The 288,358-nt window shown below is 41.9% G+C and overlaps 1 protein-coding gene across 1 annotated transcript; it reads left to right on the forward strand.

Annotated features, from left to right (window-relative positions):
* Positions 1 to 77,030: 77,030 nt before the first annotated feature.
* Positions 77,031 to 184,112, forward strand: PLOD2 (procollagen-lysine,2-oxoglutarate 5-dioxygenase 2). The gene is made up of 20 exons (XM_075861456.1): positions 77,031 to 77,214; positions 113,071 to 113,162; positions 123,148 to 123,284; positions 135,106 to 135,269; positions 138,662 to 138,774; positions 140,977 to 141,040; positions 141,782 to 141,879; positions 150,482 to 150,583; positions 160,496 to 160,621; positions 162,373 to 162,494; positions 165,002 to 165,106; positions 165,893 to 166,018; positions 167,587 to 167,728; positions 168,756 to 168,818; positions 170,546 to 170,659; positions 172,138 to 172,203; positions 174,425 to 174,529; positions 174,645 to 174,791; positions 179,618 to 179,743; positions 180,067 to 184,112. Exons 1-20 carry the CDS (start codon positions 77,103 to 77,105, stop codon positions 180,220 to 180,222), a joined length of 2,280 nt encoding a protein of 759 aa, XP_075717571.1. The 5' UTR covers positions 77,031 to 77,102; the 3' UTR covers positions 180,223 to 184,112.
* The last annotated feature ends 104,246 nt before the right edge of the window (positions 184,113 to 288,358 follow it).

The raw sequence follows: 288,358 nt of genomic DNA on the forward strand, positions 1-288,358 counted from the left end.
CATGCGTGGTTTTCACACACCCATTGACTTCAATGGGTGCGTGATGCGCAAACAGCACACAAAGATAGGACATGTCGTGAGTTTTACGCAACACACTCGCGCTGCGCAAAATTCACGCACTGTCTGCACTGCCCCATAGACTAATATAGGTGCGTACGACACGAGTGAAAAGCACACGCGTCGCACGTGCGTATATTACGCTCGTGTAAATTATGCCTAAGGCTCAGAAAGGCAGGAATGCTATTTGGCATGCAGATTTTGCTGGTTTTTGGGTGCCATGTTGAATATGCAGAGCCCCTGAGGTAGCAGTACAGTTGAAACCCCAAAAAGTTACTCCATTTTGGAAACTAAACCCCTTGGGGAATTCATCTAGGGGTCTAGTGAGCATTGTGTCACCACAGGTGATTCCTAGATTTTATTAGAATTAGGCAGTGAAAATGAAAATTTTTATTTTATGTCGATTTAGCTCCCAATTTTTTATTTTTACAAGGGGTATTGGGAGAAAATACACACCACAATTTGTTACTCAATTTCTTCTGGGTATGGCAATACCCCATATGTGACCCAAAACTGCTGTTTGGGCACATGGCAGGGCTCAAATTGGAAGGATCGCCATTTGGCTTTTGGAGTGCAGATTTAGCTTGATTGGTGTTCAGGTGCCATGTTGCTTTGCAGAACTCCCTTAGGGACCAGAATATAGTGGTAACCCAGAGAAGTGACCAGATTTTGGAAACTACACCCCTCAAGGCATTTATCATTTGCCTGGACATATGATATGACAGGACTTAGGAGTGAAAGATCACAATGTGCATTAGAGGCCTATTTTATTGATTTTCGCAGCATTGGTCCACAATTGAAGGGCTTTGAGATCAAATAGTTAAACAAACCCCCAAGTAGTGTCCCCTATTTTGGAAACTGCACCCCTTAAGGCATTTTAATGGGTGTAGTTAGCTTTTTGACCCCACAAGTGTTTTGTCATTAGAAATAAATTTTTCAGATTTTCCACTGATTTTCTACTTTAGTGCACAATATGTTATGCACAGTTTGTGCCACTGAAGACAAATACCTCAAACTTTTAAGAGGGTTCTCCCGGGTATGGCGATGCCATATATATGTGGAAGTAAACTGCTGTTTGGGAACACTTTAGGGCTCAGAAAGCCCTACAGTGCCGTTTGGCTTTTGGAACGCGGATATTGCTTGGTAATAGTTCTGTCTGGTGTTTTACTGGCATTTCAGTTTATAATATATGTAGAGGAATGATCGAGGCACTCACCGAAACTGGCAAAAAATTCGTTCTTTATTACAAAAGAGGATCTAGGTCAGGATGTGGAAATGCCTACGGCCGTTTCACGTGCTGGTACACGCTTTCTCAGTTTATAATGTTGGGGCATATGTAAGCTGTGAGGAGTACATCAGGGCATAATAAGGTGGTATAAAAATTTGGTAAATTAATAATTCGCAGATGTGTGGGCAGTGTTGCACTGATAAATGGTACCCGATCTTATCCCCCTTTTGGAACACACACTACACGTTTTGTGTCGCCATATTCTGAAAGCCAAAACATTTTTATTTTTTTGCGAACGGAGCTGTGTGAGGGCTTAATTTTTGCGGGACAATCTGTAGTTTTCATTGCTACCATTTTGGGGTAAATGCGACTTTTTGATCACTTTTCATTCCTTTTTTGGGCAAGCAAAAAAACCAGCAATTCTGTCATAGTTTTTTATTCTTTTTTTGACAGTGTTCACTGTGCACTATAAATTACATATTTACTTTATTCTGCGGGTCGATGCGATTACGACGATTCCATATGCATATTGTTTTTTTTTATGTTTTACAGCGTTTGCGCAATAAAATCCCTTTGTTTAAAAAAATAATTCATTTTTTGTGTTCCATATTCTGAAAGTTTTTTCTTTTTCCGTCAAAAAAGCTGTGTAAGGGCTTGTTTTTTGCATGACAGGTTGTAGTTTTTATTTGTACTATTGTGGGTTATATGCGACTTTTTGATTGCTTTTTATTTTATATTTTGGGAGGGGTGGTGACCAAAAAAATAGTGATTCCGGTATTTGTTTATTTTTTTGTTTACGGTTTTCACCGTGCTGGAAAAATAACATGATATTTTTATAGTTTGGGTCATTATGAACGCATCAATAGAATGATGTGTACTTTTTTTTATTGTTTTCATTTTCTTCAATACAAAGACTTGATAAGGGAAAATGGGCAATTTTTTTTATTTTATTACTTAAAACTTTTATTTTTAAATTTTTTTCACAACATTTTTTGTCAATTTTCTTTAGTTCCACTAGAGGACTTGAAGGTTCAATTGTCTGATCTCTATTCTTATACATTGCACTACCTATGTACCCCCGCCTATCCACTGGATACGTAATCAGTATATCATCGGTGCGGGTCCGACACCCGGACCCCGCACCACTAATCTGGTCCAGCTATCTGCGGGCACCGGATGTTATGGCCCATTATGCTATGTACGGAGCAGGAAGCAGTTGTCTCCGTACATAGCATAGCGGCCGTGCTGCCGAACTGCAGCTTTGCTCCTATTCACTTGAATAGGAGCAGAGCTGCAGTACAGCAGCTCACCGCTATTCAGTGGCCAGAGCCAACTGCTTCCGGCATGTCATCAGTTGTCCAGTAGTTGACAACACCTTTAATGACCAAACATTCTTTTTTTTTTTTTCTCTCCGCCTTCCAATAGTCATAACTTTTTTACATAGCCACATGAGGGCTTTTTTTTTTTGCGGAACGAGTTGTATTTTTCAACTGCACAATTTTTGGGTCTATATATTATATTGCTTATCTTTTATTATTTTTTACGGAAAGTAATTTAATAAAAACAGCTATTGCAGCATTGTTTTTCGAGTTTCAAATTTATGCCATTCACTATGTGGTGTAAATAACTTGTTCATTTTATTCTATGGGTCAGTATGATAATGGCGATACCAAGTATGGGTTTTTTATGTTTTACTACTTTTGCACAATTAAAACACTTTGAATCCTTTTAGGACCAGACTAATTTTCGTTTTTCTGCTTTTGTTTTTTCCTCCTCCGCCTTCAAAAGGTCTTAACTTTTTTATTTTTTGTTGACACAGCCATATGAGGGCTTAATGTTTACGGGAGAAGTTGTACTTTCTAATTGTACTATTTAATATTATGTATGATGTACTTGGAAGCTGGAAAAAAAATTCAGAATTGGGTGGAATTGGAAAAAAACAGCAGTTCCTCCATTTTCTTTTGGGTTTCGCTTTTACAGTGTTCACTGTATGGTGAAAATGGCACGTTATATTTATTCTGAGGGTCAGTACGATCACGGTGATACCAAATTTATATAGTTTTTGTTACGTTTTCGTACCTTTAAAAAATGTAAACGTTTGAAAGAAACAATACATTTTTTGCATCACCATATTGTGACCCCCATAACTTTTTTTTATATTTTTGTGTACGGAGCTGTGTAAGGCGTGTTTTTGTTAATTTTTTTGTGGGAGGTGAAGTGGCAAAAAAACTGTGATTCGGCCATTTTGACCTTTGTTGCCTTTACGGCGTTCACTATATTGGATAATTTTTTTAATATTTTTATAGTTTGTGCATTTTCGGATGTGGGGATACCTAATGTGTTTATGGTTATTTTTGTTTATTTATTTTTATATGTTATCTAGGGAAAGGGCGGTGATTTTGAATTTTTATATTTTTATTTTTAATTTTTTTAAACTTTTTAAAATATTTCTTTAACTTTTATTTAGCGCCCCCAAGGGGTCTTGAACCTGCGATCATTAGATCGCTTATGCCGTAGACTGCAATTTCACAATATTGCAGTGTATGGCAAAATTAGTGCATTGCTATTGAGACCTGCCACAGGCAGAAGCTATTTTCCTCTAGCAGGACTGACAGCGTTCTCAAGGCTCCCAGCTGCTAGAGGAGTACACCGGTTCCCACGATCTCACCGCACGGGAGCCGATGACTGGCTCCGAACTGAAAGGGACCGTAAAAACACTTCAGATTCCGGTGGTCACATCTACGGTGTTAAATTATATTCGGGGGCACAGTGGTACTATTTTACTCAGGGGTGCAGTGTATGGTGCTATTATATTTAGGGGCACGGTGTGTGGCACCACGATAATTTTAGCTTCGTGTATAGGTGTGGAAATGTTGGAAAAGTGAGGAGCGGAAGAAGTCTGAGTGGCAAATTCTGCAGAAATGGTTCATGGCCGGGATAAGTCATCATGAAGTCTGGACCGGATGGAGAAGAAAAGAGGAAATAAAACTACTAGAATCTGAGAAGTCATCACCTGTGATTTATAGAGAAGATGTCACCTCTCCTGACATGTTTATTATAGGAAATCCTTGTATTTCACAAAAAGTCTTTGTGCAGTCCAGGACTGATGGGTGTTTCCATTCCCCTTGTCAGGAGGATGCACAGTGTGATACTGTCAGTATGTAGGGAGACAGCCCTTTGACACAGGGAATAGTAACACCCATTTGTTAATGCTTCCAAAGAAGGTAGTGTTTAGGGTATGTTCACACGTAGTCAACCAAAACGTCTGAAAATCCAGAGCTGTTTTCAAGGGAAAACAGACCCTGCTTTTCAGACGTTTTTTTACCAACTCGCATTTTTACCAACTCGTTTTTTTACCAACTCGTTTTTTTACCAACTCGTTTTTGGAGCTGTTTTCATTGGAGTCTATGAGAAAACAGCTCCAAAAACGTCCAAAGAAGTGTCCTGCACTTCTTTTGACGAGGCTGTATTTTTACGCGTCGTCGTTTGACAGCTGTCAAACGACGACGCGTAAATAACAGGTCGTCTGCACAGTACGTCGGCAAACCCATTCAAATGAATGGGCAGATGTTTGCCGACGTATTGGAGCCGTATTTTCAGACGTAAAACGAGGCATAATACCCCTCGTATACGTCTGAAATTTGGCCGTGTGAACATACCCTAACAATAGTTACGGCACCACAGGGCGGCAGTGGGGAAGGGGGGCCCAAGTTTAGGTAACAGCCCAGGGCCTACGGTCTACTTAGTCTGCCACTGTCACTGAAGATGGCACAGAGGCACGGTAGCATGGGATACAGGGTACAGGCAGCAGGAACGGGTAACACTGGGAACTGGAAAACACTGGGAGACCATTTGCAAGACAAACTTTAGGTATACAACAATGCTCAGGCAAGGATCAAGTGGGCAGAGCCCTTTTTATAGTCCAGCAGCATTCTGGGCTAAGTTACTGATTAATAGCAGCTGGACGCGCACTGGCCCTTTAAGGCCGTGCACGCGCGGACGCGCGCGCCCTGCCGGAAACAGTCCCAGAACCCGTAAGTGAGTGCCGGCGTCTCCCTGGGGGGAGATGCCGCCGAGAACACAGGCGTCCACGGCCGGGGCCGTCAGGGCGTAAGTCTGAACGACGGCCCTCGGCCATAGACGTTACACAAACATTGTTTAGAAGCTGGTGACAAGGTGGTGTGGGAGTAGATGACGTACAAAAATACTACTAGACCAATTGAAAATCTGGTGTACTTTGCCACCTCCTAAGAGATGGCTTCAAATTGAACAGGTCATAGCAGATCGTCCCCTCATATCCCTATTGGGTGTCAACCCGAAAAATTTACCTAAACAGTCTGCCTCTGGGTCCCCTAATATCAAAGCTTCTTTGACCATTTGGAAAACATATTTCTCCCAACTGCCAACGTCTGCTCTTACGCCGCTTAGCAATTTACCTTAGGGTTATCTACTATCCGAATTACAAGATATCTCTCTGGACAACCGGATATCTTTGGGAATTTCTCACATACATTTGCTGTTTAAATATCATACTCTATTTCCAGTCTCAGAATTAGTTAACAAATACTCTATTCCCAATAGAGACTTTTATAAATATTTATGCAGCTGTCACTTATTCGCTTCTTTGAATGTCAATGAACCCATATTTCCTTTCTTTGCTCACCGATTAAATTTTGATACTAATTATATGAAAAGGGGTATTTCAGGATTTTATGCAGACCTATGCACCCATCCCCTCTCCAGCAAGCTTCCTTACTGTGCGACGTGGAAAGATGAACTTCGATCATCCTTTTCTTTAGAGGAATGGTGTACAGCATTTTCCTGGACAAAAAAGATCTCCAGAGGAGTAAAACATTGGGAAGCTTCCCAAAAGTTGCTATTACGTTAGTACCTAACTGCTTTGAGAATTGTGAAGACTATTTCATCCTACTTGGAGTTGTGCCTGAGGAGATGCAGATGCAGGGGCTCGTATTTTCCCATGTAGTGGCAATGTCCAGGGGTGCATTCTTTCTGGCTCGAGATTTTCAATATTATTTATAATATCTTGTCTAGAGATGAGCGAAAAGTTTGGTTCGGCTGGTTTGCCGAATTTCATGAAAAATTTGGATTCGGACCAAACTAGTTCTGACCAAACCTGTAATACAAGAAAGCCCCTAAAAATTGTGTATAACACTGTTTAAAAGCCCTAGAAGCCCTGTATAACACTCTTAGGTCACCCATGAGTGTATCCAAGTACTTTTGAGCTGTCTTTAAGGCAATGTTAGTGTCAAAGTTACGCCAACATGTATGGCTATAGGAAAACGGATGGGACACGGTGATAACTAACAGAAACCACTGCACTTGTGCATGTTGTATGCTTAATGCATTGTTAAAAAAGGTACAAAAATTAACCATTTTTGGCGGCAGATGCCTGCCAGGGTTCATACATATAAGGTGGTAAAAGAAGAAGCAATGGCTTTTGACAAGCCCTCAAAAAATTTACCCTTTATGGTGGCAGATGCCTGCCGGGGTTCATCCATACATGGATGTAAAAGCAACAAGCAATGGCTTTTCACAAGCCCTCCAAAAATGTACCCTTTTTATTGGCAGATGCCTGCCGGGGTTCATCCATACATGGATGTAAAAGCAACAAGCAATGGCTTTTCACAAGCCCTCCAAAAATTTACCCTTTTTATTGGCAGATGCCTGCCAGGGTTCATCCATACATGGATGTAAAAGCAACAAGCAATGGCTTTTCACAAGCCCTCCAGGCCTGCTTGTAGCAGACGACAGTGGAGGTGTATTGGTGGTAGTAGAGGTAGCCAAAGGACAGCAAGGGTGGTGGTAGTAGTAGTAGTAGCAGCACACTAAACGATACTGGACAGTCACAGGACAAAGCCCTGTGGTGGGGCAGGCCTGCTTGTAGCAGACGGCACTGGGGGTGGATTGGTGGTAGTAGAGGTAGCCAACAGACAGCAAGGGTGGTGGTAGTAGTAGTAGCAGCAGCACATTAAAACAGACTGGACAGTCACAGACAAAGCCCTGTGGTGGGGCTGGCCTCAGGCCTGCTTGTAGCAGACGGCAGTGGAGGTGTATTGGTGGTAGTAGAGGTAGCCAACGGACAGCAAGGGTGGTAGTAGTAGTAGTAGCAGCACATTAAAAGAGACTGGACAGTCACAGGACAAAGCCCTGTGGTGGGGCTGGCCTCAGGCCTGCTTGTAGCAGACGGCAGTGGAGGTGTATTGGTGGTAGTAGAAGTAGCCAACAGACAGCAAGGGTGGTAGTAGTAGTAGTAGTAGTAGTAGTAGTAGCAGCAGCAGCACATTAAAACAGACTGGACAGTCACAGGACAAAGCCCTGTGGTGGTGCAAGCCTCAGGCCTGCTTGTAGCAGACAGCAGTGGAGGTGTATTGGTGGTAGTAGAGGTAGCCAACGGACAGCAAGGGTGGTAGTAGTAGTAGTAGCAGCAGCACATTAAAACAGACTGGACAGTCACAGGACAAAGCCCTGTGGTTGGGCTGGCCTCAGGCCTGCTTATAGCAGACGGCAGTGGAGGTTTATTGGTGGTAGTAGAGGTAGCCAACGGACAGCAAGGGTGGTAGTAGTAGTAGTAGTAGTAGTAGTAGCAGCACATTAAAACAGACTGGACAGTCACAGGACAAAGCCCTGTGGTGGGGCTGGCCTCAGGCCTGCTTGTAGCAGACGGCAGTGGAGGTGTATTGGTGGTAGTAGAGGTAGCCAACAGACAGCAAGGGTGGTAGTAGTAGTAGCAGCACATTAAAAGAGACTGGACAGTCACAGGACAAAGCCCTGTGGTGGGGCAGGCCTCAGGCCTGCTTGTAGCAGACGGCAGTGGAGGTGTATTGGTGGTAGTAGACGTAGCCAACGGACAGCAAGGGTGGTAGTAGTAGTAGTAGTAGTAGTAGTAGCAGCAGCAGCACATTAAAACAGACTGGACAGTCACAGGACAAAGCCCTGTGGTGGTGCAAGCCTCAGGCCTGCTTGTAGCAGACAGCAGTGGAGGTGTATTGGTGGTAGTAGAGGTAGCCAACGGACAGCAAGGGTGGTGGTAGTAGTAGTAGTAGCAGCACATTAAAACAGACTGGACAGTCACAGGACAAAGCCCTGTGGTTGGGCTGGCCTCAGGCCTGCTTATAGCAGACGGCAGTGGAGGTTTATTGGTGGTAGTAGAGGTAGCCAACGGACAGCAAGGGTGGTAGTAGTAGTAGTAGTAGTAGCAGCACATTAAAACAGACTGGACAGTCACAGGACAAAGCCCTGTGGTGGGGCAGGCCTCAGGCCTGCTTGTAGCAGACGGCAGTGGAGGTGTATTGGTGGTGGTAGAGGTAGCCAACGGACAGCAAGGGTGGTGGTAGTAGTAGTAGTAGCAGCACATTAAAAGACACTGGACAGTCACAGGACAAAGCCCTGTGATGGGGCAGGCCTGCTTGTAGCAGACGGCACTGGGGGTGGATTGGTGGTAGAAGTAGTAGCAGCACCAAAAGCGGCACATTAAACAAAGAGTGGACAGGACAGAATCCCGTAGTAGCAGGCAGCAGTAGCAGGCGGCAGCGGCAGCAGCAATGTCAGACCTAATCAGTGGCATCAGGCACAGGGGTTTTAAAATCCTCACCGATCCACGCTTGATTCATTTTAAGAAACATGGGATTTTCCAAGCTGTTGGCGGACAATCTTGTTCGCTTAGGGGTGACGAAGCCCCCTGCCGCGCTAAATACCCTCTCTGACGCTACACTGGAGGGTGGACAAGACAGTACACCCATGGCAAACTGGGCCAGTTCTTGCCAATGATCCAATCTGCTGACCCAGAAGTCCATGGGGTCTGGGATCAGGATTTCTGACGGAGAAAGGGCACAGTCCAGGTACGAGTGAACCTGGTTGTTTAGGTGCTGGACCTGGTGATGGTGAACATGCCTTTGGTGACTACGATGTGTGTCAGGTCGGGGTATTGGATGTAAAAATGTTGTCACCATATTTTCTAAACTGAATTGGCTGCTGCTGCTGCCGCTGCTGCCGCCTGTTGCAGAGGTAGCTCTGCCAGAGGCGGTGGAACGATGAGACAGTGGGAAGCGGAGAGTGGCCCCCCGGTCAGACATGCTTGCAGCAGGTGTTTGCCGTTTGAAAGCAGTGACAAGCTGGCTGCATAGCTTCTCTCGATAATAAGCCAATTTTGCCTCCCTCTCGGAAGGCGCAAAAAACTCCCCCATTCTGGCTTTATACCGAGGGTCTAAAAGTGTGGCTATCCAGTACTCATCTCTTTGCTTCATGCTAACAATACGACAGTCAGCGCGCAAGTAACGAAGCATACAGCTCGCCATCCTGGCCAGCGTTTCAGAGGGCCCGGTTGGTTCCATCTCCGCCCCATACTGCCATGGTTGTCCATCATCAAGGTCGTCGTCAGACTCGTCATCATCACCATCACTGTCATGTTGTGTGGCTGCCTCGTCCCCTATCCCTTCCTGTGATCCCATCTCCAAATCCAGCTCCTCTTCAGGTCCTGTTTCCTCATCCTCCTCCTCCTCAACATCCATAGCCAGATGTGATCCTTCCTCCATCCTTTGCTGAATCATCTCTGTGAGCGTTTGCTCCATAATGAATATCAGCGGCATAACATCGTTCATTCCGCTAGCGTCACGGCTCACAAATCGTGTGGCCTCTTCAAAGGGCTTCAAAACGCGACATGCGTCTCTAACCAGCTGCCAATGCCTGAGCTCGGAATTACACTGGCTCCAAACGCTGCCCATCTGCTACATCAGGAAATCATTCACGGCTTTCCGCTGTTCGTACAGACGGTCCAACATGTGCAGGGTGGAATTCCAGCGTGTTGGAACGTCGCAAATCAGGCTGTGTTCTGGGAGATTGTTTTGACGCTGCAAGTCCAGGAGGGCGTGCTTAAATGCATATGAACGTCTAAAGCGAACGCAAACCCTCCTGGACATGGCCAGCACACTCTTCAAACCAACATATGACTTTAAGAGGCGTGTTATGACCAGATTGATCACATGTGCCATGCAAGGAGCGTGTGTCAGGTGACCTAGACGCAGTGCAGCAACAACGTTCTTCCCGTTATCAGAGACAACATTGCCCAGTGTGAGTTTCAGAGGAGACAGCCAGCGTGTGATTTCCTCCTTGATGCACAGTAGCAGCTCCTGCCCTGTGTGGCTTTTCTCACCCAGGCTCAGCAGGTGTAAGATAGCGTTGTGGCGCTTCACCTTGCACCTATGAAAAGAGGAGGGAGGAGGAGTGGAAGATACGCTGTGTCCTGTCGGGGACGGGAAGACCTCCATTGAGGAGGGCAAGGAGGAGGAGTAGGAGAATGGTAGGCGCCTGGTGTCCGGAGTTGAACCAGAAAGATACAAGCGTGGAGGTGGTAATGCCTGGCATTGCTGCGGTGGTGCATCGGACTGCAAAATATTGACCCAGTGGGCCGTGAAAGACATGTACTGTCCCTGCCCATAGTTGCTGCTCCACGTGTCGACGGTGGCATGTACCCTGCTGCTCACGGATAATTGCAAGGACTGGCCCACCTTTTCCTCCACGTGCTTGTGCAAGGCAGGGACAGCTGTTTTGGAGAAGTAATGTCGGCTAGGTATTCGCCACCTAGGCTGAGCGCACGCCATCAATTGCTTGAAGCCGGCGGAGTCGACCAGGTGGTACGGCAGGGACTGCACCACCAACAACTTAGCCAGCAGTGCATTAAGCCGCACGACAAGTGGATGACTGGGTATATATTGTTGCTTATTGGACAACGATTCCGTAATGGATAACTGACGGGACGTAGGAGGAGCACTAGATGACAGTGATGATGATGATGACAACGACATGGTGGATAAGGCCTGACTACTACTTAGATGACAGGGACTCGGAGCAGCAGCGGCAGAGGGGTCTTCATTAGATGTACATGATGATGGTGGGGCATGTCGATTGTCCCACATGGCCTTGTGATGCCGCTCCATGTGTTTACATAGAGCGGTAGTTCCTACATTGCTGCCCTGCCCACGCCTTACTTTCTGCTTGCAGATACGGCACTGTGCCATGTTTTCGTCCTCCGGGTAGGTACAGAAAAATTGCCACACGGCAGAGTACCGTAAAGAGGTAGTACCACGTCCACTGCTGTGCTGGAGTGCAGCAAGTTGAATCAAAACCCCGGGGATGAGCCCCTTCTAAAAGCGTATTCACACACTGGCTTGGCAAATGGCAATGAGAATTTCTATCAGCCACTGTGCACTGACTCAGGGAATGCTGACCCTGGGCGTTGTAGTACTACAAAGGCTGCCTCAGCTGCCTGTATTGCAAGTTGGGTGCAATGGGGATGAGCCCCTTCTAAAAGCTTATTCACACACTGGCTTGGCAAATGGCAACGAATGAGAATTTCTATCAGCCACGCCGCGGTGCACTCAGGGAATGCTGGGCGTTGTAGTACTACAAAGGCTGCCTGTATTGCAAGTTGGATTGTTATGTTAACGGGGATGAGCCCCTTCTAAAAGCGTATTCACACACTGGCTTGGCAAATGGCAATGAATGAGAATTTCTATCAGCCACTGCACTGACTCAGGGAATGCTGGGCATTGTAGTACTACAAAGGCTGCCTCAGCTGCCTGTATTGCAAGTTGGATGCAACGGGGATGAGCCCCTTCTAAAAGCGTATTCACACACTGGCTTGGCAAATGGCAATGAATGAGAATTTCTATCAGCCACTGCACTGACTCAGGGAATGCTGAGCGTTGTAGTACTACAAAGGCTGCCTCAGCTGCCTGTACTGCAAGTTGGATGCAACGGGGATGAGCCCCTTCTAAAAGTTTGCTATGGGGCCCAGTCTTTCCTAGTTACATCCCTGAGGGTCTTTTGCTGGCTTACTTAGCAAGAGATGATACCATACCAAAGCCCATTTTGGAAATCACCCCTTGTCCTGGGATGCTTGTTGGTGACCCCCTGGCCATCAATAATGTCTTTACTAAATTTTACTCCAATTTATACTCCTCTAAGGTTCCAAATAATCCACCTGACGTGGAGGCAAACTTAGACACTATTATGTTCCCCACCTTGGAGAGAGAATGTTAATTTTCTGGACACTGATCTGACTTTAGAGGAGATTACAGAGGCTATTAGCTCCTTTACAAACAGGAAAACCCCAGGTCTTGATGGCCTGCCCATAGAGTGGTATAAATTGCATGTTGAAGTTATAGCCCCTCATTTACTTAACCTTTTTCAATCCTTTGATGGGAATAATACCCTCCTCCCTTCTATGAGCGAGGCTCTTCTAGTGCTGATCCCCAAGTCCCATAAAGATTCTAAAGAATGTGGCTCATACTGGCCTATTTCACTCCTTAATTGTGATATCAAAATATTACCCAAAATTTTGGCGATGCGTCTCCAAAAAATGATTTCTCATTTTATTAATCCGGACCAGTCTAGCTTCATGCCAGGGAAGGACACAGATGTTAACCTTCGAAGGCTATTTACTAACATATCGTCTACTGTAGGGTCGGGTAACTCCAGAGTTGCTGCTTCTTTTGACTTTGAAAAAGCGTTTGTTTCGGTAAAGTGGTCTTATATGTGGTCTGTACTAGGCAAATTTGGATTTGGACCCAGATTTTTCCGATTTGTGCAGTTATCATACTCCCAACCTAATGCAAGTATTTAAACCAATTGCCACGTCTCCTCATTTGCGATAGCCCGAGGGACTAGAAAAGGTTGCCCACTATCCCCTTCCCTTTTTGCATTAGCCATTGAGACACTTGTGCTAGCTATAAGAGCGTCTCCTGCTATAAAGGGTTTTGAGATAGGTGGAAGGGAGGACCGTGTCTCTCTCTACGCAGATGATATGGTACTATTCCTCAATGATCCAGGTCCATCTCTACAAGCAATGTTATTTCTGTTTGATTTATTTACGTCCTTCTCTGGACTTCATGTGAAGTTGTCTCAATCTTTAGTAATGATGGTAGACAGTGCGGCTAGGGAAGTTGCACTTAAATTCCCACTGCAATAGACGGACAAAATTACCTATCTAGGCATGGGGATTAGCTCTGATATTTGTAGTTTTATACCTGATAATATCACTCCTTTGATACAGTGTCTCAAGATGGACTTTGATAGATGGAAACACCTCCCTCTCACAGTTACAGGCAGAATTAATTTGTTTAAAATGAAGTCCCTACCTACATTTTTGTACCTTTTTCACAATTCTCAAGTATGGTTACCATTATCACTGTACTCCAATATTGACAAAGATCTTCAATCTTTTATTTGGGGAGGTGGTACTCCTAGAATCTCTCTAGGCACACTACAACCCCACTGAGCAGGGTGGGCTGGCCCTCCAGAATTTATATCTCCACTTCCTTGCCAGCCAACTGGTTTATGTTTGGTGGTGGTTTACTCACAGACTCTTCAATCCCTGTACTGAGCTGGAAGCTTCACTTCTCGACTCCTATAAAGCCCTGGTTAACTCTAATTGTAGACAGTCCCCCCTCCCCCCTGGGACACACAATTACAGTCCAAATGGAGACTACTCTGAAGGTCTACCACTAATCATTATTACTGTCACATTCACAGGGTATGTGGACCCACTAGGCCGCTCTGCCGTAGCGGAGAGGCAGCTGGCCTAGTCACAGTCTATGCAAGAGTCTATAGCAGTTAGTAGCACAAGGGTACCTGAAATAGTCCAGACAGTGGCCAAGGCTTCAACACGGATGGAGATGGGAGCAGCAGGTTATGCCAGACGTGGCGGATGACAGCAGGTGCAGCAGTTTGTGCCAGGCATGGCGGATAACAATGGACGTGGCAGAAGACACAGGATGTGGCAGAAGACACTGGACATGGCAGATGACACTGGACGTGGCAGAAGACACTGGACGTGGCAGAAGACACTGGACGTGGTAGACGGCAGCAGGTGCAGTAGGGCATGACTCCAACACTAACAGGTTCAGTAACAAGAACACAGGGATACAGGATACAGGTAACAGGGCACGGGTAACAACAGGAACAGGATAACACTAAGTGACCATTTGCAAGACTGACATGGGAATACTAACAATGCTCAGGCAATGAGCAAAGGGGCAGGGTCCTTCTTATAGTCCAGGAAATCATGGGCAGTTGATGATTCCATTTGTGCCCTTTAAGGCCGGGCACGAGCGTGCGCGCGCACCCTATGGGACACAGCGGACCGGAGCGGAAGGAGATGCAAGCCAGCGCTCCCAGATCCATGGCGGCGGCTGCCGGGGGGTGAGTAAACCTGACGGTCCGCGGTCATGGACGCTACAATTACTCTATAAACTCAGAAGAGGTGTTCTGGTCACCATGGTATAACCCACTTCTGCTACAGTTACGAAGACTTCCTAACCCTAGTGAGTGGGCAACCCTGGGTATATTAACCTTGGAGGATGTGGTGATAGATGATAAAGTAGCTACTTTTGTACAACTTAGATCCAAACACTAGATTCGGCCTCATCTCAGGTTCCGTTACATCCAGCTTAGACATGCTCTTTGGTCGCAATTTACGGGATATAATATCAGACTAGGTACATCCCCGGTGGAGGATTGGGTGACCGAGGAGACGTTGGCTAAACAATTATCCATACTTTACAGACAATTGTTAATTGTATCTTCTAATAAACTTGATAGAGCCATGGACCTATGGTCTCAGACTCTTTATTCCATTTCTACAGATGATCATAAGGAAATACTATCCGCTTTAACAGGTCCCTTGATGTCTGCAGGAGATCGACTTATTCAATAAAAAATTTTCCACCAAATTTATTACACACCTTCCAAATCATTTAGAATGGGACATATACGTACTCCTGACTGCCCACGTTAACAAGGTGTTAAGGGCTCTTTCCTACATATGTTCTGGGAATTTCCAATTATTACAAATTTCTGGGTTGAGGTAATGGAATTTTCTGAGCTTAAAGTAGGACTCCCTCATATACTTGAAACCAGAACTTATTTTTTATTATTTTATTATTGGCATAGGAAATTATACCTACTATCGCTGTTCGATCTCTCAATACACTACTATTGTACTATGCTAAAAAAAACTATACTCCTGCATTGGAAACATCCAAAAGCTCCTACGTTGTCAGCATGGATTGCGTTGGTTAACCTGATACATTACGTGGATGACCTGATACATTTTTGAAAGTGTGGAGCTCTTGGATAGCCAACCCTCATACTAGCTCATAATTTGACATTGCTCGGGTTGCTTGGGCCTGAAATTTGCTGATGTCTCTTTGTGGTCCCCCATTCCTCCACCAAACTCTACCCAAGATTTTATTGTACATTTTCTCCTTATAAGAAAAGACTGTTAGTTAAGGTTTTGTTTTTGTTCTCTAATATATATATATATATATATATATATATATATATATATATATATACATACAGATATGTGAAGAACTGTATCTGTATGGGTTTTTTTTAAATTAATAATTGACCTTATACACTTAGTACTATTGTACTACTTACTCTATGCACCATTATTTTGTACTATTGTATTTTTACCGCTATTTGATATGAGCTCTTAATAAAATTACCTTTAAAAAAAAAGATCGAATTTTAAAGAAAAAAAAACCTGTTTGCAGACCTTCCGCTGATTGCAGTGACCTATATGGTCGGTGAACTGTTGGAGACTATCGTTTGGGCCTGATTCTGCCGGTTGGTATATTGCCCATAGGCCTACCATTTTCCACTGGCTTTGACTCTATGACCTGTTGCAGCAACCAGCCATCCACCTTGGCTACACCCCTCTGGGGACGTATCTTTTGTTTTGCAGCAAACTGTGTTTGGTAACTCACCATTTGATCTATTTTATTGATGCCATTAACGATTTATTGCACTACTCCATCCTCTCAGTCAGCCTACGTCGGTTGATATATTAGCATATTTATGATTCACTCTATGCTGCAATCACCCACGGGTATACATTTATGATCTGTATTGTACTACATCATGTGAATTATTTATTATGCTATTTCATGTACTTTCCTATTAGGGTTTGTCATTCACCTTAAAGGGAAGGTGTCACGAAAAAAAAAAAATTATATGTTTTTGCTTTTAGTATGTTATTAAAATAAATTTTATTTATTGGTGTTTTTGTGTTGTACTTTTTTCTTTTTTCTAACTTTTACTTCTCTATGGGGGCTGCTATTTTTTTTTTCATCTCTGTATGTGTCGATTAACGACACATACAGAGATGGAATACGACACATACATCCCCATAGTGAATGCGAATGGGAGCCGTTCCATTCCCTATAGCATACGCTGTCTGTGTGGGAACGGCGCATGTGCCGCTCCCACACAGTCCAAAAGGAAGGTCTTCGGCCGAGCGACATCCGGCGCCATTTTCATGTGGACCGGAAGCCGCGGCCGGACAGTAAGATGACTACTTCCGGTCGCGGCTTCCGTCGATATGTTCGGAAGCAAGGACTAGGAGCGGAGGGAGCGGACCGAGCGGAGGGAGCGGAGGCAGCGGTGGCGGCAGGAGCAGGTAAGTTATGTTTGTGTATGTTCGTGTTATACTGTGTGATTACCACTGTATCTAATCCTCCTACACTGTGCATTCGCTCAAAAAATGGCGACACACAGTGTAGGAGGTTTGAACATTCAACCCTCATACAGTAGACGATATTTTTGTATTTTTTTTTTACACAAAGGAAACAGCACTGATTTTTTTATAGACTGACTATACAGTACACAATAATCTGATCTCAGCATTCAGTCATGGAAATTCATAATTTCTATTTAAAAAAAATCTTAACCACAAAAAAGACTTTTACTATTGTAAGGGTATGTTCACACGAGGTCATTACGTCCGTAATTGACGGACGTATTTCGGCCACAAGTACCGGACCGAACACAGTGCAGGGAGCCGGGCTCCTAGCATCATAGTTATGTATGACGCTAGGAGTCCCTGCCTCGCTGCCGGACAACTGTCCCATACTGAAAACATGATTAGAGTACGGGACAGTTGTCCGGCAGCGAGGCAGGGACTTCTAGCGTCGTACATAACTATGATGCTAGGAGCTCGGCTCCCTGCACTGTGTTCGGTCCGGTACTTGCGGCCAAAATACGTCCGTCAATTACGGACGTAATGACCTCGTGTGAACATACCCAAAGACTGAGATGCCTGTGTTCACTATAGCCATAGGTCAAATATGTTTAAAATAAAGTATGCTTGCCAATATTCACTGAAACAATACAATACTTCTGGACCCAGCATCTCTCTCTGGAGACATCCACCATCATTGGAGATAGCTAAAAAATCTCAAGAGATAAAACATTCATTTTGCTTAGAAGTTTGATATTACAGATGCTTCTCACATCAATCTTCATGTTAATTTTTCTCCATGGAAAAACAAAATGTTCAGCTTAAAATGCTTGTATCCAAATAGAAAAACATAATTCCTTCTTCAAGAAACAGCACCAGTCCTGTCCATGAATGACACAGTTTCTTGAAAAAAGTAGCCATTTTTTTCTGATCTCATACAGTCTGTTTCATAATTCCAAAAAAAGGATACCTTCCACAGATTCACATATCAAAGGCATATTACAGGGGGTTGTAGTTAAAAACTAGTGTTTTTATTAGTTAAGCAGTGGGGTAAATACATTTTCTGCAGAATTAGGCTCTGTTCACATCTGCGTTGGGGTCCCGTTCTGATATTCTGCACAGAGCCTTACTGTGTCATATCATCTTTATCAACAACTATAACAAAATACAAAAAGAAACAACAGTCAGCTGCTTCTTCATTGGCATCAATATACCAGATTAGTTGAGTAGTGAACAGTATTGATATCAATATGAATATAATGATTCATAATATAACATGCAAATGATATGACAATACTTGAATGGGTCCTTGGTTGCAAAGTGGTTTAGTGACTACTTCCATTCCAATACTGGGGTCTTGGGTTAGAATGAGTAAAGTTTATACATTTGGTGAGATTCCTGACGTCCGCCCCGAAAAATCCTTAGATTAACTGAAAATTTGCCTTGGGTTGTATGTTTGTGTGTGAGATACGGAATTAGATTGTGAATCCTATAGGGGCGAATATGATATGAATGTTGTTTATGTGCAGGTCTGTGACAATCGCACTTGCTATAAAACTAAGCAATATAAGACAATATAAATGAGATTAAGAATAAACAAAACAACTCATACAGCACGTGTGGGGCTAGATGCTTACGGTATAGCATACTACCCTGGTATAGAAAGGAGGCAACTCCCATATATAATGATAAACACTAGAGACACAAAGGAGCATACTAGCCAATAGTAAAAGAAAATAAACTTTATTGGACATATAGAAACATATATAAGAGATAAAAAGGTACAGAGCTGGACATGAAGACTCTGGATAATTACACTGTAGCACAGCTAACAAGACTCTCTCTATATTACGGATATTGGGTAGTGTACAACATATGAACTAGAGTGGATGGACTGATGCTATCATAATGCAAGTCAATTTACACCAACACTGTGGGACAGCAATATAGTAGCTATGCTCGTAACGGTAAGTGTCATGAAAACAGGTAATGTACGACCTACAAGCAACGCAACAATCTAGAAACAATACACAGACCATCAGTCATATAAGATAAATAAGTATGAGGACTGCAACCTAAATAGGCCAAAATATAAATGAGATGCAAAATACAGAGAGCTGTAAAACAGTCTATTAGCCTGCTTACAGGATTTTCTGCTGATCGTGATAACCTCAAAAATGCATATATTATTTAAAAGACATGTACACCTTTCAAAGTTTTATGTGATTTTAAACAACTTTAAAATAGATTTTTATAAAAATGTTAACTTTTTAAGATGCAGTTTCTATATATCCTGTATACATGGAAGTTGTCTCCTGCCGTCAATGCCGATTCCGTCAGGTCACCTCACTGACGGCTCCGGTGAAAGTTGGTCCAGCATGTCTATGATACGCAGGATACAGCTAATAACAATCACATCTAAGTTCATCAACTTACTTTTGATCATGATTAGCTGGATCAGAGACATGCCAAACCAGCTTTAGCTGAAACAGTCAACGCAGCTGACCTGACGGAATCGGCTTTGATGGCAAGATACAGCTTCTATGTATACAGGAAACATAGAAGCTGTATCTTAAAAAGTAAAACATTTATATTTAAAAGTTGTTTAAAATCAGATAAAATGATATATTGAAAGAAATTAATTTCAGCAGTGTACATTAATTCAAGTTAGTAAGAGAAAATATTACTCTGAATCACTGTCTTATTTACCTGTGACTTAACTAAATAAATGCACACAATATACAATAGTCAAGTTCTATCATCTGATTTGTACTTTGATAATGGAAATCAGAATTTAAAGAAAGTGAAATTTTCAGTTTATTGTTTTGTTCACTGGGGGAGAGAAAACCACAGGTTCATAGAAACTCCGTCTCACAATGGTATTGCAAGGTAAGGTTACCATATGGGTACAATATGTAGTGTCAGGCTACTAGTGAGTGGGATTTTAAAATACTATAGGCTAACCTAGAATTTGTTACATACATGGAAATTAACACAAAACATTAGGGGAGACTTTCTAAGCAGAAGTGCACCAGAATTCTGGCACAAATTGCGCTAAAAAATTTCATACATGTTGTGCTTCCAACCTAGACTCTTTTTGCACCTTTCTTGACAGTTTTTAAAAGTGTGGAGAAAAGAGCATGGTCAGTCAGTCATAAAGTCTAAATTTCTATCCTGTCTAGAATTAATAAATCTGCACCACTGTACTAGTAACAAGGCAATAACGGTATACAAAACTTAGGTGACATAGGTTCTATTAAAGGTGAAGGCACAGTTTGTGGGAACTTCTGCCAGGAATGTGAACCAGTGAAATGGAATGCTTTTAGTTATATATACAGTGAAGGAAATAAGTATTTGATCCCTTGCTGATTTTGTAAGTTTGCCCACTGTCAAAGACATGAACAGTCTAGAATTTTTAGGCTAGGTTAATTTTACCAGTGAGAGATAGATTATATTTAAAAAAAAAACAGAAAATCACATAGTCAAAATGATATATATTTATTTGCATTGTGCACAGAGAAATAAGTATTTGATCCCCTACCAACCATTAAAAGTTCAGCCTCCTCCAGACCAGTTACACACTCCAAATCAACTTGGTGCCTGCATTAAAGACAGCTGTCTTACATGGTCACCTGTATAAAAGACTCCTGTCCACAGACTCAATTAATCAGTCTGACTCTAACCTCTACAACATGGGCAAGACCAAAGAGCTTTCTAAGGATGTCAGGGACAAGATCATAGACCTGCACAAGGCTGGAATGGGCTACAAAACCATAAGTAAGACGCTGGGTGAGAAGGAGACAACTGTTGGTGCAATAGTAAGAAAATGGAAGACATACAAAATGACTGTCAATCGACATCGATCAGGGGCTCCATGCAAAATCTCACCTCGTGGGGTATCCTTGAAAACTGCTCGAGAAGGCACATGTACAGGCCCGTCTGAAGTTTGCAAATGAACATCTGGATGATTCTGAGAGTGATTGGGAGAAGGTGCTGTGGTCAGATGAGACTAAAATTGAGCTCTTTGGCATTAACTCAACTCGCCGTGTTTGGAGGAAGAGAAATGCTGCCTATGACCCAAAGAACACCGTGCCCACTGTCAAGCATGGAGGTGGAAACATTATGTTTTGGGGGTGTTTCTCTGCTAAGGGCACAGGACTACTTCACCGCATCAATGGGAGAATGGATGGAGCCATGTACCGTCAAATCCTGAGTGACAACCTCCTTCCCTCCACCAGGACATTAAAAATGGCTCGTGGCTGGGTCTTCCAGCACGACAATGACCTGAAACATACAGCCAAGGCAACAAAGGAGTGGCTCAAAAAGAAGCACATTAAGGTCATGGAGTGGCCAAGCCAGTCTCCAGACCTTAATCCCATCGAAAACTTATGGAGGGAGCTGAAGTCTGAATCTGAGTTGCCAAGCGACAGCCTCGAAATCTTAATGATTTACAGATGATCTGCAAAGAGGAGTGGGCCAAAATTCCATCTAACATGTGTGCAAACCTCATCATCAGCTACAAAAACAGTCTGACTGCTGTGCTTGCCAACAAGGGTTTTGCCACCAAGTATTAAGTCTTGTTTGCCAAAGGGATCAAATACTTATTTCTCTGTGCACAATGCAAATAAATATATAGAATTTTGACTATGTGATTTTTTTTTTTTTTTTTATATAATCTATCTCTCACTGGTAAAATTAACCTAGCCTAAAAATTCTAGACTGTTCATGTCTTTGACAGTGGGCAAACTTACAAAATCAGCAAGGGATCAAATACTTATTTCCTTCACTGTGTATATATATATATATATATATATATATATATATATATATATATATATATATATTTATTTCTACTGTCAGCTTTGTGTCCTCCTGGACCAGGGGGGCATCTGACTGCAAAAACAAGATTAAATATTATATATTAATCTGCAAAGAAAGTTTAGATTAATTGTACTCTGGTGGGTTATGTTTAATATTTTAATGGAAAATAGGGTGAACTTGCAGGGAGCTAAGGGAATTTTGTCAGCTCCAAAATAGATACAAAAATAACCAAACACTATGATTTATATAGTATAAGCAATAGTGACCAAGATACAGGAGAAACAGTGCTCTGTTTATTTAATTCTGTGACGTGGTGAAAGCAAAGACTGTATTTACCCTCCAAATATGTTAAGAGTTTGAGATCTACAAATGCACCCAGCTGTTAAAGCAGTGGGCATGATTTTATTCATCAATTAAATGTAAAACAATTAGAGAAAGCTTCCCGCTGTACGCACTGATAGTATAGTAAGTAAAAACAAAGAAAACCAACAATGTACATTACATAAGACACAGTCACTTGAATCAACTGTGCAGTTCGAAAAACTATCCTGTGTTATTCTTCTAGGTACACTTAGGGTAGGAACACACAAGGCGTAAACACTGCAGATTTTCTGCAATGGATGCATTGCGGAAAATACGCAGCGTATTACAGTAGCAGCAGTGTGGGTGAGATTTCAACAAATCTCGAACCCACACAGCGGAAAAAAGACGCCGAAAGAACGTACATAAATTGACCTGCAGTGCTGAGGAATTGCCGTTCTTCTGTTGCGGGATTTCCCCATTGAATTTAATGGGGCGCTTAAACCTGCAACAAAGTAGTATGTGTTGCGATATTTGCGGCGGAATCCACCGCAAAAATCGATTCCACCGCAAAAATCGCAAGTAAGAAAAAAAAAAGAATAAATGTCATACTAGCCTACTTCTTCTTCAGTCTGGCCTCCTGGGATGACAATTCATCCCATGTGACCGCTGCAGCCAATCACAGGCTTCAGGGTCACATGGCCTGCAACATCATCCCAGCAGGCCGGACTATGCACCAAGAAGAGGGAGGGGGTGAATATGAATGTTTTTTTTTCCTGACGCTGCTTAACGCAGCGGAAATTCAACCGGAAAAACACACCACAATGTGGTGCGGTTTTTCGGATGGCATTCCCTGTGGTGTTCAGGGCAGATACACTACGCAGCTTGACACAGCGTATCCGAACTGAACACGCTGTGTGTGTTCCTACCCTAAAGTTGTCTATAGATGCCACCTATCATTCCCTTATCGATGAAAAAAGAGGAAGATCAATAAATGACAAAAATTAGAACCTATACAGAGACACAGGGATACGGCACCGCAGTTCGGATAAATTCCGTCCAAGGAGCAATGCTTGGACGGCCAAATGGCTGATCATTGACTATAACTATAACCCTAGCGATATGCCACCAAGCTCTTTGATGAGACATTCCATTTTAGAAAGTTTTTGACCTATATTATATCCGGGACAGAAAGGCCCTTTCTAATTGCATGCAGAACACTTGGAGTATACGTAATAGAATATTAAAGCAAAGCTTCACGCCTGCTCTACCTGATGCTATAAACAGATTTCGGGCACCGTTTTTATCAATGAAAGAAGGAGTCTGCACATCATGACAGTCTTTGTCTTTCCGGATTAAACAGTGCCTGCATTCTACTGATACCACCAATAAATGACATAGTAGATCCAGAAGGTAGTCAAGTTCTATGAATGATCGATTCAGTTTTCTAATGAAAATATTTGGAGGCTTATGTTTAAAAATGCCATATAATTCACATCCCAGCTGCTGCAAAACTTCATTTTTAGGAAGCAGCTGTGCAATATTAAATAGTAACTATCCGAGGTCTAAAATATAGCGGGGCTCAGACTACTTTCCTATATAGTTATTCATAAATTAGAAGATGATTCCATGGAACGAATCTTAAAAATAAACTACAGTGAACGGATAAAGAAACATTATGCGCTACAAATGATAATACAGCTGTGATCTTAGCCTGTAATCCTCAATCCCACATCATTCTGTTACATGACAGAGCCGTGTGTTATTTTTTCCTACTGTAGATCACTATACAATTATACAGTAAACCCATAAGAAATTAATGGTATTTATCAAAATAACTGCCTAGCTATGTCTTTGAAGACTGGACCACCATAATAATTAAAGAGGAAGTATACATTATTTTATACTTCATCTCAAAATAAAATTTGACCAGGTGTGGACTAACATTGGATGGGCCGTTGAGATGAGACTAGTTGCATTATTGCACCAGGCATGGTGACAATATTTAATGTGAGATCCCAGATCTACAGGCAGCCAATAATAAGAGTATAGTCACACGCTTAACTAAAAACATCTGAAAATACGGAGCTGTTTTCAAGGGAAAACAGCTCCTGATTTTCATAAGTTTTTTAATCAAACTCGTGTTTTTCTCTGCGTTTTTGACGGCCGTTTTTGGAGCTGTGTTTCTATAGAGTCAATGAAAAACGGCTCCAAAAACATCCCAAGAAGTGACATGCACTTCTTTTTCGCGGGCGTCTTTTTACGTGCCATTTTTGGAAAACGAGGCGTAAAAATGCCCTGTCGGAAAAGAACGCCGTATTTTCCATTGAAATCAATGGGCAGATGTTTGGAGGCGTACTGCTTCTGATTTTTCAGCCGTTTTTTGGAACATGTTCACATACCCGAATACAAAGTATAAGTGTAAAAAGTAGTGCACACAAAAAGTGGAAAGGTTGCAAATAACCAATTAGATTCTAGCTTTCAGTGCAGTGCACTTTTTCTCTGCAATGCTTTTTATCCAGGAAGACCAATGAACTTTTCTTCATCTTCTAAGTGGTATAATATTTAGCAATTTGCACCATAAATCTACCACAAAATAATAGCATGACAAAAATATGTACATTTTCCATTTTGTAAAATAAAAACTATTTCTTGGATGACTTTAAAGGTATCTTCACACAGGTTGGATGTGCTGTGAAAAACTATGCAGCGTATCCGACCTAGAACCCGCAGGGAAATTATGGTGTAAATTTTCGGATTGGAATCATTGCTGCATAAAGAAGAGTAGAAATAAAAGTAAATAATTACCTTCACTGGCAATGCCATAGCAACGCATCCTTGCTCTCCACATCTGGACTCTGTGCAGCCCGGCCTTCTGTGATGATGCTGCAGCCCATGTGACCACTATAGCCTGTGATTAGCTGCAGCAGCCACATGGGATGAAACAGCATCCCAGGAGGCCATCAGCATAGAGAACAGATGGGGTGGACAAGGAACCGTCGCTATGACAAAGCTAGGGAAATAAGTATAGTAAAGTATTTTATACTGTAATAAAGTTTTTTTAATTTGAAAGGTGTTCTGATTTGTAGTTTTTTTAAACTTTATTCAGCCGCTCAGTACGATTACGGTGATATCAAATTTATATAGGTTGTTTTATATTTTACTACTTTTACAAAGAAAAAAATATTTGTTTCCCCACATTTTGAGAGCCATAACTTTTTTATTTTTTGTCGATTGAGCGTTGTGAGGACTTATTTTTTGCGTGACGAGCTGTAGTTTTTATTGGTACAATTTTTTGATGCATACAACTTTTTGATTACTATTTATTACATTTTTTTTTGAGTGCTAAGGTGACCAAAAAACAGAGATTCACCATGCGAGTTAAATAATGTTATATTGTAATATTATGTTATATTATATATTTTTATAAAAATGGGATAAGGGGGGTTTTTTGGACTTAAATTTTTTTCACTACTAAAAACTTTTTAAAACTTTTTTTTACATATTTTATTAGTCCCCTTAGGGGACTTGAACCAGTGATGGTTAGATCGCTTGTACAATACCAGGTCCCTGGTCTGCCATGACAAACATCGCACCCTGTGATCGCATCGTGGGAGGGGCTGTCCCCCTCTTTTTATCAGCTTAGATCGCTATTGACCGTGGCATCTAAGGGGTTAATCAGCCAGGAACAGTGCGATTGCTGTTTCTGTCCATTAGCCCAGCAAATGGAGCTGGCTCAGCGTATTAGCTTGCTCCAGACATCACGTCCTGTATCAAGACATGCTATTACATTGTGGTGCACAAAGGGGTTGAGAAATGTGTTGTTTTAGTAATTTATTCAAACTGTCTAAAAGAAAAACTGTTTGTTGCCCATAGCCAATCAGAGCACAGCTTTAATTTTACCAGAGCAGTTTAATTTAAGGAAAGCTGTGCACTGATTGATTGCTATGGGCATGACAACATTTCGTAGAGACATACAGCAATGTAAGGGGGAGTTCACGCTGAGTTTTTTGACAAGTTTTTTTACATGGAAACCGAGACGCAAAACGCGGAAAAAAATGGCCGAAAATGCCTCCCATTGATTTCAAAGGGAGACGGAGGCGTTTTTTTTCCTCAAGCAGAAAAACCGGCTTGTGGGAAAAAGAACATGCGCTATCTTCGGCGTTTACGCCTCTGACCTCCCATTGATATCAATGGGAGGCAGAGAAAGCGTATTTCGCGGCGTTTTATGCCCGCGGCGCTCAATTGCCATGGGGGCGAAAAACGCTGCACAAAACGCTGTGAAAATCGGCGTGCAGTCAGAGGATTTTCCTCCTGCAAAAAACTCAGTGTGAGCCCAGCAGGGTTTATTCAGAGGAATGATGGGAAACTCGGACGTGAAAAACTGTAATTTTTCTCGTCCGCGTTGCCTCCATGTAGGTCCCATTTTCATAGATCCCCATAGACTTGAGTCTATGGAGTGATCCGTGAAAACGTAAGAAAATAGCACATGTTCTATTTTTCAACGGAACCTTCACACGGTCCGTTGAAACAACAGCCATGTAAACGGCCCCATTGAAATACATGCGTCCGTTTGACGGACGTTATTTTAATAACAATAATTCCACTATAAGACCCTGTACACATGGAAGCATTTTTGCGACGGAACCCACTGCGGATTCCGCCGCAATATTCTGCCTCCCATACATTTCAATGGGAGTCGGACACTTCTTTTTCCGGCTTTTTTAGGGACTGGCATACCCCTTTAAGCCTTAGATGGTCTGATCCTGTCTGCTGGGTCCTGTATCTAAGCCAACCACATGGTAGGCTTAGATACATGGCCCATGTGTGATCCTGTCTGCTGGGTCCTGTATCTAAGCCAACCACATGGTAGGCATAGATACATGGCCCATGTGTGATCCTGTCTGTTGGGCCCTGTATCTAAGCCTACCTTGTGGTAGACGTAGATACAGGGCCCAACAGACCGTATTACACATGTGTTACTAATGGGTTTTTTTTGTCTTCTTTTGTGTTTGGTCTTTGGATTATGTCTAAATCGAGTACTTCTTCGATGACTGCATTTTTAATTCTCAATAAAATGGTTAACGAGGGTTGTGTGAAATAAAAGAACCCCAATAAAATATTTTTTCTGTGTATTTGTCGTTTTTTAAAACTTTATTACTACTGCCTTAGTAATGACTGCACGCTGATTGACAGCATCCATTACTAAGGTGGGGCTTAGTGTTATCTGGTGCAGAGGCAAACACAAACCCCCATTATTACCCCAGTACCCACCGCCACCAGGGGTACCGGGAAGTACGGGGTATGATTCAGTACCCAAACATCTGTAGTGATGGTCGGGTACTGGGGCGGCCGCAAGCTAGTATTATTAGGCTAGGAAATGCCAGAAATATTGGGCCTTCCCACCCTGATAATGCTAGCCTGCTGCTATGTTGTATCTGGCTCTTTACGAAAAATGTGGGAGGACCCAACATCATTTAAAAAACAAAATATGAAAAAACTATGTGGAGTATTTTCATAACCAGCCAGATACAACATAGCAGAAGCAGGCTAGCATTACCAGGATGGCCTTTCCTTGCCTAATAATACCAGCCTGTGGCCACCCCAGTACCCGACCATCACAACAGATGGTCGGGTACTTTATCACACCCGGTGCTAACCGATACCCCTGGTGGCGGTGGGTACCTGGGTAGTAATGGGGTTAGTGCTAACCTTTTCACCAGCTAACATTATACCCCGCCTTAGTAATGGACGCTGTCAATCAGCCAGTTGCCATTACTGAGGCGGTAGTAATAAAGTTTAAAAAAATACAAGGAAATAACCCAAATATTTTATTGAAATAGAAAAAAACACAACCCTCATTAACCATTTTATTGAGAATAAAAAAACAGCTGTCATTGAAGTAGTCCTCGAATCCGAAGAAGTTCAACAACCGAACCTGTCAAAAAACACAAACATACAAAAAAATTAGTAACACATAAAAAAGCAATTATTATCTTATCTTTCCTGGGTCCAGTGCTAGAGCCGCAATCTCAGTGAGCTGGGCCCTATATCTAAGCCTATCATATGTGATACTGTCTGCTGAGCCACTGTATCTAATCCTATCCACAGCTATGGTGTATTAGTGCTATAGATATGCTGTCCCCTGTATACACATTTACATAAACGCACACACATTTTTTTGGGAGGACACATATGTATCGGGGCTACTGCCCCTGAAGTATTAAGATATTAGTAATGCCCCTGGCTGCTAGTGCTGCATGGTTGGGTCACTTAGGAGACCCAGCGATGCAGTTGAAAGCTGCGCGCCGTCGGCCATGAGAAGAAGTTGGCAGGGGGGCCCCAAGAAGAACTTTTGCACCGGGGTCCATGAGCCTTTAGCTACACCCCTGGCGCTACGTGTGTGTATACTCTACTTATACAGTATATATATACACACACATTTATAAAATGGCAGCAAAACGTTATACCGCTGAAGAGGCGTATGGCATGTTCGTGTCTGATACAGACTCAGCGAGCAATGCTGAACCAGAGTTCATTCTCTCGTCCTCCTCCTCCAGTGACAGCGAGGAACCCCTTCATAGTCCAGGAGGGTTATTGCCCAGGTTCTTCCTGATCCAGGTACTGCCATTCTGTCAGACCTTGGTACTACCAGCATTGATTGGTCACCCTCAACCAATTACACCCCCAAAGTCCCAGAATTTACTGCTGTGGCAGAAATTCACGTGCAGACGGAAGGGCTGCATGTAATGGGCTTTTTCAATTGTTTACAGACAATTTGATCCGGCTTATGGTGGACCAAACCAACCTTTATGCCCACCAACTTATTTTAGAACACCCCAATTATTTTCATGCCCAGCCCAATCGGTGGCAACCAACCAATCGTGCAGAAATATTGGGGGGCTTAATCTTCAACATGGGTCTCACTAAAAAGCCTGAAGTGAGATCCTACTTTTTGTATCACTGTTCTCTGCACTGAAATACAATGACCAGACCACGCTTTGAGGCCCTTCATAAATTTCTTCACTTTAGTGGTAATTCCCAATGCCCCCCCCTCCTCAGGATGACCCCAATTTTGACAGACTTTTTAAAATTAGGCCCCGCATCAATATTTTTTCCCAAAATTTTCAACAATTTACAAACCTCAAAAAGAAATCTCCATCAATGAATCCCTGGTGCGCTACAAGAGCAGGCTGAAGTTTTGCCAATATTTGCCCAATAAGCGCCCCAGATAGAACATGAAGATGTACAAACTGTATGAATCTGAAACCGGATACACGCATGCTTTCCAGATTTATGAGGGGAAAGGCAGCACAATACAGTTTGATCAGCGGTACAACTTGTACTTGGACAACTGGTATACAAGTGTACCCCTGTTCAAATGTCTAATAAACAAAAAAACAGTGCCGTGTGGGATGGTGCAATAAAATCCGAGGCACCTTCCCAAGACCCTCATCAGCAAATCCCTGCAAATTGGTGAAAGCAGGGCATTGCTGCATGATGGGGAACTGTGTCTCAAATTTAGAGAAAAAAAGATGTCTGTATGCTGACATCGATACACGATGCCAGCTGCACCCCTGTCCCCACACGTGGATTCACATCATCCACAATGAAGTCTGTGTGCATACGGCATATAATAAATTCTGAATGATCAGCTTTTAAAACCAAATAGTGCCATGAGAAGAAGTAATATAATAATCTTTATTTATATAGCGCCAACATATTACGCAGCACTTTAAGTAAATAAGTAAATTAAGTAAAGAAGTAAAATCTGGTACAAGAAATTTGCAGTGTACCTTGCCCAGATGGCACTATACAACTAATTTTGAATTTTCAGGAAAATTGGCCACCCGGGTATATACTTGGAGTACCAAGAAAAAATACCAAAATTCTTTTGCTTGGAGACAAGGTGTAGGAAACTTCTGCTGCTCCAAGTAATGTTTCCTGTACAGTTCCTGGGCAGCACTTTCCAAGTGAAGTGCCTGCCATAGCAAAAAAAAACAAAAAACCGCATGGCACAAAAAAAAGGTGCCATGTCTACACAAAAAGGGGTATCCAAAAGGATACCATATATGAGTATGCCACTTGTCCATCCAAACCTGGACTCTGCATAGAAAACTGCTACCATATCTACTACTCCTCCCTGGACTAAAAATTTGCTGCTTTTAAAACCCCCACCCCCTCCCTTTATCATTTTGGTCTTTTACCCATTTTTAAAATTGGACACTCAAAAAAACCCTATAACAAAACCAAACATTCTCATAATATCCCTAGATGAATACCTAATACTATAACACATGTGTATGATCTGCACCTTTTTTTTAGGCCTTATGCTTCTGCCCAAAAATCATCTAAGTAAGGCCTCATTTACACGAGCGTGTGCGTTTTGCGCGCGCAAAAAACGCTGCGTTTTGCGCGCGCAAAAGGCACTTGGCAGCTCCGTGTGTCATCCGTGTATGATGCGCGGCTGCGTGATTTTCGCGCAGCCGCCATCATAGAGATGAGGCTAGTCGACGCCCGTCACTGTCCAAGGTGCTGAAAGAGCTAACTGATCGGCAGTAACTCTTTCAGCACCCTCGACAGTGAATGCCGAACACAATATACACCAACCTGTGAATAAAAAAAGACTTTCATACTTACCAAGAACTTCCTGCTTCCCCCAGTCCGGGCTCCCGGCCGTTGCCTTGGTGACGCGTCCCACTCTTGTCATCCGGCCCCACCTCCCAGGATGACGCCGCAGTCCATGAGACCGCTGCAGCCTGTGATTGGCTGCAGCCTGTGCTTGGCCTGTGATTGGCTGCAGCTGTCACTTGGACTTAACTGTCATCCCGGGAGGTCGGACCGGAGTTATCGGTAAGTCAGAACTTTTTTTTTTTTTTACAGGTTCATGGATTTTCGGAGCGGAAGTCACTGTCCATGGTGCTGAACCAGTTTAACGCTTTCAGCACCGTGGACAGTGACTGTCTCCTGACGTCGCGTACCCGAACATTTTTTACCGGTTTCGGTCAAAACGAGTTTGGCCGAACCCGGTGAAGTTCGGTGCGCTCATCTCGAATTTGACACTCCGTTTGGATGTTTGTAACCAGAAAAGCACGTGGTGCTTTTCTGTTTACATTCAGGAGTTTGACAGCTCTTGCGTGATTTTCGTGCATGCAACGCAGGACCGTCAGTGTGGCATGCGTTGTTTTCACGCACCCATTGAAGTCAATGGGTGCGTGTTGCGTGAAAAACGCAAGAATATAGAACATGTCGTGAGTTTTACGCAACGCACTCACGCAGCGCAAAATTCACGCATCGTCTAAACAGCCCCATAGACTATTATAGGTGCGTACGACACGCGTGAAAAGCACGCGCGTCGCACGCACGTATAATACGCTCGTGTAAATGAGGCCTAAGGCCTCATTTACACGAACGTAATATACGCGCGTGTGACGCGCGTGCTTTGCACGCATGTCGTACGCACCTATATTAGTCAATGGGGCAGTTTAGACGATGCGTGAATTGCGCTCAGCGCGTGTGCGCAGAAAAAAACTCACGACATGTTCTATAATCGTGCGTTTTTCGCGCACTCACGCACCCATTGAAGTCAATGGGTGCGTGAAAACCACGCATGCCGCACGGAAGCACTTCCGTGCGAACTGCGTGATTCGCGCAAGAGCTGTCAAACTCCTGAATGTAAACAGAAAAGCACCACGTGCTTTTCTGTTTACAAACATCCAAACGGAGTGTCAAATTCGAGATGAGCGCACCGAACTTCACCGGGTTCGGCCAAACTCGTTTTGACCGAAAGCGGTAAAAAATGTTCGGGTACGCGACGTCAGGAGACAGTCACTGTCCACGGTGCTGAAAGCGTTAAACTGGTTCAGCACCATGGACAGTGACTTCCGCTCCGAAAATCCATGAACCTGTAAAAAAAAAAAAAAGTTCTGACTTACCGATAACTCCGGTCCGACCTCCCGGGATGACAGTTAAGTCCAAGTGACAGCTGCAGCCAATCACAGGCCAAGCACAGGCTGCAGCCAATCACAGGCTGCAGCGGTCTCATGGACTGCGGCGTCATCCTGGGAGGTGGGGCCGGATGACAAGAGTGGGACGCGTCACCAAGGCAACGGCCGGGAGCCCGGACTGGGGGAAGCAGGAAGTTCTTGGTAAGTATGAAAGTCTTTTTTTATTCACAGGTTGGTGTATATTGTGTTCGGCATTCACTGTCGAAAGAGTTACTGCCGATCAGTTAGCTCTTTCAGCACCTTGGACAGTGGCGGGCGTCGACTAGCCTCATCTCTATGATGGCGGCTGCGCGAAAATCACGCAGCCGCGCATCATACACGGATGACACACGGAGCTGCCAAATGCCTTTTGCGCGCGCAAAACGCAGCGTTTTTTGCGCGCGCAAAACGCACACGCTCGTGTAAATGAGGCCTAAAAATAAGGTCTCAAAATCCTTTTGGTGCTCCTTCACTTCCAGTCACTGCTATGTGTCCAGACAACATATTTACACCACTTTGGGGGTATTTATGAATTTAGAAGTAATTGCCCAATAAATGTTGAGGTGCTTTGCTTCGCTTACATGCTCTGTGTCTGAAAAATCTATCCTATAAATGATGCATTTGTGAGAAATGGAACATTTTATTTTTCATGCCAGATTTCCACTAAATTCAGCAAAAATACTATAAAGTCATAAAAGTACTCACACCCCTAGTTAAATTCTTTGAGGGGTCCATTTTCCAAAATGGGGTAATTTCTTGGGGATTTCCACTGTACTGGTAACTTAGGAGCTCTGCAAACGCAACTAGGCACCCGAAAACCATTTAAGCACAATCTGTGCTCCAAAATCCAAATGGCGCTCCTTCCCTTCTGAGCCCTGCCATGGTTCCAAACATCAGTTTATTACCATACATGGGGTATTCCTATAATCGGGAGAAATTGCTTTCCAAATGTTGGGGTGCTATTTCTCTTTTAACCCTTGTAAAAAATTTAAAATGTATATGTTTTTTTCAGAAAAAAAGTAGATTTTCATTGCAAACTATACCCCTAGATAAATTCCTTGAGGGATGTAGTTTCCAAAATAGGATTACTTTTGAGAGGTTCCACTGTTTTGACACCACAAGACCTCTTCAAATCTGACATGGTGCCTAATGTATATTCTAATAAAAAGGAGGCTCCAAAATCCACTAGGTACTCCTTGGCTTCTGACGCCTGTGCTTCAGTCCATTAGCACTTTACGGCCACATAGAGGATATTTTTAAATACTGCAGAATCTGGGCAATAAATATTGAGTTGCATTTCTTGGATAAAAACTTCTCTGGTACAAAAAATAATGTAATGTATTACAAATTAATTTCGGCCAAAAAATTTAATATGGAAATTTCACCTCTACATTGCATTAATTCCTGTGAAACGCCTAAAGGGTTAAGAAACTTTCTAAATGCTGTTTTGAATACTTTGAGGGTGCAGTTTTTAAAATGTGATGATTCATGGGGGTTTCTAATATACGGGGTGGGCCATTTATATGGATACACCTAAATAAAATGGGAATGGTTGGTGATATTAACTTCCTGTTTCATGAGTTATTTACAAGTTTCTGACCACTGATAAAATGTGTTCAAAGTGCTGCCCATTGTGTTGGATTGTCAATGCAACCCTCTTCTCCCACTCTTCACACACTGATAGCAACACCGCAGAAGAAATGCCTCCCGATCTGACCCCCTTAGACTTTTATCTTTGGGGTCATCTGAAGGCAATTGTCTATGCTGTGAAGATACGGGATGTGCAGCAACTGAAACTACGGATACTGGAAGCCTGTGCTAGCATTTCTTCTGCGGTGTTGCTATCAGTGTGTGAAGAGTGGGAGAAGAGGGTTGCATTGACAATCCAACACAATGGGCAGCACTTTGAACACATTTTATAAGTGGTCAGATACTTGTAAATAACTCATGAAAGAATAAAGTAACGTAAAACCAAGCACACCATTGTTTTTCTTGTGAAATTCTCGATAAGTTTGATGTGTCACATGAACCTCTTCCTATTGAAAAAACTAAAGTTGGATACAAAATGCCCGACTTCAAAATGGCCGCGATGGTCAACACACAGCTTGAAAAGTTTCCCCCCTCCCATATACTAATGTGCCACAAACAGGAAGTTAATATCACCAACCATTCCCATTCTATTTAGGTGTATCCCTATAAATGGCCCACCCTGTATAAGGCCATTAAAGCCACTTCAGAACTGAACTAGTCCATAAAATATAGGTTTTGTAAATATTCTTGGAAATGTAAGAAATTTCTGCTAAACTTATAAGGCTTGTAACCTCCTAGAAAAATAAAAGGACGTTCAAAATATGCAAACATAAGGCAGACATATGGTAAATATTAACAAGTAACTATTTTGTGTGGTATTACTATCTGTTTTACAAGCAGATACAGTTAAATTTAAAAAAATGCAAATTTTTGAAAAATTTCTCTACATTTTGGTGTTTTTCACAAATAAATTCAGTATTTATCGACCCAATTTTCTATTAACATAAAGTACAATATATCACGAGAAAATATCAGAATCGCTTGGATAGGTAAAAGCATTCCAGAGTTATTACCACATAAATTAAAACAAGTCAGAATTTAAAAAAAATCGGCTGTGTAAACAAGGCCAAAACAGGCTGTGTCCTGAAGGGGTTAAAGAAATGCTGAGCTTCTGTGTTTGCGTGATCGTCATAATGAAATGACACCACAACAAAATGAAGCTGAATCTCATGAGGCGCATGCGTAATGTATATATTGCAGAAGCACAAAACATGACCCCTGCATAAAGGCTATGTCTCAGCATTCGAAAGGCACAAAGACAACACAGAAACAGACATTGAGTTTTATGCACAATGGGCATACAGGGGGAAGAGTGGTAACACACAGGGGACAGTGATAGCATACCCAGGGGACAGAGTGGTGGCATACAGTGGACAGTGATGGCATACCCAGGGGACAGAGTGGTGGCATACAGTGGACAGTGATGGCATACCCAGGGGACAGAGTGGTGGGATAGAGGGGACAGTGATGGCACACAGGGGACAGAGGGGTGGCATACAGGTGGCAGAGTAATGGCATAATAGAAGGCAGACTTTGCTATTTGGATATAAAGAACTGATTTCATGAAAGAGGGTACAGCAACCATAAAATTAAAAATGGATATAAAGGAGCCAAAGATGCATCCAAAAACTCTCTAGTGTGCCCCAAAATGAGAAAAAAAAAGAGGGGAACAACTAGATACGTCCAATAACAATGTATAAAGCACATTGGATTGAGATGGTTAATATTTTTTTTAAAATATTTATTTTTTAAAAAACAATATATTAAAATATATTAAATATATTAAAATATATTATTATTATATCCAGTATTTAATCAACATCTACCAAAGTGTCCACCAGTGACAGCTGGAAGATCTAAAAATCTCAAAAACATCTGGGTGCACAGCTATTATATTTTTCCCAATAGGAACTACTTTAGCTCAAAAGGTCTGAAATGGGGCTGTTTCCAATGTGGGGACTGTAAAGCAAATTTAAACATAGAGAGGGCCTTTGAATTTAAGAACATTTCATGCACAAAAATACATTAAAACAAATGCTCATTTATTGGCTGATTGGATCGTTTATATAGACATAAAAATGGTCGCTAGTCAGCAGCACATCTCCCTGTGTAAACAGGGGATGTGCAGCAAACAAAATGCAAATTTATGGGGACAAATGAACGATCATTGCTCAGTTGGAATGATTGGTGATTGTTAATAGTTGGTAAACAAGGGCAAATATCTGCCCACGTAAAATCACCTTAATGCATGATTACATGGTCGAGTGTCTGGCACCAGTAACCAAATATTTATTTGTCTCTTAGGCTAAATTAATGCACATTCATTCATGGAATTTCATAGAATTACATATTGCAGGACCATTTGAAGGGGTTAAATGTACGGACCGATGTATTCCTATGTGGCGTATACCTCTGCCAATGACTTCCATTTAAAAAAACATATCACACTGAATGCTTTTTTTTAATATAGTTGTATTAAAGCGGCTCTCACCACATTATAAGTGGCCTATATTGTACATGATGTGATCGGCGCTGTAATGTAGATTACAGCAGTGGTTTTTTTTATTTCGAAAAACGATCATTTTTGATGGAGTTATGACCTATATTGGCTTTATGCTAATGAGATTCTCAATAGACAACTGGGCGTGTTTTACTTTTTGACCAAGTGGGCGTTGTGGAGAGGAGTGTATGACGCTGACCAATCAGTGACCAATCAGCGTCATACACTTCCCTCCTTACATTTACTTTGCAGATAGTGATATAGCTATATCGCTATGTGCAGCCTCATACACACACTAACATTACTGCAGTGTCCTGACAATGAATATACATTACCTCCAGCCAGGACTTGATGTGTATTCAGAATCCTGACCACTTCTGTAGCGTCTCTGTGAGTTACAGCACAGCAGGCGTAGTCTCGCGAGATTACGCTGTAAGCTGTCATTCACAGTGAGATCTCGCTGTGCTGTGCTGTAAATCACAGAGACGTGCAGAGAAGTGGTCAGGATTCTGAATACACATCACATCCTGGCTGGAGGTAATGTCTATTAATTGTCAGAACACTGCCGTTACGTTAGGCTGGGTTCACGCGAGCACATTAACGTCCGTAATGGACGGACGTATTTCGGCCGCTAATCCCGGACCGAACTCAGTGCAGGGAGCCGGGCTCCTAGCATCATAGTTATGTACGACGCTAGGAGTCCCTGCCTCGCTGCCGGACAACTGTCCCGTACTGTAATCATGTTTTCAGTACGGGACAGTAGTTCCACGGAGAGGCAGGGACTCCTAGCGTCGTACATAACTACGATGCTAGGAGCCCGGCTCCCTGCACTGAGTTCGGTCCGGGACTTCCGGCCGAAATACGTCCGTCCATTACGGACGTTAATGTGCTCGTGTGAACCCAGACTTATAGTGTGTTTATGTGGCTGCACATAGCGATATAGCTATATCGCTATCTGCAGAGTAAATGAATGGAGAGAAGTGTATGACGCTGATTGGTCAGCATCATACACTTCTCTCCACAACGCCCACTTGGTCCAAAAGTAAAACACGCACAGTTGTCCATTGAGAAACTCATTAGCATAAAGCTAATATAGGTCATAACTCCGTCAAAAATGATTGTTTTTCTAAATAAAAAACACTGCTGTAATCTACATTACAGCGCCGATCACATCATGTACAATATAGGCCACTTATAATGTGGTGAGAGAGCCTCTTTAAACAGCATAGTTGACTATATTTTTCAATACAGTTGGTGCTTTGTACTCTCGATGTATACTGGGCAAATGTATGCAAAAATTACATGGCATGCATTTGGTCATTGAAGTCGATGGGCACATAGACATATATCTCAGGAGATTTTCCTTGCATATGCGCAAACCGTGCTCCACAAAAGGGGCGTGAATATAGGCTTCTATTCACATTGCTGTTAAGAACCTCCAAACGCAGCAGTCATTCTTGCTATCAATACTACAGAAACTGCACCTGAACCCCAACTGGCCTCATTATAGGTCAATACGGTCCATAGGCCATCATTTGGATCTGTCATATGACACAGTGACATGGCTTTCCATTATCACCAGAAGCAATGACTTTAGTGTGAACATGACCTTAGGAATGTGTCAGACAGACAAGCGCGTTCACCCTAATTAGCATATATGGTAACACCTTTTTAAGTTAAAAAGTAATGAATGATGAAAGGTGTAGTTCTTCTGTACTGATTTTGATTTTCCTCCCAGTTGGATTTATTATAACCAGTTAAGCTGGCAGACTTGAAAATAATTATACACTGTCAGACACATACCATTAATAGCTTTTGCTCAAATCTCTAGGAATATAACAATATTAATGTTTTCATCAATGTGAATTTTATCATTTTATTTTATTCTACTCAATATTGCAGTTGGTTAGTATAACAGAAATCTTGAAGGTTCTTTTATATAAAGAGTTACTACAGTTACGGGTATCAGTGGCCTAATAAGAACACGTAAACTGTTTCAAAAGTTGTCAAAAGCACTTCATCTACTTCACTGGAGCTGTAAAATAAAATGGTTTATGAGCCCTTTAACAATGTTAAATGCTAGAACCGCTCTCCAGTTTCCAGCAGTAACTTTTAATTTGTTTTGACTTTTGGTAACACAACTTCTTACAAATGATGTACATTATAACAGTATAACTGATATTTTCAGTGCACACGCTGTTTTTCACAACAATCAGCCATTGAGTATGAACATCTGGCAACTCTGCATAGACAACTGTGCAAATACTCAACACCATGTAAGACAATTACAAAAACAATTACTTACGTTTCAGTATTTAGCAAGACTGGGGATGAGCTCACGGATCAAGAAGTTCAAAAGGTCAGTAGTTGGTTTTTATAGCTTTAGGAAACAATGTGAGACCTGAACATAGGTCTTCCTGCTACATCATATACATTAAATCCAGAAAAAAATTGGAAACCAAAAAGCTTCATCACAAGTTAAAGACATCCTCCAGTAGGTAATACGTAATGCCGTTTTAATAAGGTTAATATGGTGACGCTTTTCGACACCGAACTGTCGTCTCCATCAGTCCATACATATGCATTCATGTATATGGTCCGATGAAGATGCCAGTTTAGTGTGGAAATGCGTCACCCTATTAACCTTATTAAAACTGAATTACGTATTATCTACTGTAGCCAAATATGTACCATTTTTGCTCAGTCACTGAAAAAAAAAAAAAAAAGATATACTAATTCATAAAAAGCTAAGTGTTACATTTGCCATCTTTTGATCGTATACTTGGGTGTGAACACAGGGGATTGTTTACTCAGCTGCATTCTGAGATCTCAACACCTAGCTAATTAAACTCTCAGTAGTTGTGCTTTGCTTCCGGCTGTTTTGTTCTTTATATGGCAGTGCTAACCTGAACAAGAATGTGTAATGTGGATGTGTGCAATTAAACCATGGACATCATGAAAATATTACATAAGAAGCTCTGATCATAAAAATGTAACCAAAAGAGATCTGGAAAGTGATGAGAATGTTTTCAAACTTAGTTTAAAGGGATTTTTTTGATTAGAAAACTTATTTTCAAATACACTATTACGGCATTTTGAATTAATAGAGAGTTGTCTTTTATTCAAAACCTACATCAAATAGATAGATTCGATAGCAGCTTCAAACAGCATCTCTGTCATTGGAGGACCCGACATCTCCATGTATTACACAGGCAGCACATTAAATTCATTGGGCACCATGTAATGCTACACACACATTCTTTACATACCAATACAATTAGTATTCTGCACTGTCCAATGTTGAGTGACTTAGAAGTGGAGGTCAGAGATTATACGGTGACTCACTTTTCTCATGTTACAGTAAAAATACCATCTAGCCCAGGTGTCTCAACCCCGGGGGTTGTCATCTGCGGCCCGCAGGGCACCGTAGCTCCCTCGGGAGAAGAGAGAGCAGGCCAAAGGAGGAATGCTTCGGTGCTCCTTCATGACATCATTGGTTGGTGGTAGGTGAACAATGGCCATACAGTCCCCTGTAGATAGTGCAACCCCCACTGTAGATATTGCCCCACAACCCCTCTGTAGATAGCGCTACATTCCCCCTGGGCCATACCTCCGAACCGACCAGCAGGACAGTCCCAGATTCTGGGCGGTGTCCTGATTTCCCGGGCGGCCTGGGGTACATCCCGCTGTCAACTATATCTACGTCCTCACCATGCAGATACAGTTGAACGCAATGCTGAAGCAAGGAACAGTCAACTCCCTGCTTCATATAAGTTCACAGCGGAGGAGCTCCACTGCTAGCCAGGGACTCCCCGGGCATAGCGCTACTTTAAGCGCTGCGCTCGGGGAAGCCCTTGACGTCACTGTCCATATATAGCAAAAAATGTAAAAATGTGTGTAGCACAGGAGAACTAAACCTCCAGGGTCAAAATGAGTGCTAGCTTCCAGGAATCCGACTGATGGATGCCCACAATATAGATGCAAAAAGGAAAAGGAAGCAGCACTCCAGCAGAGATTTCAAGAATCCAGATTTATTTTCCCATATGTGAAACAGAGATTATGCAACCTTTCTGCTGCTCAGTGCAGCCTTTGTCACTGCTTGACAAAGGCTGCATTGAGCAGCTAAAACGTTGTATCATCTCTATTTCACATATGGGAGAATAAATCTGGATTCTTGAAATCTTTACTGGAGTGCTGCTTCCTTTTCCTTTTTACTGTCCATATATATACAGTGATGTGAGTGGCTTCTCCTTGATCGGAATCCCCGTTGCCAACGCTCTGGGGATTCCACTCCTAGAGGGAGTCCCAATGGCGCTATCTACCGGGCGGTAGCATTATCTACAGGGCGGGGTGGCGCTATCTTCAAATGGGGGTGGCGCTATCTACAGAGGGCACTGTGGCAATATCTACAGAGGGCACTATGGCAGTATCTACAGAGGGCAGTGTGGCAATATCTACAGAGGGCATTTTGGCATTCTCTACAGTGGGCACTGTGACATTATCTAGGAGGGGTGTGGCATTATCTACTGGGGGGTGTGGCATTATTTACAGAGGGCACTATGGCAATATCTACAGAGGGCACTGTGGCAATATCTACAGAAGGCATTTTGGCACTATTTACAGAGGGCACTATGGCAATATCTACAGAGGGTACTGTAGCATTATCTACAGAGGGCATTTTGGCACTATCTAAGAAGGGGTTGCCCAATCTTGACATTCTTGTGTCTGCCAAATGCTGCCAACTTGTCACAAAACAACGCTGAGTCCGTACTTACCTGGGCAGACGGTTTCAGAGATAGGGCAGGAGCTCCCTCTAGTGGCTGGAATGCGAGGATACATGCCGGAGCTCCCTTTAGTGGCTGGAATGCAAAATACAATCAGGAACTCCCTCTAGTGGCTAGTACATGGCATTACCTCAATTCTGGTAAACTCCCCCCTGACGTCACATGACGCCTAACTATAGGACAGCCCATATAAGCCTCTCTCCGAGCACCAACAGGTGCCAGAGTATCAGGTAATTTCTACCTAGCTCCAGCATTGTACTATACCTGATCTGACTTCCTGTGTTACGACTCTGCTTGTATCTCTAACCTCTGCATCTGTGCCTGTGATCCTGACCACGCTATTGTTTCCTGATCCTGAACTGCATCCGTGGTAACATCTGCACTGTTCAAGGCCGCTTCTTTTGAGGGACGTGATCTTCAGATTTCCCGCAGCGAAGTTCAAACTGTTTAGTGGCGGTCCCTGGTGAGACCCGGGTGGTCTGTTAGTATCGAAGCCTCAGTGCTTTTAATAGCTACTAAAAGCTGGCGAAAAGGAATCTCATCCTCCATGCCAGTTTCGTGACAGAATACTCTGGCCTGAAAAAAAATGGATTCCGCCAAAGAACCGTCACCCACCAAGCTTCTACAGCACCTAGTTGGGCAAGTTGATAAGCAAGAGACTAAGGGTATGTTCACACGGCCTATTTACTGACGTAAATCGGGCATTTTTGCCCCGAATTACGTCTGAAAATAGCGCCTCAATAGCGCTGACAAACATCTGCCCATTGAAAGCAATGCGCAGACGTTTGTCTGTTCACACGAGGCATATATTTACGCGCCGCTGTCAAATGACGGCGCGTAAATAGACGCCCGCGTAGAAGAAGTGACCTGTCACTTCTTTGGCAGTAATTGGAGCCGCTATTCATTGACTCCAATGAATAGCAGCGCTAATTACGGCCGTAATTGACGCGGCGTTCAAGCGCCTGCACATGCCGGTACGGCTGAAATTACGGGGATGTTTTCAGGCTGAAACATCCCCGTAATTTCAGCCGTTACGGACCCCCGCCGTGTGAACATACCCTAATCAGCAACAGTTTCTCCAGAGTCTGCAAAACCTCTCCACACGCTTGGATACGCTACAGCCTCAGCTGACGGTGGAAGCTCCCATTCTACCGCTGCCCACCGCAGTAACCGGTCATCAGCTTTGGATTCCTCTTCCTTCCAAGTATGATGGTAACCCTAAAAATTGGCGAGGGTTCCTAAACCAGTGATCTATCCAGTCTGTGTTACTCCCGGGAAATTCTTCCTCTGACAAAGCAAAAGTGGCCTTCATTATCTCCCGGCTTGCAGGGCAGGCTTTGGCGTGGGCCTCTCCTTTGTGGGAACAGAATGACCCTGTATTATACAACTGTCAGGCCTTTCTGGACACCTTCCGGAAGATTTTTGATGAACCGGCAAGAGTGTCATCTCCGTTAGGAATCCATGACCATTGCCCGGTATGTGGTCCAGTTTCGGACTTTAGCCTCTGAACTGAAGTGGAACAACGAGGCTTTCGGGGCAGTTTTCTGGCAGTGGTTGTCCGATCCGATGAAGGATGAATTGTTCTCTCGTGAACTACCTCCGTCATTGGACGAGTTGATTTATCTATGTGACAAAGTGGATATCCGTTTCCGAAAGCGAGCTATTGAGCAGCAGAGATCCAGACGTTTCAGTTTTATGTTGTCTCCAAAGTTCCAAGCACCTGAGGTCCCCCCAGAAGAACCAATGTTGCTTGGGCAAGCAAAATTGTCCACGGAGGAATGTGAGAACAGAATGAAAAATCGCTTGTGCCTGTACTGCGCTGCAACATGGCACCTATTAGCTTCCTGTCCCAATAGGTCGGGAAACTCACGAACCTAGATAAGGAAGGAGAGCTTGCTCTAGGTCCTCTGTGCTTCTCTCCTGTACAGAAGAAAGAGACATTGTGCTTCACTATCCCAGTACTCCTGCACACACCAGTAGGTATTAAAAGCATCTCTGCCTTCCTAAACTATGGAACAGTCGGAAAATTCATCTCTTCATCTCTTGTATCTGAGTGGAAAATTCCCATGAAACGACTTCCTGGTCCCTTATCCCTGGTGGGCATCGATGGGAATCGGGTGCCAGATTTCCCCGCAGTACTCTTCCTTCACGGGCGTCTTCAGAAAATCTCAAGCAGAGAAACTTCTTCCCCATCGTCCCTGGGACTGCGCTATCAACTGGCTAACCAATAGAACTCCTCCTCGTGGGCGGACCAACCCAAAACTCAAGTGATGTCTGAATATGTCTGAATATGTCCAGGACAATCTTGAACGCGGGTTTATCCGACATTCCTCTTATCCAGCTTGCGCAGGGTTTTTCTTCATGGAAAAAAAATACGGTGGTCTACGCCCATGTATTGAATATCGAGGGTTGAACAAGATCACGGTCAACAATAAGTATCTACTTCCTCTGATCTCCGAGGTATTTGGCCGGATACGTGGTGCAACTGTGTTCACTAAGCTCAATCTGCGAGGTGCTTACAATCTCATCCGCATCAAGCCTGGCAATGAATGGAAGATGGCCTTTAATACCAGGGATGGACATTACGAGTACTTAGTCATGCCCTGTGGCCTGTGTAATGCACCCGCAGTTTTCCAGTTTCATGAATGAGATTTTCCGGGACATGCTGTACCACTTTGTTGTCATTTATCTGGACGACATCTTGATCTTTTCCCGTTCACTTTCGGATCACCGCAACCACGTTTGCCAGGTCCTAACCCGACTGACAGATATTCAACTTTATTGTAAACTGGAGAAGTGTCTCTGGGATACATTCTGTCGGGCACCAGACTCGAGTTGGATCCAGTCAAGGTCCAGGCTATTCAAGACTGGCCACAACCCACTGGGCTAAAGTCCGTTCAGAGGTTCATGGGGTTTGCCAACTATTACCGGCGGTTTATTAAGGGATGCTCCTCCTTGATAGCCCCGATTACAGCCCTCACTCGATCCCAAACATTGAACTCCAGAGGCCAATCAAGCCTTCAATTAGTTGAAAGCAGAGTTCCTCTCCGCTCCAATCCCCAACCAGCCTGACACGTCTCTTCCCTTCTTCCTGTAAGTGGATGCCTCCTGCTTCGCTGTGGGAGTTGTTCTGTCCCAACGGCAGGTCTCGGGAAGAATGCACTCCTGCGGGTACTTTTCCAGAAGTTTCTCTCCAACGGAGAAGAATTATGGGATCGGGGGCCAAAGAACTCATAGCCATCATGGGAACAGAATGACCCCTACTGGAAGGCACCTACTGGAAGGAGCCTCACATCCTGTTACGATTTATGCCGATCATAAGAATCTCCTGCACCTACACTTTGCTCGACGTCTGGACCCCCATCAAGCCAGATGATCGTTATTTTTCTCGTGGTTCAATCTACTCATCACTTATCGTCCAGGTTCCAAGAACATCAAGGCGGAAGTACTCTCCCGCTCCTTTGATGCCTCAGACTGGGAGGTACATTATGAGCTGGAGCTCATAATTGACCCCAAAAAGGATTGTCCTGGCAGCTTCATTAGGGATGCTGCAAACTACTCCTCCTGGTAAAGCCATGGTGCCTTTAAGTCTTGGCCTAGAGTTCTGTCTTGGACCCACAGTTCACGATTCTCCAGACATGCAGGAGTCAAGAAGATGTTCGACCTACTATCCAGGGATTACTGGTGGCCCACTTTCTCCCGGGAATGTCAGAGACATTGTGTCAGCCGGTCAGACGTGTGCCCAGCATAAAATCGTACCCAGATGCCCTGTTGGTTTACTTAATCCGCTCCCAGTACCGGAAAATTCATGGACCCACATCTCAATGGATTTTGTTACCAATCTCCCACCATCTAAAGGGTACAATACCATCTGGGTCGTGGTAGTCTAATTCTCCAAAATGACGCTTTTCACCCCTTTGAAAGGCTTACCCTCAGCGGCTGTCCTGGCTTCTTTTCTTTATCAGAGACATTTTCCATCTCCATGGTTGCCCTCAAGAGATCATGTCTGACCGAGCGGCTCAATTTACGTCACGGTTCTGGCGAGCTCTCTGTAAGATAATGGGGAGCTCAATTTCTCCACAGATACCACCCACAGTCCAATGGACAGACAGAGAGGGTAAACCAAGATCTTGAGAAATTTATAAGACTCTACCTCTCTCCAGCTCAAGACAACTGGGTAGACCTACTTGGGCAGAGTTGCCACATAACAATCTGTTCCACGAATCGTTATCTGAGTCCCCATTCTTCATCAACTATGGAAAGCATCCACACCTTCCCACTATTCCAGCTCTTCCCATCTCTGATATCCCGTCTGTGGATTCCTGCATCCGAGAATTCTCGGTCATCTGGTCTCACGTAAAGACTAATCTTCAGAAAGCATATGGGATCTTGCGCTTTCTCGTTAATTGGAAAGGCTACGGTCCTGAGGTGTGCTGTTGGATCAAACATTCGGACCTGCATGGCCCTGAAATTTTGAAGAAGTTTCCCCACAAACCGGTTTTGGGGTGTTAAGAGCCCACCCATAAGAAGGGGGGTATTGTCACAAAACAACTCTCAGTCCGTACTTACCTTAGCGGACGGTTTCAGAGACGGGGCAGGAACTTCCTCTAGTGGCTGGAATGCAAGGATACATGCCGGAGCTCCCTCTAGTGGCTGGAATGGAAATTACATTCTGGAACTCCCTCTAGTGGTTAGTACATGGCATTATCTCAATTCTGGTAAACTCCCCACCTGACATCACATGACGCCTAACTATAAAACAGCCCATATAAGCCTCTCTCTGGGCACCAACAGGTGCCAGTGTATCAGGTCATTTCTACCTAGCTCTAGCATTGTACTATACCTCATCTGACTTCCTGTGTTACGACTCGACTGTGCTTGTATCTCTGACCTCTGCATCTGTGCCTGTGATCCTGTCCATGCTATTGTTTCCTGATCCTGAACTGCATCTGTGGTAACTTCTGCACTGTTCAAGGCCCCTTCTTTTAAGGGACGTAATCTGCAGTTTCCCTGCAGCGAAGTCCAAACAGCCTTGCGGCGGTCCCTGGTGAAAACCGGGGGGGGGGGGGGGGGGTCTGTTAGTATCGACGCCTCAGCTCTACTAGAGGCTGGCGAAAAGGAATCTCATCCTCCCTGCCAGGTTCGTGGCACAACTGCATTTCGCGACACTTAAACTGGAAAACTGGATTGTTAAAATAAGCACGTGGAGAAAACTCGCAAATTTCCGGTAAGTATAACTTCGACCAAGATTACACAGGAAGATATAAAAGTTAGCAATGATAGTAAATGTACTGTTCCTTTGGTACAGATTAATATATTGCTATGAATTCAAATTTTCTTTAACAAAGATTGTAGGATAGACGCAACAACAATTTGTGTTCATCTAAAATAATAAGAATATAAAACAAAATAATAATTTGTGATCTATATTATCCTGAAAACTTGAAAGCAATTTCTCGGTCAACCACTATAGTCATTTTAAGTTAAATTCAGTTCAATACATGAGAAATGTACTACTATTTTTAGTGGAAATTAGGTTAGACTTGTTGAATTTGTTCATGAAGATTTAGCAGATTTACAAAATACTATAACTAGTCCCATATGTGCTGATGGAAATATGCACCTTAAAGGAAACACTGACAGCTTGCTGACATAGCCTAGCGATATTTTTTGCACAAGAGGGCAAGTAACTAATTGATGATGTAATTGTTCAGAACCCCAATATCAAATATCATTATGTTAACACATTCAATAAAACAAGATTTTATTTGAGTAGCACATTGCTTAATTTTCAGAACTATTTGAAAGATTAACATTAAGGTTCTCTAAGGCCTCAAGTACACAGCCATGTTACGGTTCTGTACCACCGCAAGCCTCCTTATGAAGCTATAAAGAATCTGAAAGAGAAAAAATTGTGCCATGTTCCACCATATGCCGTATTACAGAGGTATTCTTCCATATAAGCATACAGAGGCACCATACGGTAGCACATGGTAGTAGAGCTCTGCAGGAGTTCCTTGTGCTGCTCTTTAATGTGCATGAGGTCTTAGATTGTGTGTCATGGCGCGGGGTGTGGACCCACTGGGCCATACCACATAGCTAAATAGCAGCTGGCCAAACAGGTACAATACAATGTCTATAGTCCAGAAAGGGTACCTGAGGCAATGCAGACAGTAGCGGTGGATTCAGGCTAAGATGAGGCTTCAACAGTAGACAGACACCCGGTGGGGAGTGACACAATAGATGCAGCGGTTGACACAACACGACTCGAACTCTTGATGGCACAGAGGCACGGTAGCACGGGAAGCAGGAATTGGTAACACTGGGAACTGGAAAACACTAGGAGACAAACTTTAGGTAACACAACAACGCTCAGGCAATGGTCAAGACGGCAGAGCCCCTTTTATAGTCCAGTAGCATTCTGGGCTAATTGTAGATTTTCTGCAACTGTGCGCAGTGCGACCCTTTAAGGCCGTGCACGTGCGGGCACGCGCGCCCTGCGGGAGACAGTGTCCGGTCCAGGAAGTGAGTACCGGAGTCTCCCTGGAGGGAGATGCCACCGAGAACTCACACGTCCATGGCCGCGGCCGTCAGAGGGTAAGTCAGGATGAAGGTCCGCGGCCATAGACGTTACAGTATCCCCCCTCTTACGACCCCTCTTCTTGGAACCAGAGAGGGAGAGAAACTTCTTCACAAGAACAGGAGCCTCGATGTTCTCCTCTGGCTCCCAAGACCTCTCCTCTGGACAAATTCCCCTCCAATCCACCAAATAAAATGTCCTTCCTCCTACTTTCTAGGTGGCCAGGATCTCCCTCACCTCGAAAGTACCTGACGATCCACCAGGAGCCACTGCGGAACTAGGAGTCCTGGAGTAGCGGTTCAGGACCACAGGCTTCAGCATGGAGACATGGAAGGAGTTTGGGATCTTGAGGGTAGGAGGCAGCCAAAGCTTGTAAGAGACGGGATTAATTTGCAGCAGAATCTCAAAGGGTCCGGGGAACCTGGGGGCAAGCTTGCAAGATGGCATCCTCAGCCGGATATTCTTGAAAGACAGCCAGACATTAGTACTGGAAGAAACTGGGAAGGTTCACGTCTTCTAGTGTCTGCGTTTTCCTACATGCGGTCGACCGCCAGCAGAATAGAAGATCGAGTTTGCTGCCAGATCTGTAGAAAGTCCCTGAAGGTAGAGTCAGCTGCAGGCACCTGGGACATAGTGGAGACAGGAAGAGGTATTCGTGGATGTTGGCCGTAAACAATGAAGAACGGACTGGAGGTGGTTATTATAGTATGGTTATTATAAGAGAACTCATCCCAAGGAAGTAGCTGCACCCAGTCATCATACTGTCTGGAGATAAAGTGCCGCATATAGTTCTCCATAATCTGGTTAACCCTCTCGACTTGACCATTGGACTGGGGATGGTAGGCCGAGGAGAAGTCCAACTTTAAACCGAGGAGACAGCAGAGTGCTCTCCAAAACTTAGAGGTGAACTGGACCCGAGACAGTATGCAGAGGCAAGCCATGCAGGCGGATGTGTTGAACGAAGAGATCGGCCAGTCGGAAAGCATAAGGCAGGCCAGTCAGTGGAACAAAATGAGCCAACTTGGAAAATTGATCCACCACCACCCAGACCACACTGCATCCAGCAGAGAGAGGCAGATCTGTGACAAAGTCCATTGCAATATGTCACCCAGGGGGATCAGGCACAGGCAGTGGTTGGAGCAGACCAGCTGGTCTGGAGTGGGCAACTTTGTTTGCTGCGCATACCGTACAGGAGGAGACAAAGTCCATGACGTCCTTGGGCAGCAGGGGCCACCAGAACTGACGGGCAATTAGGTCTCATGTCTTACGGGCACCCGCGTGATCTGCCAGCTTGTAACTGTGTCTCCAACGAAAGATCTTCCTCTGTCTGCCAGATGTACAACAGTCCTTCCTGGAGAAATATCTCTAACTTGCAGAGGATTGACAGAGAAGATGCAGGAAGGGTCAATAATATTCTGTGGGGACTCCACAGTGTCCTCTGTCTCAAACGACCTAGACAAGGCATCGGCCCTCACATTCTTGTTGGCAGGTCGGTAGTGGAGCTCAAGCTGGAACCGAGCGAAGAACAGCGACCACCTGGCTTGACGAGGATTCAGCCGTTGAGCCGTCTGAAGATAGAGAAGGTTCTTGTGGTCCATGAAAACCAGGATGAGCTGTGCCTTCTAGTAGGAGTCTCCACTCCTGCAGGGCCAGCTTGATGGCCAGTAACTCCCAATCCCCAATCGAGCAGTTGCTCTCTGCGGGAGAAAAAAGCTTAGAGTAGTAGCCACATTACACAGTCTTGCCTTTCGAACCTCTCTGGAACAAAAGTGCGCCAGCACCAACAGAGGAGGCGTCCACCTCTAACGAAAACTGTAGGGACACGTCAGGATGATGAAGAATTGAGGCTGACGTGAAGGCCTTCTTTAAGCTCTTGAACACAGCCTCTGCTTCTGGAGACCACACCTTGGCATTCATGCCCTTTTTGGTGAGGGTATAGATGGGAGCTGACAATGAGGAGAAGTTGGGAATGAACAGCCGGTAGAAGTTGGAAAATCCCAGGAAGCGCTGTATGGCCCTTACGCCTTGAGGGCGTGGCCATTCCAGAACAGCCTTTACCTTCTCAGGATCCATTTTGAGGCCCTGATCGGAGATGATATAGCCCAGGAAGGGTTGAGACTTTCTTTCGAACACATACTTCTCCAGCTTGGCTTATAGGTGATTCTCCCTTAATCGAAGCAAAACCTGGCGGACATGTCTCTAATGAGTTACTGGATCTGGATCTGGGGAAAAAAATCAAAATGTCATCGAGATACACCACAGCACAGACATAGAGGAGATCATGAAAAATGTCATTGACAAATTCTTGAAAAACTGCGGGGGCGTTACACAGGCCGAAGGGCTTAACCAGGTATTCGTAGTGTTCATCACGTGTATTAAATGCAGTATTCCACTAGTCACACTGACGAATCCAGATTAGATTATAGGCCCCCCCGAAGGTCTAGTTTAGAAAAAAAAATTGCCCCCCGTGTGCGATCAAACAGTTCAGAGATTAAGGGCAATGGGTATCCGTTCTTTACCATGGTCTGGTTGAGACCCCGTTAGTCAATGCAGGGTTGGAAGGATCCGTCGTTTTTCTTGACGTATGGGGGAGAGAATTCTAGCTGGGGTGGCAGAGTATTTAAACTAGGGCTGAGGAGGGAGGTCAATGTAGAAAATAAAGGGGTAGTTGGGTTAGAGAGGGGTCAGACTATATTGGTGGGGGGAGAAACAGACTGTGGGGAGAGGACTAGGCAACAAGATAAGGAGATCCTTTCGTTACAAAACAGCAGTGAAAATGAAAATAAAAATGCCAAAATAATGTCAAATAATCACATTTCTGATACTGAAAGTGAAACATTTAAAGGCAAGTTAAAGTGTATGTTCACAAATGCCAGAAGTCTAGCAAGCAAAATGGGGGAGCTGGAGGCCTTGGTACTGGAAGAAAATATAGATATAGTTGGTGTTGCTGAAACATGGCTGGATTCTTCACATGACTGGGCTGTAAATCTACAGGGTTTTACACTGTTTTGGAAAGACAGGGTGAATAGGAAAGGTGGTGGTGTATGTCTGTATGTGAGAAGCGATATGAAGGTGAGTGTGAATGAGACATTAGAGGGTGAAGATTGTGAGGAGGTTGAAACATGGTGGGTGGAATTACAAAGGGAGGTAAACACTGGAAAAATTACTTTTGGTGTAATCTATAGACCCCCCAATATAACTGAGGAGATGGAAGTTCAGCTATATAAACAGATGGAGCGGGCTGCACAGGCGGGTACAGTAGTGATAATCTGAGATTTTAATTACCGGGATATTAATTGGTGTCATGGTTCGGCTTCATTTGCAAAGGGGAGACATTTCCTCAACCTGTTGCAGGAAAATTTTATGGGCCAGTTTGTGGAAGACCCGACTAGAGGTGAAGCTCTGTTGGATCTGGTCATTTCTAATAATAACAACAAGACCGATAAAATACCAACACATAGGATGCAATGGAAAATAGTGCTAGAAAGTATCAACAAAATGAACTATGAGACAACATTACTGGCCATAATAGATGCACTATATATTGAATCCTACGAAGTAACCAAGATATACTTGGTGCGTCGATCAGAAATTGACAGAAAACCAACCCAAGAAAATATGATCGACTACAGCACAAATGTAGAGAAAAATACAAATTATTCTTTATTGGAATAAAAACATGAGACAGATAAAAATGGAACTAGGGGATGAGTCACACAGTAAAAAAGGACGTCTGATCAGTCAAACATGCCAGGTATGGATATTGTGTCCACGTATTGTGTAATAGCAAAATAGGAGTAAATGCATGTAGTCATATAAAGAGCCGTGTCTAATGGAAAACAGCACGGATATAATCAAGGTACATCAGATGACAACAGCACAAATCGCAGAGAGGTAAAAAGCAGATGCCGATAGCTGTGGTAATTACAAAATACGTATATACCATCAATAATAATTACAACTAGTTACCAATGTAATGTGCACCAAGTAGTGCCAGAAAGTGCTTGAAATCAGAAGATGACCATAAATGATGAACATAATGGAGCTATGCTTGCTACACAGGACAGAAAAGATAACACTACATACCAGTGGACATGATGGAAACAGGGATGAAACGTCCTGACCCGACGCGCGTTTCGGCGATTGCCGAAACGCGCGTCGGGTCAGGACGTTTCATCCCTGTTTCCATCATGTCCACTGGTATGTAGTGTTATCTTTTCTGTCCTGTGTAGCAAGCATAGCTCCATTATGTTCATCATTTATGGTCATCTTCTGATTTCAAGCACTTTCTGGCACTACTTGGTGCACATTACATTGGTAACTAGTTGTAATTATTATTGATGGTATATACGTATTTTGTAATTACCACAGCTATCGGCATCTGCTTTTTACCTCTCTGCGATTTGTGCTGTTGTCATCTGATGTACCTTGATTATATCCGTGCTGTTTTCCATTAGACACGGCTCTTTATATGACTACATGCATTTACTCCTATTTTGCTATTACACAATACGTGGACACAATATCCATACCTGGCATGTTTGACTGATCAGACGTCCTTTTTTACTGTGTGACTCATCCCCTAGTTCCATTTTTATCTGTCTCATGTGTTTATTCCAATAAAGAATAATTTGTATTTTTCTCTACATTTGTGCTGTAGTCGATCATATTTTCTTGGGTTGGTTTTCATTTCTAATAATGCAGAGCTTGTTGGGAGCGCCAATGTTCGTGAAAACCTCGGTAACAGTGATCATAATATAGTTATATTTTACATATGTTGTAAAAAACAAACACAAGCGGGGAGGGCAAAAACACTTAATTTTAAGAAGGGCAATTTCCCTAGGATGAGGGCTGCAATCCAGGATACAGACTGGGAAGAACTAATGTCAAATAATCGTACAAATGATAAATGGGAGATTTTCAATTACTTTGGGTAATTATAGTGCAAAATTTATTCCTATAGGTAACAACTATAAATGACTAAAATTAAACCCCACATGGCTTACACCTTCTGTAAAAAGGGCAATAAATGAATAAAAAAAGGTCATTTGAAAAATACAAATCTGAGGGTACAGCTGTAGCCTTTGTAAATTATAAAGAGCTTAATAAAATCTGTAAAAAGGTAATAAAATCAGCAAAAATACAAAATGAAAGGCAGGTGGCCAAAGATAATAAAACCAATAACAAAAAATTCTTCAAGTATATAAATGTAAAAAAGCCAAGGTCTGAACATGTGGGACCTCTAGATAGTGGTAATGGGGAGTTCGTCACAGGGGATGAAGAGAAGGCAGAGTTACTAAATGGGTTCTCCAGCTCCGTATATACTGTACAACAGAAGAAAGAGCAGCTGATGTAGCTGGTGCCAGTGCTGTTAATATATCAGTTGATATACTGAATTGAATGAATGTAGATATGTTGCAATCTAAATTAAATAAAATAAATGTACACAAGGCCCCTGGACCAGAGGGGTTACACCCTAGAGTTCTTAAGGAGCTTAGTTCAGTTATTTCTGTCCCCCTCTTCATAATATTAAAGGGACTGGCACAGGGAAAATGTGGTGCCTATTTTCAAAAAGGGCTCTAGGTCTTCCCCGGGTAATTATAGACAGTAAGCTCAACATCCATTGTGGGGAAAATGTTTGAGGGGCTATTGAGGGACTATAAACAGGATTATGTGACAAAAAATAGTATTATAAGTGACAGCCAGCACGGTTTTACTAAGGACAGAAGCTGTCAAACCAACCTGATTTGTTTTTATGAAGAGGTGAGCAGAAGCCTAGATAGAGGGGCCGCTGTGGATATAGTGTTTTTGGACTTTGCAAAGGTATTTGACACTGTCCCTCATAGACGTCTAATGGGTAAATTAAGGACTATAGGCTTAGAAAATATAGTTTGCAATTGGATTGAGAATTGGCTCAAGGACCGTATCCAAAGAGTTGTGGTAAATGATTCCTACTCTGAATGGTCCCCGGTTATAAGTGGTGTACCACAGGGTTCAGTGCTGGGACCACTATTATTCAACTTATTTATTAATGGTATAGAGAATGGGATTAATAGCACTATTTCTATTTTTGCAGATGACACCAAGCTATATAGTAATGTTCAGTCTATGGAAGATGTTCGTGAATTGCAAGCGGATTTAAACAAACTGAGTGTTTGGGCATCCACTTGGCAAATAAAGTTTAATGTAGATAAATGTAAAGTTATGCACCTCAGTACGAACAACCTGCATGCATCATATGTCCTAGGGGAAGCTACACTGGGGGAGTCACTTGTTGAGAAGGATTTGGGTGTACTTGTAAATCATAAACTAAATAACAGCATGCAATGTCAATCAGCTGCTTCAAGGGCCAGCAAGATATTGTCGTGTATTAAAAGAGGCATGGACTCGCGGGACAGGGATGTAATGTTACCACTTTATAAAGCATTATTAAGGCCTCATCTCGAATATGCAGTTCAGTTCTGGGCTCCAGCTCATAGAAAGGATGCCCTGGAGTTAGAAAAAATACAAAGAAGAGCAACGAAGCTAATAAGGGGCATGGAGAATCTAAGTTATGAGGAAAGATTAAAAGAACTAAACCTATTTAGCCTTGAACAAAGACGACTAAGGAGGGACATGATTAACTTATATAAATATATTAATGGCACATACAAAATATATGGTGAAATCCTGTTCCATGTAAAACCCCCTCAAAAAACAAGGGGGCACTCCCTCAGTCAGGAAAAAAACAGGTTCAACCTGCAGAGGCGACAAGCCTTCTTTACTGTGAGAACTGTGAATTTATGGAATAGTCTACCGCAGGAGCTAGTCACAGCAGGGACAGTAGATGGCTTTAAAAAAGGCTTAGATAATTTCCTAGAACAAAAAAACATTAGCTCCTATGTGTAGAAATTTTTTACTTCCCCTTTCCCATCCCTTGATTGAACTTGATGGACATGTGTCTTTTTTCAACCGTACAAACTATGTAACTATGTAACTATGTATGAAGCCCCTCTCTAGATTCTCCTTAATATAGGCAGACATTGACTGGGTTTGAGGTAAGTAGAGAGGGTATACTCTACCGCTAGGAGGGGACGAATCAGGAACCAAGTCAATAGGACAATCATATGCTCGATGTGGTGGCAACGTCTCCGCTTCCTTCTTGTCGAAGACATCTGAGAACTGAGAGTAACAAGGAGGCAACCCTGCCAATGACTGGGGCAGATGGATACACACTGAGGCGGATGGATATGCCCCAGACAGCGGTTGAGGCACTTGGGCCCCCACTGGAGAACCTCTCCGGAGTTCCAATCCAGGACTGGGGCGTGTAGACCGAGCCAAGCCAAACCTTGGGCAGGACAAACGGGGAGATGAGCTCAGAGTGAAGGGCTCCCACTTGAAGCCTCAGCGGCTTGGTCACAGACAATATTGGGTCAGGCAGCGGCAGTCCATCTACCGAGGCAACGACCAACTGCTTCTCCAGAAGGACAGTGGGAAAGTGTAGTAGAAGATCCACAAGGTCTTGGCATATGAAATTGGATGCAGAGCCAGAGTTCATGTAGGCAGAGACCGGATGGGGCCTCTCGCTAGCGACAATGGTCACAGGGATGAACAGCTTGGAGGAGAGTTCTCTATCAAATGCTGTGTCGCCCAGGGTTGTCTCGCCAACCAATCCTAGGCGTTGGAGTTTTTTGGATTCTGGGGACACAGACGCACGACATGGACAGCGAGGCCGCAATATAGACAGTCCAGAAGTGTGCCTGCTCTGTTTCTCCTGAACATTCAGTTTAAGCCGATCCACTTGCATCGGCACCTCGGGTGGAATAGTAGATGAAGGCAAGAGGGGTTGCTGGAAGTTGGGCACCAGTCTAGGAAGCCTTCTCTGTTGTCGAACATCTTGGGATCTTTCTCTGAGCCTCATGTCCACTCGGGTGGCAAGTAGAATCAGGTCGTCCAAGGTAGATGGTAGATCCCGAGCAGCAAGTTCGTCCTTGATTTCGGATGATAGGCCATGCCAGAAGGAGGCTACCAACGCCTCGTTGTTCCAGGACAGCTCTCCTGCCAGGATCCGGAACTGGATGGTGTACTTGCCCACGGAAGTGTCCTCCTGGCGAAGGTTCAGCATAGCAGTAGCTGCCGACGAGATTCTTCCAGGCTTCTCGAACACAGTGCGGAATAACCGCACGAACTCCTGGAAGTCTCGGGTCTCGTGTCCCTGTCGTTCCCAGATTGGGTTCGCCCACGCCAGGGCCTTGCCAGCAAGTAACGAGATAATGAAGGTGATCCTGGCTCCGTCTGAAGGAATGCTCTGGCGTGCAGGGTGAAGTGGATATGACACTGGTTACGAAATCACCTGCACGTGCTTGCGTCTCCATGGAAACGAGGTGGCAGTTGAAGCGAGAACCAGGGATCAGAACTGGAGCTGCTAGGAGGTGTAGCAGGAGGGTCAGTTGGGGAGGCTGAAACAGGAGCAGAGAAGGAAGCAGCTAGCGCCCCTAGCTGCTGTGCCATGGAGTCTACTGCCACAAGAAGTTGATCCTGCCATGCTCGCAGGTCCTGCAGGTCCGCCTGCATGGCTTGGGAGATGACAGACTCTTGAATTGACCAACAGGCTCTATGGCCTGAGCATGTCACGGTGCGGGGTGTGGACCCACTGGGCCGTACCACGTAGCGGGATAGCAGCTGGCCAAACAGGTACAATACAATGTCTATAGTCCAGAAATGGTACCTGAGGCAATGCAGACAGTAGCGGTGGATTCAGGCTAAGATGAGGCTCCGACAGTAGACAGACACCCGGCGGGGTGTGACACAATAGATGCAGCGGTAGACACAACACAACTCCAACTCTTGACGGCACAGAGGCACGGTAGCACGAGATACAGGATACAGGCAGCAGGAACGGGTAACACTGGGAACTGGAAAACACTAGGAGACCATTTGCAATGACAAACTTTAGGTAACACAACAACGCTCAGGCAATGATCAAGAGGGCAGAGCCCCTTTTATAGTCAAGCAGAATTCTGGGCTAATTGCAGATTTTCTGCAACTGTGCGCACACAGGCCCTTTAGGCCATGCACGCGCGGGCGCGCACGCCCTGCAGGAGACAGTGTTCAGACCAGGAAGTGAGTGCCGGCGTCTCTCAGAAGGGAGTTGCCGCCGAGAACTCACACGTCCATGGCCGCGGCCGTCAGAGGGTAAGTCAGGACTATGGTCCATGGCCATAGACGTTACAGTGTGATCACAGAAAATTGTGTAATACTCTACGCAGACAACCTGCGGTGTGTGTAGAACCATGCTGGGCCAAGAACAACATAGTATGAAGCAGCACCTTGAATGTGAGATAGGTAAGAGGTTTGGAACAAGATGTTCAGTGACATTTGTGTAGGATTTCTGACTAAGACAATGTTAAATCAGAAGTCACACACAAACATATGTAAAAATAGAACACAATATGGTATCAGAACCAAGAGCTTGAATTGGTACGCACACCAATATATTAGATTGGAAGATCTGGTCATCCTGGTGAGGAGAGATTGGGAACCATGGTCACCTGTTCAAACAATCACAGGGATCTCTGAGTATGGATCCCTAAGAATCTATTATTTATCATATATCCTGTAGACAGAGTATACATATTATTGGGTGGAAAGAGCATTAAGTCAAGGCCAACAAACATACCAGAACTAGAGTTTGCAGAAAGTGTGGGCAAACTTTATAAATAATGTGGCAGCTCAGCCAGGGACTGCAGTAAAAAAAGAAAATGTAACTACCTTGCCATGGATGATGTCATTAAGGTGTGTGTGCAAACAAGACGTATCTAATATAATAGGAAGATATATTCTTTTAAAATGAAATAGAAAGCAATTCTGTTTGGGAATGCAGGAATGCAATGATTTACATCTATATTACATACATTTTTCTTTTTTTTTTCTTTTTTGTTAGTTGTCTCCCTAGCTAAGTCTTCTGATGTATGGCAGTTTTCCAGAATACCTCAAGGTAAATGAAGCACAAACACTGACATTGTATGCCCTCACCCACTCCTCTGTAAAAAATAGCTAGTAGTCTCATAGATCCGAAGCATCTGGCCCGTTACTAAGCAATAATCAAAACATACAAAAGTAAATGCTTTAACTACATTTGAGGTAAGGGAGTCTCACTCTATAATTCTGGTAAAGTTATAAGGCCCATGTGAAAGCCATTCTAATACAAGGAAAAAGGAAAAGCAGCAATCCAGCGGCGTTAAAAGCAATCAATTCCACTATGTTGAGCATTGGGTAAAGTTAATCCTTCTGATCCTTAGGAATGTAAAGATTATAAATGTATAATAACATATAATGTTCAAACTGAATATTGGGAACCCCTAAAAATTTAAATGATAAAGTTATTAATATTCAATCTAAAATATAAAAAGTATTGCATCACCCCATCCCCTGCTTATTTGTTTGTAGTAAAAATGTGATTAAAAGGAATCTTTGCCAGATTTATTTTTTATTCATTTATTAAATTTTTTATTTATTTTTGCTAATTTGTTTCTGTGAATCTCCCAGATGTTACTTACAAATATTTATTTAAAAAATAAATATATAAACAGCATTGCCATTAACATTAGACTCAACATGGTGTTTTAAAGTGAAAAATTCCTCCTTGCAAAGAGGATGGTTTGAAAGAGTAGATAAAGGACAAAAGGGAATCCCAAGTAGGCATTCCCTATGAAATAACCAAATCCACAGGTATAGTAAAAAATCTACTAACATCTACTAACAACCACAAATACATGGCAAGGGACATTATCTCATTGCCTGCTGAATGCATGAAGTTTCTGTAACAAAGTTCCATTGAAGGTATTTGCCAAGCTGTATGAGTTAAAGGGTGTCATGGTAAGGCCCCTGAAAAGGAGCGTGGACCCACTATTTCACTATTTGGTTTGGCTAGATCTAAACAGGGAGGTGCAGAGTCTAAAAAAGATTTTTCAATCTTCCCCTTAAAATCCCCCTTACGAGATGAGTCACTAACTCTTTCTGCCATCTAATAAATGAGGGTCCTAAATGAAGGCCCACCATTTGAGAATCTTTTAATAGGTTATTTGAAAATTAGTTTTTAAATGCCACTTTAAGTTTGCATACGGTTGCTCAACAACTGTATTAAAAAAAAAATGTAAACAGGAGTTGGAAGAAAATAGGAGACATAGCAGAAGAATATAGCAAATATAGCAGAAATGTTTTTGTTTTACAGATTAAATGCTTCTGTATATACACTTTTGCAACAATTTCCATTTGCATTCAAAGAAAAAATAAAGCAACTTTACAAATTGTCCTGATATAAAAAAAAGTCTACCATTTGTGTCTATATCTCCTATGCACACATATGTGTCTCCATGGTTACAGACTACCAATGTTAGGAAAACACGTGTTCCCTTAAGGTCGCTATGACAACCTGTCTAGCTTTTGGGCGGTTCTTCTTTTTCTTTGAGCCTATCTCTCTTCTGTGTCTTTCTGCCAATCTGCTGTGGGCTTGTATTTATACCTGTCTCTTCCCACCTGTCTTTGCGTGTGAATTTTTCTGTTTCCTGGTTCCTGATCAAGCTCCTGACTGCTCCTGCATTTTTGATTTCTGGACCTCATGTATACTGACCTCGGCTTGTCTCTTGTTAACCCTCTGACTTCCAAATTCTGATTATCCGCTCCCAATTGATTTTGACCGTAGCTTGTCTGATTACCTCTACTCCGTTTCTGGACTTTCAGTTAACCTGCTGGCTGTGGGGCTTCCAGCTCAGGTTTGCCTGCATTGCACCTCTTTTCCAAAACTACACTCTGTTAAGACAACCTGGGTTCTAAACAGCAAAGTCCATCTCACCTTGCGGTCAGCTCTGGCAAATACCTTAAAGTAGCCTTAGACTCTGTCGACCAGATTGGTAATGGATTAGAGGTTGCGGGTTTACGTGCACACTCTTTCCCAGCAGACTCCAGCAGCCTTGAGGTATCGGTCCTCTTGCATTTACATAACAACCAACATATAGTCTGATCCGGCAGTCATGTGTTACAAGTAGAATTTTGAAACTTTTGGGGTTTGCTGTGCACAAATCCTGGCAAAGTAGTGCCAATCCGCTATTTAAGGAATCCTTCACATCACATTATTGCCTTCTGTCGGAGGAATACGTCAAGAGAACTCTCGATGTATACCTTTGACAGAAGTCTGCAACATATCCCACTGTATAGGCATACAGTAGGGTATATCGCATGAACGCTCTCTACTCATCCCGCCTATGGCCCCTAGCAGAATGTACACAACTACTTGTGTACATGCTGCTAGGGGAAATGGTGGGCTGTGGAGAGCTGTAGCAGCTGGAGTCCTGCATCAGGATTGAGAGAGCTTCTCTTCTCTGAATTCTAATGTTCTACCCGGGGGCTCTGGCTGTGGGGAAGCTCATATCGTAACAGTTAATTCAGGAGATTCCCCAGCGCCGAAGTCTGTGGGCAGAGTAGGGAGTCCGTAGCTCTAGGGAAACCTACCGACATAACTGTCCTCACACAACAGCCTTCGGGGATCGGTAAGTCTGTTGTGTGAGGCAGAAAGGGAAAGCTCCTGTGATACCGACCCAAATGAGAACTTTAAGTGTGTGTGAGCGCTCTTCCACCATTTTCATTCATGCTGCCCACACTCCGGCCTCCCCAGACCAGAGGGAGTCAGATACCTATATGTTTGTGGATTGTGTAAGGCTGGATTCACACGAGCATGTTCGGTCCGTAAAGGACGGAACGTATTTGGCCGCAAGTCCCAGACCGAACACACTGCAGGGAGCCGGGCTCCTAGCATCATAGTTATGAACGACGCTAGGAGTCCCTGCCTCATGTTTTTAGTACGTGACTGTAGTTCCACGGAGAGGCAGGGACTCCTAGTGTCGTACATAACTATGATGCTAGGAGCCCGGCTCCCTGCAGTGTGTTCGGTCCGTGACTTGCGGCCGAAATACGTTCCGTCCTTTACGGACCGAACATGCTCGTGTGAATCCAGCCTAACTTGGTTCATATGAGAAGCTGGTTGGCTGTGAGGTGTTTTTTTTTTTAAATCAAACGTATATATAGAAATCACTATTTTTTTTTAGATATATTTATCTGTTAGTTTTATCATCTACTCATTTTACTTTTAATAGTACCAGTTGCTGATTTCCGGCTTAGGAAAAGGGCATCAAATTCATTCAGAATAAGTACCTGGGTCCCTGGCATGGACTGCCGCGTCATCCAGGGAGGTCGGGCCGGATGTCGAAAGATGGACGCGTCACCAAGACAACGGCCGGGTAAGTATGAATTTATTTTATTTTTACTACGGAAAGGGCTGCCCCTTCTCTTTATCCTGCACGGATAGAGAGAAGGGGCTGCAGATTAGTGCAGTGCAATTTTGCAGCGAAAACGTGGCCGTAAATACGGGTGGAATACTGGTGACACCGGACCCGTATTTACGGACACGGGTCCGTAAATACTGGTGGAATACTGGTCGAATACGTGTGACCAGGGACCCGTATTTATGCCAGTATTTACGGACAGGAAAAAATACGTTCGTGTGCACGGGGCCTTATTATGCAAAAATACCAGCACTTGTTCTTGCCAGTAAAAATGTTTTACTTTTACCGGCTTTCCAGTGTGTAAATATCGGCAGTTTACCGGCCTGATCACAACCCCAGTAATAACTGATATGAGCAGTGTAAGGGCTGCCATCAGTGGCTGTCTCCCAGCATAACTTACCCTTGCAGAAAATTAAAAAGATAACTGAGAAATTACTAACTAGAATATTAAAACAAATCACATAACAAAAAACTCCGGGACTTTTATTCTTTTACTTTAATGAAAAATGTACTTCAAGATAAATTTTATCAACAGAGATTCTGCATTGTAAATCTACTGCAGTAAATAAGCCTGTAAATAATTGCACAGAGCAATGAAATATATATTTTACTTAAATAGAATTACCATCCTGACAGCTATGAAATGTTAAATACTTTTGTGTCAAAAAAGACAAAAGTATAATAGGTATGATACCTTTATTGGCTAACCATAAAAGTTCTATATGCGGCTTTCAGAGCACAGAGGCTCCTTCTTCAGGCAGTTTACAAATGAATGACTTAGAAAAAAGCACAACATTTAGATGTTACACAAAGACAATTAGTACATGAAGTGATAGCTAAAAGCACCTGTTATTATTTGGTGCTGTCACTGCTGTACTTAGAACAGTATTTTAGGATTTCAGAGCAACTACTGTAAACTGTAAAGATTAAAAAAAATTAGCGTCTCCTAGTGTCTAGACATCCAATCCAGATGTAACATGCTCAGTATATGTATACTGTTTGAATAAAGGGCTGGCTCAAAAAATACATTTGGTACAAATTACTGTTACAATTCTTAACAGAACCCTATAATTTTAAGGAACATTGTATATAAGTAGAGTAACATTGTGGCAAATTAACCTTCAACGAATTATAGAAACTTATTTTGAGCTATTATTTGTACACTGAAGAGGAATTTCCCCTCTTAATTTAATTGTATTACTTAAATATTATAATAATTTTGAATGTAATTTATTCACAATTCCCCTGTATCCCCACAAAGGTTGAGCAGCAGCTTGTATTGTTTTGTAAGACATACAAGCTGCATAAGATAAATGGTCCCAAATGTTTAATTAAAACTGTAACCGCCGCAGTGGCGGACCGCAGATTCCTCTCCGGAGACGCCAGCACATAAGGCCGTCTTGCCCTACAGTGACCACTAGGGTGCGCGCAAGCTCATTCACGGCCTTAAAAGGCCAGCGCGCACACTTGTAAAGAATTTACTAATTACTCCCAGATCACCCTGGACTATAAAAAGGGCTCCTTGCCTGAGTGTTGTTTTTATTCCTATGTTAGTTTTGCAAATGGTCCCTTAGTCGTATCCTGTTCCCAGTGTACCCATGCCCTGCTACCTGTATCCTGTGCTGCATTTTGTTCCTGTGCCCTCTCTTGTGTTGGAGTCATGTTGTGCCATCTGCTATGCCTGAGGTCATACACCATGTCTGGTGTCATCTGCCACACCTGCTACCTCCTGCCGTCAAAGTACCATCTGTGCCTAGCCTTGCTACTGTCTGGACTATGACAGGTACCCTTGTGATTGGACTTCGTAGAGACTTGGTACACTGTTGTTTGGCCAGCTGCTACTCCGCTACGGCAGTGCGTCCTAGTGGGTCCACATACCCACAGATCGTGACAAAAAACAATTGTAATGATGTTTTATTTAAAAAATACACACAATGCTATTTAAATAATAGTTTGCAAAGGAGTCCATGGCCTTAAACTGTGTTAAAACTGTATTTTATTGATGCAGACTGGTGCGTGCTCCTTCTCTTCCTACATGTGGACTGTGAGAGTTGTGTAAAAGGTACACCAATTTTAATAGGAGTTACAAGCCCAAATTGCCCAACATTGTTATTTCTTAATCTATCAATGTCTAAGGCTATGTTCACATATATCAGTTATGTCCAACCAGTTTTTTTTATGGCTGAGCCAGATACTATTAATGACGAATTTGTGTCCATATACCGGAAATAAAAAAGCTTCATGCATTGTGATTCTGTCCATTGCAGGGAGGGAGATGTCGAGCATCACAAATGATGCATAAGATATCAAAACTACTTCCATAGGAAAGTTTGGGATCAGTTCTGGCATCAGTTTCCCTCTGGTGGATTTCCGAACATTTATGTAGGGGGCCTAACTCCATTGCCTTTTGCCAAGATATTCTTTCCTTTACTTCACATTTCCAGCACTATGTGTTCACATTCTAAAATATATTGCATAAGATTTAGAGAAGCGTACGTAGCCATAAAAAAAAAAATAAAAACAAATCTATTGTGCAGCTTTGATGCTAATTGTAACTGTTCACATTTGTGTTGTTCTGTCTGACTTTCTGGTATATTTAACAGCGGGAATAGCGCAGTCTGTAGTACTGATTTTGCTGTCAAAAAAGTGGAAACCAGTTGGACTCCATTAAAGTAATTTGGGTTGGTCAGGGTTTGCTGGTATCAGTTTTTAAACAGATTTGGCATAGCTGTCATTGCTCCATTATAAACGGAAGCCATGTGTAACGACTTGCAGGTATGTGGACCAACTGGGTCATGTCACCGTAACAGCAGCTGCTGATCAACAGAGTCTGTAAGAGTCAGTAATGCAAAAGTACCTGGAAGGTCAGAAGTGAGTAAATGCCAGACAGTCAGCGGGAAGCATCCTGTGCAGGATGATGACGTGGGGCTAGGGCTCCAGACTGAAGTAGTGCAATCGTCTTGGACACTGGACTTGGCTAGGACACCAAACTGGAGTAGTGCCGTCGTCTCAGTTTCCGGACTTGGCTAGGACACCAGACTGGAGTAGTATAGTCATCTCGGATACTGGACTTGGCTAGGACACCGGACTGGAGTAGTGCAGTCATCTAGGACACTCGGTATGGCACGGGCACCGGTCACAGACGGTGAAGTCGTCTCGGACAATCTGTTTGGCATAGGCACCAAATACAGATGGTAAACTCGACTCGGACACTCAACTTGGCACTGGAACTAAACACAATTACTGGATACGGGAAACGGGATACAGGATACAGCTAAGGAACCATTTGCAGGACAAACATGGGTAGAAACAAAACTGCTCAGGCAAGGAATGAATGGGCAGATTTCCTTTTATAATTCCTGGTATGCTGGGATAGGTTGGGGGAGATTTTCCTGGTGCGTGCACTGTCCCTTTACGAGCGGGGCGAGCGTGCATGCACACCCTACGGGCATCAGCAGACGTGGATAGCAGAGGGAGAAGACGCCGGCAGGAGCTCAATGGTCTGCGTTCGCAGCCGCTTGTGAGTATAGGATGCTGGTGGTCTGCGACTGCGGCCATTACACCATGACAGAGCGTGGACAGAGGCCAACAATTCTTTTATTTCGCTCTTGTCGCCTTGCAGCCGCCGCTATAGCAGAAGTTATGCCACTAGTTCAGTTCCGGACAGAGATATTTCACCAAACAGCAGTACGTGGCAACATAGGAGAAAGGCAGAGTTTATACCAGGCTATATTATTTTTTTCTGACAATCACTTGATAGATTTTCTGCCTGGTGTCACTTCTTTATTCAAATGATTTCTCCTACAGATTGATGACTGACTAGTCAATTCCTCTCAGCAAAACATTCTTTCATGGTAATAGGTGCATTCATGCTGAAAATACTGTACTGTGTCCATAATAATGAATTCCAATACTCTTTATTGACTGTTTATAGACCGTGCTAGACTGCGACTAAAAGCAACTTGGCAAACAAAGCATTCAAGTCTTCATTTGTGCTTCCATCTGAAATGAAAAAAAAAAATACAGAGCTAGAGAGAGTTCATCCAAATTCACTGGGATATTTACACTTGTATCTACTGGCTTATATGAGATTTAGGCCCCGCGCACATGACCGTGCCCGTAGTCACCCGCGGGCCGTGTTCCCATTATAAAGCATGGGAAAACGGTCCATAAAATAAAAAAATAGGACATGTCTTTCTATGGAAGCTTTCTACGGCCCGGACACCTTCCCAGAAATATATGGGAAGGTGTCTGTCGGCTATATAAATGAATGGGTTCGTAATTATGGACCGTAATTACGGTTGAATTCTACAGTCGTGTGCATGGGCCTTATACTGCATGTATTAGCTCAGCGCTAAATTAGACTAGTAAAGATGCAGCAGACTTTTATTAACTAATAATGGTAACGCTGAATGCAACTCAGAGATTGTAACGATGCTTGTTCTCGCCTCAGGAATCTAAAACGTGAGACAGAAAAACAGTTCACAATAAAAGTTAATAGTAGTGCAGAGTTCATAGCACTTCTTGGAGTTATACTTCAAGGAGTTGTTCTGCAGCAAGCTGAAATAAGAAATAGCCATAACTGGATTGTTCCAGAATAGCTGAAATAATTAATAGCTGTAACTTTCTTAGACTCCAGGGTGTTGAGTTTAAGAAAGCTCCTGGTTTTCACCCCAAATGATCGCAAGAGGGATTCCCAGGTCGCAGTTCCCAGGATAGTCCCCAATTGACAGCTGGGCTGCAGGTGAAGGAGTACAATGAAGAGAGGACCGTCCACGCTCAAACATATGCATAGTTTAGTATACAGGAGATAGAGATCGGATGTAGTCAAACGAATGCAGAGTTCGGTACACATGAGAAGAAATGGTAAGAAAGCAGAGGGATGATGGATAACTGACAAGCCAGAATAATCAGGTAAGGGAAGAGAAAAGCTGTGGGTAATTATAGGGCAGCAACCACTGTGATTGGCCACAGAGCAGGTGCAATCCATAACTAATCACCAAGGAACAAAGCTAGAACAAGCAAGGTTTTAGGTAGGATAGTGGCTAAGGTTGCAAAGCAAGACTGGAGAGTCCAGAGTTCAAGTCCAGGAAGTTCAGTTCAGTTCAGGGACATAACTAGGAAAGACTCGGCCCCATAGAAAACTTTTGACTAGGCCACCCCCTCCCCTCGAAGCCACACACAGCCATCCATGTAGATTGTGCCATACAACCGCCCTGTAAGTTGTGCCACACAGCCCCCCTCCTGTAGATAGCAACATATAGCGACCCCCCTCCTGTAGATAGCGCCATATAGCGACCTCTAACAAAATACAACAAAAAAAGTCTTACTCACCTAGGCACCGTTCCCGCAACGAACAGAGCTACCTCCCTGCTCTGCCATAGTGTTCAATAGTATCTGCGTCCTAAGGATACAGATACTATTGAATGTGGCATCGCTACCACTATAGCAGCCATAGCAGCTGATAGCGGTGCCACCGAGCATGGGGGGCCGTGACGGCGGCCAGCACGGGCCCTCAGGCTGCAGGCCTTGCAGCCGCCGCTATAGCAGAAGTTATGCCACTAGTTCAGTTCCGGACAGAGATATTTCACCAAACAGCAGTACTTGGCAACATAGGAGAAAGGCAGAGTTTATACCAGGCTATATTATTTTTTCTGACAATCACTTGATAGAAAAACTTTCCTCTGTGAACAACTGAAGAACAACTGTGGGTCAACGAATGTTTCAGTTGGCAGTTGTCATCCACAGGATATGCCATAAATGTCTGAGACGTGGAGTCCTGCCTCTAAAGAGTAGGGATATATTGGGTTCCTTTTGGCAATCCAAAGCATCAGGAGCAGATGAAGTGGTGGCGGCTCTCTCCATTGAAGTCTAAGGGATATAAATGGAAACAGAGAGCACGCACAGTCAGGTTTCCACTACGTCTACTCTTATTGTATACGCGACCTACCTCTTTTGACTGTTGAACAGGGGTCGGACCGACTTCTATGGCATATCCTGTGGATATGCAACAAATGACTGTAGTAGATAATAGCTGGGAGTTAATAAATTAAGAGCCATGCAGCTCTTCTTATAAGGTAGCTATTCCCCATAATGACAAGAAGAACAAAGGACTCGCAATGGAACCATACCTTTTTTAGCTGACCGAAGACCATAAATCTGAGAAAGCTTTGTTTGTTTGTTTGCAAGTAAACTGCCCATTTTACAAAATATAGTTTTTATTACTACTACTACTACTACTACTACTACTACTACTACTACTACTACTACTTACAGACTGGTCCATGGTGTAAATTAAATACATAAGGAGATAATGGAAGTTTCGGAAATAGAAGAATGCTTAGCGATTCATTTCTATGGAGAGTGACTGTGGTCTCTTAAAGGACGGGTGTCGCAAATTTTTTTTTTTATATATAAATTGGATTTTAGTGTGTTATTAAAATACATTTTATTTATTTGTGTGTTTGTGTTTTACTTTTTATTTTTTCTAACTTTTACTTCACTATGGGGGCTGCCATTTTTTTTTTCATCTCTGTATGTGTCGATTAACGACACATACAGAGATGGAATACGGAAAATACATGCCCATAGAGAATGCGAATGGGAGCCGTTCCATTCACTATGGTGTACGCCATCTGTGTGGGAACGGCGCATGCGCCGCTCCCACACAGTCCAAAAGGAAGATCTTCGGCCAAGCGACATCCGGCGCCATTTTCATGTGGATCGGAAGCCGCGGCCCAACAGTAAGATGACTATTTCCGGTCGCTGCTTCCGGACATGTGATTAGAAGCAAGTACTAGGAGCGAAGGGAGCTAAGGGAGCGACGGCAGCGGCGGCGGCAGGAGCAGGTAAGTTATGTCTGTGTTTGTTCGTGTTTTACTGTGTGATTACTACTGTATGTAAGCCTACTACACTGTGCACTCACTCAAAAAATGGCGGCACACAGTGTAGTAAGTTTGAACATTCAATCCCCTCCTTTCTCCTGGCACTAGCCAGGATAAGGGAGGGGGGATTCTGTGAGCTCACTAGAGCGTGTGTGTCTACACCAATTTTGCAGCATAAAGCAATGTGGTTGCTTTACCACATGTCAATGCTGCAATTTTGGGAATTGCTGCCTCTAGTGACCAGCACAGGGAAATGTTATAAATTAGAATCTAATTTATAATATTTCCTGACTTGTGAAAAAATTACAAAAAATAAGACAATGTCCAATCATGTATGTACTAACAGTTAAACAAAAAAAAAATAAAAAAAATTCTAGCGACACATTCCCTTTAATTCTCTTCAACAGAGTGAGTCCCAGAAGTGAGACCCCCCACACACACACACCTCCCATACTTGTATGACCCGTTTAGTTGAGTTACAAAAATACTTATGAGATGATTCTTTGATAAACCTGTGCTGCCATTGTAACCTTTACTCAGGTGTCAAGAGTTCCATAATACTGATAATATAATAATAATAATCTTTATTTATATAGCGCCAACATATTACGTGGCACTTTACAACTTAGAGGGAACATGAAACAAACAATATCAGACATTATATAGTTACAAAGTTAATTTACAATTCAAACTAGAGGAGTGAAGACCCTGCTCGCAAGAGCTTACAATCTATGAGGAAATAAGGGAGACACAATGTGTAACAGTTTTTGTTCTGTACAATGGTCCAGCCATCTTTTATACACATGGGGTGGTTCACATAAAGTTGCATGAGCCGGTCACCAGCCAGTATCCGTGTATGACGGACATGAAGAGAAGGAGTGTGAGGGAATCTTATTCTGATGACTAATGGGGCCATTGAAAGGAGTCAGATTAGGGAATGTTATAGGCCTGTCTAAAAAGATGTGTTTTCAGGGCACATTTAAAACTGTGGATATTGGGAATTAATCTGATTGTCTGGGGTAGCACATTCCAGGGGAATGGGGTAGCACATTCCAGGGGACTGGTGCAGCACGAGAAAAATCTTGGAGATGGGAGTGGGAGGTTCGCATTATGGAGGATTTTAGTCTAAGGTCGTTGGCAAAACGTAGAGCCCGAGTAGGGTGGTAGAGATGAGGGAGGAGATGTAAGGAGGTGCAGCAATGTGGAGAGCTTTGTGGGTGAGAATAATAAGTTTGAATGTTATTCTAAAGTGGATGGGCAACCAGTGTAGTGATTGGCACAGGGTAGAGGCGTTGGTGTAGCGGTTGGTCAGAAAGATGAGCCTGGCTGCTGCATTGAGGATAGATTGGAGAGGGGAGAGTTTAGTGAGGGGAAGACCGACTAGTAATGAGTTACAGTAGTCAAGACGAGAGTGAATCAGAGCGACAATGAGAGTTTTGGCTGTTTCCTCAGTAAGAAAAGGGTTTAAAGAGGTTCCCTGGAAGTTTGATTGGAGAGGCTCCAACCTCCAGTACCCCTGCTGATCAGAATAGGGAAGGGGCTGTGGTGCTCAAGTGAATGGGATGAACTGCAGTTCCAAGCACAGTCACTCATGCCTCTGCACCTATGTAAAGATAAAGGGGACATTGCGCTCACCTGACAACCACTGCCCCTTCACTGTACCGATTAGCCCAGAGGTTGTCCAAAACGAATCAAACATTGATGGCTTATCCTAAAGTTAGGCATCACTGTACCGTTTTAAAGGTTTTTTTCTTTTAGTTCTTTGATATTTTGTTACTGCCCTATAATTTACAAAAATTTGGTGGTGTTGGATAGAGAAATTTCCATTAAATGTAGACCCATACAGTTGGAAAGCAGGAGCACTGCAGTAAAGATTTTCCTTCTGCTTTCATGAGATAGTGATGCTGGGAGCTTTATCCAAAGTTTTACAACCGTTATAAAAGTATCAGTTTCATTTGCAGTACAGGACGCCTTGTTTTTCAATGCAGAGTGTATGTTTCAATGAGCTGAATAAATGATCTCTCAGTCCATACCAAAAATTCTCCTAAAGGAATGACAGAATTGATAGTGACATCACTGTCCTCAGGGCAAGCACACCCCAGACATGATCTTGCTATAGATTATGTTTGGTTCATCTGCACTGAATTGTTTTCAGTTCTATTAAATATGTGTGAAAACTTAAAAACCATTGAACAAAAAAGTGTGTTTTCTACCAGAGTTTCACATTGTGGAGATATAAGGCAACTGCATAGCTGAAGCTGGACATGCAGAATTTAGATTGAGGCCCTACTCCCCTTCATGTGCCTCGCTTACCTCACATGAACCTGGCTTACACTACTCAAGGGTGTTTAAACTGTCACATGATATATATGTTAACAGGAAATATACTCAGTAGGGTTTTGTAACTCAGGAACCTTGTACTCTAACAAATTTAGGGAAAGTTGCATTGCTAATACTAAACTTTCAGCCAGGGGCGGTTGTTGACAGTATAGGGCCCCTATGCAAGAAGTGCATCTGGGCCCCTTGCTATAAAAAAGTGCACAAAGCTATAGTTTATCTTTAAAAAATAAAAATAAAATATATGTGTATATGCCCATGCCACTCCTTCTACTAACACACTGCACCCATGCCACTAGCACGCTAAACACATGGTATTAATACTCTAGACTCATGCTACACACACCATGCACACAAAGGACAGATGCCACACACGCATTTAACATTCTGGACATATGACGCACACATCACCCATACACTGGACACATGCAGCACACGACTCTAAGACACGAGACAAATGCCACACACTCCACTAACACACTGAATACATGCTGCACACGCCACTAAGACAAAGAAAAATTCCCCACACATCACTAACACATTGTACACATGTCACACACGCCACTAATACTCTGAACACACGCTCTGCACACTAGACACATGCAGAACGCACCACTAACACTTTGGGCAGATGCCACTAATACATTAGACATATGGCACACACACAAGCTTCTCACACAAAGTGCATTATTTACTTTTAGATTGAACAAACTGTTAACATGACACATTTATCACTCACTGCAAACATCAGTCAAACACAACATTTAAGTCACATTACTATACTTGCCAGCTTTCTTTTGAACCTTGGGAAGCAGAATCCCGGCAGGCTATAGCATAAGAGATCATCAGTCGCGGATCTGTTAAGCCCCTCCCCACACCATCTATAGCTCCTCCCATTACTGTCGGGACGGAAACAAAAAATAAAATTACACCTGATCCTCCCTAAACCTCTAGCTTCTACTGTCCAGCTGTACCCCTACCCTTCATGGGCCCTGTGCTGCCCTGTACAGCTTGTTAGCAGACAAATGGCATTTCATGTAATTTACATTCAATAGCCTTCCACCCACTGTTCTCTCGATGATCTATAGCCATTAGAGACATGGACCATTAAGTTGAAGTTAAAGCTCCTGGGCCCTAATTCAAAATCTGAAACGGGGACCCAACTATCGCGCAACATTAAGAGTAGATCTCCTCATATGGGGCAGAGGAGCCTTTTGGGCCCACTCGTGCTCCAGGGACCCGGTGCGAGCACACCCTCTGTATCCGCTATAGTTAAGCCCCTTCAAAACATAGTTGTCAAGCCTCAGCCTTGATTACTGTTACTACCTGGCAGTCTCTGTTCAATCCAGACGAGACCTAAAGGCAGCAATGGATACTGTAGAATTTGTAATTTCATGAAGAGGAAAGGAGTTATTTCTAACCTTTTTGCTATCCGAGGAGAAAAGTAATATGGTGACCCCCACTCAAATTGTAGATTATAAAAAGCAGTGTTGAACTATGTGAACTGTATATCTTTAAAAATGCTGCTCCATGCAGTAAGGAAAGAGTGACATCTGAGGCAAAGTTCTCGACTCACCTCACGGTTGTTCCACTGCTGCATCCAGTAAACAAGAAAAATATATAACAGAAGCTTCAGGAGTGAAGAGAGACCCCTACAGTCTTTCATTGTAAGCGTCTCTAGGTAGGTTTTAAAGTTGGCACTTGGAGATCTATGAAAATTCAAGATCAGCTTTCCATTCTTTTTTGGATAAAGTTCTCCTGTAACATTTGCTACCCATCCCCTATGCATGAGATTAACATGATTTGGTTACACAATTTTTTGGCCCAAGGTTTGTTTCTTTCTGCAAAAGATATTGTACTTAATGTACTATTTGCAATGATATCACACTAACAAATTAGCTACCCAAGCAATATTGTCATTTCCAATGTTGAACTATAAAGAGAAGGTCCAGATACAGATACTGTATGCAAGCAAACATCAAGGTAAACATTAGGAGAGCTGCGGCTTGAAATAAATAGATAGCACCAATTAATTTGAGTAAACTTCCTTTCAGATCTGTGGGATTCAGCAATTGCGATCCCACTAATCTTAAAGGTAATGTGTTGCCAGAAAAACATGTTTTTTTTTTTTTTAATTAAACATTTAGTGTGTAGGTGATTAAACATTGTTCAAATTTTTTTTATTTTTTTCACGAGTCAGGAAATATTATAAATTAATTCTAATTTATAATATTTCCCATTGCTGGTCACTAGATGGAGCTATTCCCAAAATTGCAGCATTGCAAAATTGGGTAAAAAGCCCTCGCTCTAGTGAGCTCTCAGCATCCCCCCCCTCCTTTATCCTGGCTAGTGCCGGGATAAACGAGGGGTTTGAACGGTCTAACCTCCTACACTGTGTGTCGCCATTTTTTGAGCTAACACACAGTGTAGTAGGTTTACATACAGTAGTAAACGTACACAAACACGAACATACATAGAAATCTCTTACCTGCTCCTGCCGCCGCGGCTCCCTCCGGCCCGTCCGCTCCGTCTGCTGCCGCTGGTCCAAGTGCACAAGTCCGGAAGCCGCGACCGGAAGTAGTAATCTTACTGTCCGGCCGCGACTTCCGGTCCACAGGAAAATGGCGCCGGACGGCGCGCATTTCAAATTGGACTGTGTGGGAGCGGCGCATGCGCAGTTCCCACACAGACGGCGTACATGTTAGTGGATGGAACGGGCCCCGTTTGCAGTCCCTATGGGACTGTGGCTGCCGTATATCCATGTCGTTAATCGACACATACAGAAATGGAAAAAAAAATGGCAGCCCCCATAGGGAAGAAAAAGTGTAAAAATAAGAAAAAGTAAAACACAAACACACAAATAAATATAAACGTTTTTAATAAAGCACTAACATCTTTAACATATTAAAAAAAATATTGTGATGACACTGTTCCTTTAAGAACATGAAGGTCCTGGTCTTAACCAAGCATTGGTTCCAATAGAGAACTAGCTTCCCAAATACTTACATTCTAAAATATAATGAATCGATGCTACTGTCACAATCATGGGTTATGTGGACTCACTAAGCCGCTCTGCCGTAGCGAGATGTAAAAAACACTTTGGCACAGATGATTCATGGCACAGATGAGGCTAGACGTAGCAGATGACAGTGGATAAGGCAGATGACACTGGACAAGGCAGATGGAACAGCCACGACTCCAACACTAGACCAGCTCAGGAACAAACACAGTTACAGGATACAGGAAGCAGGATACGGGAACACTGGGAACAGGATACAACTAAGGGACCATTTGCTTAACTAACATGGGAAGACAACAACAACGCTCAGGCAAGGAGTAGAAAGGCAGAGCCTTTTATATAGTCCAGGGTGAAAAAGGATATGTTTGGAATGGTCCACGGTCGCGGCTGCCGGTGAGTACAGCGGCAAGCTGTACTCACCGGCAGATGGTGGTCAGCGACCACGGGCACAACAGCTACACAAACCGATAGGTAAAAGCATGCCTATTTAAACCAGGGGACAGGATCGGTACAGTTCCAGATAATCTTTTATATTGATTCGGATTCAAGTTGCTGAACCCCAAAAAATGCGACTTTTGTAATGTTAGACTGATGTTAATAAAAAAATATTTTGGAAAAATGTTGATAAAAAACAAAACAAAAAATGTCTGGCTGGTCGTGTTTTAGGAGCTGCCATGGCTCTCATATTAAAGTGGCTGTCTGTGATGAAACCCGTTTAAAGCTGATTTCCACTCAAACCCTAAAATTGGCCATATATTAGCAAAATCAGAAGTTGCCAAAATATCCTAAGTATTTGACAAAATCACTATTGATCATCCATCGGCTTCTGAGAAGCAAGTTCAAGAGTGACGACCAATATGGTTGCACTTCCTGTTGTAAAAACGGCTGGAGCAATAAAACAGAAAATTGCCAAGTTTTCGCTAAGTAATTACCAAGCTTTTGCTAATGCTCTGATTTCTGATTTACTAACATATGGCTAATTTTACATTTTGAGTGGAAATGTTCTTTGAGAAAGTCTGTCAAACATCTTATGCCTGTGTTCTGCTCCATTAAGCTCTGTATGAACAGGGGTTGTCCTGATTAAACAACCCATATAATGTGTACTTTGTGCGTGAAGCTTTCATTTTTTTATTTTTCCTACACTTTGGTTGGATATTTAATAAATACAATAATTATGAATTGTAATTAATGTTTCAATCAATTATTTTGTGTCCTATTATATTACAGGACATGCAGATCAAAAGTTGTCACATGCTGTTTTATGGGGCCTGTAAAAACAGCTATTTGTACTTTGTTTGTGCACTATGACAGACATATACGTCTGTAAACAAAAAAAATATACATATACAGTATACTGTATTGCACCCATAGGCTTCAATTGTGCAGATATATGCCAAAAGTGTATCATTTTGGGATATGTCTTTCCTAAATTTATTTTTTTTACCGATCTGAAAAGCATAGGCTACTACACTTTTATGAACCAGATAAAAATACATTTCTGTTCAAATATATATACATATATATTATAATCTTATAATTGAAATCAATGGGAAAAAAAAACTTCACGCCAAACTGTATGCAGCTGTATGACTTTTTTACGTATTCACTTGACATATTCATAAAGGACAAACTATCAGTAGATTTGGCTTCTAGTGCAATCTCTGCGCCGATGACACCCAATTTTATACATCTTCCCATGACATCACCCCTGCTCTAACACACCAGTGATTGTCCGCTGTCTCTAACATCATGTCCTCTATTTGAAACTGAATCTTTGTGTTCCCACCATCTATTAACCTACCTAAACTTGATGTCTCCATCTCAGTGTGTGGCACTATCATACTCCTAGGCAGCACGCCCGCTATCTTTGGTTATGTTTGACTCCGATCTTTCCTTTACTCCTCATATTCAATCACTTTCACACTCCTGTCACCTTCACCTCAAATACATCACAAGAATCTGCCCTTTTCTCACTGTGGAAACAGCCAAAACTCTCATCGTCGCCCTCATTCATTCTCGTCTTGACTACTGTAACTCATTACTAGACGGTCTTCCCATCAATATATTCTCCTCTCTTAAATCTATCCTGAATGCAGCAGCCAGGCTCATCTTTCTGGCCAAACGCTGCACCAACGCCCCTACCATGTGCCAGTCACCTCACTGGTTGCACAATCACTATAGAATACAATTTAAACTTATTACTCTCTCCCACAAAGCTCTCCACAGTGCTGCACCTTCTTACATCTCCTCCCTCTTCTCTATCTATCTCCCTACACTATGTGTGACATAGGGTACAAACACGGTATGAAAAGAGCTTAAAGAGGCTCTGTCATCACATTATAAGTGCCCTATCTCCTACATAGGGCTTTATGCTGATGAGTTTCTCAATGGACAACTGGGCGTGTTTTACTATATGACCAAGTGGGCGTTGTGGAGAGAAGTGTATGACGCTGACCAATCAGTGACCAATCAGCGTCATACACTTCTCTCCATTCATTTACACTGCAGATAGCGATATAGCTATATCGCTATCTGCAGCCTCATACACACACACTAACATTACTGCAGTGTCCTGACAATGAATATACATTACCTACAACCAGGATGTGATGTGTATTCAGAATCCTGACCACTTCTGTAGCGTCTCTGTGAGTAATGTATATTCTGTAGGTAATGTATATTCATTGTCAGGACACTGCAGTAATGTTAGTGTGTGTGTATGCGGCTGCAGATAGCGATATAGCTATATCGCTATTAGCATAAAGCTAATATAGGTCATAACTCCGTCAAAAATGATCGTTTTTCTAAATAAAAAAAACTGCTGTAATCTACATTAAAGCGTCAATCACATCATGTACCAGATAGGGCACTTATAATGTGGTGACAGAGCCTCTTTAACTAAATTCAATTGACAACTGGTACAATTTCACTAGTAACACCCAGGCATGATAACTGCTAGACCTGTTATATCACTTAGAACATGTCTTGCAACGTGAAGCTGGCTAGAAAGTCTCAAGAAGCAGCACACAATGCTATGTATTTAAGAGATTCAAATAGATGCAAAACAAAGTCATTGCAATCTACCAGTCCGGAAAAGGATTACAAAGTCAGGATTACAAAAATGATTGTTTTTCTACATAAAAAACTCTGCTGTAATCTACATTACAGCGCAGATCATTTTATGTACAATATAGGCCACTTATAATGTGATGACAGAGCCTCTTTAAGGGCTCATACACATGGATGCTGTACAGCGGCACACAGAGCCTCAATATCAATAGGTCCTCATTATTAAAGAAAAAAGCTCTGTATGCCGCTATATGAAATAGGAGGCATAGGCAGGTACAGTAGAAGCCAGCTGCACCTCTTTAGCAGTCCTAGTATGGCTCTGCACAAAATGCCATTTTTTTTTACTTTATAGGAAAGGGTTTTTACTGTATAGTCTGCTGCACTTCTCTATATAGTGGGCAACTGCAATAAAATGTATACCGCACGGTATACATTTTTTTTTAACATGGGTTCTATGGGCGATGTATGCCACTTTATCACATGCAGCGGCATTTGTTCGGTGCATACGTTCAGACATTCAGCACATACGTTGGGAGATTTCCCTGGTGTGTACATCAAATGAAAAATGGGAACCGGAGGTTTAATAGGAAATCACAGTACTATTATATACACATATGGTCATATATATATGTATCTTCTTGCCAATAGACATTCTGACGTCACATTTCCATTATTTGTTTTTTACTGCCTGCTAAAAAAAATAAAAATAAAAATCTATGATTATAAATATCAGTCAATATAATAATCAAATTCACAATTTAAAAATAAAAGCACAACTTAATAATAAAATAACAAATAACAAAGAACCAAAACAACAGAAGAGCTGTATCAGACATGTAAATCCCCGTGTTTTCAGTAGGCTGATGTTTGACTTTTCGGTGCATTGAACACAATACTGCAGGCTCCCTTCCATGAAGAAGCCTGGTGGTCTCTAATGATGACTTAGCACCCCCTACTTTCCCAGGCCTGGTCCCATAGATTGCCCTGGGTGGAGCCAGCTCCTTGCTCCCTCTACAGCTGCTTATTTCCCTCATTACAGAGCACACTTCAGTCATTCCCTCAGCTGCTGCTACTCCACAAGAGGAAAATGCCTGGGGGCTGTTTTCAGCTGCATCTTTTATTATTATTATCCAGTTATCTAATTGTGTTATCTCAGCTTAGCAGAGCCACCGACACTGAGCAGCCGATCCTTCCTACAGGTAAGTCCTGAGTCCATACAAAGCCTATGTACAAGCTGCTGTTACAGATTTACAAGGTCATTGTGCTGCTGTGATCACTGGCAGCTGCCTGCAGAGTCATATTCCAAGAGCAGAGAACAGACAGAACCTATTACATATAAAGGATATGGTTAAATATTAATTTAGCAACATTTGACTCTGCGGTGTGGAATTGATTGTGCATTTTGATAACTCTCTGAGCTAAGACCTGCAGTCCTATGTAAAGCCACAGATACAATCTACACATGACTTTCTTCTATGTGTTGTATCTGGAGGCAGTAACCTATAGGAGACACATTGCTTGGGTGTAGTAGTAGGAGAAGAGACTTGTTTGATTTCTATCTAAGGTGTTACAGACAGTGATTCATTGAGCATTCATAGCCTAATGGTCCCAGACACTGTGCTGTTTATTTTACACATTCCTCTGCACGTACACACATTCTGCTCCACTCCTTCAGCCCATCTAATGCTATGGATGTAAGTATTATTTAGTATTTGTATCATGCTGCATGTATGTGGTGTACATGGGGCGTTATTTGTATTGATGATTGTAGAATTAAATATTGAGTGTAATGAAAGCCGGATTGTCTATTTTATAGCTATTTGTGACACACCCTTCCACGCTTCCTGTATCATTCATTCTTTTAATAATCTACAAATTAAATAGCTTGTTCTGTAAATAAATCTGTGTTTATAACCAAAACCCTCTATCGCTGCTTAAAATTACGTATGTATGTATATATATATATATATATAATCCTATTCTGAACTGGAATAGTCAGGGTGGGTCACCAAGGACCCTTTCTGCAAACTATGGACTGCTAATGTCTCTAAAATAATTATTACTTATAGTAACCATAAAGATAGAAGTACTTACAATATTTGATCATTTAAAGGCTCCCTCTTGTGCGCCAAAATAAGTCTCTGGTTTAACTGCAGTCCTATGTAAAACTACTGATTACTCATTGTGATAACGTGACAGGCTAAGTCAAACTCCGCTCTGCTAAGTCTGTACACGGCATAGGAAATGGGCTGCTTTACAGAGACCGTTTGGGCTATAGCCAAATCTAAAGACAATAAACCAGTATAATGTGGTGTGTGAACAAGTCTACAGTCTCTTTTGTTTGTATTGAAGGGAAAAGCAACTATAAGAAAATATATTTTGTGAATGATTTTAATATATAATAATCTTTTCAGGTCTACCCTATCATAGATAATGTTTTTCTATGTTTTATGTGTTTAAAATAAGGGTTAATACAGCACTATTTTCCCTCTAGATGTTCGTTCACGTTCTGAGTGGCAGATCTTCATAGCTTAGGTCTCTTTTGAGAACTGAATGCAGCTGGGGGTGTCCACTGTGTAGTTTGCTTTCACCACAGGGATCTTATGGCGCACAATTGGCTGCTGTGATCTTAAGGAAGTTGGTGGTACTTACAATTACAGACTGTATTTACCACGGGCTGATGTGTAAAATAGGCCTCTCTAAAATGAAGCTGAAACACTGTAACGATTCTGTATCTGAACTTAGTATAGGTCAGTACCAACGTTTGTATTTGATATTAACTCCGCTAGCATCTGCAGATGACTTTTGCACATTGCTATTAATGTTCTGTCTGTCTCGATTCCGATTGGAATGGAGTCAATTTTTGTCTGTTTTAAAGATTTTAAACAGTTAAACTGATTTCTGAATAAGATCCTTGTGGGAAAAATACACAGTAAATTGCAGGAAATGCATAAGAAGTTGGCTTGGCCATTACTCTCTGCCTATGATACAGTGTAGGCTTTGTTAGCGGCGAGAACGCCTGGCACTAACTATCATTTTAGTGCATGGATACAGTTATAGATCTGTTAAGGATGTTTCCTTATATGCTATAGAGGGTGTATTTTTTTTTAATAGAGAATTCGATTACAAGTGGGTTCTATTTGTAAGTTGAAGTAGCATTGGTCTCGAGTACTTTCTTGCTTCTCATGCCACAAGTCCTCCCTTTTTGAAGTCTAGATAAACATAGCGGTCTGTGATTCTGATCATACAACATATCGACTTTTATGGTCCTTTAATTTGAATGTCATATGTCCATTGATCTAGCATGTTGAATAAACAATTGAAAAAGAAGACTGCAAGTTATACTAGTGACATCAAAGGCTTCGTTCACATTTTCGCTAGGGCTCCGTTCCGTCTGTCAGTGCTCCGTGCCGAAGGAAAGCTCAGACACAAACGGAAACCATGGGTTTCCGTTTCCATCACCATTGATTTCAATGGTGATGGATCTGGGGCCAATGGTTTCCATTTGTCTCTGTTGTGCGAGGGTTCTGTCGTTTTTGACGGAATGAATAGTGTAGTCGACTATGGTATTGATTCCATGAAAATGTCGGAACCCTTGCACAACGGAGACAAACGAAAACCATTGGCACCGAATCCATCACCATTGAAATCAATGAAGATGAAAACAGAAACCTATGTTTATCCGCTTGTGTCTGTCAGTGCTCAGTTCCGAAGGAAAGTTCAGACGGAACGTCGAAACGGAGCACTAGCGAAGATGTGAGCGAAGCCTAATGTGTTAACTGTTTACCACGTGTATCAAACCAAATGAGCCGTAATGTTGTATCCAGCTAGCATCTTAAGAGTTAAAAAAAAAAAAAAGATTTTGTATTTTGGGCCAATCCCGTTAAGGCTGGGTTCACACTACCTATTTTCAGACGTAAACGAGGTGTATTATGCCTCGTTTTACGTCTGAAAATACGGCTCCAATACATCGGCAAACATCTGCCATTTCATTTGAATGGGTTTGCCGACGTACTGTGCCGACGACCTGTCATTTACGCTTCGTCGTAAAATTACTGCCTCGTCAAAGAAGTGCAGGACACTTTTTTGAAACGTAATTTGAGCTGTTCTTCAATGAAGAACAGCTCAAATGATCGGCCGTCAAAGACGCCTCGCATAATGCGAGGAGGAGCTTTTACGTCTGAAACAACGCAGCTGTTTTCTCCTGAAAACAGTCTGTCTTTTCAGACGTAAAAGCCAGTTCTCGTGTGCACATACCCTATTTCTTCTTCCAAAAGCTCCATTTACTTGAATAGAGATGAATTTCAATACCAGACAAAGCATATGGACAAGAGCCACCCTGATTTTGGGGAAAAATAGTGTTTTTTTTCCCCCCCTCTGACAAACCCTTTGACTTGAAGAGAAATTTAAAGAGGCTCTGTCACCAGAATATAAAAACCCTATCTCCTATTGAATGTGATCGGCGCTGCAATGTAGATAACGGCAAAGTTTTTAGTTTTTTTTTAAAACGATCATTTTTGCCCAAGTTATGAGCAATTTTATATTTATGTAAATGAGCTTTTCAATGGACAACTGGGCATGTTTTTTCGTATTTCCAACTGGGCGTGTATTGTGTTTTTACCAACTGGGCGTATATTGTGTTTTTACCAACTGGGCGTTGTGAATAGAGGTGTATGACACTGACAAATCAGCATCAAACACTTCTCATCATTCCCACCCAGCTTCTTTCACAGCAGACACAGCGTGACGTCACCCACAGGTCCTTCAATCTTGTCGTCGGACAAAGAAGACACATGTGCTCTAGTCATTCAAAAGGTTAATATGCTCATCTCTAGGGAGTTTGCTATGCTTACCTGACACGGTGATGCTGTTGCAAATTCAACTGTACTCTCTGACGCCTGGAGCGGATGTGTCTTCTCTCTTCCGACGCCAAGGTTGAAGGACCTGTGGGTGACGTCACGCTGTGTCTGCAGTGAAAGAAGCTGGCTGGGAATGATGGCGTCACCCACAGGTCCTTCAACCTTGGCGTCGGAAGAGAGAAGACACATCCACTCCAAGCGTCAGAGTACAGTTGAATTTGCAGCAGCATCACCATGTGCAGGTAAGCATAGCAAACTTATTAACAGGCAAGCATATTAACCTTTTGAATGACTGGAGCAGATGTATCTTCTTTGTCCGACGACAAGGTTGAAGGACCTGTGGGTGACGTCACGCTGTGTCTGCTGTGAAAGAAGCTGGGTGGGAACGATGAGAAGTGTATGATGCTGATTTGTCAGTGTCATACACTTCTATTCACAACACCCAGTTGGTAAAAACACAATACACGCCCAGTTGGAAATGCAAGAAAACACGCCCAGTTGTCCATCGAAAAGCTAATTTGCATAAATATAAAATTGCTCATAACGTGGGCAAAAATGATCGTTTTTAAAATAAACAAACTTTGCTGTTATCTACATTGCAGCGCCCATCACATTCAATAGGAGATAGGGATTTGATAATCTGGTGACAGAGCCTCTTTAAACCTGCTTGTGTCATGGAGTTTGGCTTTTTTACTGTGAATATAAAATTTGATTCCTATTCAGACAAGTGAATGTGCAATATCTAGATTTAAAAAGTGGTATTCAGGGGGTTACAGATAATGAACGCTACATACATCTCTTGTGATATACTTAGTTATGTAAAATTACATTAATAGATCTTTGCTGTACAGAATTTTTATTTCATTATCATATCATTGTGATAGCAAAATTTGTGTTTTTTTCCCATAGTTGAACCTACTGCCTTACCATTACCTACTGTTCAGATTTATTTGTTTTTATAGTGTTTGATCACTGTTTTTCCCTGTCACACATTCTTAGGCCCCTTGCACACATTCATAGTTTTTATCCGTAATTGCTGATCAAATACTGACACATTCATTTCTATTGTCCACGGACACCATTCCGTATATTTCCGGGTGTGTCCGGGCCTTAGAAATAAGCTGCAAAAAATATTTTCGGCATTTACGGACAGTGCTCCTATACTTATTACTGTGAGCAAGGTCTGCAAATGTGAATGACACGCCACGGCCCGTCCGTGCAGTATTTACTGACTGTAAGTACTGCACGGATGTGTGCATGGGGCCTTTTACTCTATTGACACAGCATTTGATACTTACATCGGAGGTATACACTGGGAGTATTTCCCCTCGTATAACCTCTAACCGAAGGTTCCGATCCATGCCACTGTAAGCTGTAGGGTCCAACTATAAAAAAAAAAAAAAAAAAGTTTACTTTTTACTGGATGACGCTGGTATTTCATACAGTTCAAAAAAAAAAGTAAGCCTAAGCTTTCCTCCATGATTACAGTATAGTTTCCGCAAAATAAAATGGAAACCTTACGGGACGAAAATCTAATGCAATGGAAGCATTGCCGTTAAAATCAATGGTAATGCAAATAGCAGCTATGGTTTCCGTTCGGCATTCCATTCATCGATTCCTCTGACGGAAAGGTCGAACGGTACCCATGAGCGGAAGCCCGACGCTGATGTGAACACACCCTAATAACAAGCTGCCATGGTGAATAAGTGGCAGCTAGTAGTCCAAATTCTTTAGTCAGATCAGAATTCTGGTCTCTAGTTCAAGTTTCAATTTTTTCTGATTCTTAGTGGAGATTTATAGGTTAGTTTGACAAATAATTATGGTGTTGCTCCAAAAGTGTATTTTCCAGGATATTTATCCTTGTAGTTGGTATTCTTTAACGCCTTCCCAACATTTGGCATACATTTATAGTTGGGAGGGGGGTGGATATAGAGTTGGCTAACAAGCTAGGCCATTCCATACAGAGCGGCTGTATATACCAACTGACACTTTGCTCTAATGGCTTTGATCGTAGATAACTCTGATTCCAGCAGTCTAACCTTTTAGATGCTAACCTCAGTAGCATTCGTGGCATCGGAAATTGAATAAAAAGTGATCAAAAAATCCTGTTTATCCGAAAATAGTACTAATAATTATTAACTACTCTAATATAAAGTTATATAACCCGCAGGGAGAATGCCACAAAAAAAAAACAACTGCCAGAATTGCTGTTTTGTTGTTAGTTTGTTTTTTGGTCACATTAGCTCCGAAAATAAATGTACCAAATTGTACCAATAAAAACTACAGCTTGTTTCACAAAAAAAGCCCTCACACCTCTCCATCAACGGAAATATAAAAAAGTTAGGGGTCTCAGAATATGACGACCCAATACAATTTTTATTTTTCTATCAAAATGTTATTTTGTAAAAATAGTAGATTAAAAAAAAAACAAACAACTATATAAATCTGGTATCGCCGTAATTATTTTGACCCACAGAATAAATGTAACATGTAATTTGCACTGCACAGTTATGCGATGTTAAAGGGTTATTCCCATCTTTTCACTTTTTTTTTTTTTTTTTGTCCAGCACACATGTATGATCAAAAATAACCCTATTGAACTTATCCATTCAGATTTCCTACCAGGATTTGATCCTCAATCTTCCTCTTTTCTCTGCTGCTCGTTCCTCTGCTTGTGAAGATTTGTGGGCGGTACGCTGTGAGACACGTGCTGCAGGAGCGATCTCAAACACAAAGTGCTTGTTCTAAACGAAACACTGTTATCTCCATATGTACATATAGAGATAACAGTGCTTTGAAGAAAGAACAAAAAAACGGCCCTGTAAGGCCCCATGCACATGAATGTGCTTTTGCGGCTGCAATTCCCCCGAAAATCCACGTGAGATTTGCGGCCCCATTCATTCCTATGGGGCCACTGGCGTAGCTATAGGGGTCGCAGCGGTCGCAATTGCGACCGGGCCCCGAAGCCAGGGGGGCCCACGGCCCCCCGCACCACATCAATAAAAAGTTACTATAGTAACTCGGGCAGCGGGCCCCTGTTACTATAGTAACATACTTTACTTACCTTCCTGGTTCCAGATCGCAGCGGAGGTCCTGACGTCAAGCGCTGTGCGCAGCGCATGACGTCACAGCGCTATGCCGCCGCGCACAGCATCGAGACTACAGAAGTCCCGCCGCGGCCGAAGAGGAAGGTAAGGTAAGCCCTGACTGGCGGGGTCTGACTCCCGGGACCCGCCAATCAGCTGTTTTGAAGGGGCCGCAGCACTCGTACGAGAGCTGCTCCCCTTCATTCCGGTCACACTGTGAATCGGTGTCGGCGATTCACAGTGTGGGCGAGTAGTGAAATGAAGGGGAAGCAGCTCTCGTACGAGTGCTGCGGCCCCTTCAAAACAGCTGATTTGCGGGTCCCGGGCGACACATCAGCTATTGATGGCCTATCCTGTGGATAGGCCATCAATGTTTAGGGACTGCACAACCCCTAAGCCTACGATGTAGCAGGCTTAGGGGGCCCATGAGACAGGATCACAGATTGTGTGATCCTGTCTGCTGGGCCCTGTATCTAAGCCAATCACATGGTAGGCTTAGATACATGGCCCATGCGTGATCCTGTCTGCTGGGCCCTGTATCTAAGCCTACCACACTGTAGGTTTAGATACAGGGCCCCAGCACACAGTAATCTTATACTGTATAAGATTACTGTCTGCTGGACCCTGTATCTAAGCCTACCTTGTGGTAGGCTTAGATACAGGGTCCCACAGACAGTATCACACATGGGCCCTGTATCTAAGCCTTAGGGTATGTGCACAGACACTAATTACGTCCGTAATTGACGGACGTATTTCGGCCGCAAGTACCGGACCGAACACAGTGCAGGGAGCCGGGCTCCTAGCATTATAGTTATGTACGACGCTAGGAGTCCCTGCCTCGCTGCAGGACAACTGTCCCGTACTGTAATCATGTTTTCAGTACGGGACAGTAGTTCCACGGAGAGGCAGGGACTCCTAGCATCGTACATAAGTACGACGCTAGGAGCCCGGCTCCCTGCAGTGTGTTCGGTCCGATACTTGCGGCCGAAATACTTCCGTCAATTACGGACGTAATTATTGTGTGCACATACCCTAACACATGTGTTACTAATCATTTTTTGTGTGTTTTCTTGCAGGTTCGGTCGTTGGACTACGGCGGATTCCAGGACTACTTCGATGACAGCTTTTTTTTTATTGTCAATAAAATGGTTAATGAGGGTTGTGTGTTTTTTTTTTTTTTTTTATTTCAATAAAATATTTTTTCTATGTCTTGGTGTTTTTTTTTTTAAACTATATTACTACTGCCTTAGTAATGGCCGCCGGCTGATTGACAGTGTCCATTGCTAAGGCGGGGCTTAGTGTTAGCGGATGCAGAGGCTAAGGGTATGTTCACACGAGGGCGTCCGTAACGGCTGAAATTACTGGGATGTTTCAGCCTGAAAACATCACCGTAATTTCAGCCGTACCGGCATGTGCAGGCGCTTGAACGCCGCGTCAATTACGGGTGTAATTAGTGCTGCTATTCATTGGAGTCAATGAATAACGGCTCTATTTACGGCCAAAGAAGTGACAGGTCACTTCTTTGACGCGGGCGTCTATTTACGCGCCGTCATTTGACAGCGGCGCGTAAATATACGCCTCGTGTGAACAGACAACCATCTGCCCATTGCTTTCAATGGGCAGATGTTTGTCAGCGCTATTGAGGCGCTATTTTCGGGCGTAATTCGGGGCAAAAACGCCCGATTTACGTCCGTAAATAGGCCGTGTGAACATACCCTAACACTAACCCCCTTTATTACCCCGGTACCCACCGCCACCAGGGGTGCTGGGAAGAGCCGGGTACGATCTAGTACCTGACCATCTGTAGTGATGGTCGGCCACTGGGGTGGCCGCAGGCTGGTATTATCAGGAGGGGAAAGGCCAAAAACAGTGGACCTTCCCATCCTGGTAATGCTGCCTGCTGCTGCTTTATTGTATCTGGCTGGTTATGAAAATGGGGGGGACCCGACGTCATTTAAAAAAAGAACAAATAATTGGAAAGAACGATGTCAGGTCCCCCCCCAATTTTCATAACCAGCCAGATACAACACAGCAGCAGCAGGCAGCATTACAAGGGTGGGAAGGGCCACTGTTTTTGGCCTTCCCCAGCCTAATACTACCAGCCTGCGGCCACCCCGGTGCCTGCCCGTCACTACAGATGGTCGGGTACTGGTTTGTACCCGGCTCTTCCCAGTACTCCTGGTGGCGGTGGGTACCGGGGTAATAATGGGGGTTAGTGTAGCCTCTGCACCGGCTAACATTAAGCCCCGCCTTAGTAATGGAGGTTGTCAATCAGCCAGCGGCCATTACTAAGGCGGTGATAATAAAGTTTAAAAAGATACAAGCACATAAAAAAAATATTTTATTGAAATAAAAAAACAACCCTCATTAACCATTTTATTGAGAATAAAAAAAACGCCGTCATTGAAGTCCTCGTATCCGAAGTCCAACAACCGAACCTGTAAAAAAAAAACAAACACAAAAATAATCAGTAACACATAAAGAAGCAAAATTATTATTCTTACCTATCCTGGGTCCAGCGCTGGAGACGCAATGTCAGCGAGCTGGGCCCTGTATCTAATCCTATGATGTGTGATACAGTCTGCTGAGCTGTGTATTTAATCCAATCATGTATGATACTGTCTGCTGGGCCCTATATCTAATCCAATCATGTGTGATACTGTCTGCTGAGCCACTGTATCTAATCCTATCATGTGTGATACTGTCTGCTGGGCCCTATATCTAATCCGATCATGTGTGATACTGTCTGCTGAGCCACTGTATCTAATCCAATCATGTGTGATACTGTCTGCTGGGCCCTATATCTAATCCGATCATGTGTGATACTGCTTTCTGAGCCACTGTATCTAATCCTATCATGTGTGATACTGTCTGCTGAGCCACTGTATCTAATCCTATCCATAGTTTATAGGGTCGTAGTGCTATAGATATGCTATGCTGTCTCATATACACACTTTTTTTTGGGGCGGACACATATGTATTTCCCGGACATTTTAAGCCCTGAGGGTATGTCCACACGGCAGCGTCCGTTACGGCTGAAATTACTGTGCTGTTTTCAGGAGAAAACAGCACCATAATTTCAGCTGTAATGGCATGTGCAGGCGTCTTTCGCTGCGTCCATTACGGAAGTAATTGAAGCTGGTTTTCCATGGAGTCCATGGAAAACGGCTCCATTTACGTCTGAAGAAGTGACAGGCACTTTTTTACGCGCCGCCTTTTGACAGCGGCGCGTAAAAAAAAATGACCGTCGGCACAGAACATCGTAAGACCCATTCAAATGAATGGGCAGATGTTTGCCGACGCTTTTGAGCCGGATTTTCGGACGTAATTCAATGCTGAAACGCCCGAATTACGTCCGTAAATAGGGTGTGTGAACCCAGCCTTAGTGACGCCCCGGCTGCTAGTGCTGCATTGTTGGGTCACTTAGGAGACCCAGCGATGCAGCTGAAAGCTGCGGACCGTCGGCCATGAGAAGTTTGCGGGGGGGGGGGGCCCAGTAAGAATTTTTGCATCGGGGCCCATGAGCCTCTAGCTACGCCCCTGTATGGGGCCATGCACACGACCGTGGTTTTCACCGTCCGTGCATGGCCCCGGAGCCCGGACCGCAGAAAGAACGGGCAAGCCTTATTACGGCCGTGTTCTGCGGTCCCGGCTCATGCGCACAGCCCACGGTTTTCGGGCAGTTCGCAGCTGCGTGACCGTCCGACCCGGAAATCACGTCCGTGCCCATGGCTACGGTCGTGTGCATGAGGCCTTAGGGTATGTTCAAAACGTCTGAAAATACGGAGCTGTTTTCAAGGGAAAACGGCTCCTGATTTTCAAACGTTTTTTAAGCCACTCGCGTTTTTCGCTGCATTTTTTACAGCCGTTTATGGAGCTGTTTTCTATAGAGTCAGTGAAAAACAGCTCCAAAAATGTCCCAAGTAGTGTCCTGCACTTCTTTTTCACGGGCGTTTTTTTACGCGGCCGTTTTTCAAAACGGCCGCGTAAAAAAACGGCCCGTCGGAACAGAACACCGTTTTTCCCATTGAAATCAATGGGTAGATGTTTGGAGGCGTTCTGCTTCCGATTTTTTTTTGGCCGTTTACAGCCCAAAAAATGGCTGAAAATAGGCTGTGTGAACATACACTAAAGGGCTCTACTGCTGCATGAGGAGTTTAGAAAACTTAGACAGCTCCAGGGCTACTGTGCATGCCTGTGAGCCGTCCTATTCACTTTCATTAGAGCAGGAGCGAGATGGCCGGACTGAGAGCTACTGCGCATGCTCAATGTGCACACGAGAGCACCCGGCCAGTGTATTAGGGAAATTCACAGTAGAAACTGCGCAAGCGCGGCCACCACTGCAGGACCCTAGCGGTGGCCATTTTCCAAACAAACCAAAAGACATGGGGTGGACCGGATGGATTATCTTCTGAATACCACACAATTAAAAAAAGAAAGTATTTACAAATATGCATATATTTCCATATGCAACAACTTAAGCTATGATCATTGAGATGGGAATACCCCTTTAAATACTTTTGTGTCAAAAAAGACAAAGGTATTGTAGGTATGATACCTTTATTGGCTAACCAGAAAAAATATGTATACAAGCTTTCAGAACACACAGGCTCCTTCTTCAGGCAGGTTTACAAATGCATGACCTAGAAAAGAGCACAACATTTAAGATGTTACACAAAGACAATTAGTACATGAGGCGATGCATCATTAAGATAAGAATATCTCAGGATGTATCACGTAGATAGCACACCTCCAGAGAGGCACCCCTCTGCCTGAAGATAGCAAAAACCCCCACCCATGCCCCGTAGATAGCGCCACTGTAGTGGAATGAATAGCGTAGCCGACTGCGGTATTGCTTCCGTCAAAGCGACGGAATGCTTGCACAACTGAGACAAACAGAAACCCATTGCTCTGGATCCGTCACCATTGAAATCAATGGTGATGCAAGCCTATGGTTTCCGTTTGTTTCAGTCAGGGTTCCATTCTAACAGAAAGCTCAAACGGAACGCCAGAACGCAATCCTGACACACATGTGAACGAAGTCTTACATGTTGCGCTCTTCTCTAGGTCACTCATTTTGTAAACTTGCCTGAAGGAGACTCTGTGCTCTGAAAGCTTGCATTTATAATTTTTATGGTTAGCCAATAAAGGTATCATACCTACAATACGTTTGTCTTTTTTGACTCAAAAGTATTTAACATTTCATATTGTTTCTGGCTAACACGATATTACTCTATTTTTACTTTGCTGCACAGTGAAACCCAAAAGATAAGTGATGCCATTAAAAACTACGACTGGTCACGCAACAAAAAAGTCCCACATATATATATATATGGCACTTGGAAGGCGGGTAGAAAAAAAATAAAATGAAACAATGACTGCAGGAGGAAGGGGTTAAAAGTTTCTGTATGTGGGCTGTGGCTGAGTGCATAGAATACTTAAATTCCTCATAGAAATTCCCATACATCTACCTCATATGACTTCTTGGCAGTACTTTTAAAGCAGATGACAAAGGATGAACAGATTTTGATTTCTACTCAATTTTATTTTGAAGATATTCCAAGCTGGCTTATAAAAAAAAAAAAAAATGGTTGTAATATCCTTAAATGTTTAGGTTCAGGGCCATTCAAGGCTCTAAGCACATGCCTTGTGTTTTTCAATGGCTCCATATAAAATTCAGATTCTGGAGTTCAGTAAATATGAGAAGTAGGGTTGGGCGCAAATGGCCTTGAGCCTATAGTTTACTACTTTTCTTCTCCTGCTATGTTGCCATATTAAATATAATGTTGCTTTTGTTATGTGTCAAAAAGTATCCACATCTTGTATGAAGATGTCTGCAGCCTGTAAGCAGAGCCTAGTCCATGAGCTGGGACCATCATTCCAATGTCCAGAATGAAGGAGCTGCAGCATTCGATGAGGCTCCCAAATCCACCACTCGGAGATTTCCGTTATTGGAAATCTCTGACACAACATTCTAAGCAAAGGGCCTTTTAAATGTAATAGCGTTTTGCATAGAAAGTTGTCAGCGATTTCAGTGATTGAAATTTCTGGGTTGTGGCAAAGGATTTTGGGTGCTCTCCAGCTAGGAAAATCAGAGGTACTAGCTTACAAATTCCATGATGTGATCTACTGACCTGTCTCTTGTGAAAACATACATCTTGAATGGACTTCCCCTTTAACTGTAAGAATGTTATGCTTGTACACCAAGATTTGTAAAACAGATGGTGGTCAATGTAGACGTGACCATTTGTAGACAACTAGCTGGAGACTACATTATGCGCTTTTTTTCAACGTTGTTGAGGGTCAACTTTACTGGGAATACCTTAAATCTCTTATTAAAGACTTGCAAGCCTAGTGATTGTCTTTGAAATATGCGTCGCCAAACAAAAGAAGTGACATGTAACTTCTTAACACGGTTTTATGCCGAAAACTCCACGGATAGCCACAGGTGGGTTAGCCCCATCAAATGGCTAATCCATGCCCGATTTAACTGCAAATCTATTGTGTGAACATCCCCCTAGGTGTGTATGCATCTCAATTAGATTAAGGTCAGGACTTTGACTTGGCTACTCCAAAACCTTAATTTTTTTTTATTTTGAGCCATTCAGTGGTGGACTGACTTGTATGTTTCGAAACATTGTCTAGCTGCATAACTCAACTGCACTGTAACTTTAAGTCACAAACTGACAAGCGAACATTCTTCTTCAGGATTTGACAGCGAGCAGATTTCATGGTTCCATCAAATATGACAAGTCGTCCAGATCCTGCAAAAACAAAGCAGCCCCAGAACCTCACACTACAACCACCATGTTTGACTGATGGTACAAATATAGCCGTCTTTATCTTGACTTTTAACGCATTAACTGGTTCCCGACCGCTGGCTGTATATTTCCGGCCTGCGGTCAGGGTCCTTAAAACCATAGACTTTTTACGGCTCGGGTTTTAACTTGCTGCCCGCGCGATCGGGCAGCTGAATGTCGGGTCTCCGGCTGTCAGTGACTGCCGGGGACCCTGAGGAGAGGATAGAAGCAGCTTTCACTGCTTCTGTCTTCTCCGATGTCTTTTTTACACCGCGTTCAATGAATGCTGTGTATAGGAATAGACAGCAGCAGCGGCGCTGTCTCTATTCCTCCTGGTGATCATGTGACAGGTCACATGATCGCCGGGTGCCGTTAGTGGCAGGCTGCTGCTGGGTCTTACAAGACCCAGCACAGCCCTATTAGTGACAATCGTCACTATGAGAGGGCTGATTTCCCCTGTAATTGGGGCTGCTGTACAGCTTCAGTTACAGTGGAAAAGATGGTGTAAAAGAAAGAAAAAAAATATATATAAAGTTCCCCAAAGGTCTTTTTTGACCTTTGGGGGACAGACCATAGTAATAAAAAAAGAATAAAGTGCAAAAAAAAATTAAATAATAAATACACACAAAATACCCACCCCCAAAAAAAAACGTTCCCCCCGCCAATCATTGTTGTAAAGCTAGCGCTGACCCAATTACCCTAATATAGACATGTAATATATTACAATTTACGGTAGAGAATGAAGATCACAAATAAAAGGTCTATTTTAGGGTAAAACTATGTTATTACCCCAAAAAAATAGCTGAAACGTAAAAAAGCTGATTTTTTTTTTTACTATTATTTTCAAACTTTATGAATAAAAATTCTAAAATAGCAAAAAAGGTGTGTATAAAAACGATTAAAAATGAAATCTGCATTGTCTACGGAAAAAACGTCGCAAAAATCACGTCGTTAGCCCAACAAATAAAAACGTTATAGCCATTTAACGAACACGTGCTAAAAATGGCTAAACGCTGTCTGGTCCTGAAGGTGCAAAATAGCCCAGTCCTGAACTGGTTAAATAAACAATGGCTAGATCCCTTATCTTGACTTTTTAAAGGCTTTTGTTGTGTGATATCACGCTGCAGCAAGTTATCAGAATCAAGCTAAAGATGGCTACATGTTCTAATGGTGAAAGCAGTATTTAGCTTTACACATATCGAGACCCATGTCTTCCAAAAAGTTTCACCTTTGACTCATCAGTCCACAGAATATTATCCAAATAGTCTTGGGGTCATCTAGATATTTGTTGCCAAATGTGAGATGAGCCTATGTGGTTTTTTTGGTCAACGGTGGTTTGCGCCTTGCAACCCTTCCATGGCTGCTATTTTTGCCAAGTTACATAGTTACATAGTACGGTTGAAAAAAGACGCATGTCCATCAACTTCAACCAAGGGATGGGAAAAGGGAAGGGAAAAAGTTCTAGACATTGACATCGGAGCTGATATTTTTTCGTTCTAGGTAATTATCTAAGCCTTTTTTAAAGCCATCTCCTGTCCCTGCTGTGACGGCTCCTGTGGTAGACTATTCCATAGATTCACCGTTCTCACAGTAAAGAAGGCTGTAAATAAGTGTCTTTCTTATTGTGGAATCGTGTACGTTGAACTTAACTGAGGTAAGTGAGGCCTGCAGTTCTTTAGATGTTCGTCTGGGTTCTTTTGTGACCACCTTGATGAGTCGTTGAAGCGCTCTTTGGGAAATCTTAGTAGGGTGGCCACTCCTGGGATGTTCACCACGGTTCCAAGTTATTTCCATTTGTGAATAATGGTTCTCGCTCTTGTTCGCTGGCTTTGTAATCCTTTTCCGGACTGGTAGATTGCAATGACTTTGTTTTGAATCATAACATAACATTGTGTGCTGCTTCTTGAGACTTTCTAGCCAGCTTCACGTTGCAAGACATGTTCTAAGTGATATAACAGGTCTAGCAGTTATCATGCCTGGGTGTTACTAGTGAAATTGTACCCAGTTGCTAATTGAATTTAGTTAACTAATTGATTTACTAGCTAAGGGGGTAAATACTTTTTCACAGCACTGTATGAACCGCATTTAGGCAGTTTGTGAAAAAATTCTAGGACTTAATTTTTGGACCTTACCCAAAGTTTTTGCTATTCCACAACACCAACGTCACAATTACCATAACTACAGATGTTCATTGTTATCTAAATTCCTTTTTTATTCTGCCTCTTTCGGAAATTATACCTTATCACAACTTGTCATGGTCCTGTTGATTACGTTGTGAAGTATAAACAGGGATTTATCTCCATTATGTTCCTGTCTAAACAAAACAGTAGTATCCAACTACCACAAAAAACAATAATTTAATAGAAATATTTACAAAATGCTTAACAACAACATAAGTCAAGGACTTATTTTCCCTTACATGCAATTAGTGTCTATAAAGTATAATTAATTCCTGTAAATAATCAATTAAATCCAATAGATCAGACGCTATTCACATGTGCATTTCTGCTGGAAGCTATTTCCAGGTAAATACAACCACATATTTCAGCTATTCGCCTAAGCACTAAGGGATTTTCTTCCCTCCCTGCATTCCTCCTACAACCTCTTCCAACTAATTTCGACATGTTATATCCTTGGCATTTTAGCCTACAAAAACATTGGCAGTATAGATACAATAAAACATGTAATAAGCCTGCAATGTATATTTATTATAAAAAATCCCAGATGCCAAAGGGGATGTTCTAGAATATATTTTTATGGATAATAAAATAATATACTAAAGCAGAGCTAAAGTTGTCATTTAACTGTTGATACCTTTTGGGGTCCAAATAGTAAGGCCCCATTCACACGACCGTAGAATTTGTACTTACGGTCCGCAATTACTGACCAATTCACTTTTATTGACCGTATATTTGCGGGAAGTGCTCGGGCCGTAGAAAGCCTCCTACCTTTTGCTTTTTACGGACCATGCTCAAATACAATGGGCTGAAAATGTGAGTGGCTGTCGTGGACCGTGATTACGAGAACTGCCGTGCGCAAGATGGCCTAAACTTTATATTGTGAGTAACCCTATTCATAGAATTGTGAAGTCAACATTATATATAAATCTTATACTTCGAGCATTTAAGACCGTGTGTGCACAAATGAAAAACACTTAAATATAGGTGTAGTATCATCGTATACCTCAGATAAGGGACAAATAACATTACTTGAAATTGGTAAGTTATGCTTTTTGTTGGCACTATTACACTGTTCCACCTGCAGAACCATCAAATTAGGTGTCCTACTGTATGTACTCCATGTTGGAAAATGGCAAGATATCTGAAGGCACTACATGACTGCCCTAAGAATAAATCAGGGGCGTAGCTAGGGGGGGCAGGCAGGGCATGTGCCCCGGGCGCAACTAGGTGGTAGGGAAGGAGGGTGCCGTGGCAGAGCAGCTGATCGCTGCTGATAGGTGCTCTGTACATTGGACACCAGCAGCAGCGATCATGTGACGGCGTTCTGACTGGGGTCTGTGATGGCCTGGGAGTGGACCAATCCAGTAACCTGACCTGTCACCTGACCTCACTGGTCCACTCCTGGGCTGTCATTGTCCCTAGTCAGAAGGAACTCCGCCGCTGCCTGTGCCGCACGACCACCTCTGCTCCCCCGGTGAGTCACGTCAGGCAGAGCGGAGAGTGGTAGAGGTAGGCTACCGCTCTTCGCTCTCTTTACAGTGTGGCGCTATTTACAGGGGGTGGGGAGTGTGGCACTGTTTACAAGGGGGGGTAGCGGGCTGTGTGTGGCACTATCTATAAGGTAGTGTGGCGCTATTTACAAGGGGGGAAGTGTGCCGCTATCTACAAGGAGGGCAGCGGGCTGTGTGTGGCACTATTTACAAGTGGGGGCTGTGTGATGCTGTTTACAAGGGGGTCAGTGTGGCGCTATATTCAAGTGGGCCTGTGTGGCATTATCTACAACGGGGGGGCTGTGTGGCACTATCTACAACGGGGGCTGTGTGGCGTTAGCTCCACAGACAGCCCCCCCCTTGTAGTTATCTACAGGGGGCTGTGTCTTTATATACCAGAGGGGGCTGTGTGTGGCGCTATCTACAAGGGGCCGTGTGTGGCCTCTAATTTATTTTCTTCTAATTTATTGTTATGGTAACTCCCTTATGGAACTATATCGTTCTTAAAATGTACAAATAGTTTTATGCTAGTTACATTTAAAAGATTGTGGAAAAAAATTACACCTCATAGATTGGTAGAGCAAGCAAACGTGGTGAGGGGGAAAGATGTCGGGAAAGAAGTTTGGGGGGGGCACCAATCTGAATCTTTGCCCTGGGTGCAAGAGAACCTAGCTACGCCTCTGGATAAATGATGGCGTGTTTTATTAGAATTGGATTATTATTCCTGGTTTTATACTTGTTATGATAGGGCAAAACCTAGTCTGTATGTTTTCTAAAAATATGTGGCTGTTTATTAAATTTGCTTTGTGAAATGAAAATTCTCACTTGTCTTTAAACTATTTTGGTCAGGTTTTTGTTTTTTTTGTTTAAAACCTGGAGTGAAACCTAAACAGAGAAATTGTGTAACGGACAGATTGCCACCTCTTTCTTGTTTTGGAGCTGCTACTACTGGTCCTAGTTTGAATGAGGCCTAAGACTGTAATGCTAAACAAAAGTTTATGCCGCTGAATACACTGCCACACACTGTGCCCCTGAATACAATTGTCACATATTTTACTCCCTGAAAATTAAAGCACCACACGCAAGGTGCCCTATAAAAATAGAGCCACATGCTGTGCCCCCTGAAAATAGTGCCACAGGCTGTGCCCCATGCAAACAAAGCGCCAACCACATCCTGTAGATGGTCACGTACAGACCTGTCTTTCCCCACTTCAACGCCGTAAATCCAGGCCTACCTTAACAGAATGATGCAGGTTGTGCGATGACTTTATTACGGCACCTGCATCATAGCATTGAATGGTGAAGCAGGAAATGGTTTGTTCCCTTGGCTTACCAGCGCTAGGTAGACTGCTCAATTGTATACGCCTAAGGACGCAAATCTATTTGAGTGCATGGGGACTGGGTCTGGTTCCCACTTCTCCCCAACTCTGCGAACTGGTTGTTATTTTACCAACTGGTTCAGGAGAACCAGCTGGATCCCACCCCTGATTGTAGATACAGTCAGAGAGGACATGTCCACTCAGTTATCCCCTTAGGTTTCCCACATAGCGTAATCGCTGCAGAATTTCCGCAACAGAATTGTGTGCAGAAATTCCGCAGCATTTACAGTAGCGGCAAAGTAGATGAGATTTTGAAAATATCATGCCCACGTTGCGGAAAAAATGTTAATTTGGTGCTGAATATCATTTTGGAGCATTTTAATTTATGCTGCATTTTCGTCAATTTTCTGTTACGGGTTTTCCCCACTGAATTCAATGAGGATGCAAAACCCGCAACAGAAAGCTACATAATCTCAGGCTGCAATGTCATTGTAGGAGGCCTGACTATTTGCAGAGAAGACGGAGGGGGTAAGTATGAACTATATCTTCCACAGCGGAAATTCCATCCGAAAAACCGCATCATCCGATTTTTCGGACGGCAAGAGCTCCGGGTCCCAGGACGCATACGCTGCGTGATTTTTACGCAGCGTAGCCGACCCGTGGGAACTCGGCCTTACACTTTAATACAGTGTTTTTGATTTTTCAGCTTCTGTACAGATTACGATTTCTGTATATTGTTAAGTCTAGTCTAACTCTTATATGGTTGCAACATACATGGTTCTTATTAAGACTTATGTTATATCTATCATATAAATGGCCAGGTAGATCCTGAGTTTCTAGTGAAAAGCCCAGACTTGTGAACCTCTGTCCTCACCCATCCCCACTAAACTGTGTAGGTCACTGCTCTTTCATCATAAAGATGTCTTGTAACATTCTCCCCTGCATGTGTCTCTTTAATATATGAAGGGTCACCTTGGAACCCCTGCAAAACAAACACAACAGTCTAACACATTTCAGATGGGCTTGAATGGATGGATCTGTCAGATTTTAAATAACTTTAATTTGAGTGCATCTTTATTTTCCGTAAAGTTTCATTGGGAATGAGAGTTGTAGCGAGCTGTACTGTTCCTCTGATTATGATGGTTTATCTGGATGAGTCTGTTCTTTCCAGTAAAGACTGTTCTTCTTGTTATACTCCCTAGTTTACATAATGAAGGAACAATTTGCATTAGCCACAAGTATACGACAGTCATCTGGTAACAAGATCAGCTGGAAGCTGTGATGTGTGTTATGGTTGGCGAGAGGGTAGGAAGAAGACAACAGTTCAACTAAATATTTATTTCAGTTGGTTATCCTTACTCTGGAAAACAAATCCCTATATCAGCCACTGATTCTCATTTTTTAATCTTCACAAGATTCTTTTCACTTTTCAAACTCCAGATGTTTTGACATGGCAGATGATGAATTCTCTCCATAAACTACTTTATTAGGTCATTGCTAATAAGGATTCAATTGGCAGACATAATAATCTGGCACGTTAGCTACACTTTGTTAGTTATACGCTATTTATTCCAATTTGTTTTCCCTTTTTCTTATTTTTTTTTTTACTATTTTGTCGGTTGACAAAAAGACACAGGTCCATCAAGTTCAACATTTCTCAATAAATTACACGTCATTCATTACTGTTTTAATTGTAACCCTCAATGCCATTTGTCAGTAAATCATCTAGCCTTTTATTAAATGCTGTCCTATTATCTGCCATTACTACCTCTTGGGGTCGGGCAATTCCATAGTTTGACTACTCTAACTGTAAAGAACCCTTTCCTATATTGATGTCTGAAACGTCTTTCTTCCACATGCAATGAATGTCCCCTGGTCCTTTGTATGGTTCTTGGAAAGAACAGATCATGTGCTAGTTCTTTGTATTGACCACACGTATATTTATACTTGTTAATAAGATCATCTGTAAGGCGTCTGTTAGGGATCTGCCAGGTACTACGTCTAGGTATACTCCTGGGATTAATCAATCCACACCTGAGGCCAGACCTGTTCGACTGACACCCTCTCCCACCAACCAGGGTGGCAGGCTCAGGAGTGGGAGAGCCTATCGCGGCCTGGTCAGTCGGAGTTAGCTCCGTCCCCTGTCCTTTATTACCTGCTGTGTTCTCCTCCTCAGTGCTTGTAATTCTTTTGGATTCCTGGCCCCACTGCTGCTTGCTCCAGCCTGCTTCTGCCGTGCTTCTGCCTTGCTGCTGTTCTGCTTAACCTGCTTTGCTTTGCCTCCGGCTTGCTTCCTCCTCCGTGCTCACTTGGGTATACTTCACCTTATCCTGGTCCTGACTACTCATTCACCGCTCCGTTTCCTCGCGGCGTTCCGTGGGCTACTGCCCCTTCCCTTGCGTGTTCCCTGTTTGTTTTCCCGTGCACTTAGACAGCGTAGGGACCGCCGCCCAGTTGTACCCCGTCGCCTAGGGCAGGTCGTCGCAAGTAAGCAGGGACAGGGCGGTGGGTAGATTAGGGCTCACTTTCCCTTCACCTCCTTCCTGCCATTACAGCGTCTTTTTGTTTTATTTTCTAAGCTGAACAAGCCAATGTCTCTAGTCTTTCATTGTAAGAGACACCTACCATCCCATTTAATAATCTTGTCGCCCGCCTTTGAACCCTCTCCAGTTCTCCTATGTCCTTTTTACAATGTGGAGCCCAAAACTGAATTCCATATTCTAGATGTGGCCTTACAAGGGATTTATAGAGGGGTAATATTACATTTGAATCCCGGGTTTTTATCTCTTTTTATACACCCTTCAATCCTATTTGCGTTTGCAGCTGCTGCCTGACATTGAGTGTGTAATGACGGGGTAGGGAGACAGACAGGTGAGCCCTAATCTATCCGCCACTCAGTCCCTGCCTACTTGCAACGGCCCGTCCTAGGCGACGGCGTACTACTGGGCTATGATCCCTACGCTCAATAAGTGCACGATAGACAAACAGACAAGGGTGCACAGAAGCTAAGGGAAATGGGGCAGTTGCCCACGGCAACACAGTGAGCAACAAGAGTAGTGAACGAACCGAGTCAAACCAGGAGTGCACGAGGTACAAATCGCAGAGCAGGAGCGTAGTCAGTAAAGCCAGGGTCAAAAATGAAGCAAGGTCAATAATCATAGCAGGAGCAGCAGAGCCAGGAAACAGAAAATAATCACAGGCAAAGGAGGAGCAGGAAATGCAGGTATAAATAGACAGAGGGCGGGAGCTAGCTCCGTCTGGCCAGGCTGTGATAGGCTCTCCCACTCCTCAGCCTCCCAGCCTGACTGGTAGAAGATCGTGTCACTCTCTCAGACTTAGGAGCAGGTGCAAACTGATTACCCACGGGGGTCGACACAGAAGCTGTGTCTGGCAGATCCTTTACAGAGTGCTTCTGCTTAGCTTATTTGTTACCAGAATACCCAGATCCTTCTCTTGTTCCATTATCCCCAGTTTTATTCCATTTAATGTGTATAAATCAATGATATTATTGCCTCCTAGGTTCATTAATTTTCATTTATCAACATTAAAATTCATCTGCCATGTTTTTGCCCATGCTGTCAGTTTATCTAGATCTTTCTGTAATATTTTATAGTCAAGCTGAGTTTTAAGTATCCTACAAAGTTTTGTATCATTGGCAAAAACTGACACCTTGCTATCAATCCCCATCCACAATGTTATTAATAAAGAGATTAAACAGAATTGGGCTTAACACCGATCCTTGTGGTACCCCTCTGCTGACTTCAACCAATTTTGAGTAAGTTCCATTCATAACAACTTTTTGTTTTCCCTCAATTCTTTACCCACGTGCATATAATGTCCCCCCAGTCCCTACATCTGTAGCTTCAGAACAAGACTGTTGTGTGGAACAGTATAGAATGTTTTTGCAAAGTCTTTTTTAAAGAAAAATGATGAGATTTCCGAAATATCGCATTTTGGACTATCCTAAGGTTATAAATCAACAATGTGTGGTGGGTATGATGCTCAGGACCACTGGCGATTAGCAGAATGTAGTAGTTGAGATGTTTTACTACGCCCAGCCACATGTATGGATGCACCACTATGCCGATCAGTGGGCTCCTAGACTTCAGACCACCTCCAATCACACGTTGATGGTCTCTCCTTAGGATATACCCTCATTACGTTTTTTCAAGAAAAAACTTAAAGCTGAAGTTCTGTCCTCGTCTACTTTTAAGTTATATACACAGAAAAATGAATCCAGTTGTTTAAAAGTTTATGGTTCTGTATGTTTCTCTTTATTCTTTTTAATCTTTTTTTTTTTTTTTTTAGGGTTAATTAAAAAAACAATTTCTGAACGATTATGTCGAGTCATTAACGTTAGAAAGACATGCATTTATATGTAACAATAATCGTATGCTTTTGAGAACGCTTGTCTTGCTGGCAAACCATTCCACACCTCCTGTCTTGTCTGCTAGTAGATACCTGTTTACACAAGGAAATGTACCACTGACAAACCACAATTGTTAGGTTATCATAAAATATTCAATCAACTAGCCCTGCACATGTTTACACAGAACAATGATTCCGAGCTTTTGCTTGATTAATACGAAAAAAGCTCTTAATTTCTGAGCAGTTTATATTGTACAGAGTAATCCCTAATACAGCAGATGACTATAGAGAAAGCATGGAACGAGTTATAAAGCCAGCATAACTTGGTATTTATTAAATGTGATTAAGTTGCGAAGAAATCTGTTGCGGCCTTTCAGGATTTTTGGTTCACATTGAAGGGGTTTTTCACTTTTATGCAACTTTTATCTTTATGAGATGTGCTGAATATTGCAAATATATATGGTGGCTACCTCCCCTGAGAGCACAGTTAACTGAAGCCAAGAGCTGATTCACACTGCACACTCAGCATGAGTACTAATGTGGTCTCGCTGAAGAGGTCAAAAAAGCGTAACATTCCCAGAGTCTGTACATTCTATGGTTTCAATCATAATTCTAAGAGATTACTATATTTGTAAATAATTATTTTCCATTTCTTACAATATTTATTGCATGTCCTCTATGGACAACGTCTTCCCTTACTCTACATAGTTAAATGGTAAATAATCCACACTGGAATGGATAATGAATTGGCTGAAGTGGGCCCCCTCCATTAATCTGGACCATGAAATACTGGATTGCCACCACTATACTTGACTATAAGCAAGAAGTGTAGTGTGACTAAAAAAGAGGACCTCTGTACAGCGCTGCGTAATATGATGGCGCTATAAAAAGTAACTGAAATAATAATAAATATAAGCTTGCTCCCCCTCCCTTGCTTTCTTAAATTACTTGTCTGGGAAAAGGGTATAGGGTTAACCCTCTACCTTCACAGGCCCATAGAGGTTTCAGAGGCTACTGCTTGCACTTCTACACTTCTGCTTTGCATGTGCAGCATCTACACATAAAGATTCTCCCAGAAGGAAGGTCATTTATAGCCGGTTTACAGCTTCCATCTACTTTTTCTACACCGAGCAGGGTCAAATACATAGAATCCAAATGATTTACCTCTTTATTTTTATATTGTAACCTATTGTTTTCAGAGTGTTGAAATGTTATCTTCATCTATTAATTCCATTAATAAACATGCCGTGACATCACACAGATAATCTGAAATCCAAAGTTTTATGTATGAAGGAATTATCCAATTGATGGGTATTACATAATATAAACTTGCTTAAAGAGGCTCTGTCACCAGATTATAAGTGCTCTATCTCCTACATAATGTGATTGGCGCTGTAATGTAGATAACAGTGGTTTTTATTTTGAAAAACAATCATTTTTGAGCAAGTTATGAGCTAGTTTAGATTTATGCTAATGAGTTTCTCAATGGACAACTGGGCGTGTTTTTACTTTTTACCAACTGTGCGTTGTAAAGAAGTGTATGACGCTGACCAATCAGTGACCAATCAGTGACCTACACTTCTCATTGTTCCAGCCCAGCATGATTGTGCAGTGAAAGAAGTAAACACGCCCAGTTGCTAAAAACACAATACACGCCCAGTTGGAAATAAGAGAAAACACGCCCAGTTGTCCATTAGAAAGGCTAATTTGCATAAATATAAAATTGCTCATAACTGATCAAAATGATCGTTTTTAAAAAAAAAACAAACACGTTACTGTTATCTACATTGCAGCGCCGATCACATGCAATAGGAGATAGGGATTTGATAATCTGGCGACAGAGCCTCTTTAAGCTGAGTATACTGGCTATAGTACCTCGTTCCCATCCTTCTATATATAGTGCTGATCTGTTGCCACTTTTTGGCCTTTGTTCTGTTTCCTGTTTGGATATGGAGTAGGTTAAACAGCTGTATTCTGTAAAACACAACATTGGAGGCAAAATGGAATTGATGAATTTACTCCTTCAAGAAGCATTATGGCAGGAGAGGGGCAAAGGGCAGTTTGTTGTACAGCACATTGTGACTCTTGTCTGAATGCAAAAGCTAGTTCTCCTTTTTTTTTTTCTTTCTTTCACTACAGAAGACTGGTGTAAGGGAGCACTGTGTAAAACTCATGATTTTTGAGGGATTATCCTAAAATATAATTTATTTTGATGTATCTTCCAAGGAAAACGCATTCACCAGAGACTCAGGCCTGAGTCTAAAGCACATGAGCGCATTATTCATTTTAGTTACTTTTGTTTATGTAACACCAACGTATTCTGCAGCACTGTACAGAGATTTTCATTCGCATCAGTCCCTGTCTCTAAGGGTCTCCCAATCGCATCGGCTAATTTTATAGTAAGCAAATAACCTACGTTTTTAGAGTGAGGATGGAAACCAGAGTACCTGGGGGAAACGCACACAAATATGAGAACACAGGGCTGGATTATAGAAAGGACACTTGCCCTGGGTCTTCAACCATCTTGGGGGCGTCCACCATCCCCCTCCCTGATGACCGTTTGGTGATCATATTCAGTAAAGGTGAAGATGCTTGCATGAAGCTCTCTTTTGCAGCCTAAGGTAGTCACTGGCTTAGCTATCTTTATCTCCCATAGACTTCAATGGAGGTGCGGTACAGGTCCCAGAGGTGGCATTTAGCCTTTGGAGAACATACAAACTCCTTGTAGATGTTGCCCGTGATCACATTTGAACCAAAGACCCCAATGCTGCAAGGCAGCAGTGCTAACCAGTGAGCAACCGTGATGTCCATAAGAAGTATTTGCCCCTCCCTAGAATTTTTCAGAAGATTACTGTGTAACAAGATGAAATCAAAGTAGTTTTACATAGCTTTTGGCTGATTTACCTATGTGAAAGTAAATGCAAATATATAGAAAAAGTTCTATGAAATAATATAATACACATTATGAAATATTAGAATAGATATTCCCTCAAGTGGAGTTTAAAGGGCACAAGTTCTTCATTTTGTTGATGTCATACATTTATTTTTATCTATTGTGAATTAAAATGCTTAATTAAGTAAAATTAGAAATGCATGGAAGCCAGCTTCCAGAAACCGCGCCACTCTTCTCAATGGGCTGTCTGGTATTGCAGCTCAATATCACTCACTTTTAAACCTGAAAATTGAAGTGTGACAGCATTTACCGCAATAAAAATCAAATACGTTTTTAATATATATATATATATATATATTTATATTTATATTATACACCCCAAAAGCTGATCCCAGATTGTGATACTGGTTACTGTAAGTACTGATCCTGGACATTTGATTTGCTGTTCTTGCTGGGTTCCGCAGAAAAAGTTAGGAAAAATGTAACCTTTCGCAGTTTGAAACGTATCACTTGTCAAAATCTGTGTTTAAAGCAAATATTGTGATTTATCATTTTCTTGTAAATATTTAGGTTTCCTTATAATAAGTATTCATCTTGTTGAATTGGAAAATTATTAGTTCTTCTTTAACCCCTTAGTGACCAGCCTATTTTCAGCCCTAATGACCAAGCAATTTTTTTCGTTTTTCTAAAGAGCTATAACTTTTTTATTTTTACGTTGATATAGCTGTATGAGGACTTTTGTTTTTTTTGCGGGATTAGTTGTACTTTTTAATGGCACCATTTTAGGGTACATTTAATTTTCTGATGAACTTTTATTAACTTTTTTTTGGGGGGGATTAGAAAAAAAACCTGAAATTCCACCATTGTTCTATGCGTTTTAAATTGACGCCGTTCACTGTGCGGCATAAATAACACATTCCCTTTTATTCTATGGGTCGGTACGATTACGACGATACCACATATGTATAGGTTTTTTATGTTTTACAACTTTTGCACAATAAAAACACTTTTGAACTAAAATTATTTGTTTTTGCATTGTCTCTTTCCAAGAGCCGTAATTGTTTTAGTACTTATTTTTTTGGTCTTGTTTTTTGCGGGAAGAGAAGTAGTTTTGATTGGTACTGTTTTGGGGTACATGGGACTTATTTATAAATTTTTCTTATGACTTTTTTGGGGGACAATGGAAAAAAATGGCAATTTCGCCATTGTCTTTTGCGTTTTGTTTTTTTACAGTTTTCACCTTGCGGTTTAAATTACATATTAACTTTGCGTCATTACAGTCACGGCGATACCACATATGTGTACTTTTATTTTTTTTACACTTTTACTAAAAAAAAACACTTTTTATGAAAAAAAAAATGGTTTTATTTATTTTTTTACTGTCACTTTTATTAAGAATTAATAGGGGACTTTACAATGCCATCTTCAGATCACTGCTATAATGCTTTGGTATACTTCGTATACCAGAGCATTGCCTATTAGGACGTGAATGGTACATCCTTGTAGGCGTATGTCCAGGGCACACCTGGGGGCTTTTATCAGGACCCTGGCTGTCATGACACCCCTTCGGAGGCCCGCGATTGCATTTGCGGACCGCCGATGGGAGACAGAGGGAGCGCCCTCCCTCTGTAAAGTTAAATTCCACGGTCACTATTGACGGCAGCATTTAACGGATAAACTTCAATCGCGGGCATTGGAGCAGGAACTCAGCTGTCATCAGACAGCCGAGCCCCGGCTCCAGCCTGCATGGGACACCCGTGCAGGCCTTAGAATGGGCTGTCGTGAAAAGGCGTATTGGTGGTCAATAAGGGGTTAAACATAGCTTTGCCTGTAATGTGCAATGGTGACGTTTCACTATGAAGTCTTCTCTGTGATTCTGTGTCGCTGAGAACATAAGTCCATTTTTTTTTCCCATATGTCGTCTTGGTTGTTTTTAGTGTGTTCAGTTTTACAAGGACATGCCACATACTTATTTCATAGATTTTATGTCTCACATGGCTTTGTTTAGAGAATAAACCACAAGATGCATGGAATATAATGTGAATGAATAACTTATGACAAATTCATTAATTTCCTGTTCTAAAAGAAATTAAAGACAGACTAAGATCATTTTTATTTTAAATGCTTCTTTCCCTATTCGAGGCATTCCTACCATAGGGGTAAACTGTGCCACTACTGTATTGGTCCTGGAAGATTGCAGTTGGTAGATTTGACAACAAAATGCACCTTTTTTGCCTGGTATGAGAATGAACACGTGTTTAAGCCCCCACTTCTGCTTGTGTATCTAAGTTAATGAATGAAGAACACGTTTTGGAGTCTCCCTTTTACTTGTGTATATATCTCCAGTGCTGGGAGTGCTATGCAAAACACATCCCAGCAGAGCTGCTGGTCTCAAGTGGAGGGGGGGGGGGTTAGGTGGCATCTGGCATCCGTGATCATGTGGTAAACAATTCCTCCAAGAAGAAAGGGTGTATATGAGGTAGAAGGGGGTGTAATATGTGTACCCACTATTTTTGTAACTTTCTTTTTCTTTTTTTCATTTGCAACAGTTTTCAGAAATTTACAGATGTTTTATATTTTTTTCTTTTTATAACCAAACCTTTTTTATTTTTCCTTTTTTATTTTAGAAATGCATTGTATTACTTTTCTCACTAAGCTCTCGGCAGCTACATAGATTTTAAAATGGCCCTGAAATAGTATTTTCCTAAATACAAACTAAGTAGCAATATTGAAGCTTTTTATTTCTTCATTCTTGCCCAGCCAAAAGGGAATTCCTGCCGGACAATCTTGGCTCTCTGCTTTTGGATCAGCTACCTACAAATCTAGAAATTGCTTACAAAAATATTAAATACTGCTAAATATATCTAGGATACAAACTCTCTCAATTTCTGTTGTAAATGTAAGAATAGATTGTGAAGTTAGATTTATGTATTCGCTTTATTTATTTATTTTTCAAACTTAAACATTTAATTTCCAGCTTATAGGGACATTATGGTATTCAATGTGTCAGTCTCTCACCTGTTATTTCTCTCATCAGCTACCACTGATACTTAGACAGACAGGTTCCTGTCACACAGGTATAATGTAGAAGAATATAGTGCAGCCTCCCGGTCTGCATACTTATGGTTTCTCAACTTCTTTAGGAGAATATACAGAGAATAATATATATTAGAAAGTTGCTATAACCATGTACCCCTATGTTTTCACTAAATGTCTGATCAGTTGTGCCATTCACCCTCCATGGATGATGGTGCACTCTCTACCATTAAATCCAGTATAGCAGTGGTTTTCAAACTTTGGCTCTCCAGTTGAGCTGTAGGTAGTAGTCTCACCGCGGCTGGACAGCCACAGGCAGTTGCCTAGTTTGAAGACAGCCTTTAAAAGTTTTCTGAATCGACCCCAATATCTTAAAGAGGCTCTGTCACCAGATTTTGCAACCCCTATCTGCTATTGCAGCAGATAGGCGCTGCATTGTAGATTACAGTAACGTTTTTATTTTTTAAAAACGAGCATTTTTGGCCAAGTTATGACCATTTTTGTAGTTATGCAAATGAGGCTTGCAAAAGTCCAAGTGGGTGTGTATTATGTGCGTACATCGGGGCGTTTTTAATACTTTTACTAGCTGGGCGTTCTGATGAGAAGTATCATCCTCTTCTCTTCAGAACGCCCAGCTTCTGGCAGTGCAGACACAGCCGTGTTCTCGAGAGATCACGCTGTGACGTCACTCACAGGTCCTGCATCGTGTCGGCCACATCGGCACCAGAGGCTACAGTTGATTCTGCAGCAGCATCAGCGTTTGCAGGTAAGTAGCTACATCGACTTACCTGCAAACGCCGATGCTGCTGCAGAATCAACTGAAGCCTCTGGTGCCGGTGTCCTCGCTCGTCTGACACGATGCAGGACCTGTCAGTGACGACACAGCGTGATCTCTCGAGAACACGGCTGTGTCTGCACTGCCAGAAGCTGGGCGTTCTGAAGAGAAGTGGATGATACTTCTCTTCAGAGCGCCCAGCTAGTAAAAGTATTAAAAACGCCCCTATGTACGCACATAATACACGCCCACTTGGACTTTTACTTTTAAACACACCCACTTGGACTTTTGCAAGCCTCATTTGCATAACTACAAAAATGGTCATAACTTGGCCAAAAATGCTCGTTTTTTAAAAATAAAAACGTTACTGTAATCTACATTGCAGCGCCTATCTGCTGCAATAGCAGATAGGGGTTGCAAAATCTGGTGACAGAGCCTCTTTAACCAAGCATCGCCACATATGACGTAGCTAACTCTCAGGTAGCCGTGATTATATCACCGACCATAATTACTGATTTTAATGTAATTGCTGAACTTCCTACCAATACTGTGGCTTCTGCTGTCTTCTTTTTAACACACTCCCTATGGTCAAATATTTTTGCCTTGGCTCTTGGAATCAAGGTTATACAATAAATCCAATAATAGCACCTCAGCTGACTGAGAATGAGACCTATTATTTGCTTCCAAAACTAGCAGCAATAAAAATGTAATTATCTTTTCCGCATGAGACCTCCCGGAATGATGACCTAAATGTTAGTGAACAAAGAAACCACAGGACAGTAATGGATGCATTTTATTGCATAGAACTATAGCAAATCTTGTTGTTTTACAAATATTTAACTACATTTCTGAGTTAATGTACTAAAATCTGGAAAATTTTATTAACTGTAGTATACCATCCATTTGACTTAACATTGAAAAATAATGAAACATTAGCGAAGAGCCTATAGTGGTCTCCAACCTGTAGCTCTCCAGACACTACAACCCCCTACATTCTCTGACAGTTGTTCATATTAACCGATATTTTAAAAGTTTGTGACATTGTGAAAAACGTGTATTTCCATTTGTTACTGGTCTCCTCTAATTATATGATGCTTTGTGTTCTTTCATTATAAAGAAATTTGAAGAAAAAAAACTTCTAAAGCGGAACATAGCTGGCTAGGCATGTGCCAACTGCAACGGGAGGCTCCACCAAACCCCTCTGTCTTGGTTAGTGTATTTAGATAGAGGACTAGGGCAGCATGCTAAATATTTGCTCTAGGGGATGGTAAGTCTAGCTACATCTTTGGTTCATGGCAGCATGGTGACTCAGACTTGTAGGCCCTAGGTTTGAATCTAAATATGGACAAAATCTGGTTGGGTTTGTGCGTTGTTTCCTCCAGGTGCTCTATATTTTGTGCCCCTATGACTGATCTGCATTCAAAATTTAGAACATTAGACAAATAACAATTAGGAATTCCTCACAAGGTGCTAAAAAAACAGATGGGTAAACGTGTCAAAAACACTTTAGTGTTTTTGTAAAGAACTTTTTTTTAAAACTACAGTATTTGATGTTTTTTGGAAGCGTTTAGTGTGCGCATACGGCACATTTTTTTGCTGCATAATCAGAACTCCCATTGACTATGGGAATTAAACGTGTTTTACGCGCCAAAGGGTCAACCTGACGCTGCTTTTTTTACACGTTTTTTAAACACGCACGTAAAAAAAATGCACCCACTTTCACTTTGTCAATGGGAAGCTTAATCCAAGCGCTTTTACGCGTTTTTTTGCCACATAAAATTTACCAAAAAACTAGTAAAATACACGTCGTATGAACGGGACCCTAGGGAATAATATTTGTTTTAGTCTACTGTACCTTTTGTATGCCTCCGATTTCATATACATAGGTTTTTTTTTATCGGATTCACATAAAAACAAATTGTGGCACCATTTGGATTTTGCATGTACTAAGGTATTTTTTAAACCATTCTCGTATGTATGGAACCCGATGGAGCCTAAACGGCCAGATGCAGAGGCCTTGAGGCACAATACGTGAATACTTCCTCCATACCGGCTATATGCACACAGCTCTGCCATGTGCCTGAGCCCCAAGTCTACATTTATGTTCGTTGTTCTTGTAAATTTCCTTTCCGTTTCAGTAAATGCAGCTCACGTAATTTTTATTAAATGGTGGACACATATCTTCAATTAAGATTGATTTTTATTTTCCATTTTCTGAATGTTCATTATGTGCCAGGGCCACAGTATATTGTGGTTTCACATACTTACTTCGAAGTTAATAAAAGGTCTCAAATGTTGACTGACTTCAAATGAACATTTCTCCTTTTTCTTTTTTTTAAGACTTTGGCAATGTCCCTTTTTTTCCAAGATGATCATCTGGTAAATTATTTCCGAGGGACTAAAAATATGATGAAATAAAATAAATGGAGCAGTAATGGATCTGTGTACTGTAAAGTTTCACGTTTATTTCAGAATGAATGAATTAATTAATTTGCACTTCGATTATTACTATAATTTAAGAGTTTTAACATTCGCCAGACAGCTTCATGTCATTTCAAATTTTTCATTCATATTAATCGTTTGTTATTCTTGAAATGTAAAAGAAGTCTGTGTGACCAATAAATTGTGACTATTATGAGGTAAATTTAAGTGGTGGTTTTATATTAGTACTACATGCACAGTAGCTTTAGGCACTCCGCGCTCTGCGGTATTGTGCTTCCATAAGGCACCGTATTACAGAGAATATCTCCTGTAATACGACGTCCACTGAAGCATGCCAAAATGTTTTTGAGATTTTATTTTATGTTGGGTTCAATAAAATCCTAGCAGAAATTGAATGTTTGAATATATTTGTATTAAAGGTTGTAATATAACATTCCTTGCTTATAAATTGACTAGAATCAATGCACAATTTGGTTTGTATTTTTTCATAGTTTCCTCCAGTAACACTGTACATGCCGAGATCTCATTTAGTAGTCCTTTGGAGATTTGGTTAAAGTGGTTGCCTCATGAAGACTACCCCTTTTTAAATAAAAACCAGCTAATCGCTCAGATGATCGCTGCAGTTTCAGCTTCTCTAACCCTCGGCAAACAATTGTTATCACTGGTGGAATCCGCATCTGGCCACACATTTAGAATTACATGATCAAATAAATGGCATGTCATGTAATGCATGAGCAGGCTGGGTCCGCCTGTGCTGGAAAGCTCTTAGAGTTAAATGTTGACTCTATGTGCTTTATCTGCTTTTCCGTTTTTTATTCTTACCTTTTTTATACATAGCTCTTATGGCGATTGAAATGTAAGTGTGTGCCTAACATGTTTTACGAAGGATCGCATTCCACTTTTTATTTTTTTGTATACTCTATAATTTAGGATTAAGATACGGCTTTGAAATCCAGAATACTGTTCTACAGTCTTCAGAAAATCCTTTAACTGTATGTTTTGCTATAATTTATGGATTGTTCTGTTTAGTAAAGTAGCGAGAACACATACAGTACATCAACCCATAATCAGTCTCAATTAAAGGTTTATAGTGTATTCTGGGTCAATTTGGGTTTTCGTAGTATACATTTTAATGGTAGACGCAGTCCCATACTTATGTGTATTCATACATATATAGAAAAGTATATGGCCCATATTATTTTGAACCACTGTAAGACTACATCCACATTATCGTTGTGCTATCCTTTTTTTTTTTTTTTTAACGGATAGCACACTGTCCCATCCATTTCTATGGCTCAAAGCACACAAATGTGGTTTTCACGGATCCGTGTGTGGGCTGTGGGACCGAGCCACAAAACTCAGAGCAGGCCTTATTCCTGTCTAAGGGTGAGACTAAGCCACATACAATCAAGTGAATGGCGACGTGAAAACATTGGACAGCACACAGATGCAAACAGTCATTTTCGTGTAGCCTTAATCTGTAGATACTACAACTTTAAGCATTTTTCTTTAGGGTTTAGGTATTCTTTAGGCAAGAGGTAAAGCGGTTTATGTTTCAATTGTTCTACATAGTCAGATGTCATAGGGCACTATTACAGAAGAAAGCAGTTAAGGCTTTGTTCACATTGGGACTCTGTCTGGGCTCTGTTCATGTGTTTCATTGGGGGAACCCATAAACGGAATCCAAACTGAAACAAATGGAAACCATTTATTTCAATAGTGACGGATCCGGTCCAAATGGTTTCCGTTTCTCACCATTGTGCAAGGGTTCAGTCATTTTAACGGAATCTATACTGTAGTCGACTACGCTATTCATTCCGTCAAAGTAATGGAATCCTTACATAATGGAGACAAACGGAAACCATTTGCATCAGATCCGTCACCATTGAAATCAATGGTGAAACCTATGGTTTGTTTGGAATCCGTTCATGGGTTCCCCTGATGGATAGCTCCGACGGAACCTATGAACGGAGTCCCGACACAGATGTCAACAAGGCCTTAGCCATTCAAAAGCTTATCTACTACCTAACCATGCTGGATATGAACTCTTTGGGTGTGAACATCCTACACACTGTCAAGAAAATACTGACTGTATCCATAAGAATCTTTGTGGAGCGCTCAAGTTCCAGGAAGCATTCCAGACTTAAGACAACTTTTGGTGGGCTGCTTATGATCAGTGCCTCAGTATTCACCCTCAGGACAAAGGGTTAATTTAATACCAGATGGAATTTTGATCTAATGCCAATCCCTCTGATCGCATTGCCATGTTTACAACGAGAAGTGAGAAAGTGAAATGTTACTTAGCAGTGGGAGTATGTGATGTATGCCTGTGCTTTATAGGAGGCTCTATCCTTGCAAAGTGAAGAAACTCCAACTAGTGGAAATGTATCTGTTTTATGATATATTGTCTATAATAGTGGAACACTGTACCTGTTTTTTTTATTTTTATTAATTCCTTTTTATCCTAACCGTCCATTCACATGTTGTCGTCATATCAAGCTTTTTGTTACAATATCACGATAAAATGGTGGCAAAAATAGTGACAACATCACGACATGTGAATAGATCCTAAGGCTATGTTACACGGAGCAGTTTCACGTGTATTCCGATGTGGAAACCAAGTGTACTTCGTGTCAAAATACACACGAAAACCTCTTACAAAAAGTATCAGATTGATTTTAATGGGAAACCGCCCCAGGGTGGAATTTTACGCACGCGGAATTGAAGACCAGAGGAAAAAAATTGTGCTTTTATCACTGCTTTACTTGGCAGATTAACAGCAGTTTAAGCTTCAAAAACTAAGGATGGATTCACTCATGCCGTTTTTTAAGAAAACCAGGAAAGACTTCAACTGTTCATCTTCTCTTTTGTGTTCACTCATGTTTTCGGCTTAAAAACTTGATGTGTGAATCCAGCCTGACAGTTTTAATACACAAGGCCCATTGTTTATATACCAGTAAACCTCTGGTCATTCTCTGTGTCATCTGAATGAATGCAGACACTGATTTGAATCTGACAAGGTCAAAAATAATATGCACTATCCAAATGTGTCATTCCTATTAGGAAAACAACCAATTGTAGAATTAATTGACTTCTGACTCTGTGGCCGGTGGGGTTCAGTAGTCAGTACCCTAAAACACTGCTTGTGGTTGTAAGGGATTTCGCTGCTCATACAACTAATGCAACTCTAAGTGCATCTACTATTCACTGATGCACTTGCTCCCTTCATTTATATACTTTATTCATATACAGGTCCTCCTCAATAAACTAGAATATCATCAAAAATTTATTTCAGTAATTAATTTCAAAAGGTGAAACTCCTATTATATAGATTCATTACACACAGAGTGATCTATTTCAGCATTTTTTATTTTATTTTAATGTTGAAGGTTATGGTTAATTGTTAATGAAAACCAAAATTTAGTCTATCAGAAATTTAGAATCACAAGAACTGATTCCACATTTTTGGGGGGCAGAAAGGGGTTACACAAATGGTAAGCAAGCAAATACACATATATCATTAATTGGGCATCCATTAAAAAAAAAAAGGTCCATTAACTTTCTGAAGCCTTTTTGAAGTCTTCGCTGTGTCTTTTCTATGCCCTGGTTAATGCTTTTGGGAATTTAAAATGCTCATTTATGGTTTATTACAAAATGTAACATTTATTGGCAACATAAAGTATATACCTGTCCCTAAAGCAGTATTGTGTATCCATTTTCTGATTTATGTTCTTAATGTATGTTATTTTATGTTTTGTTTTTATCAATTTGATCTTTCAAAAATGTAAAATGTTTTTTTATTTTTAGATAATTTATTGGTGTTAACTGTTGCGACACGAGAAACCGATGGCTTTCATCGTTTTATGCAATCTGCAAAGCACTTTAACTACACTGTGAAGGTACAGTATGTTTTTTTGTGGTTTTTTTTCTGTCAGAACATGTGATTTTCGTATTAACGTTTAATATTGTAGTCATAAGTATTGTTATATCCTGTCAGGATTTATAACCGGCAGCAGATGTCATGTGAGTACATTTAATAATTCAGTAGATTGATCATTACTTAATGTGCCAAAACCCCCATTCTTGTCTGCGGCATCCTATTAGTTTCATGTAACATTAGAAGCATGTGCACGTTTGCTTTCAATAAGGACACTGTAAAGGCGAGATATTATGCCAGTGTCTCTGCCCTGTGTGGCATGCGTTGACGATACATCAAGTCACACGCCATGTTGATGAATATAATGAAGCCTAAAAACATTGATTGTTCAGACCAGAGTCTCATTTGGCGCAACTCTGAAAGACTATTAGCTTTTTGGATATATTAAAAAAAAAACATGTAGAGACATTATAAATATGGCGTTTGACCGAATACCATATTTGTCAATGTGTTTAATGCCGGTGAACTGACGTTTAAAACATTCATAAATTTGCCCAAATATTTTCGTCTTGCTTCAGTTAATAGTTAACAAAACAATCTCAAAAAAATCTTCTAGTTGAACAATAGTATAATCCTCTCATCATGCAAATATTATGGTTAATATATAGCAGCTGCTATGGGGCCCAGAGGTTGAGGGGTCCCACTTGATGCAAGAACATTGTTCCGTTTTGTGGGGAACAACAAGTTGATTGATTTCTGCTATCTAGCACTATTATGTGGGTTCTCGGATATATGGCGCTATAATCCATATCTTTTTAAGTTGATGCTCCTGTCTCATTCATCTGCCACTAATTAGTGGGGGCCCATCTCATTTTGCTATGGGGCCCTATGAATTCTAGTTACGTCCCTGGGAAGAGATAGGTAAATTATTATTTTTTTTATTCTCAATTTATACGATTACAGAAAAAAAAATAACAACATTACATATTTATATTACCCACCCAAAGAAAAGAGAGGAGTACTGAAGAGGAGGAGGGAAAAATAACAGAAATGCAAAAAACACACTAAGGCTTTGTTCACATCTGTGTTGTGGCATCCGTTTTAGCGGATCCGTTGAAATAAAAAAAAAAAAACCTGACTGACTATTGCCAGACTGAATGCAACGGAAGGTAAAATGTTGTTTTTTGACTAATCAGTTTACCGGATCCGTAAAAAAAACCCTGACAAACTGAAAGAAGAGTGACAGTTTGTCATCCGTTATACTCCGTTTTTAACGGATCCGTTTTTCTTTGCATCTTTCTTGCTTTAATTTGTTGTCTGCGCATGTGCCCAAAAAAAACGGATCCGTTAAATGTAATGCATATGAGCCGGTTCACATCAGCGTTCACTTTCCGTTCAGGGGTTCTGTCAGAGGTTTCCGTCATGGAACCCCGCAACTGAAAGTCAAAAGTCGACTGCGCTATTGATTCAGTCACAAGAAACGGAAACCACAGCTTCCGTTTGCATCACCATTGATATCAATGGTGACGCAAACGGAAGCTGTGGTTTCCGTTTGACTTTCCGTTGTGGAGTTCCACGACGTAAACCTCAGACAGAACCCCTGAACGAAAAGCCAACACTGATGTGAACTGGCTCTAAGGCCTTATTTACACGAACGTCTTTTACGTCCGTGATACGTGCGTGAAAATCACGCGCGACGCACAGACCTATGTTACTCAATGTGGCTGTTCAGACAGTCCGTGATTTTCACGCAGCGTATGTCCGCTGCGTAAAACTCACAACATGTCCTATACTTGCCCGTTCTTCACGCATCACACACCCATTGAAGTCAATGGGTATATGGAAATCGCGCACGGCACACGGAAGCACTTCCGTGTGTCGCGTGTGATTCGCGCAACAGTAGATAAAGAAATGAAGGAAAAAATAAAAGCACTGCCTTAATTTCTTTTTCTAAACAGCAAAACCGCGTGTCATAAGGATGGCATATACGTGAAAATCACGCAGCCACGCACCATTCACTGATGACACACGGAACTGCAACGCGTGCAAAACGCTGCCTTTTTTGCGCACGCAAAACGTACATGCTCGTGTGAATCCGCCCTAAATGATACCAACGTATGGCATATCAGTTTGCATTAGTCATCCATTGACTTCAATGTTAAAAAAACAAACAGAAAGCTCCTTTCCGTAAGGCTGCCGTAATTTTTGACGGAAACAATAGCGCAGCAGACTACGGTATTTATTCTGTCAAAAAAACGGAAAGCTGACGGAACGAAGTCTAACTGAGCACAACTGATTCACAAATGAAACCTATTAAAATCAATGTTTTTTTTTTTTGTTTTTTTTTTACGTAAGGGTATGTTCACACGAGGTCATTACGTTTGTAATTGACGGACGTATTTCGGCCGCAAGTCCCGGACCGAACACAGTGCAGGGAGCCGGGCTCCTAGCATCATAGTTATGTACGATGCTAGGAGTCCCTGCCTCGCTGCAGGACAACTGTCCCGTACTGTAATCATGTTTTCAGTACGGGACAGTAGTTCCATGGAGAGGCAGGGACTCCTAGCATTGTACATAACTATGATGTTAGGAGCTCGGCTCCCTGCACTGTGTTCAGTCCGGTACTTGCAGCCTGAAGTGCGTCCGTCAATTACGGATGTAATGACCTCGTGTGAACATACCCTAAGCGTCAACTTCTGTTCTTATGGTCCTCTGACGAATACACTAGAATGGAAGCCACAACGCAGATGTGAACGCAGCCTAACTCATTATGGTCCTGTATTTGTCCTCAGTTAGAGGTTACAACCATGGATTCCAGCCAGACAAAAAAAACAAACAAACCAAAGAACTGCTAATTTTTCTTTTTGTACATCCACCTCACTCTCTAAATATCATAAGATTAAGCAGATCTTTCGAGGTTACATCTGATAGAATATTATTTGACAACCAAAGTCATAGTCAAAATTTTTGCCACGAAGACGCCATTAGTAGTACATTTCTTATATACAGAGGTCCTCAATTTATAACTATCACCGAATCAAAATAGTAGGACCGGAGACATCTGGATATCCAGCTTGTGCATACGTTTTTACATTTTTAATCGCTTGTTTCCAATACAAACATATTTTTGAACATTTCGAAGGCATATGGTATAAATCAACCTTATCAAAACCTTAGTTTATGCATCATAAGGATAAAGTCTAGAAAAAAATAACGTATACGTTTCTGAAAACCATCACTCCAAGATTCTTAAAAGAGGAACTATGCTTGAAGTATCGACATTTGTAGAAAAGCGTTCCTTGAGCTCCAATGTATCCTAAAGCTTCTAGGAAATGCCCTTGAAGAATGGCAAAATTGAACATACAGTGAAGGAAATAAGTATTTGATCCCTTGCTGATTTTTGTAAATTTGCCCACTGTCAAAGACATGAACAGTCTAGAATTTTTAGGCTAGGTTAATTTTACCAGTGAGAGATAGATTATATAAAAAAAAAAACAGAAAATCACATTGTCAAAATTATATATATTTATTTATTTCGAGGCTGTCGCTTGGCAACTCGGATCTTCAGCTCCCTCCATAAGTTTTCGATGGGATTAAGGTCTGGGGACTGGCTAGGCCACTCCATGACCTTAATGTGCTTCTTTTTGAGCCACTCCTTTGTTGCCTTGGCTGTATGTTTCGGGTCATTGTCGTGCTGGAAGACCCATCCACGAGCCATTTTTAATGTCCTGGTGGAGGGAAGGAGGTTGTCACTCAGGATTTGACAGTACATGGCTCCATCCATTCTCCCATTGATGCGGTGAAGTAGTCCTGTGCCCTTAGCAGAGAAACACCCCCAAAACATAATGTTTCCACCTCCATGCTTGACAGTGGGGACGGTGTTCTTTGGGTCATAAGCAGCATTTCTCTTCCTCCAAACACGGCGAGTTGAGTTAATGCCAGAGAGCTACATTTTAGTCTCATCTGACCACAGCACCTTCTCCCAATCACTCTCAAAATCATCCAGATGTTCATTTGCAAACTTCAGACGTACATGTGCCTTCTTGAGCAGGGGGACCTTGCGGGCACTGCAGGATTTTAATCCATTACGGCGTAATGTGTTACCAATGGTTTTCTTGGTGACTGTGGTCCCAGCTGCCTTGAGATCATTAACAAGTTCCCCCCGTGTAGTTTTCGGCTGAGCGCTCATCTTCCTCAGGATCAAGGATACCCCACGAGGTGAGATTTTGCATGGAGCCCCAGATCGATGTCGATTAACAGTCATTTTGTATGTCTTCCATTTTCTTACTATTGCACCAACAGTTGTCTCCTTCTCACCCAGCGACTTACTTATGGTTTTGTAGCCCATTCCAGCCTTGTGCAGGTCTATGATCTTGTCCCTGACATCCTTAGAAAGCTCTTTGGTCTTGCCCATGTTGTAGAGGTTAGAGTCAGACTGATTAATTGAGTCTGTGGACAGGAGTCTTTTATACAGGTGACCATTTAAGACAGCTGTCTTTAATGCAGGCACCAAGTTGATTTGGAACGTGTAACTGGTCTGGAGGAGGCTGAACTCTTAATGGTTGGTAGGGGATCAAATACTTATTTCTCTGTGCACAATGCAAATAAATATATATAATTTTGACAATGTGATTTTCTTTTTTTTTTTTTTTTAAATATAATCTATCTCTCACTGGTAAAATTAACCTAGCTTAAAAATTCTAGACTGTTCATGACTTTGACAGTGGGCAAACTTACAAAATCAGCAAGAGATGAAATACTTATTTCCTTCACTGTATATGTCAATATTGAATGCATTGGTGGGGCACATATACACAAAGCAATTGACACGTGCTGTCATGTAAGAGGCATTGAAGTCTAGATATTAAGAAAAAAATCTCCAATCAGCAAGGTCTGTTTCAAAAGGTTGAGGCCCATGTAATGTTAGCAATTTCCAGTTATTAAACATGATCTTCCTGAATTGAATATTTTTACATTGCTTTCCTGTAGTTTACTAAACCGATTTCTGCTAGGTCATGTCCTTTTAATCTAATCTGAAAGTAAATTGAATCTTGGTCTCTGTTCAGACTATTTACTAAAGGATCCGTGCATTTTGGTGTAGCGCAGACCCACATGAGGACTTGCTCCATTCAATGAGACTAATCCGTGTTGGGCTAATCCCCCAACTTTTCCATGTAGAATCCACGAGAATAAGTAGCATTTTACTTATTCTTGCAAATTTCTTTCTTGGGCACAAATTAAAAAATATGGGCTGAATTTTTTATTTTTTTTGCAGCATGTAAACGGAATTGCATGTGGAATGTTAGCAGATTTTCTGAGCATTTAATGAATCCTCACTAAATTCTGAAAAAAGTAAATCTATATTTATCTCTAGGGCCTACAGTCCTCGACATATTCACAAAAAATTGCAATACAAAAGCAAATCTGGCACCACTGGCTTCCACATCAAGGGTTCTCCATATCACATCAGATGACCTGTAATAGCCAATAGAAGCTCGCACGTTTTTCATTCTTGGCCTCACTGACATATGCACAGATTTGCTCCAGGCTTCCATAACAATCCATACCTCTTTCTTTACTTGCCAAGAACGGCCTGTACCTATACTTGATTTCAGCATTCTCATAAATTTAACCACTTTCAGACTAGTCAATCCTTCAAAAAGGAACCCTGCACTTGTACTTTAACCCCTTCCCGACATTTGACGTATCCATATGCCAAAGTCGGGTAGGGTAAGTATGGAACAGGCTCACAGAATGAACCCGCTCCATACGATGCTGGTGTCGGCTGTATGCTACAGCGGGGCGATGGTTGTTATGGCTGCCTGGGGGCCTAACGAAGGCCCCAGGTCCGCCATCTTTGTGCTGCCTCCGGCAGGGCTTGATATATGCCTGTCAGGATAACGATACACTGCAATACATTAGTATTGCATTATATTGTGCAAGCAATCTAACGATCGCTGGTTGAAGTCCCCTAGGGGGACTAATAAAAAAAATACGTTATTTTACTAATTTTTACTTTTTTTTTATGTCCAAATTTTTTTTTAAAGTTAAAAAAAAAAAGCCTTTTAACATTTTCTCCCTAGAGCATAGTAAAAAAATAAATAAAAATAAACATAATTGGTATCACCGCGTCCGTAAAAGTCTGAATTATTACAATATATAATTATTTTAACCCGCACGGTGAACGCCATAAAAAAAACAAATTGTAAACGACAGAATTTCTATTTTTTTGGTCACCTCATCTCCCACCAAAAATTAAATAAAAAGTGATCAAAACGTTGCATGTACCCCAAAATGGTTTCATTAAAAACTACAGCTTATCCCGCAAAAAAATAAGACTTAATACCACTTAATTGACGGAAAAATAAAAAAGTTATGGCTCTCTGAATTTGGCGACACAAAATAAATTTAATTTTTTACACTTAGGTTTTTCTTTTAAAAGTAGTAAAATATAGAAAAAACTATATATTTGGTATTGCTGTAATCGTATTGACCCACAGAATAAAATTAACATGTTGTTTTAATTGCACAGTGAATTCTGTAAAAACGAAGCGCAAAAAAACAATGGAGGAATCGCTGTTTTTTTTTTCATTTTTCTACCCCACAAATATTTTTTTACCTGGTACATTATATGGTACAATAAGTGGTGCTACGAAAAACTACAACTCTTCCCGCAAAAATTAAGCGCTCGTAGGACTGTATCGACGGAAAAATAAAGAAGTTATGGCTTTTGGAATGTGGGGAGGAAAAAAACGAAAATCTGAAAAAGGGCTGCGGCGGGAAGGGGTTAATGGATATGTTGCCTTCATAACAGTAGGAAACAAAGTTTTTAACCACACACACAAACAACAAACAAATAGACCCGTGCGAAGTCGGTTAACTCTGCTAGAAAAATTATAAAAATGTAATTCTTACCTAGAGAGATTTAAAATGTACCTTCACTTATAAACTTTTCTTAACTAATCATTCATTCTTGACAGTCAGAGTGAATTCTCCTAAGGCCTCATGCACACGACCGCAATTTAACCACATTTTTGCGGATAAATTGCAGACCTGTGCACACAACCTAGTGTACACTCATCCCTGTGGGGGACGCAAATCCGGAACTCTAAATATCAGGATATGTAATTTTACAGTCCAGATTTGTATATTCACCAATACTGGTGAATTGTTGTCGATCCTTGAGTCCTGATGACACACGAATGCACAACGAAGGTTGAAGGTTTTTTGCAGTCCGATGGACCGTAATGGTACCCATGGTTTTGCGGACCACAAAACCAATGCGGTCGTGTACATGAGGCCTAAGACTTTAATTACCTATTTAAATCAGCCGTTTATTTTTATTTTTCTCCCCATTGTGCTTCATACTCAGTAGCCAGCAGTATTCTAAATGTTTAGTCCTTGCTTGTTGGCAAAGACTTTCTGTATGCAGCCATGTGAAATGCTGGCGATGTGTCTGCCCTCCTGGTAATGGAGGGGGGGGGGGGTGTCTTCTCTCTGCACGCTCCTGATGTCAAAGTACAGTAGAAATGACAGTGGCATGCTCTTTCTATCTGAAGTGCTACTGTGTTATGTAGCAGGTAAGATAGGGAGAGCAAGCATACAAGAGCGAATCCTACCTTTTGTATATGTCATAAGCGGGGAACTCCCACCCAAATTTGGATCCATGACGGGGATTTTTGCTATATATTGTATCAAAGGAAAAGAAGGAATAGCAGCAATGGAAGCCGTAGGTGTGCTCACCCAATAAATTGTCCTGGGATCTGTAGTACCTCAGCTGGAGTGAAGTCGGAAAAGAGGGCTTGCAGGCTGGCAAGGGTCCAATGAAATGAAGAATTGTAGAAGAAAAATCCTCAGCACATCCACATTTAGAAAAATATAAAAGAGCTTTATTTCAACATAGTATAAAAGTCCATAAGAAATTATTATCTTATGGGGGATGCAGTGGTATATCTTAAGATTTGTAGTTTAAGGTACACTTTTTTAAAGGCTTACTTACATGTAAGGCCAGGATCAGACTCGACAGATTTTTTTTCGCGATTTCGGCACCGAAAATCTGCAACAAATGTAAATGGTGTTTGCGCTCGCATCTGTTTTTTTTTTTTTTTTTTTTTATGTTGTGGATTTGAAGGCACGCTGATGATTCTCAAATCTGCAGCATTAAAGAGGCTCTGTCACCAGATTTTGCAACCCCTATCTGCTATTGCAGCAGATAGGCGCTGCAATGTAGATTACAGTAACGTTTTTATTTTTAAAAAACGAGCATTTTTGGCCAAGTTATGACCATTTTTGTAATTATGCAAATGAGGCTTGCAAAAGTCCAAGTGGGTGTGTTTAAAAGTAAAAGTCCAAGTGGGCGTGTATTAGGTGCGTACATCGGGGCGTTTTTAATACTTTCACTAGCTGGGCGCTGTGAAGAGAAGTAACATCCTCTTTTCAGAACGCCCAGCTTCTGACAGTGCAGATCTGTGACGTCACTCACAGGTCCTGCATCGTGACGGCCACATCGGCACCAGAGGCTACAGTTGATTCTGCAGCAGCATCAGCGTTTGCAGGTAAGATCGACTTACCTGCAAACGCTGATGCTGCTGCAGAATCAACTGTAGCCTCTGGTGCCGATGTGGCCGTCACGATGCAGGACCTGTGAGTGACGTCACAGATCTGCACTGTCAGAAGCTGGGCGTTCTGAAGAGAAGAGGATGTTACTTCTCTTCACAGCGCCCAGCTAGTAAAAGTATTAAAAACGCCCCGATGTACGCACCTAATACACGCCCACTTGGACTTTTACTTTTAAACACACCCACTTGGACTTTTGCAAGCCTCATTTGCATAATTACAAAAATGGTCATAACTTGGCCAAAAATGCTCGTTTTTTAAAAATAAAAACGTTACTGTAATCTACATTGCAGCGCCTATCTGCTGCAATAGCAGATAGGGGTTGCAAAATCTGGTGACAGAGCCTCTTTAAGGGCTTATTCAGACTAACGGGATATACGTCCGTGCAACGCGCATGATTTTCACGCATGTCGCACGGACCTATATTAGTCTATGGGGCCGTGCAGACAGTTGCGTGATTTTTCCGCAGCGTGAGTGACGTTGCAAAAAAGTCACAACATGTCCTTTCTTTGGGCGTATTTCGCGTATCAGGCACCCATTGAAGTCAATGGGTGCGTGAAAATCACGCATGCCACATGGAAGCACTTCAGTGGGACAAGCGTGATTCACGCAACAGCTGTGAAAAGGATGAAAGAAAACAGAAAAGCACCACGTGCTTTTCTGTTTACAAACATCCAAACGGAGTGTCATAATGATGGTGGCTGCGCGAAAAGCACGCAGCCGCGCATCATATGGGGCTTACACACGGAGCTGTCAAGTGCCTTTTGCGTGCGCAAAACGCACATGCTCGTGTGAATCCGGCCTAAATGTGTATAATGTTGTGGATTTTCCATGTGGACCACAATGCAAGGGGAGAAATCCACAGCAAAGTCTGCATGTAACATGTATTTGTTGCAAAATCCACAGCAAATTTGTTTTTCAGCTTCTGAATAAAACTCTAAATGTTTACATTTGAATCAATATTTTAATATGAACTGCTTAAATGGTTGATAAGGAATTGTATACATTTTAAAGGTTTTATATAAGGAAATAATGAATGTTACACTTCTGCCTTTTTTTGTATTTTTTTTTGTATTTTTTTTTTTTTAATACTTAAAAATAAAAACCTCTTAATAATATTCAAATTTTTTTCAAAGTAGGAAAGGGACCTTCTATCATGTTTTGTTACATTTTCTTAAAGTAAATCTAATTGAACCTAACTTTTTTCAAAGACTATTTTTGATCGGGAGCATATTCCTTGCAATCTCTGTCTACAATTGGACTTTTTGAGGTGTATTTTAAACTGTGGTTATAATTGTCATTTGGCTTTGCATCCTAAATATAGTTCTAAAGTTTAATGTGATGACCACAATGAATAATACATATGTTTCTTATCTCAATGTTTTCTCTAGGTTCTTGGCAAAGGCTTAGACTGGAAAGGTGGAGATGTAGCAAATTCAATAGGCGGCGGTCAGAAAGTCCGTCTTTTAAAGGAGGCTTTGGAGTCCATTGCTGACCAACAAGAACTCATTGTTCTTTTTACAGACAGGTAATAATTTTTAATCTGAAACAACTTGAGCTTTAGAGAGTCTGTACATTAAAAAATCCTCTTGGATGATGATCGCACAAAATAAATTGCTATAGGATTCATATTTTATTACAATTTGCTGATTTGGAGCTCTCTCACGCTCTCTCACGCACTCTCACTGCTCTCTCACGCACACTCTCACACACTCACTGACTCACTCACACACACACACACACACACACACACACACACACACACGTTTGTTAGTCATCGACTAAAGTGAATAAACCATTTAGTCTTCTAATATGGATCCTAGTAGGTAAGTTACTTGTTCACCACTCATCCAACCCCTTCTTACTAAAAACAATGTAATAAAATATTTGGAAATAAAATGTACATTAGTATATGAAACATAATTATTTCTACACCTATCTCTCTGCGAGTGACCTCGTTGGTCTAGGTGATCTGTTTAATAAATCATGTGACGTGTGATAAAACACTGATTTGTGTGAATCAGAGAATGGTGATGATTAGTTTTCAAAGGGAATGGAAAGGATCGGAAAAACATGGCATTTTATTGGCAGAAACAGCGCCACTCTTATCCATGGGCTGGGGCTGATATTGTAGCTCTTCTCCTTTTTTAAGTGAATAAAGCTGAGCTGCAATACCAGTCGGAGCCCATGAATCTGTTGAGGCAGCCATTCAAAAAATGTTTACCTCCCTTGCTTGTTTTTTTTACAGGTTCCCTCTTAATCTTCTGTTTTGTCAAAAGATTTTCACATGTGTCTTGTAAATGAAATAAAATGTTGTTTATATGTGGTGTTTCATGGTTTCAAAATGTTATAGAGGGATATAGAAAGTGTCAAAAGCTGCGTCACCCGATTTGAACTCATGGTAACTCTGATTTAGGCTACAACAACAGTTTCCAGCTAATTTCCAGTAACCCAAGGATACCATGGCACAAAAGACATTTGAAAACAAAACATTTATTTTTATCAAATCTATAGGGTTGCACATATAAATAAGCAACAATTCAGCCACACACGGAGTCGTAAATCCCAGGTGCCTTGTTATCCTTTTAAAATTATATTAAAAATTATATTAAATTACATGAAAGAACCTGCCTTTTTGTTTTTTGTTAAGTAACTATGCAGAAGACTTTAGCAACGTGCCATGAAAGAGGTCTTATTCTTTGTTTCAATTTTTTTTGGGCTTCATACTAATTTCTGTTTTTATACCTCCACTTGGGGATTTCCAACATCTATACAAGAGCAAAATGTGTCTTATATCAATACTTGTCACTTGTGATCTTGTTATTGCTTCTACTGAACAAATATACAAAGGAAATTCCAAGGGCCCCACCATGAATATACCTGTATTTCTCTTTGATTTATGGAAACGCTGCATAATTGAGCCATGTTACTAGTCCTACTCTTTTATTATGCCCTTTGTTATAATTACGTGTTTAAAGGTAAGTTTATTGTATTCTTTATCTTTTTTTAACTTTTTGCATATAGGATTCATTGCAGTTTATTTCAATAATCCCTAGTGAATGTGCGAAGGGGACAATTGTGAATTTGTGGAAAAGTTACACTTATAAGTGACCAGTATAATTGGAATGGTTTTAATTACTAATGTGTACTGGGCAGATGTTTACATAATTTCAAGCAATTTATGTGAAATCTTTATATATATATATATATATATATATATATATATATGACTTTTTTTATTTTTTGGAATATAAAATTAGTAGATGGTGACTAGGCACATCGAGGCTAACAAAGGCCAATAGGCCATGAGAAACTTTACATGAAAATCTCTAAAATGTTTGCCCTACCAGGAAACCTTCATGCCCCTATACCTCCTTATAACCAATCTGCATGTTGTCAGCAGAAATGACCCTTTTAAAAGTATAATTCTTCTTGCCTTGATTCTGAACTGATCTTAATCTATAATTGGTGTGCTCCCAATCCTGTGATAGCACGCTTTGTTTCATTTTCTTTGAGTTGACATACATTCCTGGAATATTTCACTCATTACAGATGCCTTACTCTGAGGGTATGTGCGCACACACTAATTACGTCCGTAATTGACGGACGTATTTCGGCCGCAAGTCCCGGACCGAACACAGTGCAGGAGGCCGGGCTCCTAGCATCATACTTATGTACGATGCTAGGAGTCCAGGCCTCTCCGTGGAACTACTGTCCCGTACTGAAAACATGATTACAGTACGGGACAGTTGTCCTGCAGAGAGGCAGGGACTCCTAGCATCGTACATAAGTATGATGCTAGGAGCCCGGCTCCCTGCAGTGTGTTCGGTCCGGGACTTGCGGCCTAAATACGTCCGTCAATTACGGACGTAATTAGTGTGTGTGCACATACCATGACTCTCACTGGGAAAACTCTAGAAAAATAACTGGAAAATATGTTTGCACTGTTTCAAAACATAACGTGGACCCATACCATAGGGTCCCTCTATAGATATGAAGTAATAGACATTCTCTGTTCCATTGTTTGTGAAAATCAAATAAAATTTTTCTTTTTTATTATGTCAGAGGCTGGATAATCCTGGCATCATTTTAACTCTCTTGTGTAACTGGACTCACTAACTAAATGACAGTCATATACAAGAATGAGTCAATAATATATTTGGTCGTTGTTTTAGGGCTCTGTTCAGAAGATTCAGAGCACCCGTCTTCGATTCCATCAGATTTGACAGGAAGAATAGTGCTTAATGCAGCATTTTTCTTCAGAGGGACCCCATTATAAGTAAATGGGTCTGTCGGGCACTAGTTGTATCCGTTGAATGATGTATTCAGCACTGCAGAATCAGAAACCAGAGTTTTTTTTTTTTTAAATTCTGAATAATAACGCTAGTGGTAAAGGGGAAACCGCATGACTTGACTGTTGCCAATCTGCTATTCCTCTTCTGTACTTCTCTGCTGCATCGTACAGACCTAGCATTGAGCTAAACAGGTCAGACAGACTATTTGCTAGGGATGCAATATCAAACAGAGTATTTTTACATGAGATTGTTAGGAAGTAGATATCTAGGACCCAGGCTGTCTCTTAGCTCCGTGCCAATTTGGCCTGAACAGAAGTCATATAAAGGGAAAGAAGCCTACACTTTTTTTTTCCCTGTCAACCTTTTTCCCTGCCTTATAAATCAGACCTTTGTAAAAAGAAGTTCGATGAGAACTACATTAAAATAAAGGGAAATTAGAGTGAGGGCAATTTTATTTTTGAGGATAGTTGCTCTTTTTGACATCCCTAAAAATGTGTCTTTATCTCCTATGAAGACTGTCCAGATGACCTAAGTGGGCTGTTGTGGGACCCACAAATTGTAAGCTCATGGCATGTTAGATTAGTAAACACAGAACAGTATGAGAAGGGGTGCTGCTAATATGTATGGAGGAAGTTCTGTCAATGAGGAACCAATAAGAAATGGTAAAAAGATTTTACTGTGGTGTCCAACGTGTCATTGGTAATAAAAAATGAAAACAAGATTTGTTGCTTGTAATGCATGCTCCAGATGGAAATGTCTTGGCTGTATTATTTTATAGAGTATATAAGGATATTCATGTTAGTTTTTAGCTCGGGAACCACTGTAGTGCTCTTGTTTCATGAATTCACTTTTGGTTGGAATGCAATTCTAGAACATCCATGTGAATAAACCAAACTGGAAAATAACACCAAGACTTCAGAGTCCCGACCTCCTTCTTTTGCTGCCATTCTACTGTTTCAGTCATGTTGGCAGCAGCCTGTACGTTGTTGCCAGACATTTTTTTAAAACGTAAATCTGGCAGCAGGCTGACCTTTAGATAATATGGATGAAGGAAGCGTTTTTGGCAATAATCCATATTTCTTTGGTAACAAAATAGTTCTTCTCAACAGATTGAGAACATTTTACATTGGTTTAAAATGTATTGGTTGTGAGTAAAAATTATCCTTGCCATGTCATTTGGCAGCTGAATGTGTTATTTAGGCCAAGAAAGTGCTACATGTACCTCACTATCTATACCTTTTATCATTTAAAGTCTAAAATTAGAAATATATATTTTGCAGTAGATTAAAGCCAAGTCACTACCGTTCTTGCAATTAAATCTTTGATAGAATTTATTTCAGGGGTGTAACCAAAATAAAGCAGGGCCCCATAGCAAACTTTTGAATGGGCCCCCTCAAGCATGAATATTTACCAGCTCCATGTGAAATTAGGGCTCCCCTGCGCTTACAGGTTTATGAATAACGTAGCAAACTGTTATGAACTGAGTATGTTAACACATTTTTTTTTTAAATCACTCAATAAAGGCGTTATTTGAGATTATGAAAAATACAGAAAAGTACCTATGTTTGTCTGAATAACCACAAGGCGATGCCACCATAGCTCCGAATTAATTATTTCTCATTTTCATTGTTACCCAGCTCTGTTCAACACTGCTGTTTTAAGTTGGCAAGACTTGATGTGATCAGATTTATTATTTAAAAGACTACAGTTCCCATGATCCACTCTCCTCTCACATACATTGCCTCTATATACAACTGCTTGAGTGCCTCTCTATTACAAGGTGTAAGGTAGTGCTGTAATTACTGTCTTTACACACCACACAGGCTCTGCAATTGACGCTGCACAGTCTGCTGCCCAGCATTTGAAATACGACCGGGATGGAGGGGGGGATGGAAGATTTTTTGTGATGTGTGACGTTTTATTCTTCTGAGGGGGGAGAGAAACACAAAATCAGAATCTGAAACCTCACACAAGAAGGCGATCAACACCAGGAACATGGTTATGTGAGGCTGACTTAGAGACATTTAAGCTACTGACAGTACATTAGTAAGTCACTAATTTTGATGACTTTTCTTGGCCACGACTTGCCCCTGCAGTGTTTGCTGCCCAGATGTCTTTAACGCTTCACTTTACCATCACATCCTTGCCCTGTATAGAAACTTCCCATCCTGCTACCACCTCTAACCGTGACTTGCAAAAACTGCTATAAAAATAATGCCCCACAGATAGTGCCGTAAAAATAAGTGGCAAACCGCAAGTACCCCACGTTTATAATAGAGCCCACTTTTGGTCCGACAGCATAATGGTGCCCCTTCTCAGCCCACACATTTTCAAAGTGCCCTCTTTGTGTGGCACACAGTAAGAATACCCCCTTAGTGCCCCCACATAGTAATGATGCTACTTTAGTGATTGCCCCTATACAGTATGATGACTCCTCAGTTTCTCACCACACAGAAATAGTGCCCCTTAGATGAATAAAAGGAATACTCCCCTAGCAGTTTCCCACAACTAATGTATCCGGCCTCTTCTTGCCTGTGCAGACCATGGCTCCGCACAGGCATGGATAATGAAGTCACTGTATCGCGCCTGCTTGTGTCAGAGTGGGTCCACTATTGTATTCAACTGTATCTGTGTCCTGAGGACGCAGATACAGTTGAATGCGGAGCCGGGGAGCTCAGGCCTCCAGAGACCTCGGGGGCCCAGTAACAGCTGCTATGGTATTAGCACGTGACTGATATACTTGTTTCATTTTCCACCAATATGATCGCCTTTTATAACGTTTCTCTGAACAGATTTTTCTTTTCTAATGCGCACAACTCTAACATAAACTAAATCCAGATGACACTTGTGTGGATTAAAGGAAATATAAACCCATATCTTGGAGTGTGACATGATTTTGTACTTTCATAAAATGATTAATCATGCTTTCAATAATCTTATGCTCTAGACATCCTGGCAATGACCATATATCTCAGACAGCGTTCTATAGGAAATGGAGAGAGGAGATTTATTACCGATATTTTATGTTGCTGGAATGACAAATCCTGGGATCTGATGTATAGCAGTTGTGATAGGAGTATAATTCCTTCCAGAGCTATTTTAATATTAGAGATGACAACTGAAACCCTTCTCCACAGTCAAAACTTTCCTAACAGTCTGGCAGCAGGATAACCAAGTTACTCTTTCACACGGCAGTGTTTTGGTCAGTATTTTGCTCCACTATGTGTAAGCCAAAACCATGAGTGGGTACAAAACACGAAAGAGGTGCAAAATCTTTCCATTATACTTTTTCCCTGTGTAGTTTCCACTCGAGGTTTTGATTTACAAATACCGCTGCGAAAAAATGACTAAAATACTGCTGTGAGAGTGGTCTAAAGAGGATATCTGAGGTAAAATTCATGGGAAAGTCTGTAAGATTCATTGTCCACTCTGCAATGTTGACTTGTCGGAAGAATGGTGTAGCATTAGAATACATATGTATTTTTGCCTCTGTACAGCTAAACAAGAGATATACACACTCTACATGGGTCACTATTTTTGTAGACAAATTCCTGTAGACCAGTGCTATCTACCTATCTCTAAACTCAACACTCGGGATTTATTCTGTTTTAATATCCCAATAAAATTGGAACCATGTTCTATTTTAAATGATTGCGCTGGATCCTATACTTTTGTTCGTTTTTCTCTCTCCAACCAATGGCTGAGGGGTCTCTCATGCTCTCTGCACGTGACTCCACTGCTTTCGACAGCTGCAGATACTATCGTGCAGTAGTGGCACCCCGCATGTCTAGAAATTTATGATCATTAAAATAACTAAGTACTAGGGTAAAAGCCATATCACTTGGTTGTATCTTTAATAGACCCATATACAACAAAGGTAAAAAGTCGCTTTCCACCTTTAAAAGATTGGGGACCTCTGCTATAAACGTTAGGGGCCAGTTAGATCACTCAAGTAACCACTTATCTTCGTGGCCGGGGAACAAGAGCTGCCTTAGATATCAATAAAAATTACCATAATATTGGGTATTTTCTAAACTAATTCAAGAGGCAGTGATAACGCCACATTGTTGATGGATAATGTACCTCCAAATCCACTGGCATAGCTATCACAGGAATATTAGTGGTTAACATGAGTAATGTTTTACACTTATATTTCCTTCATCAATCTAAGATGTGAAGATAAGAAAGAGCTCCTGTTCTTTTATATTTCTTATATTTGTATAGACATGGAGGACCTTGTACAATGTCTATTAGCAAATGTGTGCCACATTGGCTAGCTGGTTCCTGGACCCTCTCCAGAACCGTAATACTATGATAAATGTATAAAATATAGGAGCATACTTGATATATATTGGAGTCTGAGCGCTACCCCTAGAAACCAATTAATGTATAATTTTTTTTTTTTTTCTAAAAGTGTGAAGAAAAAATAGGACCAGATAAGATCCTCTTTAAACTGGGTAGTAAATGTCCTAGTCTTTTTAAGAAACTGTGCTCTGTAAATGGAAAGATAATATTTCAGACTTTAAACCGTACTATACAGCCCACGTGTCTGCTACACACACAGCTGCAAAAAACAAGTGGTGTCTAATAGTGATAGCACAAGACAGGTAGCAGAAATCTTCATTTCTGGACAGTGAGATAACCGCTTATATCCACAAAGGCAACCAGATCCTTAAGGGGGTTCATAGAACGCTCGATGCACATAATTGCCCTGTGTAAACAGGGCAGCGATCAGCAGATGAACGAGCAAACGCTCTTTTATCTCCTGATCGTATAGTTTTAAAAACGAAAATATTATAGTTGTCGGCAGCACATCTCCCTGTGTAAACAATGTGCTGCTGACATGATGATAATGTACGGGGACGACGTCTCGTTGATTGGCGCTCGCTGCATCGGCCAAAATCAGCCGTTAAATAGGGGCTTTAGTCTATCGGAGAGCACTTCTTCACTGATGCAAATTTAAACCGTCTGAAAAGTGGTAGTATCCACGTGTGACAAGCTTTTTCAAATCCAGGGTTTTTTTTAATTTTTTTTATTTGATATGGATTCCCACAGAAAACGCAATTAGATGGCATATTGAGGAGATATTTTAAATAACTATGTAAACCTGTGCTGTACCAGGGCACAATACAGTGGAACTTTGATCTGCCATGTGCATGAGGCCTTAAAGCTGCAGAATATAAAGGTGTATGTATGTGTGTATATATATATATATATATATATAAAAATACAGTGAAGGAAATAAGTATTTGATCCCTTGCTGATTTTGTAAGCTTGCCCACTGTCAAAGACATGAACAGTCTAGAATGTGTAGGCTAGGTTAATTTTACCAGTGAGTGATAGATTATATAAAAAAAAAAAACAGAAAATCACATTATCAAAATTATATATATTTATTTGCATTGTGCACAGAGAAATAAGTATTTGATCCCTTTGGCAAACAAGACTTAATACTTGGTGGCAAAACTCTTGTAGGCAAGCACAGCAGTCAGACATTTTTTGTAGTTGATGATGAGGTTTGCACACATGTTAGATGGAATTTTGGCCCACTCCTCTTTGCAGATCCTCTGTAAATCATTAAGATTCCGAGGCTGTCGCTTGGCAACTCGGATCTTCAGCTCCCTTCACAAGTTTTCGATGGGATTAAGGTCTGGAGACTGGCTAGGCCACTCCATGACCTTAATGTGCTTCTTTTTGAGCCACTCCTTTGTTGCCTTGGCTGTATGTTTTGCGTCATTGTCATGCTGGAAGACCCAGCCACGGGCCATTTTTAATGTCCTGGTGGAGGGAAGGAGGTTGTCACTCAGGATATGACGGTACATGGCTCCATCCATTCTCCCATTGATGCGGTGAAGTAGTCCTGTGCCCTTAGCAGAGAAACACCCCCAAAACATAATGTTTCCACCTCCATGCTTGACAGTGGGGACGGTGTTCTTTGGGTCATAGGCAGCATTTCTCTTCCTCCAAACACGGCGAGTTGAGTTAATGCCGAAGAGCTCAATTTTAGTCTCATCTGACCACAGCACCTTCTCCCAATCACTCTCAGAATCATCCAGATGTTCATTTGCAAACTTCAGACGGGCCTGTACATGTGCCTTCTTGAGCAGGGGGACCTTGCGGGCACTGCAGGATTTTAATCCATTACTGCGTAATGTGTTACCAATGGTTTTCTTGGTGACTGTGGTCCCAGCTGTCTTGAGATCATTAACAAGTTACCCCCCCGTGTAGTTTTCGGCTGAGCTCTCACCTTCCTCAGGATCAAGGATATCCCACGAGGTGAGATTTTGCATGGAGCCCCAGATCGATGTCGATTGACAGTCATTTTGTATGTCTTCCATTTTCTTACTATTGCACCAACAGTTGTCTCCTTCTCACCCAGCGTCTTACTTATGGTTTTGTAGCCCATTCCAGCTTTGTGCAGGTCTATGATCTTGTCCCTGACATCCTTAGAAAGCTCTTTGGTCTTGCCCATGTTGTAGAGGTTAGAGTCAGACTGATTAATTGAGTCTGTGGACAGGAGTCTTTTATACAGGTGACCATGTAAGACAGCTGTCTTTAATGCAGGCACCAAGTTGATTTGGAGCGTGTAACTGGTCTGGAGGAGGCTGAACTCTTAATGGTTGGTAGGGGATCAAATACTTATTTCTCTGTGCACAATGCAAATATATATAATTTTGACTATGTGATTTTCTTTTTTTTTTTTTTATATCATCTATCTCTCACTGGTAAAATTAACCTAACCTAAAAATGCTAGACTGTTCATGTCTTTGACAGTGGGCAAACTTACAAAATCAGCAAGGGATCAAATACTTATTTCCTTCACTGTATAGTACTTTGTGTATATATATATATATATAGTCACCCTGTGTCTGATGATGGCAAAATAATATCTTTAAAATGCAAAGTTTTTTTGGAGGGTGTTGCCTAAATAAGGCTTAATAATTGTACAATGAAATATTACGCCATTTTCTAACATGCTGTGTGTATCAATTCTTCATAGTTTAGAGGTGCAGTTTTCCATAAAAATCTATTCTAATGATATTTTCTAGAACTGCTCTTTTAAGAATATATATATATATATATATATATGATAACGACTGGCTTTTCAATCTAGCATGCTGTATGTCTTGGGTGTGGAACATTTGTTTTTATAGAGCTCTGTACTATTAGCAGCTGGTGTGGAAAAACTATCTGTTTTTTGTCTCAGACTGAATAACAAACATCTCAAGTAGATACAGCAAAGCTGTTCTAAAAATTCAGCTGGTTTCTTTCTCTTCCTCTCCAAATTATTGATAATATTTTTTGTCATAGCTTTTAGTTTTAACCCTTTTAGTATTTTATTTTTTTTTTAAATGCTAAGGGTGTTTAACCAAGCCATTATACTCAACATGTAAAATAATTTACCTGTCCCACACCAGTAACATACCAGGTCTTGCTTACTTGGGCAGCAGGATGACATGTCACATACTTCAGGACATGTGACAGTGGCAGGCTGGCAGCCAATCACTGGCTGCACCGGTGACCATAGTATGGACTGCATGCGACCACTGCACCTAGCAATTGGCTACTTTAGTCACGTGTGCAGTACAACACCCCATTGGGCTACCTAAGTAGACAACACCCGCATTTGACATTTTGAGGTGCCTTTGGATGATATTGATTTATAAGGTCTTCACCATTAAATGCTGAAGAAAACAACGTAATAAAGTAATATAAATGTGATAACCTTTAACAGCCAACTAAAGGAAATTTCAGACCGGATTCATTGTTAAATCCAATATAAAATGTTTACTAACTTTGTAAACGCATGGCTTTGCTTTTCTTATACTGGTTTGGTTGTTTTCAAAGAGCCGTGCATTAAAGGGAGCTCAGATGACCTTTAAAAAAATTGTCTTCTGAAGACCACCTTCTGCCCAGGCTGCCTCTGCCCATAGATGTTTCCATGCATCTGTCAAATGCATGGCTGACCATGAATGGACCAGGTCCCCTAGTTCAAGAGTATTTTACATTACAAAAATGCTTCCGAGAAGCTAAACCCCCTTTATTACATCTATATACCCTAATAAGGCATATGGACAAGGGTTGTCTTAATGAGATGCCCACCTTTTTTAAAAGGGTACTCCGAGAATCAACCATTATTACCTAGCCACAAGATGGTAATTAATTGTCTGACCATTGGGTGCCTCGCTGCTGGGACTCCCAGTGGTCGCAAGAACTGAGGTACTGAACCCCCCTGTTACTCCTCACTGCTTGACCGCAGTGAGGAGGACATTAAATGGATAAGCAGTTAATCATGCGTGCTGACGCTCTATTTAAAGTCTATGGCAGCGCTGGAAACCGTTGAGTGCAGCGCTCTGCTTCAGTAATTCTCATAGACATTGAATGGAGAGGCGGGTGCACGCTTGACTGCTGTTCCATTCAAGCTTCGTCTCACTATGGGGGGCGGGGTGCAGTGAGGAGGAACAGGGGGCTGGGGACTCACATTCTCACAATCAGTGGGGGTCCCAGCGATTAGATAATTATCACTTATCCTGTGGATAGGTGATAATTGTCGATTCTGGAAATATCCCTTTTTATGTGCATACCAATAAAATATAAATGTTGACCAATCCCTCCCATCTTGGCGGACAATTTAAAGTGTATGGAGGTATTTTAGATTTGAATATCCTTTGTCATCCCAGGAGAGCAGTGCTGTTTGGCTAACAGCTTTCTTATGGATATGGTCAGCCTTAGAGTTTTACTGTTAGGTCAGCTGTCTGACAGTGGAGCGGAGATAAATTAAGGACCAGGAAACACATTTGGTTCTAGCATCCATCCGGTCACTGCTTTTATTATAGCATGACTTCGAAATATGAGAACTGGAATCTAGTTGTAATGGGAATCCCTGAGAATTCCTGCATAGTTTTCAGAAACACAATAAGCCGATTACATAATTTTCTTTTCATTATGAATACTGTACTTATAATATTAGTAATAATAATATTATGTCATACTTGTTTGAATCCGGTTGTGACGGTAATGTGTTTTTTTGTTTTTCTTGTTTTTTTTTTCTAGCTACGATGTTATCTTTGCTGGTGGCCCAAAAGAATTACTGAAAAACTTTCAGCAATCAAACCATAAGGTCGTATTTGCAGCAGAGGGGCTGATATGGCCTGATAAGAGATTAGCTGACAAGTATCCTGTGGTGCGCAGCGGAAAACGATTTCTTAACTCAGGAGGCAAGTCATTGTGTGTGTATGTGTGTGTGTGTGTATGTATGCGTGTGTGTGTGTGTGTGTGTGTGTATATATATATATATATATATATATATATATATATATATATATATATATATATATTATGCAGCACATCCAGTAGTTGGTGTTTAGAAAAGAAAGTGCTTTATTAACCCAAATTCAACGTTTTTGGCTCAAAACCCTAGAGCCTTTCTCAATTCTTTAAAAGTTTGGGGATGGTAGTGAAATCCCTGGGATCTGCACCCAATTTCTGTGACTAGTGCTGCTAGAACCTTGGATCATATATTCATATATATATATATATATATATATATATATATATATATATATATATATATATATATAATGTATGTATGTATCCTAAAGTTCTTGAGTAATTCTGGGTCGGACACTGGTATCTGATCCTAAATGACAATCAGCCATTATAGTAGCCATAGGGGCAATCACTTCACTTTCCACAAAACCTAAAGGCAAAGTTACAGATCCATCCCCTCTCCACTTTGTCCCTCCTACTGCTTTGCTCTGCCGAGTCTGTGGATAGCTGGGTTCCATACCCTGCGAAGACTGTGATGGATAATAACTGCTAATAGCAGCCACGTTGAAGACTACGATACCTTAGAAATGGCAGAAGAGAATATATTAAAAAAAATACAAAACGTACAACGTGAGGATCTCCAATTTTCTTTTATTTTTAGGGGGAACTGTCCATTCATATTTGCACTTCTCTATTCTTTATAGCAAGTAGGGGAAAGTTAGTGGCATAGGTTTTTCCGCTCACAGGACGGCCCGTGGTAACTGAATTTGCTTTGTGTCCAGGGGCATAACTAGAATTTATAGGGTCCCATTGCAAAATGAGTTCCCCCCTCACCTAGTGACCGGAAAGTGAAACAGCAGGATAAGTAGCAATAATTAAAGGTATGAATAAATATGTGGTCTCGCTGCCAAGTGTTTGTTCCCCACAAAAGGAACATTGTTCTTGCACATAATGGGCCCCATAACAGCTGCTTTATCTGCCACCTAGTTACATCCCTGTGTAACTATAGATGATCTGAGCTCTACGGAAAGTTGTTTGTTTTTGTTTTAATACATTTTGTCTGTTTAGCTAATATTTCCAGCCAAAAGCTTTGTGTTGTGAAGTTTTGGTGAGCTTCCATACGTCAGAATGTTCATAGCTATAGTTGTTTGTTTTTTTTTAGCTTCCTTCAAATGCTTTCGATCTGATGGTCCATAAGGTGCCTTGAACTGATGGAAGAACAGGATCTATGAAACAATGCTTGGCTAACATATCACTTACGCTTTCTGGTTATTATATTTAGCGGAAGAATAGAACTATACTTTCAAATGACCAAGTTCCCCATAAATACCACCTTTTGGAAAATTGCTGGGCAGGAAGAGCGAAGCTAGGTTTGGAACGCTGTCAAGTCTAAACAAAGTCCTAGTACTGTGACCGTACAGAGCGCACAATGCAGAAGTGCACAGCCTGCAATCACTCTGCCCTGACCTTTTCTCTGGGACTCAGAACTAAGACACAGAGGTTTTCATAGCTGCCTAACTCTGTTTATCATGCTTCATTTGACTTGTTGGGGAAGTTTTCCAGATTAACCCTATATTTCCTAAGGCACAAACCTTCACGCCTCGGACCTTAAATATAATATGTTATGATTTGTTCCGCACTTACTGTTTATATTATGAATATACTGCTGAAGGTGCATTGTTATATGTAGTTGAGCGGAATGAAATTATCTTGTAATACTATATTTAGTAATATTTATAGGATAAACCTTTTATAGGGTAACTAAACTTTTTATAAACTTTTTGACATGTTTGAAGTTATGTTCGGTGGGTGTCCAAGCACTGAGACCCCCACCGATTACAAAAGCCGATCGAGCGGTGTACGGACTCCTAGGCTTTCCATTGAAGCCGTACACAAGTCACTCGGCTTTCCAAGGAAAGCCAATCAGAAACGAAGCGGTGCAGCTCACACCCGACCGCTTTTGCACTTCATTCAGCGGTGGGCTCAGTACTCAGACCCCCACCAATCAAAACTTCTGACATGTCACTATAAAATGTGAAACGTTTTTTAAAAGTTTGTTTACTGGTATTGTTCCTTATTTTTTTTATTGGTTTTCCCCCACATACATAAAGGTGCACAAAGGCACTATAGTATTTTTTTTTATACCCTACACTCTCTTTTGGCTATAGTTTTAACTGTGAAGACTGAAAGGTGTCGGCTTAAGTAATGAAGAGTCAAGGAGCCTACTAGTATACTTCATGTTTTAAATGTGCCTCGGTTTTGAGATTCATTCTAGCTGTGCTGCAAATGAACTGTAATCCAGGAGGGAAATCTTGTTTGTGTCATTTATTTGTATATATCCATGCATTTACATCTATGACTGCACAGCTCAATGTCATAGATGATGTGTTCATGTGATTATATCACATGATGCAAGTGAATGATGCACTGTTTTTATGTACTATTGATTACGTGACGCACACTTCTACTGAATATTGGCACAATTAATACATAAACTATAAGAGGAAGTGGCTTAACCCCATTAAATTTAGGAAATGTATCTGAATGATGGTAAACTAGAAATGATTATTTTATATTATATATATATATATATATATATATATATATATATATATATATATATATATATAAAATATACCATGATAATGTATGAATTGTATAATACTATAAATTAGCTGACTAATGCACTTATTTTCCTAGTTATGTCTCGGTTTTCCATTGTAACCGCAGTTCACTTGACCAGGGCTAAATAGTCCTTTTTTCCCTCGCATTAGTGCCCAGTGCTGCCTGTGTCTGTTTCTGAAGTCTGCCTGTTTATTTCTAGAAGGCCAAGATCAAACGTGGCCAGTTTTGATGCACTTTTTTTTAGCAAGTTTTGGCTCAGTTTGAGTGGACACACAAGAAATGAGATGCATCAGTCTTTTCTATACCTTTCCTGACTTTGGCTTAAAAAATCGCCACAAAAACTGCATTAAAACTGTGTGTGCGTGTGTCCTGGCCTAAGAGTAAACACACATAAAGCAGTCCATCCGCCAAGTCATTTTGCAGGACCTGTTGGCCACAATTTTTGTTCTTTACACCACCTTTATTTGGCTAGTTTTGTGCCTATTTTCTGTGCACTTTGGCGCTTATAAGCCAACACCCCTTTTTGGCAAGCCACATAAATCTTTCCTGCTAAGTCACGTCTCCTTTTCGAGACTGAGTCTAGTGAGGTGCAAACATAAAAAAAATTGCCAAATTTGAACCAGTGTGTTTAGTAAAATGTAAGTAGGAATTTATAGGATGTAGGCTTCTTTCTAGTATTTGATGAAAGTAATATAACCTGTTATTTGTATTCCAGGATTTATTGGATATTTATCAAATCTAAAGCAAATTGTTCAGCAATGGACATTGCAAGATAATGACGATGATCAACTTTTTTACACCAAAATTTACATTGACCAGCTTCAAAGGGTAAGAAATCCCGTATCTGGGAACTGTTGGGATTGCATTCTTGCATAGACTTTGGCAGGTAGAATTGTAATATACTATGTGCTACAAGGCTCAAAGGGATTTTCACAGAAGTTAATACAGAAGTTTTTGGTGACGTTAAATGGAAATATATTTACTTTACAGATCCCCCTATGTACTGCCTGTGGGTGGACTCTAAAGTCCCCTGTTAATCTTTCTTTGTGATAGTGTATGATTATGTAATATGACAATGTATGTGACCACGGTGGCAAACCCCTGCCCACGACGCTATGGTTTCATCCATTTGATGTCACTGCAAGGGTCAAAAATATACCACCAAGTACAAATGATTTTCCCTCATGATGGACAACACATCAAGTATCATCTGAGACCAGGAGCAGCATGGAATGCAGGATAATAGGGGTTGTAGGAGAATCATTTAGTTATAAACTTTTTTTTCTTTTTAAGCCTAAAACACTTTATGTGAATTCCCAGAAAAGCCCTTTGGGGATTTTGATTATTTTTTATTTTATGATATTATGAAATTTAGTATAACATAAATCTGATGTGAAGAGTCTGCTAAATATTTTGTCCTACCCGTAATATAATTTTTATTTATTACTACTAATAAATAATATCTACACATGGTAAGAAGTAATGTCACTTCTTCAGTATTTGTTCGACTGCATGAAATTCCATAGAAAATATCTCAGCGCCTTTTTTTAGATTCTGTGATTTGGAGTGTCATTGTTGGATTTCTGTAACCCAATATCTCTGAAAAAGTGCAAAATGAGTTTGGCTACATTGCAAAGAGCCACAGTTTTTGAATAATCAATTTGTTTTTGTTCTATAAAATAATGTAGACCTAGGTTTCCTATAATATACTTGATTCTAAAAAACTTGGAGTTTTTTTTCCCTTTTAATGGCACTTCTCCAATATAGTTACAACTACTCAGACATAAACAGCCCTCTATGACATCCTTTGTACTGTGGCCAGTGTACCAATGGGAAGTCCATCTGCAGATTAAATTATGTAAAATTTGACACCAATTTCTTTTCATGTACAAGTGAATGAGAAGTCAGGAAGAAATTCGTCTGTGCTTTTTGTCTGAGTTGAACGGGAAGGAGAATTAGCTAAGCTATGTAATAAAAAAGTGAGCTGTCTTTTTATATATTTGCTGCCAACTCCTGACTTGCTTTCCTACCTTGAGGCTCACCATATGGTGTTTTTAAAAAAATTTTTTTTTTAAGATGCAGGTTTAATATCATTCTTTATACACAATGCCTGGGGTTCCTCGGTCACCTGGTCAGAGGTTCTTTAAAATGCAGCAGGCAGTCTGGATGTTACAGTAGAGATGGCAAACTGATTTCCTCCAGCCTACTCAAAGATGCTTGGCAAAGCATTGAGCATATCTCTGCCAAATTATAGCACTAGGCAAGACATTTAGAATGCGTTACCTGCCCCTACGCCAAGCTTCTTTGAGGTAGTAATGGGAGTAGGAGTAACCTAGGATTAGAACATTCAACAAGATTCCCCCACACTCCTTGTACCCTAATGCACTTTATATTTGTCATACGTAGATACTGGCTGAATGACTTCATGCAGCTTTGTCTACTACCCCATTGTAGTAGTAATGTTGGATTTTGTTTTTACATGTTCCTCCTGAAATGTAAAGTGCTGCGGAATATGTTGACACTATATAAGTATTTTTATCATTAATATAATTTAATAAAATAGACGAAAGCTGACAGGTCCTCTTAACAGATGACCTATCAACAGTGTAACCTTTATTAATTGTCAGAAAATAGAATGGAACAAATATTAATAGGCAGGAAACTTTAATAGGACACTTATAATGTGTCCTTTTTTTTTTTCTTCATTTATTTTCAGATCAGTAATTAGAGAATATGAATTTATTTAATTAGTAATATTGGACATATTTAGACATTTATTCTTTTTTTTTTTTTTTTTTTTTTTAATCCTGGCATGTCTATTAAACCACACCTGCCAAGCCTCTGGTTGATCCATTCTATTCTGAGACTTTTATTTGTCTCTCTTCCAGTCTTGGCGAATCCCTTTCTTCCATTGCCAATTCCAAGGTTGTAACAGTTTTAAGAAAGAGTAACCAATGTATTACACTGCAATGGAAAATGCCAGAAAACACTGTTTTTAAGAGCATGTTGTTTCCCCCTCGTTTTTTACAGGAACGTATAAACATCACCTTGGATCACAAGTCTCGAATTTTCCAAAATCTAAATGGTGCAGTTGGTAAGGCAAACTATATTTTTCTTTCATTTCAGTAAAATGGTAATTGCTAGTGTATTGTGGGTGCAATGCATATTTCAACAAAATACTATAATGGCTCAACTGCGAACAATGGCAATGTTATGCATTCAAATAATGGTGTGCTAGCATTGCCCGGAAACTTTCCTGTGGGCAAAAGATATGCAGCTGTTTTTAGAATCTACGAGAAAACCCAGTCAAAACTTGTACAAGTCTAGATCGGAATTTGTTTTATTGGGCATCATGCCCATCAATTTAGCATGAAGATGTTTTTAAAAGATTAAAATTAATTTTGGGCTGCAGGAAAAAAGTCAAACATAGATGTTTGATGTCAAAGTTTAGACTTTATATTTCTGTTTCTTTGCTTGGGGATGTTTACATTGCTTTTATTAATCACAGAAAAAAAAATATTTTTTTTCTTATTTTTTTTTATTCGATAGGGATTGACAGTCTATAGAGTTGTATTCTTTAAATTCATCTTTATTTTATGGAGCAGCTATGCACGCTGCTTATAAGTAAAGTTATTTCCAACTTAGGAAACCTTTTTTTGAAATGTATCATACTGTATGTGATTCCCATTTTTATAAATGTCCGAATCATTAGGATATGAATGTTAAATATATGAATTATTTATAGGACTTCATAAAGTATAGCTATTTTAAGTCATCCTTTTTCTGTGTACATCTGTAGTAAATCTTGATACCCTTCCCCCACCTTTCTTTACAGATGAAGTTGTATTACATTTTGAAAATGGAAAAGCAAGAGCACAGAATACTCAATATGACACCTTGCCAGTCCTAGTACATGGAAATGGTCCAACAAAGGTAAAATCTGAAGATACTGCATACTTGAAAAATGTCTGTCTTTAGCAAACAAAATAAACTATTGGCATTTAAGGGCATCTAGCACCACATTCTGAGTGCTGTAATTTATGCTAAAAATAAACACACCAAAGAGAAAAAATAATACATTAAAGTAAAAAAGGGAGATTCCTTTTGGTATTTTGAAACAGCTGAGTAGATCTTCCAAATGTTCTGTATCAGGAATACTGCCTGTGCCATGCGCATCACAGGAAAGACAGCGGGAGCTCAGGGAGTTAAATGCATGGCTAAAGTCTTGGTGTAGAGGAGAAGGATTTGGGTTCCTAGAGCACTGGGCTGACTTTTCATTGGGGTACAAACTGTATTCTGCAGATGATTTGCACCTAAATGGAAGGGGGTCCGCTGTGCTGGGGGAGAGAATTCTAGCTGGGGTGGCGGAGTATTTAAACTAGGGCTGAGGAGGGAGGTCAATGTAGAAAAAAAAGGGGTAGCCAGGTTAGAGAGGGGTCAGACTATATTGGTGGGGGGAGAAACAGACGGTGGGGAGAGGACTAGACAACAAGATAAGGAGATCCTTTCGTTACAAAACATCAGTGTAAATAAAAAGGCCCGATTAATGTCAAATCACATTTCTGATAATAAAAGTGAAAAACTGACAGGCAAGTTAAAGTGTATGTTCACAAATGCCAGAAGTCTAGCAAGCAAAATGGGGGAGCTGGAGGCCTTGATACTGGAAGAAGATATAGTTGGTGTTGCTGAAACATGGCTGGACACTTCACATGACTGGGCTGTAAATCTACAGGGTTTTACACTTTTTCGGAAAGACAGGACAAATAGGAAAGGTGGTGGTGTATGTCTGTATGTGAGAAATGATATGAAGGCGAGTGTGAAAGAGACAATAGTGGGTGAATACTGTGAGGAGGTTGAAACCTTGTGGGTGGAACTAGAAAGGGAGGTAAACACTGAAAAAATTACTTTTGGTGTAATCTATAGACCCCCCAATATAACTGAGGAGATGGAAGTTCAGCTATATAAACAGATGGAGCGGGCTGCACAGGCGGGTACTGTAGTGATAATGGGAGATTTTAATTTCCGGGATATTAATTGGTGTCATGGTTCGGCTTCAACTGCAAAGGGGAGACATTTCCTCAACCTGTTGCAGGAAAATTTTATGGGCCAGTTTGTGGAAGACCCGACTAGAGGTGAAGCTCTGTTGGATCTGGTCATTTCTAATAATGCAGATCTTGTTGGGAATGTCAATGTTCGTGAAAACCTCGGTAACAGTGATCATAATATAGTTACATTTTACCTATACTGTAAAAAACAAACGCCGGCTGGGAGGGCAAAAACATTTAATTTTAAGAAAGCCAATTTCCCCAGGATGAGGGCTGCAATTCAGGATATAGACTGGGAAGAACTAATGTCAAATAATGGAACAAATGATAAATGGGAGATTTTCAAATCTACTTTGAGTTATTATAGTGCAAAATTTATTCCTACAGGTAACAAGTATAAACGACTCAAATTAAACCCCAGATGGCTTACACATTCTGTGAAAGGGGCAATACATGACAAAAAAAGGGCATTTAAAAAATACAAATCTGAGGGTACAGCTGTAGCCTTTGTAAAATATAAGGAGCTTAACAAAATCTGTAAAAATGTAATAAAATTAGCAAAAATACAAAATGAAAGGCAGGTGGCCAAGGATAGTAAAACAAATCCCAAAAAATTCTTCAAGCATATAAATGCAAAAAAGCCCAGGTCTGAACATGTAGGACCCCTAGATAATGGTAATGGGGAGTTGATCACAGGGGATCAAGAGAAGGCAGAGTTACTAAATGGGTTCTTTAGCTCTGTATATACAACTGAAGAAGGAGCAGCTGATGTAGCCGGTGCCAGTGCTGTTAATATATCAGTTGATATACTGAATTGGATGAATGTAGAGATTTTCCAAGCTAAATTAAATAAAATAAATGTGCACAAGGCCCCGGGACCAGATGGGTTACACCCTAGAGTTCTTAAAGAGCTTAGTTCAGTTATTTCTGTCCCCCTTTTCATAATATTCAGAGAATCTCTAGTGACTGGTATAGTGCCAAGGGACTGGCGCAGGGCAAATGTGGTGTCTATTTTCAAAAAGGTCTCTGTCTTCCCCGGGTAATTATAGACCAGTAAGCTTAACATCCATCGTGGGGAAAATGTTTGAGGGGCTATTGAGGGACTATATACAGGATTATGTGACAATAAATAGCATTATAAGTGACAGCCAGCACGGTTTTACTAAGGACAGAAGTTGTCAAACTAACCTAATCTGTTTTTATGAAGAGGTGAGCAGAAGCCTAGACAGAGGGGCCGCTGTGGATTTAGTGTTTTTGGACTTTGCAAAGGCATTTGACACTGTCCCCCATAGACGCCTAATGGGTAAATTAAGGACTATAGGTTTAGAAAATATAGTTTGTAATTGGATTGAGAATTGGCTCAAGGACCGTATCCAGAGAGTTGTGGTCAATGATTCCTACTCTGAATGGTCACCGGTTATAAGTGGTGTACCCCAGGGTTCAGTGCTGGGACCTCTATTATTCAACTTATTTATTAATGATATAGAGGATGGGATTAATAGCACTATTTCTATTTTTGCAGATGACACCAAGCTATGCAATATAGTTCAGACTATGGAAGATGTTCATGAATTACAGGCAGATTTAAACATACTAAGTGTTTGGGCGTCCACTTGGCAGATGAAGTTTAATGTAGATAAATGTAAAGTTATGCATCTGGGTACCAACAACCTGCATGCATCATATGTCCTAGGGGGAGCAACACTGGCGGATTCACTTGTTGAGAAGGATCTGGGTGTACTTGTAAATCATAAACTCAATAACAGCATGCAGTGTCAATCAGCTGCTTCAAAGGCAAGCAGGATATTGTCGTGTATTAAAAGAGGCATGGACTCGCGGGACAGGGATGTAATATTACCACTTTACAAAGCATTCGTGAGGCCTCATCTAGAATATGCAGTCCAGTTCTGGGCTCCAGTTCATAGAAAGGATGCCCTGGAGTTGGAAAAAATACAAAGAAGAGCAACGAAGCTAATTAGGGGCATGGAGAATTTAAGTTATGAGGAAAGATTGAAAGAATTAAACCTATTTAGCCTTGAAAAAAGACGACTAAGGGTGGACATGATTAACTTATATAAATATATTAATGGCACATACAAAAAATATGGTGAAATCCTGTTCCTTGTAAAACCCCCTCAAAAAACAAGGGGGCACTCCCTCCGTCTGGAGAAAAAAAGGTTCAAGCTGCAGAGGCGACAAGGCTTCTTTACAGTGAGAACGGTGAATTTATGGAATAGTCTACCGCAGGAGCCGTCACAGCAGGGACAGTAGATGGCTTTAAAAAAGGGTTAGATAATTTCCTAGAACAAAAAAATATTAGCTCCTATGTGTAGAAATTTTTCCTTCCCTTTTCCCTTACCTTGGTTGAACTTGATGGACATGTGTCTTTTTTCAGCCGTACTAACTATGTAACTATGTAACAATTAGGGCTCAAGCTTGGGGTACAAAAAAAACAATGAAAATCTAATGCCAAATGTAGAGTGACCGTTAAAATCTTACTTTTTGGCATCAGTCCTGGTTTCATGCGCAGTAATTTGAAGAATATTTGTGCGTGAATTTTTCCAGGTCAGCATTTGAACATCATGAAATTGGTAAATGTGTACCTGAAATACAAGTGTTCAAGTCCTCAGCGATTAGGACATTATTCCTGTACAATCCAAATGTAGCCTAGATGTGAACTTTTATAAGTTCATATGTTTAGTATATGTGCGTAGGTAAAAAATGATTTTTCCAAATGAAACAATTCCCCTTAAGTTGGTTATTTAAAGGACTCTAAAAAACTGAACCAATGGACACAATTGCACTCCTGAAATGCCCACCTCCAAAGTGCCACTTAGGGGTCCAGAGAAAGCAATTTGACCCCTTTAAAAAAAACTTCACTCTTTTTATGCTGCAGAAAAATGTCATGTGACTTGTCTTTGCTGTCATGAAGGGGAGAGGCTTATGAGGCAAGCTGGTTTTTTAACCCCATGATTGACAATTGTGGTGCAATTCTCTAACTCAGCATTATAATCCTACCCAGGTACCTTTAACTACAAACTAGTATCTTTTTGTGTTAGAAGAGATGAACGACTAACACTGCACTACTAAAACAGGCAAATTGTTTGAGTGGTGTGTGGACCTTTTAACCCTCTAATTGAACCTTATCACGCTCCGTTTAATTGGGGTGAAAGATTTTATAAGCATCAGTACTTCTTCTAAAATACTGTGGCAGCCTCTGCTTTGTTTTACAATCTATTTGAACCTTTCCACCAAAGTGAGCCAGGACGTAAGTTCTGGACCACTAGCTATACTTCTGCCTGCCAAACATAGGGAGCACATGTAGAAATCAAGTAGACAGGAGAGGGAAAAATTTCAAAATGAAATGAACGTCTGAGAAGAGTTGGATCTTCAGAAGGAAATATTATTTCAGTAAGTGACAATTTATTCTTCAGGTATAATATGGTATGTGTAGTGGTGGAATACTTCACTTTCCCATTCAGATTTGGTCAGCCTTTGAAACGTACCCAGGCAACCGGAATATTGGTATAATATTTTTTTGGCTTTAAAGGACAGTGATTTGTGCGATTTCCTCAGCCACTGTCTGAAATTAAATTCCCTAATGTAAAGTCTGAGAACACGTTGAACCGCGGTGTACCTTGTTCTTGTGCAAATAAAAGACAAGGAACAGTAAGATGTATTTTTCATTTGGAAACACTGTGTCATAAATACTTTCTCTGAGTGACTCACCAGTTATTTTAGTATTGGTTTACAGTCTCGGCTTCTAAGTGAAGTTACCTGCACCAAATAAGCCTGTGACTTCACATAAGTAATTCGCTGACCTCTGACGCTTGAGTCTGTTCTGTACAAGCCTCATTGGTACTTGTCGAGTTAAATGTCTGCTCGTATGGTTTTCTATTCCCTCGAGTCGTTTAAGTAACACGGAAAGAAGGAAACTCTATGAAAGCAGGAAAAAGTGTCTTACAAGAGACGGGCCAGACTTTGACAGACTGATGTCATCTGGAAAGCATTTGCTGCCTTTCCTGCTTATATTAGTTTGCGGTTTTGGTCTCATCATCTGATTTTGTATTTTAATAGTGCCTGTGCATAAGGTAATAAGGCGTTATAATCGTATTAAATGCAATACTTTTAAATTGTTGAATTCAGTGGACAAAGTTTATTTGACTTTGTAAATTTCATTAAAAGTCATGTTGTGGCATGTGTCCTAAATATGAGTCCTGTAGGAAAGACAAATTGGTTAAAATGGTTTAAATGTTTCAAGTAAAGGTTTATAATACATTTAACAAGAGAGTTAATATTGCAAAGGAGAATTGAAGAATAATAAAGGAAGCAATTTCTAAGAGCATTCCTCCCTAAAATGGAACTTACCAATAAATAAGCGACATCCTTCTGTCCGGTTGCTATCGCTTACTTTATATTTCTGACTTGGTAGGTTGAATTATAAACAATATGGCCACCCCGCAGTGGTTGTCATCCAACTTTCCTATAATTCCAATTTACAATCCTACCTTGTAATGCAATATGGGTACAGTTCCTTCATACTAATTTCTTGTGATATGTTTCTATATTGGTTGGTGGCACACCTAGCTACAACAGCTGATGTGCACCTCGACTGGTGTCTCTATTACATTCTAGATTAAAAAAAAATTAGCTTAAAAGGGTTGTCTAATAAATACAACCCCCGTCCATATGCCCTACTAGGCCATGTAATACTACATTTACCCTACAGTAGCCATGGCTTTCCCCAACTCATGAGGCAACCGCTTTAACAGGAGATGCATCTTTCCAAGTTAGCAGTAAAGGACTGCAAAACTGCTGACCGTGCTAGGTAGGAGCCACGGAAAGCTATTTGAACGTAACTTTTGTATAGGGTTCCAGTAGTACCATGAGTGATAAAGGGAAGTTTTAATTCGGCAGGCGCTGTTGCTGCAAGTGCCATCTAGCAAAACCGCTACAGCAGTCACTCAAGAGTAGATGGGAGGGGTTGTGAAGCGCTTACTACAGATAGTCGAGGGCACATCGGCGTAAGAGAACGCACAGATGGCACTGGTAATCTGCCATACACTGGAATAAAACTTCTGCTTCTCAGACATGCTCCTACTGAAACCCTACATCGGTATGTTTAAACGGCTTTCCAGGGCTCCTATCTACTAGCACAGTCGGCAGTTTTGCAAGTTGAAACTGCTAACAGACTTCCTCTATTGACAAATCTGCCCTACTAACATTTTGCTTAGTGTGGTAGGGATAAGGCTTAATTTCGAAACAATTTTTTTTTTTTATAGCAGCTGATAAATTTAAAATACAACTATGACAAACAAACCATGTCCTCACCCCACCTGCCATCACTCTTCCAAAAGACGTAGGTGTTCCACTGCATTCCAGTTTAATGGATGTGACACATTAATAAACTAACCTCAGTAAGTATTTTTCAAGACCAGGGGTCTCCAACCTGTGGCTCTCCAGCTGTGGAAGAACTAGAACTTCCAGCATGCTTTCGGAGCCTATGTTGGGAGCTTGAATTTTTGCAATGCCTTGAGAGCCACAGATTGGGGATCTCTGATCTAGACTGAAATGCATAAGAAGTACTCCACTGTGTGTAGTTTTGCAGTTTGCATATTTGGTAAACATTTTCTGTTTTGAGGGTAGAAAATCCACTTTTGTTGCTATAATGTTTATAAAAATAATAATTTGAGACGGTTTTGCACATTTCTATTTCCTTCCTATGCTCTTAGAAAATATCCTAAACTGCTATTCTATTCTATCATTCCGTTTTAGTGCAGTGACCTGGTGGTGACCACCACTTGTCAGCTGTTACATGGTATCATGATGGATGTGTGCTCCTTGATTTGTGCAGTTGAGCTTTCAAATACTATGTGGCTTTGAATGATGGTTTTAGTCTGATGTGTAATCCTGCTTGAATAAGTCTTAGTTATCACCACATTAATGTAGGAAGTCTTGGAGAGCAGCTCAGTTATTGCTTCCAGATGAGACGCACACATAGAAAGTCTGTAGGATGCGTGCACTTCTGACCATCCGTTATGTGGCCTTGTGCCCACAAATGAGATGGTCCTATCTTAGCCACAGGAAAACGAGACAAAGGTGGTTGTTTGTGAGCACGGAGCACATATTTCTAAAATGACATTGCTTCTACCCTACAAGCTCTTATTATATTTAAAGAGGATAGAACAAAATCCTTGTTCTCAAATTTCTCCAGCATCCATCAAATTAAAGGCTCTGTTTTTTTTTCTTTCTAGGATTGTGATTTTTATTCTGTAACTCCAGGTAACATCCTGAAGATAATTCCATAGTAGTGTGAGGTTTATTTAAAGACTTGTTACTTCTACAACTTGCCTCTCCTTCAACCCCCATGTAAATCTAAGTTTAATTCCTTTGACGGTGGTCATATCCTTGTGTCCGCTCCAGAAAAGCACCTGTTGTTAAAACATTCAAACTGGAGCCTTATAAAATGGCTTGTAAATCTTTGTAAGGGAATGTCGACTACATGTAGCTATATTCCATGCATTTTTTCATGTATGAAAAGAGAGAGTAGCTGAAAGACAGGCTAAATACAGGCACGTTACATAGTACGGTCATAAAGAGCGGTATGTCCATAAAGTTCAACCAAGGGATGGGAGAAATGATAGAACTAGGTTTCGCCACTATTGATCCTGAGGAAGGTTTAATCCGACTGGATCAGCATTCAAACAAGAATTCTACACATTGACATAGGGGCTGATATTTTTTAGTTCTAGGAAATTATCTAAGCCTTTTTTAAAGCCATCTACCGTCCCTGCTGTGACCGGATCCTGCGGTGACTATTCCATAGATTCACCGTTTTTACAGTAAAGGCTTGTCACCTCTGCAGATTGGACTTTTTTTTTTTTCTCCAGACAGAGGGAGTCCTCCCTTGACTTTTGAGGGGAATTTACATGGAACAGTTTTTCACTATGTTTCTTGTATGTGCCATTCATATATTTATATAAGTTAATCATATCCCCCTTAGTCGTCTCTTTTAATGACTAAATAGGTTTAATTCTTTTAATCTTTCTTCATAACTGAGATTCTCCATGCCCCTTATTAGTTTAGTTGCCCTAATTTGTATTTTTCCCAACTCCAGGGCATCCTTTCTGTGAACTGGAGCCCAGAACTGAACTGCATATTCTAGATGAGGCCTCACTAATGCTTTGTAAAGTGGTAATATTACATCCCTGTCCCGCGAGTCCATGCCTCTTTTATTACATAACATTAAACCTCATTTGCCAAGTGGATGCCCAAAGACTGCCAAATCGGCTTGTAATTTATTAACATCCTCCATAGACTGAACAATACTACATAGTTTGGTGTCATCTGCAAAAATAAAAACCATAATATTAATCTCATCCTCTATATCATTAATAAATAAATGTGGTCCTGAGTCATTTATTTTTGTTTGTATATAATTTATACAATAAATGTGAAGTTTTGTTTTTAAAGTGTCTGTTTTATTTTAGATACAGCTAAACTATTTTGGAAATTATATACCAAATATTTGGACTCCTGAAACTGGATGTGGGACTTGTGAAATGGACACTATAGATTTATCAACACTTGAGGTAAGTGCTGTATAATTTAAATATTCATATAAGTTCCATTTACATCTGTAGATCTGTACAATGACTAAATTAGTGCCTTTCGTAAACTTGTGTTTTCATACTATGTTTTCACCTTTGAATGTATTTTTTCTAAGATTGTAGCTATTCTAAAAACTAAATATCTATGCTGGTCTATCATGTACACATCAAATATAGATAAGATCAATGATTAAAGGGGTTGTCCACAGGATTGGTCATCCAGTATATGATCTGTGTGGGTCCGACACCCGGACCCCGCACCTATCAGCTGCATTGGCTGCCTCAGGGCACCGGACGTCCATGCCGGAAACAGATCACTCATGTCACGGAATAGCGGCCGCTCTGCTCCTATTCAAGTGAATAGGAGCAGAGCTGCAGTTCTTCAGAACAGCCATCTGCTTCCGGTTCCAACTACTGAATACCCTTCAAAACATCCGGCAGCCGAAGCGGTTAATCGATGGAAAATTGTTCCATTGGTAATATTCCTGATTCAATTTTAGGCTTTTTTCTTTTATTGGGACTAGTGTTGAGAAACACTGACTTACGGCATGCTGTATTGAAATAAGCTCCTGATTGCCTGGTGCAATTTTTTTTGGGCTCAAACTAGGATTATGCTTTCTTTTTATAACATTTCTCTCTTTAGTATCCACTTGGTTTTGGAGCACCAAACTGTACTGTGGGAATCTGGCCTGAGGGTGCAACATTGGTAGTAGAGCCAGGAGATGCCCATGGCGGCTTTTCCAGTACCAATAAAGGCCCCTCTGAGCCGTTCAGGAGAGCATCGAGTTAAATGATAATTTTTTTTTCTGCAATAAGGCCTCTGTCATAAACACTCTTGTTTGTTTTTTTTGTTGTCATCGTTTTAAAACGCATATTAAAAAAAAAAAAATTTTTTTTTATTCAGCGTTCCTTTTATACAGGTGTTTTCCCAAACTCTTTTGAAGATCTAAAGAGAAGACTATGCAAAAATCCCCAAAAAATGTCACACTTACAGCATGCTGTGTTCAAAAATAAATAAATGAATGCCACTGGTCCTAAAAATGCTACAAAAATGCCACAAAACACTTTTCGTGTTTTATTATATTCTTTAAAGTGACATATAGCTGCAGAGCTTTTGGGGGGAAAAAACTAAACAAAAAACGCTGTGTGGGGGGGGGGGGGAGAAAGCCTCGGGGAGATAAAGGCTGAACAATTATTTCGTTCAATATGAGAGATATCCAGTGAGCACCCTCTAGTGGCAGCTAAAGGCAGTCAGTTTTATCATTTAGCTGGATGGTTATGTAAATGGCAATATGAGATTTGTATGGGAAGAACAAAGCTTCTGGAACCAGTTAAATTTAAAATGGGTGTTAAAGGGAACCTGTCACCGGCTTTTAACCTATTCAACTCTACTCACCCCTCGCTGGCTGCTACTGTCAAAAGTTCATTGGCGTTATCCCCTCTCCTAAACTCATCCCCTGACCGTAAATAACCATCTGCAAACATTTTCCACCTTTTATGGTAATAATCTGGCAGATCGTTCGTTCCCCTTATGCCCGCCCATTGCCGCCCGGCATGTATGGTCCAACACCCTTCCCTCCTTCATCTGGGCCTCAAATCTAGTTACTGCGCATGCACCGCTGTGGTGTCTCATTGTGCGCATGCATCAGAGTAGGACATTGATGTGCAGGATTTCATATGTGCTGCGGGGAGGCGAGGAGCTGTCAATCAAAAGTAAGGAGGAGGGAGTTAACTCGGAAAGACTTGAGGAATGAAGATATGACTCTTTTCAAACAAAGATATGACTCTTTTATGCTCATTAGCATACAGTGTGGGAACACTGAAACTGAATACTAAAGTTACAGAGCCGACTTAGAAGATAATTATAGGTTACACCCAAAAAAAATTTCATCCGCTTTCACCAGGTACTGCTGCTTTAATAGGTGATATGCTGGTGACCGGTTCCCTTTAATGTTAGGTGTTAATCACGAATCCATCATAGAACTTCAGGGATATTAGATATCACATGCAGACCACCATGCATAATGGGATATTAATGTTAACCCCTCCCTCCCCCTAGAACACCAACCAATGGGTATTCACAATTTAACCACTTTAGATAACCAGAAATATTACAAGAGTACTATTACTAACCCCTAAACCATGCTGTGTAAAAATAAATAAAAACAAATTGTGTGATAGAGAAAGTAAGTAGTGGAGCATTTGCAATTGCTATTATAGACCTCAACACACTAGGAAACTACCCATTAAAATAAACCTGTGAGGTAGGTAGGAAAAAGAGTGAAATATTTTTTTCTTACAATGAAGACTTTGCCCTTTACAGGACTGATCTATAAGGAAAACAATGCGCAGATGTTTTAATGCCTGCACTTAAACACATTCAATCAAATATACAGATTTGTTGACCCTTACCTTTACTTGAATTTGATTAAGAACTCCAATTTGTCATGAAACCATTTCAATCCAACATCGCGTCCGGCTAGCAAAACCATTGACAGGCTGCAACTTGCATCACAACCACTGGGTGGTTACGCACAGACACACATAGCATAGATCTTTTGAGATTGAGTATCGCAAAATTATGGTTTTAAAAAAATTGGTCATCTCGCACCCCACACCTCAGGGTATGCTGAGATAAGAAAGGACATATCTGTACTTTATAAAGAAAATGTCCTTATTTTGGTTAGATTGCATGGTCTTGTAGAGTTTCCCAGGCTTAACATTTTTCAGTGAACAATAATAAAGATGTGTTTCACCCAATTTATACAACTCTACCCACTATCAAATTGCAGCATTTTAATACTGAATTTAATAAAGATGTCAAATTGTGGTTAGTAACCTGTAAAGGAGGAGGATTGCCTGTAGAGTATTAATTTAGAAAACTCTGATGTGTTAAAGATTCAAGCCAACAGGCGTCGTTCTTTAATATTCAGTAGAAGTATTTTTGGGATTATAAATTGTTGAGGAACTTTGTTCGTTAATGTTGTTTTTGGGTGATCCGCCTTCAAATCCTAGTTTCCTGTCATAGGTTCGTGGAGACATTACATGGTTGTTTTTATTACATTACTTCATTCATTGCAAGTCTTGTAAAATGACACACAAGAACCATATAAACTGTAATTGGAACAAAACATTTCTGTACAGAATGCAAAACAATATGATTGAGAAGACTGGAATTCCTTTTGGCACCAGCAAATCTGTTTTGCAGATTGAGGTCTTCATGTATTTTTGTTTAGCGGCTGATTATACATGTTATATACAGAGAGGGTTTCCAAACCAGTTTATTGTTACTTTGGGTAAACGGAAGGAAAAACTTAACTCCAAATATATGATTAGCTCTGGATTACTGACAAACAGTGGTTAGTAAATTAGGTCATGGACTTGGAACAACCATTGCAAAACACAAATCGAACCCTGAAGTTGTGAAAAGTTCGTTGTGACACTGAATCTCTTGCTTTACTGACCAATAGTTAATCTTTTTTTTTTTCTTTATCTTTTTTTTTCTGCAGTCACCAATTAGGACCATGGCTAATAATAATAATAATAATAATAATCTTTATTTATATAGCGCCAACATATTACGCAGCACTTTACAATTTAGAGGGGACATGAAACAAACAATATCAGACATTACATAGTGACAAAGTTCATTTACAATTAAAACCTGGGGAGTGAGGAACCTGCTCGCAAGAGCTTACAATCTATGAGGACATAAGGGAGACACAAAGTGTAACAGTGTTTGTTCTGTACAATGGTCCGGCCATTTTTATACACATGCGGTGGTAACATAAAGCTGCATGAGCCGGTCACCAGCCAGTATCCGTGTATGACGGACATGAAGAGAAGGAGTGTGAGGGAATCTTATTCTGATAACTAATCTAAAAGGAGGGCCATGGAAAGGAGTCAGATTAGGGAATGTTATAGGCCTGTCTAAATAGATGTGTTTTCAGGGCACGTTTAAAACTGTGGATATTGGGAATTAATCGGATTGTCTGGGGTAGCACATTCCAGAGGACGGGTGCAGCACGAGAGAAATCTTGGAGACGGGAGTGGGAGGTTCGGATTATGGAGGATTTTAATCTAAGGTCGTTGGCAGAACGTAGAGCCCGAGTAGGGTGGTAGACAGAGATAAGGGAGGAGATGTAAGGAGGTGCAGCACTGTGGAAAGCTTTGTGGGTGAGAGTAATAAGTTTGAATTTTATTCGGAAGGGGATGGGCAACCAGTGCAGTGACTGGCACAGATTAGAGGCGTTGGTGTAGCGGTTGGTCATAAAGATGAGCCTGGCTGCTGCATTGAGGATAGATTGGAGAGGGGAGAGTTTAGTGAGGGGAAGACCGACTAGTAATGAGTTACAGTAGTCAAGACGAGAGTGAATCAGAGCAACAATGAGAGTTTTGGCGGTTTCCTCCGTAAGAAAAGAGCGGATTCTGGAGATGTTTTTGAGGTGAAAATGACAGGAGCGTGAAAGTGATTGTATGTGAGGAGTAAAGGAAAGATCTGAGTCAAAAATAACCCTGAGACAGCGGGCGTGCTGCTTAGGAGTGATGGTAGTGCCACACACAGAGATGGAGACATCAGGTTTAGGGAGGTTAGTAGATGGTGGGAACACAAGGAGCTCAGTTTTAGAAAGATTCCGTTTCAGATAGAGAGAGGACATGATGTTAGAGACAGCGGACAGACAATCACTGGTGTTCTGTATTAGAGCAGGGGTGATGTCACGGGAAGAGGTATATAATTGGGTGTCATCAGCGTAGAGATGGTACTGGAAGCCAAATCTGCTGATGGTTTGTCCAATAGGAGCTGTGTAGAGAGAAAAGACCAATGGACCTAGGACTGATCCATGAGGAACCCCGATAGCAATGGGAAGAGGAGAAGAAGTGGAACCAGCAAATGACACACTGAACGAGCGGTCAGAGAGATAGGAGAAAAAACAAGAGAGAGCCGCGTCCTGGAGGCCAATAGAGTGGAGCATGTTAAGTAGATCCAAAAGAATAAGGAGAGAGGATTTACCGTCCGATTTAGCCACCAAGAGATCATTTGAGACTTTAGTAAGGGCAGTTTCTGTGGAGTGTAGAGTGCGGAAACCAGATTGTAAGGGGTCTAGAATGGAGTTAGCAGAGAGATAGCAGATAAGGCGAGAGTAGACAAAGCGTTCCAGGAGTTTGGAGATGAAGGGCAGATTAGAGACTGGTCGGTAGTTAGCAGTGCTGGATGGGTCAAGAGTTGGTTTTTTCAGTAATGGGTTTATAATGGCATGTTTAAAAGCGGAGGGAAAGATACCAGAGGAAAGAGAGAGGTTAAATATTTTAGTCAGGTGACCAGTGACAGCTGGGGAGAGAGACTGGAGGAGGTGTGAGGGGATAGGGTCACTTGGACAGGTAGTAGGACGAGAAGAAGAGAGGAGCCTCGAGACTTCTTCTTCAGTTATTGGGTCAAATGCTGAGAATTAAGAAGAGGGAGTGCGGGAGGGAAGGGGATCGATGTTACTAGGGGACTGGGAGATAATATCATGCCGGATGTTGTCAATTTTAACTTTAAAATAATGTCTTCAGCACTGAGATCTGTGATTGGCGTCTGCACTTTAGGACTAAGGAGGGAGTGAAAAGTATCAAAGAGGCGTTTTGGATTATTAGATAGTGTGGAGATGAGAGAAGTGAAATAGACTTGTTTGGCGCGGTGAAGGGCAGAGTTGTACGTTTTTGAGCATAAATTTGTAATGGAGGAAATCTGCATCCAAATGTGATTTTCTCCACAGTCGTTCAGCACATCTCAAGCACCGCTGAAGAAAGCGGGATTGAGGCGTGTGCCAGGGTTGTCGTCGTCTTTGTCGAGTGGTTCGGAGTGTAGGGGGGGCTGCTTCATCCAATGCATTTTTGAGAGTGTTATTATAAAGTTTGGCAGCCAGATTGGGACAGGAGAGGGAAGAGATAGGGGACAATAAGGACTGTAGACTGTCTATGAGTTTCACAGTGTTAAAGGCATGTAGATTTCTGTATGTCTGATACGTAGGGATGACCTGAGGAGGCAGAGAATATTTGATAGTAAATGAGAGAAGATTGTGGTCAAAAAGCAAGAGAGGAGAGTTAATAAAGTCAGAAACTGAGCAGAGCCGGAAGAGGAGGCAGAGAATATTTGATAGTAAATGAGAGAAGATTGTGGTCAAAAAGCAGGAGAGGAGAGTTAATAAAGTCAGAAACTGAGCAGAGCCGGAAGAAGACCAGGTCAAGCGAATGCCCGTCTTCATGTGTAGGAGAGTTAGTAAGTTGTGACAAACCTAGGGACGAGGTTAAAGATAGAAACTGGGAGGCAGATGAGGAGAGGGGGTTATCAATGGGGATGTTGAAGTCACCCATGATGAGAGTGGGTGTTTCAGAGGATAGAAACTGTGGAAGCCAGGCAGCAAAATGATCCAGGATTTGGCGGGGTGAGCCCGGTGGGCGGTAGACAACTGCCACTTGGAGGGAAAAAGGGTGAAAGAGTCTGAGGGTGTGGACTTCAAAAGAGGGAAATGGGAGTGAGGGGACCGGGGGAATGACCTGGAAAGTGCAGTGTGGAGAAAGAAGTATACCTACTCCTCCACCCCGCCTGTTCTCAGGTCTGGGGGCATGAGAGAACTGGAGACCACCATAAGATAGAGCAGCAGGGGAAGTAGTGTCAGACAGGTGTAGCCATGTTTCTGTAAGTGCCAGAAGGTTGAGAGAGTTAGAAAGGAATAAGTCATGAATAAAGGTGAGTTTGTTGCACACGGACCGAGAGTTCCAGAGAGCACAGTTAAAAGAGACAGGAGAAGACATACAAGGAATGGTAAGAAGATTTGCAGGGTTTCTATGTGTGGCAGGTAAGTGGTTGAGCTTGGCAGAAGAAAAGGGAGGCCCAGGGTTGGGAGAGATGTCCCCTGCAGCGAGTAGCAGGAGAATGGAGAGAGACAGCAGATGGTTCTGTGATTTATGAGAGTGATTTTTATGTTGGGGAGTGGGATGAGAAGGGTTAAGTTGACTGGGGAAAGTGAATAGTGAATGGGAGCTGTACATGGGCGAGGCAAGGAGAGAGGGACTGATGTGGACTGTTTTTTGGCAAGGCCTAAATGGGCGATAGGATTGTAAACCAAGAGCAGCTATAATGATGAGCGCGGTAGCAAACATGTTTGTTTGTAAACAGATAGAGTTTGAAATCTAATAATTAGAGCGTGTGATAGTTTGTTTGTTTTGCTAATGCAGCTTACCTGTCACTGACCCTGTGCAACTGCCATGTATAACTGCCAGGACACTTTGACAGTATGACACTTCGACAGAGATGACGTCTGCCTCCGTGCCCCCCTGGCTATGTAGATTGCAGATAATTAAAGAGAGCCGCATCTGGTATTGCAGTTAAGTCCATTAACTTAAATGGGGATGAGCTGCAATACCAGACTTAACCCATGGACAAGAGTGGCGCTGTTCCGTGGAAAGAGTTTTTTTTTTTTTTTATATTCCCGGACAACTCAAAGTGATCTTCTTAACTTGTGGTCTCAAGTTCACTGTGCATGTATGAGCAAGTGCGGTGTTTGTAAAAACCTTGCATCTTTTCTATGGTGCCGTCATTTGCATATATCCCACTTAGTGCACCGGATACAGGCTTGTATATGCATCGGGAGAAGAGGGTGCATACAAGCTTCTAGATTACATCCACTTATATCTATGTGGCAGATTCACTTTAAAGGGGCATTTATATTTGCCCCAAATACAGTCTTTCAAACCGCTTAGAGTCTGTCATTTAGGTAACTCATTGGACACAGAAAAAAATAGATGATTAATTTGGCAGATATTGATCAAAACTGCGCAAGCTTAATCTATTTGGTGCGGCTCAAAACACACTTATTTGACCTCATAGCTGTTAAAATCATGTGTGCCAGTAAATTGTGAAAAAATCGTGTCTGTAAATAATCAATTTGCTGGAAACATTGCAAGTTTTATAGCCACACCCTTTGCATGCCCCTTTAGACCAAAAATACAAAAATGCCCTTCATTTATTGAATGGAGATTGGCAAAATCTTGTATTACTTATCCAACTGCTGGGCTGGTGAAGAGAACCAGTTCACTCCTTTTATGTGACACAAGGGTGAGGCCACCTGACCCCACCCCAGCCAACCACAGTATGGACCTCCCACCTTCACCGCAGAACTGTAATTATACTGTGTGGCGCCAACTAGATAAGTCATACAAGTCAGACCTTGGTTTCAACTTGGTGTGTTTTTTTTATTTTTTTTATTTTAGTTTTTTTTAAATTGAAGTTTCTACAATATTGTTTTACTGAAACCTTCATACACTTTGCAGCTACAGGACATCTGCAAAAAACAAACAACGCATATGTCACTGTGCCCTGCCTTTACTAAGCATTTCAACAGCAACACTTTGTGTACTTAATGTTCATCCAGTTAATAGTTTAAATCTGTGCTATATTCTTATAGAGAGCTAAATAATTACTTTCCAGAAAAAATATTTTGTCCATATTAAAATAAACCGCTCATAGTTGCAAACATACATTAACAATTGGAAGACTTTAACATCTGGGGAAATTGTGGAATTGACATGCAGATGTGGAAAGCCCTTTTTCACAAGTAAACAATACTTCTTTAATGGAGCCTAGGGCACAGCCTGACTACAGTAAGAATAGTGCCTGACATAATACAGCTCAATGCCTTAGGCTATTAACCAATTTAGTTGTAGTCTGCAAAAGGAAAATAAGCTTTTTTTTTTTTTAATGAAGTATGAATTCGTGGAACATACATTACCGTTTTGTTACACAACTATTCCAATTTAACACTGCAAATCTTTAAAAAAACAAACAAAAACGATATTCTCTATATATTATATATTCTAACTTAAACAAAGATATATTTTTCCTTTTACGATTCTCTAAGTACTAGTTTAATATACTAATTTCTACAGTTCTAACAAATGTTTCTGCCATAACAATTACCCTAAGCAAAATCTATCTGATAACAAATTCCTTTCTACAGCAGTATAAAGAATGAGTGTTACTATGTACTGCAGAATTTGGAAAGTTCAGCTTCGTTAAAGTATGTGCTTGTGATTAAAAAAAAAAGAAAATAAATCCTACTCCTCTTTTGCTCTCCCCAGATAGGAGCTTGGGAAAAGCTTGTCGGAATCATGCAATACCATAGAATTTATACACTTATTCGAGATCATAATTATAATTTTTACATTGCGCCAACATATTCTGCAGAGTTAGTCCCTATACAGTTTTTATCATTGGCAGCACATCCCCTGTTCCTACGTCGGGAGATGTGCTGCTGACAGCGATGATTTTTAGGACTGCATGAAAGATGTTTGCTGGTTTGTCCACTGATTGCTGGGACCTTTTACACGGGCCGATGATCGTAAACGAGCGTTTATAATCCCTTCATCATTGGCAAGTGTAATAGGGCCTTAAGGCCTAATTTAGTCAGGATATGAATCTAAAACAAATAAACCTATGTAAAAGCTCTTAATTTGTCTGCAAAACATCCACTGTGTGTGCCGATTTGAATAATTGAATTAAAGCTGTACATTCTTTTTTTTTTTTTTTTTTTTCATTAAAGGGGGCTGTCCAGTTTAGAAAACACATTTTAATTTACTCTATTGGGGAATAGAGGGGGGGGGGGTCCTTCGACCAGGATCCTCATCTGTTGACCAGAGTGGAGAGCTGTTACACAGAGCGTTTCCTGCTCTGGAGGACCTGTTCGGTCTTGCGCAGACAACCCATTGATTTGAATGGATACTGTGTAATACTCAATTACCCCTGTGGTGTCGCTGCAGGGAAACTGAACACTGACACTGCACAACCCCTGTAAGTTAATTGTTAATTTATTTTGATTGTGAACATAAGTTTTAGTAACCTATTTGTGCATTTAGGAATATCCAAGGGTAACCGTTGGAGTCTTTATTGAGCAGCCAACTCCTTTCCTGCCAGAGTTCTTCAATAGATTGTTGGCACTGGATTATCCCAAAGAGAAACTCTCTCTTTTTATTCATAACAGTGTAAGTATTGAAGATACATTGTTTTTTACAAGCTTTACATATCGTCTTACAATCATGTTGTTTAATAGTTTTTATGTCTGTTTCTTGGCGGTACGTTCAGTTAACTTTACATGAATTTGCTTATGGTCTGATTGATTTTGAAGCACATAAATTTTGTGTTGGACAGGAGTAGCAGTATCTTGTACCTCAATAGGGAAAATTTGTCTGGAAAGTAATTGACTATTCCATAGCGAGTTCCAGAATCTGTTCTGTTATCACTTGCTACATTTTGCATAATAAAATCACGTGTCCATTAGCCGGATAATGCAATTTGGGATTTCATTAGCTAAGATGAAATATCCAAATGCTTGCTGTTCTAAAACATTCTTCTACATTTTACAGATTATCCCAGAATGTAAGAAGTTGCTATATTCTTAACTACCAAAGGTAGTTGTATAATACGCATTTTACACCTTGGATTTCAAGGCCGTTTTACCACACATGTAACTTTTTTTTTTTTTACCATCTTCGGCTTCGTTCACATCTGCGTCAGGGCTCCGTTCAGGCGTTCCGTCAGAGCTTTCCGTCAGGAGACCCCATGAATGGAGCCCTGACGCAGATGTGAACGAAGCCTTATTCGTATGTGGCAATATCATTGTAATGGATTTGCCTGACACAGCTTCTTTGTCGACGCCCGTGATTAATCAGCCTGCATCTGTGCCTAGGTCTGTTAGAGTGACTCGATCTGCTACCACTCAGGCTGGGAGGCTGAGGAGTGGGAGAACCTATCACAGCCTGGCCAGACGGAGCTAGCTCCCGCCCTCTGTCTATTTATACCTTAATTTCCTGCTCCTCCTTTGCCTGTGATTCTGTCCTGTTTCCTGGCTCTGCTGCTCCTGCTTGTTCTATTGTCCTCTGCTTCAAATTGACTCTGGCTTTACTGACTATTCTCCTGCTCTGCGTTTGGTACCTCGTACACTCCTCGTTTGACTCGGCTCGTTCACTACTCTTGTTGCTCACGGTGTTGCCGTGGGCAACTGCCCCATTTCCCTTATCTTCTGTGTACCCTTGCCTGTTGGTCTGTCGTGCACTTATTGAGCGTAGGGACCGTCGCCCAGTTGTACGCCGTCGCCTAGGACGGGCTGTGCAAGTAGGCAGGGACTGAGTGGCGGGTAGATTAGGGCTCACCTGTCTGTCTCCCTACCCCGTCATTACAATCATTGGTTTACTTTACAGACTTGAAGCCTTACCTGCTCTGTATCAGGGTCAACATGACAACACTTGTCCTTTGGTCTGGTATTTTGGCTTTGTCAGTGAGAAATATACAATTATGCATGAAAACTGCTCTGAGAAAGTGACAGTGGTGTCGATAGCAATATACATTGGGTTTCATTTTTGTGTTTGATATATAAGGGATCTAGTTGCTTGATATGGAAAACGCTCTCATACTTTTTTAGTAAGGAAAGTTTGTATGAGGGCCATATTCTAAATCCAAATCATCATACATTGTAAATAGTACTAGTAAAGCTGGTTAGTATTAACATGGATAGTGATTTGTATCCGCACAATATCCCTAAAACAAGGACAATCCATCAGACTCCAGGACAGGATGTGTTATCATGAGAACACTGGAACATCTGCAGGCTGCATCATTTGGTTGAGATTGCAAGGAAGTTTGCCGTGTGGTCTTTTATTTGTTGCTCAGTATTTTCAGACACCATGTACTTATTTCAAATATGAGTTTATCGAGAACTTTCTTTTTTGCATTACAGGAGGTATATCATGAAAAACATGTTCAGAAATTCTGGAAAGAAGCTAAGAAAGTCATTAAGAACCTAAAAGTAGTAGGGCCTGAAGAAAAGATGACTCAAGCAGAAGCAAGAAATATGGGAATGTAATATGATTTGATTACCTTCTGTCATATGAATGCAGCAGACCATTCTTGTAGCAGTGTTGAACCTGTTGTTCTGTAGCACAAAAGGCATTGATCATGATCTGTGAACATTACAACTAAAAACATGCAAAACCTGGCAACATAGATCTAAATGTTAGGTCTGACTACCATAATCATTAAGGGCCAATTCTCATTTTCAGGAAGAGTTGAAGGAGGGTAGTGATGGCAATGATTATCTGAGTGCACAGCTTGCTTAAATAGTACTATTCTTTAAAATTAAATCTGATTACAGCCCATTAAAATAGTGTTCTGGATGGAAATGTTCTTTTAATGCCAAATGCTGTTACATATAAACTATATTCCCTCATATGTAGTAGAGTTAAATGACCGTTTCCCATGACAAGAAACATTGAAGGCTTACCAAAAAGAACAAGAGATTCACTAGTCAATCTGAGATAATGGACATAGTACTCAAATATTTTAACAGCAGAATTAACGGTGGTGACATGCAGAATATACAGCAAAATGTGACATCAAACTGGTTATAGCACTTAGTGCAGTTTTTGTAATACTCCTCTTTGCACGTGTATAATTATAACACTATAATTTACATGTTAGCTGCCCATTCATTGTAATGATGGTATAATGCAGCTGTATCTGGAAACCTTTTTACACCACAATCTTGCTTTGTAACACTGTCATTACTGGCTGTAATGTAATAGTAGTAGAATCACGCTAGACTGCAATTCAGCATGATTATCTACTTTGCCAAATCAATTAAAATGAATCTCTTCTAGACTAAGAGAGATTTATACTGTCCTGGGCCAGTGCACATTTTACAGGAAGAAATAGAACATTCCTTAGATATTATGTAAAAGGAAAGGGAAAGAAATGGAGAGCAGTTATCTCCAACACAGAACACAGGACACAGAAGGTTTACTTACATGTCATTACCCAGTTACACATACATACGTATACTACAATTTGTACGTGTGTGTGTGTGTGTGTGTGTGTGTGTGTGTGTATATATATATATGTATATATATATATATATGCGTGTGTGTATATATATATATAGATATATATATAGATATATATATCTATATATAGATATATATATATATCTCACCACTTTCAAAAAGTCGCAGTTTTATAAATGAAACTGTGCTTTAGGCATCATGCACATGACTATTTCCGTTTTTTCTAACCGCAAAACATGGATCCTAGTGGCATCTGTGTGCTGTGTTTTTTGTTTTTTTTTGTGGACCCATACACTAGAATGGGTGAATACGGACAAGACTAGGACCTGTTGTTATATAGCTGGCAAAATGGACACACAGATCTGCAAAAAAAAATAGATGTGTGCATGGCCCAATAAAAATGAATAGTTCAGTGTTCTATCCGCAAAAACAACGGATAGGACACTGAAGAAAACAACGGTCGTGTGCATGAGCCTTCAATCCTACACACAAATGGTGGGCAAACAACTTTGCGTAGTAACACACTGTATAATGTAAGATTCTTCCCTTTTGACCATATCTGATGGGTTCCTGTTATGGCATTATTCCCTTTTCAGGACCTTAAGACACAAGTTGTATGTATTATATGACTTCATTAGAAAACCAATGTTTGATGCATATGTCAGCTTGACTTGTTCAAACCTCTTACAATATGGATTCTAGATGCCCGGACAGTGTAGGAGTAAGTAGTGTGCGAGCCTACAGTAGGTTCTCAACCTGAGGTAGTACATGCCATATCTCTAGGGCGGACTTCCATTGTCCTTATGCTAATAATAAGCTGCACAATTTATGGTCATAGCCTTGGGGGTATTTTAATGTAATCTATTTGAGTCGGTGGTATTTGAGATACTATGTTTAGTATTTATTTTTACTAACACTTCTTTGCTGGCAATGCACACTTAAAGGCTATGTGCATCTATGTGCAAACCTAGTTGTTGTTGTTGTTGTTGTTGTTGTTGTTTTTTGCTCCAAAAAACCTAAAATAAAAAAATAAAGAAACTTTGTATATAGTCTTGAATAAGAATATCCTTACATTTGACCATAAACAAACCCTGTGTGTAGTCCGACTCTGCAGTCAAGTATTGGTCCCTGCCTGAGCACTGTAAAGCTATCTTTGGTAAGGGTAAGTCAGTATTATAGCATTGAGAAGTGAAGGACAGAGAGAGCAAACCTCCTCGCAGGGCACACATATAGCTCTGAACTTGTGGCTTAACAAGCACACGTTAGAGAAAGTCGATCATAATAAAAGTAATATAGACGTCAGCAAACTTGAACCTCTTGAGCTACTGTACACAGATGCTTACCTTTAAAAAAATAAAAATAAAAAAAAAGTCGCCACAAAGGAAAGCATAGAAGCACCGAAGGAAGCTATTAAAATGGTTAGTTACCTATTGAGATGACGAAGAGCTGTAATTTAGCATTGTTCAATTCTAAATTCTAAAATTGTTGTTTTTTTTTATTTCTTTTTTTTAAAATATATATAATTAGGGAAATCTGCCGTCGGGATAAACAATGCGACTATTACTTTAGTTTGGATGTTGATGTGGCGGTGACAAATCCAAAGACTTTAAAGTTTCTGATTGAACAAAACAGGTTGGTAATTTCTCACAATTCATTCACTGTATGCAAAAATGTGTAATTGCAAGAAGTCTGAAACAAACTATAACTGGAATGATTGAAGCTCACAGACGTCTTTCAACAGGTGCTTAATGATGCTTTTTTTTTTTTAGGTGCACATTAAATAAACTTCCAGATTTCATAGAGCGAAACTTGAAAGAAAATCATCGCTAACTTAGTCCGAGAGAATGCTTTGTTAAATTAAATATTTGAAGGAACATTACACAGCAGTAAATTGAATGTACTCTACAAAAAACACATTATAATTTAATAGGTTTTCTAATATAGTGTTAGGATCATTTTCAACAATGCTTCTCAAGCTGTAAGGCGATCCTCACTAGTACCCCCCCTCCCAGGTTGGGGGTATGGCGCACATGGGGAGGCCGGTTTTATAAAAGTGATCATGATCTCTGGTTTGGCAAAACATTTATTCCTAATTTAAATGCTCCACTGGGTTCCGGAGAGAAATGAAAGGTAAATTGAGCAATCTATTTAATTTTGGCATGGACATCCAACCACTGTTGGTGAGGCCCAGGCAATTTTCTGACTGGTAAGGCCCTAGTAGAAAAAGTTTGAAGTACTGATTTAGACTTTTATAATTTTATCGCTAACCTACAGTACTGTACATAGGTGAGATCGGTAACTAACTTGTCTAATGCCATGTACTTTATTCTAGTCTAGTCCTTACATAGTCTACAATCACATTCTATACTTCTATACAGACTATAAATGTATGCATGTATTTTTTTTGCCTTCTCCTAGGAAAATAATTTCCCCTCTTGTGACACGACATGGAAAATTGTGGTCAAACTTTTGGGGTGCATTGAGTCCTGATGGCTACTATGCAAGATCAGAGGATTATATAGATATTGTTCAAGGCAACAGAGTGTAAGTAAATATGGAACCACAGTTATGGACAACACTTGAAGAACTGTATACTGATAGACCAGGGGTACTCAACTATTTTTAGCAAAGGTTAATTTACCTGGGTTTGCCGTCAGGTGAAGGTCTGAGCTGAACGCTAACAGGAACACTATATTCATAAGGGTCAGATTTTCCATAGGCCGTTCTGACCCGTGGATCTGCGACAGAAATCTGAGGCTTAACTGGTGCAGTGCCCCTTATAGAGAGTTCCACACAGTACCCCTTTTAGATAGTGCCACAGTACCCCCTGTAGTTATTACCAGAAAATGCCTCTTTTAGATGGTACCCTACAGTTCCTCCTCTAGATAGTGCCACACATGCCCCCTTGTAGAGTCTCCCCCCAAACAAAAAAAAAACAAAAACGTATACTCACCTAGCTTAGTTTTCATGACAAACAGCGCTCCACAGCCTCCTCAGCCATGTTTGGCCTGCAGCCTATGAGACCCCGAGAGGGGACCCTTGCGTAGGACGGCGCAATCCATTATGCGAGGAACGCAGATACCAATTGAATGTGTCAGTCACCCTGAGATCCGCCCAGGGACGCTAGTGGTCTGGACAACTGCGATCCGCGGTCCAGATTTCGGATCATCAGTTGAGAACCCTTGTTATAGACTATATAGTAAAATCTGTAGAGCGTAAGCAGAGAGACATGCAAATTAGGTTTCTTAAATCTATAATAAGTTGTACCTTTTTCTGTCTAGTATTCAAATAACTAAGGTTGAATATCAAAAGCCCAGCTGACCCGACCCCCCCAGTGGGAGCATGAGTTTCTAAGCTACCGTGGGCATACTCCTTAATGAAATGTCCAAATGACCATTCTTTTAAAGGCGTTGTTGAAACTACCCCTTTTTAAATTAATGCTGGTGTGATGATGAGCTCATCGACGTGCCTGGCCAGACATTTCCCCTCCTGCAGCTGCTGGAGGAGAGGTCTAGTATTGCACTCTGCCATGAAAATAAATGACAATCCATGTAATGCATGATCATTCTGGGTCCACCAGAGCAGCTCATAGTGGGGGAATCCCTAATAAGGCATATGGACAGGGATTATCTTCATGAAACAAACCCTTTATTAGATGAGACGAACGTTATCCTAGCCATAATAGATTAATAATAGCCTAGTATGAATCTAAGGCTGGATTCAAATGAGCATGTTCGGTCCGTAAAGGACCGAACGTATTTCAGCCGCAAGTCCCAGACCAAATACACTGCAGGGAGCCGGGCTCCTAGCATCCTAGTTAACTCGACGCTAGGAGTCCCTGCCTCGCTGTGGGGCAACTGTCCTGTACTGCAATCCTGTTTTCAGTACGGGGCAGTAGTTCCACGGAGAGGCAGGGACTCCTAGCGTCGTACATAACTATGATTCTTGGAGCCCGGCTCCCTGCACTGTGTTCGGTCCGGGACTTGCGGCCGAAATACGTTCCGTCCTTTACGGACCGAACATGCTCATGTGAATCCAGCCTAAATGTACAACAGAATAATCAATGGCTAAATTATAATATAAAGTATTTTCTTACTAATCTTAATTTGTAGTGGCGTATGGAACATTCCATATATGGCCAATGTGTACCTGGTTAAAGGACAAACCCTTCGGTCAGAGTTAAAGGAGCGAAACCATTTCATCATGGATAGATTGGATCCTGATATGGCATTATGTAGAAATGCTAGGGAAATGGTAAGGTTGTGTCAGGTTTGCTACAATAATTTTTATTTTGTTATATATTTGTGTGTTTCATTCCTTACCATAACCACTATTCTCAAGTACTAGCCAATTTTTACAAACAGACTAAATTTGCCCAAACATCTGTGGTTTGCACCGGCATGACACGCTACTGGGAAATTCTACACACATTCCTTGTACCAACAGCAAATTAGTCTCTTGAGTAAACTACACTGAAAGTAGAATAACAGAACAGAAAGATAATCTATAGATTTAACATAAAACAGCTGTAGACTTCCTAAACAAAATGTGACTAGTAAAATTGTATCAATGTGCTTATGTAGTTACTCAAACACCTATAAAATAGTTATTAGGGCTTTAATGTAAAGTGTGTGTATATAGTTTATAAAAATGTATATTAGTATATAGAATATTTGTATTAAAATGCTTTGGTCCATAAATTTTAAGTGTAATAATGTTCTTTATATATTTTACAAAACATTTTGAACTTTTATACAATATGTGATGTTTACAAAAAGAGAAGTAATTTATTGTTGGGTCCCTAGCTTTTGATGGACATTTTATCTCTGAAACTACATTATTATACAGCAAAAGTTGGCAAGTATTTCACTGTTGAACCATTTTATGTATGTGGTTTCTAACTGTCTGCTCATAACTCCTACTATTGTCAGCTCTTTTCATCCATCTTCACTCTTACGCTAACAGCTTGGATACACTATGCAAAGCCCGTGGTCAAGTAAATATTTTTTTTGTCTTCCCCATTCTTTCTGGAATGCATTCATGTTTTTTCTCCAAAACATTTGGCCTGAGCAGCCGGTCAGCAGGCATGGCGAGCCATGTTGTATGTCAGACATAAGCTTTGCTTTATGCTGCATGGTGTCCATCATATCCCATCCAGCTCTTCAACCTTCATTATAAGCTGTTATTTTTGAATCTGTGTTTTCATGTCTCCACAGTCAATCTAAGCAAAATGTAAAGAGCGGATAAACAAGTCCACTTACTTGATGCTTCTTCATTTTAGAGTTTACAAAGAGAGAAAAACTCCCCATCCTCGGAAACTTTCCATATGTTCAGACCCCCAAAGGTTTTTTCTTTTCTTTTTTTTTTCTTCTACTAAGACTCATACTTTCTATCTTTATCAATTACAGAAAAAACACTCCCTTTATTTCATGTGAATTTTTGAATTCTATTTGTTATTTTGAATCCACATGGACATTTTTGCACCATATCTAATTTTCTTGATACTTTTCTAACATAGTTTTATATTATTCTAAAAAAACAAACAACAACTCCAGGACCATTAGAAATGCGATAAAGGAGGTGCATCCCTAAATATATCTTTCAGTCTAGAGCTCGGGATCATGATGTTGCAAAGGGGAACAGAAACTGTCAGCTCTCTGGGCAATAGACTGGAGAATGCATGACATGAAAACCCACTTGCATGTGCAGGAAAAGGTTTACACCATGGCATCCCTCGATCAGTTAAAATGTTGACATAGGGGGAAGACTGAGAGGAATCTGAGCCCCCAGTCAGTAAATGTTAGGGGCCCTTTCCCAACCACTTTAGCCATGATACACTTGGTTTGGGTTAATAAATCTGATTAATTTCTTCTTTTTAGTTTGTGCTAACGGACTATTGGGCTGTGGGGCTGCTTTGGCTGTGAGCCATTGGGCACTGCCCCAATACCGAAATCGTGTCTCTGCCACTAGTCAACCATACCATAGCTCAGGGAAAAAATGTTGTGGATGTATAATAATAATATGATCTATATAATATATATATATATCTATATCTTGACCAAAGATATTTTTTATTCTCAAACCAGAAACAAATCAAATATATACTACAATATATAGTTAAATTATGCCCAGTTACATCCTTTGTCTTATGCGTCGAGTCTATGAAGAATGAATTACATGTTTACATTACAATTTGGAGAAAAGTAAAGCACAATAATACTTCAAATTTCTTATGTGGGAAGCACAGATGCCAGCGTACAAGGATATATCTTGCCAAATTGAAACTTTGCAAGCTATGTAATTTTCCCTCTGCAGTCTTCCTGACTGTTTACTTTGAAATTTAAGTAAACTGATCATTTTCATTGGCCATAAAACTCTCATCTGTTTAGTGTAAAGGAAAACATATATTTTTTTTAAACATTATCTGTTACATTGATGATTTTTGAATGGGCTTTCTGGTAGAATCCAAATACTTTCTTTTCTTTTCATGGTTAATGCTTTTATGAACTGTACTCCCTTTTTTCCCAGATTGTAAAAAAAGAATTTATAAATTTACTAAATTATAATAATTTAAAATAAACACAAACATTGAGTCCATAACAAATGCTTTTGGTCTGGGATAAAAATGGACTAAACAGTGTTTTTTTTTTAACTTTCTAACTAGAAGTTAATAACCGTATTTTGGCTCCCGACAGACATTATTAACTTTTCTAATCAACCTCCATTATATTAGCAAATCCATTACTCCATAAAATACTTAGAAACCTCAGTCGAGACTATGAGTAGATCCAGGTCAAAGCAATTTGTAAAATTTTTCTTCCCTTTCACGTTCAGGCTTTTCATCACTTGGATTATTTTTAAATGGTTCATTTAAATTGAGCCCATTTCAAGTTTTCACCATTGTGAATATATTTTCTCCGTATCTGATTACATAATCATATTTTTTTTTGCATGAGGACGTTTTCTCAGCTTTAATAGTCTCCTCAAAATGATTCCTTCACCAAAGCTCCTGCTACATGTTCCTGCTGATCTGACATGTATCCTAATATATCTTGTAATTATTTGCTTTAGGGTGTTTTCATGTACATTACAAACCAGCATGAATTTGGAAGACTTCTTTCAACAGCAAATTACAATACAAGTCACTATAACAATGATCTCTGGCAAATATTTGAAAATCCTGTGGTATGTATTTTAAAAAAGTTCCATTTATGGCTGAGCAATAATGTTTAAAACTATTTGAATTAACCTTTTAAAATTGTTGAAAATGTGAAGTAAAATGCACCTTATGTTGAGGAGTGTCAAGTTAGTCTATTTTTGCTTTTTATTAGATTCAGGGCCTGGACGAGGGCGAGTCAGAGTATACTAGGGAGTCATTGAGGGACAGGGCACAATTTTAAGGGGAATGTGTTGCTAGAAATTTTTTTTTTTTTTAGTTTAACTATTATTTAAGTGAATACACATTGTTTTATTTTTTAAAATTTTTTCACAAGTCAGGAAATATTATAAATTAGATTCTAATTTATAACATTTCCATGTGCTGGTCACTAGAGGGAGCAGTTCCCAAAATTGCAGCATGGTCAATGTAGTAAAGCAACCTCATTGCTTTATGCTGTAAATTTGGGGTAGACACACTCACTCTAGTGTCCTCACACAATCCCCCCTCCCTTATTCTGGCTAGTGCCAGGAGAAGGAGGGGTTTGAATCATCAAACCTCCTACACTGTGTGCCGCCATTTTCTGAGCGACTGCACAGTGTAGGAGGATTAGATACAGTGCTCAGCAGACAGTATAACACAAACATACACGAACATAATAAACACATCACATACATGAACATAACTTACCTGCTCCTGCCGCCTCCACTCCTATTCCTTGCGCCTTCGCTTCCTTGAACATATGGCCGGAAGCCGCAGCCGGAAGTAGTCATCTTACTCTCTCGCAGCGGCTTCCGGTCCACATGAAAATGGCGCCGGATTTCGCTCTGCTAACGAGCTTCGTTTTGGTCTGTGTGGGAGCGGCGCATGCACCGTTCCCACACAGACGGCGTATGCTGCAGTGAATAAAACAGCTCCCGATAACATTCTCTATGGCCATGTATGTGCCGTGTTCCATCTCTGTATGTGTCGTTAATCGACACATACAGAGATGAAAAAAAAAATGGCAGCCCCCATAGAGAAGTAAAAGAAAGAAAAAAGTACAACACAAGCACACAAATAAATAAAATGTATGTTCATATCATACTAAAAGCAATAAGATAAAAAAAAATAAAAAATTCATGACACCTTCCCTTTAAGGAATACAAAAAATAATGCTTTGCCTTTAGATTTCTCTTTGAGCTGACTGATTTTCCATCTGACTGCTATCATGCAAATTCAGGGACCGAAGTTAGGGTGTCTTTTGAAATCCCTGCCTTGGGCATCAAGGGAGTGTGTCCTATCCCTGGTGAGGCCCCCAAAAAATAAATATTGACTGATACATGCATATACATCTGTATGAAAGATACTATCCCTGTTCTTAATTTACACTGCACAATATGACCATAGTTTGCTCTGTTTGTGAATAATAAAAAATAAATAAAACTCTATATATATATTTTATACAAATATTTTTCAATCACATTATTTACAAGCCTTTTTGTCTTATTTTTATCTATGCTTTTAGGACTGGAAGCTTAAGTATATTGATGCCAATTACTCCAAGATTTTTACTGAAAACTTTGTTGAACAGGTAATTTCCTATTGAAGCATTTATCCATTAAAAATAATAGGCTTATGCTATATCATACGCTAAATCTATTTTGTCATATGTTTAGTAAGCAGTTATGAAATAATCCTTTAAAACGGCAAGTGTATTATTCTTTGGCACTGTGTAATAGAGGGATTTATAACACTATATTACCATTCTAATAATCTTTTATAGACCTTACTAAGAATTCAAGACTATTGCCAACAGGATTGGAGTTCTCGTTCTATTTATCATTCACAATGAACACATGTAACAGGGCTGAATTTGTCATTGTGTGCTTTTAATCTGCATTCTGTTCATTGATGTGATAACTTAGTAGGTTTAAATGCAGTCAATGGATATATGTATATTTCAATTCCTTATGCTAAAAATCAAACTTGCCTCCAGTATATGTAAAGATCTTTTGTTTTGAAAGATGAGCTGTAGAAAAATTACTATAATGCTAGCACTTGTATCTAGTACATTGGTAAGTACACTTGTTTGTATAAAGTAAAATAAAAAGCATTGCAGATAATTTCAGTTTTAACCCCTTCACGCCGCAGCCCTTTTTCAGATTTTAATTTTCGTTTTTTCCTCCCCACCTTCCAAAAGCCATAACGTCTTTATTTTTGCGTCTATATAGTCCTATGAGGGCTTGATTTTTGCGAGACGAGTTGTAGTTTTTTGTAGCAACATATATTTTGCCTTATAATGTGCTAGGAAACGGTAAAAAAATTATTTGTGGGGTAAAAAATGGAAAAAACAGCGATTCCTCCATGTTTTTTTGCGCGCCGTTTTTATGGAATTCACTGTGCAATTAAAACAACATATTAAGTTTATTCTGTGGGTCAATACAATTACGGCGATACCAAATTATATATAGTTTTTTTCTATATTTTACTACTTTTACAAGTAAAAACCTAAGTGTAAAAAAGAAAATTTATTTTGTGTCACCAAGAGTCATAACTTTTTTATTTTTTCGTCGATTAAGTGGTATGAGGGCTTATTTTTTGCGGGATAAGCTGTAGTTTTTAATAATACCAGTTTGATGTACATGCGACGGTTTGATCACTTTTTATTTCATTTTTTTTGTGGGAGATTAGGTGACCAAAAAATAGATTCTGGCGTTTACTATGTATTTCTTTTATGGCGTTCCCCGTGCGGGTTAAATAATGATATATTGTAATAGTTCAGACTTTTACCCGATGCGGCGATACCAATTATGTTTATTTTTTTTTTTTACTATACTCTAGGGGGGAAATGGGAGAAGGGGGGTTTATTGAACTTTTAATTTATTTTTTTGTTTTGTTTTTTTTACACCAAAAAAAAACTTTAACTAATTTTTACTTTTTTTATTAGTCCCCCTAGGGGACTTCAACCAGCGATCGTTATATCGCTTGCACAATATACTGCAATACTAATGTATTGCAGTACATCGTGATTCTGACAGGCATCTATTAAGCTCTGCCGGAGGCAGCACAAAGATGGCAGACCTGGGGGACTTCATTAGGCCCACAGTCAGTCATAGCAATCATCGCCCCCCCGATTGTGTTGCGGGGGGTTCGATTTCGCTTTTTAACGATTTAAATGCTGCGGTCGCTCTTGACCGCAGCATTTAACGAGTCAAACGAGCGGGATCGCGCTTGAGTGCAATGCCGCCTGTTACTCTTAAGTATCAGCTGTAACAAACAGCCGACACCCGCATCGTATGGAGCGAGTTCACTCCGTGAGCCCGTTCCATACTTCCCCTACCCGACTTTGGCGTATGGATACGTCAAATGTGGGGAAGGGGTTAAAGAATTAGTGAAATGGTCTATTACTGTGCAGCACGTGGTTACTGAAATTATTGCTTTGCCTTTAAAGACCATCTGTCACCTGTCCCATATAGAATGGCCTGTTGAAGAGAAGATACTCTGTGATTTTGATTTTATTCTTTTACAATTTTTAGTCCAAGTTTGAAGCAGCCATCGCGTAAGCCTTTGGCCTTTAGGGAATGCAAAGTGACTAAGTGCATACTGTGCATGGAATCCTTTGCAGGTGCGCACACTATCTCCCCTTCAGTAGGGCATCTTCTAAAAAAAAAAAGTCTGCCAGGTGACAGATGTCCTATGACAACATTTTCCAAAAATTAATTCAACAATGTCCCTATATTTGACCATAAGCACATGGGAGGAGTCCTCATTTTAATATTGTTCAGTTACTTACTCTGTTTTGCCTTTTACAGCCCTGCCCAGATGTGTTCTGGTTTCCAGTTTTCTCGGAGCAAGCTTGTGATGAAATTGTAGAGGAGATGGAGCACTATGGACAGTGGTCCGGGTCCAGACACAGTGTAATAATTTCTATATTACATCTGCTTTCTGTCAAATCTCTTCCGATCTATTAATAGATGCTTGTTGATTAAATTATACAAGTTTGTGAATATTCTTTTATCCATTTTTAATTAGGATATACGTATTTCTGGCGGATATGAAAACGTTCCAACAGATGACATTCACATGAGGCAGATTGAGATGGAAAAAGAATGGCTTCACTTCATTAGAGAATATATTGCTCCAATAACACTGAAAGTTTTTGCTGGCTACTATACAAAAGTAAGGTGGTGTTTTATAATGTATAGCAAACTTTACAAATTTCAATAAATGTGTTTTTTTTTCTGATTTGGCTTTCTAATACTTACATGTAGTTAGTTCCATGTCTGTCCAGATTCACATTTCTCATAGTTGCCTAATAGAGTATTTTCTTTGCAAGATATGCAAGATAAATTAAAACGCTGCAGATTTTAAAATCCGCACCGCTAATAAATTTAGGTGTGAAAAATTTCTGCAACGTTTAGATGAGATTACTTGTGATCTTATTTACTTTGCTGGTACTGTATTATGTAATACGCAACATATGCAGTGGCCCTAGGGAGCAGTGTCATTCAGAAAATTTCAATAAAGTGGTGCTGTGCAGGAGAAAAAATAATGAATGGGCCAATGTATTTTACTTATGCTGTGAACCCTTCGATCTAGGGATTGATCGCCGATCAGTAAGTTGTTATATATTATAACAAGATACCACAAAATGCCCCTTAAAGTGGCATTTAACTTCAGCATAAATCCTCATTAGACTGAGCATCTGAAACCTCACTGCTTCCTATAATAAGATCTTTCATTTTTTACTTTGTGTGTAAACTACTTATTCTTTTGAATTGATGATAACCCTTATACACTTTTTTACACACACTTTTTTCTTTTTATACCCCCATAATTCACCCTCCCGCTTTGTCCTGGGGTTAAACCCATCCCTGTTGACCAGTTCTTTATCAGAAATATTTAATAGCATTCTTTCTTGCTTGTAATTGAACTAGAATAATAGATCAGTCTCATGTTGTGAAAATAAGTTTTAATAAAATTTGATCTCCCGAAAAGACTTCTCTAACAATCTCCTGAGAACGTTCATTCCCCAGCCCTCTCCTGGGCCCCCGAAGGTAGAATTTGTGGTCTGTGGCTGAGGACTCAACAGTGTTAGTTTTTGCGTTCTTATATCAGCTATACTGATCTTTAGGAATACATCTAGTACTGAGAGCTGCAAACACTATGCAGCAGTGTAAACAAACACTTCAGCTGCGGTAAAAGAGATCTACTTTTGAGGACCAAATTTTAATCTGTTTAGTTGTTCAGTGTAATGGGGTGATATGCTTGAAAGTGAAATTTGCAGACATAAGATCACAGAAACATCCATTATAACATACAAATATAATAAACAAATGCACAATTCCATCTGCTAAAAGTGGATTTGTTAAAATGCTGAATACATGACGTTTATTTTACAGTGTGCATGTTTTAAATATTCCAGTGTAAGATCATCTTCAGTCCTTTAAAAATAAAGCAGTGGTGCCTTTTTAAGAGATTCATGTGTACAAAATAAATTGCAATCTATGGTTTCAACAAAAATACAGATCAGTCGAAACCAACTTTCTGAATTTTGTAAAGTACATTCAGACACCATTAGGGCATGGCCAGACGTGGCGGAATTGCTCTGGAATTCCGCTGCGGAAATCCGCAGCGGACCCATTTCTCCATTGCCTTCCACAGCTTTTTAGTAGGGTTCATTTACACGTTGCGGACAATTCCGCTGCGGAGCATAGCCTGCGGTGCGGAATTTGGTGTCCGCAGCATACATGGTTGTTGCGGATGTGTGGTGGACTGGTTGCGGACTCATTGCAGAATTTCTCCATTGACTTCAATGGAGAGTCAAAATTCCGCAATCAAGTCTGCAGATGTTATGTAGATGTTATGTGTGCTGCGGAGTGTATTGGTTTTACTACCATGACATTTCTTCATTCTGGCTGGACCTATGTATTTCTAGGTCTACAGCCAGACTGAGGAAGTCAATGGGGCTCCCGTAATTACGGGTGGCTACGTGTGTGCACCCATAATTAGGGATGACTACGTGTGTGCACCCGTAATTATGGGGGCGTTGCTAGGCGACGTCAGTAAATAGTCACTGTCGAGGGTGCTGAAAGAGTTAAGCGATCGGCAGTAACTGTTTCAGCACCCTGGACAGTGACTACCGATCACAATATACATCAACCTGTAAAAAAAATAGAAGTTCATACTTACCGAGAACTCCCTGCTTCTTCCTCCAGTCCGGCTTCCCAGGATGACGTTTCAGTCTAAGTGACGGCTGCAGCCAATCACAGGCTGCAGCGGTCACATGGACTGCCGCGTCATCCAGGTAGGTCGGGCTGGATGCCGAAAGAGGGACGCGTCACCAAGACAACGGCCGGGTAAGTATGAAATTATTTTACTTTCACTAGGGAAAGTGCTTTCCCTTCTCTCTATCCTGCAGTGCCTGCACTGATAGAGAGAAGGGAAGTACTTCACCTGAATCCGCAACGGCTAATCCGCATCAATTTAATGCCCATTTTGGGCAGAGCCGCAACAGAATCTGCAACGCAGATTCTGGGCGGCATTGATGCGGACAGTAGCGGAAGAATTCCGCCATGTCTGGGCATGCCCTAAAAGTAAAGCTCTGATCTAAAATCGGTCTGCCTGGAAAATTATATTCGAAACAAAAATGTAAGCGAGAAGATGGCTGAATACATCCTATAAATACATATATACATATATCATGTCAGTAACTCCATAATTTAGCAGTAGTTATTTACTAAAATTAATGTTTTAACTATATTAGAGCATAAAATGTAGGTCATGAGTTCTATATAAAAAATAGCAGTGATTACCTCGATTTCTACTCTAGTCAATACATTCAGACATAACCAGTACATTTTCCCAATATAAGTATATAGTAGATTACAATGTATTTGGAAAGTCTTCAGACCCTTTACATTTTTTCACATTTTATGTTGATGTCTTGTGCTAAAATAAAAATTCACGTTTTTTCCCCGTCATTCTACACTCAATACCCCATAATGGCAATGAAAATAGAATAAGAAAAGGTACAATGCACACCAGAAGTCGTTATCCAAAGATAGATTTTTAATATTAGTAATTATGCCAATATAAGTGTAACGTTTTGGTCATGTCTCTTTGGATAACGACTTCTGGTGTGCATTGTACCTTTTCTTATACTATACGGGTTGGGCCCCTACGCATGCACCCATACGAAGACCTAGTCCGGCCTGAACACCTTCAAAAGTAAAAATAGAATGTTATTAATCTTTGCAAACTTATTGAAAAAGAAAAACGAAAATATTACATTGACTGGGCCACTCCATGACATTAACAGAGTTGTCCCTAAACCACTCCTGTGTTGTCTTGGCTATGCGCTTATGGTCATTGTCTTGCCGGAGGGTGAACATTCGGCACATTCTGAGATCTAGAGCACTCTGGATCAGGTTTTCATTAAGAATATCTCTGTACTTTGGTCATAGTTGAGAGAAAGATGAATGGAGCCTCCCTGTCCCAGCCACTGAAAAACAATGCCACAGCATGATGCTGCCACCACCATGCTTCACTGTAGGGATGGTATTGGGCAGGTGATGAGCAATGCCTGGTTTCCTCCAGACCTGATGCGTAGATCTAAGGCCAAAAAAAGTTTGGTCAAACTTTCATCAGACCAAAGAATCTTGTTTCTCACAGTCTGGGAGTCGTCCTTTTAGGTGCTTTTTTTTTTTTTTTGCATACTCCAGGTGGGCTTTCATGTGTTTTTTTTTATTTTTTTTACTGAGGCGAGGCTTCTTTCTGGCCACTTTGCCATAAAGACTAGATTGGTGGAGTGCTGCATTGATGGTTTCCCCCATCTGCACACAGCATCTTTGGAGCTCAGCAAGAGTGACCATTGGTTTCTTGGTCACATCTCTTACCAAGGCTTTCTCCACTGATTTCCTAGAGCTGGCCATCCCACCAAACTAAGTAGAGTCCTGAGTGTTCCAAACTTCTTTCATTTAAAAATGATCGAGGCCGCTGTGCTCTTGGGAACGTTCAGTGCAGCAGAATTTTTTTTAGTACTCTTCTCCAGATCTTTGCCTCCACACAATCCTGTCTCTGAACTCTAAATGCAGTACTTTTCTCTTCATGGTTGGTTTTTGCTCTGATATGCATTGTCAGCTGTTAGACCTTATATAGACAGGAGTGTCTTTCCAAATCATGTAAAATAAAATGAATTTACCACAGGTGGACTGCAATCAAGGTGTAGAAACATTTAAAACATGATCTAGAGAAATGGGAGGCCCCCAGAGCTAAATTTCAAGAAATTTCTAATTCTGTTTTCATTTTGTGAATATGATATTCTTTTATTTTAGTAAAAGGCTTCAACATAAAATGTGAAAAAAGTGAAAGGGTCTGAAGACTTTCCAAATGCACTGTATATGTATGTGGGTATATATATATATATATATATATATATATATATGTGGGTTTATATATAGATATATATATATATGTGTGTATATATATGTGTGTGTTTATATATATATATATGTGTGTGTGTGTGTGTGTGTGTGTATGTATATATATATATATATATATATATATACATATACATATAAAGTATTCTGTTTAATATTAGCCCTTTCTAATTAAAGGGGTTGTCTGCTTTTGTACATTTTTTTTGGGCCCCCTGAGAATAAGCTGATTGCAAGGAGTTCTGCTGCTGAGGCACCTCAAAGATCAGCTATAATCTGTGGGAGAACCTGTTAGCAAGTTTTTCATTTCTCTGCAGCTCCACCACAAGGGACATGAAGCATTACACAGTTCTTATTGAAATTAATGGGCTGTCCATGTAATACGTGAACATACTCCAGCGCAAGAGACACTCTTTGTAGCGGCTCTCTCCCTTCACGAATAGATGAAGATTTTGAATGAGAACCGTTCTCTAATAACTCAGAATTCCCTAATCGTGTGTTTTGAAAATGGGCTTTATAAACCAGATAACTCTTATTTTGACTCATTTTTATGTATTCTTTTTTTAGGGCCATGCATTGCTCAATTTTGTTGTGAAATATACTCCTGAACGACAGTCTTACTTGAGACCTCACCATGATGCTTCAACATTCACAATCAACATCGCTCTCAACAAAAAGGATGCAGACTTTCAGGTAAGTTTTTCCTCAATAATAATACAATGATAATACATATCAAATAAGTTCCATGGAAAATACTGCCATTTCTTTTATATATAAATTTTATTGGAGGCTTTAATTTCCAAAAACTTTTTATTGAAGTTTTGTTTTCATTTTATAAAATGATCTAAATTACTGGTTCCATTGTCATAAAGAACTGTATTTATCAGTCGGATGCCAACAGTTTGATGACCCTTCCGCTTTAAATGTGATCTTGTAAATCAAGAAGCTGTTGTGTAGCCCTAGACAAAAACATCCACTCATATTTACGAATTCTGCTTCTCTCTGTCTTTTTGCAGGGTGGAGGATGTAGATTTGCCAGGTATAACTGCACTGTTGATTCACCCAGGAAAGGCTGGAGCTTTATGCACCCAGGTCGACTAACACACTTGCATGAAGGACTTCCTGTTACCAATGGCACCAGATATATTGCAGTCTCCTTTATTGATCCATAAATTTAGTTGACTCTTTGACCTACTGGCAAACCTTTGGCCTTTTTTTATGATATATTTTTTTATTTATAGAAGGGTCTTTTTCAGATCAGAGGATTTACTACTGTTTTAATAAAATATAAAATAAAAAAATGGTGTTAAAATGCCAGCAAAATATGCAATGCTTCATTCATCGTAGAGTAAACCCAAGTCATTGATTGTATTTGTTTCCATAAATAAAGTGGGCCTTTAGTACTAGCGGTGGCGACACTCTCAGTTTTGAATAGATTCAATATTTTTGTAAAAATTGTGATAAGATATCTCAGATCTTCGTGGTTTTCCTAATTTTCTAGCAAATTATTTGACAAAGTAACGCATATACAGGCCTCCTGGTGTTATAGGCTTGCAAACTAGAAAAGAGGCTTGCTCCACAGATATAACCACTCCTTGATCAGACAATTTATGCTTATATTTACCAGAACCACATTTTATTTTTATTTTTTTTAATTCCATTTTTCCAGGTCTGTAAAGTTTAATATTCCCCTGCAGTTGCAGCAATAAATTAAGTTGTAATAGAGCATTAATAAGATGCCAAATCATGTCAGAATTTATCTAGAACACTCTTTGTGTTCCTTTTTATAACGAAAGGGACCTTTTCCATTAGGGGCTTTACTAAATATCGGATCCTATAAGATAGGGGCCCATGTGGGGATGCCTTTTTATCATTTTATGATCAGTGTGCAGTTTGGACATATTAGGGGAATAAATCTGCTACAGATATATATAGATTTATGAAACTATGACTCTCAAGAAGCCCTGACCAAGCTTTTTTTTATATTGTATTTGGAGTTACACATTAACAAAATGTAGAAGCAGAAATCTATTTTAAACTGAATATTTCCACGGTTGAGTGTATGACTGTATAGAATTTATTGATCCAATCTGCAGTAATCCATTGATCGACAAATGCCTGAAAGGGAATGTCCACCTTTTGAATATCATTTTCTTTATCTAGATAAATACAAAAATCTGTGCGGATTAATTTCTTAATACATCTTTAGAGCGGTCAGAACTTTGTTTTCTGATGCAGAGCTCCAAGTTCCCTGAATGTACCGATTTAAAATCAAATGTGGCAAATTTACTATTTAATATGCAAAAGAATTCTGGATCAAAACCAACTAAACCCAGAGGTGGCATAAGGAAGAGATAAATGTCTAGCAAGATGCACCAAATTTATCGTACAGCGTTCACCACTGTGATAAATTTGGTGCATCTTCTGACTTCCCGGTCTACACTGTCTAAATCTTAGACCGCATTAGTAAATCTGACCCAATTGTTCTGGCTGCCTGCAAATGCATACTCTCATACATTAAACTCAATAATAAGGCCTCAATCACAAGATCATATTTTTGTGGCCGCAGTTTATCCACATTTTTGGAGATAAATTGCAGACCATTCTTTTCTATGGCCCCATGCACACGACCGGGATTTACATAGATCGGTGTGGGGGCTGCAAATCCGGACCGCAAAAACTCAGGACAAGTAATTTTACAGTCCGAATTTGCGGATTCCCCAATACTGGTGAATTGTCGTGGATCCGTCCTTATGGATGACACATAGATGCACAACAAGGGTTTTTGCTCTCCGACAGACCGCAATGGACCCGTGGTTTTGCGGACCGAAAAAAAACAATATGGTGTTGGGCAGGTGGTCTTAATCTATATGCAGTAAGCTCTTCTAACCCCTCTAGTGGCAGCTGCAAGCACATGGAACTTTGGGAGCATTTATCAAACAATCTGGGGACATTTTTTGGCGCAGAAATGTCACAATTTGCGCAACTATTTTGCAACTATTTTTTATGCAGTTTACTCCATGCCGTGCAATGCCCCATGAGTACCGTACACAGGTCCTAATCAAATTAGTAGGACACATGCATGATACTCTCTAAAACTTGGAGGAATGCTAAAAATCTATTTCCGACTATGCAGAGATTTAGAGCTTTGAATCCGCTGAGAATCTCGGACCTTAAAGCGACATGATGGTAAAAAGTGTCGATTCACTTTTTTAAATATTATTTTTTTTCCTATAAATTATGCAGTCTGTTGTGTTTTTTATTTTTTGAGACTTGATTGTCATAACTATGGCCACAAAAATTAAAAGAGCAGAAAGTTCTTGGCAAGAAGATGTCAAAGCAGATTCTTATTATGACACTTTCTAAATAGGCATGTTTTTATAGGTAGACAATAGCAATTTTTAAATTAACACTTTATCTAAAAAAAACTTGTCCATAAACCCTTGTACCACATATGCCAAGACAAAGTTTTCTTATCTCTTTTTCTTTAGAATCCGTTAAATACATATAAATAAAACACAGTTATCAACCGATTTAAAAAAAATAAAAAATAATACATTCTAAAGCCCAAATAAGAGTTGACAATACCTGTTGAAATCTTTCCTATGCTTCCAGTAGACAAATGTTTTAATGCTATACAAAAGTCAGAGTACAAAACATACAAACAAAAGATATTGGTAAGTTTTTTTCAAAATTCAATACAGTATTATTTCAGACACTCTTCGTAATAAAGTGCTGGTCTTGAAGTTAAACCCTTTTCAGATGGAAGCCAGCCAGTGATCAACTGATCGCCAGGGGAAACTGTGGCCAGCCAAACAAATTAATGACTAACCATTTAATGCATGGATTGGTCTATGTCCACTAGAATGAGAGGTGTTTTTTTTTTTGTTTGTTGTTTTTAAGCGGCTCTCCACTCTGGCTAATAGTGTGCTATCCCGACTTGGGGATGCTTTTATGACATACATATATCCCCAACATGGAGTATGGAAAAGAGGTTGTCCTGACAAATTTAAGGGCTTATTTAGACGAACGTGTAATACGTCCATGCAACGCGCATGATTTTCACGCGCCTCGCACTGACCTATGTTAGTCTATGGGGCCGTGCAGACTGTCCGTGAATTTCACACAGCGTGTGTCCGCTGCGTAAAACTCACGACATGTCCTATATTTGTGCGTTGTTCGCGCATCACGCACCCAATGAAGTCACTCATACGCGTCTGACACACGGAGCTGTTAAGTACCTTTTGCGCGCGCAAAACGCTGCATTTTTTGGCGCGCGCAAAACGCAGACGCTTGTGTAAATCCGGCCTAAGACAGTTACGAGGTGTAGTGACTTTTTGAAATTGATAGGCTTAACAATGGACATTTCTGGATGTTTTATAGACATTATCTCTATTAATGTGCTTTATTACAAATGAGTTGTCTTTTATTCTAGGCTAGGGCTACACGGTTGACATTGTTACAGTGAGGTCATGTGTTATAATATTTTCCTTTTAAGTTTCATACAAAATCCAGCAATGGGTTTATAGCTTCCTCTATGAACGCATACTGTTACAGTGAGGGAGTAATCTAGTCCACTGCAGTGTGGTCTGACTGAAACGACTAATAAACCAAAACAAAAATGTCAGGTATCCACCACTGATGCTCAGTGCTGAATGGTGCTTTTTGTCCGTAGATTAAATGTGACACTTTGCAAATTCTATTTTTTTGCATTTTTGAACCACAGTGCCTTTTCTCAACTTTCGTCTGGGAAGGATATCACTGCTGGAAATGCAGCAAACTTTTCAGCTGACATTTTTTTTTACATTGTAAGAATGGCAATCCGGTTATAGAAATGCTTGTATATTTTAAAGATGTACTGTGTGTAACTAAATGAGTTTTATGAAATCAAGTTTACTTGAATTGTATGTGAAGAGTCTGTTTAATTGGCATTTTTGTCAGTCAATGTGATCTCTTACAGAAGAAAAGTTTCAAAAAAATGTTGTTATTGATACAATTTGTTTTATATTTGCTGTACCTGAAGAGAACAACCTTTTAAAGTATTAGTGATGTCAAACGTGTGTGATGAATAAATGTTAATTTAAAACGTAACGATGTTTATTTTGCATTGTTATTCATTGATATTTATATATTTTACCAACTCCAATTGATGTTGATTAGTAACTTTTGGAAGTTTTCATTAAAAGGGATGGTCCACTTTAGATAGCTCCTTTTTGTTAGGATTTCTCAAAGATAAGCTGATCACAAGATGCCTTTCTACTGTGACCCTCCGTGATCATCTGCAATTGGCAGGAGAATCTGGCACTCTGTTCAATTCTCCTGCAGCACCACTACAATGTGTTACACAGCTGCAGCACTAGACAATCGCTATCACATGGGTGGAACACGCATCAACACTGACCGAAAACAAAAGCCACAAGTAACTGACAAGTTGATGAGTGGAACCGAACACCGAAGGTAGTAGAAGATTGGGACAATGCATAAATGGAGTGGATGGCAGATGAACAGCATGCAAGCAGTTATCAGATGAATAGACCGTGGACAAGAATTTACAGCACTCCCTGACACTATCTGAAAACTGTTCCACAGCAGGCTTGGCAGCAAAAAAAACGCACGGAGAAGGGTAAAAAAAACTGGAAATACTGATCCCAGGGTACACACACAACCACAAAGCAAAAAATAGATATCTCAGAGGACCAGCGGGTCCCACAGTTCAAACAAACACATAGACAAGGTCAGGAACAAGAATCAGGAAAGCCTTTAGTACATCCTAGAAACAGTATACCCAGCACATGAGTAATCCAGGCCTGAAGTGTATATATAGGTCCAAGAAAAGTACTCTGGCCTAATCAACCAGGTAAGGCCAAATGATCACCAGGTCCAGACTCAGACCAAAGGCATTGCCCGAACAACGAGATAACAGAAATCATTCATTAGCAGCAGTCCTGCTGGTTTGATTACCTCTATTAATGCTCTGCTCTCTGATAGGGGATTTGAAGTGGAGTTGTCTAAACGAGGCAACACCTTTTAAGAATATCATATTGGTGGGGAGGTTTGTTCTGCTATACCCCCCTCCATCCCCCTATAAGTTATTTGCCACAGAAAAAAGTGGAGGAGTAGGAGCATTTTATCCTTGTTCTAATTTGGTTGTTTTATAGACATAATGATCGTGCAGGTATGCCAAAATATTTTACAGACCACTTAATAACACAGATTCAACAAATTAAATATATTAGTATAATTTAATATGCGGTAGAAAATAATAGTTACATTTTACGGGGCAAACTGCTGCAAAGTAGGGAACTGCATGTGACCTGGCATTAGATAGAACAAGTGGTTTACTTGGAGAGAGTGCAGGAGTTGTTTTATTATAAGGAGTTTGAGTTCTTTGTAGTAACAGAATGGTACACCACTTAGGCAATGCTCAATTAAATTTTCGCCTTTTCGAAACAGCATAAATCTGTCACTGTTTTTATATTAAATATATATATATTTTAGGGCTGGGCGATTAATAGAAAGAATTCACCCTCAAGGACTCACATGATTCTGTTTTTTAATAGAATCATTGAATAGATTCTTTAGTGGCACCTTCCTGCAGGAGGAAGCTCTGTCTTGTCACTGCCTGGTCTGTCCCGTTCTGTCCCTGCTTCTCCACGGAACTGCTGTTCTCAACAAAATGATACTGTACGGAACAGCAGTTTCGCGGGGAAGCAGAGACTCCTTATATATAGCGATACCACCTTCCTTGCAGATCGCACCACCACCATCCCTTGTAGATCGCACCACCACAACCCCCCCTTTGCAGATTGCACCACCACGACCCCCCTTGCCGATCGCACCACCACCCCTTACAAATCGCACCACCACCATCCCCCCTTGTAGATCGCACCACCGTAGCTCCCACTATGAGCTGAATCCCCGGCCAAAGGGTAGGCAACCTCTGGTTGGGGATTCAGCTCCTAGCGGCAGCTACAGTGGTGCAATCTACAAGGAAGAAGAGGGGTGTGATCTACATTTGGGAGTGCGATCTACAAGGGAGTGGGGGTTGTACTGCGATCTACAAGGAGGGTGCGGGTGAGACCGACATGAGGGGTTGCTATCTACTAGGGAGTGGGGGTTGTGCTGCGATCTACATGGGGGGTGGGGGTGCTATCTGCAAGGGTGTGTGGCACTATATTGGGGGCACTGTAGCACTGACTATATGGGCACTATATGTGGACATTGTGGCACTGTCACTGTGGGCACTGTGGCACTATGTCACTATATGTGGGCACTGTGGCACTGTCACTATATGTGGGGGCGCTGTGGCACTATGTGGGCACTATCTACATGGGCACTGCTATTTTCAGGGGATTAATACAAACACCCTGACAAATTTATTTCATCCTTTTTTTTTTTTCTTTTTTTTTTTTTTTTTTAACGGCTATGAAATACAAACAGATGAATTAGAAATGGATGAGAATTTGGAGAAACTGATGCAAAATGCACATAAAAACACATTTGATCAGTTTTTAATAGACATTTTTTTTTTTTACTGTCGTGTGACTGCAGCCTAAATGTGATTTATTAAAACCCTATGGTGGGGCTGGTACTGCACTGGGTCATGCTCACACTTCACACACTAAAATATGATCTCGCCCCAGGGTGCCCAATCGGCACTAGCAGAAAAAAATAAGAAAATCGAAATTCAAATGTGTGTGTGTGTGTGTGTATGTGTATATATATATATAGAAAAAGAAAATTTGCAGCACTCCAATATGAAAAAAATGGTGGTTTATTCACTCCAAATACAGCAGCAACGTTTCAATCCTACAATAGGATCTTTATCAGGCTTGATAAAGATCCTATTGTAGGATTGAAACGTTGCTGCTGTATTTGGAGTGAATAAACCACCATTTTTTTCATATTGGAGTGCTGCAAATTTTCTTTTTCTATACCTTACATTCCGTCCGAGGATCGGGACGTTTGCTGGGCACCTGGTCAATAATTTCTGTGCGAGTGCTGCTGCTTTCTCTTTTGCTATATATATATATATATATAATATATATATTCACTATACATAATCATAATCTAGAGGGGAGTGTTTTCATGAACAGGAGAATGAGTGATTTATCTGCTTTTACTGGTCCATGATTGGCTTGGTTAACATGGTTGCGTTCATTAATACTAGATCAATATTTAGAAAATGGTCTTTGATTGAACAGATAAACTAAAGACAGACTAATCTATGATATTATATTATCTGAAGGACATATGCTACAACTCTTCTAATTTGTCTTGATTTGCTTTATATTTGACGTACATTGTATAGTTAGTGTTCGCGTCAGCCTTGTCCTTAGTGGGATGGTGTTTGAGATTTCCAGTCTGTGTTTAAGTAAGTTCTTCATTCCTATGCCCAGTTTTCCAGGATCCTTTTCTATATTTTAGCTCAATTTGAGAGAAGTTGCCGCTTACACTTTAATGAACTCTTCGCTTCATAGAATAACTGGATGTTAGTGTGCAGCTGTATAGTATCCAGAAAGCCGCACAGAATCCCAGCCATGATACATTAGCTACTCAAATAGTTTTGCAGATGTGAATAAAAGCAATCCATTAAAGAACTGCAGACTTCCTTGGAAGCAGTGTATTCAACACTTCCAAGTCAAACAGATGTATATTTTCATTGCCAATGAAGTGTGTAAAATATCTGTCTCCTCCAGATTGTAATTTACTATTAATTTCCTTCATTTATTTGTTATAATTGTCAAAACAAAAAAAGTGTGATAAGTGGACATTATATATGATGATAATTAACAGGTTCCCGACCACTGACTGTGTTTTTACAGCCAGCGGTCAGGGTCTCTGATGTCCGCAGTACACTGTGTTCCAAATTATTATGCACATTGGATTTAAGTGTCCTAAACATTTATTTATTAGTTTTTCAATTAAACTCATGGATGGTATTGTGTCTTAGGGCTCTTTGGATCATTGTAATCAATCTCAGACACCTGTGATACTTAGTTTGCCAGGTGTGCCCAAGCAAAGGAAAACTACTTAAGGACATTCCACATTATTAAGCAGGCCACAGGTTTCAAGCAATATGGGAAAGAAAAAGGATCTCTCTGCTGCCGAAAAGCGTGAAATAGTGCATTACCTTGGACAAGGTATGAAAACATTGGAGATTTCAAGAAAACTTAAGCGTGATCATCGTACTGTGAAAAGATTTGTGGCTGATTCAGAGCACAGACTGGTTTGTTCAGATAAAGGCATAATGAGGAAGGTTTCTGCCAGACAAATTAATAGGATTAGGAGAGCAGCTGCTAAAATGCCATTGCAAAGCAGCAAACAGGTATTTGAACCCACTGGTGCCTCTGGAGTCCCGCGAACCTCAAGGTGTAGGATCCTCCAGAGGTTTGCAAGTGTGCATAAAGCTATTATTCGTCCACCCCTAAACAATGCTCACAAGCAGAAACGGTTGCAGTGGGCTCAGAAATACATGAAGACTAATTTTCAAACCGTGTTGTTTACTGATGAGTGCCGTGCAACCCTGGATGGTCTAGATGGATGGAGTAGTGGATGGTTGGTGAATGGCCACCATATCCCAACAAGGCTGCGACGTCAGCAAAGAGGTGGCAGAGTCATGTTTTGGGCTGGAATCATGGGGAGAGAGCTGGTAGGCCCCTTTAGGGTCCCTGACGGTGTGAAAATGACCTCTGCAAAGTACGTAGAGTTTATGACTGACCACTTTCTTCCGTGGTACAAAAAGAAGAACCGTGCCTTCCGTAGCAAAATTATCTTCATGCATGACAATGCACCATCTCATGCTGCAAAGAATACCTCTGTGTCATTTGGCTGCTATGGGCATAAAAGGAGAGAAACTCATGGTGTGGCCCCCATGTTCCCCTGACCTATACCCTATTGAGAACCTTTGGAGCATCCTCAAGCAAAATATCTATGAGGGTGGGAGGCAGTTCACATCAAAACAGAAGCTCTGGGAGGCTATTCTGACATCCTGCAAAGATATTCAAGCAGAAACTGCCCAAATACTCACAAATTCAATGGAGGCAAGAATTGTGAAGGTGATATCAAAAAAGGGGTCCTATGTTAACATGTAACTTGGCCTGCTAAGTTTTTTTGATTGAAAGAGCTTTTGATTTCTGTAAATATTACAATTTTAGTTCTCTTTACAACCTTTAAAATGTTTTGATCTCTGTTGTGCATAATAATTTGAAACAGTGCATTTTGAGTTTTTTACTTCTAAAAAAAAATCTGTTCTCATTAGGAGATTTGTTCAATAAAATTTGCATTATGCTCCAACGGTTGATGGCTTGAAGATTATACTGACTGTCATTTGCATCGACTATTTAGGAAAATCTGCGAAAAATAACATTTGCATAATAATTTGGAACGCAGTGTATAGTCTAATTAAGCTCTGGCACATGCCCGTACAGTGAATAAAGCACACATATTGGGTATCCACATGCAGGGGAAAAGTGGCAGAACGTGAAATTAGATACATTTTATCTGTGGTCCATACTATGTGTGATCACTGTTCGCATAAAATGACTCATTTGCTAAATTATTGATTTTTTTTCCAATTTTGCCTACTTTAGATGACAAAAAAAAAAATGATGTATAATGACAAATGCCAAAAGATAAACTTTATTCAACTGCAGAGTTATATTCATCTAAAGAACCTCATAACAAAATTGTGACATTTTCTCTGGTCATTTAGCTGTAAAATAGCCTAGTCCTTAACCGGTTAATATGGAAAGAAGAAACATTTTTCTGATGATGTCATGTTTAAATCCTATGTGACAGATTGTAAGCAAAAGCTCAAATGTAGACAGAAGGATGACAATGGTGTAGGGGTGGACATACCACCTGTGCGACAGCACAGGGACCTTGAGGGAAACTCAAATGTTTGTGAATGTTAGGGTATGTGCACACGACCTGATTTCAAACGTAATGAATTAAACCTGAAAAGACGGCTCCAATATGTCGACAAACATCTGCCCATTGCTTGCAATGGGTCTTACGATGTTCTGTGCAGACGAGCTGTCATTTTACGCGTCACTGTAAAAAGATGGCGTGTAGAATTACGGCCGCCTCAAAGAAGTGCAGGACACTTCTTGGGACGTAATTGGTGCCGTTTTTTATTGACTCCAATGAAAACCAACTCCAATTACGTCCGTAAAAGACGCCGCGAAAAACGCGTGCACTTGTAAAAATGTCTGAAATTCAGGAGCTGTTTTCTCCTGAAAACAGCTCCGTAATTTCAGACGTATTTGGCGTTGTGTGCACATACCCTAACTGTGCTCCCAGTCGTGGGCCAGTTGAATGGCCCCCTAGGTCTCCCGATCTGACCCCCTTAGACTTTTATCTTTGGGGTCATCTGAAGGCAATTGTCTATGCTGTAAAGATACGAGATGTGCAGCAACTGAAACTACGGATACTGGAAGCCTGTGCTAGCATTTCTTCTGCAGTGTTGCTATCAGTGTGTGAAGAGTGGGAGAAGAGGGTTGCATTGACAATCCAACACAATGGGCAGCACTTTGAACACATTTTATAAGTGATCAGAAACTTGTAAATAACTCATGAAAGAATAAAGTAACATTAACCCCTTCCCTCTTTAGCCACTTTTGACCTTCCTGACAGAGCCTCATTTTTCAAATCTGACATGTTTCACTTTATGTGGTAATAACGTCGGAATGCTTGTACCTATCCAAGCGATTCTGAGATTGTTTTCTCGTGACACATTGGTCTTTAAGATAGTGGTAAAATTTGGTTGATACATTCAGTATTTAATTGTGAAAAACACCAAAATATAGTGAAAAATTGCAAAAATTAGCATTTTTATCAATTTAAATGTATCTGCTTGTAAGACAGGCAGTTATAACACACAAAAATGTTGCTAACTAACATCCCCCATATGTCTACTTTAGTTTGGCATCGTTTTTTGAACATCCTTTTATTTTTCTATGACCTCACAAGGCTTAGAACTTTAGCAGCAATTTCTCACATTTTCAAGAAAATTTCAAAAGGCTATTTTTACAGGGGGCAGTTCAGTTCTGAAGTGGCTTTGAGGGCCTTATATATTAGAAACCCCCAATAAGTCACCCCATTTTAAAAACTGCACCCCTCAAAGAATTCAAAACAGCATTTAGAAAGTTTCTTAACCCTTTAGACGTTTCACTGGAATTAAAGCAAAGTAGAGGTGAAATTTACAAATTTCGTTTTTTTTTGCAGAAATTCATTTTGAATCAATTTTTTTTTGTAACACAGAAAGTTTCAACAGAAATATGCAACTCAATATTTATTGCCAAGATTCTGCAGTTTTTAGAAATATCCCACATGTGGCTGTAGCGTGCTTATGGACTGAAGCACCGGCCTCAGAAGCAAAGGAGCACCTAGAGGATTTTGGGGCCTTGTTTTTATTACAATATATTTTAGGCACCATATCAGGTTTGAAGGACTCTTGCGGTGCCAAAACAGTAGAAACCCCCCACAAGTGACCCCATTTTGGAAACTAAACCCCTTGAGGAAATTATCTAGGGGTATAGTGAGCATTTTGACCCCACAGGATTTTTGCAGAAATTATTGGAAGTAGGACGTGAAAATGAAAATCTAAATTTTTCCCAATAAAACGTAGGTTTAGCTAATTTTTTTTCATTCCCACAAGGACTTAAGGAAAAAAAGCACCACAAAATTTGTAGAGCAGTTTGTCCCGAGTAAAACAGTACCCCACATGTGGTCATAGACTGCTGTTTGGACACACGGCAGGGCTTAGAAGGGAAGGAACGCCATTTGACTTTTGGAGCTCAAATTTAGCAGGAATGGTTTGCGGAGGCCATGTCGCATTTGCAAAGCCCTGAGGGGACAAAACAGTGGAAACCCCCCACAAGTGACCCCATTTTGGAAACTACACCCCTTCAGGAAATTATCTAGGGGCATAGTGAGCATTTTGACCCCACAGGATTTTTGCAGAAATTATTGGAAGTAGGACGTGAAAATGAAAATCTACATTTTTCCCAATAAAACGTAGGTTTAGCTAATTTTTTTTCATTCCCACAAGGACTTAAGGAAAAAAAGCACCACAAAATTTGTAGAGCAGTTTGTCCCGAGTAAAACAGTACCCCACATGTGGTCATAGACTGCTGTTTGGACACACGGCAGGGCTTAGAAGGGAAGGAACGCCATTTGACTTTTGGAGCTCAAATTTAGCAGGAATGGTTTGCGGAGGCCATGTCGCATTTGCAAAGCCCTGAGGGGACAAAACAGTGGAAACCCCCCACAAGTGACCCCATTTTGGAAACTACACCCCTTCAGGAAATTATCTAGGGGCATAGTGAGCATTTTGACCCCACAGGATTTTTGCAGAAATTATTGGAAGTAGGACGTGAAAATGAAAATCTACATTTTTCCCAATAAAACGTAGGTTTAGCTAATTTTTTTTCATTCCCACAAGGACAAAAGGAGAAAAAGCTCTACAAAATTTGTAAAGCTATTTCTACCGAGTAAAACAGTACCCCACATGTGGTCATAAACAGCTGTTTGGACACACGGCAAGGCTGAGAAGGGAAAGAACGCCATTTGGAGCTCAAATTTATCAGGAATGGTTTGCAGTGGCAATGTTGCATTTGCAAAGCCCCTGAGGGGACAAAACAGTGGAAACCCCCCAAAATTGACCCCTTTTGGGAAATCATGCCGCTCAAGGAAATTATTTAGGGGTATAGTGAGCATTTAAATAAATGATCCAATTAAAAATCCATGGATGTGTGATAAACTTTGAAGCACTCCTTTATACACAGGGCAGGTTTGTCGGGGCAGGTGTCGCACTGATAAATGGTGTCTCGTCTTCTTCCCGTTTTGTAACAGACTTTGCACCTTTTTTGGCTCCTTCCCTTTTTACTAGTGGAGGGGATTTCGCCGGGAAAATGTTGCCCTGGTACAATACGTGGACCATCGCATCTAGAAGTACTGGGGCCCTCCCCTTCCTGGTTCCCAAATACAAGGGCCTTGATAACCACCTCTTGAAAATTAAGGAATGTCCCTGTCCGGCCTGCACATTGGTATAGCACGTAAGCGTTATAAAATGCCATCTGTACCATGTGCACGGCCAGCTTTTTATACCACACCTTTGTTTTCCGCATGGCACTGTATGGCTTTAGTACTTGATCAGAGAGATCAACTCCTCCCATGTACTTATTGTAGCCGAGGATGCAGTCTGGCTTGGAGGTCATTGTGGTGGTACCTCGAACAGGTACAGAGGTGCTGCCACAACCATGTATTGTGGTCAACATAAGGACATCCCTCTTGTCCTTATACTTGACCAGCAACAAGTTATCGCTGTGTAGTGCCCTGCTTTCTCTCTTTCTTAGTGGTTGCGCAATCAGATATTTAGAGAGGCCTCTCTGGTTTTTGCGCACGGTGCCGCATGCTGAAGTATTTCTGGTGGAGAGGCATTTAAATAGTGGGATGCTGGTGTAGAAGTTATCCACGTAAAGGTGATAACCCTGGTCCAGCAGTGGGTGCATCAAATCCCACACTATTTTCCCACTAACTCCCAGGACAGGTGGGCATTCTCGGGGTTCTATCCTGGTGTCCTTCCCTTCATAAACCCTAAACCTATAGGTGTACCCTGAGCTGCTCTCGCACAGCTTGTACATTTTAATTCCGTACCTCGCCCTCTTGCTTGGCAGGTATTGGCGGAATTTTAGTCTCCCCTTAAAATGTACAAGGGACTCGTCTATTGCTATATTCTTTTCGGGGGTGTACACTTCAGGAAATTTGGTGCAGAAATGATCAATGACTGGCCTGATTTTGAAAAGGCGATCGTATGTGGGGTCATCACGGGGTGGGCACTGTGCATTATCACTATAATGCAAAAATTTCAGAATGATTTCAAATCGTGTCCGGGTCATTGCCATGCGGTATAATGGGGTGCTGTATAAAATGTCCGCACTCCAGTATTGCCTAATCTCTGGCTTTTTTACTAGGCCCATATGTAGAACAAGGCCCCAAAATGTCATCATTTCTGCTGCCTCTATGGGGGTCCACCTAGCAAATGATGAAGTGGGGTTTCGGGCTAAAAATTGCTGGGCGTATAAAGTTGTTTGGGCCACCATTAAATTAACCAAATCCTCAGAGAAAAAGACCTTGAAAAAGTCAACTTCCGTGAGGCCTGCAGTCTCTATCCGAATTCCTGAGCTTCCTGTGAAATCCGGAATGTGAGGCTCATAATTATCAGGGGGTGGGTTCCACACGATATCACTAATTTGGGGGGTTGCCTGAGCTGATGCCCTGGGGCGCCTTTGTGGGGGTTCCTCATCACTGGATGAGGATGATGAGGAGGAGGTCAAGATGAATGGGGCAATTTCCTCTTCTCCCTCGCTGGCCGATTCAGTGTCAGAGGCCAGGATGGCGTATGCCTCCTCAGCGGAGTAGAGCCTTTGGGATGATTGGGACATTTTTATTAGGGGGGTATGTAGTGCTTCAACACGTGTAATAATTTATTTTTAGAGGTGGTTGTGTGTTGTGCTTTTACACGTGTATATGAAATTTATTGAAAAAAAAAAAAAGGAAGAGAAGAAAAAGAAAAATTCCTGACTACCTGACACTAACAAATAAATAACTAACTCTAACTATAACGCTGTAAATTTACTCTAAAACTGTCGCTACGCTATCAAAAATTTAGTGAACGGACTGAATGTCCGTCACTAAACGGACGCTGACTAGAAGATATAAATTTATACTAAAACTGTCGCTACGCTATCAAAAATTTAGTGAACGGACTGAATGTCCGTCACTAAACGGACGCTGACTAGAAGATATAAATTTATACTAAAACTGTCGCTACGCTATCAAAAATTTAGTGAACGGACTGAATGTCCGTCACTAAACGGACGCTGACTAGAAGATATAAATTTATACTAAAACTGTCGCTACGCTATCAAAAATTTAGTGAACGGACTGAATGTCCGTCACTAAACGGACGCTGACTAGAAGATATAAATTTATACTAAAACTGTCGCTACGCTATCAAAAATTTAGTGAACGGACTGAATGTCCGTCACTAAACGGACGCTGACTAGAAGATATAAATTTATACTAAAACTGTCGCTACGCTATCAAAAATTTAGTGAACGGACTGAATGTCCGTCACTAAATGGACGCTAACTATAAGATGTAAATTTATTCAAACTGTATAAAAAAATATATAGCTATAACTTCTGCTATATATTTTTTTTACAAAATGGTCCGCTACTCTAATGCTACTCTTTTTTACAGTTTTATAAAAAAAAAAAGGCCAGAAAGAAACCTGCGTAAACAAATTACCACTGAGGCTGATTATTAGACTCAGCACTCAGTAGCCGCAGGGCGCACACAAAAAAAAAGGTGCAGTAATAAAAAAAGGCCAAAAAATTTAAAAAATTACCACGGATGCTGATCAGTGATGGCGGTCACTGATCAGCACTCAGTGGCCGCAGGGCGCACACAGGGAGATGCAAAAATGCAAAAAAAAAAGTAAGTCCTGTGCCAAAAATTGGCGGTCAGTGATGGCGGTCACTGATCCGCAGCCGCAGGACGTAAAAAGGGAAAGAGGGGGAGGGGGGATGGGGGGGAGGGTACAGGGATAAGACGTTTAGGAAAAAACAAGTGCTGCTGCAAAAAAAAAATCATCAGCAGCACAGATGATGATGATGACGGTTCACTCTGCAGCAGGAAGCCGTCGGGTGAAGACGTCACAGCAGGATCGCAGCACAGAAGGCCTCAGATTCGGTAAGTTGGCTTCACAGACGGTCACACCAGCTCTGCTCACCGTTCCTAACCGGAATGAGGTGGGCAGGGCTGGTGAAGGGTGTTTCAAACACCCGCCATGGCTGCGATTGGTCGGTCGGTGCAGACCGACCAACCGTAGCGATCGGGGGGCTGGCATCACCGCCATTTTTTACGTGGAAGATGGTAGTGATTGGTGCTGTCCTAGACAGCACCAATCACCGCCATATCACTGTGCCCTGTGGCACAGTAATAGGCTAAAGCCGCAAACGGCCGGAATTGGCCGGTCTGAATTGACCGGCCAATGGCGGCGATCGCCGATGCGGGGGGGAGGCGACACCCCCCTGGGCATCGTGTACAGATGGCCTGCTGTTATGAACAGCAGCCATCTTTACTTTTAAACCTTCTCATTTTTTTTAATAACTGTTTTCCCGTTTGACGTACATGTACGGCATTTTGCGGGAAGTCAATACTTTCCATGACGTACATGTACGTCAAATGTCGGGAAGGGGTTAAAACCAAGCACACCATTGTTTTTCTTGTGAAATTCTCGATAAGTTTGATGTGTCACATGACCCTCTTCCCATTGAAAAAACTAAAGTTGGATACAAAATGGCCGACTTAAAAATGGCCGCCATGGTCAACACCCAGCTTGAAAAGTTTCCCCCCTCCTATATACTAATGTGCCACAAACAGGAAGTTAATATCACCAACTATTCCCATTTTATTTATTTATTTATTTTGCAGATGACACCAAGCTATGCAATATAGTTCAGACTATGGAAGATGTTTGTGAATTGCAGGCAGATTTAAACAAACTAAGTGTTTGGGCGTCCACTTGGCAAATGAAGTTTAATGTAGATAAATGTAAAGTTATGCATCTGGGTACGAAAAACCTGCAAGCATCATATGTCCTAGGGGGAGCTACACTGGGGGAGTCAATTGTTGAGAAGGATCTGGGTGTACTTGTAAATCATAAACTAAATTTCAGCATGCAGTGTCAATCAGCTGCTTCAAAGGCCAGCAAAATATTGTCGTGTATCAAAAGAGGCATGGACTCGCGGGACAGGGATGTAATATTACCACTTTACAAAGCATTAGTGAGGCCTCATCTAGAATATGCAGTCCAGTTCTGGGCTCCAGTTCATAGAAAGGATGCCCTGGAGTTGGAAAAAATACAAAGAAGAGCAACGAAGCTAATAAGGGGCATGGAGAATCTAAGTTATGAGGAAAGATTAAAAGAACTAAACTTATTTAGCCTTGAGAAAAGACGACTAAGGGGGGACATGATTAACTTATATAAATATATGAATGGCGCATACAAAAAATATGGTGAAATCCTGTTCCATGTAAAACCCCCTCAAAAAACAAGGGGGCACTCCCTCCGTCTGGAGAAAAAAAGGTTCAACCTGCAGAGGCGACAAGCCTTCTTTACTGTGAGAACTGTGAATCTATGGAATAGCCTACCGCAGGAGCTGGTCACTGCAGGGACAGTAGATGGCTTTAAAAAAGGCTTAGATAATTTCCTAGAACAAAAAAATATTAACTGCTATGTGTAGACATTTTTTACTTCCCCTTTCCTATCCCACTTCCCCTTTCCCATCCCTTGGTTGAACTTGATGGACATGTGTCTTTTTTCAACCGTACAAACTATGTAACTATGTAACTATGTATCCATATAAATGGCCCACCCTGTACTGTGTGAGCATTATACTATATGTGGCAGTTATGGAGGGCATTCTACTGTATGAGGGGCATTATCCTGTATGGGGCATTATAGTGTATGGGGCAGCTATGGGGGCATTCTACTGTATGGGGGGCATTATACTGTATGGGGGCATTATACTGTATGGAACAGCTATGGGTGTCAATATACTGTGGGAAGCTAGGGGGCATTATACTGTGTGAGCATTATACTATATGTGGCAGTTATGGAAGGCATTCTACTGTATGAACAGCTATGGGTGTCAATATACTGTGGGAAGCTAGGGGGGCATTGTACTGTGGGACAGCTATGGGGAGCTTTTTATATTGTGTGGGGGCAGCTATGGGGGCATTATACTGTGGTGGTCAGCTATGCGGGTATTATCCTGTATAGGGCTGTTATGGGAGGCATTATACTGTGTGTGGGCAGCTATGGGGGCATTATACAGTGTGGGGAGCAGCTATGGTGGCGTTATACTGTGTGGTGGCATTATACTGTGGGGGCAACTCTGGGTGCCAATATACTATAGGGGCAGCTATGGAGGGCATTATACGGTGGGGGCAGCAATGGGGGGCTTTATGCTGTGCGGGCAGCTATGGGGAGCATTATACTATGGTGGTCAGCTATGTGGGGAATTATACTGTGTGGGGGCAGCTATGGGGGGCATTATACTGTGTGGGAGCAGCTATGAGGGGCATTATAGTGTGTGTGTGCAGCTATAAGGGCATTATACTGTGTGGGGGCAGCTATAGGGAGCTCTATACTGTGGAGGCAGCTATGGGGAGCATTATACTATGGGGTCTATTGGGCACGGCGGCTGGGCATAGGCGTGCGCGGGGTTCTGGTGGTGTTGGGGAGGGGTAGGGGGGCCCAAGCTGAATTCTTGCACCAGGGCCCATGAGCCTTTAGCTACGCCCCTGCTAGGAACGTCTGCTAGAGCCCGCCTCTGACGCTGCATGCACTGCCAGGACGGAGCAGGAGAGCGCACTGCTTGCTGTGTGCTGACTCTGGCTTCTCTCTCTCTCTTCCAAAATCCCTGGTCTGCAGAGTAGAGCAGCTGAAGGCATCGAGGGCCAGGTGGTGAGGTGAGCTGTGTGAAAGACCAAGCTCAGCCTCCTGCCCCACCTTAACTTTACAGTGATCAACCAATGCTACGGGGGGGGGGGGTTATACTGCAAAGGGGGGTCTGAGCATCTGACTCACTGATTGCAGAGGGATCTATTGGGGGGATTATCCCTCAGCAGTTATTGTACTGCAAGCGGAGGGTGGGTTCTGAGTGTCTAACTGACTGCTGGTGGCTCTAATTACTTCCCCCCCCCCATGGAGCCCTAAGCAGTCAGTTAAATACTCATAACCCCTTGCAATAGAATCCCCTCCCACCAAGCCCTCAGTAGTTATTATGCTGCAAGGGGGGGGGGGGGTTAGAGCGTCTGACTGACTGCTGGGGGCTCAATGGGAAAGATAACCCCCTCCAAGGAGCCGTCACAGTCAGACGCTCTAACCCCTCAATTGAGCCCTCAGCCCTGACTTCCACCTTGCAGCATAATTTTCCCCTGTAGAATCCTCAGTAGTAGTTAAACTGCAAGGGGAGGAGTGTCTGACTGCTTAAATGGGATTTCCCACCATCATTATTTATCACCTATTCATAGAATAGGTGATAAATATCTGATTGTTGGGGGTCCGATCGCTGGGACCACACCGATCACGAGAATGGCTTATCTTGCTGCTCGTGAGAGCCCCATAGGAATGGAGCAGTGGTACGCATGCTCAGCTACCTCTCCATTCATTTCAAAGGGGCTGTGCAATAGAAATGAATGGAGCGGTGGTCGAGCATGTGCTCATTCCTTAGGGGCTCCCAGGCACAGCAAGGTAAGCCCGTTCTTGTGATTGGTGGGGATCCCAGTGGTCGGACCCCCACCGATTCAGGAGTCAGACACCCTGACTTCTTTTTACAGGCTAACATTAAGGCGGTAATAAAGTATTAAAGAAACAGAGACATAAGAATTTGTTTTTTAATTGAAATAAACACCCCCCCACACAACCCTCTCTCGCCAGTTTATTTAAAAAAAAATGCAGATCATAGAAGTCGTTAGCAGTATGAAAAAGTTAGCAGCATGAAAAATAAAAAAATTACACTCACCAACAGCAGTCTCCTGTTTTTTTTTCCTTTCCCCAGTAGAAGCTAAAAATAATTCCCCTTCATGTATTTCTGGTACCTGTGAACTAAAGTCATCTGCTGTGGGGAAAAATGTTTTTCCCATGCCCATTTCCTTTTTGTTAGGCTAAGATCACACACACAGTTTTGATGCAGTTTTTGGGCTCAGTTTTTTTTTAGTGAAAGCTAAAAGTATACAAGAAAGTCTGGTGGATGATTTTTTCCATCGACAGGGTTGGTGTTGGGGGGGGGGGGGGAAACTTGGCAATTGCCCAGTTTCCCCAGAATTGGCTGCTACTCTTGGGCCAGTGCTGTGTGAATGCCCCCCGAGCTAAAGTTTTTCTTCAAGCCCCTGGGCGTTTGCTCCCTACCCCGCCGTTTGGTCTCATAGGCCCGCCCCAGGCCGCTGAACTCAGCAGAAAGTCAGATCGTCTGACTTGGCTTACAAGTCTAAAAAATGTATATATTGCGTGTTTGTTGTGTGAAGCTAGTAATGAGTAAACTCAGATAGATTTGGGGGGGGAGACGCCCTTCTGAAGTTGACCTCAAGCAGCAGAGGGGCTCGGCTTCCACCTGGATATATCTTACATATTTGATCTGCTGGTTAATAGTCTATTCACCAGTCACATAGAGTATAATACACCAATTGTTGCTAACAAGCCCAATCACATTTAACCTACACCAGTGCCCGTCAGTGTGCACCAACAACAGTACTGCCAGATACTAAATTTAAATCTTTTGTGCTCCTCTATTGTTACATGTAAGTGACCAGTCATTAGCCATTCTTATGTAATGTCCTCTTTTGGTGCCAATGTTTTATTGGAAGAAGCAATACATTTCTTATCCTGTTTAAGAAGCATTGCATCATGGGACAATGGAACAGTGTTGTCATTATGTGACTGTTGTACCTAACCTGGGATGCTTGGGAGGCCCTTTGTTTCAATCAAAAAGTTAAATAGCTTTTTCTTCAAAGCTGCCGCTTCTTTTTGGATATCATGGATGGACTAAATATCTAGGTATATACAGATAGTAAATATGAAGGAGGCTCTTGTTTGCTTTCTCCTATCCTAAGTTCAAGCCAGACGCTGAGGAACAAAAGCTTACTTGTACTTTGCAAACCTCACTGCACAGAACCTTCCCTTCAAGAAAGTGTGCTCAAGTTTATGTTCCATTCAAGATTTTGTGCTGCGTAGTGACGACAATCTAAATATATAGATAGGTGTTATTTATATACTCTAGTTTAACATAGGCCTTTGCCAGAGTGCTCTGGACATTTTCACGTAACTTTATGTAAGATAAGTTAAATACAAAAGTAAGGGAATGTAAATACTCTGAATAGCACAGGATTATTGAAAGTCAGATTCTAAACATTTTGTGACACGATTTATCACTTAGATTTAACTTTGTCATTTACAGACAACATTGTTTCTAATAGTAAAGCCAATCAATAATACATTCGGTTTGTATAGTATAAATATACCTATGTGTACATAATGTTATTATATTAACCCCTTCCCGACATTTGACGTACATGTACGTCATGGAAAGTACTGACTTCCCGCATCTTGCCGTACATGTACGTCAAACGTTTGGCACCGGCTCAGAAGCTGAGCCGGTCCCATCATCACCGGATCTCAGCTGTATCTTACAGCTGACATCCGACTGTAACGGCGGGGACCGAAATTAGCTTCGATCCCCGCCATTAACCCCTTAAGTGCAGCGCTCAAACGCGATCGCTGCACTTAAGGTGTTTGCAGCTCATCGGAACCCCAGTAATGAAATTGCCGGGGTTCCGGTGGCTGCAATGGCAACCGGAGGCCTAATACTGGCCTCCCGGTCTGCCTAGCACCGAAGCCGGTCAAGATCCGCCCGGCGGCGGAGCCTGATCGGCTTCCGTAGCTGCCGGCAAGATGGCGCCGGGTCAGGTGCTGATCCGGCGTCATCAGCGGTGGAAGTCAGCTGTACTGTACAGCTGACATCCACCTGTAACGGCAGGAACCGGAGCTAGCTCCGATCCCTGCCATTAACCCCTTCGATGCAGCAATCGAAAGCGATTGCTGCATCGTAGCGGTTACAAGCAGATCGCCAGCCCTGACAGGCAATCGGGACTGGCGACTGCTGTTATGGCAACAGGAGACACAATGGTCTCCTGCTCTGCCATTACGGAAGCCGATTTAGGCCCCGCCGGGAGGCGAAGCCTAAACGGCTTGCTGTCAGTGAATGACTGACAGATCTAATACATTGCACTACATAGGTAGTGCAATGTATTAGAAAAAAAAAAATCTGACCGTTGGACCTTCAAGTCCCCTAGTGGGACTTGAGAAAAAGTGTAAAAAAAGTATAAAAAAGTGTAAAAAAAAGTGCAAAAAATAAAAGTTTGAAAACAATAAAAGTTTCAAGTAATCAAATAACACACAATCCCCCTTTTACTCTTATCAAGTCCTTTATTATTGAAAAATAATAATAAACCATATGTATTTGGTATCGCCACGACCGTAACGACCGGAGGTATCAAAATATTATATTATTTATTGCACGCGGTGAACAGCGTAAAAAAAACCCGTAAAAAACGTTACCAGAGTTTCTGTTTTTTAGTCACTTTGCCCTACAAATATTACAATAAAAAGTGATCAAAAAGTCGCACGTATCCAAAAATGGTACCTATAAAAACTATAGCTCGTCCCGCAAAAAACAAGCCCTCATACAACTCCGTCGACAAAAAAATTAAAACGTTATGGTTCTCACAACTTGGCGACAGAAAAAATACATTCTTTTTACAAAAGTAATTTTATTGTGCAAAAAGTTGTAAAACATAAAAAAGTTCTATAAATGAGGTATCGCCGGAATCGTACTGACCCGCAGAATAAAGGTAACATGTAGTTTATAATGCGTGGTGAACTCTGTATAAAAAAAACCGAAAAAAGCTGTGCCAGAATTGCGTTTTTTGGTTTACCTGGCATCCCAAAAAATAGGATAAAAGGTGATCAAAAAGTCACATGTACCCCAAAATGGTACCAATAATAACTACAGCTCGTCCCGCAACAAACCAGCCCTCATACCGCTACGTCTATGAAAAATAAAATTAGTTATGGCTCCAATAAGTCAGGAAATAAAAAAATATGCAGTTGTGCCCGAGGAGAACATTTCTTCTGTTTCAAGAGGCGATTTATCAAGGACCTAAAATTAGGGAACCAGGAAGGGAGGGCCCAATCATATCCGATGGAAGCGACGGTGCCCGTATTATACCAGGATAATACTTTCCCAGCAAAATTCCCCAAACTACAAAGGCGCGGAGTGTGGACCAAAAGGGGGATAAGAAATGACACCATTTATCAGTGCGACACCGGCCTGTGCAGAAAGGATTGCTTCACAGCGTAACACACATCTATGGATTATTTTTATTTTTTTATACCACCTGACTATGCCCCTTATATACTCCGCCCCGCTTACATGTACCCCCACATTATAAAACACCAGCAATACTCAAACAAATATAGTACCAAGCAAAATCCGCTCTCCAAAAGCCAAATGGTGCTCCCTCGGCCCTGAACCCTACAGCGTGCCCAAACAGCAGTTTCCTTCAACATATATGGCACCGTCATACCCGTGAGAACCCTTTTAACAATTTTTGTGGTGTGTGTCTCCAGCGTCATAAGCTGGGCATGACATATTTGCCACTGAATGGCATATCTAGGGAAAAATATAAATTTTTAATTTGCACCATCCGCAGCGCATTCATTTATGGAAAAGACCTGTGGGGTGAAAATGCTCACTACACCCCTTAATAAATGCCTTGAGGGGTGCAGTTCCATAATGGGGTCACTTATCAGGGGTTTCTTTTTATTATTTCACATCTGAGCCTCTGCAGTTGTGAACCAATACTTTGTAAATCGCCAAATTAGGCCTCCACTCCGCATGGTACTCTTCACTTCTGAGCCCTGTCATATGTCCAGACAAAAGATTAGGGCCACATGTAGGGTGTTTCTAAAACCGGGAAACACCGCATAATAATTAGAGAGCTGTCTTGTTATGGTGGCACAAGCCGGGCACCACATATTGGCATATCTATGGAAAAAAATCCCATTTTCACTCTGCAACATTGAGCGCACACTAATTTCTACAAAACACCTGCAGGGTTAAAATGCTTACTACACCCCTTGGTAAATGCATTGAGGGGTGTAGTTTACAAAATGGGGTCACTTCTGGGGGGTTTCCACTGTTTTGGGCCCACAGGTGCCCAGAAACCAATCCAGCAACATCTGCACTCCAAATGGCGGTCCTTCCCTTCTGAGCCCTGCCGTTTGCCCAAACAGCAGTTTATGACCACATATGGGGTATTGCCGTACTCGGGAGAAATAGCTTTACAAATGTTGGGTTCTTTTTTTCCTTTATTTGTTGAGAAAATGAAAAAATTTGCGCTAAAGCTACGTCTTATTGAAGAAAAAGGACTGTTTTTATTTTCACTGCCTAATTCTAATAAATTCTATGAAACATCTGTGGGGTCAAAATGCTCACTACACCCCTAGATGCATTCTTCAAGAGGTGTAGTTTCCTAAATGGAGTCCCTTTTTGGGCGTTTTCATTGTTTTGTCCCCTCAGGGGCTTTGCAAATGTGACCTGGCCTCCGCAAATCATTCCTGCTAAATGTGATCTCAAAAAGTCAAATAGTGCTCTTTCCCTTCTAAGCCCTGCCGTGTGTCCAAACAGCCGTTTATTACCACATGTGGGGTATTGTTTTACTCGGGAGAAATTGCTTTACAAATTTTGTGGTGCTTTTTCTCCTTTAGTCCTTCTGGAAATGAGAAAAAATTAGCTAAACCTACATTTTCTTTGAAAAAATTTAGATTATTATTTTCAGGGCCTACTTCCAATAATTTCTGCAAAAAAACTGTGGTGTCAAATCGCTCACTATACCCCTAGATAATTTCCTCAATGGGTGTTGTTTCCAAAATGGGGTCACTTGTGGGGGGTTTCCACTGTTTTGTCCCCTCAGGGGCTTTGTAAATGTAACATGGCCTCCGCAAACCATTCCTGCTAAATTTGAGTTCCAAAAGCCAAATGGCGCTCTTTCCCTTCTCAGCCTCGCCGTGTGTCCAAACAGCCGTTTATTACCACATGTGGGGTACTGTTTTACTCGGGAGAAATTTCTTTACAAATTTTATGGTGATTTTTCTCCTTTAGTCCTTGTGGAAATGAAAAAAAATTAGCTAAACCTACATTTTATTTGAAAAAATGTAGATTTTCATTTTCACAGCCTACTTGCAAAAATTTCTGCAAAAAACCTGTGGGGTCAAAATGCTCACTATACCCCTAGATAATTTCCTCAAGGGGTATAGTTTCCAAAATGGGGTCACTTGTTTGGGGTTTTCACTGTTTTGTCCCCTCAGGGGCTTTGTAAATGTGACATGGCCTCCGCAAACCATTCCTGCTAAATGTGAACTCCAAAAGCCAAATGGCGCTCTTTCCCTTCTCAGCCACGCCGTGTCTCCAAACAACCGTTTATTACCACATGTGAGGTATTGTTTTACTCGGGAGAAATTGCTTTACAAATTTTGCGGTGCTTTTTCTCCTTTAGTCCTTGTGGAAATGAGAAAAAAAATCGCTAAACCTACATTTTCTTTGAAGAAATGTTGATTTTAATTTTCACGGCCTACTTCCAATAATTTCTGTAAAAAACCTGTGCGGTGAAAATGCTCACTATACCCCTAGATAATTTCCTTGAGGTGTCTAGTTTCCCAGATGGGGTCACTTTTGGGGGATTTTGACTGTTTTGGCACCGCAAGAGCCCTTCAAACCTGACATGGTGCCTAAAATATATTCTAACAAAAATAAGGCCCCAAAATCCACTAGGTGCTCCTTTGCTTCTGAGGCCGGTGTTTCAGTCCAGTAGCACGCTACGGCCACATGTGGGATATTTCCTAAAACTGCAAAAACTGGGCAACAAATATTGAGTTGCATTTCTCTGGTAAAACCTTCTGTGTTATAAAAAAAATTGTATTAAAAATGTATTTCTGCAGAAAAATATGAAATTTGTAAATTTCACCTCTACTTTGCTTTAATTCCTGTGAAATGTTTAAAGGGTTAAGACATTTTCTAAATGCTGTTTTGAATACTTTGAGGGGTGAAGTTTTTAAAATGGGGTGACTTTTTTGGGGTTTCTAATATATAAGGCCCTCAAAACCACTTCACAACTGAACTGGCCCCTGTAAAAATAGCCTTTTGAAATTTTCTTGAAAATGTGAGAAATTGCTGCTAAAGTTCTAAGCCTTGTGAGGTCATAGAAAAATAAAAGGATGTTCAAAAAACGATGCCAATCTAAAGTAGACATATGGGGGATGTTAATTAGCAACAATTTTGTGTATTATAACTGCCTGTCTTACAAGCAGATACATTTAAATTGAGAAAAATGCTAATTTTTGCAATTTTTCGCTACATTTTGGTGTTTTTCACAATTAAATACTGAACATATCGAGCAAATTTTGCCAGTAACATAAAGTCCAATGTGTCACGAGAAAACAATCTCAGAATCGCTTGGATAGGTGAAAGCATTCCGGAGTTATTACCACATAAAGTGACACATGTCAGATTTGAAAAATGAGGCTCTGTCAGGAAGGTCAAAAGTGGCTAAAGAGGGAAGGGGTTAAAGGGGTTGTCTTCTCTGAACAATTCCTTTTTGTTAGGCCAAGTTTACACACAAAGTTTGATGCAGTTTTTGACTCAGTTTTATTTTTTAGTGAAAGCCAAAAGTAGATCCAAAAGGAAGGAACGGTATAAAAAAAAGACTGAGGAATCTCCTTTCTTTTGTGTCCACTCCTGTGTTTGGCTCAAATAACGGAACTAAAAACTTCACCAAAGACTGTGTGTGTTATCCTGCCCTAAGGCCACGATCACACATGTGGTTTTGATACAGCTTCTAGTGCAGTTTTTTTTTTGGCAAAGGAAGAAGTGGATACAAAAGCAAGGAAAGGAATAAAGAAAAGACTGATGCATCTCCTTTCTTTAGGCTCCATGCCCCGACTGTATTTTTCATCAGTAATTACACACCCATTCATTTCTATTGGCCATGGACACCTTTCAGTATTTTTACTGATGGGTGTCCGTGCTGAAAAATTATAGAACCTGTCCTATTCTTGTCCGTATTTACGGCAAGGACTCTCCCACAGAAGTCTATGGGAGCTTCCGTAAATACGAACGGCAACGGATGTACACCCGTATACTGTCCGTATTTATGGAAGCATTGCTATGCAACATGCTGATGATATAATTTACCTCCTCCCTCTTTTTCTGCCGATCCGTGAATACGGATACACTACGGACCATAATTCCGGATGCCGTTCCGTATATACTGATGAAATATGGATCCGTACTTACAGACCACACTAAGGTCCCATGCACACGACCGTAAAACCGCGGACTATACCACAGTCCGCGGTTTGATGGACCCATTCAGTTTTATTGGTTGCGGACACCTTTCCGTAGCGCTACGGATGGGTGTCCGTGTCGAGAAGTATGGAGCATGTCCTATTTTTCGTATTTTACGGGACGTGCTCCTATACTTTGTCGTGGGCCGTGCCGCAATCATGGAGTGTGATTACTGGCATGGTCGTGTGCATGGGGCCTTACTCAAGAAAATATAGATTTATTTTTAACTTGTATATCTTTTAAGTTGGTAGTAAGCACTAGGCACGATAGGGCGAACACTTTTTAATAAATTAGGGGCATTTCTGGCCATCCGTGTATTAGAAAGTCAAATATACTTCAGGTACGATTTGGAGTAGATTTGCATATTCCTCAAATCTCCCAAGAGAATGTGTTCCATTATTAAATTGCTTGTACCAGGGAAGCTATTCCGCTTGATAATTTCTCAATAATATATATATATATATACACACACGGTCGGCCTTAGCTACGTGCGGCACGTGCAGTCGCACAAGGGGGTGCCAGCGGATGAATTTATCCCGCTCTGTGGCTACTGCTCGGGGTGCCAGCGGGTCAGGTGCCACTCACTGACCTCACTACTGGCTTCTCCACGCTGCGACTACTGCTCCCCCGCCTCGTCCTACGTCCTGAGTGATGATCAGGCGTGATTACGTCACTTAGGATGCAAGACAGGGAGGAGACTATCTTACCATGCGTTCCTGGTCTGGCTATTTCCCCAGGGCTCCGCTCCAGCAGCATCAGCAGGCACAGTGCACTGTAAGAAGCCCAGCAGGTCAGTCAGACTCTGGATTTGGTGGTATGGGGGCACTGATGGGGGTTCAGTGCCACCTTGGTGCCCATTTGCCACTTATTGCCCCTTTAGTGTCCTGTTCAGTGCCCCTTCGATGCCCATATGCCATTTATTGCCCATTTATTGTTCTTCTGTGACAGAGGGTGCTAAAGGGGCAGTAAATGGCAAATATGCATCAAGAGGGAACTGAACATAAGGACACTAAAGGGGAAATAAGTGGAAAATGGGCACCAAGGTGGCACTGAACGACACTGTTAATAAATGGCAGATGAGCACATTGTTCTGTTGCTCCATAGTGCACATTTACCATTTGTTGCCTTTTTAGACCCTGTGCATATTACGTTAAAGGAGTTAAAAAGAAATGCTGTTGAAAAAGTAGAGGAGAAGTTAAAATAAAAAAGAACTTATACTTACCTTTCTCCTCCCAAACGTTCCTGCGCTGGGGGCTCCCGTCACCTCTATTCACTGTTTGTATACAGAGCAGCTGCAGCGGTGATGTACTGTCGACTTGATGTCACCACCAGTGTAAATAAGGCCTAAAGGTAATTTCACATTACATCCTGCCCATCCGTGTAATGTATGCACCGGGAAAGCTTCCAGAACGTATGGTAAACAGTCCCATACATCTGATGGAGGTTAAAAAAGCCTCAGTTCGGGTGGGACTGCTCTATTTTATGTAGTGGCGTCCAGTAAAAAATTATTATACTGTAAAGGATCTGCCAGGCACAGCTTCTGTGTCAACGCCCATAGGTAATCAGTCTGCACCTGCTTCTATGTCTGTGAGACTGACTCCATCTTCCACCACTCAGAATGGCAGGCTTAGGAGTGGGAGAGCCTATCACAGCCTGGCCAGACGGAGCTAGCTCCCGCCCTCTGTCTATTTATACCTGCCTTTCCTGTTCCTCCTTGCTTGTGATTCTTCTCGTTTGGTTTCCTGGCCCTGCTGCAGCTTCTTCAACTATTTGACCCTGCTTCATATTGACCCTGGCTTACTGACTACTCTCCTGCTCTGCGTTTGGTACCTCGTACACTCCTGGTTTGACTCGGCTTGTTCACTACTCTCCTGCTCTGCGTTTGGTACCTCGTACACTCCTGGTTTGACTCGGCTCGTTCACCACTCTGGTTGCTCACGGTGTTGCCGTGGGCAACTGCCCCATTTCCCTTAGCTTCTGTGTACCCTTGTCTGTTTGTCTGTCGTGCACTTATTGAGCGTAGGGACCGTCGCCCAGTTGTACCCCGTCGCCTAGGGCGGGTCGTTGCAAGTAGGGAGGGACTGAGTGGCGGGTAGATTAGGGCTCACTTGTCTGTTTCCCTACCCCCATCATTACATATACTGCATGTTTTTTGTGTCCATTTAATGTATGGAGCTTTTCCGCCGCATATGATAAATGGACAGGCAGGACGTAATGTGAAAACAGCCTTACTAAAACATAGGCTTTGTTCACACTGTGCTAAAAACGGCGGAAAAATCAGAAGCAGAACGCCTCCAAACATGTGCCCATTGGGAAAACATCGTTCTGTACCGACGGGGCGTTTTCTACGCGGCCGTTTTGAAAATGTCACTTCTTTAGCCATTTTTGGGTCAGTTTTTCATAGACTGTATTGAAAAACAGCTCCAAAAACGGCTGTTAAAAATGCAGTGAAAAACGCGACTTTGAATAAAAAACGGCTGAAAATCAGGAGCTGTTTTCCCTTGAAAACAGCTCCGTATTTTGAGACGTTTTTTATTTTGTGTGTGCACATACCCTTAAAAACACTAGTGCTTTTGAAGTGTATTTATCTCGTTTTTTGCACGCCTTTGGCGTGTTTTTATGCCGCTCAATCAGAACTCCTATTGATTATAGAAATTAGGTGCAATTTTGGCTAATTTTTGGCGCGTTTTAGGTGCAAAAGAATTGACCTGACACTTTTTACGCGACACATTTTTAAACAAAATGCGTCGTATGCTATAACATTAATGTCAATGGGACGCTTAAACCAAGAATTTTTGATGCGTTTTTAGGGCGGGTTCACACATGGCGGAATTTCACTTAAATTCCGCTGCGGACACTCCGCAGCGTTAATCCGCAGCGGAGCCGTTTCTCCATTGACTTTCACTTTAATTTAGCAGTGTTCGTTTACACGATGCGTACAATTCCGCTGTGGAGCATAGGCTGCGGAGCGGAATTTGGTGTCCGAGGCATGCTCTGTCTGTTGCGGAGCAGTGGCGGACTGGTTGCGGACTCATGGCGGAATTTCTCCATTGACTTCAATGGAGAGTCAAAATTCCGCAATGAAGTCCGCAGATCTTATGTGTGCTGCGGAGCGTATTGTTTTTACTACCATGACATTTCTTCATTCTGGCTGGACCTATGTATTTCTAGGTCTACAGCCAGACTGAGGAAGTCAATGGGGCTCCCGTAATGACGGGAGCGTTGCTAGGAGACGTCTGTAAATAGTCACTGTCCAGGGTGCTGAAAGAGTTACGCGATCGGCAGTAACTGTTTCTGCACCCGGGACAGTGACTACCGATCTCAATATACATGTATCTGTAAAAAAAAATATAAGTTCATACTTACCGAGAACTCCCTGCGTCTGTCTCCAGTCCGGCCTCCCAGGATGACGTTTCAGTGTAAGTGACGGCTGCAGCCAATCACAGGCCAAGCACAGGCTGCAGTGGTCACATGGACTGGAGCGTCATCCAGGGAGGTCGGGCCGGATGCCGAAAGAGGGACGCGTCACCAAGACAACGGGCAGTAAGTATGAATTTCTTTGACTTTCACTAGGGAAAGTGCTGTCCCTTCTCTCTATCCTGCACTGAATAGGGAGAAGAGAAGCACTTTTCCTGCAGTCCGCAGCGGCCAGTCCGCATCAATTTTCTGCACATTTTGTGCAGATCCGCTGCAGAATCTGCAACGCAGATTCTGTGCGGCATTGATGCGGACAGTTGCGGAGGAATTCCGCCATGTGTGGTCATGCCCTTAGGCGTGACAAATGCACAAACAAAAGCACCAAATGCCGACAATACATAACAATGCTAAATGGAGTGGGGGGCACCAAAGGGAAATTCCGCACAGGGCACCCTGTAGCCTAAGGCCGGCCCTGTATATATATATATATATATATATATATATATAGATATATATATATATATACACAGTTAGGTCCAGAATTATTTGAACAGTGACACAATCTTCATGATTTTGGGCTCTGCATGCCACCACATTGGATTTGAAATGAAACAACTGAGATGCAATTGAAGTGCAGACTTGCAGGTTTAATTCAAGGGGTTGAACAAAAATATCCTGTGAAACGTTTAGGAATTGCAACCATTTTTCTACGCAGCCTCCTCATTTCAGGGGCTCAAAAGTAATTGGACAAATTAACATTACCATAAATAAAATGTTTTTTTTTTACTACTTTGTAGAGAATCCTTTGCAGGCAATGACTGGCTGAAGTCTGGAACCCATGGACATCACTAAACGCTGGGTTTCCTCCTTTGTGATGTTTTGCCCGGCCTTTACTGCAGCTGCCTTCAGTTGTTGCTGGTTTGTGGGTCTTTCTGCCTTAAGTTTTGTCTTAAGCAAGTGAAATGCATGCTCGATCTGGTTGAGATCTGGTGATTGACTTGGCTATTGCAGAAAATTCCACTTTTTTGCCTACGAAACTCCTGGGTTGCTTTCGCAGTATGTTTTGGGTCATTATCCATCTATACTGTGAAGCGACGTCCAATCAACCTTGCTGCATTTGGTTGAATCTGAGCAGAATGTTTATCCCTGAACACTTCAGAATTCATCCGGCTGCTTCTGTCTTCAGTCACATCATCAATAAACACTAGTGACCGAGTGCCTTTGGCAGCCATGCATGCCCATGCCATCACACTGCCCCCACCATGTGTTACAGAGGATGTGTTGTGCTTTGGATCATGAGCCGTTCCAAGCCTCCTCCATACTTTCTTCCTCCCATCATTCTGGTACAGGTTTATCTTAGTTTCATGCTGTTCCAAAACTAGGCTGGCTTCTTTACATGTTATTTGGCAAAGTCTAATCTGGCCTTTCTATTTTTGAGGCTGATTAATGGTTTGCACCTTGTGGTGAACCCTCTGTATTTGCTCTCATGAAGTCTTCTCTTTATGGTAGACCTAGATACTGATACACCTACTTCCAGGAGAGTGTTCTTCACTTGGGTAGATGTTATAAAGGGGTTTTTCTTCACCATGGAAAGGATTCTGCGATCATCCACCACTGTTATCTTCTGTGGACGTTCACGAGATCACCAGTGCGCTCTTTTTCTTCAAGAATGTAGCAAACTGTTGATTTGGCCACTCCTAACATTTGTGCTATCTCTCTGATGGATGTCTTCATTTTTTTTCAGCCAAACGATGGTCTGTTTCACTTACATTGAGAGCTCCTTTGACCTCATGTTGTGGGTTCACAGCAACAGATTCCAAATGCAAATGGCACACCTGGAATCAACTCCAGACCTTTTACCTGCTTAATTGATGATGGATTAATGAGGGAATAGCGCATGCAGCCCATTAAATAGCTTTTGAGATAATTGTCCAATTACTTTTGGTCTCTTAAAAAAGAGGCAGCTACATATTAAAAAGCTGTAATTCCTAAACCATTCCTCAAATTAGGATGTGAATACCCTCAAATTAAAGCTGAGAGTCTGCACTTTAAGCTCATATTGATTATATAGCTGTATATTCAATATGTTTTGGTAAATAGCTAAAATGCAAAATTTGTGTCTCTGTCCAAATAATTCTGGGCCTAACTGTATATATATATATATATATATATATATGAAACTTCTACCTGCTTTCCTTTCTACATACATGTACCAAATGATGATTCTTCCGACCAATCACATTTATTGTGTTGACATATATTGTATTATTCATATTTTACATAAGATCTATTGGTTGTTATGTTGACCTTTGAACCACTCCATATAATTGAAGCAGAGTACATAACACTGGTAAAATTTGAATATTTATTATTTATTTATTTGGTTATTTCCCCTTTACATTTTATGTGGAGTATAATTGTAACATGCTATGATTAAGAATGTGGTCACCAATTGAGATGCGTAAGCTGTAATTTTAAACTATTCCTTATGATGTCTTTTACCGGAGTAGGATGAAATAAGTTTATATAATTTTTGGATACACAGTGTGTCAGACTTATCATTTGTGAACTTGCAGTGCTGCTGTAAAGAACATATCCTCCCTTGACTTGTTCCCAGCTCTCAGGAGGATGTTGCTGGGGCATGCTAGGGCCAACACCTGCTTAAGCCGTGGTGTAAATATGCTATTACATATATAGAGTGGGCAGTCCTTAACCGGTTGAATAGTTAAGCCTTTTATTTTCTTAATTGTTGTAAAAAATCCCAGGGTTGGTAAGCTTCCAAAAATTACTACAACTACACAACACCTCATACTAAGTAAAACAATTATTTATTCTTAAGAACAGGCCATCACTGTTTGATGTAGGCGGTCTAATCCTCAGGACCCCGTGCCAATCAGCACAATGGACCAGCTGCGATGCTCGCGTTCATAGTTTAAACAGGCAGAGCAGCTTGTCCTATTCAGTCTCATTCAAGTTAATGGGACAAGCTGAAGTACCTTTAACATATTAAACCACCATGACATATCTGTAAGCCATGGATTGGTTTACTTTAAGCCACTGTGACAAACAGTTACATCATCATGATTGCACGGGCACAGAAGCTAGGCTCGCGTGATCACTGTGGGTACTCAACGTTAAGTGATAGCCAGGCTTCCACTGCAGGGCCCGGGATCAGAGATATGGTAATTCCAATCCCGGTCGTTTAACCCCTTAAATGCCGCAGTACAAATAAACCACAGCATTTAAGTGGCTTGACAGAGGGAGAGGGGTCTTTTTGTCTCCCATTGGTGTCAGATCGTGGGCCATCGATGGGCTATCAACGTTATCCTGGGCTGCTGTCATCCCGATCGTGGGCCACTGATAAGTTGCTATGGCAGTCGGGAACCCAACAAAGGTCCTAGATATGCTTTGGATGTATGCCACGAAATACAGGAAAACCACACCATTTTGACTGCGACATGTGAAACCAGCCTTACACAGACAGGCAGTAATGCTTTGGTATACTAAGTGTACCAAAACATTACAGTATATTAGTGATCAAACAATTGCTTTGTGAAGTCCAAAGTTTATTTAAAAAAAAAAAGTGCACAGTTAAGAAAACCAACAACGTTTTTTCTATAATTTTGTAAACGTTTATAGGATAGAAAGAAAAACAAACATTTAGTATCGCCACAATCATTACGACCTGAAACAATGGCGGAATTGCTTTTTCTAACCCCCAAAAAATCAATAAGTCCCATAAACCTCAAAATTGTACCAATAAAAACGATATCTCATCATTCAAAAAAAATAAAAAAAGCCCATGTATGGCTAGTTTGCAAAAGACAATATTGTGGCTCTTGGAATGCGGCAATGCAAAAACAAACTTTTTTAAAACAATAAGTATTTTTATTATGCAAAAGTAGTAAAAAAAATTAAACAAACAATGAATTAGCATGGAGTTAACACATTATTTACGCTGCATGATGAACATCTTCTCACTGAAATGACAGAAGTAGTAATCACTATTTATAACTGACTTAAAATACTACACTATCTACCGAGTTTACTCAGATTGACATAAATTTACATTTGAAAAAATACTTCTTTTCTCTAATCATGATTACGTATGTACCAAGTCAGGATTTACACTGACACCAAGTGGTGAAAACATGTATTTTTACATGTCGATTGACGTTCATCCACAGGTATCAGGGAATTAAGGGTGTGCCAAGAAAACCTTCCCCATACCATTAATCCATCTCCCTGAACTGATGACACCTGACAGGAAGGGTTTAACGATTCATTCTACTTGCACCAAATTCTCAACCTCCCATCAGCATGGTGCAACAGAAATCTGGATTCATCTGACCATACCATGTTTTTCTACTGCTCAGTGATCCTGTTTTTGTGCTCTTTTGCCCACTGGAGTCTTGCCTTTCTATCTCCCTTATATAGCAATTGCACTTGAACTGATCATCTGCTGTTATAGCCCATCTGTGCTAAGGAAAAATGCGTTGTGCATTCGTAAACATTAGTAGGAGCACCAGCGTTTTATTCTACTGCAATTTGTTTGATTGTGTACTGCCTATTCACCAGACATCCTCCTCTAACATTTTTTGCCGACGAGTTGTTTATGTCAACAGGATCCACTTTCGATGGATGTTTTTCCTCAATCATAATATTCTTGGTTTACCCCAACAAAACTGCCACTTTTTGAAATACTGGCCCTGGCTAGTCTAGCACCGATACCCATGTCTCGTTGGAAGGTGCTCAGATTGCTCGATTTTCCCATTCTAATTTGGATTTACACTGAAACTGATCCACAGAAAACTTCCTCGCTTGATTTTATACTGAACTTGGAGGTCGCATGTCTAAATTTCATACAGGGATGCACCAATTGTCAAAGGGCAGGTGTCTCTAATAAGGGGCCATTCATTAAATATACACACATATTAAATAATTATTACAAAGCAGTGACCCTCTGGAGTGCTTTCCCTGCTGACAAAGAGTGAGACACTGAAGGTTTACACTGCCCAATAGTAAGAGAGATGGTACCAAATTCAGTGCCCCAAGTAGCCTATAGTAAGTCACTTTTAGGCCATAATTACGGCACGGGCAGGCCCATAGAAGACTATGGGGCTCCCGTAATTACGGGTGGCTACGTGTGTGCACCCATAATTACGGGAGCGTTGCTAGGTGACGTCAGTGAATAGTCACTGTCAAGGGTGCTGAAAAAGTTAAACAATCGGCAGTAACTCTTTCAGCACCCTTAACAGAAACTACCGATCACAATATAGATCAACGTGTAAAAAAAAAAAAGACGCTCATACTTACCCAGAACTCCCTGCTTCTTCCTCCAGTCTGGCCTCCTGGGATGACGTTTACAGGCTGCAACGGTCTAATGGACTGCTGCGTCATCCTGGGAGGTCGGGCTGGATGTCGAAAGAGGGACGCGTCACCAAGACAACGGCCGGATAAGTATGAATTTATTTTACTTTTACTGTGGAAAGGGCTGTCCCTTCTCTTTATCCTGCACTGATAGAGAGAAGGGCTGCCGACTAGTGCAGTGCAATTTTGCAGCGAAAACGTGGCCGTAAATATGGGTGGAATACTGGTGACACCGGACCCGTATTTACGGGCACGGGTCCGTAAATACTGGTGCAATACGGGTCGAATACATGTGACCAAGGACCCGTATTTACGTCAGTATTTACGGGAGGACAAAAATACGTTTGTGTGCATGAGGCCTTAGACAGTATTTTTTTATATGCATGCAATGCTGTGAAAAAGTAGTTGTCTCCTACTATTACATTTGTGTGACTATAACTAATTATGATCTTCAGCTCATCTATGCACGTCCCTGTTACACCGCTGGTGGTGCTCAAGACCGCAACACAATACAACCTCTATCACATGGGTGAAGCACACATCAACTGACAAAAAGCAAAATGCACAAGTAACTCACCAGTGGATGAGCACAACTGAATACTGAAGGTAGTAGAATATGTAGACGATGTATAAATGGAGTGGATGGCAGATGAATAGCATGTAAGCAGTTAACAGACGAATAAACAGTGGACAGGAATTAACAGCACTCACTGACCCTAACGGAATACTATCTCACAGCACTATAAGACAACAGCTTGGAAGCAGACCGAACACACAGGAAAGGCAAACAAACTAGTGGAATTACTGATATCAGGATACACAGAAAGCCACAATACAAAAACTAGATATCTCAGGGGATCAACAGGTCCCACAGTACAAACAAACACATCGACAAGAACAAAGTCACAAACTAGACTCTGGAGAGAGTTTAGCACATGCCAGAAAAAGTATAACCAGCACCTGAGTAATTCATGTCTGTAGTATATATAGGACCAAGAAAAGTACCCCGCCCTAAACCAGGCAAAGCTAAATGATCACCAAATCCAGAGTCAGACCAAAGGCATTGCCTAGCAACACTCAAACACAGAGATAACAGAAATCATTAAAAAATCTTTAAAGAACCAATAAATCTAGGTCCCAACTAGCCACATGGTTGTCTTAACCGGATGTTTTTGGTGGACAACCACACTCTATCTCCCACTTTGAACCTATGTAACCTGCGCTGGTGATCAAGTTTTTGTTTAGAACTAATGGCAGCTGAGCCCAAAGCCCCATGGACCTTACTCCACACTGACTTCAACATCTTAAAGAGGATCTGTTACTAGTTTGGTAATGCCCAATCTCATCTAATAGGCGCTGTCACCCTGATAATGCTAGTGAAAATTGTGTCCCAAAAGTTATGAGCTTTTTTCCAAATATGCAAATGAGTCTATACTAGACAAGTGGGTGCCAACACCAGCCATTCTCCTGAGGTGGAGCTACGTCACAGCCTCTGATGCTATCCTATTAGCATGAGGCTGGAGGGAATGGTTACCACTTCAAATAGCCATATCTCGAGCTGTGGACCGCCTAGAACAGTGCCACATTCTGGTGGCATATGAAAGATGAGATTCTAATCTTTCATATGCCACAAGGATCGCAGTTGTAGCTGTGAAACAACCGGAGGTATCACCAGTTGAAAACACAGTCGGGAATGGAAGCTGTATAATAAATGAACAGGCCATGTTGCTTGGCTGGAAAGAGGAGAACTCTATGGCACTGCTTGGACAGCATCATACAGAAAATATTACACCACCCAGAGTGAAAAGAAAAAGTAACCTACCATTTGGCAAGTACAGCCAAATTAGCATATTAGAAAAATGCACATAACTTTGCAAATAATAAACGTTTTTGAAAAAAAATTACACTGTAGTTATAGCATCATAGCGCCTATTATATTAGTTAGGACATAGGGCATTAATAAAGTAGTGACAGATCCTCTTTAATTCTCAGTCTTAGCAATTGATTGTCAAAACCCACACTGCTGGTAAACGAAGATTCCTTGGGGTGAAAACCATAATTACCGAAAAATGGAGAGACATTAGTGGATGATTGAGACAAATTGTTATAAGCAATTTCTGCCCATGGCAAAAACTGGACCCAATCATCATGTAGTTCAGAAACATAACACCGGAGATATTGCTCTAATGTCTGGTTCACTCCCTGAGTCTGACCATTGGTCTGTGGATGAAAGGCAGTAGAGAAACCAATACCTACATTTCCACAAAAGCCCTTTCATAATCTAGCCACAAACTGTGAACCCCTGTCAGATAAAATATTATCAGAAATACCATGAAGTCTCACTACTTGTTGAACAAAGTGAGTGGCCAGCTTATCAGCAGAGGACATGAAAGACAAGGGTGTAAATTGGGCCATTTTACTGAACCTGTCTACAACAACCCAAACGGTATCTCTCCCCCAGGATCTGGGCAACTCGAGAATAAAGTCCATATGTGTGTCCATGGTTTCCTGTGAGTGGGCAAAGGTTTTAACTAACCAAAAGGTAATGCTCTAGATGTCTCATTGCAAGTCACATTGCACAACAAATCTTTCCACATCTCTCCTCATATTTGGCCACTAAACAGATCGGGATGTGGTCTTACACATCTTAATTATACCAGGAAAACCCTCCAACTTGCTACCACAACATTCTAAAAGAACAGCAGGAGGAATGATGAAAGAAGGTACAGGGGTCTCAGGTGCAGACAAGAAGAAAATCATCCCCTTGGGGATATTTGGACCAGGAACTAGATCAATTAAACAGCCATACTCTCTATGAGGGGGGAAAACAGCAGCAGGTTTTTCCACAAAAAACATTCACAAATTCTTGATACTAAACAGGCAGACCCTGAAGACTGGTAACTGTGACTAAAATCAGGAAAGTAAGACATCTCCAAGAATAAAAGTTTCCCCACTGCACTCATTTTCCTGAAGTCCAATGAAACACTGGATTATGGAGGAACAACAGAGGATACCCCAAAATAATTAGATAGGAGGGAGAGGGAACTAACAGAAAAGAAATAGTCTCACAGTGGTTTCTTCCTAGTGACATCTCAAGACCAGAAATACCATCCAATGAACAAATGTCAATGGGTTTCTCCAGAGGTACAGGGATAATACTCAACTTCTTGGCCAAATCAAAATCTTTAAAATTTGCTGCAGCACCAGAATCAACAAAGGCCTGAAAATGCAAATATATGCCCTCCCATTTAATCTTAGAGGGCAACAACACAATATCTTTGGGAGAAAATTGAGTATGCCCAGAAGAACTTCCCTATTGACTTCTAGGCTCTGAAGTATCCCAACTTTGAGGGAACCCTTTTTTTGCAAAATGTCCCTTTTTACCGCAATACAAACAAAGACCTAAGTGTCTTCTACTATTCTTTTCTGCCTTAGACAGTTTCAGTGGACCCAGTTGCATTGATTCCTCCTCAGTCCCACTAGGATAAGAGACAGCAACAGGAAGACACAAAGCAGTCTCCCTCTCTGAGCTTCTCTCCCTAATATGCATGTCAATATTGATGGCTAAAGACATAAGGCTATTAAGAGAATCACACAAGGGAAATTGTACAATGGCATCCTTTACCTGGTCAGACAGGCCCAAACGATACTGACTACGTAGGACGGCATCAGTCCAATCACTAACAGTGACCCACCGTCTAAATTCTGCTGAATATTTCTCAACTCTCCTTTCTCCCTGTTTCAAAGCCCGAAGATGAGCAGCTGCTAAAGAACTGCAACTCATTTTGAGGTTCCAGCAGTTGGACCTCCACGTTTATACCATGCCATCTCTTCCAATAGTGGGGAAACCCTTTAAGCCTTTGCTTGTATATTAGGCAGCTGCATTTCTAGCAATGCTCCCCTCGTCCTTTTCCATAAACTTAGATGGACAGCATCTGTGTCTATGTCTTTCTCTCAATGCTCCCTCCTCCTGTTCACCTCCCCTTTCCATAGACTTCTACCAGCAGCATGTCTGTGTCTCTCTCTCTTCTCCTGCTCCTTTTTTCCACTCCCCCACACCCTGTTGCTTAACAACAGGGGGGGGGTGGGGCAGCAGATTACAAGAAGGCAGATACCTAGTGGCAGGTGAATTTGCATGGATGAAACAACTCCATATTAACAGTAAGTAAATGAAAAGTGGATATATATCAGTTATGCTATTAGATTGGCACTAGTTGTTTGAAAGTGTCTATTTAAAGACCTCTCAGTCTTCTCCCCCACCACTCAGCTCGACGCCTGAATGGGAAATAAGCCAGCCCTCCTCCAGAACTGTTGCCAAGCTGTCAACTGCCACAGCCCCACAGTGCCGAGGTTCTCTTCTGCTGTCTTCCTAAATGTGTCCACTATTATCTAGCCCACACCGCAAACAATTGAAGGCAACAAACCAAACATTGTGGGCAAGACAAAACAAGAACGGATGGGGTATTAAAGTGAGACACAACAAATAGAGGCAGAACAATCAGATTGTGAATGAGGCGAATATTAGCTGTTGACAACCCCTACAGGCTGGATGGCAACCAGTAAATAATGGAATGTAAAAGTGGTGGTAAATGCAGGCACAAGACAAGCGCCTCTTTATACCCTTCTAATGTTATATATTTCTTTGTGAGTCTTGTTCTCTTGCATAGGCATGGAAAGCAACTTGCCTCTCTTGCCTATCCCTTGTCCAAGCCGGTCGTCATTGTAATCTCCCTAGTGGTTGATTGGAGAAGCCAAAATCAACATGTGACAGTACTTGATGTATTTGCACATTTGTGTCTTCATTTTTTTCTCTATCTTATAATAAGGATATCTTGACAGGCTTACTGTACAACAGTTTGCTTCCAATTAATGGACAGTTTTGCCACCATCATAGGTCCCACATGAGTTGTTACTCAGCTTTGTCAGTCTTGAATGGTAAATCTGTCAGTTATGCAGGAATCCAACACCCATTTTAGTATTTTGTATAATGAATTTATTATTGATTGAAGCCCACCTTTACCTGAAACAGATACAAATAATTTCTGATATTTATTAGTTATAACAACGTGACCAAAGGAAAAAAAAAATATTAAAATAGATTTATTATAATCGATTTTTCTTTCTTTCAGGCACAGTGGGAAAAAAACAATTTTCTTCCTGCATGGTCTGGAAGTCGATGATACATACTAGTTCTGTAAATGTAGGATGTTTTTCTCGGTTACGATTATTTTCACAGACAAAATAGTCCTGCATTCTCTGATTTTCGTCTGGAAAATGTTCACCAGCACGTGGATGAAATTTGTTTAAGTGTAACTACATTTTAAAAAAACTTTTGAGATGTTAGAGTGACGTGCAACGTTTCAATCAGTGGGGGTCTAAGCACTAAGACCTTCACCGTCTGCTATCGGGTGAGCACAGTGCCACTTCGTTTCTGATCGGCCTTCCCCGGAAAGCCCGAGCAAGTGGTGTATGGGCTCATAGACTTTCTATTGAACTCATACAACACTTGCTCGTCTTTCTGAGTAAAGTCAATTAGAAATGAATCAGCACAGTTCTCACCTGAGCGCTTCTGCTGCTCCATTTCAGCGATCGGTGGGGGTCTTAGTTCTTGGACCCCCACTGATCAAAACTATGACATGTCAAAAGTTTTATAAAAATGTAGTTGCACTTTAAATCTTATCCACATAGCTGGGAATTTTCTGCTTGTAAAATCTGCAGCTGGGTAAATCCAGCCTTAAATGTATGAATAATAGCACCTCATATAAGAAAACTCACATACTGTAGTAGTGCTAGATAGCAGAAAGTTACCCACTTTTTATTCCTCACAAAAACGGAACAATTTTCTTGCACTTAAGTGGGCCCTTTCAACCTCTGGACCCCATAGCAGCTATAAAGGGTATAGTTACGCCCATGGGCAAATAGTAAAACTTTTATTATTAGGAACTAGCAAAAACAGTAAAATAAACGAAGACTGATTAACAAAAAGAAATAAAACCATTTATAAAAATAAAAGGCAAATTAAATGTCTGCACTAGATTCCAGATCTTAAACACTTCATCATGAGAACTAGTCATTGACAAACTATATTTAGTATTTTATTCTCACTATAAAATTGATGAGTCACATGCAGGATTACTATTGCCAACTCTCCAAGTCTTGTCTGCCATGACCAGCTTTTTTCTAATTCGTTTTGCAAATATGTTACATTATAGATGAAACTATGTACCCTTATTATTGGCCTGACTGTACAACTTCATTAGAGCTTGGCTATAGTGCTCATATTACATCAGTACTTGGAAAGTCTTAAAAGATTATTATTTGTCAATTAAGTGGATTGCAAATTTTAAAATGTAGTAAAGAGCCAACAAAGTCTGGCCTGTTTCTGGGTGATATTGGTCAATTATATTGCAAACAGTTTAGACTACTTCTACCTCAACAGCATCAGCCTTTTTATTTTCCATTACCTTTTGCCAGTGCTGTTGCTTATGAAAAAAAATAATATTTCAAATTGTTATATAAAAGCAGAAATTAGGCTGTGTCACAGACAGGATCTTTATTGGTTGTAAAAGGGTTGTACCAGATGAGCTTATGTGCTTTAGAAATTGCCAGGTCCCCACCAATGTTATCCTAGGACATGTCAGAATGTATATTAACCCCTTAAGGATGCAACCTATATGGAGCTTCAGTATGTGTCAATATTTTTTTCACTTTTTCATTGTCACATTCCAAAAGCCATAACTTTCTACTTTTTAATTTTGCAGTATATTATGTATTGTATAACTTTTATAATTTTTTCCTGGGGGATAAAAAAAAAACAATTACGGCGATAAAATGTTTATATTGTTTTTTTCAATTTATACTAATTACTTTTTTTTCTTTTTACAGTGTTCACCAAGCGGGTAACATGATTATTTTATACATCACTTCTTTACAGACACAGTGATACCAATTAGGAGTACTTTTATATATATATATATATATATATATATATATATATATATATATATATATATATATATATATATATATATATATATATAAAGCATTTTTAATTGAAACATATTTTTTTTGGTCTTTGTATTAATATTTGTAAACATTCTATCTCACTATTCTGACATTTTAGTCCCACTAGAGGACTAGACAATGTGATTGCTGATATTATACACTGCAATACCTCTGTATTGTAGTATGTTATGGCAGGGCCCAATAGGTGTTCTGATGGCAGACCTGCAGGCTATTATTAGGCTTCTGGCGGCCATAGCAACCCATCAAGATCCCGCAAATGCTTTGCAGGTAGGGTGAATGGCTGTGTGAAGTATTGCAGTGTATTATATAAGCGATCAAACGATCGCTTATATAATACACTGTAATACTTCTGTATTGTAGTGTGTTATGGCAGGGTCTAATAGGTTTGCTGATGGCAGACCTGTTGGCCATTGTTAGGCTCCTGGCTGCCATATCAACCCATCAGCATACTGCAAAGGATTTGCAGGTAGGGTGAATGGCTGACAGAGGGAGCCCTTCCCTCTGTCTAACCATTTAGATACCGCAATTAGCATAGACCACGGCATCTAAGAGGTTAAACTGATAGAATTAGCCCAACCATTAGGGCGAGGTGTCGGCTGTATTTTACGCATGTGAAAAAAGCTATTAAATGGTTTTAGTATACATTGCTTATCTGGATTTTATGAAAAATTTCAGCTCCCTGTATGCACTGTCAGGCTGGGTTCACACAACCTATTTTCAGGCATAATGGAGGCGTTTTACGCCTCGAATTACGCCTGAAAAGACGGCTCCAACTCGGCAAACATCTGCCAATTGCTTTCAATGGGTTTGCCGATGTACTGTGCCGACGACCTGTCATTTTACGCGTCGCTGCTGTCAAAAGACGACGCATAAAATTACAGCCTCGTCAGAAAGAAGTGCAGGACAATTCTTGGGACGTTTTTTGAGCCGTTTTCTCATAGTCCCTATTGAAAACAGCTCCAAAAACGGGCGCGAAAATGCAGCGAAAAACGCAGCAAAAAATGCGAGTTGCTCAAAAAAGTCTGGTGCTGTTTGTCCTTGATAACAGCTCCGTATTTTCAGACGTTTTTGGCTCAGCGTGTGAACATACCCTCATGGCACATTTAGACATGGCAGATTTGCTGCAGATTTGCGTTGCGGATTCCACATCGCAAATCCGCAGGAATTTACAGCACAATACAAGTGATGCATGCTCATTCTGTTGCGGAGAAGCATTTTTTTGGCCGCATAAAAGTTGCTATTAGCCAATGAAGGAGTTTGCTTATTCATGTACTGATCTTTGCCCTATTTACAGTAGGAACTCTCGTTCACTCGATCTTTTGCCCATGTAAAAGGGCCTTTATAGTTCTGTAGGCAAATCCGATTCAGATTGTGTCCCTGAAGCAAAATCTTTACAATAAAATACAATAAAATTTGGCGTTCAAATTAAATACATAATTTTCTAATTATCATCTAATATTTTTTTACAGGTTGGAGATAAACAGCCTACAAAGATCTTGGCTATGAAACAGGTCTTAGATAACTTTTGGTTTTCTCCACAGCTTCTAACTGCAGGGATGTGACCAGAAACTACTTTTTGTTTCACATTACAAAATTGTAAAAACACAGACGGCTTCTAATTTAGAAGCTGCAATATTACATTATATTGGGATTTATTTTGTGAACTGCTAACCAAGGAAGAAGTAGAGACTCCTGGACAAAAACTGCTGGTGGTTCCTCTCCCCTTCGGAGGCAAGAAAAAGAACAATATGGATTGTCTTTATTCCTAAATCATGTTCTAGTGTTGATGGTGTCTAGAGATGAGCGAACCGGGACAACCGAACCTGGTTTCGGTCCGAACATCGGGAAAAGTTTGGTTCACAGCGAATCCGAACTTCACCGGGTTCGGCCGAATCCGTTTTGACCGAACCCGGCTGCATTTTGGCGCCTGCCACATGTTAGATGTAAAATGGAGGATTTCACAATATCACCTGACATCAGGCTACCCCATAATGCCTTGCAAACGGCTCTCCCAGCCAATCGGGAGGCAGCATAGGGGCGGGCTCAAGCCTGCAATAAAAGTCTATGCACGGAGCTCAGCGGCCATTTTAGAGACAGGAGCTGTAGGGATAGCATCTCTGTGCAGTAAGGGAAAGCTTTAGGAATCTAAAAGGCAGGAATCCAGCAATCGAAGGGGCTAATCCACTACTCACTACTCAGCCAGTGTGTGAATACGCTTTTATAAGGGGCTCATCCCCGTTGCATCCAACTTGCAATACAGTCAGGCTTTGTAGTACTACAACGCCCAGCATTCCCTGAGTCAGTGCACAGTGGCTGATAGAAATTCTCATTCATTGCCATTTGCCAAGCCAGTGTGTGAATACACTTTTAGAAGGGGCTCATCCCCGTTGCATCCAACTTGCAATACAGGCAGCTGAGGCAGCCTTTGTAGTACTACAACAGCCAGGGCCAGCATTCCCTGAGTCAGTGCACAGTGGCTGATAGAAATTCTCATTCATTGCCATTTGCCAAGCCAGTGTGTGAATACGCTTTTAGAAGGGGCTCATCCCCGTTGCATCCAACTTGCAATACAGGCAGCTGAGGCAGCCTTTGTAGTACTACAACGCCCAGGGCCAGCATTCCCTGAGTCAGTGCACAGTGGCTGATAGAAATTCTCATTCATTGCCATTTACCAAGCCAGTGTGTGAATACGCTTTTAGAAGGGGCTCATCCCTGGGGTTTTGATTCAAATTGCTGCACTCCAGCAGTGAAATGTCTGGTAAAAAAAAGGTTGTGAAAGGACGGGGTAGAGGAAAAAAGACCCATGCCATGTCCTCTTCCAGTCCAAATGTTGGATCTGTTGGTGCCAGACCCAGTACCAGCATTTGTGGCACAAGACATGTGCCCAGTTCCACTAGTAGCAGCAGCCATGTGCCTGCTGGTAGTAGTAGCAGTATCAGCAAGCCAGACTTGTCCATCTCCTCCGGTGGGCGGGTTACTTTAGACAATACGGCCATTGTGGACTGGTTGGCTGGCTCGCGGTCATCTCAGCAGGAAGACTCTGACGATCTGGCTTCAAGCCAGGTTTCGTTGGATTCCAGATCCTCTACAGTTCTTTGGCACTGTGACAGTAGTAATATGGGTATTTCTAACGTTTCCATTCCATCATCTATGCCTTCACTCCCCCTTCCTAGCGGGAAGCCATCTTTCCTGAGAGTCCTAAGAGACATCTCCTCGGGTGCGAAGGAAGATATTACTGAACAACATAGTGATGATGATTTGCTTTCCGCGAGTCAGCCAACGGAGTGTGTTGCGGCGGTGGTGGAGGTGGAAGCGGTGTCCGAGACGCATAGCTGTGGTAGTAGGGGTGTTGGTGGTAGCCGTGGTGGCAGATGCAGTAATGAGGGGTGGCATGGAGCCCGCCATGATGTCACATCACATTCTCAACACAGTGACAGAAGTGGCGGGGATGATGAGGAGGGCTATGATGATGTTGTTTTAGACAGGACGTGGGAACCAGGTGACGAGGTGATGACGGCGTCAGAGGAGGAGGGTAGTAGTGGCGGCACTGGCTGTGATAAACAGCCAAGCCGAGGTAGGGGCAGAAGTCAATCTGCAAAACGTTGCAGCGGTAGGGTCAGCTCAGGAGCGTGTGACGGCGACACTGATGCTGGTGTATGCTCCCGAAAAAAGCCTGCCAGACAAGGGGCAAGCTCAGGTGGTGGTGGTGGTGGACGTGGTACTACCTCTTTACGGCACTCTGCCGTGTGGCAATTTTTCTGTACCTTCCCGGAGGACGAAAACATGGCACAGTGTCGTATCTGCAAGCAGAAAGTAAGGCGTGGGCAGGGCAGCAATGTAGGAACTACCGCTCTACGTAAACACATGGAGCGGCATCACAAGGCCATGTGGGACAATCAACATGCCCCACCACCATGTACATCTAATGAAGATCCCTCTGCCGCTGCTGCTGCTGCTGCTCCGAGTCCCTGTCATCTAAGTAGTACCCAGGCCTTATCCACCATCTCGTTGTCATCATCATCACTGTCATCTAGTGCTCCTCCTACATCCCGTCAGTTATCCATTACGGAATCGTTGTCCAATAAGTAACAATATATACCCAGTCATCCACTTGTCGTGCGACTTAATTCACACCTGGCTAAGTTGTTGGTGGTGCAGTCGCTGCCGTACCACCTGGTCGACTCCGCCGGCTTCAAGCAATTGATGGCATGCGCTCAGCCTAGGTGGCGAATACCTAGCCGCCATTACTTCTCCAAAACAGCTGTCCCTGCCTTGCACAAGCACGTGGAGGAAAAGGTGGGCCAGTCCTTGCAATTATCTGTGTGCAGCAGGGTACATGCCACCGTCGACACGTGGAGCAGCAACTATGGGCAGGGACAGTACATGTCTTTCACGGCCCACTGGGTCAATATTTTGCAGTCCGATGCACCACCGCAGCAATGCCAGGCATTACCACCTCCACGCTTGTATCTTTCTGGTTTAACTCCGGACACCAGGCGCCTACCATCCTCCTCCTCCTACTCCTCCTCCTTGCCCTCCTCAATGGAGGTCTTCCCGTCCCCGACAGGACACAGCGTATCTTCCACTCCTCCTCCCTCCTCTTTTCATAGGTGCAAGGTGAAGCGCCACAACGCTGTCTTACACCTGCTGAGCCTGGGCGAGAAAAGCCACACAGGGCGGGAGCTGCTGCTGTGCATCAGGGAGGAAATCGCACGCTGGCTGTCTCCTCTGAAACTCACACTGGGCAATGTTGTCTCAGATAACGGGAAGAACGTTGTAGCTGCACTGCATCTAGGTCACCTGACACATGCTCCTTGCATGGCACATGTGATCAATCTGGTCATAACACGCTTCTTAAAGTCATATGTTGGTTTGAAGGGTGTGCTGGCCATGTCCAGGAGGGTTTGCGTTTGCTTTAGACGTTCGTATGCATTTAAGCACGCCCTCCTGGACTTGCAGCGTCAAAACAATCTCCCAGAACACAGCCTGATTTGCGACGTTCCAACACGCTGGAATACCACCCTGCACATGTTGGACCGTCTGTACGAACAGCGGAAAGCCGTGAATGATTTCCTGATGCAGCAGACGGGCAGCGTTTGGAGCCAGTGTAATTTCGAGCTCAGGCACTGGCAGCTGGTTAGAGACGCATGTCGCATTTTGAGGCCCTTTGAAGAGGCCACACGATTTGTGAGCCGTCACACTAGCGGAATGAACGATGTTATGCCGCTGATATTCATTATGGAGCAAACGCTCACAGCGATGATTCAGCAAAGGATGGAGGAAGGATCACATCTGGCTATGGATGTTGAGGAGGAGGAGGAGGAGGATGAGGATGAGGAAATAGGACCTGAAGAGGAGCTGGATTTGGAGATGGAATCACAGGAAGGGATAGGGGACGAGGCAGCCGCACAACATGACAGTGATCATGTTGATGACGAGTCTGACGACGACCTTGATGATGGACAACCATGGCAATATGGGGTGGAGATGGAACCAACCGGGCCCTCTGAAACGCTGGCCAGGATGGCGAGCTGTATGCTTCGTTACTTGCGCGCTGACTGTTGTATTGTTAGCATGAAGCAAAGAGATGAGTACTGGATAGCCACACTTTTAGACCCTCGGTATAAAGCCAGAATGGGGGAGTTTTTTGCGCCTTCCGAGAGGGAGGCAAAATTGGCTTATTATCGAGAGAAGCTATGCAGACAGCTTGTCACGGCTTTCAAACGGCAAACACCTGCTGCAAGCATGTCTGACCGGGGGGCCACTCTCCGCTCCACACTGTCTCATCGTTCCACCGCCTCTGGCAGAGCTACCTCTGCAATAGGCGGCGGCAGCAGAAGCAGCCAATTCAGTGTCGAAAATATGATGACAACATTTTTACATCCAATACCCCGACCTGACACACATCGTAGTCACCAAAGGGATGTTCACCATCACCAGCGCCTAACCAACCAGGTTCACTCGTACCTGGACTATTCACTTTCTCCGTCAGAAATCCTGATCCCAGACCCCATGGACTTCTGGGTCAGCAGATTGGATCATTGGCAAGAACTGGCCCAGTTTGCCATGGGTGTACTGTCTTGTCCACCCTCCAGTGTAGCGTCAGAGAGGGTATTCAGCGCGGCAGGGGGCTTCGTCACCCCTAAGCGAACAAGATTGTCCGCCAACAGCTTGGAAAATCTCACGTTTCTGAAAATGAATCAAGCGTGGATCGGTGAGGATTTTAAAACCCCTGTGCCTGATGCCACTGATTAGATCTGACATTGCTGCTGCTGCTGTGGCTGCCGCCTGCTACTGCCGCCTGCTACTACGGGATTCTGTCCTGTCCACTCTTTTTTTAATGTGCCGCTGTTGTTGCTGCTACTACTTCTACCACCAATCCACCCCCAGTGCCGTCTGCTACAAGCAGGCCTGCCCCACCACAGGGCTTTGTCCTGTGACTGTACAGTCTGTTAATGTGCTGCTACTACTACCATCACCACCACCCTTGCTGTCCGTTGGCTACCTCTACTACCACCAATACACCTCCAGTGCCGTCTGCTACAAGCAGGCCTGCCCCACCACAGGGCTTTATCTGTGACTGTCCAGTCTGTTAATGTGCTGCTACTACTACTACTACCACCACCCATGCTGTCCATTGCCTACCTCTACTACCACCAATACACCTCCACTGCCGTCTGCTACAAGCAGACCTGAGGCCAGCCCCACCACAGGGCTTTGTCCTGTGACTGTCCAGTCTGTTAATGTGCTGCTACTACTACCACCACCACCCTTGCTGTCCGTTGGCTACCTCTACTACCACCAATACACCTCCACTGCCGTCTGCTACAAGCAGGCCTGAGGCCAGCCCCATCACAGGGCTTTGTCCTGTGACTGTCCAGTCTGTTAATGTGCTGCTACTACTACCATCACCACCACCCTTGCTGTCCGTTGGCTACCTCTACTACCACCAATACACCTCCAGTGCCGTCTGCTACAAGCAGGCCTGCCCCACCACAGGGCTTTGTCTGTGACTGTCCAGTCTGTTAATGTGCTGCTACTACTACTACTACCACCACCCGTGCTGTCCGTTGCCTACCTCTACTACCACCAATACACCTCCACTGCCGTCTGCTACAAGCAGGCCTGCCCCACCACAGGGCTTTGTCCTGTGACTGTCCAGTCTGTTAATGTGCTGCTACTACTACTACTACCACCACCACCCTTGCTGTCCGTTGGCTACCTCTACTACCACCAATACACCTCCAGTGCCGTCTGCTACAAGCAGGCCTGCCCCACCACAGGGCTTTGTCTGTGACCGTCCAGTCTGTTAATGTGCTGCTGCTACTACTACTAATACTTCTACCACCACCCGTGCTGTCCGTTGCCTACCTCTACTACCACAAATACACCTCCACTGCTGTCTGCTACAAGCAGGCCTGAGGCCAGCCCCACCACAGGGCTTTGTCCTGTGACTGTCCAGTCTGTTAATGTGCTGCTACTACTACCATCACCACCACCCTTGCTGTCCGTTGGCTACCTCTACTACCACCAATACACCTCCAGTGCCGTCTGCTACAAGCAGGCCTGCCCCACCACAGGGCTTTGTCTGTGACTGTCCAGTCTATTAATGTGCTGCTACTACTACTACTACTACCACCACCCGTGCTGTCCGTTGCCTACCTCTACTACCACCAATACACCTCCACTGCCGTCTGCTACAAGCAGGCCTGAGGCCAGCCCCACCGCAGGGATTTGTCCTGTGACTGTCCAGTCTGTTAATGTGCTGCTACTACTACTACTACCAACACCACCCGTGCTGTCCGTTGGCTACCTCTACTACCACCAATACACCTCCACTGCCGTCTGCTACAAGCAGGCCTGGAGGGCTTGTGAAAAGCCATTGCTTGTTGCTTTTACATCAATGTATGGATGAACCCCGGCAGGCATCTGCCAATAAAAAGGGTAAATTTTTGGAGGGGCTTGTGAAAAGCCATTGCTTGTTGCTTTTACATCCATGTATGGATGAACCCCGGCAGGCATCTGCCACCATAAAGGTTAAATTTTTTGAGGGCTTGTCAAAAGCCATTGCTTCTTCTTTTACCACCTTATATGTATGAACCCTGGCAGGCATCTGCCGCCAAAAATGGTTAATTTTTGTACCTTTTTTAACAATGCATTAAGCATACAACATGCACAAGTGCAGTGGTTTCTGTTAGTTATCACCGTGTCACATCCTTTTTCCTATAGCCATACATGTTAGCGTAACTTTGACACTAACTTTGCCTTAAAGACAACTCAAAAGTACTTGGATACACTCATGGGTGACCTAAGAGTGTTATACACGGCTTCTAGTGCTTTTAAAAAGTGTTATACACCCTTTTTTTTAGGAACTTTCTTGAATTACAGGTTCGGTCAGAACTAGTTCGGTCCGAATCAAACTTTTCCGTGAAATTCGGCGAACCAGCCGAACCGAACTTTTTATAAGTTCGCTCATCTCTAATGGTGTCACAACATATTGTATCTTTACTTATAACTTCTGGGCTCTGTTTAATATTAATGATATGTTGTTGATCTCTTAAACCCTAATAAGCTTGGTGGTGGCTAAACTCAGGTGCAGAATTTAAAGGGTCCCGGGTTTTCACCCCTTTAACTCTGTACAGAGATGTGGATTTTGCTGCAGGGAATCCCCACTTCGAATTTCACAGATTAGTCACCGACTGGCGGTTAAAGTGCAGTTTGTGCAAAGGTGTAAATGAAAAACAAAGAATAGTTGTTACTAGGTATCTGTCCAGAGGGCAACAAAAGCAGAGGATAATGCAGATGCAGGGTCAGATTAAAGGTCAAACACCAGGAGTGGGAACAACACGAAGGCCAGGCAAATGGTCAAACAGTCCCGGGGTGAAGGAACCAATGACATGCAGAAGTATTATTCAAGAGACGTAGTCAGCAAAAAGCCGGGTCAAAAAGTACCTTCAAACAAGACAGTACAACAAAATTGAAACCAGGATAAAAAAAAACCCTGTTAACTGCCACTGGAGCCATAACACAGAGCATTCAAATAAAGCATTTAGAGCTTGGATTGGCCGGAAACTGGGCTCCTTGATTGGCCGAACGACCGTAGCTTTAGTATTGACCGTGTAGCCGTGCGTATCACATGCTGCTTTATGTCCCCACCCGACTCTTCATGCAGCTGCGGCTTGCATAAGAGTACATTAGATCAGTGGTATAACTACCGCGATAGCAGCCGTAGCGACTGCTACAGGGCCCGCGGCTTAAGGGGGCCCGCACCGCCAGCCGACACGGCCCCCTATATGCCCGGTAGCGACCGCTAGCAGCCGTTATGGCTGCTACAGTGGTAGCGACTCTACTACAGGGCCCGCGTTGCCGAGCCTCTAACATGTATCGGCGACACAGGCCCTTTCATGCCCGGGGTGGTCACTTGCACCAGAGGGGGCCCCGCTGCTAGTGACAGTCACCCCCTCTTGCAATAATTCTACGTGTGTCTATAGCACGCAGGTACAAATACGTGCATCAGCGCTGGATAGAATATGCAGTTCAGTTCTGGGCTCCAGTTCATAGAAAGGATGCTCTGGAGTTGGAAAAAATACAAAGAAGAGCAACGAAGCTAATAAGGGGCATGGAGAATCTAAGTTATGAGGAAAGATTAAAAGAACTAAACCTATTTAGCCTTGAGAAAAGACGACTAAGGGGGGACATGATTAACTTATATAAATATATGAATGGCACATACAAAAAATATGGTGAAATCCTGTTCCATGTAAAACCCCCTCAAAAAACAAGGGGGTACTCCCTCCGTCTGGAGAAAAAAAGGTTCAACCTGCAGAGGCGACAAGCCTTCTTTACTGTGAGAACGGTGAATTTATGGAATAGCCTACCGCAGGAGCTGGTCACAGCAGGGACAGTAGATGGCTTTAAAAAAGGCTTAGATAATTTCCTAGAACAAAAAAATATTAACTCCTATGTGTAGAGATTTTTTACTTCCCCTTTCCCATCCCTTGGTTGAACTTGATGGACATGTGTCTTTTTTCAACCGTACAAACTATGTAACTATGTAACTATGTGTCCGACCATTCAGCGCCTTCGAATGACGCTGATTGGCGGAGCAAAATTACTTGCCCAGCCAATCAGCGCCTTTCAATGACACTAGCCGCGCAATGACGTAATCGCGCCGCTTCCGTGCTTGAAAGGTGCTGATTGACGGGGCAAGTCATTCTGCCATGCCAATCAGCGGCTATGAACGACACGCCGCTTGCGTCGTTCAACTCCAGCAGACCTACTCAGAAGAGAGAAAATCTGCATTGCCACCGGACAGCGTGGGAGCGGTATCAGGGTGAGTATGTCATTTTTTTTTCTACTAAATCTGAGTGGCGTTATCTACAGGGGGGGCTCTATCTACAGGGGGCACTATATACAGAGGGGTTTATATGTGGGGATGTGGGCCACTATATGCAGGGGGGTCTATATGGGAGGATGTGGGCCACTATATACAGGGGGTTCTATATGTGGGGATGTGGACCACTATATACAGGGGGGTCTATATGTGGGGATGTGGGACACTATCTATAGGGGGGTTTATAGGTGGGGTTGTGGGGCACTATCTACAGGGTGGTCTACATGTGGGGATGTGGGGCACTATCTACAGGGTGTCTATATGTGGGGCACTATATACAGGGGGTATATATGTGGGGATGTGGGGCACTATCTATAGGGGAGCTATTTGTAGAGCACTATCCATAGGGGTGGGCTATATGTGGGACACAATATACAGGGTTGGGTTTTCTGTGGGGCACTAGCTACAGGGGGGCTATATGTAGGGAATTGTCTACAGGGATGGGCTATATGTGGGACACTATATACAGGGGGAGCTATATGTGAGGTGCTATCTATAGAGATGGGCTATACATGGAGCACTATCTATAGGGGAAGCTTTATGTAGGGCAGTATGGTGGCTCAGTGGTTAGCACTATTGCCTTGCAGCTCTGATGTCCATATGTGGGCACTATCTACAGATGGCTATATGTGGGGCACTATCTACAGCGGCTTCTATGTAGGGCACTATCTACAGAGGCTCTATGGGGGTCACTATCTACATGGGGCTATGGGGGCACTATCTACAGGGGGCACAGTATGTGTGTGGTACACAGTGTATGGTACTATTATAATCAGGGACACAGAGTATGGCGCTATTATAGTTAGAGGTGCAGTGTATGGCACTTTATTATGTTTAGAGATGTTGAGAATTTTAACTTCGTTTATAGGTGCAGAAATGTTTTAAATGTGAGAAGCTGAAGATATTGAGCGGAAAACTGCAGAAATGGATCGTGTCCGGGAGAATTCCATCATAGAGGTCTGGACCGGAGGGAGAAGAAAAGAGAAAAATAACAAGAATCTGAGACGTCACAGTTGAGTCACTTAATGTAAATCTTTATTCTGCCTCTAATCAGTACTGTAGTCACTGTATGATCTGCAGCGAGATGATGGGTGGCATGATTTTTTTTGTGAAACAGCATCTCCCAGCATATCCTTGCTATTGTTTGGGTCATGCTGGGAGCTGTCGTTTTACGCCGTACAAAGCTATACAACAGGGGTTGCACTAAATTGAGCTGTATTTGTTCTGGTGTATTGAGCTTGGTTCTGGGGCTGTTTATATCTACTGATCTTGGTTCTGATGCTGTATTTAAGTACTGAGATTTTTTCTGGCGCTGTATATATGTAATGAGCTTGGTTCTGGGGATGTATATATGTACTGAGCTTTGTTCTGGTGCTGTATTTATGTACTGTGCTGTGTTGTGGTGCTGTATATATGTACTGAGCTTGGTTCTTTGGATGTATATATTTACTGAGCCTGGTTCTGGTGCTGTATTTATGTCCTGAGCTTTGTTCTTGGGCTGTATTTATGTATTGAAATGTCTTCTGGTATTGTATATATATGTACTGAGCTTGGTTCTAGTGCTGTATTTATGTACTGATCTTGGTTCTGGTGCTGTATATATATATATGAGCTTGGTTCTAGTGCTGTATTTATGTACTGAGCTTTGTTCTGGTGCTATATATATGTACTGAGCTTGGTTCTAGTGCTGTATTTATGTACTGAGCTTGGTTGTGGTACTGTATATATGTATGAGCTTGGTTCTGGAGCTGTAATTATATAGGATATATCTATAATAACAAAATTGCAGGGCAGATGGAGTTGTTCTCAATTCATTGTATATTTCATGGGAACATCTCAGGTAGTTTTAATCCCTTAAACCGCCAACATGCGGTAAATTCATGACCTGACAATATTTCCAAATGTATGTTTTTTTCATATGCAGCAAAATCTTTAAAATCCACTTTTAAAAAGGCGCACACTATATGCTAATTACTCATTAAAGGGTCATGCGGCGGTGCCGCTATCCTGAAGAATCACATAGTCCTGCCTCCAAACCCACCTTTCTATGTTTGATTGACATCCCCCTGCCTGATACAACTTTCTCGGATGCGCCATTGCCTTGTGGCACTATATACAAGGGGGGGGGCTGTGTGGCACTATACACATGGGGGGGGCTGTGTGGCACTATACACAAGGGGGAGCTGTGTGGTGCTATACACAAGGGAGAGCTGTGTGGCACTATATACAAGGGACTGTGTGGCACTACTAAGGGGGGGGGGAGCTGTGTGGCACTACAATAGTTATTATTTTTTTAGAAGTTGTGTTTTGTTCCAATAATATTATTGTAGTGAATGACTCTTAAGGCACGATTACAACGGACAACTTTGATCAGCGCTCGTTTGCTCCTGTCACATTGGGCTATGGATGGGGACAAGCGGTCGTTACTCTGATTGCTTGTCCCCATACGTTATTATCATGTTAGCAGCACAATGTTTACACAGGGAGATGTGCTGCCGACAACAATAATATTTAAGTTTTTTAAAACAACATCTGATCAAGCGTTTGCTCCTTCATCTGCTGATCGCTGCCCTGTTTACATAGGGCAATTATCAGCAACGAGCGTTCTATGAACGATCGTTTGCCCGATAATTTCCCAGCGTAAAACCCCCTTTAGGCTGTGTTTTATTGAGATTAGGTCACAATGACTTTTGTTTTCATTTATAAGATGATGTCATAATCGACTATCTTTTTTTAAATCTATTGTGATAACATCATAGTTTTGTTTGTGCTTATTCATATTGCTAATGTTACAATTGTCTTTTCTACATTCCTAAGTTTTGTTTTGCTGGGGCTTTATCAATGTAGTGATTGTCTTTATTTCTAGTCTGTGTTCTATTTTGATGATGTCATAGTAAATGTGTCACGGTCACAGGGTATGTGGACCAACTAGGCCGCTCCGCTGTAGCGGAGAGGCAGCTGACCAGGTCATAGTCTATATGAAAGTCTGAAAGTCAATAGTAACACTTGGGTACCTGAACTAGTCCAGACAGTGGCTGTGGCTTCAGCACGGATGGAGGCCGGTGCAGCAGTTAGCGCCAGACGTGGCGGGCAGTATCCGATGTGGCAGAAGACACTGGACGTGGCAGAAGACACTGGACGTGGCAGAGGACACTGGACGTGGCAAACGACAGCAGGTGCAGTAGGCACGACTCCAACACTGGTATGCACAGGAACAAGAACAGTACGGGACACAGAAACAGGAAACAGGGCACGGGTAACAACTGGAACGGGAAACACTAAGAGACCATTTGCAAGACAGACTGGGATAAACTAACAACGCTCGGGCAAGGATCAGAAGGCCTGGGGCCTTCTTATAGACCAGGAAATCATGGCAGTTGAGCGTTGCACTCTACGGGACACAGCAGAACGGAGCGGAAGTGAGCGCTGGTGTCTCCTAGGAAGGAGATGGGGACAGGCGCTCACGGATCCATGTCTGCGGGCGTCGGGAGGTGAGTAAACCTGACGGCCCGCGGCCATGGACGCTACAAAATTTCATTTTTATTCAAACGCTGTGTTGAATTGTGATGCAATATGAGACTAGAGCGGGGGCGAGATTAAAGGACTGCTCCCAACTTAGACATTTATGCATCAGGATATGCATCAAAAATTTGCCCAACTACTAGCTGGTATAAGGAAGATAAAAGTGTCTGACAAGATGCACCAAATTTATCAAACAACATGCACCACTTGTCTAAGTTTGTCCTATCTAAAACTTAGATAGTATTAGTAAATCTGCCCCAGTGTCTTCATTTATAAAGGTAGACAGGTAGTGCATTTGAGAAAATGGTCAAATAGCAACCAAATTTACCCAAAATAATACCAGAGCTGGGAGTTTCTGTGGACATAATGTTAATGAGAAACTCTTATAGATGATTTCCTCTTTATGCTGTTTGTAATGCAGAGACCATGGCTGCTGAATGACACTGCTGCTGCTTGATGCTCAGTAAAGTATTGCCCTTTAATTATTGGGTCTAGATGCTACTGATACCTCTGTATTTATGTAATACATTGCATTATAAATACTTTTAGGGGCAGAACATTATATTAGTAGAAGTTATCACTTTGGCCAGTAGAGGGCAGCATTGATTTAATTTTCAACTGATTCATTTAAAAATAAATTTATTGAAACAAAGGAAGTAATTAAGATTATCAGAAGCAGGTATTTAACAACATCTCAATCAATACACAGCTTTATTTCTTGTATTGCTCAATACTCATATTTTACCAGATTTCTGAATGGATGAATATAAAGCTTAAAATCAACTTTCTAAGTAAGATGCAACAAATTTATTAAGAGGCACAAACTTTTCAACAAAATTTGCTGCATCTTCGGCTGCCCGTGCGGCAGGCGCTAGCGTAGATTTCTGCTATAATTATAGCAAATGCATTGGGCCGCAGGTGGCCATGCCCATTTTTCACTAAGCTCCACCTACTGAAAAAGGGTTTAGAGTGGAGTCTTTTGGACTGTTTGCGACCTTTCTACGAACCGTTGTTAGATTTCCCCCTTTGTGTTTCAAGTTCTTACTATTTTCAAGATCTCTGCTTGTTGTTAGTGGTTGAAAGTATTCTTATTGACATCCAGATGAAAAATCACGTTTCCCTTAGGGTAGGGACACACAGAGCGTAGACACTGCAAATTTTCTTCAACGGAATTCATTGCGGAAAATCCACTGCGTAGCACAGTAGCAGCAGAGTGGATGAGAAGTGAACAAATCTCATCCACACAAAGCGGAAAAAATCAGCCGAGAAACTACTCATAAAATGATCTGCGGTGCGGTTTTTTAATCTGCAACATGTTAATTTATGCTTTTTGGGTGTAATTCCCTTCCATTTCCAGGACGGATACGCTGGCTACTATTATGCAGCGTATCCTCCCTCTATGCACTTACCCTTACAGCGCTGGTCACAAAAATTTTGTGGACTGAAGATGTAGCGTCATAGCTTCTATCTTTTACGGGATCTATGACAAATATGATGGATTTGTTATGATCCGTTATAATTTGCTAGGATCCTTCCCCCCAGTTAACTTATAATGGGTCAGTATGATGCATTAGTCTGATCGTAAACCTTACAAAAAAGAGCTACCACAATTGTGAACAGAGCCTTAAATGCAATTATTTTCTCCTGTGCACACAGACCATGTCTATAGTACAATTCACTCACTAATGTATACTTCATGGAGTATTTTATCTACAGTATATTTCATGAACATATAGCAGATATTGTACCGGTCACATTAAACAGGGATTTACCCCTTACCCTTTCTCCCATCCACATCTTCTTCCTCGGACGAATTTGATATGTCTTTTATTTATGTAACCTTGTAAGGGCCTGTTCACATCACCGTTCATTTCCGTTCCGGGGTTCCATTGGAGAGTTCCATCAGGTGAACCCCGCAACGGAAAGTGAAATTGACAGCACAGCTTCCGTTTCAGTCCCCATTGATCTCAATGATGACGGAAACATCGCTAATGCTTTCCGTTCATCACCATTACGTCTGGTTTCCGGTTTTCCGACGGAATCAATAGCGTAGTCGACTGCGTTATTGATTCCGTCGGAAAACCAGAAACCAGACGGAATGGTGACGAACGGAAAGCATTAGCGATGTTTCCGTCATCATTGAGATCAATGGTAACTGAAACGGAAGCTGTGCTGTCAGTTTCACTTTCCGTTGCGGGGTTCACCCGACGGAACCCTCCGACGGAACCCCGGAACGGAAATGAACGGTGATGTGAACAGGCCCCAAGCCACAGGTTCACATATATCAGTTGCATCAGCATCAGTTTTTTTGTCTCATGTGATTACAACTGATTCAAAAACGGATGCAAAAATGTATCAGTTGCCATCAGGCTTTTTCACAATTTTTACTGCAAAACCATCAGTTGTCATCAGTTGTCATTAGTTGTCATTAGTTTTTACCATCAGTTTTTACCATCAGTTTTTACCGCAGTGGTCCACCAAAAAGATAATCTAGGCCAATTTGATCAGAGTGGTGCATAGCTTTTGATAGATTGGATACATGATAGATTAGATACTTGTGTATCATGTCAGAGCTCTTCTTCTCGTGTGTTATATTCAGTATAGCGCCAAGGCCGGTGCTGAGTGGGAGCCCAGAAGGCAGCTCCTGTCCACTGACTTCAGATCAGATCTTCGACGCAGCCTTGTGAGCCTGCAAAGACGCCAAACACTAGCCATAACTTCAGGGACTAGCTAGTTTTTGGCATCTTTATAGCTACCCAATCTCATCCCGCATCTCCTACCCACTCCACACCACACAGGGATTGCTGTTGTTTCCATTCACACAACAGGGTCCTGGTGCCGGATGACTAGGTCCATTTTTAACAGCCGATTTGCATCTGTTTTGTATCCGTTCAGTGTCCGTAGATAATGAAAGTGCCCTCTGTAGATAATGCTGCAGTGCCCTCTGTATATAATGCCACAATACCCCCTGTAGATAATGTCACACAGCCCCCTGTAGATAGTGCCACACAGCGCCCACTGTAGATGACACTACACAGCGCCCACTGTAGATAGCACCACCCCCACTGTATATAGCGCTACCCCCTTCCCATGTAGATAGTGCCACGCACACCCTGTAGATAATGCCACAGTGCCCTCTGTATATAATGCCACAGTACCCCCTGTAGATAGTCACACAGCCCCCCTGTGGATTGTGCCACACAGTGCCCCCCTGTAGATAGCGCCACCCCCACTGTATATAGCGCTACCCCTTTCCCATGTAGATAGTGCCATGCACCCCCTGTAGATAATGCTGCAGTGCCTTCTGTATATAATGCCACAGTACCCCCTGTAGATAGTCACACAGCCCCCCTGTAGATAGCGCCACACATTGCCCACTGTAGATGGCACCACACAGCGCCCCCTGTGGATTGTGCCACACAGTGCCCCCCTGTAGATAGCGCCACCCCCACTGTTTATAGCACCCTCTTTCCCTGTAGATAGCGCAACTGAAGCTTCCTCTAGTAGAGAAATACCTGGCCACAGCATTGCCGACGCTTTGGCAGGGGATTCCCTCCAGGAGGAGCCCATGTCCACTGTCCGTATATGGACAGTGATGTCAGGGGGTACTCCCTGAACGGAATCCCCAGACAAAGCATTGCTGACGCTGTGGCCGGGGATTCTGTGAAGAAGGACCCCCTGACGCCACTGTCCATATATGCCGTGGCTGGGGATTCCCTCAAGGAGGACTCCCTGATGCCACTGTACAGTGAAGTCCCCGTTGCCAACTCTGGCTGGGGATTCCGCTCCAGGAGGAGTCCCTGACGTCAATGTGCATATATGGACAGTGACCTCAGAGGTTTTCCTCTAGGAGCGGAATCTCCGGCGAGATCATCGGCAATGAGGATTCCACTCAATCAGTAGCCACTGACGTCACTGTCCATATATGGACAGTGACGTCAATGGCTTCCCCGAGCACAGCGCTTAAAATAGCGCTGTGCCCGGGGAATCCTCGGCGAGCTCAGGAACTCCCTCTGCTCCTCCGCTGTGAACTAATTCTGAAGCAGGGACATGATAGTTCCCTGCTTCAGTTCAGTATTAGTTGAACTGTTGACACCGGGACTCTCCTGCTGAATCCGAGACGGTTGGGAGGTAGTCAGGGGCTCTTGATGGGGCGGAATCCCCGGCAGTGCTATGACTGGGGATTCCGCTCCCAGCTCACAACCGCCTTCCCGTCAGGTGGGGCCGGAAGGTGGATGCGGCAGCACCTGGCGTTCATACAGCTACAATGTACTAAGATAGGATACGGCGCCAGACCTTCCTAGGAGCCGGACCCAGAAACGCTGCAGGTAAAGTTTTTGGACCCGGCTCCCAGGGCAGTACGATGCGACAACAACTGATGTCCCCCGTGAGAGAACAGATCCCATAGAAAGCTATGGGATCCGTTCTAGCATCAGTTTGCCTCCGGCTGTTCTGCAACATGCCAGAGGTAAACTGAAGCGGACAGTGGAAATATGTGAACGGCCCCTTAGTTAATATTAAAATGCTTACTTTTATTGTTTTATTCATATTGAATATACTGAATGTGCAGTTAATTTAGTAACAAAACAGTTATGTATTCAGTCAATGCTAACGTTTAAAGGGGTTTTCCAAACACTAAAAATTGATGGCCTATCCTCAGGAAAGGCCATCAATAGCTGATGGGTCGGGGTCTGACTTTCCAGACCCCTGCTGATCAGGGGCCCCTTCATTGAAGCGAATGGGAGAAAAGGCTGCAATAACTGTAAATGCGTGTCAACTACTCACAGTGAGCAAGGAGAAATGAAAGGGAAGCAGCGCTCGTACGACCGCTGTGGCCCCTTCAAAACAGCTGATCAGCGGGGGGTCCTGAAAGTCGGACCCTGACCCATCAGCTATTGATGGCCTATCCTGAGGATAGGCCATCAATTTTTAGAGACTGGAAATTAGGATCCTTCATATGTCGTACCATTTTATATTGAATGCATCATTTCTCTAAACCTGTAGATGTCGCTGTTGTTGTTTAGGTTCACAGTAATATTACTGATGACTAGGATTTTTCACCCAAATAGTGATACTGTGATATGTCATAGGAAGTTAACTATTTAATGTACATATTCAATTTGGATAGATTTGAGTATTGTAAAAATAATATGTAATTAATCATTGTATAATGAATGTGATCTGCATCGGAGCCTTCTTCGCAGATCCTGTTGTTTTTGATGGACAAAATAGCGCAGCGTGCTACACTATTTTGTCTGGCAAAATGACGGACACCGTGTTGGAAACCCGACTAAACCAAATACAGTTAATAGGTTCCATCGGGTACCATTTGTTTCCGTCATGTGATGTGATGTTCCGGTGGCTCTGTTTTTTCGAAGGAGGAAGTTAAGTACTGTCAGTTACTATAGTAACGGGGGCCCGTGTAGCTTATTACATAGTCCCCAGTTACTATAGTAACTTTTCATTGATATGGTTTCGGGGCACTGGTCGCAATTGCGACCACTACGACCCCTATAGTTATGACACTGTTTACAGTTACTAAAAAGCGAGCGGGCCCCTTTATTCCAGCATTGTGGCCGTGCCCCTGACGGCGGCCCTGACTTTATCTAATCCCACATTCCGCCCATTTTAATGTCCTTGTATTTATTTAAACTTTATTACTACTGCCATATTAATAGCTGCTGGCTGATTGACAGCATCCATGAAAAATGGGGGGAGGGGTGCATTTTCATAACCAGCCAGATACAACACAGCAGCAGTAGGCTAGCATTACCAGGGTGGGAAGGGCCACTGTTTTTAGCCTTTTCCAGCCTAATAATACCAGCCGGGTGCCTCCCCAGTGCCCAACCATCGCTACAGATGGTCAGGTACTGGATCGTACCCAGTTCTTCCTGGCACCCCTGGTGGTGGTAGGTACCGGAGTAATAATGGGGTTTAGTGTTAGCCTCTGCACTGGCTAACACCAAGCCCCACCTTAGTGATGGATACTGTCAATCAGCCAGCGGCCATTACTAAGGCGGTAGTAATAAAGTTTCAAAGAAAATACAGATATAGATAAAATATTTTATTGAAATAAAAAAACCTGCACAACCCTCATTAACCATTTTATTGAAAATAAAGACGTCATCGAAGTAGTCCTCGAATCCGACATAGTCCAACGACCGAACCTGTAAAAAAAACACAAATACAAAAAAACCCCCATTAGTAACACATGTGGTAGGCTTAGATACAGGGCCCATGTGTGATACTGTCTGTTAGACCATGTATCTAAGCCTACCAAACGGTAATGTTATATTGTATAAGATTACGGTCTGCTGGGGCCCTGTAGCTAAACCTACTATGTGGTAAGCTTAGATACAGGGCCCATCAGACAGGATCAGACATGGATTGGAAACAGGGAATTAAAAAATCCGGTGAAAGTATGATGTATCAAGTGCAGATGTCCCCTAACTCTATGGACGAAAATCTGTCCATATGTTGAATAGATACTCTGGAATGGTAATAGTTGGACAAAATACAATAGTGTGAGATGCTTCTAGTATATATAAATCACTAGTCCCTAATTCAATTTGCTGCACAACTAGTGAACCACAGGTGCATGACAGTAGACAGTCTTGCTATATGGAATAGGGGTTGAAACCATTGAGAGTGTTAACTCTATGTGTTGTTAAATTGGAATTCACCCTAAGTCAAGAAATGTCATATTGACGAATCAATGTGCAAGCAGTGCTTGGAGCACTAAAGGGTGTTATAGGGTATTGAATTTGGATTGTTATGGTTACTCTCTATTAGAGATGAGCGAACTTATGAAAAGTTTGGTTCGGCTAGTTCGCCGAATTTCACGAAAATTTCGATTCGGACCGAACTAGTTCTGACCGAACCTGTAATTTCTGTGCGCCGAGCATGGTACTGTCCAGGCTGCTGAAAGAGTTAATGGGCTGCACTAACTCTTTCAGCAACCTTGACAGTACCATGCTCGGCGCACAGAAAATAAAATTTTAATGTAATAAAAAAAATATATAAATACGTTCATACTTACATTCCTCCTGTCCGGCCTCCAGCGATGACGTTTCATCCATGTCGCCGCTCGTTGCAGCCAATCACAGGCTGTAGTGGCGGTCACGCATGTCACGTGACCGCCTCTGCAGCCAATCACAGGCTGCAGCGGCCTCAGCAGCCAATCACACGCTCCTCTCCTGAAATATTCTGTGCTGCTGTGAACTCTGCTCTTACCATTACGTAGCTCTCAGTTTGTTACCTCTCCTCCACTCCTGTCCTCAATAACACCTTCACATGATTGGCAAGTCACCACCCCGCACAAGATCCGCACACTTTCTGCTTCCTCCAGTCCGGTCTCCTGGCCGTTGCCTTGGTGACGCGTCCCTCTCGACATCCGGCCCGACATTCCTGGATGACGTTACAGCCCATGTGACCGCTGCAGCCAATCACAGGCTGCCGCAGCCTTTGCAGCCAATCACAGGCTGCAGCGGCCTCTGCAGCCAATCACAGGAAAGAAGGTCGGACTGGAGGAAGAAGAGGGACTCGTCACCAAGACAACGACCGGGTACGTATGAAATACTTTTTATTTTTAATCAGCAGCCTCTTTTCTCTATCAGTGATTGATAGAGACAAGTGGCTGACGATTTGTATAATATTTTTCACTGGGTTCGGTCAAAACGTGTTCGGCCGAACCCGGTGAAGTTCAGATTCGCTGCGAACCGAACTTTTCCCGATGTTCGGACCGAAACCGGGTTCGGTTGTTCCGGTTCGCTCATCTCTACTCTCTATATGTTGTCTATATGCATGCTATAAGGTCTGATTATCATTGTCTCCAGACATCACAGCCACTCTATGCATCATGAGTAGACTGTGTGCTGGACTAAGGAGCAAAATTACCCCTTATGTACCACAGTATTAAATATTGACACCCTGTGTATCAGAATATCAAACATGCAAATAAGTCACCTGTCTTTGCACTGGCGATTTGAAAAGTTACAGGCTAAATAAGAGAATTTTTGCCCTGCTAGTTCTTGCAGCGAGATGGAGATTGTAAGCCGGGAAAGCCGCTCTGAGCGTGTGTTTAGAGCCTCCACCTATGCTCAGCTGTTAATCCACGGGTCCCTGATTTTCATCCATAGTGCAGAGTTAGGAGACATCTGCACTTGATACATCATACTTTCATTGGATTTTTAAATTTATTATGAATAAAGGTTTTTTATTTGATATGTTATTTTCTATAGAACCACACAATTTTTCCCTCTTTCCCCTTCCATGTTTCCAATTTATAGATAAACATTGGTGTTGTACACCGAGTGTGGTTCCTTTCAATGCAATAATTAAATGTTAAAGATTTTGAGGGCAGATGCCCACTTTATCTGCTAGGATCAGACGTGGGCCATGTATCTAAGAATGCCATGTGATAGGCTTAGATACAGGGTCCATGTGTGATACGGTCTGTTAGACCCTGTATCTAAGAATACCACAGGGTAGGCTTAGATACAGGACCCCAGCAGACAGTATTCTTATACTGTATAAGATTACTGTCTGCTGGAGCCCTGTATCTAAGCCTAACATATGGTAGGCTTAGATACAGGGTCCATGTGTGATACTGTCTGTTAGAAAATGTATCTAAGGCTACCACAAAACAGGCTTAGATACAGGAACCCAGCAGACCGTAAGGTTACACTTACCCTCCTCTTCGGCTCCGGGTGCAGCAGATGTCCCTACACCATCTAGCGTTGTGACATCATCTGCGGCGCACAGTGTCGTGACGTCATGACACGAGAAGATGGGTAAGTATGTATCGTTACTATAGTAACAGGGGCTTGTGTATTGTATAGTAACTGTTATAGATGCGGTGCGGCCCGCCAAGGCCCGGTCGCAATTGGGACTGCTGCGACCCGGTCGCAATTGTGGCCACTACGACCCGAATGTGGCTGCCGCCGGGGATCCGGGGCACCGGGTCAAAGATCCGGGGCTTGGGCCCCGAAGGTCGGGTGCTAGCGACATCCCTGCTCTCTATACAAGTCTATGAGACTCACAGCGAGGCTCTCACAGGCTGGCATAGAGAGGCCGACTTCCATTTCACACAGCAGACACTGTAACCCAGTAATAAAAGTAATGTTTTTAATATAAAAACGTTAAATCATATGTCTACCTTTGAATATCATTGTAGCGTTTCAGTTTAAATATAATACATATAAATGGAAATCTTCCATAGGCATGTCCGTAAATAATATTTTGATAAACATCACATACTGAAGTCAGAACCTGACGATTATACAGAGAAGATCGGTGCTACTTACACACTACTTATATCCTGCTGCAAAAGAGGTCTGGGATCATTTTTGCAGTAAGTTCCTTCTCCAGAGCTCTGATGATCTCACATGTAGTGCTCCTTCTCTCTTTGAAAAAAAAAAAAGAGCTTCTTCAGAAGCTGAAATGCGTATTAGACACAGTTCTGTGTCCAAGCTGCTGCAGCACATTATTATATGCTACGCAGATACTGCAGACTTTTTTGAAAAAGGATGCACACTGCCCTCTTGCAGTCAAAAATATTGAAACCCCTGATGGAATGCCCATAATGCAGATGTGAATAGAGGCTAAATCATGTACAGAAATCATGTACTGTATACCTGCGAACTGTGAGATCAGCGTTGGAGGCTAAATATTAACATAATATAAAGTATACTGTATGAGTATATTCAAGCAGACATGATCAATGCTGTGGATTTGCATTTGGTTGTTTCATTTTTCCCTCTCTCCATGTCATGTTTTTATTAATTGTTAAGAACATTATTTAAAGAGGCTCTGCCACCAGATTTTGCAACCCCTATCTGCTATTGCAGCAGATAGGCGCTGCAATGTAGATTACAGTAACGTTTTTATTTTTAAAAAACGAGCATTTTTGGCCAAGTTATGACCATTTTTGTAGTTATGCAAATGAGGCTTGCAAAAGTCCAAGTGGGTGTGTTTAAAAGTAAAAGTCCAAGTGGGCGTGTATTATGTGCGTACATCGGGGCGTTTTTAATACTTTTACTAGCTGGGCGCTCTGATGAGAAGTATCATCCACTTCTCTTCAGAACGCCCAGCTTCTGACAGTGCAGATCTGTGACGTCACTCACAGGTCCTGCATCGTGTCGGCCACATTGGCACCAGAGGCTACAGTTGATTCTGCAGCAGCATCAGCGTTAGCAGGTAAGATCGACTTACCTGCAAACGCTGATGCTGCTGCAGAATCAACTGTAGCCTCTGGTGCCGATGTGGCCGACACGATGCAGGACCTGTGAGTGACGTCACAGATCTGCACTGTCAGAAGCTGGGCGTTCTGAAGAGAAGTGGATGATACTTCTCATCAGAGCGCCCAGCTAGTAAAAGTATTAAAAACGCCCCGATGTACGCACATAATACACGCCCACTTGGACTTTTACTTTTAAACACACCCACTTGGACTTTTGCAAGCCTCATTTGCATAACTACAAAAATGGTCATAACTTGGCCAAAAATGCTCGTTTTTTAAAAATAAAAACGTTACTGTAATCTACATTGCAGCGCCTATCTGCTGCAATAGCAGATAGGGGTTGCAAAATCTGGTGACAGAGCCTCTTTAAAGAGGCTCTGTCACCAGATTTTGCAACCCCTATCTGCTATTGCAGCAGATAGGCGCTGCAATGTAGATTACAGTAACGTTTTTATTTTTAAAAAACGAGCATTTTTGGCCAAGTTATGACCATTTTTGTAATTATGCAAATGAGGCTTGCAAAAGTCCAAGTGGGTGTGTTTAAAAGTACAAGTCCAAGTGGGTGTGTATTATGTGCGTACATCGGGGCGTTTTTAATACTTTTACTAGCTGGGCGCTGTGAAGAGAAGTAACATCCTCTTCTCTTCAGAACGCCCAGCTTCTGACAGTGCAGATCTGTGACGTCACTCACAGGTCCTGCATCGTGACGGCCACATCGGCAGCAGAGGCTACAGTTGATTCTGCAGCAGCATCAGCGTTTGCAGGTAAGATCGACTTACCTGCAAACGCTGATGCTGCTGCAGAATCAACTGTAGCCTCTGGTGCCGATGTGGCCGTCACGATGCAGGACCTGTGAGTGACGTCACAGATCTGCACTGTCACAAGCTGGGCGTTCTGAAGAGAAGAGGATGTTACTTCTCTTCACAGCGCCCAGCTAGTAAAAGTATTAAAAACGCCCCGATGTACGCACATAATACACACCCACTTGGACTTGTACTTTTAAACACACCCACTTGGACTTTTGCAAGCCTCATTTGCATAATTACAAAAATGGTCATAACTTGGCCAAAAATGCTCGTTTTTTAAAAATAAAAACGTTACTGTAATCTACATTGCAGCGCCTATCTGCTGCAATAGCAGATAGGGGTTGCAAAATCTGGTGACAGAGCCTCTTTAAGTTCACTCATATTTATTAAGTGAAGGAAACACCAACAAACTTCTCAAGAAATTCCCCAAGTAAATTTCCCTTTCATTAAGACTCAATAAGATTGCCAGTTTGTAAATGTCATTCGTATGCCAGGTTCTCAATGACATTACATTATGAAAATTGAGCATAAGTCTTGCAAACAAGCGATTTCATTTTAATAGAACAGTGACAGTTCTTCCTTCACTGTGACCTTTCAGTGTCCTTTCTCAACCGATTCTAGCCCCAAGCATGAAAAACTATGTGACATTTTGAATGGAATCCGGTGTTTTTGGACTGATGATGATCTTTGTTTTCACATATTTTATACATAACAGAGGTAATGACATATGAAAAGAGACAATTGATATGGAAGATGGACAACTAATAGTCAATATAGACAGGGGTGCATCTAGTGTTTTTTGTTTCTGATGCAAAATGTGAAATGGTGCTACCCCTTCCCCAAATTGGAGATGGAGAACTGCAGGATGGACTGTGTATATGACAAATAGTTGCCCAACTACAGTCAGGGAAGGGCGCAGACGAAGGCGAAGTTCTCACTACTTGCCATACGGATCGTGCGCCCCTGAATATATATGACCGTATTGTGCTAGTTTTTGTACTGTTGTATTAAAATTAAAATATTAAAGGGCTATTGCGATTTCAGAAAATGTTACAATATACTTTCTGTATCAATTTTCTCATGGTATTCCCAGATCTCTGCTTGCTGGCATTCAATAGGAATCTACATTGAGGTACTTCCAGTGAATAAAAATCTGTCCTCCTCATGTGATGGACACACAGGTGCACGACTTGTTACAAGACACAGCTCTGATAACAATCTGTAAGGGTATGTGCACACGACAACGCCAAATACATCTGAAATTACAGAGCTGTTTTCAGGCGAAAACAGCTCCTGAATTTCAGATGTTTTTACAAGTGCACGCGTTTTTCGCTGCGTCTTTTACGGACGTAATTTGGAGCTGTTCTTAATTGGAGTCAATGAAAAACGGCTCCAAACACGTGCCAAGAAGTGTCCTGCACTTCTTTGACGCGGGTGTAATTTTATGTGCCGTCTTTTGACAGCGACGCATAAAATGACAGCTCGTCTGCACAGAACATCGTAAGACCCATTGCAAGCAATGGGCAGTTGTTTGCCGACATATTGGAGCCGTCTTCTCAGGCGTAATTCGAGGCGTAAAACGCCTCCATTACGTCTGAAAATAGGTCGTGTGCACATACCCTTACTCTAACCAGTCCTGCAGTCTATATCCAATGGAAGTAAACATGGTTCCTATTGAATGACAGATCAAGAAAACCATGAGAAATTGATACAGAAAGTATATTAGAAAATTGTATCAATTTTAGTCATATAAAACAGGGGTGGGGAACCTTTTTTCTCCCAAGGGCCATTTGTATATTTATAACATCATTTGCGGGCCAATTATCAACTTAAAAATTCACCTGCTATTTTTGGTCAAACATTTAATTAACTCACCCCTAATGTGATGGCTGGAACTGCTTCTCTTTGGTGAGGCGTGTGATGTTAGCCGGTATTAATGATGTTGCTACTGCGTCGGTCAGTCTGGAGTGCAGTCGACTCTTAACAATGGTACATTTTGAAAAGAACTCGCAGCCACTGGCGTAGCTATAGGGGTCGCAGCGGTCGCAATTGCGACCGGGCCCCGAAGCCAGGGGGGCCCACGGCCCCCCCGCACCACATCAATAAAAAGTTACTATAGTAACTCGGGCCGTGGGCCCCTGTTACTATAGTAACATACTTTACTTACCTTCCTGGTTCCGGATCGCAGCGGAGGTCCTGACGTCAAGCGCTGTGCGCAGCGCATGACGTCACAGCGCTATGCGCCGCGCACAGCATCGAGACGACAGAACTCCCGCCGCGGCCGAAGAGGAAGGTAAGGTTAGCCCTGAGTGGCGGGGTCTGACTCCCGGGACCCGCCAATCAGCTGTTTTGAAGGGGCCGCAGCACTCGTACGAGAGCTGCTCCCCTTCATTCCTGTCACTTCATTCCCGTCACACTGTGAATCGGTGTCGGCGATTCACAGTGTGAGCGAGTAGTGAAATGAAGGGGAAGCAGCTCTCGTACGAGTGCTGCGGCCCCTTCAAAACAGCTGATTTGCGGGTCCCGGGCGACACATCAGCTATTGATGGCCTATCCTGTGGATAGGCCATCAATGTTTAGGGACTGCACAACCCCTAAGCCTACGATGTATCAGGCTTAGGGGGCCTATGAGACAGGATCACAGATTGTGTGATCCTGGTTGCTGGGCCCTGTATCTAAGCCAATCACATGGTAGGCTTAGATACATGGCCCATGTGTGATCCTGTCTGCTGGGCCCTGTATCTAAGCCAATCACATGGTAGGCTTAGATACATGGCCCATGTGTGATCCTGTCTGGTGGGCCCTGTATATAAGCCTACCACACTGTAGGCTTAGATACATGGCCCATGCGTGATCCTGTCTGCTGGGCCCTGTATCTAAGCCAATCACATGGTAGGCTTAGATACATGGCCCATGCGTGATGCTGTCTGCTGGGCCCTGTATCTAAGCCTACCACACTGTAGGTTTAGATACAGGGCCCCAGCACACACTAATCTTACTGTATAAGATTACTGTCTGCTGGACCCTGTATCTAAGCCTACGTTGTGGTAGGCTTAGATACAGGGTCCCACAGACAGTATCACACATGGGCCCTGTATCTAAGCCTAACACATGTGTTACTAATAATTTTTTGTGTGTTTTCTTACAGGTTCGGTCGTTGGACTACGGCGGATTCCAGGACTACTTCGATGACACCTTTTTTTTTATTATCAAGAAAATGGTTAATGAGGCTTGTGTGTGTTTTTTTTTATTTCAATAAAATATTTTTTCTATGTCTTTGTGTTTTTTTTTTAAACTGTATTACTACCGCCTTAGTAATGGCCGCCGGCTGATTGACGACGTCCATTGCTAAGGCGGGGCTTAGTGTTAGCCGGTGCAGAGGCGAACACTAACCCCCTTTATTACCCCGGTACCCACCTCCCCCAGGGGTGCTGGGAAGAGCCGGGTACGATCCAGTACCTGACCATCTGTAGTGATGGTCGGCCACTGGGGTGGCCGCAGGCTGGTATTATCAGGAGGGGAAAGGCCAAAAACAGTGGCCCTTCCCACCCTGGTAATGCTAGGCTGCTGCTGCTTTATTGTATCTGGCTGGTTATGAAAAATGGAGGGGACCCCACGTCATTTAAAAAAATAAAATAATAATAATAATTGGAAAGAACGATGTGGGGTCCCTCCCAATTTTCATAACCAGCCAGATGCAACACAGCAGCAGCAGGCAGCATTACAAGGGTGGGAAGGGCCACTGTTTTTGGCCTTCCCCAGCCTAATACTACCAGCCTGAGGCCACCCCGGTGCCTGCCCGTCACTACAGATGGTCGGGTACTGGTTCGTACCCGGCTCTTCCCAGTACTCCTGGTGGCGGTGGGTACCGGGGTAATAATGGGGGTTAGTGTAGCCTCTGCACCGGCTAACATTAAGCCTCGCCTTAGTAATGGAGGTTGTCAATCAGCCAGCGGCCATTACTAAGGCGGTGATAATAAAGTTTAAAAAGATACAAGCACATAGAAAAAATATTTTATTGAAATAAAAAAACACAACCCTCATTAACCATTTTATTGAGAATAAAAAAAACGCCGTCATTGAAGTCCTCGAATCCGAAGTCCAATAACCGAACCTGTAAAAAAAACACAAACACACAAAAATAATCAGTAACACATAAAGAAGCAAAATTATTATTCTTACCTATCCTGGGTCCAGCGCTGGAGCCGCAATGTCAGCGAGCTGGGCCCTGTATCTAATCCAATCATGTATGATACTGTCTGCTGAGCTGTGTATCTAATCCAATCATGTGTGATACTGTCTGCTGGGTCCTGTATCTAATCGTATCTTGTGTGATACTGTCTGCTGGGCCCTATATCTAATCCGATCATGTGTGATACTGTCTGCTGAGCCACTGTATCTAATCCTATCATGTGTGGTACTGTCTGCTGAGACAATGTATCTAATCCTATCATGTGTGATACTGCCTTCTGAGCCACTGTATCTAATCCTATCATGTGTGATACTGTCTGCTGAGCCACTGTATCTAATCCTATCCATAGTTTATAGGGTCGTAGTGCTATAGATATGCTATGCTGTCTCATATACACACTTTTTTTTGGGCGGACACATATGTATTGGGGCTATTTCCCCTGACATTTTAAGCCCTGTTACGGCTGAAATTACGGTGCTGTTTTCAGGAGAAAACAGCACCGTAATTTCAGCCGTAATGGCATGTGCAGGCGTCTTTCGCTGCGTCCATTATGGACGTAATTGCAGCGTTTTTTCTATGGAGTCCATGGAAAACGGCCCAATTTATGTCTGAAGAAGTGACAGGCACTTCTTCGACGCAGGCATCTTTTTTACGCGCCGCCTTTTGACAGCGGCGCGTAAAAAAAAATGACCGTCGGCACAGAACATCATAAGACCAATTCTAATGAATGGGCAGATGTTTGCCAACGCTTTTGAGCCGCATTTTCGGACGTAATTCAATGCTAAAACGCCCGAATTACGTCCGTAAATAGGGTGTGTGAACCCAGCCTTAGTGACGCCCCCGGCTGCTAGTGCTGCATTGTTGGGTCACTCAGGAGACCCAGCGATGCAGCTGAAAGCTGCGGACCGTCGGCCAAGAGAAGTTTGCGGGGGGGCCCTGTAAGAATTTTTGCATCGGGGACCATGAGCCTTTAGCTACGCCCCTGCTCGCAGCAGTAAGTTGTTCTGACTTAGCTATCCATAGGATAGGTCAGAAATGTCAGATAGATGCAGGTCCCACCTCTGGGACCCGCACCCATCTCTAGAACGGGCCACCCTAAACCCCGTTCTACCGCTCTGTGGTCCAGCTGATTTCCAACGATGTGCTGTGCTGCGCTGTTTTCATAACTCCCATAGTAGTGAATGGCAGTTACGGAAGCAGCGTAGCATGCGAGTTACGCTGTTTCCATAACTACTATTGAGTTCTACGGGACTTACGGAAACAGCGTAGCTCAGCAAGCTACGCTGTTTTCTTCTTTATGGTCGGAAATCACAAGCTTCAGCCACAACACAAAGAGGTAGAACGATGATTAGGGGCCCTGTTATTGAGATAGATCTGGGACTCAGAGGTGGGACCCGCATCTATCGGACATTTATGGCATATCCTGTGGATATATCATAAATGTCCTTGATGAAAAAAGCCCCTTTAAGTCACTTGGACCTCACCTTGCGTAAGTAGGGCGGGCGGACGCAGCCAAGGAAAGAATGACACAGTGGCAGCTGCGGTCAGAGTGAGATCGGGGCGTGCTGTGACGGGAGTGGACCAGTCCAGTCACCTGACCTCACGTCACTGACTTGAGGTAGGGTGACTGGACTGTCCCGGCCCGGGAGAGGACCAGTCCGGTCACCTGACCTCACGTCACTGACTTAGATCAGGTGACCAGACTGGTCCACTCTTGGTCCGGCACAGTCCAGTCACCTGACCTCACGTCACTCACTCAGGTAAGGTGACCGGAATGATGCACTGTTGGGCCGGCACGCACCGACCACACTCAGACCACCGCTGCCGCCGCCATAGTGAGGTCGGACCCAACCAAATGATAAGGCCCGCGGGCCGGATGTTCCCCACCCCTGATATAAAGTATAACCTTTATTTGCAGAAACCATAATACTCATTTAAGCTTTGGGGCTTTGATAGCAGAAAGTTGTAGTTAGCACATATTTATTTTAACCCCCAAATGTGCCCAAAGGTTTGAACATTGGATGTAAATTGAGCAGTGTACATAATGTGCCTGAGCCTTCATGGTGCAGTGAAAACACTCATCCATTTCTGACAGCTTTACTGCATATACAGTTATCATGAACACATACAATTATTACATTGAAAGTACAACTTGTTGATTGAAAAAAAGATCTGCTCTACGTTTTCTATAGTATTTTTTTTCTTTATGAACTACTTCCCTAGCAAATGGAGCATCTTACTCCTGTGTGACGATCATTGTTACCCACATGTTTTACAGAATGCTGGGAGTGATGTTCCATGAATGCTTCCACTCTTAGGGTATGTTCACACGCACTAATTACGGACGTAATTCGGGCGTTTTTGCCCCGAATTACATCCGAAAATAGCGCCTCAATAGCGCTGACAAACATCTGCCCATTGAAAGCAATGGGCAGACGTTTGTCTGTTCACACGAGGCGTAATTTACGCGCCGCTGTCAAATGACGGCGCGTAAATAGACGCCCGCGTCAAAGAAGTGACCTGTCACTTCTTTGGCCGTATTTGGAGCCGTTATTCATTGACTCCAATGAATAGCAGCGCCAATTACGTCCGTAATTGACGCGGCGTTCAAGCGCCTGCACATGCCGTTACGGCTGAAATTACGGGGATGTTTTCAGGCTGAAACATCCCCGTAATTTCAGCCGTTACGGACGCCCTCGTGTGAACATACCCTTAGGGTATGTTCACACGGCCTATTTACGGACGTAATTCGGGCGTTTTTGCCCCGAATTACGTCTGAAAATAGCGCCTCAATAGCGCTGACAAACATCTGCCCATTGAAAGCAATGGGCAGACCTTTGTCTGTTCACACGAGGCGTAATAATGGGCAGACGTTTGTCTGTTCACACGAGGCGTAATTTACGCGCCGCTGTCAAATGACGGCGCGTAAATAGACGCCCGCATCAAAGAAGTGACCTGTCACTTCTTTGGCCATAATTGGAGCCGTTATTCATTGACTCCAATGAATAGCAGCGCCAATTACGTCCGTAATTGACGCAGCGTTCAAGCGCCTGCACATGCCGTTACGGCTGAAATTACGGGGATGTTTTCAGGCTGAAACATCCCCGTAATTTCAGCCGTTACGGACGCCCTCTTGTGAACATACCCTTACAATTTCTTCTGGAGACATAGCTACCAGCACACAACACTGAAGTCATCAATGAAAGGTACGTATGTGTATCTGATCACATTGCCTACTGCCTTTAAAAAATGGTGAATAATTGAGTTTACTGTATCATAAATATTTCACTAAATCATAAATTCCTAAATCTCAAAGGGGTTTTTACATTTTTATGTAATTCATTGTGAAAGGTTCTGCAAGTTTATAAATTACTTTGTGTTTACATTTTTCAAAATCTCTATAGGCTGTCAGTGAATTGAACATTCTTGTTTACATCCAGAGGCGCAAATCCTGTAAAGACCACATACGGAGTTTTCTATAATTGTTTCTAGATTAGGCTCTATTCACATTGTTTTCTGGGATATACATAGGGCATACACATTTAAACATTGCTACTGAATTTATGCCATTATAAAAAAGCTTACAGCGAGAGTGAAAATGTAGTCGACTATGCTTTTGAATACAGTGGCCTTCCACAACTCTCTGTGAGCTAACTACTTCAGCATACCTCCCAACCGTCCCAGATCCGGCGGGACAGTCCTGGTTTCTCACCCCTGTCCCACCGTCCCGGGCCGTCTGCAAAATGTCCCGCTGGGCGCTGCAGCTGTATCAAAACAGCTGATCGCTGCAGCGATCAAAATAAGGCAGGAGTCTTGCGGCGGTGTTCTTACTGGGATCGATGCCGGCAGGGGAGTGGACCAGTTCAGTCACCTGACCTGTCATCTGACCTCACCGGTCAGGTGACAGGTCAGGTGACTGGACTGGTCCACTCCTGGGCCGGCATCGACACCAGTGAGAACGCCGCCGCAAGACTCCTGCCTCCTTCTGACGGTGAGTGAAAGCAGGAGGGTCTCCCTCTTGACTTTCATTGTTCTCAGCCTTTTGGTTTGTCCTGCAGCTGCTGCGCCGTGATGAGCAAATGTTATACCCAAGATAGGAAAAGTAGACGATATAACCGAATTCATAATATCTGTGATATCCAGACAGTCTAGAGATCCGCAGTGAGAATGTGCGCGCGTTATTTGCAGACGGATCTGGCCGTGATTTGATGTGTTTATGCGGGATATTGGGCGTGGTTAGGGGCGTGGCTTAAATGTCCCTCTTTTCCGAATTCAAAAGTTGGGAGGTATGACTTCAGTGACACAAATCTTTCTCCTCCCCAGATAGTTTGGTGTTTAGATGTTTAGTTCACAGAGGATTGCATAGACTGGATAGAATTGTAGCAAACTCAGCTGTGAGATTTATTAAGTCAGAACAGTTTTCAACCTACAGGTGGAAACAGGAATGTTTCCATTCACTGACCGCAAGCAACCCCAGGAAAAAAGACCCCTTTTTTTTTCATTGGCTGTGTCTGATATTGCAGCTCAGCTCCATATAAGTAAATCCCTTTTTTCTAATTTCAGACAACCCGTCTAAGCCTTGCTTACATAATCCCCTTTCATAAAAAACAAACAAAAAACCTGTTATAATTAAATCAAATCCTAAAGGTTATGTACATCTTTGAACCATTTATTTTTCAATAAATCAAAGTTTTAAATGATTTTCAACAACTCCTTAATTGACTTTTAATAAAACTTTTTTTACTTTTTAAGATACAGCTTCTGTGTATCCCAGATACATAGAAGCTGTATCATTGCGTCAAAGCCAATTCCGTCAGGTCAGCTGAACTGACAGCTCGGCTGAAAGCTGGTCCTTCGTGTCTCTACTAGGATCTTTCTAAAAACGATCACATCTCAGTTATGAACTTAGTTGTGATCGTTATTAGCTAGTTTGGATATATATTTATATATGTATACAGGATACATAAAAGCTGTATCTTAGGCCCTGTTCACACAGAGTTTTTTTGCCAGCAGAAAATTCCTCCTCTAAAAACTGCTCCTGGCGTTTTTCATGTTTGACGCGGTTTTTCGATGCGGTTTTTGCTGCGGTTTTGACGCGGTTTTCAAATTACATCCTTCTGGGGGTTGTACTTCCTATGAAAACTCCACCCATTCTCCTCCTAGATGCCATTTTCCATTATTGCTTGAGAAATCTGCTGGACATGGAGCAAAATCAAGAGCAGGGCAGCAGTGGGGTCGCAGTACTGCCCAGAATAAAGGTGAGGAGGCGACAGAAGCACCTCCTCATGAAGGTGCTTGTTAATGTTGTTCGTCGGCGCAGGTGGCGAGAGGTAAGTTTTGACCCACAGTTTTTCTACCCTCCATTACCCCAATGTAGACAAAGAATTTAATGTATTAAACAAAGAATTTCTGTTCAATACTTTATTTTTCACAGGAGGAAGAACAACGGAGAGAACGCCACTGCCGTTACTGGGTGCACCCCATTAACGAACTGCGGCCACAGAGGGGACACATTGGACAGCTGTATGCAGAACTGCGATAGTGAGTTGTTGTTTTTTTCTTATTGCAACTGTACAAAAATGCGAATAGAGAGAACTATGACCCTGTGTATTTAACCAGTTCAGGACCGGGCTATTTTGCGCCTTCAGGACCAGACACCGTTTAACCCTTTTTAGCACGCATTAGTTAAATTGCTATAACTTTTTTATTTGTTGGACTAACGACGTGATTTTTGCAACGTTTTTTCCGTAGACAATGCAGGTTTCTTTTTTTATTCTTTTTATACACACTTTTTTTGCTATTTTAGAATTTTTATTCATAAAGTTTGAAAATAATAGTAAAAAAATAAGCTTTTTTACGTTTCAGCTATTTTTTTTGCTAATAACATCGTTTTACCCTAAAACAGACATTTTATTTGTGATCGTCATTGTCTACCGTAAATTTTAATATATTACATGTCTATATTAGGGTAATTGGGTCAGCGCTAGAGTTACAAAAATGATTGGCGGGGGGAATGTTTTTTTTTGGGGTGGGTATTTTATGTGTATTTGTTATTAATTATGTTTTTTTCACTTTACTTTACTATTTTTTTATTACTATGGTCTGTCCCTCAAAGGTCAAAAAAGACCTTTGGGGAACTTTATATATATTTTTTCTTTCTTTTACACCATCTTTTCCACTGTAACTGGAGCTGCACAGCAGCCGCAGTTACAGGGGAAATCAGCCCTCTCATAGTGACTATTGTCACTAATAGGGCTGTGCTGGGTCTTGTAAGACCTAGCAGCAGTCTCTCAGTAACGACACCCGGCGATCATGTGACAAGTCACATGAACACCGGGAGGAATAGAGACAGCGCCGCTGCTGCTGCCTCTATTCCTGTACACAGCGCGCATTCAGCGCTGTGTACAAATCATTAGAGAAGATAGAAGCAGCGAAAGCTGCTTCTATCCTCTCCTCAGGGTCCCCGGCAGTCACTGAAAGCCGGAGAGCCGACATTCAGCTGCCCGAGTCTATGGCTCGGGTTTTAAGGACCCTGACCGCTGGAGAAGCAGCGAAAGCTGCTTCTATCCTCTCCTCAGGGTCCCCGGCAGTCACTGAAAGCCGGAGAGCCGACATTCAGCTGCCCGAGTCTATGGCTCGGGTTTTAAGGACCCTGACCGCTGGCCGTAAAAACACATCAGGACTGATGGTTCTCCTCATGGGTCCGATCCAATTTGTTTGATCCACCAGCCTGCTATCAGATTTCCGCTAATGGATTTATGTTAAAAATGAAGTTTGTTTTGAAAGACATAGTATGCCTTTTAATAATTTTTTTCAGTTGCCATATTTGTGATGTGGTTTTTTTCTACTTAGAATGTGTAAGGTCTTGTCCACACGTAACGTAATTTCTATATCAATTTTGGTGAAAGTAACAGACTTTCCGCTGCTGAAACATTCAAACTTTCTGCAGCAGGAATTTACATGCTGCGGTCCAAACAACAGTCACCGCAGGTCAATTTATTCTTTTTATTTCTATTCAGTGCGTGGATGAGTTTGGTTAAAAGTGATCAAATATTTATATCCGATTCTGTGGCTATGTGTGAATTTCATGTTGTTGGATCATCCTTATTTAATTGTAGCTACACGCTTAACAAACTTCTGACATGTCATAGTGACATCACAGAAGTTTAGATTGGTGGGGGTCCGAGCAGTTAGACCCCCACCAATCACTAAAACTAAGCGGCTGAAGCGCTTGTGTCAGCGCTCTGCCGCTTCATGTCGGGTTTGCTTTTTATGGAAATCAATGTATCGGTGTACGGACATGATAGAAAGTCTATGAGCCCGTACTCCGATACATTGTCTTTCTGGAAAAAGCCAACCAAAAACTAATCGGCTATGCACTGACATGATCGCTTCAGCTGCTTCGTTTTAGCGATTCAGTGCTCGTACCCCCACTAATATAAACTTCGAAATGACACAATGACATGTCATAACTTTGTTTAACGTTTAGCTACACTTAAATGCTTAATTTGTAATCTGACGTGTTAGGAGCAACTCACTTAACTGTTCACTACAGATTACAAATTAAACTAGGGATTAGTCCTTCTTTAAACGGGTCCATTACTGCAGCCATATAAGGTATAGTGTCATGGTCAAGCCAAGTCTTTTCTGTACAACTATGACCCGGACACTCTACAGTTATTTGGTTGCGGAAATGTACCTAAATAGAGTGGATTAACGCTAATGGGATATCTATCCCTTAAAGGCTTTGTTCACATCTGCACCAGGGCTCACTTTCGACGCAGTCCGTCGAAACAGAGCCCTGACTGGCACAAGCGGAAAACAGAGGTTTCTGGTTCCATCACCATTGATTTCAATGGTGACGGATACGGTGACCATGGTTTCCGTTTGTCTGTGTTGTGCACCGTATCCGTCATTTTTACAGAATCAGGACAGAATCAATAGCGCAGTCGACTACACTACTGATTCCGTCAAAACAAAGGATCCGGTGCACAACCGAGACAAGTGGAAACCATGGGCACCGTATCCGTCACCATTGAAATCAATGGTGATGGAAACCGAAACCTCTCGTTTCCGTTTGTGTCAGCCAAGGCTCTGATTCGACAGAGTGCGTCGAAACAGAGACCTGGCGCAGATATGAACAAAGCCTGAGGGCCTGTTCACATCAGCGTTGGCTTTGCGTTCAGGGGTTCCATCTGAGTTTTCCGTCGTGGAACCCCTCAATGGAAAGTCAAACGGAAACCTCTTCCATGTGCATTGCTAATGGTTTCCGTTTGTCACCGTTATGTCCGGTTTCCGTTTTTCCAACAGAATCAATAGTGCTAAGGAAACCTCAGACGGAACCCCTGAACGGAAACCCAACACTGATGTGAACAGGCCCTGACTTAAGTAAAATAAAATTAAGGTCCTGTTCACATCTGCATTGGCTTTCCGTGCCATTGCTAATGTTTTCCGGTCGTCACCATTCACCAGTCGACTGCGCTATTGATTCTGTCATTAGAATGGAAACATGCCGGAATGGTGACGAAGGGAAACCATTAGCAATGTTTCCGTCACCATTGATATCAATGGTGATGGAAACGGAAAATGTGGTTTCAGTTTGACTTTGCGTTGCGGGGTTCACCAGACGGAAACCTCCCACGGAACCCCGGAACGGAAAGGCAACGCTAATGTGAACAGGCCCTAACAGTAAAAAATACACACACACACACACACAATGCAAATAAATGTTAAAGAAATTATTTATTAAAACATAAAATTAACAGTTTTACTATATATCCCTTATTAACCACCCACCATACTTTACCACTACTTTACAACTTACAGGAAAACAAGGTGTCCACCCCCACCCAGAGCTAAATTAATAAAATTTATGGTAACGAGGGGGGGTGGAGAGTGTTGAGCCAGTAGGATGTGGCCCACTGCTGGTAGGGGGGTATGGGAGAAAAGATTGAACAAATTGTGTTCCAAACAGTGGGCAAATAAGGAGTGGGGTAAGGGGTTAGTATTGCCTACATTTTGTCTCTGCGTGGCGGTGGAGACCGCGCCAGAAAATTGGCCATGACGGGGACCTAAAGCCTGCCGGAAATGGGTGAGAAGTCCACCCACTTCTGGCAGGGTGAGAGTGTGATAGAAGTCTGCCACGCTGAAACAGAAACACATGAAATCCTCTTGCCTTTCCTTTGGCATCTGGCAGCAGGAAGATGCCAACGTGTGACCAAAAAGGTCAAACCTGTCATCAGCGTCCACCCTCTGGATAAAGGACAAGGCCTCAGTCTCCACCTCCAGTTGCCTGTCCGTTACCCGGGGGGTCCTTCTACGCCCCCACGTGGAAGAGGTGCAGGCAGGTGGGGGGGATCACTGAACTGGGTGGCCACAGGGGGGGCACCGTCATGTTGGAGTGACACTGGCGAGGAGACGGGTGTGGCCATCAAGCATCCCGCTAGTTTTCCTTCCCCTTCCGCTTCATGATATGTGGAAGGAGTGGGGTCCCTCTCCATCTGCTGCTGTTCATCTTGGGTGGCAGGGTCCTCAGGCTCTTGGTAATTGCCTTCAGTTCTGTGGAAAAAAAACATTAAGTACATAGGAAAACTCCTTTTTAAAATTCAAACATAGGCATCAATACTTACGGCCGTTGTCCCCTGCTAGGTAAGATGAATAGCAGCTCATCATGGTGAGGGACCTTGACTCTTTTAGATGGAGAGCCCTCACTCCTCTCGGCCTTCCGCACCACCTTCAGGAAGCGGTCCCGCACGCTCTTCCACCTTTTTTTAACATCCTCCTCTGCAGATTCAAAACTAAGTTAGTTTTTAAAATACTTTAAAAACAAGAAACCAGTTGATAAAGAGTTAAAATTAATAAAATGAAAAAAAGCGACATACTCACCATTACACCTTTGTTGAGAAGCAGAAAGACCATTCCAGGCCGGGTACAGTACCTTGCATATCTTCAGCCAGCTATTTTCACGACCATTACGGTCACTGTACCTGGCTGTGCCTTTGGCCCATAGATTGGGATGTGTCTGGACCTGTAATGAATTACATTTGAAAGGTCAGTTTAAATTACTCTACTAAACGTTGTCCTGCACACACAATTTACTGATCCACCACTGGGTATGTTCAGATGTAATTTCCTAGTGGAAAATCTGCAGCATACAGTACAAGCAGAGTGGATGAGATTTGAAAAAATCTCATCCACACGTTGAATAAAATTCAGAAAAAACACATGTTCACACTGGACGCATATGCTGCGGATAAGGGCCGGATAACTGTCTATTACGCTATTGCTTCCGGCAAAAAGACGGATGCAGTCCACAGAAGAGACAAACGTAAACCACGGTCAGCGGCTCCGTCACCATTAAAATCTATAGTGATGGAGACGAAAACCTCAGGTTTCAGTTTGTGTCTGCTCAGGGTCCCATTCAGATGGAAACCTCCGATGTAACGTCAGAACGGGACCCCAACGCAGATGTGAACAAAGCCTAACCTAGTTAAACATAGTTTCCATCTTCCACCATTGTGACAGGGTTTTGTTGTCTTTGACGGAATTAATAGCGCAGTTGACTGCACCATTCATTCCGTTTAAAACGACTGAATCCTGTCACAACGGTGGCAGATGGAAAGCTAGGTTTCTGTTGCCACTCAGTTCAATGTTGTGGAAAACTGAAGCAAAGGTTGCTTTTCCGTTGAGTGGTTAACCCAACAGAAACCTACTTTGGAACCCCTCAATGGAAGGGCAATCGTAGTGTGAACACAGTGTATCCACCCTGTCCATTACAGGGAATTCCGATGAAAAACCCCACCAAATAGTGGTGCACTCAAACAGAATGTCCCCTGCTAAGATTTTCTTTTTAAATAAAAAATAAATAAAATAAAAACCTCGGACATCCTGCAGCCATGCCTTCTTGTATGACATTGCTGCTGAAATTCCCTGTGGATGCCTGGGCAGATACGCTGTGTACATTATGCTAGGTGTATCTGCCCAGTGTGAACATGGCCAAAACCAAAATCAACTTAAAAAAGTCTAGCAATGCAAATAAAAAACATACATTACGATTAGTTTACATCTCAGCCAACACAGCACCCATGAACGGAGTCCAAGCTGAAACAAACAGAAACCAATGTTTTCTGTTTTCATCACCATTGACTTCAATGGTGATGGATCCATTGCTTTGGGATTCCGTAGACTATGGTATTGCTTCCGTCAAAACGACAGAACTCTTTGCACAATGGGGACAAACAGAAACCATTAGCAACGGATCTGTCACCATTGAAATCAATGGTGATGCAAACGGAACTTACTTTACATTTGCCTTTCCTTTGAGGGGATCCCCTGACTGAAAGCTCCGACGGAACCCCTCAGCGGAAACAATGCTGATGTGAACAGGCCCACATTTAAAAAAAACATTGTAAACACACTTCCTGAATCAATTTTCCGACATCTATGTCCATTCGGTGGTATGCCTCTCCTGATGACATTTCTGTTCCTGAAATAAAAAAGAAAAAAAGAAATGACATACATGAACAACTGCATAAAAAAAATAAAAAAAAAATACATTGAAAAAAAAAATGCACTACTCCATACATGTATAGCATGTATGGCACATATGAGCAATTGCACTTACTTTTATTTGATTTGGATGCAGGATTTCTTATTTCTGTCTATCCCTCAGGGGAGTTCTGTCCACGATCTTTTCAGCTAATGGCTGCCTCCAGCTACCGACAGGAAATTCCAGCCCCTTTTTTGGCTGGGCTAGCAACAGGAAGACAACTCCTGCAAAAAACTCGTCAATATACTCGTCAAAAAACGCCTCGCTAGCTCGAGGCGTTTTTTTGCCATCTCCCATTGATTTCAATGGGGTTGTGGACACGGAAACCGCCTCAAGATTGGTCATGTCCCTTCTTTTTGCTGCGAGGCGGTTTTTCCGCTTGCAGTAATCAATGGGAGGCATTTTGGGACGTTTTTTGGTGCGTTTTCCGACACATTTTCAAAAAATGTGTCAAAAACTCAGTGTGAACAGGGCCTTAAAAAGTAAAAAAAAGTTTTCATAAAACTCAACTTAAAAGCTGTTGAAAATCACTTAAAACAATGATTTATTACAAAAAATTGGTTCAAATGTGTATATATAATTTAAGCTAAATACACAAATATTACTCTATACAATGAATTCTGTTGGATTATTTGTCTGTAGATGTTTTCTGTTGCATAAACTGTTCATTATATAAAAATTTACATTTAAAACTGATCATGATGAAACACGGCATGAAAAGTATTTGGAGATCCTTGAATCATACGTCTAACATTGGTGTATATCATTCATATTTCCTCAAAAAGATGGACTTGATATTTTATTAAATACGAAAAGACATTAAAATGTATTCATTTTAAAGGTAACATTTTCTCTTCATTCTGTCTTCTGTAAGATATACAAATTCATGTGCATTATTTGTAGTATATTTGTAAATCCCATCTTAGTTGTACATGATAATGCTTTAGAAACTGTATTATTTTAAATGTATTAGGATGCGCACAAACCAGTGCTGAATACATTATTCATATTGTCTGATTATACATCTGAAAAATAAATGTCAAATAGAGGAGACAATATGGCAATACTGATTTTTGGGATTACCGTATACGGTAAGTACTAGTTAAGATTTTTGTTATGCCTTCGATAATTTCATTTAGAGAAGCAGCTACATGGAGGGCAGTTGCACGTGGGTCCTGGTGCCTGAGAGCCGCAAAGCACCTTCTGCCACATAAAAAAAATCAGTATTATAAAAAGCACATGGTAGGTGGGGGCCTTTTAAAAACTTTGCATTATGACCCCGCAGCTTCAAGCTACAACTCCGATTTCATATCAAACTACATACAAATATATATTTATATTAAAAAAAAATAATTATCCAATAAATAGTGGCAGTAGATAAAAGTACAGAAAACACCATCATGGGCGATTCTGTCATGTGCCACACGACTGTAGGGTGTATGGCAGCTAGTGAGGGGTATAGGAGGCTCAGATACAGACTTTTATAGTCATATATTATACATTTTTATAAAACAACTGAGACTCTGTCACATCCTCTTGGGACCTCATCTCTATGAGTAAGGGGAGATTCACACGAACGTTGCGTTTTTGCGCGCGCAAACAACGCGGCGTTTTGCGAGCGCAAAAACCATTTGACAGCTGCGTGTGTCATGCGTGTCTGATGCGCGGCTGCGTGATTTTCGCGCAGCCGGCATCATAGAGATGAGGCTTGTCGACGCCCGTCACTGTCCAAGGTGCTGAAAGAGCTAATTCTTTCAGCACCCTCGACAGTGAATGCCGAACACAACAGCGAAAAACCTGTAAAAAAAAAAGATAAAGTTCCTACTTACCGAGAACTTCCCGGCCGTTGCCTTGGTGACGCGTCCTTGGTGACGCGTCCTTGGTGACGCGCCTCTCTTGACATCGGGCCCCACCTCCCTGGATGACGCGGCAGTCCAAGTGACCGCTGCAGCCTGTGATTGGCTGCAGCCTGTGCTTGGCCTGTGATTGGCTGGAGCTGTCACTTGAACTGAAGTGTCATCCCGGGAGGTCGGACTGCAGGAAGGAGACAGGAGTAATCGGTAAGTTAGAACTTCGTTTTTTTTTACAGGTTCATGTATTTTGGGATCGCAAGTCACTGTCCATGGTGCTGAAACAGTTTAACTCTTTCAGCACCATGGACAGTGACTATCTCCTGACGTCGCGTACCGATAATTTTTTTGCCGGGATCGGCCAAAACGAGTTTGGCCGAACCCGGTGAAGTTCGGTACGCTTGTCCGGCTTCGCTCATCGCAAAGACACTCCGTTTGGATGTTCGGAAACAGAAAAGCACGTGGTGCTTTTCGGTTTTCATTCATCCTTTTCACTGCTGTTGCGCGAATCACGCTCGTCCCACGGAAGTGCTTCCGTGTGGTGCGCGTGATTTTCACGCACCCATTGACTTCAATGGGTGCGTGATGCGCGAAATACGCAGAGTTATTGAACCTGTCGCGCATTTTGCGCAGCAGACAAACGCTGCGCAAAAAGCACGGACTGTCTGTACTGCCCCATAGACTTGTATTGGTCCATGCGTGCCGCGTGAAAACCACGCGGCCCGCACGGACCGAATACACGCTCGTGTGAATCCCCCCTAAGGGTGGAGACCCACTAAAAAACAGTGACTCCCGCTCTGGCTGACTCAAGCTGTGCATGTATTACATAGACAGCAATTTGCATATATAATAGTATTTTAGATGGATACAGTGATAAGTTTGGTGAAAATTATATATATGGATTTACAGTTATGTCCAGAATTATTTGGACAGTGACACAATCTTCATGATTCGGGCTCCACATGTCACCACATTGGATTTGAAATGAAACAACTGAGATGCAATTGAAGTGTAGACTTTCAGGTTTAATTTAAGGGGTTGAACAAAAATATCCTGTAAAACGTTTAGGAATTGCAACCATTTTTCTACACAGCCTCCTCATTTCAGGGGCTCAGAAGTAATTGGACAAATTACCATTACCATAAATGAAACGCGTTTTTTTAAAATACTTTGTAGAGAATTTGCAGGCACTGACTGCCTGAAGTCTGGAACCCATGGAGATCACCAAATGCTGGGTTTCCTCCTTTGTGATGCTTTGCCAGGCCTTTATTGTGGCTGTCTTCAGTTGTTGCTTGTTTGTGGGTCTTTCTGCCTTAAGTTTTGTCTTAAGCAGATGAAATGCAGCTTGATCGGGTTGAGATCTGGTGATTGACTTGGCCGTTACTTTCACAGTATGTTTTGTGTCATTGTCCATCTGTACTGTGAAGCGACGTGTAATGAACCTTGCTGCATTTGGTTGAATCTGAGCAGAATGTATATCCCTGAACACTTCAGAATTCACCTGCCTGCTTATGTCTTCAGCTTTTGGCAGCCATGCATGCCTATGCCATTACACTGCCTCCAACATGTTTTACAGAGGATGTGGTGTGCTTAGGATCATGAGCCGTTCCAAACCTTCTCCATACTTTTTTCCTCCCATCATTCTGGTACAGGTTGATCTTAGTTTCATGCTGTTCCAGAACTGGGCTGGCTTCTTTAGATGTTGTTTGGCAAAGTCTAATCTGGCCTTTCTATATTTGAGGCTGATTAATGGTTTGCACCTTGTGGTGAACCCTCTGTATTTGCTCTCATGAAGTCTTCTCTTTATGGTAGACTTAGATACTGATACACCTACTTCCAGGAGAGTGTTCTTCACTTGAGTAGATGTTGTGAAGGGGTTTTTCTTCCCCATGGAAAGGATTCTGCGATCATCCACCACTGTTGTCTTCCAAGGATGTCCAGGCTTTTTGGAGTTCACAAGGTTACCAGTGCACGCTTTTTTTTCAAGAATGTACCAAACTGTTGATTTGGCCACTCCTAAAATTTCTGCTATCTCTCTGATGGATTTCTTCATTTTTTTCAACCTAACGATGGTCTGTTTCACTTCCATTGAGAGCTCCTTTGACCTCATGTTGTGGGTTCACAGCAACAGCTTCCAAACGCAAATGCCACACCTGGAATCAACTCCAGACCTTTTACCTGCTTAATTGATGATGAATTAATGAGGGAATAGCCCATGCAGCCCATTAATTAGCTTTTGAGATAATTGTGCAATTAACTTTGGTCCTTTGAAAAAGAGGCAGCTACATATTAAAGATCTGTAATTCCGAAACCTTTCCTCAAATTAGGATGTCAATACCCTCAAATTAAAGCTGAGTCTGCACTTTAAGTCCATATTGATTATATAACTGTATATTCAATATGTTTTGGTAAACGGCTAAAATGCCAAAATTTGTGTCACTGTCCAAATAGTTCTGGACCTAACTGTATATAGCTAGTATTTAACGCAATGGGGGCTGTAAAACTTGATATTCTGTGAGCACCTTCAAGTGGCACTGCCAGCAAGTGCTATTTCTGTGTGACAGTATGCAGGGAAAGCATTTCAGTGTTGGCCCCACCACACTATATGCCCCATAGTAGTTGTGTAGTCTGCTTTTATGGTAGGTAAACCACTGCTCCTATTACAGACATACACTCACTTAAATACGTTTTATTAGCAATGCTGGAAGTCCAATTTATTTTCTTTTATGTCAGTAATATTTATTTTAATAAATCTTGACATCTATTTTACATTAAATCCCCATACATATATTTCTTAGAGAAAAGTGACAGGTATTATTGAGAGGTGCAATAAGAATGATCCATTGTCCTGCTGTTCTAAAAGACATGCAACTTCTAAAGTGTTTGGTTGTTTTGTTCATTAACTAATAGCTCCTGTTTTGTTGTTACAGAGCATTTTGTTCCCTTTGTGTTTTTCTGTTTCAGTTCATAACTGAGTCATTGTTTGTAATGATAAAAAAAAGTGTGGGTGAAATGCGTTACCATTGTGAATATATGCTGTATATAAAAAGCACATTTTGTTGGATAGAGTTTATTGCAGAGGCATAAGTCACTATTTTTGAAGATTCTCTGGCTCAAATATTAAGGCCTCATGCACACAACCGTAATGGTTTTTACTGTCCGCAAATACAAATCCGTAGTCATCCGCAAGTCATCAGTAAATACGGGACGGTATCCGTAATTATGGTTCATAGGGCATTTTTAGTACATGTGTGTGTGTGTGTGTGTGTACACTGTGTTCCAAATTATTATGCACATTGGATTTAAGTGTCATAAACATTTAATTATTAGTCTTTCAATTAAACTCATGGATGGTATTGTGTCTTAGGGCTCTTTGGATCATTGTAATCAATCTCAGACATCTGTGATAAATAGTTTGCCATTTGTGCCCAATCAAAGGAAAACTACTTAAGAAGGACGTTCCACATTATTAAGCAGGCCACAGGTTTCAAGCAATATGGGAAAGAAAAAGGATCGCTCTGCTGCCAAAAAGCGTGAAATTGTCCAAGGTATTGCACTAGGTATTAAAACATTGGATATTTCAAGAAAACGTAAGCGTGATCATCGTACTGTGAAAAGATTTGTGGCTGATTCAGAGCACAGACGGGTTCGTTCAGATAAAGGCATAATGAGGAAGGTTTCTGCCAGACAAATGAATAGGATTACGAGAGCAGCTGCTAAAATGCCATTGCAAAGCAGCAAACAGGTATTTGAAGTCACTGGTGCCTCTGGAGTCCCGCGAACCTCAAGGTGTAGGATCCTCCAGAGGTTTGCAAGTGTGCATAGAGCTATTATTCGGCCACCCCTAAACAATGCTCACAAGCAGAAACGGTTGCAGTGGGCTCAGAAATACATAAAGACTCATTTTCAAACCGTGTTGTTTACTGATGAGTGCCGTGCAATGCTGTATGGATGGAGTAGTGGATGGTTGGTGAATGGCCACCATGTCCCAACAAGGCTGCGACGTCAGCAAGAAGGTGGCAGGGTCATGTTTTGGGCTGGAATCATGGGGAGGGAGCTGGACGGCCACTTTAGGGTCCCTGACAGTGTGAAAATGACCTCTGCAAAGTACGTAGAGTTTATGACTGACCACTTTCTTCCATGGTACAAAAAGAAGAACCGTGCCTTCCGTAGCAAAATTATCTTCATGCATGACAATGCACCAACTCATGCTGCAAAGAATACATCTGTGTCATTTGCTGCTATGGGCATAAAAGGAGAGAAACTCATGGTGTGGCCCCCATGTTCCCCCGACCTCAACCCTATTGAGAACCTTTGGAGCATCCTCAAGCAAAATATGTATGAGGTTGGGAGGCAGTTCACATCAAAACAGAAGCTCTGGGAGGCTATTCTGACATCCTGCAAAGATATTCAAGCAGAAACTGTCCAAATACTCACAAATTCAATGGATGCAAGAATTGTGAAGGTGATATCAAAGAAGGGGTCCTATGTTAACATGTAACTTGGCCTGTTAAGTTTTTTTTGATTGAAAGAGCTTTTGATTTCTGTAAATATGACCTCCTGATGCTGCAAATTCAACAAATTACCATTTTAGTTCTCTTTACAACCTTTAAAATGTTTTGATCTCTGTTGTGCATAATAATTTGAAACAGTGCATTTTGAGTTTTTTACTTCCAAAAAAAAATCTGTTATCATTAGGAGATTTGTTCAATAAAATTTGCATTATACTCCAACGGTTGATGGCTTGAAGATTATACTGACTGTCATTTGCATCGACTATTTAGGAAAATCAGCGAAAAGTAACATTTGCAAAATAATTTGGAATGCGGTATATATATATGTGTGCGTGTGTGTATATATATATGTATATATATATATATATATATATATACACTACCGTTCAAAAGTTTGGGGTCACCCAGACAATTTTGTGTTTTCCATGAAAACTCAAACTTATATTTATCAAATGAGTTGCAAAATGACTAGAAAATATAATCAAGACATTGACAAGGTTAGAAATAATGATTTTTATTTCAAATAATAATTTTCTCCTTAAAATTTTGCTTTCGTGAAAGAATGCTCCATTTGCAGCAATAACAGCATTGCAGACCTTTGGCATTCTAGCTGTTAATTTGCTGAGGTAATCTGGAGAAATTTCACCCCACAAGTTGGATTGGCTTGATGGGCACTTCTTGCGTACCATACGGTCAAGCTGCTCCCACAACAGCTCTATGGGGTTGAGATCTGGTGACTGCGCTGGCCACTCCATTCCAGATAGAATACCAGCTGCCTGCTTCTTCCATAAATAGTTCTTGCATAATTTGGAGGTGTGCTTTGGGTCATTGTTCTGTTGTAGGATGAAATTGGCTCCAATCAAGCGCTGTCCACAGGGTATGGCATGGCGTTGCAAAATGGAGTGATAGCCTTCCTTATTCAAAATCCCTTTTACCTTGTACAAATCTCCCACTTTACCAGACCATCACATTACCTCCACCATGCTGGACAGATGGCGTCAGGCACTCTTCCAGCATCTTTTCAGTTGTTCTGCGCCTCACAAATGTTCTTCTGTGTGATCCAAACACCTCAAACTTCGATTCGTCTGTCCATAACACTTTTTTCCAATCTTCCTCTGTCCAATGTCTGTGTGCTTTTGCCCATATTAATATTTTCCTTTTATTAGCCAGTCTCAGATATGGCTTTTTCTTTGCCACTCTGCCCTGAAGGCCAGTATCCCGGAGTCGCCTCTTCACTGTAGACGTTGACACTGGCGTTTTGCGGGTACTATTTAATGAAGCTACCAGTTGAGGACCTGTGAGGCGTCTATTTCTCAAACTAGAGACTCTAATGTACTTGTCTTGTTGCTCAGTTGTGCAGCGGGGCCTCCCAATTCTCTTTCTACTCTGGTTAGAGCCTGTGTGTGCTGTCCTCTGAAGGGAGTAGTACACACCGTTGTAGGGAAATCTTCAGTTTCTTGGCAATTTGTCGCATGGAATAGCCTTCATTTCTAAGAACAAGAATAGACTGTTGAGTTTCACATGAAATCTCTCTTTTTCTAGCCATTTGGAGAGTTTAATCGAACTCACAAATGTAATGCTCCAGATTCTCAACTAGCTCAAAGGAAGGTCAGTTTTATAGCTCCTCTAAACAGCAAAACTGTTTACAGCGGTGCTAACATGATTGCACAAGGGTTTTCAAGTGTTTTCTAATTATCCATTAGCCTTCTAACACAGTTAGTAAACACAATGTACCATTAGAACTCTGGAGTGATGGTTGCTGGAAATGGGCCTCTATACACCTATGTAGATATTGCATTAAAAACCAGACGTTTGCAGCTAGAATAGTCATTTAACTCATTAACAATGTATAGAGTGTATTTCTGATTAATTTAATGTTATCTTCATTGAAAAAAACTGTGCTTTTCTTTCAAAAATAAGGAAATTTCTAAGTGATCCTAAACTTTTGAACGGTAGTGTATATATGAGATAGATAGATAGATAGATATGAGAAGAGGGGGAGGGGGCCTGCGAGGGATGGCGGCCCTGCACACACACACTGAGCTTTAGCCCATTACTTTTAAACTAGTGAGGGCAAGAGGCTGAGCGCAGTAATTGTCGCTCTGCCGCTCTAGTCTTTAACAACGACTCAGCCTCCTGCCCTCACTACATTACTTACCAACCGCTTTCTTCTTTTCTTCAGAAGAGAGCGTTCGACCGCTCCACCTGCAGACCTTGAGCTTCCCTATGCTCCTCTCTGGCGGCATGTGCAGCGTCAGAGAGGAGGAGTGTACTAGCAGACGTGTGCGCCTGTCATGCCGCTAGGTAAAGTACGCTCCCTAGGCCCTGCCCGTATGCACAAGATGCCGCCCCCGTTTTTTCCTGCACGTAAATTGACCCGCAGTGCATATTTTGGAACCGTATCATGTAAATTTATCTCGAAATTCTGCTTGCGAATTCTATCTCCCTTGTTTTGGAGAAATACGCAGCAACACCCACAGCATGAAAACGCAGCAATTTACGCAGCAAAACGTAAAAACCGCACCAAAAAAACTCACCTTCTGGTGTGTTTTTTTCCAGCTAATTTCTTGCGGTTTCCTGTGGTTTTGCTGCGTATTTTCTGCAGCAAAATACACAACGTGTGTATGTAGCCTAAGGGTTGTCCAAAATTAGAAAAACATGGCTGCCACACTTGTCCACATATGTGTGTGGTATTGCAGCTCAGCCTCATTCACTTCAATGCTGAACTGTAATACTAAACACAACCCATGGGCAGATGTTTCGCTGCTTCTGGAAAAAGGCAGCCATGTTTTTCTAATCCTGGACAACACTTTGCCTCTTGTTATCAGTTTGCAAACATCAAATGTTATTTATCAACACAATAGTAATACTTTTACGTTTTTGACAAAACAGAATTTGAAACATATTACCCCAATTTGCAGTGGATGAAGAAAAAAGAACACTTTTGTTTTCTGAGTGATTCACTGATTTTTTTTTCCCCCCAACATATCACAAAGCTGAAATACTACATTTGTCTAACATTAATCTAACAGATCAATATCAAATTACTTTGAATGCAGTAAGTCGCATATAAGAAATAAGAATTACACTGCATTTAGATTACAGTAAAAGACTTGCAGTTTATGTGTGGATCAATAAACAGCGGCAGGTATAGAAGAGATCCATCACTGTAAAACACAATAATTCCAGCTAGAAAATGCAATTTGTTGTGTTGGTTTTACAAACGTAACTGAACCAAAACCTTAATTGTAGTATCTTGCGATGATTGCAGCAATTTCCAGAGTTATTGTAATTGGTAATTTTACATTGAGATGATTTAATGGAGACAAATGTATGCGTTGATTTTTTATCCGTAATACAATGTCATTTACAAACAAGAAAAAGGTTTCACCACTGAGTAGCCTTTATTGTTTATTGCAAAAAGTGTGACATATTAGCATTGCTTTTAATATTACAGTAAAAACAGCTGTGAGTACAGTCCACCCGTAGGGAGCTGTATGGTGCCGTAACTATCTCTCTAAGAGAATGCTTTTTTTGGTACAGGAAGATTAAAGTAAGGGGAAATTCTGATTACCTACACATTTTTTACTTTTTAGCACTAGATAAGAAACAGTAGGAATGAATTCTAGAGAGAGAAAATGAAGAAAATCACTACTATTGAATACCGTTTTGTTTTTAAAATTTAATAGGTCCAAAATTCTGTGTGGTTTAACTTCTTAATCTAGACTATATGAACAAAAGTATTTGGACACACCTCTTAATCATTAAATTCATGTATTTAATTTAGTCCCATTGCTTTAGGTGTATAAAATCAAGCACCTAGCCATGCAGTCAGGGCGAGCCTTAGGATAGATGGCACCCTGTGCGAAATTAACTTTTGGCGTCCCACCCCATCATAAAAAAATGCCCCATAAAAAAGTATAATGCCCCCACCACAGTATAATGCCCTATATAGTGCCCCAGACAGTATATTGCCCCCTGTAGTGCCCCCACACAGTATAATGTCCGCTTAGTGGCCACCACACTGTATAATGCCCCCCTCCCCTGGCTGCCACACACAGCCCCCCTTGTAGATAGTCCCCCCTGCAGATTGTGCCATACAGCCTCCCTGTAGACTGTGCAATAATCCTCCACCTCCTCCTTGTAGACAGTGCCATATATCTCCCACCTCCCCTTGTAGATCGTGCCATACAACCCCCACCTGCCCCATGTAGACAGTGCTATACAGCCCCCCACTTGCCCCATGCAGACAGTGCCCCCAAGCAAAAAAAATTGTACTCACCTGGGCCCCATTCTTAATGACGAACTGAGCAGCTCCACAATGGGATCCTTGCATGGCCGGCGTGATCCTTTAGCCTAGTACTGAGTTTCCCAAACTTTTCAGACTCGAGGCACACCTGGAAAAAAAATGTCCTCAGGGCAGCTCTACAATTTTTTTTTTGAGAAAGACAGAAAACGGCTAAAAACAAGCACTCTTAGAGTATGTTCACACAGTGTTTTTTGTAAGGCAAAAAAAAATCTGCCTCAAAATTGCCTCAAGAATCTCGAGGCAGATTTTGAATTGACAGCGTTATTTGCCGGGTTTTTTTTTTTTGCGTTTTTTTAAGGCGTTGAAGCTAATGCAAAAGACGCAGGCAAACTTTCTGCTTCCTATTAATTTCAATTGGAGGTCAGAGGTGGAAACCACTTGAAGACCATCAGCCCGCCACTCTCACTAAAATGACCATCAGCCCGTCACTCTCACTAAAGTGACCATCAGCCCACCACTCTCACTAAAATGACCATCAGCCCGCGACTCACAGATTCCCCCTGTAGGTAGTGCCACATAGCCCCCTTGTAGATAGTGCCACACAGTCCCTTTGTAGGTAGTGCCACACAACCCCTGTAGGTAGTGCCATACAGCCCCTCCTTAAGGGAGCTACAGTGGTGCTAGTAGATTGCAGAGCAGGGAGATAACTCCCTGTTCTGCTATAGGATTCAATAGTATCTACATCCTAAGGACACAGATAGTATTGAATGTGGCGTCGCTGCCACCTTTAGCAGCCGTAGCGGCTGCTAGTGGTGCCGCTGGCCATAGGGTGGGGTAAGGCCCTATCCGGGCGGAGAGGCAGCTGCTGAGTCGCCGGGCCTGGGTGCTTCTGAAACAAGCAGGAGAAGGGAGCCAGTGCAGCTCCCCCTTCCACCTGCTGGAATGATGCGCCATCTCCAATGGCATAGGTCGTACACCCCAAAGGCCGGCCCTGCATGAAGTCTGCTTTAACAAACATTTTTGAAAGAATGGGTTGTTTTAAAGAGCTCACTGAATTCGAGCGTTGTACTGTAATAGGATGACACAGTTGAAACATGTCAGTTCATGAAATTTCTTCTCTTCTAGATATTCCACGATCAACTGTGAGTGGTATTTTTGAAAAGTGGAAGCGTTTAGGAACCACAGCATCTAAGCCACCAAGTGGCAGACAATGTAAAGTTGTAGATCGGGGTCGCCAAATGCTGTGGCGCATAGTACATAAAAGTCATCAACGCTCTGCTGACTCAATAACTGCAGAGTTCCAAACCTCGTCTGGCCTTAACATCAGCACAAAAATGGTGTGCAGGGAGCTTAATTGAATGGGTTTCCATGACAAAGCAGCTGCATACAAGCCTTACAACACCAAGCACATATGTCGGATGGAGTGATGTAAAGCACGCCGCCACTGGACTCCGTAGTGCCAAATCACCTTTCTCTATCTGGCAGTCTGGTAGACGAGTCTATGTATGCTGAATGCCAGGAGAACATTGCTTGACTGACAGAATTGTGGCAACTGTAATGTTTGGTGTAGAGAGGGATAAATGCTATGTTTTTCAGTTTGTTTGAGTTGGTTTTTCAGGGGTTGGCCTAGGCCCCTTAGTTTAAGCAAAGGGAAATCTTAATGCTTCAGCATACCAAGACATTTTGGACAATTGTAAGCTTCTTACTTTGTGGGAACAGTTTGATGAGGGCCCTTCTCTGTTCCAGCATTACTGTGCTCCAGTGCATAAAACAAGGTCTATAAAGGAGTGGTTGGGTGAGTATGATGTAGAAGAACGACTGGCCCGCACAGAGCCTTGAACTCAACCCCATTGAACACCTTTGGGATCAATTAAAATAGAGATTTCGAGCCAGGCCTTCTCATCCAACAACAGTGCTCTTCTGGATGAAAATTTCCACAGACACACTACTAAATTTCATAGAAAGCCTTTCGTGAAGAGTGGAATCTTATTTATCTGCAAAGGGGGGACCAACTCCATATTCATGCCTCTGGATTTAGAATACAATGTCATAAAAACTCCTGTAGGTGTAATGTGTACTGTAGGTGTCCCAATATTGTTGTCCTTAAAGTGTATCTTGGTTGGAGCTCTGTTTTTCTGATGTAGAGCTCCAAATCCCTTGTATAGACATAGGGGGTATTTCTTAACAGCTTTACTTCACTTTTGTGGTGTTAAAAATGAGCAAATGATGGCGCGCACCATATTTGTGCAATGATTTGTTTTGCTATTTTATGGTTCTCCTGACACTTAAAAAAATTAGCAAGGAAAGTGGGCGGAGATAATCAACAGAACTACCATAATTTCGCCAGAAATTGGAGTAAATTATAGCGCAAATTTATGCCTGCTCATAGCAAGCATAGATTTGGTTTTGTGGCAAACGGACAGCCCAAAATGTGCCACATTTTTTAAGAGACATGCATCTTTTTAATAATTTAAAAACTGTAGTAAAAGAAGTATGAAACGATAGTCCTAATAAATTTACTCCATAGATTTTAATGGTCACTAACTTTTCAATAAACTTAAAAAATAAGAAAATTCAACACTATGTCTTATGCAAGGGATTTGAAGCTCCTGGAGGGGAAGTTTTTTGGTAATTAGAAAATGTGAATAAACATTGGTAAGGAAAGTGATTCATTGCAAAATGGTGGCAAGCCTGAGCCTCACAGTGGATCTGTCTGGATGTACATTATCTCCATTGTCTTGAAAAAAATAGTATTTTATTTAACAATTTCAAAAGATAATGCATAACAATCGAATGCACAGATAACATGTACTAAACACATATGCAGAAAATCAGTGTTAAATGACCCAAACATTTTCAAAATAAAATAGTTTTTATTGAGACATGATAAAAATACAAAATACAAATAATAGCATCAAAAATGGATTAAAATATAAGTCCTCACAGTAAAGAAAGTACTGAGTGGGCTACTAGCCATAACATCTATACCATACAGAAGTACATTGTAAATAAACAGCCATGGTGAGTCACATAACAAAAATAAACAACTGTGAAGTAGACCATCAGAATCGATAGACAGAACTGGCAAGGTAGCCAAAAAATGAATAAAAGATAAGTTGACAAACCATGCAGATATACAATGGGGTAAAGAGTAGCGATGTGCCAGGAGCCCACTTACACCCGTAACATGTACTGTATATGTGAAAACATCATAATTGTGAAAAATATTTTTCTGCTGTAAGGATAACATATGAAATAAAACTGCTCTTAAATGGTCACTGCACTTTCCAACAACTTCTTTCCTTTAGATAGCCCATGCGATATAGAGAAATTTTGCCATGTACATTATTAAAAAAAAAAAGCCTGCTTATCCCATTTAAAAGTTCCAAAAGTCATGTCCACTAGGGGTCTCACTAACCTGATAAATTAGTGTCCACTGCCTGAAGCTCGGTCCCATCTGTCCTTAGGGCTCATTCAGATGAGCGTGAATCTCGTACGTGTTCTGTGCATTGAAACAACGCGCAGCACACGGGTCCATTGATTTCAATGGGGCTATTCACACATGCGTGAGTTTTCACGCAGCAAGTGTCCTTCCGTTGCATTAAACTCACTGCATGTCCTATATTGGTACGTTTTCACGCACCTAGTCGCCCATTGAAGTCATTGGGTGCATGAAAACCACGGACAGCTCACGGACGCACATCCGTGTGCTGTTCGTGTTTCATGTATCAATTACATAGAAATAAAAAAAAAAGAAGTGCTTGCGCGGACATGAAAAACTCATGCCACACGCAAAGCACACTGATGTAAAAACGCAACACACATGCGTAAAAAAAGCTACATTATTTATATGCGTAAATCTGTCACACATGTGTGAATAGTTATTCCTATAAATAGTCTGTATCAAATGAGAAGTGAACAGCCTATGGCTCCCAAATAGACATAATATAAACCAAAACCAAATTTTTTATTTTTTATTTTTGTAATATATTATATATTTATGTTTTTATCTCTGTTGTTGCTTAAATTAATAAACATTATCTTTTTGATACAATATATATATTCTAGTCTATATGCTCCTTTTGTTCGATTTTGGTTTAACACACGTGTGAATGTAGCCTTAGTTGCAGAAAAGACAAGACAAAACACAGTAAATGGTGGGCGTCTCTTTGTGGGCTCAGGCGCGCTCCCGTGCATAGCACATCCTGTGTGTACTGTATTGCAGCTTCCCAGCGGCATCCAGGGCCGGCCTTAGGGGTGTGTGATCTGTGCGAGTGCACAGGGCGCTGCACCATCCCGGCATGTAGGGGGCGCCACTGGTCTCTGCCTCTACGAAGTGCTCTGCTCTTAGTTACGCACATGGAGTAAATAAGAGTCAAGGAGCAAGAGAAGAGGAGGAAGCTCCGCCCACAGCCCGTCCTGCAAGAAACCTGTGATCCTGTCAGCAAGGGGAGATGGTGAGTGTCTATGTGTGTCTCTGTGTGTATATCTGTGTGTATACAGTATGTATGTATGTATGTATGTATGTATGTATGTATGTGTGTGTGTGTATACAGTATGTGTCTCTGTGTGTATACAGTATGTGTGTATGTGTGTGTATACAGTATGTGTCTCTGTGTGTGTATACAGTATGTGTCCCTGTGTATACAGTATGTGTGTCTCTCTGTGTGTATGTGTGTATACAGTATATGTGTATGTGTGTATACAGTATGTGTCTCTGTGTTTGTATGTGTATGTGTTACAGTATGTGTGTATATATGTGTCTGCATGTGTTTATGTTTTTTTGTAAAAGTGTGTGTTCAATATTAAAGTAGAACAGATAAAACAAACATATCTGTGCTGCTCCCTTTATGCCCTGCTGCCTCCTATATACCCTGCTGCACCCTATATACCCTGCTGCCCCATATATACCATGCTACCCCCTATATACCTTGCTGCCCCTATATACCCTGCTGCCCCTATAGACAATGATGACCCTTATATACCCTACTGCCTCCTATATACCCTCCTGCCCCTTATATACCCTGCTGCCCCTTATATACCCTGCTGCCCTTATACATATGCCTCTGTGTGTGTTTATATGTGTCTGTGGGTATAGTTATCATCTTCGACATTATCTGTACTCAGAGAGTTATCACTGTGTTATCAGCGGTGTTACATAAGACTACAGGTAACAACATCTACTACATTATCTGTACTCAGTTATTACTGTGTGTTATCTGTGGTGTTACATATAGCTGCAGGTAACATCTACATTATCTGTACTCAGAGAGTTATCACTGTGTTATCTGTGGTGTTACATAGGACTGCAGGCAACGTCTACTACATTACCTGTACTCCGTTATCACTGTGTTATGTGTGGTGTTACATAGGACTGCAGGTAACCTACTACATTATTTGTACTGTGTATATATGTGCCTGTGTGGGTATATATGGGTCTGTTTGTGAATGTGTCTTTGTGCTTGTATATATGTGCCTTTTGTGTATTTGTATATGTTCCTGTCTGTGTATTTATCTGCCGGTATGTGTGTGTGTATATGTGTTTGTACGTCTATATATTTAGCTGTATGTATATATTCCAGAACGTGTGTGTAATGACGGGGTAGGGAGACAGACAGGTGAGCCCTAATCTACCCGCCACTCAGTCCCTGCCTACTTGCACGACCCGTCCTAGGCGACGGCGTACAAATGGGCGACGGTCACTACGCTCAATATGTGTACAGCAGACCAACAGACAAGGGTACACAGAAGCTAAGGGAAATGGGGCAGTTGGCCACGGCAACACCGTGTGCAACAAGAGTAGTGAACGAGCCGAGTCAAACCAGGAGTGTACGAGGTACTAAACGCAGAGAAGGAGCGTAGTCAGTAAAGCCAGGGTCAATATGAAGCAGAGGTCAATAGTAATAGCTGGAACAGCAGAGCCAGGAAACAAGAGAGAGTCACAGGCAAAGACAAGAAGCAAATGAAGGTATACATAGACCGAGGGCGGAAGCTAGAACCGTCTGGCCAGGCTGTGATAGGTTCTCTCACTTCTCAACCTAACAGCCTGAGTGGTAGCAGATCGAGTCACTCTATCAGACCTAGGAGCAGATGCAGACTGATTGACCACGGGAGTCGACACAGAAGCTGTGTCTGGCAGATCCTTTACAGTACCCCCCCCCTTTTATGAGGGGCATCTGGACCCTTCCTAGGTGGACCTGGCTCATTGGGGAACCGAAGATGGAACCTCCTGAGCAATACCCCAGCGTGAACTTCCCGGGCGGGTACCCAAGTCCTATCCTCAGGCCCGTATCCTCTCCAATGGACCAGGTACTGGAGGGAGCCTTGGACCATCTTGCTGTCCACAATCTTGGCCACCTCGAATTCTACCCCTTCAGCGGTGAGAACAGGGACCGGAGCAGCGTTTCAGGAGGGAGGCATGAAACACGTCGTGTATTTGAAAAGACGGGGTAACTCCAGCCAGAAGGAGACAGGTTTAAGGACCTCAATGACCTTGTATGGCCCTATAAACCGGGGAGCAAATTTTTTGTACGGAACCTAAAGGCGCAAATTTTTTGAAGACAGCCACACCAGATCCCTGACCACAAACAAGGGGTTAGCAGAACATCTTCTATCTGCCTGAGTCTTTTGTATGCTCTTGGACGCCTCTAGGTTCTTCTGAACCTGGGCCCAGACTGTGCACAGTTCCCGATGAACGATATCTACTTCGGGATTGTTGGAACCACCAGGTGAAACAGAGGAGAACCGTGGATTAAACCCAAAATTACAGAAAAAGGGGGAGACCCCTGACGAGTTACTGACCCGGTTATTAAGGGAAAATTTGGCGAGGGGAATGAAGGAGACCCAATCATATTGGTGCTTGGTACCCAGGATGCCCAGATAGTGCAGAGTCATGATTTTCCCTAAGTACCCTTAGCCGGAACTGCAGGGGAACAAACAGCTTGTTCTCAGGAAGGTTCCCGGGAGCTGAACCTTGATCAGCCGCAATTTCGGAGACTGAAGTCAGAATCAACAGAGGATATTATTATACCTGGGGGCAAAACACAAGCAGAATCTTCCTCCGAAGGAGGGCTGGCCATGAAGCTACTCGACAGTGCATCAGCTTTAATATTTTTAGATCCAGCCCTATAGGTGACCACACAGTTGAATCTAGTAAAAAACAATGCCCATCGAGCTTGTCTCGGGTTTAGCCTCCAGGCAGATTCTAGGAAGACCAGATTCTTGTCGCTAAGGACCGTTACCTGGTGCCTAACCCCCTCCAAGAAGTGGTGCCACTCTTCAAAAGCCCATTTAATGGCTAAGAGTTTGCAGGTGCCCACGTCATAGTTACTCTCAGTGGGCGAGAACTTCCTGGAGAAGTAGGCACAGGGACAAAGATGGGTGAGGGACCTGGTACCCTGGGACAAGACAGCACCCACTCCTACCTCGGAGGCGTCAACCTCCACGATGAATGGCTCCATTTGGTTAGGCTGAATCAGCACTGGGGCCGAGATAAAGCACTTCTTAAGGACCTCAAAAGCCTGGACCGCCTCCGGAGGCCAGTGGAGGAGATCAGCACCTTTGCGAGTAAGATCCGTAAGAGGCTTAGCGATGACCGAGAAGTTAGCAATAAATCTCCTGTAATAATTAGCAAACCCCAGGAAGCACTGTAACGCCTTCAGGGAGGCAGGTTGGACCCATTCAGCCACAGCCTGAACCATGGGTGAACCTAGCCCCTCTGCTGCCTGTCGCGAACTATAAAAAGGTGCCCCCCCCGCAAACTTCTCATGGCCGACGGTCCGCAGCTTTCAGTTGCATCGCTGGGTCTCCTAAGTGACCCAACAATGCAGCACTAGCAGCCACGGGCGTCACTAACGACTTAAAATGTGAGGGCAAATAGCCCCAATACATATGTGTCCACCCCAAAAAAAAATGTGTGTATAGGACACAGCATAGCATATCTATAGCACTACGACCCTATAAATTATTGATAGGATTAGATACATTGGCTCAGCAGACAGTATCACACATTATAGGATTAGATACAGTGCCCCAGCAGACAGTATCACACATGATGGGATTAGATACAGTGGCTCAGAAGACAGTATCACACATGATAGGATTAGATATAAGGCCCAGCAGACAGTATCACACATGATAGGATTAGATACAGTAGCTCAGCAGACAGTATCACACATGATAGGATTACATACAGTGGCTCAGCAGACAGTATCACACATGATAGGATTAGATACAGTAGCTCAGCAGACAGTATTACACATGATAGGATTACATACAGTGGCCCAGCAGACAGTATCACACATGATAGGATTAGATACAGTAGCTCAGCAGACAGTATCACACATTATAGGATTACATACAGTGGCTCAGCAGACAGTATCACACACATGATAGGATTAGATACACTGGCTCAGCAGACAGTATCACACATGATAGGATTAGCGATAGGGCCCAGCAGACAGTATCACACATGATGGGATTAGATACAGTAGCTCAGCAGACAGTATCACACATGAGGATTAGATACAGTGGCTCAGCAGACAGTATCACACATGAGAGGATTAGATACAGTGGCTCAGCAGACAGTATCACACATGATAGGATTAGATACACTGGCTCCGCAGACAGTATCACACATGATGGAATTAGATACACAGCTCAGCAGACAGTATTACACATAATAGAATTAGAGATAGGGCCCAGCAGACAGTATCACACATGATAGGATTAGATACAATGGCTCTGCAGACAGTATCACACATGATAGGATTAGATACACTGGCTCCGCAGACAGTATCACACATGATGGAATTAGATACACCGCTCAGCAGACAGTATCACACATGATAGGATTAGATACACTGGCTCCGCAGACAGTATCACACATGATGGAATTAGATACACAGCTCAGCAGACAGTATTACACATAATAGAATTAGAGATAGGGCCCAGCAGACAGTATCACACATGATAGGATTAGATACAATGGCTCAGCAGACAGTATCACACATGATAGGATTAGATACACTGGCTCCGCAGACAGTATCACACATGATGGAATTAGATACACCGCTCAGCAGACAGTATCACACATGATAGGATTAGATACAGTAGCTGAGCAGACAGTATCACACATGATAGGATTAGATACAATGGCTCAGCAGACAGTATCACACATGAGGATTAGATACAGTGGCTCAGCAGACAGTATTACACATGATAGGATTAGATATAGTGGCTCAGCAGACAGTATCACACATGATAGGATTAGATACAGCAGCTCAGCAGACAGTATCACACATTAGAGGATTAGATACAGTGGCTCAGCAGACAGTATCACACATGATAGGATTAGATACACAGCTAAGCAGACAGTATCACACATGATAGGATTAGATACAGTGGCTCAGCAGACAGTATCACACATGAGAGCTTTAGATACAGTGGCTCAGCAGATAGTATCACACATGATAGGATTAGATACACAGCTAAGCAGACAGTATCACACATGATAGGATTAGATACAGTGGCCCAGCAGACAGTATCACACATGATGGGATTAGATACACTGCTCAGCAGACAGTTTCACATATGATAGGATTAGATACAGTAGCTCCGCAGACAGTATCACACATGATAGGATTAGATACAGTGGCTCAGCAGACAGTATCACACATGAGAGGATTAGATACAGTGGCTCAGCAGACAGTATCACACATGATAGGATTATATACACAGCTCAGCAGACAGTATCACACATGATAGGATTAGATACAGTGGCCCAGCAGACAGTATCAGACATGATAGGATTAGATACACAGCTAAGCAGACAGTATCACACATGATTGGATTAGATACAGTGGCTCAGCAGACAGTATCACACATGATCGGATTAGATATAGGGCCCAGCTCGCTGACATTGCGGCTCCAGCGCTGGACCCAGGAAAGGTAAGATTAATAATTGTTTTGCTTTTTTATGTGCTACTAATTATTTTTGTGTGTTTGTGTTTTTTTACAGGTTCGGTTGTTGGACTTCGGATACGAGGACTACTTCAATGACAGCGTTTTTTTATTCCCAATAAAATGGTTAATGGGGCTTGTGTTTTTTTATTTCAATAAAATATTTTTTCTATATGCTTGTACTTTTTTTAAACTTTATTATTACCGCCTTAGTAATGGCCGTCGGCTGATTGACAACCTCCATTACTAAGGCGAGGCTTAATGTTAGCAGGTGCAGAGGCCAACACTAAGCCCCATTATTACCCCGATACCCACCGCCACCAGGGGTACTGGGAAGAGCCGGGTACGAACCAGTACCCGACCATCTGTAGTAAAGGCTAGGCACTGGGGCGGCCACAGGCTGGTATCATTAGGCTGGGGAAGGCCAAAAACAGTGACCCTTCCCACCCTGGTAATGCTGCCTGCTGCTGCTGTGTTGTATCTGGCTGGTTATGAAAATTGGGGGGGACCCCACATCGTTCTTTCCAATTATTTTAATTTTATTTTTTTTAAATGACGTGGGGTCCCCCCCATTTTTCATAACCAGCCAGATACAATAAAGCAGCAGCAGGCAGCATTACCAGGGTGGGCAGGGCCACTGTATCTGGCCTTTCCCAGCCTGATAATACCAGCCTGCGGCCGCCCCATTACCCGACCATCACTACAGATGGTCAAGTACTGGATCATACCTGGCTCCAGCTCTTCCCAGCACCCCTGGTGCCGGTGGGTACCGGGGTAATAAAGGGGGTTAGTGTTAGCCTCTGCACCGGCTAACACTAAGCCCCGCCTTGGCAATGGATGCTGTCAATCAGCCGGCGGCCATTACTAAGGCGGTAGTAATATAGTTTAAAAAAAAACACAAAGACAGAAAAAATATTTTATTGAAATAAAAATAAACCACACAACCCTTATTAACCATTTTATTGATAATAAAAAAAGCCGTCATCGAAGTAGTCCTGGAATCCGATGTCGTCCAACGACCGAACCTGTAAGAAAACACACAAAAAACGATTAGTAACACATGTGTTAGACTTAGATACAGGGCCCATGTGTGATACTGTCTGTGGGACCCTGTATCTAAGCCTACCACAAGGTAGGCTTAGATACAGGGTCCAGCTGACAGTAATCTTATACAGTAATACAGGGCCCATCAGACAGGATCACACTGGGCAATGTATCTAAGCCTACCATGTGATTGGCTTAGATACAGGGCCCAGCAGACATGATCACACAATCTGTGATCCTGTCTCATGGGCCCTCTAAGCCTGCTACATCGTAGGCTTAAAGGGGTTGTGCAGTCCCTAAACATTGATGGCCTATCCTCAGGATAGGCCATCAATAGCTGATGTGTCGTTGTCCGTCTCCCGGGAGCCGGCCAATCAGCTGTTTTGAAGGGGCCGCAGCATTCGTACGAGAGCTGCTTCCCCTTCATTTCCCAGACTCGCTCACACTGTGAATCGCTGACAAGGATTCACAGTGTAAACCAGTGACCAAAATGAAGGGGAAGCAGCACTCGTACGAGTGCTGCGGCCCCTTTAAAACAGCTGATTGGTGGGGTCCGACTCCCGGCCAATCAGCTTCAGCAGACAGGGATATAAATCTTACCCTTCCTCTTCAGCCGCGGCGGAAGCTCTGTCTTGACTCTATCCAGGATCACAATGTTGTGCGTGGCTCACAGCGCTGTGACGTCAGGACCTCCACTGCGATTCCGGAACCAGGAAGGTAAGTACTGTCAAGTACTATAGTAACAGGGGCCCGCGTCGCGAGTTACTATAGTAACTTTTTATTGATGTAGTGCTGGGGGCTGCGGGCCCCCCTGGCTTCGGGGCCGGTCGCAATTGCGACCGCTGCGACCCCTATAGCTACGCCACTGCCTATAATATTGCAACATACACTACGCACAATACTGCTACACAGTCTACACACACACAATACCAGTATATACACTATATACTCCACACATCAGTTTTCCCACTATTTACACAAAAGCACAGCAAAAACAGTTTCTAAATTATTGCTGCAAAACTATAATGTGTGAATGTCTTTACAGTATCATATGTACACGAGAATCATATATATCCACATACACAGATTATATATACATAAATATACACACATATATATACAGTGAAGGAAATAAGTATTTGATCCCTTGCTGATTTGTAAGTTTGCCCACTGTCAAAGACATGAACAGTCTAGAATTTTTAGGCTAGGTTAATTTTACCAGTGAGAGATAGATTCTATAAAAAAAAATAAAAAAAATCACATTGTCAAAATTATATATATTTATTTGCATTGTGCACAGAGAAATAAGTATTTGATCCCTTTGGCAAACAAGACTTAATACTTGGTGGCAAAACCCTTGTTGGCAAGCACAGCAGTCAGACATTTTTAGTAGTTGATGATGAGGTTTGCACACATGTTAGATGGAATTTTGGCCCACTCCTCTTTGCAGATCATCTGTAAATCATTAAGATTTCAAGGCTGTCGCTTGGCAACTCGGATCTTCAGCTCCCTCCATAAGTTTTCGATGGGATTAAGGTCTGGAGACTGGCTAGGCCACTCAATGACCTTAATGTGCTTCTTTTTGAGCCACTCCTTTGTTGCCTTGGCTGTATGTTTCGGGTCATTGTCGTGCTGGAAGACCCAGCCACGAGCCATTTTTAATGTCCTGGTGGAGGGAAGGAGGTTGTCACTCAGGATTTGACGGTACATGGCTCCATCCATTCTCCCATTGATGCGGTGAAGTAGTCCTGTGCCCTTAGCAGAGAAACACCCCCAAAACATAATGTTTCCACCACCATGCTTGACAGTGGGGACGGTGTTCTTTGGGTCATAGGCAGCATTTCTCTTCCTCCAAAAACGGCGAGTTGAGTTAATGCCAAAGAGCTCAATTTTAGTCTCATCTGACCACAGCACCTTCTCCCAATCACTCTCAGAATCATCCAGATGTTCATTTGCAAACTTCAGACGGGCCTGTACATGTGCCTTCTTGAGCAGGTGGACCTTGCGGGCACTGCAGGATTTTAATCCATTACGGCGTAATGTGTTACCAATGGTTTTCTTGGTGACTGTGGTCCCAGCAGCCTTGAGATCATTAACAAGTTCCCCCCGTGTAGTTTTCGGCTAAGCTTTCACCTTCCTCAGGATCAAGGATACCCCACGAGGTGAGATTTTGCATGGAGCCCCAGATCGATGTCGATTGACAGTCATTTTGTATGTCTTCCATTTTCTTACTATTGCACCAACAGTTGTCTCCTTCTCACCCAGCGTCTTACTTATGGTTTTGTAGCCCATTCCAGCCTTGTGCAGGTCTATGATCTTGTCCCTGACATCCTTAGAAAGCTCTTTGGTCTTGCCCATGTTGTAGAGGTTAGAGTCAGACTGATTAATTGAGTCTGTGGACAGGAGTCTTTTATACAGGTGACCATGTAAGACAGCTGTCTTTAATGCAGGCACCAAGTTGATTTGGAGCGTGTAACTGGTCTGGAGGAGGCTGTACTCTTAATGGTTGGTAGGGGATCAAATACTTATTTCTCTGTGCACAATGCAAATAAATATATATAATTTTGACAATGTGATTTTCTATTTTTTTTTTTATATAATCTATCTCTCACTGGTAAAATTAACCTAACCTAAAAATTCTAGACTGTTCATGACTTTGACAGTGGGCAAACTTACAAAATCAGCAAGGGATCAAATACTTATTTCCTCCACTGTATATATATATATATATATACACACTACCGTTCAAAAGTTTTGGGTCACCCAGACAATTTTGTGTTTTCCATGAAAACTCACACTTATATTTATCAAATGAGTTGCAAAATGACTAGAAAATATAGTCAAGACATTGACAAGGTTAGAAATAATGATTTTTATTTTAAATAATAATTTTCTCCTTCAAACTTTGCATTCGTCAAAGAATGCTCCATTTGCAGCAATTACAGCATTGCCGACCTTTGGCATTCTAGCTGTTAATTTGCTGAGGTAATCGGGATAAATTTCACCCCATGCTTCCAGAAGCCCCTCCCACAAGTTGGATTGGCTTGATCGGCACTTCTTGCGTACCATACGGTCAAGCTGCTCCCACAACAGCTCTATGGGGTTGAGATCTGGTGACTGCGCTGGCCACTCCATTA

The sequence above is a fragment of the Rhinoderma darwinii genome, chromosome 4, assembly GCF_050947455.1.
Source record: "Rhinoderma darwinii isolate aRhiDar2 chromosome 4, aRhiDar2.hap1, whole genome shotgun sequence".
Taxonomy (NCBI): domain Eukaryota; kingdom Metazoa; phylum Chordata; class Amphibia; order Anura; family Rhinodermatidae; genus Rhinoderma; species Rhinoderma darwinii.

Bases quoted from the DNA above. Each gene is read 5' to 3' on its own strand.
- PLOD2 (XM_075861456.1), top strand. From the start codon at position 77,103: ATGCCTGGGGGCTGTTTTCAGCTGCATCTTTTATTATTATTATCCAGT. The intron at 77,215-113,070 runs GTAAGTCCTGAG...TTTTATTTTTAG, and splicing joins GCAGCCGATCCTTCCTACAG to ATAATTTATTGGTGTTAACT. The intron at 135,270-138,661 runs GCAAGTCATTGT...TTTGTATTCCAG, and splicing joins ACGATTTCTTAACTCAGGAG to GATTTATTGGATATTTATCA.